The sequence below is a fragment of the Rhinatrema bivittatum genome, chromosome 15, assembly GCF_901001135.1.
Source record: "Rhinatrema bivittatum chromosome 15, aRhiBiv1.1, whole genome shotgun sequence".
NCBI lineage: Eukaryota > Metazoa > Chordata > Amphibia > Gymnophiona > Rhinatrematidae > Rhinatrema > Rhinatrema bivittatum.
Window position 1 is genome coordinate 70,154,203 of NC_042629.1, and position 288,358 is coordinate 70,442,560.

At 42.6% G+C, this 288,358-nt stretch overlaps 1 protein-coding gene across 1 annotated transcript; it reads right to left on the bottom strand.

The window, feature by feature from the left end:
* Window positions 1–2,469: 2,469 nt before the first annotated feature.
* AJAP1 (adherens junctions associated protein 1) lies at window positions 2,470–122,482 on the bottom strand. The gene is made up of 5 exons (XM_029578058.1): window positions 122,454–122,482; window positions 55,312–56,117; window positions 13,356–13,443; window positions 4,328–4,570; window positions 2,470–2,542 (listed from the first exon to the last, which is right to left on the bottom strand). Exons 1-5 carry the CDS (start codon window positions 122,480–122,482, stop codon window positions 2,470–2,472), a joined length of 1,239 nt encoding a protein of 412 aa, XP_029433918.1.
* Window positions 122,483–288,358: the final 165,876 nt, after the last annotated feature.

Sequence of the window (288,358 nt, forward strand, 5' to 3'; positions counted from 1 at the left end):
TGGAAACAATGCTGAAGTGATATTTCTGCAACTTTCTCCGGTGCAGCTGGGGCCATTTTGTTGTATGGCCATACAACAAAATATATGGCCATACAACAAAATATATGGCCATACACCAAAATATATGACCATACACCAAAATATATGGCCATACAACAAAATATATGGCCATACACCAAAATATATGACCATACACCAAAATATATGGCCATACAACAAAATATATGGCCATACACCAAAATATATGACCATACACCAAAATATATGGCCATACAACAAAATATATGACCATACAACAAAATATATGGCCATACACCAAAATATATGGCCATACAACAAAATATATGACCATACAACAAAATATATGGCCATACAACAAAATATATGACCATACAACAAAATATATGACCATACAACAAAATATATGGCCATACAACAAAATATATGACCATACAACAAAATATATGGCCATACAACAAAATATATGACCATACAACAAAATATATGGCCATACAACAAAATATATGACCATACAACAAAATATATGGCCATACACCAAAATATATGGCCACACAACAAAATGGTGCCAGACGTTGGCACCGGAGCTAGGCCTAAGCGCTGGGCCTGGCCTGTTGCTAGGCCTCAGCATCTGGCCCCAGCTCAGGGCAGTTTTTTGACCTGGGAAAGCCAGCCAAGGCTGCCAGAGGCTTTTTTTTTTTTCCACATTATTTTATTTTTTTTAAATGTTTTTTCAGTTTGACAAATAAATCAAACCCAAAATTAAATAAATAAACCCTGAAAAGAAAAAATGAATCAAACCAAAAAAATTGGGAGCTGCAGCTTCCTAGTAATTTGTAGATTTCTTGGGACAGGAGTTCAAGAATTCCCATTGCTTCTATGTGACCATCGGCTACCCACTTTATGTCCCTAACAAAATATTGGAGTGGATGGAGGTAACTGGAAGAGAGTGAGCTGTCTGGAAGTCGTTTGCTTAGGCTACAGTGGCGCCTGATCCTGCTCAGTAATGTTATTTCCAGCTAACCATGTTCCATAAAGGACACATTTGCAATCAAGTGTTTTAATAGTGCAAAATCTATTCTGCAAGTCCACATAGGTCAAAATTGATAAAACGAAACATACACCAGCTGCAAGCACTGAGTTTGGTGTCTGCACTACTCGGTAACACAAGTTTATAATAAGTGATAGATTTCTTATTTCAGTCACTGAATGCTGCATACAATCAGTACTGCCACACTGTATGGAATGCGTTCTGCAGAATCGTGGTACTCTCCAGCTTATTACAGGGGCAGATAATATATTCATCTATTGTGGCTCTTAAGAAGGCCGTAGCAGTACAGGACAAGTGTTAGTAACTTTTTTTTTTTCCTGATGTAAAAATCTGTTAACCACAAGGGCAATTGGTAGAAAATATTAAAAAAAAAAAAAAAAAAAAACCCCCCACCATATTTTGGTAGCAAACCAATTAGTTAGATTTCTTCTACAGCAGTAAAATAAGACTTGAGGACCCAGAACTATATAAGTCGAGTCTGTTGATTTTAAACAGTCCATAGAGAGCTGGGTTCTCTGTACCCATGCACTCTAGCATGAATTTTGAAAACGTGTGAGTTGTCCCAGTATGTGCATGGTCACATCCTCGCAAGCGTACACCTAATCCCGAGTGGGGTAGCTTTTATGTATGGAGATTTGCGAGTGTAGCTTCTAAAATCGGAAGAGTATGTGTAAATGTTTTCCCTGCCCCCAACTCTACCCCCTGGAGGCTTACCATGCAGGCAAAGTTGTATTTTGCACATATTTTTACACACACAACTGTCGACTCTCCTGGCGCCTCGCCTGCCCAGCTGATTTCAAAGCACCAGTTAAGCACAGAAAACAGGGATTTAGGCGCAAAGGTTGCTTTGAAAATTAACTCCTGAAAGCGTTCACTTTATCAGGGGATTTCCTATAGCAACAAAGGATATTACCACCCCCCCCCCCCCCCCGGTGTGCCAACAATTCCTACCTAAAAGATGGAATTAGACTTATCTGGCAGGTGTCTACACTAGTAAGTAAACCATGCTTTTAGGTCAATCCTGGCTCGGTTTTTAAGATGCAAAATTGGCTCAATGCACGCATATCATTAGAATAGGGAATACAATCTTACTTATAGTAAAAATAATGCTCCCATTAAAACTGCCTTTTCTGTGTAGATGAGGTTTATTATACTGTGGTGGGAGAGATGCTTGTTCCAGTTGGCCTTGGCAGGGTGGGGAATGCTGAACTCATCAGAAGAGGGTTCCACTGCAATATAATGGCAGAAACCATTTTCTACAAAGCAACCGTTCGGATTACGTGACTGCGGGAGGGGGGGGGGGGGGTGGCTGGAAAAACATTACGGAAGAGTGGTACGTACCAGGAAATAGAAACATGGCGTCTGCCCTGCCCTCAGGAAGTAAAACAGACTTCGGCCAGTCAGCAGGAGATTTCAAACCATTTCTCAGACACAAAGGCCACAGGAATTAGATGCCGATCGGAAGAAGAGGGTCTGCAGCGAGCAGAAACATGGGCTTGCGCGTGCTGGTAGGTAACACACAATAAGCAAGCCTTGTCAGGCCTGCTGTAAAAATCAGCTTCTCAGAGGAAACAAAAATCTCTAAAATAATGCTTTCAGTTGGTGTTTTTGACCTCTTCCTATGTCCGTTATTATACCATAATATCTCCATTACTGATTTCTTCCCTTGGGATGTTGGGATATATCCAGATAGTTTGAAAACAATTGAAAATGGTTCTTCTGCCCCCTACTCTTTGAGGGTGGAAGCTTGTGTGCTAGCTTTTTTGAAACAGCAAGGCGTATTTGTTGGGAGGTCAATGAGGGCCAACAAAGCATTACCTTGAGATGAAATAAAAAGCAATGAACCCCTTTCCAACCAATGCTTACGTTTCAATGAGGAATATCGACAGCGGTGCAGACAAGACGCTGATGATTAGCACAATGCGAGGACAAGACGGGGGAGAAACAGAAGAAACCAGAACAGCCCATTTGTGCCCCAGCATTGGTTGGGCTGAGGTTCACATCAGGACTAACATACACATACACTTAATGAAATGGTTTGAAAATCCTTGCCAGTTTGTGTCTACCAATTATGTATGAAGCCCAAGCTATAATAGCTGCTACCAAAATAATTTCCAAGCAGTGTCTAAAATGTATCAATATTTGTCTTTGTGCTTCTATTGTAATACGTAATAAAGGCATCTAATGCCCCAACCTAAACAGAAATTTCAAGAAATAAAGAGTGGATTCCTTGGTTACTTCAGTAAATTGTTTATGGATTCTTTGGTTAGCAATCTGGCATCAAACACAGATTACTTGCTGGTAAATCTCTGTACCAATCATGAGTGAGTACCCTGTTACCCTTTGCCAAGGAGGTAGCTTTCATACATTATTATTTCTTTGCCGGTTAAAGTCACTTACCAGGCTTCCAAAAGTCTCATTTTTGTACCAGTTCAAATTATATGTCATGTTAACTCTTCTACTGTTTCAGTACTGGTAACATGGGGCAGTCATGCCTACCCATTCCTTGGATAATATACTAGTGCTGGATTTTAACATCTCATCAGAAGCTTATGAAGGTAGTAATTCTTTCCTGACGTCCACTGAGAACTACTTGCAGAAAGATGTGAACTGTCATAATATACTGTTTGTAGACACAACAAAGGGCACATTGAGTCAGTGCCTGAAGGCTAATTGATACCTTAATGAATGTTTAACTTTATGTTGTCAAATAGCTGGCCACCGTGTGTTTAAAATATAATTTTTAGTGCTTGGAATACTGATAACTTCAGATTTTTGGTTTCAGGATAATCAAATTCAAGTTCTAAAGTAATCGATCATGATGCCAGTGATGATTTAGAGTGAAAAGGCATGAGAACAAACTCATACACCTTTGGGGGCCTTAATATCACTGGTCAACTGGTTAGCTGCTTGCTATGTGTCACAAAATATGGTCAAAAACATTACATACATCTATAAACTAAAATAAATAACAAATATCAAGACCAAGGGCCGCCTTCTATGATGAGACGTAGACTGTTCACGTTTGCTTCACAACAGGTTCTGCAACCAGTAGTGCACACATCTGTAATGTTAGTTTGGCACAAGACAAGAGAATGTAAGAATATTATAACAGCCCACAGAGGTCAAACACATGGCATGTCTTCTCCAAGAAGAACTGCAAATTGCCACAACAAAAACAACAGCAATGAAACGTAACTCAAAATTAAATGTGCAACAATTAGTACAGATATTGGGGTTGACGAGACACCATCCTACCTGTTTCCATTGTATGTGGTCTTGTAGACTCCAGTTTGGGACAATGTCTCATCGGTGTAGATTGGCACTGGCGTTCTAACACACTCATGAGAGCACTGCAATGTTTCGTTATAGGCTGTGAATATGTCCATGTTACTTGGTACCCGGGCTGCAGTGAAATCCGTCAGGTTCTGGCAGCTTTCTTCCTGCTGGTTAATTTTCCGCTGATGGCTGTTTCGCCTCGTATTCCCGCTTTGTGCGCAACTGAAAAAGAAAAGAAAATCTGAAATGCTTCACAGAATAATCTTCAAGGGCTAGATTCACTAAGGGTTATGTGTTTAAGGGGAAATGCTTTCATGAATCAAGATCCTGTCTTTTAAATGTTCTAAATTAGTCTTTGCATAATGGCATATTACAAAAAAAGACTACATTTGCAGCCCTCACTTTAAGTTTGTAGCATGGTCGGTTTCAAACCACTTGTAAATATATTCAGAGTTGGCGTAAGATTTATTTAGCAGTCTAAAAGTGGTTTCTAAAATTTACAGGATGGAAAAGTTAAAAACACTACGTACAAAACAGGGTTTCTGGCTGACTGTTGGCATCAAATAATAATCTTTGACTCCAGTAATTTTCAAATCAGTCCTGGGAACTGCTTTAGCCAGTCAAACTTTCAGGACATCCCTAATGAATATGCACGAGATATAGTTGCATGCGTCAGCCTGGCTCATAGGCCTGATGTATGCAGCTGTATCTTGTGCATTTGCATTAGGGTTATCTTGAAATGCAGACTGACTTAGGGGTCTCCCAAAACTGGTTTGTGAACCACAGTTTTAGAGCAATTTAAGGACTTTGGTATTCTCTCAACTACTAATTTTAAAGACTAAGGGGTAGAAAGTCAAAGACATGTGCGTGTGCCCATGTGCGCACAGTTCCCCGGCACGCGCACATGGGCACATCAATTTTCTAACATGTGCGTGTGCCCATGTGCGCACAGTTCCCGGCACGCGCACATGGACACATCAATTTTCTAACATGTGCCTGTGCCCATGTGCGCACAGTTCCCGGCGCGCGCACATGGACACATCAGTTTTATAACATGTGCGTGTGCCCATGTGCGCAGAGTTCCCGGCGCGCGCACATGGACACATCAGTTTTATAACATGTGCTTGTGCCCATGGGCGCACAGTTCCCGGCGCGCGCACATGGACACATCAATTTTATAACATGTGCGTGTGCCCATGTGCGCACAGTTCCCGGCGCGCGCACATAGACACATCAATTTTCTAACATGTGCGTGTGCCCATGTGCGCACAGTTCCCGGCGCGCGCACATGGACACATCAATTTTCTAACATGTGCGTGTGCCCATGTGCGCACAGTTCCCGGCGCACGCACATGGACACATCAATTTTATAACATGTGCGTGTGCCCATGGGCGCACAGTTCCCGGCGCGCGCACATGGACACATCAATTTTATAACATGTGCGTGTGCCCTTGGGCGCACAGTTCCCGGCGCGCGCACATGGACACATCAATTTTATAACATGTGCGTGTGCCCATGTGCGCACAGTTCCCGGCGCGCGCACATGGACACATCAATTTTCTAACATGTGCGTGTGCCCATGTGCGCACAGTTCCCCGGCGCGCGCACATGGACACATCAATTTTCTAACATGTGCGTGTGCCCATGTGCGCACAGTTCCCGGCGCGCGCACATGGACACATCAATTTTATAACATGTGCGTGTGCCCATGGGCGCACAGTTCCCGGCGCGCGCACATGGACACATCAATTTTATAACATGTGCGTGTCCCCATGTGCGCACAGTTCCCGGCGCACGGACATGCACACATCAATTTTATAACATGTGCGTGTGCCCATGGGCGCACAGTTCCCGGCGCGCGCACATGGACACATCAATTTTATAACATGTGCGTGTGCCCATGGGCGCACAGTTCCCGGCGCGCGCACATGGACACATCAATTTCTAACGTGTGCGTTTCGCTGCTTGCGGGGGGGGGGGCGGATTTTGTAAGGAGCGGACTGGGAGGGAACTTCCCTACCTAACCTTCCTCCCTTTTCCCCTCTCCACCCTGACCCCTAAATCTATCCTACCTATCCTTTTTTTTGTTGTTGTTGATTTTTAACTGACTTCCTACCTATCCTACCTATCCTTTTTTTTGTTGTTGTTGATTTTTAACTGACTTTCCCCTCAGAGTAGAAGTAAGTTGCGCGTGCCGCTCGGCTGCCAGCGCGCGAGTCACTGGGACAGCGCAAAACGGCGCTGTCCCGGCCAGCCCCGGGCGGCCTGCGCGTGAGGTGAATACGTTTATATTAAGTGGCGTGGTAGAGCCCTCTCCTCCTTACACTTTTCGTGGGGAGGGGGACTTTTTATGGATATTTGGCGGGGTTTTTGTTTTTTTTTTAAGGTAGAGGATGGGAGAAGGGATCAGCACTGCTCCATCCAACAGTTTTTTGGGGTTTTTTGTTAAGATTTTGGGGACCTTGGTCGGGGGAGGTGGGCGGGGAATGCTGCTTGGCGGTGCTGCAATTTGCTGTTTGGACGCTAGATTATTTTTTTTAATTTTTTTAAAATGTTCAGTTAGCTGGTGAATGGCCAAGTTACTCGGATAACGTTAGCTAAGCAGATTCAATCAGCGCAACGCTTATTCGGATAAGGCCCGCAGAATATTCAGCTAACGTTATCCTGGACGTTTTGTCCGGAAAGCCTTTTTCCCCAGCTGGCTGAATATTGACCTCTGTCTCTTTTGGGGGACACATCCCGGTCGCAGATAACTTTTAATTCGTTTCCAGAAGGCCTTGACAAAAGGCTGAAACCCTCTTCTTTGTGGTTCAGACTGGAACAATAGGGACGTTCTCGTTAAACAAGCTGTTGAACACCAAGCTTTGGTGGGGAAACAATCTCACCACGCCAGGTGCATCAGCGATAAAGCTGTGAATTAATCTTTGTGCTGCAGTTCTGGCTCTGATTAAGCACTGCTTAATTATTTATCTGACACAAGTTTTCATGGCAAAGCATCCTTAACGAAAACTACTAAATTATTTCTATTACAAAAATGTTCCGGTCTACAGCATCAGTTGCTTAATATGCTGAATAGTTTAATGAGATAAAGATCCTTGCTGATGATACCTGGGTGGTAATCACGCCAGTAAACTTGATGTGGAAAGCCAAATCTTCCTGTATCAATCCCTGCATCCTGATGTGCGTTTAATTGTCTGTATATGTGTTTAGAGTATATTTATGGTGGCAGGATTAGATTTATCTTTTCATTACATTTGCTTTCTGCAACAGTGGCTGGCTTGGTCTACATTTTAAAGTATTGATAATTTAAATTTGCCCAAACTTGTGTATTTAACATCTGGATAAAAAGGATATCAAAAGTCAGAATGGTCTTTCTCACTTTATGGATATTTAGATGAAACCATGCTTGCAAAGTTTCTCTAATTAATACGTCTTTATTTTTCTTTAGTTTGGAAATTAAAGCTGGTTCCTGTGAAAAACACCACAGGTGATCTTTCAAAATTTTGTTACAGAAATGCTAATATGTTTCTGCTAACAATAACATTTGCAAATCAAAGCATCTATTAAGGATGCAGGATGTAAAAACAAAAAGCCAGACTAGAATAAAAAGCATAAAATACTCGGAGCACTTGGTATTTCCCCATGAGGAATACTTTCTTCTGTTGTTTAGCAATTACAGGGTAGAAAAGCAATGTTACCAAGAAACACAATGATACTTTCGAATTAGATAAGTGCCAATATTCTTTCTGAAGGTCACAATAGCCTTCCATGTGAAGGTCAAGCAAGAACACTGGTGGAAAATACTGAGCTGGTGGGAGTTTTCATAAAATGTAGCCACAAAGTCTAATTTGCAGATTCGTGTATTTTAAAACTGACTTGTTAACCTGTAAATAATGGGTGGACAGAGGAACTAGCATGGGCTTTTACATATGAGGTCCTCCTAGAAATCTGTCCTCCTTCCATTCTACAACAAAATTCCTCTCATGCAACATGGTGGTGTGGATGTTTAACATGAAGAAGGAGAGGTCTTCTCAAGATAAAATCTGAGAAATATCTATCTGCAGTTCCTTTGTGGTGGGTGGAAATGTCATTGCACAGTATACCAGAGATTCAGTTATAATTTGTTTTTGTGTGTTTGCCTATGTTTACATTTTTTGGTTATTTTTTTGTTCTAATTCATTTTCAGCAAATTGTGCGCACTATTTGCAGAAAACAAAACAGAACAAATTTTTTTTGTTTGTTTTTGGGGGTCAAATTTGTTTTGTTTGATACGAAACAGAAATGGGCTCATTTGGCCCATTTTCCATTTTCGTTTCAAATGAATATTCATCCCTAGTAAGCAAGTGATGCAGACTATCCTTGTTATTAAAGCCTATAGATGTACATATGTCTGGTGGGTTCTCCTGGACACCCGACTTGTTTGTGGCTCATCGCTGAGAAGCCTTGCAGTAGACATCCTCTATCAGAGCTTCAGAAGAACCGGTAGGAAAGGTGTACACTCGGAGAGGGTGCCCAGTAGTGTGTATGGCATTCTTTCCTACAGGAGTGAATGAAATTTTGCCTGCAAGAGAGTACTGTCTGTTTCCTCTAGCTACATCATCTTACTGTTTCTGTCATAGCTCATTCAGTTCTTTGCCTTTGCACACACCTGCCACTCCTCCCCAACCTCACACCTCTTTTACTGTCACATAGCACAAACAGCATGACTCTTACACAAACTGTTTCCATTCCTTTCATGCACGCACGCAAACAGCTCCTCTCCAGCCCCAAATCCCTGTCAACATTGCCTACTGCAACCAGCGTAGTTGTTAGAGAAGCACTATTCCCTTCACATGTGGCAGTGTTGCAAGTTGTGGCAACTCATCGTAGCTCCCCATAATCATTAACCTACGGCCCATGAATGGGGCTTCATGGGGCCTGTGAACTGAGCACAAATTGTTTGGGGCGGGGGAATATCTGTTTGTGTGTGGTTTCTCTGGGCAAGGGTTCAAAGCTTTCATCAGATTCCGAAATGGGTCTGTAACCCAAAAACTGTTGATCACTGCTCTAGTAGAATCATAGTCGACTACTGTTCCTGTGGAATTTAGTTCTAGTGGCCTACCTTGTTCAGATTACTATCTTAATTTTGTCCCTATCATTGTAACAAACCTCAGCTCATAAACTGGGCAGTAAAGATTCTGGAGAAGAGAAATCCAATTAGGAAGCAGATCCAGTTTATTTTATTTATTATTTATTTTGCTGCACTACAAATGCATTAGGTCAGCCTGAGTCTGAAAGAACCATGTTGAAAAGCTTCACTCACTGCTATTTTCTTTTTTTTTTTTTAATAACACTGCTGTTTGAAAGTCATTTAAGAGAAGCCTTTAGATATGCCGCCGGGGTCATTCTTCCTTAGACTAGCTTTGTCTGTTGAGATCTCCACGGGTAGTTCCCTGAAAGATTGTCATCACTGCATATGCCTTGCATGGCAAATTTATACGCGGATTAGCTAATAGAATAGTATGGAGGCAGTTTTCAAAGGGGATTCTTTCTGGGTGAAAAAAGGTTTACCCTCAGGGAAGGCCTTCTTAGAAATTTACCCATGTCCTCACTTGGGAGGGGGGGGGGGGGTGCAACTGTGCTGGGAGAGGGGCTGTGGGGAGCTTCCCAAAAAAAATGCCTACGCCTGCTCTCAATGACTTCAACCTGCGTATTTTGCACTTGCAAAGAAAACAAGTAAACGAGTCCCTGCTGGCACCAGCTGCCATGAATTTTCAAAGGGAAGCTTGGCAGGGAGCTTTCCTTTGAAATTCTACTTTTGTAGGCCTCTGGGTGCCCATGTTTTTCCTTTCTCTCACTGCAGAATTTCCTTAGCAGTAATAATAGCCGGGGGCGGCTCAAGGCAATCTGCCACCTGAGGTAAGGGATGAGATGGCATCCCCCCCCCCCCCTTCCCGTCCCTCCTCTCTTCAGCTGCCACCAGCTGAGGGTACGGTAGAGGTAGCTTACGAGAGTGGTGGGGAGGGGGTTGGGGGGGGGCCCACTCCCGGTGGCTCCTGAGGGCAGCGGCCGTGCCGGCTCCGGGCTTTGCGGTTACTGGGAGGCGGGAGGGGAGCCCAACGCTTCAGCCCATAAGCGAAAAGAGAGAATGAGAGTCCGTCTCTATGGAAACGTCTCTCCACCTCTGCTTTCTAGCGAGTGCGGCACCTGCACCATTCTTCCCTCTTCCCCTGCCCCACTTCCTCCCTGGATGCGCGAACGGGCGCCTTCCATCTTAGCACTCACCCCCCCCACCCCCACTGTGCGTGCGCCACAGGCAGCGAACGAACGAGCGAATGAGAGGGAGCTAGAGCGTCGCTTTCTTCCTCGCCGAGCGTGACTGCCGATCGTCCTCCCGCTCCCCCCTCCCAGTAATTGCGAAGCTCGGAGCCAGCGTGGCTGCTGCCCTCAGGAGCCAGCGGAGTGGGCTCCATCCCCTTTCGCCACTCTCAGAAGCTACCTCTACCATACCCTCAGCCCTCCTCCCTTCAGCCGCCGCCGGCCTGGGTCGGCAGCTGAGGAAGGGGCAGGCAGTGTGAGGTGGATGCCACAGCGGCGTTCTGAGAGGGGCATTTTTTTTTTTTTTTTTTTGCCGCCTCAAATTTTTGCTGCCTGAAGCAGCCGCCTCACCCTGCCTCATTATAGAACCACTCCTGATAATAGCCACCTTAAACAGGGATCAGTGAATAATTGCAGGCCTAAATTTAGTCACCTAAGTTTTCATCTAAAAATGTTCTAAATTTTGACGCCTAAATTTAGTCCTGCAGTTTATTTCTCTAAATTTAGGGAGCTTTCTGGGTGATTTATCATTTTCCATTAGGGCCTTAATGCACGCGATAACACCATAACGCACGCAGTAAATAGTGCAACGGGCATTAGTGCTATGCAAGTGGGAGGAGTTTGGGCAGGGTTAATGGTAATGAGCAGCTCCTAAAGTAAAATGCAATGCAGATAATAAACTACACCTTTTTTGAGAGAGAGGCCAATATGTAAGTTTACTCTTTATACCACTGTAAGAGAGGGTACTATTTCTCAGGGCGAGGTTTGGGGTGTGCGGTAGGTTTGGAGGGGGGGGCAGTTTTACATACACAGTCAGAGGTACGAACAGCAAAGTTGAAATCACTGAAGATTTTCTGTCATTTGGAGCAATGAAAGATTAAAAAAAAGGAGTTGATTTGTGCAACGTACTCTCTACCTAGCTTGATGTACTCTCTACCTAGCTGCAATCATGCTAGGTAGAGATTACATTGCGCAAATCAACTCCTCTCTTACCCTTTTTTATCACAGGCGCTATTTCTGCTATATTTATAGCATTTTGATGAATCTAGGGGTAAGCTAGGTGCCTGGTACAGCAAATCCCCTCTCTAACTCCGTCCCTGTAGACATTTCAGGTTCCTGGATTTAGATGCCTAGAGAAAATGTGGCCCTTAGTCAGTTCTGAGGGGGCTGATTTTGGTGTCCAATTTCTAAAGTTAGAATCCTAAACTCTTTGAAAATGAAGAGGGTAATTTTCAAACAGCCAGCATAGGCTAATGGGTGAATGTATTTTTTCCCCCGCCCCGACTTTAGCCAGGTGTGTGTTTAAGCGGCACCGATGCACACACTCAAGAGTTACACCTACTCCAAAAAATCAAAAGTATGCATGTGAGTGCTGTCTCCACCCCCAGCTCCTCCCCCCCTCCGCCCAGATGATCTCTTTGTAGTGTGCATAAAAGAACCCACAGAATGGCTTTTGCATGTATTTTTAATGCGCAGCCCCACTACCCCCCTCTCGGGACAACTTTGAAAAGCTCATCTACTCAAAGCAAACCAGGGTTCGTGCGCGTAAATCCTTTTGAAATCGACCCCCTAAGTATATAACACAAGAAATGCCAAACGTCCAGCAAGTGGAACATCCTGTCTCTGACAGTGCTCAATCCAGGTCAATATAAATACCCGACAGATCCCAAGAGTGGAATAATTGGCAGTTTATGGCTAAAATCTTCAGCAGTGCAGGTAATTTCGGATTTGGATGTCTACTTTCAAGCACACACAATCCCTCCCCTCCCCTCCCCTCCCCCCCTCCGATTGTATTAATTTAAAACATTTGTATTCTGCTTATAGTGACTCTGTCATGCTAAGCGGATTGCAGATAAAACAAATAACATATAAACAAACACAAATTAATAGATCAGCATACAGAATAAGCGATAAAATAAATGAATCTTCAAGTCATTACAATACCAAAGCATTCATTACCTGCCTACATACCAATCCTAGCTAATTTCCAGGTTAAATAAGCTGCCAGACCATCATGCCCCCCTCTGGGCATCAATTGCATTAACTCCTGAAATGCTTCCCTAAACAAAAACGAAACACCTTATGATCATCCCGCGCCCGAATATCCTTGGACAGAGTATTCCATAACCTGGGGCCATTGATTGAGACTGAACGCCTCCTACTGTCTTTCCGGTGGATATTCCTAATTGAGGGCCCGTCAAGAAAGTGCCCTCCCTCCCCCAAATAGATCTTAATGTTCTCCTCCCAGGTGCATAGGTCTTAAAAAGACTGGACAAAAATGTAGGCACCAGCCCTTGTAAAGACTTAAAAATAATGGTTACAATTTTGTTTTCAAACGTGAGGTAAACACGCTCGTTGACTTTGAAAATGTGGTCGATACATGCCTAACATACGTGTGCATAATTTCGCCCTTTAAATGTCGGCATTATGTTACACCCATGAACTGCATGCTGTTTACATGTAAAACATTTAGAAATTTCCTGTTACATGTGTAGCCATTATTGCACCCTCCAACTGCCCCGAAACATCCCTTCTCTATGCGTGCAAAGTGGCACATAGAAGGGAATTATGCGCATAATTTCTGACACCTGGAATACAATTTATGTACCCTTGCCTGATTTTGCCTATTCAATCATGACTCCTTATTTTGCACATCTAAGTCTGGACTGAGGCTTTCAGACTTTAGCGCTTAGTGACCGAGTTCCTTACCAGTTTTTTAAGACGAGGGTTGTAATCAGAGCTGCAATGACCATGATTAGGGACACTGTGATGGTTATTATCTGATGTACTGCCAGACCTGTGAAGAGAGAGAAAACAGAAAAGAAAGCCATGACAGTGGGCCTCATCGAAACTAAACGATCTCAGCCGATACAGTAGCAAGGACCTATCATGCAATCTCCGTTGGGGAGTAGGACGGTTTAGGTCCCGTTCCTAGAGGTCTGCATCCATAAGAAAAAGATCATCAACACACCTGGGACGCAAGGGTTAAATGGACATTGGAGACTAAATTACCCCGCCAGCTCCCTTAGAAAATAATGATGATATGAGAAGTTTCCCAGGAACAACAAAAAGTGAAAAAGCATTTCCTCTGGTTGCTGTTATTTTTTACTGGGTAATCTGTCAGGTAGGTTCCCGTTGCCCAGCATTCTCCGAGCATCGCCTTTCCTAATGCCTGCCTTTGTCCCGTGCTCCTTCCACCTCCATGCAATCTCACCTCTGCTATCATACCACACTTCCTGCTCGCTCAGAGTGTCAGCCGGATATCTGTTTTTACCTCCGATAATTCGATGAGGCATTTTAAATTAATGGCTTTAAATATCAAACACTCAGATTTCTGAATTTGTCAGTATGTTTTCTGATAGTACATGGGGGGCTGTCGTCATAATGAAATTGCTTTCGCTGGCTACTGTCCAAGCACATTCTCTTATAAACAGATCTTGTACCTCACGAAAGTATCATCCTGATAAGAGAAATATTTATTGAATAGATGAACAGTGCCATTTTGTTGGAAAAAAAATAAATGTTTACCAAATAAATTTGCTTAGGTGAAGACCCTAAAGGTGTTCTGCTTTTAGCCCCTGGGGATTAATCCACCAATTTCAGGATGCGCATCCTGACTGTTTTATTTTCCTAACCGATCTGAGAGCTTGTAATAATAATCTTTTGTAGAGCGGATAACAGGTGAAACAAACATCTGCCCAAGCAGTAAACGATGTTCTGATGGATATTACTGTACAAGGTCATCAGGAAATTGTTTAACCAATCAGTTTGCTCTGACTCTTCAAATTGCTCATCATCTCTATTTTGGAGCGACTGTGTGCTTTGCAGCTGTACGTTGTATCGCAATATTATTGCAATTAAAAAAAATAAAATACTTTGAGCCCGTGCCATCATCAAGTGAAAACGTCACAGATGTTTCTCTTTCATGGCTCAACATAACATTTACAGCTACCCAGGTGTGAGGGTGTGATATGGAGGGCTGGAGGAGGCAGACTCGGCCATCACACAATGGTAAAATGTAGCGGCCAGATGTAGCGGCCAGATGTAGCGGATTTTGCAGGGAACCAAGGCCTGTGACCGAGGACGTTCCAACTTCGCTCCCTCCTCCCCCCTCCTCCCCAGAATGCTTCTCTGCATTTTGCATAAAAATGCCTACATAACCATGCACTGAGCCCTGGTCAATTTTAGAACAGCTTGCAAAATTATTCCCAAAAAGTGCAAGTTTCAAATTTGTCCACAGAAATGCAAAGTCTGCGTGTGTACTGTTATTCATAGGCTTTGCGCCACTTTTCAAAGGAGACGTACAAGCATGGTACTTTCCCTTTGAAAAACACCCGGCAAAAAAAGTGCACCCAGAGATTTGCTCTTGCCTTTTCTTTACGAGTATAGATTTGAAAATGTAATCTACGTGCAATGTTTCCCTCCCTTGAGCTAAGCATGCATCCAGGCCAGCGCCATTTCCTTGTATAGAGCCACCTCATTATGGCACCAGCCTCAGCCTGCCGCCACTAGCGGGTCAGGCATGACCGGTGATCACTTCTGTCCTGCGAAGAGGGTTACTCTTGGGGTAAGAAGATCCAGGGAGGCTGGTGGGGGAGATTGAGGGAGGAGTTTGTGGAGGAGGCAGTCAGCAGTGGGATGTCCTGGGTTTGTTTTTTTTTTTTAATGAAACAAATGAAAACGAACAAAATTGTTTGTTTTTCTTCTGTTTTGAAATCAAAATGAAATGAGAAATTTCATTAAAATTTCCCATTTCATTTTCAACCAACGCACATCTCTTCTCAGAAAGCATCACTAACAAGACGAGAAAAGTTGAGTCATACTAGTGAGACAAGCATAGATGATAGAGGCATTATTTATTTCCCATTTCTTTTCTGTTTAGACCTAGGCATATGGGAACAAATATGTCATGGACGTAAACTGGAGAGAATTTTGCCTGAGCTGTTTTCTTTGCGACGCCAGCAATGGTTTAAAAAAACAAAACTCTTTTTTTTTTTCTAGAAAGTGCAGTTTGTAGTGAAATCTAACAAAGATTAGCAGATTTACTGCATCTGTCTGCAAAAAAAAAAATTATGTTTTTTTTGCCCACAGCAGTGGTAATCTTATAACACCCCTCAGTGGTATAGTCTGCACGTACCCACAGACTTTACTGAGGATTTTCAAAGCAAACTTGTTTCGGGTTCACCTTTAAAATCCTTCTTTAATTGGCGGGGAACGTGAGGAGTGGTCCTTCCATAAAGTTGCACCTGCTCCAAACAGGGCGTAACTTAATCGGGCAACTCATATGCTTGCTTTGGAAATTCTGAATGTATTTGTATAATTTATAGTCACACCCCCAAATTCTGCCCTCATACACCTACTCCCGGTGCAAAACCAGGTTCTAGGCTTGGAAATTGCTTTGAAAATCAGGTCTTTAAAAACTCTGGTAAAAATTAGCATCAACCTGTATTTCTCCTTTAGGGCTAGATATCCAAAACATTTCGCCATGGCCATAAAACGAGAGAGAACCCTTTCTACATCTGAAGTTAGAAGATGGCTTCCTGCACCCTGGGATATCTGTATCTGATTCGATTGGATTGTTTTCTTTTTTGGGGGGGGTGGGATAATTGTTGAATCCATTTACACGCAGAAAACCTGGTTTTATGCGCACAGTGGCTATTCTAATGTTGACCCTGGCTAAGTACGCATAGAAGTTCATGCATAACTGGATTTCATGCATAATTTTACACACATCCAGAGCTGCTGTTGCAACTTTTTGCGCTTTTTAATATTGAAAAGTATGCGCGTAAATTTCCACTTCAGAAGTTGCACCCTGCTTTGGAGCAGTTGTAATTCTGTGCAAAGTAATTTGTCTGAGGTTTCATACAATTACCCAAGGATTTTCAAAGCAAGCTTTATGCGCTCTGCAGGCTGTTCTAAAATTACCCTCTAAATTTATCCCAGACATTATGGTTGGTATATTTATAAACTTGCTTTTTTAATTGAAACAAACAGGTTGCGATTCCAGAATGCTTTGAAACGCACGTACATTAAAAAAAAAAACCAAAAAAAATAGTATAGTTGAATAAAAGTGCACAGTGTTCATGCAGCCATCTGGAAAATTAGTGTAACCTTGATTTTAATTATCCTTTTTCCCTCCCAAATGCCCCCCTCCCAAAAAAAAACTGTTAGTATGTAGTGGAAAAAAATTTTTGCGACACTGTTTTCTGCTGCAGTGTTCTGATATGCCAATGATACATACAGCCTTATCTTGCCCATCTGCTCTGAAAATTGTACACCGTAACAGAGTAGACGATGACAGATAATAGTCAGTTGGCCCATTCAGTCTGCCAATGATAAAAATCCACCCTGGCAGGGATATATCCCAGCAAACAGGCGTAGAGGTTTAACCACGTGTAGGATATTGCTCTTTATTCATCTGTTTTTCCTGTCTTCCTATTGGTTTTCTCTACCTGAGTAGACGAGCATACAAGATCCTATTCTTAATCCCCTTGTTTTACCACCAAGCTTTGTAATAATCTAAACATCTATCAAAACTGGCGAGGCTGATGGGCAAACATACAGCTGCCTAGGCGTGATTGGTAAGGTTCATCCTTTAGGTCATCAATCATGGTGAAAATAATCACCCTCATGCACTGTTAAGCTGAAGGGATACCGAGAAACCAGTCAACATGTCCCCATGGAAAGGAGCAACGATGTAATTATTGGAATGAAGGTTCAGGTTGTAGTGCAGCAAATTATTGGATTCTTTATCAGTGCAGATTTGCCAGTGCTATTGAGCTTTGATATTCCAGTTAAACCCAGAAAGTTACTTTCCATTGTGAAATTGCCCAAAAATAGGTCACTGAAAATGATATCTTCTTAGGAAACTGTACAGACAGCTTGGAAAAAAAATGGTCTATGTGCTGAATAAATCAAATACATCAAGAGCTTGAACCATGACAGTTAAATAGGAGGAAAGGAATGTCATCATTGACAGGCTTGATTCAGTAATATATTTACTGACAAAAGTTTTTCGGTAATAATAGTTTGCACATTAGTGTCCTTTTTTTTTTTTTTTTTTTGAAGGCTTCAACTACAGAATGTAAATATCATGCCTCAAGATGGAGATAAGTTTCAAAGGTCAAGGTAATAGTCATCCGATAATTAGTATTGAAATGTTATTGCTTAGATCAGGGCTTTCCAAACCTATCCTGGTGATCCTACAGCCAATAGCATGCACTAAAACCTGGCCACCAGCTCTGCCCTTAACCAACTAAACAAAAAAGATAAAATATTTTTGAAAAGCCTCCAGCGCTTGACACCCCCCCCCCCCCCCCATATTTCCCCACATCCCCGCACAATCCGCACAATCCCCACATCCGCACAATCCGCACATCCCCCACATCCACGCACAATCTCTTCCAGCCTTTCTCTACCTAACACAAACAACTCGTTCTCATCTGACGTCAGAGACCTTGGAGCATGGCTAGATAATCATCTAAACCTAAAAAAGTTCGTAAACAATACTACAAAGGACTGCTTTTACAAACTGCAAGTCCTTAAAAAACTTAAACCCCTCCTTCACTTCTCCGACTTCAGGCTAGTACTGCAATCCATCATTCTTTCCAAGCTCGACTACTGCAACTCCCTGCTACTAGGTATTCCCGCCAACACTATCAAGCCATTACAGATGGTTCAGAATTCAGCGGCTAGAATTCTAACTAGCACTAACAAAAAAGACCATATCACCCCAATCCTTTGGAGCTTACATTGGCTCCCCATTAAACAAAGGATACTCTATAAGGTACTCACTATCATCCACAAAGCGACAAACAATCTAGCCCCCATCACATTAAGCTCTCAACTCCAACCGCACACTTCCTCCAGACCAATCAGAAGCGCATACAGAGGAACACTGCATGCTCCGCAAATAAATCATCATTGAGCAAACGAGCGCTATCTTCAGCAGGCCCACACCAGTGGAACACGCTTCCCCCAGATCTTAGACTAGAACCCAGTTATCAAGAATTCAAAAAAGACTGAAAACTTTTCTCTTCCAACAAGCTTTCCCAGACGCTTAATCTTACTATGACTGACAGACTTCCATCCCTTAACTATGGACACTGTATAAAGTACTACTTTTAAGAATCTGCAACTGGACAATTATCTTTGAGCTCAAAAATTCACTTTATTTCATATATATATTAGGCATTGCTTATATTTATATTTATTGCTACGTTAAATAGTTATACTTCTTATATAAAATATTATATTTCTTTATTTATTACCAGTTAAAATATTATCACTTTATTTAGCACTATGTTAAATTGTCAACCAGTTATACTGTTCCATATGTTATACGGTTCCATGTAAAGCTCCGCTATCTGTTGAGCAGTTCTTCATTTTATGTAAACCGGAGTGATTTGTAGTCCCTACTAGAACTTCGGTATATAAAAATTAAAAATAAATAAATAAATAAATAAATAATCCCCAGTGGTATTCAATGGGCAGCAGTGATCCCCGGCCCCACTGGTGCTATACTTCAAAATGTCACCAGATGACCTGAAGCTGGCACCATTTTGGTGACTGCTGTAATCTAAAATGACGCATTTACCTGGGTAAACTGTAAATTGACCTGTCCAAAAATGACCCCCCTCTACCAGGCTGAAAGAACATGCAGGATTCCATCGGAAGTGTATTTCTAATGCGAGTTGAGAACTGGGCATTCTTTGCAAGATGTAACCACCATATCTCTAAGCCAGGGCTCCTCAGGCTATTAATTATTTCAGTTGGGGATTGGGGTTGGAGAATCGAGGCCTGAGGTTGCTCCTCTTTCTTCCAGCCCGGTTGAAGAATCCCCTATTGGTTGTTTTGTTTACTATCATTTACCTCTGGAATGACAGAGGTCTCTGCCCATGTTCAGATGGGGAGGCCTGAGTCTATAACATAAAATGTTCTATGGACTGCTGTCACAGGGCTGGATATGCCCCAGCACAGAGGATTGACTTGAAGGTTTTGACAACCCAGACTTGGGCTAACTCCCAAGGGATCAAAGCAAAGACCATGGCTGAACAGATCTCACAGATTAAGGAGAAATGCTCTAGTTTATATGACTGGAATGTCTCTATAATCAAAGATCTTGCTGCTTCATTACATCACCAGATTGAGAACATAGGGAATTATAATAGAAAATTAAACTTGAGGGTTTTAAACTTCCCCAAGAGTTCCATTACTTTGCCATTGGCGCTGTTGATTTTCCTAAAGTGTCTGAAGAACTTCTTCCTAAGGTGAATAAGGTACATCATTTGCCTAACTCCTAGTTCCTTTGACCTGTCTGGTTTTCTAGAGTAATCCAACTTCGGCGGTCCTGAATAGGGCCACTGCGATGGTGGCGTGCTCTCATGAGTTAGACAAGTGGTGGACTTGATGTATTTTTTTTGAGGCACAAAATATCGTTGTTTCCGGATGTAGTAAAACAGACACAACAACGTAGGAAGCAGTTTTTGTCTAAAAGGAAAAGAATCTTAGCACTGGGGGGTACTTTCTGGCTAAGATTTCCTCATCAGTGTATTACATTTCAAGGAGTTAAATATTTGTTCTGTCATCCAGTTCAGTTGGAAACCTTTCTTATTACTAAGATGACTCCAGCTGAATGGCGTAGTCCTTAGTGGGACCTATTATTATGGCTTGTTTTTCCTTTTATTTTGTATTGCCTTGGTTTGTCCTTTGTACACCAGGATACAGAGGTGTTTTCTCTGTTAATGTCTTTTTGATTGCTGGATTTCCTGCTTTCCTGTGTCAAGGTGGTTCATGATTGTATATTTTGAAATGAAATAAAAAAAAGAAAAGGCATTTCTTGGTGGTGGGGAAAGGGGGTGTTTAACTCATGGGAGGAAAGCAGCACGCACAGATTCACTTTTCGTAGGCACGCATGCTAATTTACCCCCTCAGTCACCTTGCCCCATTAAAGATTCTTCCAAAACCATGGCTATGTTTTTTCCCCTTACCCCCCCCCCCCCCCCAAAAAAGGACATGTCACGTTATTTTGCAAAACGGGGAAACCTAAGAGCGACCTTAATTTTACTTCCGTGCCCATGAGATCTAGTGAAGTGTTGCCCTTTTAAGGGGAAAGAATGGCATCTGTTTCTTTTTATGTTTGTGGTCCATCCGAAACGGCACACACACACACACACAAAAAAAAAAAAGTCGTGTCGTTTCATTCCTGCCAGTTTCAGAGCGCATTATAAGGACAGAAATGAAATTAAAACAAAACTCAAACTTAAATCTGAAAGAAACTGAAAATCAAGGTCTTTCTCCTTCCCTCCCCGACTGTGACCGCCTTTCATGAAACAAAGGTCAGCCCTGGCCAGTCATGGAGGGTCGTAGCTTTCCGTGCGTCTGTGTGTAATGGATGCTGTCCTAGCCCTCCTCTGAAGGTGGGAGAGACATTGCGGACGGTCTGCATGAAAACTCCAGTGGGCGCCGATGGCAGTCTCCAGGAAGAAGCAGAGTTGCCTTCCCTTTCTCTGGTTATTAAAAACGTTTGCGCGTTGCTCGATTGGCTGTTTTAACGTGCTCTCCTAAATCCACGGTTACCTAACTTTATAAGCGGCCGGGGCACCTACGTATTTTTTCCTCTCTTGCCTATAAGGAAAGATACAATGGGGACACTTTTAGGAGAACACCCTAGAGACCTGGTAGAAGTGCGCTTGTGAACTGATTGCCGTTATATGACAAATTACCTGCATTGTACTGTAAATTTCCTCCATGAGAGCGAGCAGAGCTTTCCTCCTCCTTTTCACGCACACACATAGGTGGTGAAACACCGTGGCCTCCCGTGGTCAAGCGTGCAGGATGTTCAGCTCTGCATAGCTGCTGTTAGTTAAGTCCTCCTCATCAGATATCAGGTAAGAAATACAAAGATTATTTGGGCCACCCTGGCGGCTTATTTGTATCTGTCTGCTGTACTGCCATAGATCCTACTCAATGCCTACTCTCCTCCCAGCCTCCCACCCTTGTCCTGGCACTAATGACCTTTGGTGTATGTGCTAAGAAAACTTGAAATCTCTCTGTTGGGATGTTTTGTGGGGGGGTGGGTAGCCTAGTGGTTAGACTGGCACTGAGAACTATGGAAGCCAGGGTTCAAATCCAGCTTCTCCTGCTGATGCTCTTTTTCACCTTGAACAAATCACTTCCCCCCCTCTGTTGTCTCTGATACTAACTTAGGGGGGGGGGGGTCATTCACTAAACCGTGGTGTTTTACTGTGAGAGGGTCAAATGCCAACCGGTGCCATCTTGGAAAATGGCGTTGACTGGCCTGGGGCTCAGGGGGCACCCTGGGCTGCCACAGGACTACCAGGGACACTTTTGTTAGATATGGGAGGTGGTGGGCACTAGACTACCAGGGAATGCTTTTGTGGGAGAGGGTCTTGTGGGGAGATACTCTTGGTGGAGCATGTTTGAATGGGGGGGGGGGGGTATATGGTTGAGGGGGCCATTTTGAACAAAGGGGGAGGGGGTTTGATAGATGGTGGGCGCATCACTGCACGATTCGTACATCAATATATTTTTCCACATTGGGAAGGGGGCGTTTTCCAGACCTCGTAGCCTTTAAGGAGCAGGCTGGAGGCATCGAGACATGTGTTAGTAGTATCCCAATGTCTCTGGGGAAAAGCTAGCTACAACTCCTGAGTTTTAGTTAACTTTTCAGGAAATAATGTGGCATTGGGAAGATCCACCTAACTGAAGGTGATTCTGTTTAACTTAAATTCCTGATATCAAATTCATTTTTTGATGAAGTGAAAGCTAAAAAATTGGATCCTATTTTCAAGACATTTTTCCTATATAAAACTCCTCCTCCTTTGCCATCTTCTGGTTGTAGTCCAGAGGAAGGCAAAAGAAGTGCATAGGGAAGCAATTTTCTGACCCAGACAGCATTGCCTCCCGGTGGACACCAGTGGCTCCATGCCTCGCCACGGGACGGCTCTGGACCAGCGCCATTGCAGACAGGTTCTGTTGGCCAGCAGCTGATTTGAAAGACATTCAATATCTTGATGGAAGATTCTTTCTAATTACATTTAAGCTAAGCTTAAGGAAAAAATGTAAAAATTTAACCCCCTCCCTCCCTCCCTCCCCCCCAAAAAAAGCAGTCCCTTGCTGAATCTGTTTTAAAACACCTGCTACAATAAAGTACAGAAAGATACCGATAGAGGGAATCTGAGAAAAATAAATGCGTGTACGTAAAATCGCAACCCATCCAGATTGAGCCAGGTCCGGATCTTCCCAGGCGGATTTTTAAGATTTAGCCAGGTAGCGCAGTTTCGAGGGGGTAGATTGGTGCAGATAGACTAAGCTGCATATTCAGTGCTGGTCAACTTAACCGCTTATCTTTACCCGCTCAGTGGGCTTTACATTATGAGCCCCCTATGCGTTTTCCCCACACTTAGAAGGGCCTTCCAACTAATTGTAGCCTGCAGGCCCGTTTTCCTTGTCTGCCTTGAGAAATATCTAGGAAGCTTGTTGTGCTTTTCGGGTTTCTTTCTTTTAGAAAATCAGTTTGGGAACAGCATTCACTGCTGCGCTTTCACCCCATAAAGGCAAAGCTTACAGAGAGGAATCAAACAGCGAAGAGAAGGCGCTAATTAACCACCCGGCTCCCAAGGAAATGAGAAGCCTTACGCCCAGGGGAGCTTTCATTTCAGGAATTTTTTTTTTTTTTTTTAATAATTAGACCAGTTATGATCCGGAAAGACTTCTGCGATTCACGGGAACATCAGACTGAGTGATATGCCTGCATGGGTTGGAATGCACTCCTCTGTCTTGTTAGATAAAAGATGCTGATGAGTAATAAGTACTCAGTCATCTATATATAGGCATTTCCTCAGCTGCTGGAGGGGAGAAGGATGGCAGAGGCATTGTTCTCCTTTCAACCAGGAGCAAAGGAAGCTGGAGGCTGCAAGTTTTCTGTTTAATGCATATAATCAGAATGTCCCAGAGCAATATCATTTGTGAAATCGAGGTCAGTGTCAAGGTATCCACGGATCTGCTCCATTACTGCTGTGTGAGTGTCGGGTTGTAGCCAGGCAGCGACATCCATTTACCCTTCCACTATAAAAGCAAAAAAAAAAAAAAATTGTAAAGCTGGCTTTTATCTTTGATTCTCCGGGTGTGAAGCATCCGAAAGACACAGACTTTAGAGAATAGAAGGAGGGAAACAAACACAGGAGAACTCATTTTCCCAAAACAAATAAAAAAAAAAAAAAGAGCCATTAGTTAAATAGGGGCAAGGCGATCTTATGCAACGGTAACAGTAAATGGCAGAGCAAAACCCAAATTGGCCTATCCAGTCTGTCTAGTTGCAGTTCATCCAATTTGGGTAGATGAGCGCACGCATTACCGTACTCAACCCAACCCCAGCTCTCCACCTCCATTCCTTTTCCCTGAACTATCAACTCTTTTCCTATTGCTGCCCTTCATATCGGTCCTAAGCACTGTCCTCCAGCACAGCCACCAAAGCTAGCGAAGCCATTGTCCAAAACATCCACTGTCCCCGTGCTCATTGAAATTTGGGTTTTAATGATGATCACGCCATGCAGGTTATCCCAGTGCTTTCTTGGAAACCTGATGCAGCCATACAACTGCTGTCAGAGTCAGAGCTGCCAATCCATGCAGGTTACCCCAATGCATTCTTCAAAATCTGATGCCACCCCTACCTCTGCTGTTAGGGACCTAACCCAATCTGAGCACAGACCATGAAAAAAGAGGGAAGGTCTGGGAATAAACGCAGAAGATTTATAATTTGTGCAGAAGTGACTGGGGTGTGGGGTGTAGTAGGAAGGGAAAATGGGCATATTAGATGAGCCTTGATATTATTGGTCTAATTCTATAGTTCCTAAGGCCTCAGTGTTTCAAAAAACAAAAGGCATTCATGTGCATATTTCTGAATTTTACATGACTATTAATGCTGCAACCCCTTTCAAGATTTGTTATCTCTGAGACTTCAAAAGAACTGGATGGATCTTCTTGTAGCTGTTAACACAACCAACAAAAGTAGCAAGACCTTGAGCAGTTGGTACGTTTAAATATTTTTTTACTTATATGGAAAACCACAGATAAGAAGAAAAGAATTAGAATATAAAGCATGAGAAGAGAGCACCAGGGGCAGGAGTTTTTAGGGTGCAAGAGTTAACACGAAAAGGAGTAAACTGAACTGAAAATGTCAGGTTACAAAAATACATCAAGTTCTTATAAAAGAACCTCCTGTCCCAACCCCAGGGATTTCCAAATTTCATGAAGCTTATGCATGTTGCAAAGTGCCCCGCCTAGAGCCTTGGCAGTAGGTGGCATGTAAATGCTGTAAACAGACAAAGAAAATGAAGCGGGTACGACCATACAATGGGCCTTATTATCTCAGATATATTTGCTCTGGTATCTCTTGATTCTTTGCCTCTCTTCAGTTTCTTTCAAGTTGTAAATCAGTGTTGCTGCAACACAAACGCAGCCATTTAAATAATCTATGCTGACAATAAGAAGGGACACAGATAATCTGCAATAAATTTATCTTCCCACTTCTTTCTACAAAGTGATTTGCAAGAATACCTAATGAACTCGGCTTAGCACACTGAATTATAACTAATATCTCAAGAGTTCTCTGCATAATAGTCCAAGTGAAGCCGCTGTCGTGTCTACTTAATAACCATGTCACCAGTTCTGAATCGGCACGCGACCTGACTGAAAACCAATTATTTCTCAATCAATGTTAACAATTGCACCAGCGGTTCCTGTAGGTAGGGCCAGACTGCTGACTCAGGAGAAGGATCTGGCTTTGACTCCCAAGCCCAGCGTCTGCTCCTCAGTCCGTCTTTGGCTTGGGATGCTTTGTTTGAGGTGGGGTGGGGTTGGGGGTGGAGTGAGGGGGGATGGAAGTGTCTCCTTCATTGCTCAAGAGTGACACCTACTGGCCAGACTCAGGAGACGCATGTGGCAGGTTCTTCAGGGAGCTGGGCCATCTGGTGAATGCCAAAACAATCAGCGTTACATAGGTATATTGATATTGTCTGATCATGAGATGATCATATCTCCTTTCAAAGTTTACTATGCATATTTGGAAAGCATGAGCAATCAGAAGCTTAGGTCTAGACTTCATCTAAAGTTGAATTGCACTGCTGGAAAGAAACTCTTTGATAGCTTTGACCACTAGAAGGCTTTAAATTAACTGGAATTTGATTATATGTTTTATATGCAAAAAAAACCTCCCTATATTTAACTGTCAGCACTAAAGGCAATGAAGTTCATCCATAATTTAAAATACTGTGCTTGATTTATGAATTCCTGGCTTTTGAAAACCATAGCCCAGCACTAATTTTTACAACGTTCTACAAGGTTTTTAACACATGTCATATTCACGATGCCTATTGCATTACCATATTTCTAGTTTAGCCTGGTTCCAAACAGTTTCATGTCTCCAGTGGGGCTGGATGACAGGACATTAACCCTCTCCCTTCCTCACCCCTCCCCCCCTCACCATATTGTAGCAGTTTTCAGTCTCTGCCAAAAAGACCATGTCCAGCTCTTAGCTCAGCCTTACATTTGCTCTTAGGTAAAAAAAAAAAGAGGACAAGACGTGATTGCTTATAATTTTCCGTCAGAAATTTCTGGTTAAAAATATTGTTCTTGCCATATTGGTTCTAGAGAAAACTGGAGTCTTAGAAGGTTGCAATACTTACGAGGTCCAACAAGATTTTTGGTACATGAACTTTCAAGATCTCCTGAGAAGGGCGACCAAAATGATAAAGGGAATGGAACAGCTCCCCTATGAGGAAAGACTAAAGAGGTTAGGACTTTTCAGCTTGGAGAAGAGACGGCTGAGGGGGGATATGATAGAGGTGTTTAAAATCATGAGAGGTCTAGAACGGGTAGATGTGAATTGGTTATTTATTCTTTCGGATAGTAGAAAGACTAGGGGGCACTCCATGAAGTTAGCATGGGGCACATTTAAAACTAATCGGAAAAAGTTCTTTTTCACTCAACGCACAATAAAGCTCTGGAATTTGTTGCCAGAGTATGTAGTTAGTGCAGTTAGTATAGCTGTGTTTAAAAAAGGATTGGATAAGTTCTTGGAGGACATTGCCTGCTATTAATCAAGTTGTCTTAGAAAATAGCCACTGCTATTACTTGCAACAGTAGCATGAAATAGACTTAGGGCCTCATTTTCCACGCCACTCGCATGCGATAAGGGACCTTTCACACGTGAAAGAGGTTAGGAGCTTGATGGACCCTTGGTCTGACTCAGAATGGCATGTTCTTATGTTCCTGTTCTTCTCCATTAGAAATCATGGGCCAAAATTATTTAAGAGCAGCCAGGTAGATTAGGCAAAGTCCGTGCCAGCCCTGGGTGTGAGTAACAAGACATGGGTTTACATTTTGGGATGCACCGGCTACTCGGGACCCGGATTGGCCACAGTCAAAGTCAGAATGCTGGGTTTGATGGACCTCAATTTGACCCAGCATGGCAATTCTTATCTTCTTAGCTAGATACAGTCAAGGGAGAAGGGGGGATTTTGATTTCCTTAGTACGCTATTTGTGTTCAGTTTGTTTCTTTGATGTGACAGCAAAGTCTCAGAATAAAAGTGTAAATTTTCAGCTCCTCTTTGCCTTATCTGACTTTAACTTTTCCTAATATAAAGAAATACCAAAGACTTCCCTTTGCTATAAAACATAAAATAGTACTCTCTTTAAAGATGAAATACTTCAGAAACGTCACTGCCCCTGCTGTGCTAATTCAATAAAAGGTCAGCTCTTTGAGATACGGACTGAATCACCTGTATTTTTGTAAGAGAAGGTTTGTTTGGTTTTTTTTTTATACAGCTGCTGAGAGTGGTTTCCGTACACATCACCATCTGTGTCAAGCGAAAACAAGCGCCTTAACGGTTTTCAATTTGAAAGAAATTCATTACGGCCTCACTGCTCTCAAAAGGAGGCAATCAATTTCGGAAGCCTTTAATAAGTTAGGCCATATCATACAGTGAACGGTTAGCAGTTAACGGGGAATGATAATTCCATTTTGAAAGGAATTGCAAGTTTTTTCCCATCGGGATGTTGCAGCTTCTAATGCACGATTGCTCTCTATAATCTCCTCAGTTCTTCCCCCCACCCCCCTTACTACTTTCTCTCTCCGTGTCTCTGTTGTAAAGTCACAAACTCCACTGCGGCTGCGGCTTCCCCACTCCTGGCAGGACCATTCAGAAAGTTGCTGACCTGCCACAGAGAAGGGCAGAGCACAGGGGTGGGCATGGCAAAAACATTTTCGTATCGTCATGTTCCTTTGTTTCGGTCTGCATTGTTTCTTTTTCCAATTCTTTTCATTTCTTTCATTTTCCTGCACGTTTTATATTTTTGCAACGCACGCATCTTGTTTACAACATGCGTTGGGGGTTTTTTGGGGGGGTTTTTTCCCACAATGCATGTACTTTGGCGAAAATTGCAAATATCGCACTCTGAAATGTTTTAGCACTAAAAAGACTTTAGCGCATGCTAAAATGACATAAAGCTTTGACACTGGGTTATCAAGAAAATCCTGTGAAATATTTAAAAATGGATTTACTCGAAACCTTGAGAATTAGGGGAGATTTTCAGGTTGATGTACCGGTACCTGGGATTTTTCAAGTAAGTATATTATTACTTGACCACCGTACCCGTAAACAACACAATATCATATCAAACAGTGGCACGGTCCCTATCTTAAGGACCAACACCTCTGCATGTGAGATCAGCCACGTGAAGTGATTTGCTTAAGGTCACACAGGGAATGGAAATGCGAGCCTCCGGATATTACAGATCTGTGTTCTGGCAATTGTGTAATTCTGCCAATTCCTACTTTGTGTAGCGAGGGTTTTTGTTTTTTTTTATATATAGTTTTTAAAGATAATTAAATTATAAATGCATATGAAAGAGATGCAAATGCCCCTTAGCCGGGGTTGAAGCCCTGATGACTGGCACTACTGCTCACAAGTTTCGAACTTGTGCTCATTTTGTGTCGGTTACCTTCTGCAGTGCGGTGCAACCTTACTATCCCAAACAAAGTAGCAGAAGAAAAGTTAAGAGATGGAAAGAATTAAACTAGAAATTAGTGCCTTGTGCACGTTAGATTTGAATGTGATTTCTATTCAGATATGCAGCCATGGAAAGATGAGTATTGCCACCGGGCCAGTGTTACTCAGAAGTGTTAATAGCTCCTTCCCCCTTATTAAGATTGGTTTCTGAAAGTACAACTAGCCCTGAATCTGGAGAAGCAAAAAGTGCCATTGCTGCATCCATTAGAAGTGAATATGGGTGCCTTGGGGCCACTGAGATGCCTTTTATGATGGCAGTATAAGGCTATCAAGCACGTCAGGCTGCACAGTAGGCGGTCTTTAGGAGACGAGCAGTTGTGCATGATAAAGATTTAGAAACAGAAGGGTTTTGTTTTAAATGGTGAATAGCTGAGACTAAAATCCCAGCATAGCCTGTTTTTGTCCTGACTCGATAGGAAACAAATTTGTCGGAATGGGGGTTAGTCAGGAGCTTCTAAATCTGACTTCCCACGGACACTCTGCGAATTTAGAAAAGTCGCTCGGACACTCTGTGAATTTAGAAAAGTCGCTCGATTTCTCTGCTCTGGTTTATCCAATTGAAATTGGGAGCATTTTGGTTGCCTCAGTGATAAAATAGTTTCGGGCCCTGTTTATTAATTACGGCTTTTCTACATGGCAAGTGAACATTGGTTTTTTTAGTTAATGCAGTAAACCCCCCCCCCCCCCCATTTTCCGCCCCTTCACTATCTGGAAGGCTCAGGTAACCAGCGTCTCAAGGGAGGGATTGGATTAGGGAGCAGAGTAGCTTCGCTCTGCTCTCCTCTGTGGTTTATCCACCTCAGCGCCTCCCCTCCCCTGCTGGAGCAGGAAGAAGAGGGCTTTCAGGTAACCGGGCACCTGATTCACCAGCACTGTCCATTCCCTACGCGCGCCCAATGAAGATTTTAGGGGATAATTTTGTAACTGCCGGCCTAAACGTCCAGCCAACGTGCACATCGGTTGCACCGATTTTCCAAGTGAACTTCCCCCCATAAGTTCACTTTTGAATATAACCCCAGCAAAACCACCTGCTCACAATTACTCCTGCTAATTTGCGCGCAGAAAGTGTGGCAGAAGAATTGCGTGCATACTTTGAAAAGTGAGCGCATAACTCTAAACTGCACCCAACACTGCCCCACTCAACACAGGTACATTTCCATAGGCGAGTGCCTTTACCTGCATATCAGGCAGGCGGTTTTATAACGAGTATTTCCGCAGGTGAAGCACCGTTTTACTCTGCAAATGCCTTTTGAAAAATATCTCCCCCCACTCAGTTCCATAATATCTTTAGTATTTCATTTGCTGTCACACTTCTTCCTTAGTGGTATAAAAACCAACGGGTAAACCTCACATTGAAGAAATCTGGGGCCATTGTGATTAGACCCAGACTTGACCTAATAAGGGCCATGAGTCTTCCAGTCCAGGAGCTCTCGTCTCTGGTCCTCAACGTCTGCAAGTGCTTCTGGCTTTCAGGGTGCCTGAATAATCCTTGCATCTAGATGTTTCTGCATGCATTCGGTCTGTGAACCAGGTTAATTTGTGTCCTATGACTGTTCTGATAAGCAGAGCCTTGAGTCATCAAAGTTTTGCACCCCTGTTCAGGACTGAATCAAGCTCTTGGATGTGGATTGGGGAGGATTTTCTTTTATAGATTGTATCTCTTTTGGCTAATACAGAGGGAATAGCCTCTGCTATTTCTGGCATCAGTAGCATGGGATCTACTTAGTTTTTGGGTACTTGCCAGGTACTTGTAACCTGGATTGGCCACTGTTGGAAACAGGATGCTGGGCTTGATGGACCCTTGGTGTGACCCAGTATGGCAACTTCTTATGTTCTTATGTTCTCTGAGTGAAGCCTCCTGCATGGGATAGGAGTTGTCATTTCACACAGGGGCTGGATCAGAGCGCCACAAAGAAAAGTTAACCAGGATAAAAAGGCTTACCCTATACCTAGGGCTTCAGGTTTTCGTTTCATTTGATGAAAAACTTTGGGGCATGGGAGATGTCAGTGCTGGGGCTGTGATGGGCTGTGCTGCGGGGAATACAGTGCTGAGGCGATTTGGAGGGGCTGTGCCATGAGGGATATGAATACTGGAGGTGGTGGGAGCGAGCACCAATGTGATGGTGGGATATGGTGAGGGCTGGGGCACAGAAAATTAAAGCTTTCTGGGGGCAGTGCTGTGGGCTTTAGCTCAGGAATTGAGGGTCTGTCCTGAACTGCAGAAATCAAAGTTATTGTCTGCCTGTTTGTTTGGGGGTTTTTTTTTGTTTGTTTTTAATATTTTTGGGACTGTGCAATGGATAAATGTTTAATTTTAGAGTAAATAAAACTAAAGACGGTTCTGCACGTTACAACATTGCAAACTTTGTATGTGAATTGACATTACAAGCCAAGTACTAGTGCTAGCGCCATGAAAGTACCAATAAATGCTGATTTTTATTATCTTCAGCTCCTCCTAATTAGCTGAAAAATAAACATCTAACTGTGCAATTTATAAACATCTAAACAGAAAAAGCCTACTTATACCACAAGAGACGTCCCTCACAGCAGTCATGGTGAAACGCCTAGGAATGAGAAACCTGTTGGGGCTGTGTGACCGTCACTTAGCCAGTCTTTCCAAATTCCTTGGTGCTCCACTGCCACCGGGTAAAGAGGGGACAATAAATCTATGGACCAAGGCCTTTCCTGGAGACCCAAAGTAGAAAATCGCACTGCACACGGATTGGAAGCAGAGAAGCTCCTCGCGTATTAATTACTATGCTGTCCCGGCTGCCAGGCTTTGATAATTCATTGGCCTGCTGTTCTAAAGCTGGCAGAAACTCGTGAGGAACGATCAGGCGATGCCCCCACCCCCCCAACAGCACCAGAATGCACAGCGCACCTTGGTTGAGAAGCAGCACGTAAGCCCGACGACTCCCTTCTAAGCTGGGGGGAATGTGACCTTTCACTTTGAAGTAAACACAGTCAAGATGAGATTTGTTGCCTGGAACTGTGAAATGGCATCGGTCTTAGGAAAAAAAAAATAATTCCGTCCTTGTCTCCCTCGCCACGGAGAACTGCTGCCGGCTCTGGCTGTAATCCTCTGCATTCTGGAAGGCAATACCAATATAACCGAGCAATGTAATCAAACTCTTCTTTTTTTTTTTTTTAATTTTCGGAGGATTTTGTGTGTACAAGTCAATGGCAGAACAACTGAGATGGCGCCTCTCGCATCTGCCATACGCTTGTCTACTGCTACTAGTCCCCCCCCGTTGAGGATGGCTCATCCAGAACCACATAGCTGCCCTCTTTCAGATCAGTGGCTCACGTGACTGATGTGGCCGCTGGCTCACAAACCTCTTGCAGCCACGTGCACCAGTGCATTATGCCGACTGCTGCAGCGAGGCGAACACAGAGAAAACCATTTTGTTTAATCCATGTCAGCACTGCTGAATATGCATTATGAAGTCTATATTCAGCAGCTGACTGGCTGAGGAAATCAGCCAGATAAACTTATCTGACTAACGCAGCCGGGATAATCAACGGCATAGGCGTGTTCCTGAATATATCCAGCTATCTTAGGTAAGTTCAACTGGCTTAACTTCAGGGCTGCTCTTCAGCTCTCCTAACGCTGTCTGGTGACGTAAGCTGGAAAATCAACATTATTGCAGTTAACGTACCCCTAGATTTATTATTTTGCTATAAAATGGTGAAAAATAGCGCATGCGATTAAAAAAAAAAGGGGGGGCATGGCTAGGGTAATTTTCCTGGTGCTGCATTGCATGGCTATTTTTCTTGTACCTGCGATATGAGAGAGAGAGAGAGAGAAAGACTGACTCTTTATAAGGCTGTCATATAAACTGTTTATACCACTGTAAGAGGGGCAACTAGTAACTCGGGGTGAGGTTTTGGTGGTGGGCTAGGTTTTGGGGGGCAGTTTTACATGCCCAGTACACATCAGTGAAGCTTTGATGGGATTTGGAGCAAGGAAAGGTAGACAAAGATGAGATTTGTGCATTGTATTCTCAACCTAGCTTGATAGCACTCTCTACCTAGCTGCTATCAAGCTGGGTTGAGATTTGAAAAAATGGCCCTCTTAGGGCTGGCCAGGATTACTAATGCTGCAAGGCATAGTGAATTTGGTGGTAACGGGGGCGGGGGGCAAAACTGGGCGGGGGGGGCGCAGTCCTGCGATAGCCGGCAGCAATCGCACCTCCACGGTGCGATCGCTGCCAGCGTCGTGCCAAATAAGTACACCATAAAAGGTGTAGTTATTTGGTGCGAAACGGGCAGTGAAAAGCATGCGTACCTTTCGCTGTCGGCGCAGTCTTCACGGCATCAGCCCCGGGGCTGCCCCAACTCCTCCTCTTCCGGGGCTGACGCCGCCCCGAGCTAGTTATCGCACGCGTGCGAAATGCTTTCGAAAATAACCCCCTTAGGTAGATAATTGGACAGGGCCAAAAACTCACCCCTGCCCCACCCCGGACTTATCTAGCTAGAAAGTTATCCAAGTTAGTACAGGATAGTCAGACCAGCAGGATCTGTACAGCTTCAGTGCCAGATTAAAAAAAAAAAAGAGGGCGCATGGAAGAGATTCCATGATACGGCTAAAATGAATCCACTTAGTGCTGATATTATACGGCTAACTTTGGTCATAAAATCTGCTGCCCTCAAGATAACTTAAAAAAAAAAAAAAAAAGCTAAGCAGCAACCAATCCCCCTCCATTTCTCGCCCCCCCCATACAAAATTGTAGCACAGACTGAGCACTCCCTCCTGTCCCTCGACATCTTTAAAACAAAATTTGCAGCTGATCCTGTCTCTCTCTCCACCCCATCCCCCCCTTTTTTTTTTTTTTTTAAATGTGGTAAAAAAAAATCCCCCCACTCCCGAACCCCCAAAAATGTCCCCATGGCAGAACGGGAGGAGCAGGGGCTCTTACCCCCTCCTGCGCTGTGAAATATTAAACGCTTATATCCCTGGTGTTCCGGAGGTGAAACATCTCGCTACTAAACAGGGATTGGCTGCCTCCTTTGATGGCGTGTGGGCTGGAAGGGGATTGGTCCCTGACAGAGACCCAAGCCCCGCCTTTCAACTGATCCCACGCCCCCTCTGGTAATGGTGGGAACTGCTGGACACCCCTTCCCCCCATGCTACAGTTTTAAAAGGTATTTGGAGGAGGGGGTGAATTGGCTGCTAGATTGTTTTTTTATTTTAATATTCAGTGACCCGGTGAGGGGGGCAAAGCTACCTGGTAACTTTTGCAGAGGATATTCAGCGGAACACTTATTAGAATAAGTTCTGCTGAGCATTCGTCTAAAGTTATCCGGATAACCTCTCTGCTCGTCAGCTTCCTGAATACTGCCCTCAAGCTGTATAACACATATGAAGCCAGCTGACTGAAGATAAACTCCACAGCCACGATTTGTGCCACAGTAAAACATGAGGAGGTGATTTTCGAAGGAGTTGAATATAGCCGAGCAATTTTCAAAAGCCCATTTATGCACGTAAATCCTGTTGAGAATTCAGTTCTATGGACTGAATTTTCAAAGGGGTTGCACACGTTAAAAGCAAGCATATTGGACTGAAAAGGCCCCAATTAAGCATGGAAAAGCTGGAGGGCTATTTGAATGAATATATTTAAAAAAAAAACACAGTTGTAAGTTTTATTTATTTTATTTATTTTTTATTTTATTAATTTTAAAATATTTAATCTGGAAATTCTTTGGAGGAGTGAGTGGGTTCAATGATGTGTTTTGATAAATAGAAATGAAATAAAGAAATATTGCTTAAATGTTTTGCTGTAAGGTTTAATTGTTGCATTCTTTGAAATTCAATAAACATTTTTGCAAAATTAAAAAAGAATTGCTGAAGCGGAAAAATGCCCTGAAACAACCAATAAAAAAAAAAGAAAGTACAAGTAAATAAATGCTTTATCCATTTCAGTCCTTGGAGGCATTTCTGTTTATTCAGTAAAAGTTTGTTTTTAATCGGTGCTAATTGCAAGGGCTTTCCACCTACGTTTCCTCCGCAAACCACCTGCAAATAATTGGCAGGTTGGTGGGCGAACTCCCAGCCTGCCATCATCGACATGGCGGTGGGCTGGACCCCCATCTCCCTGTTTGTCCATGGGGGTGGGGGGAAGGGCTCTGGAAGGGGATTGGTCCCTGACAGAGACCCAAGCCCCGCCTTTCAGCTGATCCCTCTCCCCCCTCTGGTGATGGTGGGAACTGCTGGACACCCCCTCCCCCCATGCTACAGTTTTAAAAGGTATTTGGAGGAGGTATTTGGGGAGATTGTGTGATTCTGCAACCCCCTTCAGTCCCTACTAATATGTAAAAGAGAGAAGGGAAAGAAAATTTCACTTCAGTCTTTATGGTGCTCATGGGAATTATGAACCAAGTCGGGGCCCGGTTTGGTAAATTTTCATAAGGGCCTTTCTCATGGGAGGGGGAATTCCCTCTTTATTTAAATGTTTCCTCTCTTCACCTTGCCTAGCTGTCAGTTTCTGATTCCAGCCTATTGTTATCCCCCCCTACCAGCCCTTTGGCTATGCCGTTACGTTTTGGGTTGTTATTTTTTATTGTATTTGTCACAGTTTGCGGTGCCCGAGCCCCGGTTGGCTCTGGATTTTGCTGGTGCAGGGGTTGGGGGATTGGCTGACACCAGGGCAGCGGCACGGTTGGTGCCTGCCAGCCATGCCACAGGTCCTCCCCTGCTGGGCTGTGGCGGGGGAAGGGGGTGACTCGTGGTGGCGGCGGTGGGGGTCCACCAGTGCTGCTTTGGAAGCCGGGTCGGCAATTGCTGCTCCCTCCTGGGAGGTGAGGGGAGCTGCCCCGCAGCTTGAGCGAAAAAAAAAAACCGGGGTGGGCAAAATCTCATGAGCACGATTTCATGTTTGCATCATATCCTGAGCCATTGTTTATAGGGCTTGGCTTGTCTTCGAATGTATTAACAAACTGGGGCCTGGTTTTAAACCCGCTGTTTTATTTGTGGCTGATTTGTATGGGGCAGGAGGGAGCGGAGAGGACGGACAATCCCCACGTGCCCATTGTCATTTATTTATGTAGCAACATTTCAGTGCGTGGATTGATTGATAGGTGTGGTCTTCTAATGATCAACCACAAAGGCCACATGTGAGCGTAATAACCTTTTGTACTGTATACAGAGGTAAGAGATCATCAGTCACCTTAACATTTTTGTCCTGTTGATTATCTTTCATTAAAAAAAAAAAAAGAAGGAATTTCTCGCTGTCCCTCTCCATTGACTAATAGCAGTGTGCAGAAAAACATATTTTTGTTTAGTTATTTCATTTTGGATGTTTGTTTGTTTTATTTATTTGTATGTCACTTTGATTAATATTGTGCTTCATTTACTGAACCAAAATAAACATTAAATTAAAAAAAAAATTAAAAACCCAAAAGAAAAAATAAGAAACTGCCCCCTTACATCATTCACCCCCCCCTCCCCACCCACCTGTCCTGGCACCAGCTAAATTAACCCCCTCCCTGCACCTTTACCCCTCCCAGAGGTCTCTTACTCCTTTCCTGGGGTCTGGAAAGTAGAAAGGGGCAGGAGGGGATCCCCAGTTGTTCCTGCCCCGCTGGATTCTGTCGCGAAAATGCTGCATCCCGGCCTTGTTGCCATTTTCGAAGGAGAATCTGTCAGCGATCGCGCCGTCCTCTTAAGAACATAAGAGCATAAGAAAATGCCATACTGGGTCAGACCAAGGGTCCATCAAGCCCAGCATCCTGTTTCCAACAGTGGCCAATCCAGGCCATAAGAACCTGGCAAGTACCCAAAAACTAAGTCCATTCCATGTAACCATTGCTAATGGCAGTGGCTATTCTCTAAGTGAACTTAATAGCAGGTAATGGACTTCTCCTTCAAGAACTTATCCAATCCTTTTTTAAACACAGCTATACTAACTGCACTAACCACATCCTCTGGCAACAAATTCCAGAGTTTAATTGTGCGTTGAGTAAAAAAGAACTTTCTCCGATTAGTTTTAAATGTGCCCCATGCTAACTTCATGGAGTGTCCCCTAGTCTTTCTTACTTCACAGACCCCGGGACGGTGGGTAAGAGATTTGGAAGGTGGGTGATTATGGGCAACACCCCCAGGGGAAGGGCACATTGTTTCTGTGATACTCCGTTGGGGGGGGGGTGGGTTTGTTAACTTTCCAAAATGAAAGTCAACATAAAATGACACAGTTCTGATGGGGGGGGGGGGAGGGCGATTTTCGTTTTGGTTTTAAATGAAGTGAAATGCGGGGCATATCCTCACATTTTTTTCATTTCATTTGAAAGCAAATGCATCTCCCTTCTCCCCCCTAACATTCACAACAATAAGAGGCAGATACGTTTGGCTTATCCTTGCTGTCTGCTGGGACCTTCATGTTAAGCATAATACCCCCACCCGGTTTATCATCTTGAAAGGCCTGCTGGATTGCCTTCAGGGCTTTTCTTGGCAAAGTAAATTTAAAACACATTTAGCCATAACTAGATACAGTAATGAATTCATTTAAAGCAGAATTGCTATCATCATTTTTCTTGAAATGTAATTTAAACTGATTCTTGGCTTCATGCCTTTCTCGTCTTTTTATTCCTGCTGCTACTTGATCTTTTTTTTTTTTTTTTTTATAATTTTATCTGCAAAGTATTTTGGACACGCCTTTTTCTCATTTGTCTCTCTAGCAACATTTTTGAAAATCCAGGCTTTCATCTATTGCATTTTACATGTTCAGGAATTAAATATGCCTCTTGTTTTAAATGTTATGCCGCGATGTTAATCTTCAGCTGTTTAAGCCTCATTATCCAGAGTAACACTAACCCATTTTTTTTTTCTTTTTGAGTGGCCTATTTTACTTGGAGTTGTCATAGCAGCAGCGGCTGAGTAGAAGCTATCGACAACATCGCACGGAGACGGCAACGTTTTCCTGCGGGGGGAATGCCATGCGGGCTTCTGATTCACCAAAGTCCGTTCCCAAAGACACACACAATGGCAGAAAAGCCTTTAATGAGTCGGGCCCTTCAGGAGAGCTCACAAAACGCAGCCACCCCCAAAAGCCACATTCGTTTCCGGTACCGCATGGAAATTCGTGGGTGGCCACGTCTGTCGGGAACCCTCAAGAAGCCGAATCGTGAACCCCGTGCTTGAACCACTTGAAGATGGCATTGAAAATGAAATCTAACATGGGATGAGCAGGAATAACCAATAAACTGGGGAGGGGTTATTGAAGCAGGACTTGGATTAACCTCTGCCCCAGCCCGCCCCCAATTTATTGCCACCTGTTCTTCGTCTCCCCTGCTGTTCAGCACCATGGTCAGCTCCTGTGCCGGCCAGCCCACCTGGTCACCTCAACACCTTGAACTCACAGTGATGGGGGGGAGCAGGAAAGGTAACTGCCCTGGATATTCAGTGGAACGTACACAAATAAGTCACCGCTGCATATGCCCGGGTAAAGCTGTCCAGATAACTTTAGGGCAGGTATTTTTTCCGAGCAAACGTAGCCTGCCAACTTCATCCACCGGGGATGCTGAAAATCAACCCCTTACTGGCTAAAACTTAACCACACCCCTTTAAAGTCCTCATCACTCCCATTTTTTTTTTTTTTATCTGCGGCTAAGATTTCCTGCAGGCAACGAGTTACCCAGACAAAAAAATAAAATTCCTTTTTTTTTTTCGGCCGAGTAACTCCAAATGAGACCCGAATAAAGCTTTTGAACATTGATTTCATAATTAATAACAATTTTTTTAATGATTAAAATGTGATAAATAAAGGATCTTAATAGTTCAGGCTACTTTAACTGCTTAATGAATTAGCTAAAATAGATTTACTCGGGCTTCCACTTTGGGATGTGGGTTTAGTAGAAAGGAGCTAATCCCCCTAACCACACACACCAGTGCCTTTGCTCACGGTAGAACTGAATGACATTTTTGTTATTAACTTTAGAGATTTTTTTTTTCCTGGGTGCTAAATGTTAAGCAAATAACTTGGAACATGTTTTTGGAATGAAACTATAGCAGCTAGATGAGTACATATGGAAGGATGATGCTCTGTCCTGGCACAAGAGCACTGTAATTAGTGGTTGTGGTTGTGAGAAAAGTCTTTCTACACATTTCAGCTTTTAGCTGCCAGATACCAATTAGTCACTGAGTTTCTGGTTTCCTCTGTGCAGAATATATTGTTTTTTTCTCATCTCTAATAGCAGTCCAAAGTGATGATATAATAGAAAAACAGTAATTCTTAAAACCCCAGAATTCTGTAAAAAAAAAAAAAAAAAAATTGTCAGGAAGGTATAGCAAAGTGCGCCTTCACACGCCATCCTCACCGCAAACATACAAACACACACACACGTTCATACACACACACACACACACACACCGAATATCAGCAAAAGGAAAGCATTTAAGTGGAAATTATTGGGCCGATGTAAAGCAGCGCTGAAGCTGCCAAGGGTTTTTGCGCGGGTTCTGCGTGCATTTTTCCTGTGCTAGTCTCATACGTGGCTTGTAATAAAATATTCAGCACGGGACAAATGCACGCATAAACCTGTTTAGAAATCCCACGGCAGGTTCTTGCGCGAGTGCATGCTAATGGCAATCCAAGGAGGTGATTATCTAATCATGGGCAATGCGGGGAGCCACGCTAGCAGGGAGATCAGGTTTGGGTGGGTTTTTTTAGTGCCTGGGTCAGGGCAGGCGGTAAGTGAAAGTGCCGGTGTGGACACCGGCCTTTTGGCGGGTCAGCTAAGCGGCGGATGGAATGAGTAGAGAGAAGGCAGCTCAATGAGGCAGAATCGCCGATCTGCATTTCAGCGGTCGGAGTCCTATCATGAAGGGGTTAGATATTACTCTACCCACCTCCACATCAACTGCTGTACTACTAATGTATTCATTGTTATGAAAAAGAAAGGCTTTCGCCCTGAGAATCAATCGTAGGTGTTCACACGCCAATGTGTGTCTGCATGGGTTTCTGCACGCATGACTGCATGGTTTACTACATAGGGCCTTGAGTGGCGTAACTGCGCATATTACGGTGCATCTTTGGTGCACATGGATTTTGTGCACGTATCTAATTAGCATGCATGGCCATTACTGTATCCTGCGCCTCCAATGGTTTTTGCCAAATACATCAAAAAAGTCCGCACAGCAAAATCAGCGCAGGTCTTATTACACACCCCTTGCAAACAACCGAATATTGTCCAGATGATGCCATTGGAACCCGTCCAGTATATCCACCCAACATTGGGTTCAACTGTGTGGCATTTCTAAGACTCGAGGATCCTGGTTCATCCCCCCCCCCCACCATTCTGTGCCATTGCGCGTCCTTCACCTGTGAGTGTGCTCAAGTTATTCCTCACATTCCTGTCCAGCTCTCTACGATGTCGTCCACCTATCTCAGATCTCATTCCTCCCCCATCCCTCCCACCACCACCGCCACACATAATGTTTCTTTCTTTCCCATCTCGTAATTCTTTGTTTTATCTTGATTTTTTAGCTTTTTTAAAGACCATCCCAGATCTGTGGTCACCTAGTTCCCTTGATTAACTCTCAGGCATTTGACTTATTTTGATTTAAGCCAGACTCTGGAGTCTTAGAGAGTTTTCATCAAAGTACCTGTGCAGCGCAAACTATTACATAATTGATTGGCAAAGGTTCCTGAACAGATAAAGCAACAATTGTCATGTGAATAGTTTTAATCACCCAGGAACTGCATCACCCAGAACAAGGTGATGTGGGCCTTCTGTGTGTGATGTCCACACATAAAGATAAACTTTCCATGTATAGTACATTGGTTTTGTATCTGTGCCACTTTATTTAAATGAGAACTTAAAGACGAGACACATTTTCCAATGAATAGCTTCCAAGTCTTATTTTCTTAATTGTGTAGATATAGCCAAAGTTACCCAACTATCTCTTTCCACTGAGTAATAATTGGACATGTGCACTTTTTTTTTTTTTTCATTTTTAGCGAATACACAATCAGTAGTCCTCTTGTGGTAGATTTTCAAACGAATCGAGCTGGCAAATTTTGGAATACAGGTGGCAGTATTTAGCTGCGCAAAACGTAGGCAGCCCCAGGGACATGATTGGGTTGGAAAGGAGAACTGAGCTGGTTAGGGAAAATTGTCAAAAAGGTGAGTGAGAGAGAGCACCTCTGTAGAGGCTCACATACAAGTTAGCTAATTTATACCACTGTAAGAGGGGGCACTAGTAACTCAGGGCGAGGTAGGTTTTGGGGGACAGTTTTACATGTACAGTTACAGGTACGAAGAGCAGAGTTGTCATCAGTGAAGAGTTTATGTGATTTGGAGTGATGAAAGGTAAAAGAAGACTAGATTGGTACAATCTACTCTCTACCTAGCTTGATTGCATTTACTGCGGTATTTATTGCGCGCATTACGGCATTATTATGGGTGTTAGGGCCCTAATGCAATTTGATAAATGATCCTGTTAGGTGGCTACTCCTATGTGCATGGATAGCTGGCTTAAGTCTAACCAGCTATGTTATAGGCAGCGAGGTTACAGATAAAAATGTGCTTAATCTTAGTCTGGTTGATTTTCCAGGTTAATGCACTTTGCGAAATAGTGCTAACAGAAAAAGATATCTCCACAGCACTGGCTGGTCTATTCGAGCTTCCAATTTCAGATTCCAAGACCACTAGCTGGAGATGTGATGATCATACCATAGAAAGCAAAGTTGACCATTTTGTGATTATTTATTTAAAATGTCTATTCCACACTGATTCAAAATGAATTTGCTCTGGGCAGTTTGCAATAAAATACAAGCATTCTTTGCTAATCCTCAGGATGCTCCAAGGTTCACGTTTCCGCATTGTGGTTCTGCCGCCAAACCAAGACTGTGGGATTCGGGCAGCTCAGGCGGGAAATTCAGATCAGTCCTCCCCCCTCTCCCCCCCGGCATTCACTTAGGGACCAAGAGGTGCAATGGGGGGGGGGGGTCACGCCATGAGATCGAGGAGCCATCTTTCCAGGACACGCGCCCAGGGATGCGCACGAATTCGCACAAACCTCATGTCCCCATCTGATATGTCTGGAAACTTTGATGCGGGAGCTACCGGGGGGAACGCACCTACACGCATGAGAAAAGCAAGCTGGAAGTGGCAAACCTCTGCTTTCGATTCCAAGGTCATCCAGCTTCACGGGAACGTGGCTGGTCGATACGGCGTTTGCTGTTAGGTGTGCCCAACTATTTCATCAAGACTGAGCTTGAAGCAGGTGAACTCAGGGAGAACCAGAGAGTCCGGTCGGAAAGCCCATGCTCAGGTGCTTAGAGTCAAATGGAGTCCCGAGGGCAGGGGAAAGACTGAAAGGGGCCAGATATAAGCGGCAGACATCCGGGGCTGCGGCTGGTTCGTAATGAAAGTGGAAACTGCAGCCCCCGACCGGTCTGAATGCTCGGCAGCCAAGGGCCAGCGCCAAGGGGACCTGGCGCCAGGAGTTGAAAGCGGCCGGCATGAAGCTACTTTGAGTCAGCGATGCCTCCGACCTGCTTACCTTTGTGGTTTAGCCCTTAGAACAGTAAGAAGGAACTTGCGGGAAAAAATACCTCCCCCCCCCCCCCCCCCCAAAGTGATCTTACTAATTTACATTTTAATTTTTTTATTTTTTTTTTGCTTTAATCGGATGCTAGGAAAACAGCCTTTGATCTCTCACCCATTTCCTGATTACCGGTTAGATGCAGAAATTTATCTTTTGCGGCCCCACCGCTGCATTCGTGTTAAGAGAACAGAATAAGTCAGAGCCGGCCCCCTGCGTGCTGCGGTTCCGCTACGTTCAGCCGCCCCCGGGTAACCCGCCTTCCGCCGCTGGCGATGAAGCTTTCCTGGAACCCGTCTCCGGGCAGCTCGCGGCGCCTCTGACGATTTCACTCTTTGTAAAGGGCTTATTGTAGGCTGATGATTATGGCAGAACTAAAAGTGCATTTCGAACCACAAAGTGGCGTCGTCGGTGAAAGGGGTTGAGTTAAGTATTCCAGCCATGCACATAACAAATGATTAGATGCTCGGAGGGGGGGGGGGTGGGAGCACTTCTCATCCCTCTTTTCTCATTAAGCCTGATTGAAGAAGAAAAAGATATCATGGATTCAGATCCACAGCTGCTGCTGCTGCAGTGGACACCACACATAATTACCTTTTTATGTTTAGCAGTAGAATACCATCCAGCATGCTTAATATCGTTACTAGCGGTTCAAGTATATTGTCAGTTTTTCTTCTTTGTTTGTTTGTTTTTTTGTTTTTGTTTTTTTTTAAATTGCTCAGCAGGAAAAAGTGAAAATCATCAGTGGTATAGATTTTTTTTTTTTTAAGTTGTACCATTCACTTTTTTCATTCTTCATAACTTGCTGTGGGAAAAGCTACAGTTTAATACTGTTTGGGCTGGCTCGGGGGATCTTCAGCTGTATCTTATGGAGATTTATTCCTTACGCAGGTTTATGTACGCCTCTGAATTTCTCAGTAAAGGGACCACTGTGAATACACCCAGAATATGAACAGGTAAAGTATGATTGTTTTTTTGTAGCTCATTTCCTTATATTTCTCCCCTGATAAATAAAAAAAAAAATCCCTGATTTTCAAGCCATGAAAATTTATGGCAAATTTGACTGGCCTATTTTACAAAAGATTTTTATTTAGTTCGTGAGGCAAGCTAAAAATGATGTGAATGTCTAGGGGTAGAGAGGCAGCTGTAGAGGAAAGTGGGTTTTTTTTCACATCAAACCAAATAATCCACATAAGAACATGACATGCAGAGTCAGACCTGCGGTCCATTGACCCCAGTATACTGTCCCCCTTAGTGTCCAGTATGGATCATTTCAAAGTACCCGGCAGATCTTAATGAGGGAGAAACCCTTTCCTGTTGCTCGCTCCCAGAAGTAAGAGATCGTGATCTACACGTCTGTCTACCAGATAATTGTCAATAGACCTATCCTCCAGAAACTTGCCCATGCATATTTTAATTACAAACCAGGAAGAGCGTGATCAGAAATATATAAATAAGTTATTTCCATCCAGACTTAGAATGGAGTGAAAAATGGTGCATTCCTATGCACGAATGTATGTATAGACACACCATTTTTCATTTCATTCAAAGACTGGTTGGATATTATTTACTTGAATATTTTTTGTCAATCTCTTTTGGTAATCAGTATCATCGCTATGAGTTTTGACTCTTTTTGGAATAATTTACCTTTATTTATATACCTTTTGCAAACATATTTTAAACCAATCTATGCTATTTACCTTGAGAACATCATTCAGCAATAAATTCCACAGCTTAATTTTGCATTGACTGAAAACAGTGCTTCTAAAATTTGTCTTACATGTGCTACACTTAGTTGCATGGAGTGCTTATACTATTTGAAAGGGCAATAGTTATCACAGCATCATCAAATTTGACTTAATAACTGGAGGGAGGACACTAAAGAAATCTACTGTGACAGCATTTAACTTTCAAAAAGGTAACTATGATAAAATGAGAGAAATGGTTAGGAAAAAGCTGAAAAATGCAGGTGCAAAGTTTAAGAGTTTAGATCAGGCATGGACACTGTTTAAAAATACCATCTTGGAAGCCCAGATCAGATGTATTCCATACATTAGAAAAGGTGGAAAGAAGGCTAAATGACTACCAGCATGGTTAAAAGGTGAGGTAAGAGAGGATATTCAAGTTAAAGAACATCTTGTAAGAAATGGGAAAAGGGATAAGAAAACAGGAAACAGCACAAGCACTGGCAAATTAGATACAAATCATTGATAAGGAAGGCCAAAAGAGAATTTGAAAAGAAGCTTGCTGTGGAAGCAAGAACTCATAATAAAATCTTTTTCAGGTGTATTTGAAGTGAGGGACTCAATTGAACCACTAGATGATCAAGGGGTAAAAAGGACACTTAGGGATCACAAAGCCATAACAGAAAGATTAAATGCATTTTTTTTTGTTTTGGACTTCAATGAGAAAGATGTAAGACAGATACCAATCAAAAATTCGTGTCTATATGATCGTAATAAACGGGTGGTAGTCACTCAATAATATCACATAAAAATAACAACTATCACACCCCAAATTTTACATGTAGAACAAACTGTATTATCTTATTTTAAATGACCATTATATTGGGCGTCATCATTAATGAAACCACTTGCTCAGTTCTGCTGTTCATTAAAATCATCGTTCATTTTTTATATTATTTTTATCCTTAGTGTTAGTGTACCCAAATTGCAATCTTCCTTGATCGCTTTAAAGTTGATATCTCCCAAACACCAATTTGCCTTAATAGTGAAAATACTTTGTGTATATAAATTTCTTTAACTTTACTGGAACAATCAGCATCAGTCTTTAATAGATTTTGTTCATACTTCTAAACAATTTCACTTAGCTGTATAAAGATGTGCTTATTCCATCACTGAAAGTGGTTGCAATAGTCTTTACTCAATCCACTGAAAATGTCATCAAATCAAGATGCCCAAAATACTAACCAGGACAAAATGAAAAGGATATTGAACAAGCAAGGTTTCATCTCCCTGACCACACCAAACACCCCCAACCCATCTCCAAGCGTCATCAGGTAAACACAACACTTGCAGTTAGCATTGTTACAGCTGATATATTATATTCTAGGGTATATAGTGTATATATATTGTTCGTAGCACATTCTAATGACATTTTATATATTTAAATAGGGGGAGGGGAGTCAGGCATGGATTTTAACCTATGGCACTTAAGCAGAAAACAAAATATCATTAGAAAGCAAACGCAAATGTGTAGGCTCTTATAAAACGATAACATAAGTGTCTCAATATCCCTAATGTTAACTTTCACATTAATTTCTTGTTCCATTTTGAACAATGTGTGCTACTGTGCACCCAAGCAATACCACCCATGCAGTAATAAATCACCACATATACATGTTTATACGGCTTAGGCAGAAAATTTTGCCAAAGAGTGCAAAACAGGCTGACTTGGCCAATCCAGTTGGTCGAATCTGGTCTGTTCAACTCACAAATACTCTCAGTGTGAGGGTTTATCCAGCAAAGGAAAATGTTTTTAATTGGACCTTATGAAATGATATTAAATTTGAGCATTTGCATATCACATTCAGCTTTCCTCAGTATATACCCCAGATGTTTGCTTTTCCTATCCTCTTCCTACCCATTGCTGGGGTCCTAAGGGTTGAGGGATGACAACCCTACCATGGTATCTGTGAGCTTTGCTTGGCAGAATACTGCTCAGGGCTCTTATTGCCTCCTGTATCCTGGCGTGTCGGTCCTGTCCCTTGTTAGCTTCTGAAATCTAATGAGCTCAGGCTCTCCCATGCCAGAACTGCTGAGGAGTATGTCCCAGATACTCCTTTAATAGGCACGTAAATCTGCATGCCTTTCTTTTTCCCCATTTATATTTTTCGGCAGCTAGGAATATTGCCGTATAGACTTTTGTTGAAGATACCTTGGTCTCCTCCAATGGCAGACAGAGGTTTAGAATTATTATGACTCAAAATGATTCCCATCGCTATAGCTTGACTTTGGCCTAAGCAAGGTTTGGTGTGTGTCCCTTAGTTGACCTCTGCTAAGTTTTGCCCTGAACAGTGGTGCCATTTCAAGCCTTTCCATCTTCAACTTTCCTTCTTACCAGACTGATAACTTTAGCCAACACTCAGGCCCCTTTCTCTCTGTTAACCAGATGTGCAATAATCCCATCAGAAAACATAGAGGGTCATTTTCATAGCGTATCGCGATAGCTAGATCGGGGCGGAGTCGGCCCCGGAAAAGGAGGAGTCGGGGCGTTGTCGGGGCGGACACGGCGGAAACCTTGCTGGCGGCAAAAAGGTATGAACCCTTTTCGCTGCCAGTAACGTGCCCAATAGCACCACCTATTACGATGGTGCTACTGAGTGCGAAAGCCGGCAGCGATTTGCACCGCGGAGGTGCGATCGCTGCCGGCTTTCGTAGGCCCGACCCCCGCTTCGCCCCCACCCCTTCACCCCCCGTTACCGCCAGATTCTCTAAGGTCGCAGACCTTAGAAAATCCAGGCCATAGTTATTAATGCTATTGCAAAAATCTAGCCTCCCTATTCTCATTGAAGTTTGAGTTTTAACCATGGTCCCTGCTCCAAGCGGATCACCCCAATCTTATGGAAAGCTCAATGCTGTTGTATTTCTGTTTAGGGCTGGAACTGCCACTCCATGCAGATTACCCCACTTGGAGGCGCTCATACATGGAATTTCTAGTTTCATGCAGAACGTAAAACCCACTTTTCCTTTCTGATAGCTCATGTCAGGTGCGCTAATGCCGCTGAGGACTTGGCCTGCCCTCTACAGACTATGCAGAGATACTGTCAATTAATCTAGAAGGATGGACTCCTAGATCCTCAGTCTGACTTCTGGGATCCTGTGTTTGTTCCTCTCTGAGATTGTATGAGCCATGGTTAGTTTTCTGTTCTTATGTTTCTCTTCGGTTACGAGGTCATTTTCAAAAGGATTTATGCACATAAATGGAGTTTTAGAAATTGCTATGATATATGCTGTTTTCATGTGCATAACTCCTTTGAAAATTATCTCCTTGTTGTTTAGCCATCTGTCATGCTTGTTTTTGTACTGCTGCCTGTCGAATAGAATCTTTTGCTTATAGGAGTTAAGATAGGACCTAACCTTGACACTCTGTCAGCTGTGGGTCACCTGCTGCTATTGAGGGTACAAAAATAATGGGTAAAAAAAAAAGAAAAACTTAAGCCTTCAATTGAGAAGCCATTGTGGAACATCTAAATGCAGTTTTTTCATGGGGACAGAAAGGACGTGCAAATCCCTAGGGAATAAATACTAAATAAGACCTTCAGAGACAATTTAAACCTTTTCAGTCATTGTGTGTCGCTGGGCAGAAGAGCCTTTCTGTGCCTCAGATGCTCAAATGGACCAATTCAATTGTCAATTTGGTCTTTTCTTGCACATAAAACCTCTCTGCATGTGTAATGAGTGCTGAAAAGATTCAAAACCCTTACATAAAAAAAAATCTCTTTTATGCGAATGGTGTTCAGTGACTATGCGAAAATACATGAAGGAACAGATTCACTGGCAGAACAACCTAGCAAAGGAGCCAGAATGTCATTTTTATTGTTCCGGTACAATATATATATACACTTTTATAGCAAGGATGGTGCCTGTGTGAGAGATCGGTAGTAATTACTCATTGGCTGCCATAATTTAGGATATAATTTGAAAAAATGAAGACGCTCATTCATCAGTTTCATTGATGTGAGACTACAATAACAACCTGGAAACAGAATTATCTGTGCTTTCAGTTGTCTCTGTACCACGTCTCTGGCAGTGCTGGCTAGACAAGTAAGCCAGCACTCTTCTCCGGACCCAGGCACCATAATGTGGAAGCGCTAAAAATCTGTACCCTCTCTACCTAAAGCAATAGCACTAATAATAGATGCAAGCTGAATCTCCTGATAACTGCTTAGACGGGGCCATGGATGACCCAGCACCTTCCTGCTGCTCGAGGTAAGCAACGGGTTGTGACAAGAGTCCATGTTCAGGCCGCCCGCCAGGTTTTTCCAGAGGTACGCTCCAGCAGTCAGGACACAGGAGATGCTCTAGCACAGGAGTTTTCAACCCAGTCCATGAGAGCGTTCTACCTAGTCTGCTTTCTAGGATGTTAAGCATGTAATAATGGGTCTCCAATGGACTTAATTCAGAAAGGAACTTTTCTTCCGTTCTATGCCAATGGCCGAATATTAATTCTGCAGGGTTCTGTGCCTGAAAGCCACACCGGGTGCACGTGCTGGAAACGCCAGGCTGTCCTGGGATCTGGAATCCTTGCTGCACAGCGTGTGAATGCAGCATGGCCAGCTGAAAAGTAGTCTGGGAAGGGCTTTTCCTGAAACAAGGGGCGGGTGGCCATTTGCCAGCCCGGTTAATTACAGAAGAAGCCGAAAGATTGCTACATCTCACTATTTCTGAGAGGTTTTGTCCACAGCACAATAGGCGTGTCCTTGGCCCAAAAATGTCATTTATGGGTTTGTTTTTTTTCTTGGGCTGGGGGATTGGTTTTGGAGCTTTTTTGTTCGTTTTTTATTAACTTTCGTCAAAGTATTGCAAATATAGTGTGCGCAATATCTTCCTAAAATCAAATTTAAAAAATGATCATTTTTTGTTTTATGGGGCCAAATTTGGTTTCATTTCAAATGAATGTACATCCCCAGCTCACAGTGTAATGGTTCACTTTGGAGTGAAAAATATATATCCCCTGAAGTAGGCTTTTGATTGCCAAAACTCAACTGAGATCTAAAAGCATTACAGCTGATTTCTGAAGTTTGTCAGTTTGCAGAATTTGAAACATTTGCGGAAAGTTAATTTCTATGGGTTTTTTCAAGTTTTCAGATGAACATATAGTGCGTTGAGTTTGGGATTTTTAACTTTCAGTCCGCACAAACGTTTTTTCTTTAAATTATTTCAAAATGGCAATGATTGTAAAGTACTTGGACTTAAGTCAGATGTGATATTCTATCTGACAATGCAGTCCATGAATGGATACCATCAGAGACAGGATGCTGGGCTCGATAGATCCTTGGTCTGACCCCAGCTCTTTTATTCTTTTGAGTATAGATATGACTGCGCTTTCATGGAACAAGTTTATGGATATTAGGGTCAGAGGGCCTTGTTGCATATCAATTGTGCAATCCACGTTTTCTTGATGGTCATAACATACTCGTGGCTTATCTGGCGTTCAGAGATATACTTGAGACTACGTAATAAAAGATAAACAGTCGTTCTTCAAAAATTCATGAGTATATAAGAATAAAAAGACAGTAGAATAAAAATGGCAACCTAGGCGTTGTAGAGTGGAAGCTACAGCATGAAGGTTGAACAATAATTTAAAGAGTATACCAGTTATTTTTGCTGTAACTGCTGACTGTGAACAACTTAGATAACAATTTACTCTGAATATCTGTGTTCAGTGCAGAAGTAGTATGACGTAATGCAGGAAGGAATACTTTTTTACAGTTCCATAACTCTGTGATTAGCAATTCCCTAAAAGAAGGAGGTGGTGTAGCTCCATTCTCACCATTTTTTAGATTGACACAAGATTAGAAATTTCTAATTTGAGATTGATTGCTCTGGTGAAGCCTTTTCAAGACATGCATTAAAAAAAAATAAATCTTCTGGGTCATTTCATGCAAAAGGCATCCAAGAATTCTTCATTCATACCAGAAAGAGCCTTGATTGGCACTGGAGGACAGGTGCGAGGAATAGTGTCTCGTGAGACTGGAAAGGTCAAAGCAATCTGCAAAGCATTCCCATAGCTCTTGGACCGTATATCAGTGAAAAACAATAAAAATAAAAAGACTCCATCTAAAGCAGTACTGGCTGGGAGCAATCCATAGCTGATTTTAGATTTGTGCACAGGAGGGGGGAAGGCCAGCTTCTGGTGAAGACTGTGCTGTGGTCATACCGGGCTCAGTTTTTTTCAGTCATGTACCGGACTGCAAAGTTAAACAAAGAGGAGTGTCATTTTCATAACTCTGCGCCTTCACTTAAAAGTCACCGTGTACCTGTTAAGCACAGACTCTTACCCCGAATTTCCAAAGCAAACTTGCACGCATATGTTCGCTTTCAAAACTGGCAGGTAATTGGCTCGGTAGAGCCACAGATGAACACGCACAAAGTTACGCCTTCTCCTCCGAGGGTCCTAACTCCCGAGGAGTAAACTTGTGCACGTATTTTAAAAATAAAAAATAAAAGTTCCTGCTCCTGCCTCCCCCGCCCCGGAGCACCAGTCGCCAGTTCATGCAGAAGTCTGGGCATACTTTTAATGCACGCAGAGCCTGGGCTGTTCTGAAGCAACGATTTGCATGCAGAGAACCCATGGTTTCATGCACGCAAATGGCTCTGAAATTGAGCCAGCAATTTCCAACCCATTCAGAACCACCCAGGACAAGTTATCCGGCTGCCTGAATCCAGAAAATCCTAACCGGCTATGTTTGAATGTAACCTGTCACTTTTTTTTTTTTTTAAGTTATCTGGCCCTTTTTGGGGGCTGGTTAACTCGTCACTTAACCGGATATCTTCAAAAGTGGCACTGTTTGAAATATAAGCAAACAAATGCAGACCAGGGGGGTCCTAGTCCCACCCGCCCCTTGTGCTTAATTATTTGCAAGTCCCTCCCCCCTGCCTGCGTAGTTTGCACCTGCAAAGGTTTGCAAGCTTACCCCTGTTTTGTTTTGTTTTGTTTGCAACCTGCAATTTCCGCAGGGTAAGAGATCCCCATGATACCGGCCAGCCAACCAATTTTTCCCAGGGAATTCGGCAGGGAGTTTCCCTTCTAAAATTGGCCTGAAGGCTCCCCTCTGTGTCAAAAATTGTCCTCCCCCCCCCACCTCATTTTTACATACACAAGTCCCAACAGCTTTTGAGTATTTTCCTCATTGTTGTACTGTGACAGCCTGTGCTTGCCCTGTAAGGTGAGATTGAATTTTTTATTTATTTATTTATTTTATTTAAACATTTTTGTATACCGAACATATTGTGTACACTTCAAGTCGGTTTACAATAAAACAGACTGTCTTTAACGACATGTCTTAAAAACAAATAAAATATTATAAAAATAAAACAAACTCAACTAAAAAATGAAACCCTATAAATAGTAGCATTAAATTATACAGTAATCAGTTAAAAATAATAAAATACATACAAATCATTCAATATCAAACTAATAGTAGGGTTAAAAATAAAATAAAAATGACATCTAATAACTATATTTTAATTCACAGGGGAATCTATTCGAGTCATTCTGTCATAATGAAAGCTTGCGTGTACAGCCATGTTTTTAGTTGCTTCTTGAAAGACTGAATATTCTCCTCTAAACGTAGCTCAAGTGGGAGAGAATTCCACATTTTGGGGCCAGCTAATTATTGCCCATTAGATGTTTTTTTCCCAAAACAGTTCATTAAGATACTACAGTGTTTGACTCTCTGTGTTCTCGCAGTATACAAAACCTGCTTTTTCACCATAACAGCAGAAATCCCAACATGCATAGCACTCACAGTATGATATGTTAGAGACTCTGAGCAGTACGAAAAGAATGGTTTTGCCTATATTTAAAGGAGGCCGGAGTGTTTCAGCAGTATTAACAGACAAAGAACAGATGATAAGAGCCTCTGACCATGGAGAAACGCAACCAACTTGAACACAAAATGGGGCAAATTTCCGTCTGTTTCAAATTCAACAAAACTATCAGATATTTGTTACACCAGCTGGGAAACACCATCAAAGTTTTACAAAACGGTTCTAGTGAAATTTGGCCAGAGTAAACCATTCAAAACTCACAAGCTACAAGTGGGGTGATAGAATGAGCAACGACATTCAATGTAGCAAAAGAGGAATAATAAAAAAAAAAACAACCCAAGAATAGATTTGATTTGATTCTTTTCTTGGTTAAATAAAAGTTAAATTAGAAAAAAAAAAAATCCCAAGCAAAGCTGCTACTTCAAACCTTTGTGTGAATCAATTTTACAAACAAACAAAATTTTTTCCAGGTTTCTCAAATGTAACCTATTTTGAGCAATGTCAGCATCGTTAATGAGTCCTTTGGTTATCTACTCCAGTGAGAACGACTGTGAGGTACATAGGGTTGTAAGGCCAAAGCACATAATCTTGATTATATTATCAATTATACAAAATATAGAAAGCCTCCAAGATTGAATAATTTATTTATTTTAAAAATGCATCGGCCACAATTATTCCATGTCGCAAGCAGCTTACAAAAGCATGCATTCATAAATAGAATCACATAAAATATACCAACACAATTAATACTCTAGCCTTTACAAATACTCGGCAGAGCTGGAGCCAAATTAAAAAAAAATTAAAAAAAAAAAAAAGAGTATCTTGTGCATTTCCCATACAAAGGGAAATGTTGATGTTCTGAAAGAATGTATTAACGTCAAGGTCACATGCATGAGCAGGCCAAACATCAGAGCAGAATTAAAGAAAAAGCTTGCATTGGCATATCAAAGAACACCATCAGCTCAGAATTGCTTCTGAAATGTGCTTACAGAGCTGTGATGGAGGGTGTTTGTCTGTTATCTCAGCATGCGGGAAAGAATTAGCTTAAGGCTAATTTGTACAGCAACAATTAACACTGGTTATTTCAGACATCCAACAGGAAGGTGTAATATGTTTTTGCAAATCTGGCATAATTTATTTAAAGGCCTTCCAAGGTAGTTTGGACTTTTGAGCAAAACTGCTATTACAAAGCATGCTAAAGTTGCATTTAAGTGCTGCTGATCTTAGCAGGATTTTCTTTTCTTTTCTTTTTTTTTTAATGGCCAGGGCAGACGCAGTATCTAAGGAACTGGGATTTATAAAGCATCATGCATTGCAGCCATACCGCTTGGATATAGCGTTTAAGGCAAATACAGGTGCTCTTAGTCTGGATGGCATGGTAGTATGTTTATTGCACTAGTGTGACATGAAAAGTTCATGGGGGTGGGGGCAGGAGAAGGTGTGCAACCCGTGTTAATGAGATACAGTTGTGTTCGTTAAAGACACATGGAGACAGCCTTTCCCAAGGTTACACCGATGCTAAGCAACAGAGTGTGGGGGAGGGTCCTGTGCTTACGTATTTGAAGACTATCTGCCTTCCCTTTATGTACAAATAATTAAATAGTTTGGGATGGATATTCTAATCATATCAGAGCCTCACGATGCTTACATACTAATGGCCATGTCTTTCTGGTTGCCTTCTGATCACCCATTAAATCCCCTTCCCCCTATCACTGGAACAAATGCCTCTTACAGTTCACCTGTGGCATTCACACTACTCTTATATTTCCAGGTATTGTCATCTTTTGCTCATTTAAATTCTGACCTGAAAAAGAGAGCAAGTCGAGAAGTGTATTAGTCCATTGAAAAGGTTTCACCTTACAGATATATATGTATATTATATATATATATATATATATATATATATATATAATTTGTTAACTTTTCACTTCTGAGCATTCAAGTGGATTAATGTGGTGGCCAAAAACTATTTTATCCCAGTCAAGTCTCCTGAGCTTCCCGATTACCCTTCTCATTTACAGCTCTGTTCCTGTACATCATCCTTCCAGTACCAAGAACAACCACCAACCAACTTAAGGGAACAATCCTAGATTTTTATTTATGTATTTATTTATTTTGCAGCTCCTGTCCAAAGCACGGTTGCTTCAGTACCCACAGCCTGGCCTGTTATCGGCTTCCTCCAGCCTTCCAAGCTTTTATTTATTTTCCTCTTTTCAGTGTGTTATCCCGAACTGAAGCTCACTGGTGGCACATCCCGAATCTGCCTACCAGATTGAGACTCAAACTCTCTATCTTAGAAAAACCGGCTACAGTTAGAGGCTGCCCTTCCTTATTTATCACCAGGTAGCCTTCTACAGTCCGAATAAGGAATGCTTGCTGCTTGTTTATAATTAAACTTTTAGGTGGAAATGGTGATTGACAGATTCAGATTTCTCCAATTCCCTAAATGTATGGCCCTCGCACTAAACCTTAGACTGAAAAAGCAATGTGCTCCTTTAAGAGTGATAGGCCACACTCTAATGCTGTGCTATTTATTGCTGATCATACTTTACTGAAAGATTATCACAGTGATCCTGTTGCCTATCACAGTGCATATTCTTAGATGTTCAGATCTCTTTCATTTCAAAGATAGTATTAATGGCAGGAATCAACGATTGTAGATTCTACAAGGCAGTGATCTGCTGCTGCACAATGTAATTTCTGTAGAAAACAGTTTCTGAATTTAAGAAAGCTAGAGTGCAAGACATTTGGAAGGCATTTGGAAGGTATTTATTCGATTGATTTATTTAAAATTGTTTATATACTGTTTTTCAATAAAACAAAATTGGTCAAAACGGTATGGAAACATCACATAAAAATGTGCAATGTTTTGGGGGGTTTTTTTTGGGGGGGGGGGGGTTGGAGTTTGTAAGATAGGAAAGTGATGCCCCATTGACACTGCAAAGAAAACAGTTGTATATCTAGCACCAAAAGAAATATACTCCTCAGTTAAAATAATTACAGTTTCTGCTGTCAGTATCCCACAGTGATGCCTCATCAAGATCAAGAACATTGATGGGGGCACGGAAGTTGTTGGTGGATCTTTCACAGGGCATGCAGGAAGCTTTCGCAAACTTGAAACTAACACAGGAAGATACCACAAAATGCCGTGTGGCCACATAATTTTCCACCAGAGAGATGAAATGCCAAGTGTGATCAAATAGTGGGATCGCAGTAGTAACCTGCAGGTTCATGAACTGGAAAGAATTGTTGCTCCCATGGCTTACAAGTAACACAGTCTAGGGCCTAATTTACTAAGGCTTTTCTGCCATTCTGTGTCAATGGGAAGAGGGGAAGGGTAGCTTTCGTAAATCAGACCATACAATGATACAAAAATGTATGATGGTGTTGACTTAGCCCAATAAGGAGGTCTCTCCTACAACTTCTTTGTTCACCCATATTTCTACATATTCAAGTGGACTAACTCAGCAACCACAATTCTTTACATCAGTATAGAAAGAAACAAAAAAAATACCTGAAGTTTCTCCCATGGGTTTGGCGGCTTTTCCGTTATTGTTTTGGCCTGTGTACGGTTCTGTTGTGCTAATCCTGCCACTGTTGGCTTTATTCGGATTAATCCCTGGAATCTGTGGTGAGGTGAAGCCTTTCGCCTGCACAGTTGTGGAAGTGGTGATGGTGGTAGTGGCGGTGGTGGTTGCCACCATTGTCGCTCTGGCTCTCAGGGTGGAGGTTCTGGTGGCTTCGTGATTCCCAGGAGATGTGCTGGATTCGACTAATTCTTCTTCCCCTGTGGGACCCCAGATGATAAAGTCAGATATTGTTGTGGGTTGGCTTGGCCGATCCAAAGTGGATTTCCGGTATTTCACATCATCCCAAGTGCTCCTCTGAAGCTGCCGCTTTTCCCTTTTGAAACGAGTCATCTGACCTCTACTTTTGATCCTGGGTGAGATGGAAGGCTTTGATTTGGCAGTGGTAGAATGCTTTAACATTGTGTTTCTGTAAAGAAAGCCACCTAACTGGTCTCTGGCTTTGTGGTGCCTTTTTAAATGGTGAACCTCTATGCTTCTGTGACGATGCCTCTCGGAATGTGGAACCAGGTTCCAGAAAGGACTTGAAATCCTCAGCTGCTGTCCATTTTTAACACTCCACATGGGACTGTGGGAAGAATTGTGTCGCTGTAAAGGTCTTTGCAAGTGTTTCAACCCTTGGCCTTGAGACACAGATTCACAAGTTGTAAAATCCATGGCTACTTGAAACATGGCTATTAATATCCACGCATGGCTTCCTAATGGATGGCCTGCCCTGCAGACAGACAGCGAACTGGAGAAAAAGAAATACAATTTTTAAGAAATCTAGTTAAGTGGTTACTACATTTTAGCTTGGCATTTTAATTTCATTTAGTGAAAGAAACCCATAACACATTTGCTGTGAATTAAAAACATAAAAAAATAACTGCATTTAGTTATAGCATGATGGCTAAGCATCCAAACATGATTCATAGAGACGAAATGCAAGGCAGATCCGATATTGGGTTTAGCCAAGTAACCACAGCAACCATGGAGCTGGCTGTGTTTGGCCATTCCTGGAGCATATCACCTGAATGCATGACCACATGTCTATCACAGTTGTCTTTAGCTTCTAATCTGCAATAATTGGTGAGGGGGAGGGGGTTACTTAAATCTATACACAGAACTAAACTTCTTCAGGAGAGAGTCGAATGTCCCCAGAGCTATCCTAAATATGTATGTGTGCGTGTGTGTGTGTATATATATGGGTACCTAAAATGGTATATCCATCAGAGAACCCTAAAATAGGGTAAGTAACACCACTAATGTTTTAAATGATTCAAAAGTTGCTTAATGTTGCAAGCTTTATTACACAATGGCAAAGAATATCAAAACTATTCAAAAAAATAATTCAAAACATAAAATTGGCACAATAACACACATATATTTATCAATTGCCCTAGTAATTCATTCCTCATTCATACCACTTCTAAACTCTCTGTAGTGTTATGCATTTATAACGTATAGTTATCAACATAAAATATTGTCAAAATATATACAATTATATATATATATTAGGGATGTGCACACATTTCTTTTTTGTTGGTGTTTCATTTTCGGGTCCGGGGTGGGCCATTTCGGTCCACTTCCCGAACCCGAAAACATTTTTCGTTTCTATTTCGGGAAAAACCTGAAAAAACAAAAAAACCCCACCCCAACCCTTCAAATTATTTAACTATAATCCCCCCCCCCCCCAAGACTTACCAAAAGTCCCTGGTGGTCCAGCAGGGGTCCCGGGAGCGATCTCCCCCCTCTCGGGTCATCGGCTGCCAGTAATCAAAATGGTGCCGGTGGCCCTTTCCCTTACCATGTGACAGGGGCTACCGCCACTTTGATTACTGGTAGCCGACGGTCCGAGAGGGGGAGATCGCGCCCGGGACCCCTGCTGGACCACCAGGGACTTTTGGCAAGTCTTGGGGGGTCGGGAGGGTTGGGGTGGGTTTGAGTTTTTTTTTTAAATGTGCCCTTTCTCCCCACAAAAAACCGATAGAAAAACCACATGAAATTTCGTGGGTTTTCCTTTCGTTTTGTCAGCCCCCCCCGAAATGCAATGAAATAGGAAATATCGTCTTTATTTCCTATTTCGTTGCAAATGAATGCACATCCTTAATATATATATATATAATTTGCTAGCCATAATATAGATTGATTTCTTGCTGACATTGTTCTATTTCCTGCAATATTTCCTCTGTTGTTGCACATTTTGAAATCACTATTTAGTTTAGCTAGTTTTCAGACTCCTGGCTAGGTTGAATTGAAATAACTGTTTGTAATTTATAGAACAAAGGGCTGGTATCTGCAGAAGATTCAGAATCCTAAGAATAAATGATTTACTGTGGGATCTGGCAGAACAAGATGAGACTAGACACCCAATCACCCCAACTGGACAGCATCCTGAAAACCCACCCCCCACTCTCATAGACATCCAAGATTCAGAATCCCAGGAATAACTGGATTACAGTTGGTTCTGTGAGAATAAGGCCTGTGATGAAGACACACCCACTCTCTCAACTGTTATCCTTACATAATGCTTTTTCTGCTTTGGAAAATGAAGAAGCCCTAGCAACAGAACATGAAGTGATATCTGAAAGGGAAGTAGTCACCCAATGCACCCAGAAACCCTTCAACCCTTCAACATGTTTAAAAAAAGATTTGGATAAGTTCTTGGAGGAGAAGTCCATTAATGGCTATTAATCAATTATACTTAGGGAATAGCCACTGCTATTAATTGCATCAGTAGCATGGGTTCTTCTTAGTGTTTGGGTAATTGCCAGGTTCTTGTGGCCTGGTTTTTGGCCTCTGTTGGAAACAGGATGCTGGGCTTGATGGACCCTTGGTCTGTCCCAGCATGGCAATTTCTTATGTTCTTATGTTCTTATGTCATAAAAGAATCCTGCTTCTTCTGGGAGACTGTCAACAGAGAAACCAATTTGGGATCTCAATTTGATGGGGACACAATGGTTAAATGTATTCCAGGATGCTCAATTAAAAGAAATGCAACCAGGTGGTCAAAGCAATTAATAGAAGAAAGTAAGCACGCTGATATCAATGTTATCATCCATCTGGAAACCAATGACCTCACTATAAACGTGTCCACAAGGTACAGGAAGATTTCCAAAATCTAGAGGAGAAGATTAGACACATGTCAAAGACTATTGCCTTTTCAGAAGTATTACCTGTTCATAGAAAGGGAAAGGAAAGGTTAGGTTATGCCATATAGATAATTTCAATGTCTGGTTCAAAACCTGGTGTAAGGAAAATGGCATTGGATGCATTGGAGGCTGGGGCCGTGTATGGAGCAATAAAAGATTATATTGAAGGATGGCCTACATTTGTCTGTGGCAGGAAAGAGGATGCTAAGTGAAAAATTCAGATAAGAAATTATCAGGCATTTCAACTAGGGAGCAGGGGTGGCAGGAGGTGGCCAGTGAATTTGCCATGTCACCCCTCAAGCACTACAGGAAGTGGGAAGAGAAAGTAACAAAATCAGTCAACTAAAAAAAAACCAGAAAAGGCAACTAGGAAGAGCTGCTGGAAAGCTATGACCACAAATGCTCATAGTTTGAGCAATAAAATCCCAGGCCCTAATGGTAGAGGCGGAATTGGACATTGTTGCTGTTATGGAGACATGGCCAACTGAGTCTTATGATTGGGATGCGGCCATCCCAGGCTATAACTTAAGGGAGGACAGAGAGGACAGAAAAGGGAGAGGGAGTAGCTCTTTATGTCAAAAACAATATCCAAGCAACTGAATTGCAAGGGACGTGGGCTAAAATAGAAGCATTATGGACCGTCCTTAAAAGAGAAGATGGTGCTTCCATCTTTACTGGTGTGATCTACAGGCCTCCAACCCAAACGGATGAACTGGACTGAGACCTGATCGAGGACATCCAAAAGTTGGGAAAGAAGGGAGAAGTGTTGTTCATTGGAGATTTTAATCTGCCGGATGTGGATTGGAGCATCCCTTCTGTGGAATCTGCAAAAAATAGAGAAAAAGTAGATGCCTTTCAAGGTGCTCTGCTCAAATAAATGTATTGGTACCCACAAGGGAGGGTGTGATTCCCGATCTAGTGCTCACTAATGGGGATAATGCCTCTGATGTTTGGGTAGGGGCTCACCTGAGCACTAGTGATCATCAGATGGTATGGTTCAATATCGTGAATAGGATACAGACAAGAAACACAAAAAACCTGAGTTTTGAATTTCACAAATACAATTACTACTCCCTATGGGGGTAATTTTCAAAAGGAGTTACATGCGTAAATGTAGCTACTATTGTAGCAATTTTCAAAAGCCATTTACTCGAGTAAAGTGCACTTACGCAAGTAAATTCTATGGACAATTCATAGAAACATAGAAACATAGAAACATAGAAATGACGGCAGAAGAAGACCAAATGGCCCATCCAGTCTGCCCAGCAAGCTTCCCTCATTTCTTCTCCCATACTTATCTGTTTCTCTTAGCTCTTGGTTCTAATTCCCTTCCACCCCCGCCATTAATGTAGAGAGCGGTGATGGAGCTGCATCCAAGTGAAATATCTAGCTTGATTAGTTAGAGGTAGTAGGGGTAGTAACCGCCGCAATAAGCAAGCTACACCCATGCTTATTTGTTTTTACCCAGATTATGTTATACAGCCCTTATTGGTTGTTTATCTTCTCCCCTGCCGTTGAAGCAGGAAGCTATGCTGGATATGCGTGAGGTATCAGTTTTTTTCTTCTCCCCTGCTGTTGAAGCAGAGAGCTATGCTGGATATGCATCGAAAGTGAAGTATCAGGCACATTTGGTTTGGGGTAGTAACCGCCGTAACAAGCCAGCTACTCCCCGCTTTGTGAGTGTGAATCCTTTTTTCTTCTCCCCTGCCGTTGAAGTTATGCTGGATATGCGTGAAGTATCAGTTTTTCTTTTCCCCTGCCGTTGAAGCAGAGAGCTATGCTGGAAATTTGTGATGTATCAGTCTTTCTCCCATGCCGTTGAAGCAGAGAGCCATGCTGGATATGCGTCGAGAGTGAAGTATCAGGTACATTTGGTTTGGGGTAGTAATTCAATGGCATATATTGTAGCAATTTTCAAAAGCCCACTTACTCGAGTAAAGTGCATTTTCTCAAGAAAAACCCAGTTTTACTCGAATAAATGCTTTTTAAAATCTACCTCTATGTGTAGTGAATGCAGAAGTGGATGCAACTGTGATCCATTTCCGCCCCCCCCCCCCCCCCCTTACTGATTTTCCAAGCATCACCTTAATAAACTCAGACATGGAAAAAGTCTGCTTCTCTTGTCATTTTTACTATGTTATGACCCTGTTTTGATGCCGCTGCTGGTAAGAGTCAGAACTGGACCACCTGCCCCCAAAATCTCATGATTCTAAAGACCTGGCAAAATGTTTAAAATGGTTTCAGAAGGGGATGGTTTCAGGTGTGACTTGCAAGATGTTTGATTTAGCAGGATGTAATTGAACCCCAACCAGGACCCAAGTTAATTCGGAGCTCTCTCTGTCATCCTTGCTAAATAAAACCATCAGTGAATGTATATGGTTGGACTGCTGTTGACTGTGAAGTAACACTGACCAGCTGGCATCTCTGATGCCCATCAGCTTGGGAAGTCACCTTTAATTCTAAGACACCAGCCAATACAAAATAATAATAGCCAGCTTTATAAACCTAATGTTCATCAATCCTTTAGTTTATTCTAACTCTTGCATACTAGAATGTAACTCAGCCGTTACGAGTAGTTACCATAGCAACCTCCTCATCTCATAGGCTACACTTTGCAAAGCACGTCCATTAACACACACATTTGCTGATGAAGGCTGCTTAGAAACATGCAGATATATATTTTATCAAGCATACAAGTCATAAAATAAAAGTTGTCTCGCAGGGGGAGGTTGCTAGAAGTATGTAGCAAGCAGGGAGCATCTTCTTCGTAAGAGGATCATGAGCGGGATTGCAAGACGGATAAAACACAGGGAGGGTAATTTTGTCACTGTGCACCTTCAGGGTAAAGTCTGCGCAATACTATTTACATGCAGCTTTTACCCCGAATTTTCAAAGCGAACCTAACTGACTTGATATGCTCCCAGAATGACTTGCTCTTCGGAGGGCGTGACTTGTGCGGATTAATATACCTGCATTCTTTGTAAGATCCAGTGGTAGACACGTAAGTTCCAACTGCACCCTCGCTCTCTGCCCCCAGAATGTCTCTCCCCAGCTTCCCTTGTAAGTATGCGTGAAATCAGGTTACGTGCGGACTTTTACTCTTGCCGAGCTCCCAGCTGTTTTATAACCGCTATTTCTAAATGCACATGTTATATGTGCATAATATAGTGCATGGCTTTGAAACGTAGGCCCTACAAGTATATTCATGTTTCTGCCTTTGCTTCCCTTCATTCACAAGGTTATACTGGTATTCTGCCTTCATTAGAGTCTCTCTGTAATGTGCATTTGTGGAACATATAGTATAATATTTTTCTTACACAGACAAAGTCCAAATTGGCTCAGCTGAAATTCTTCCACTTTTGGTAGTTAAGCCTATAAATCTCCATATGCCATGCACCACCAGCTCTCCCCTGTACCTGCCTCTCTTTTGCTTGAACTTTCAACGGTAGAAGGGTTCAGAAAAATTAGGCAACAATCAGCATAGCAACACCGGTCTGTATTTGATTACATTGTCCATTTTAATAAATTACTTTTAAGTTAAGCCTCAGTTTTTATTGTAATGTCCATTTTGAAGGCCAGGATGGATGACTGCATTTAAAAGGTCTCTGGACAGCCCTTGTAGAAACCTAGAGAGCAATTACAAAGGAGGTACGAGGATTTTAAAATCATCTCTCCCAAATTCTGATGCCTCACCAGTGGATGTTACCAAGGGTCATTTTTTTAGAATATAAGAACATAAGAAGTTGCCCTGCTGGGTCAGACCAAGGGTCCATCAAGCCCAGCATCCTGTGTCCAACAGTGGCCAATCCAGGTTACAGGTACCTGGCGATTACCCAAACACTAAGAAGATCCCATGCTACTGATGCAATTAATAGCAGTGGCTATTCCCTAAGTAAACTTGATTAATAGCAATTAATAGCAGTATACGTAAATAGCTCTGAGCTTTAATGGAAAAGTGACAATGTAAATTATGTAAATAAGGAGCATGAGATGTAAATAAATAAAAGAACTGAACGCTTCAGACAGCTGGACCCTGGAGAATTACAGGTTGGACCACATGTCGCTTCTGCAGTGCAAGCCCTAAGACAAAGCCCAGTTGGGACTTAGAGACCTGAAAGGGAAGAGAGAAAAAAACAAACTGTTGCCAGGATTCACCGCAAAAGTAACTACAGAACCGATTATTTTTCTTTTCGGTGTTTGCTCCCAGTGGGTAACATAGTGTGTGGCACCGAGCAGCAAGAGATTAACCCTAACATACACTTGTCCCTCCTGCAGACTGTCTCTGTCGACGGCAACCGTATAATAAATACTGCTTTAATAAGAAGCGTTATGAACGTGACTGCCTTCACAGCCTCCCTTTCCGAAGCATCACGGTACCAAGCTGTGCGGGATCAGTGCTGCGGGAGACCCGGGTCATTTTGATTCTGCTTATTAGAGTCATGGTGTCAAAGAATTCTCATTTAGTTTCCAAATGAGTTTCTCTTCCTCTGCCACACGAGAGAAACTGCATTATGGTTTTTTACATTGCTCCATTATTTTCTTCTCTTTTTTTTTTTTTTTTTTTGTTTTTATTGGTGTGGGTTTAAATTATTAGATTTGGTTGCATAAATGCTGGGCACCAGCTGCTTGTCTCATAATTGCCAGCAGTGGATTTTTTTTTATTTTTTTTTTTTTTTCTTCTCAAGGTGACACTTTGCTAAAAAAAAAAAAAAAAAAAAGAAATAAAATAAAAAAAAAATCTACAACGTTCTCTTGCTGTTAGATATTCACAAAATAACAGAACACACAATACCATCTTGTCTGATACAATGAAAAATATGTTGGGTACTTTTTGTTTTGTTTTGTTTTTCCTGGTAACAAAGCCTACAACCGATTTTATTTCTGAAGTTTGGATATGAAAGGAGGTTTTATTGCCAGGATCGTGAAAGTGACACTTTTATTCCCACCTCCCCCCCCCCCCCCCCCCTTGTATTGAGCTGTTCCAAGCATGACAGCTGGAGGCGCGTTTCTAAACACATTTCAGCACTTTAATTAGTTTGCAAGAGATTTCACATTTTTAATAAAGTACTGATACCATTCATTAGTGCTTTTCCAGTTGAGTATTTGCACTAGACTTCATCTGAAGCATGCTGGACTTTCAGAATAAGCACGACGTACGTATGCAGTGGAGCATGTTTCTCATCCATTCTGCATGCATTTTCTGCTCAGAGTACTATGTTGTTCTATGCGCCTGCATCAAAATGTAAAAGAACACTGAAAATACAAATGATATTTGCTGTATGGACATGCACAGGACACATTTTCATTTTTGTTAGTTTTTTTTTAATTTTGGAGTGGTTTTTTTTTTTTTTTTTAAATTCAGATTATCAGTTTCTTTAATGTTTATTTTGGTTCAGTTTCCTAGCCAAACTGAAATAAATATTAAATGAAAAATGAAAAGAAACACTGCCCCCCCCCCCTCCCCGCAACACAGTCAACCTGCACCTCCCTTGACCATCACTGAACCCCATCTGAGGGGGTCTGCACTAGCAGAAAGGGACAGGAATGTTAGCAGTTTAAAACAATAAATAAATAAATAAAAATGGATGGCCAGCCAGCTCTGAAACCACTGCCAATATGGTTTCATTTTGGTCCTTTTCAACAGTTTAACACATGATAACACAATTTAGTATGCGCTTGAATGCAGAAATAAAAGTAAACAAAAAGAATGTTGGTTCTCAAAAGCGCATGTTTTGCACCCTTTTTTTGGGAATGTGCGTACAATTATTTTTTTAGTTTTTTGTTTTATTTTGGAGTTTTTTCAGGTAGTGATTTGTTTGTTTGTTTTGTTTTGTTTGTCGAACCAAAAAAAAAAATATTCAGCTTAAAAAAATCACCCTCCCAAACGAACAAAATGAACCCCATGGCCTTCTCGCAGCCTCACTGGATGGCTCCCCCCCCCCCCAGTCCCTTCTTACTTCTTCCACTAGGGTGACCTAGAAAGAAAGGAGCAAGAGTGAGCCCCAGTCTGTCCTGCCCTGCTGAGCCCAGTTGTATAATGGTGCTGGACGGATTGGTGATCAGTGCCATGTTGTTTCATGGCCCTATATGCTGAAGTCATATGCGTTACCACCATAAAACAACGTTTTGCCAGTCACAGGGCTGGCAGCATCATTGTAGGACTGATCCTGTGGGGCAGGAGCAATTGAGGCTTCCTTCTGCTTTCTAGGTAGGAGACCCAAGAGAAGCATTAAGAAGGTATCATGGGTGGGCACAGAGGGCTCAGATGTGCCAATAAATAACACATGCTGTTTTCTAATGTGCACTATTTACTGAACCAATAAATCTGAAGAATTTTCAGATTTTTCGGAATGAGTTTATTTTTCGGTTCAGTTGTAATGAATTGAACTGAAAGATTTATTCACTATGCTACACATTCAGGTAAAAATGAAAGTACATCCCTGCGTCTTTTTCCTTGATGTTTTAAAAGGCATCACAATCTACTGTTGTTCTGAGAAATGAAATAGCAATCAAACTAGAGGCTAGGCTGCTTATGACCAATAGAAGAGCCTTCTGAGGGGAACATTTCCAAATAGGTTTCTTTTATGCATACCTTGACAGGAATGAACTTCATTCATAAGGCATGGTATATTTGGAAAATGTTCTCAATTAAAAGAGAGCCTCCTTCTGGAGTATGTAGAGGCAACATATCAAGTTGTGTTTGGAAATTCTTTTTAATCAGGCCAGTAGCACCCAATACAATGGGTTCTACTTCTGTATCTTTCTGACATATTTTTTTTTGTTTCTGATTGCCTCTTTTGGTACTTAAGGATCCACAGAATAGTTGCTAGATATTGATATGTCTATTAGGAACACCATTCTTATGTTTTTCTCCTTTACCGCAATATCCGGTTTTCTAGCATTGAGCTTCCTGTTGGTTAGAATGGGAATATTGCATATGAACACATTTTCATTTTCTGAAATTTCATTAGGGTCATGATCCCAATGTTTTCAGGTACAGCAATATTAGTGTTTACCCATTTTCTAATGGATGATCTATGCCACTTTGTGTCTTTCTGTATACAGGCCTTTTCACATCAACATGTCACAGTCAACAACAAGATTTGTAAATGTTTCCCATTCTGTTTTATAGAATCTGTTTTATATGTTTTTCCATATTTACCTATGCTGGCTGTAGCCATCTTGTCAATAGTCTACTATCCTATGTTGCAATTATCAATCTCTCATCTTTTGGTCGAAGTTCATCTTTTCTTAGCCATTGCTGTGTCAAGTTTTGATGTATGAGGGGTTTCTGAAGTAACTCCTTGTATTTCCCATTGTATTTTGTATGTCTACCAACTGTTTTCTCTTGGTTGTTGGTCTGATTCTTTAAATAGTTTTTCTCTTGTTTTGCAAATTCCTTTACTTCTTTCCCCTTATATGCTGGTGGATTCCCTTTATTTACTGGAACACTTGTCCAAGTTTAAAAATAGAGACCAATGGTAGTCCTCTTTCAGCCTCACAAAGGAACTGTTTTCTGCTAACTGCGCTCTTATATAACTTGCCTAATCGACTCCACTGTGTAAATTGTATATAATTTTTACCATGTAAGCAATTGCTCTCTGCTTACATGCACTGCTCTCCAGTTAGAAATTGTTAATCTATCCCTTTTTCTTCTAACAGCCTTGTTCTACATTCCCTGTTGTAATGTAACTTTCGCTTTCAGTGTTAACTGGTTTACCCCCTAGTTTATTGTAAACCGGTACGATAAGACCTGGTCTTGAGCATCGGTATATTAAAAGAACTTAAATAAATAAATAAATAGTTATTCACTTTCATACTTAAGCACTTTTTGGGCATTTGAGTCGGTTGATGCGATTAAGAATACCTGAAGGCCAGCAGCTCTGTATGTTTAATCTGTTTCAATACCACCTTCAGCTCTAAGAATGTACTATCTCAGCATAAACAGATTCTTGTAGATTTATCTGGTGGGTATGGAAGAGATTTCTTGTTTGTTTAATTAAACTATTCACCATACACTTATGGCTCAGAACGAGTTACAGAAATATGTGTCCCCCTATGTGAAATATATGTTTACAAACAAAGTTACAATTAAAAACATGTAATATACAAAATAAATAACTCTCCTCCCCAAACAGCTTTTTGGTTGATCTGTAATATACCAATGCTTTGGAATTCATTTCCAAGTGAATTGGGTGAGGTCAACCGAGGAAGCCAGTTATGAGTTTTCTCCTCATTTCAGCTTCTACTTAAGCATTTTCATCTCACACGACCACTTTCCGCATCATGTAGTATTATGTTTGTAGTTGAGAGGTTTTATATTTCCAAGTTGTTCTCTTAAGTGACCCATGTAGACTAGTCAAGCTTTTGATGTTTTTCATAGATGCTGTTGAAGAGTGTGTGTGCTTTGTGAGCCAGATGAGCCTCTGATGTAGATGTCGTCTGATGAAATATTAATTTATAGTCTTTGTGTGCCCTTTTGTGGTGGTTTATGATGATGGCCATGGCCAACCCCTCCTATAGTTTCTTGGTTGGTAATCTGTAAACTTTGTCTCTTCTATTGCTTGCTTGTTGTGTAGTTTGCTATTGATTGGTTATTTGTAAATAAACAGGGGGGTTATTGTATTTTATTGGGGGTTATGTATTTTGTTTAGCAATATATTATGTAGATATCTGTAAATCTAGCATTGTGAGCCACCTTGGGCAGTTTGGTAAAATGCCATAGAAATACAAATAAAATACATAAAATAAATGATTCAAGGTAAATCCATGTGCTGATATGCAAGCCTTCATTTTGATGGGGTCCTTGTAGTGTGAGATGGCCTGAAGATAGTAAGTTTCCCTGCAATGTCTAAAAAAGAAAAGGGACCTTTCGAACAATAAGGCAGGCCATACACAATGAATTGCAGCAGACACCAACATGGCTGACCTTTTATAAAGTCTTGATCACACTGACAGCATATTATGTAAACTTGTTGTTAAAGCATCCAGACCCTGTAGTTCTTGTGCTCTGATAGAATATGAAACAGTGCATTATACTTTTCCTTAGTGATCTGTGTAGGAATGATCAAAGAGGCCTAATATGACTGTTATGCAACCAAGGAAAGTCGCCTATGCCAAAGCTGTTTGGAGCTTTCTTTTTTTCTTCATAAGTTTGCTACAAATGGATTGCATGTTCCTTGTCAACAGAGAATTGCTGACCTAGATTACAGCTGGAATAACAGCATGCATATGCTTTAAATATTCACCAAACTGTAAAATAGTTTATGCAGTGAAACATAAATGAAAATGTCAGCACGGATAAAGTCACCAGGCTGGAATAGCATACTGTTTAGTAATTGCACAATGGCGTAAACAGCAAATGTTGAGGTAGGAGATAATGCTAGGGGTAGTATTTCATAAACAGCAGCAGCTTTGAAGGACTCTATATTTATCTTATGCAATTACCTGCCAAAAAATGATTTTTGTTGTGATCACTTTTTATTTGCCGAGGAATTTTGCATAAGACACAAATACTGTTGACACCTTTTACTGAATAAGATCCTTGAAATAGCAATGTTGGCGAAGAGAAGTTAATTCAGACAAGGGGAGAGTAATGTTTTTGAAAATGCCACTCCCACCATGATGAATTGATATACTGAACTGATTTCTATTGGAATCTCATAAAGGTATCATAAAGCTAGATATTGCGAGATGTGACCATAATGAAACATTGACACATTTCACTCCTGGCATGAAAATAATTATAGAACAAGAGAGAACAAACAGGGGGAGGGTGGAGAGAGAGATTCAAAGAGAGGAAATCTGATAGTGGGATCAGTATTTCTTTATTGAGAGGGTGGTAGATGTTTGGATCAACCTACCAATAGTGGTGGTGGAATCCAATACTGTGACAGAATTTAAATATGCTTGGGGCAGAGGTAAGAGCAGGGTTGAGAGGATATGTGAAAGACATGCAGGTAGAGAAGGGTTGGACTGAGTGTTAGTTTATGTATGGGAACTTGTATACTCATCTACCCTGACTGGTAGAGGACAAAGACAACAAAACTGACTTGAAAAAGGAATGATGTCCTGCAGGTGTTCAAGCTTGTATGTCTGAAAACTTGGAGATAGCTTTAGCTAGAGCAGTGTAGACAAGAATAACAGGAAGACTGGGTGGGCCAACGGTGCATCTCTGCTCTTATCTATTTTACTATGTTAACAAATAGGAAAAGCCATAGAGTAAAAACAAAGCAGACAAATTTATATCTTGTATGTAGTTAATATAATAGTAAATAAGATATTAATAAAACAATAAATAAATACTTAAAATCCCTGAATGTGAAACTAATTTTCTTAATGTGTGGTCTTGTTTTTTTCTCTCTTATATAGAATTCTGGGGTTTGTAGTCCTCTTGTTCCTGTTTAGGAAATAGGTCTAGGACCAGCCAGCACTGCCTACCGCCATGAAGATAGCTTGTGTTCATTTTCCAAGACCAGGCTTCTGTTTTCAGAGGATCTGGGTGTGATTCCCAGGTCAGGTCTTTCAATCCTTGGGTCTGCAAGCAATCACATCCTGGGGTTAGGGAGGAAATTGGAGTTATTGCACAATGGTGACATCTAGTGGCCAGATTTAAGGTACATGATTGCAGGGTTGTGGAAGAAGCAACTGGTGCGTGGCCCCTGGCTAAGGACAGTCACCACAATGACTGTACTAAGTGAGTTGGGAGGGGAAATATAATAAGGGAAACATCCTGGGTAGTTACTAATGGAGGCTCATGGCAATGCAGCCCAAAAATGTCCAATTCTGATAGAGCTGGAAACCGAAAGAAGCAGATGGAAATTGCAGAAACAATACCCCACCCCCCCAAGATACATGGATAGTCCAACAATCTGTTCTGCCATTAATTTCCTCACTGGTTGGGCAGCAAATTTGTACAGTTTGATTTCATACCAAACAAAATGGTGAATACATTTGCTGCTTATAGTTTATGTGCATGCGACACCAGCAAATATATGTTGGTCAGTCTTGTCACATAACTGGGTTTCCTTCTCAGCAGGTGTGCTGCCGTACTTAAGCACACCTGTAAAGTGGGAAAGTTTCATTTTCACTTTCTCCCGCTCCTGCCTCTTCTCCAGGGGCTTTGCTGCTGCTACAGGAGGAGCATGGTCTGCGATTCCACTGCCAGCCGCTGGCCCTGACTCCCACATCAACATCAACAAAGGCTCGTGATGTGTACGTCATCGGGCCATTGATGGTGATGATGATGATGATGTCATTTCATGGCACCAGTGGGCCGGGGTTAATGGGACAGAAGTAGTAGGTAGGAGGGCCATAGTTTGCTCACCCCTGGTATAATTCCTACAGTATATCCTTTATGAAGTAAAAAAAAAAATTGGAAAGAGATCCAGCAAGGAGCATAAACGACAAAACACAAAGATGCACTGAATTCTAATGGCCACCAACATTTACATCAGCAGCACAGGGATTTTCAGGGACATAGGAAAAATATTTCTTACAATCTCTGTTTTCCCTGTACAGTTCTTTCCATGCCATACCAAGATTGGGGGACGATGTGTCACCATGCGGCAGCGATGCACCTCATCACCAGCAATCGGCCAATACTGGGAGGGATGGATTTCTTAAGTGGTAAAATCATGGTGCTACTTTTCCAAATTTTTACTGCAGCCCTCTGAAATCTTCTGATTTCTTCGTGTATGTGAGGGAGATTGGTCATTTTCTAAAATGGCCTGTGTCAAAAAAAAAAAATGCATTTCCATCTACCTTCGGTCAAGAGAAGCTGAACTGTCTGCTTATTATGGCAATTGAAAGTGACATTCACTGCAGTTTAGATGTCAGTGCTTTCGTTGTACGGAAATGTTGGGAGAAAATGTCTAACTCTGCAGAAATAAATGTATAGTTATATTTTATGTTCTGTAATTTTTATGTATCACAGAGAAAATTCTGGACTTGCAAATTTCAGGGCTGAGAGCAAAAAAATCTTTAACACAGCCCAGAATAGATTTAATAAAACTTTTTTTAAATTTCAATTTAGGCTTTCTAATTGGATCTTTTTTTCATTGCAAGCAAGAAAGACAAGACCACAATTTTTTTTTCTTGCACTGGAAGAAAATCTGTATAACAAATGAATTTACCGCTCATGTATATTAATTATCCTGTTTGGATAATTTTTACAGGGATATTCTGTGATACATATAATCTGTCCAACTTTCTTTTTCCTTCACCAGACCTACAACTTGGTTGCACTGTAATGACCTAAAGAATGTCATCATGACCTTTTTTTCAAAGAAATAATGAAAAATGCTTCATGGAAGACATCAGAGTGAGTCCATATAATCTCAAGAAACCTTGAAAAAAAGATATTGATTTTTAGAAAAGTTTATAAGGAGATAAGGTTAAATAATTGAAACAGTTTTGCTGCTGTGATCCTCTCACGGTGCCGAGGGCTATTTTTGCCACTGTACCCTGACCCCCATCCCCCACCATGGGGTATTCTTGTGCTCCTTTGATATGATAGTCTCATTGTGTCTTGGGGTATTCTTGTCATTGTGCACCCACACCATCTCTCAAGGATCTCCAAGATTGGCAGCCCCCTCCCCGAATTCAAGTGTAGATGAGTACCAGTGTGACCCCCGTTTAAAAAAAAAAAAAAAAAAGGTTGCCATCCCTTTTACTGTACCAAATCCCTGTTGATCTTTTATTGTATTTTGAATTGCTGAGGTGGTTATGGCCCATCGTCGTGGACCTGTTGGTGTGCCACTCTTGCCATTGAAGGTGGCACAAGAGGGAAATGATATATGGGCAGGCTAATATGGAGACTAATGCTAAGACTATTGCTTACTCAGCTCCCAGAATACTTCATAGTCTGTGGCCTGCTTGCAACTAAAACCTTTAACTGACCTCAGATTCAAGACTTTGGAAGACATCTGGAATACATTTAGGCTCTGCAAAGCCTATGCTCAAAGGTCATGAGATTACAGATAGCAAATGGCTGAGGCCACATTCCAGGCCACATTCTTGGATTATCTGAGAGGCTCAACTGATATCAGAGTTTCTCCCTGCTCCCTGGAGATGAAATGATTGAAGACAAAGGACACTCAGAAAAAGGGACTTTGTTTTCTATTTTACCTGAGAACAAATCATATTTAAACTGTTAAAGTCCAACTGGATTGTGTGTACCCCCAGAATTATCGTCCTCAAGAAAGAAAGAAAGAGTTCAATCCCATGCCAGCAGTTGTCTCATGATATCTGGGTAGCAAGATAGTTCTGACAACTACTCCAGTTTGCTTTACATCGTCTTAAGATTTAGATGCCTATGAGGTATGAAACATCATGAGTATTGAGGCCATTTGGCATGCACTGAGAACAGTGTGCTAATATGATAAGGGCTTTCCCGTTGATTTTGAAACCCCTATGCACGCCAAAGCCAGGAGATTCGCGCATGACTTGGCCTGACGCGCACCGTACCAATTTTAAAACCCACGCGGGCATGCACATATCTCCTGCTACGTGCACAAATCACGAATATCAAAAATAGGGCGGGTCATGGGCAGGCCAAGCCTGTAAAATGAAGTCAAGAACGTAAGTATTTACGCACTCAGACATGCGCCTTGGTCCCCTGCCGCACAACTTTACTTCTGCTACGGCGCGTCTGAACTTACATGTATATTTAAGCGGCTAACTCTGAATATTGAAAGTTAGCCGTATAAGATATATGCTAACTTGCTCCGCCCCTGATCCGCCCAGTACATGCCTACTTTGTGCATGTAACATTTAGCCATTTAAGGGACATATGGCTAAGCGGCAGCCACTGAATATAGGTGTATATTCAGCGGCCGCTACTTATCCGCAAAAGTCCCGCTTATTTCGGCTCAATAGCGCTGAACGTGGTCTGAATATCGGGCCCTTTGAAAATCAAACTCAGTATTGTTTCCTCTGAAAGCTTTCATGTGACTTGGACACCCAAATGGGCTATCAGCTCTTTCGCTCCTGCGGAGGCTGCGTGGCTGTTTCTGAAGCAGCGGGTCTCCCATTAATGTTGGGCTCGTGCATTGAAAGACGTGTGCGGTGTGAATCCAAATAATCAGTGGTCTGGGCCATCATGAAAGCCCTTGCTGCCTTGGAGCTTGTTTTCCGAAGAATCTCCAGACTAACTCCCAGTGTAACGGTGTCCTTGAGTAAAAAAGGTTGCGACGGTCCCATCATTGTGTTGTCCATTTACAACAGAGGTCAGCCTGGCATGGAAAATCTCTGCATTTGGGGTAGTGCTTTTCTGGGGGGAGGGGGCCATTGTCTTCTAATATATAAAGAGTCTGGAAAAATTAACAGAACAACATTATAACTCCACTGTGCCAGCAAATTAAAGTATCTAGCAGACAGATAAATAATTTTCAAGTAGTTCTTATTTGCTTTACATCTGTTACAGTCATTGTCTCCTATTTAAAATAATCCTCTCACTGTTGAGAGGATTATTTTAAATACTGCAATCGCTTATTTTCAGTGAATTTGCACTCTGTATCCCAAATCTGTGCTAAATAAGCTAAAATTTCCTTTTAACAGGTAACGTTAGCATAACTGAGGACACAGAAGATGCCAGAAGGGCCATGATGAATGATTTTTTTTCTCTAAAGCAGAATTAATAAATGGTAGAGAGAGCATTTTCGCTGGCACTGTGACCTGTTTTGTCCTTGCTGGAATATAGGGTATGATCTTTGATGGCTTTTATGGTGGCCTTAAAAAAAAAAAAAAAGCAATTACCACAATGTAACAACAAAGGGCGCTGATGTAGGAATAGAAAAATGCAGACTTTTCATTGCGCTGTGTTGGCATTGTTCAGACTCGACTTTAAAGCCTTAATGGAGGGGGAGACACAGGGGTTGGAAGGGAAGACCGTCATCATTCTCTCCACCATCAAGATATGGCAGTTGTGACTAGTAGAATCATTATTTCGTAGTTTTCACTTGTTTCCCCACACATGAATCGTAAGATATCATATTTTGCAGTCTGTGTGCAACATCATGTTGTGGCTTGGTCGATTCACAGTAAGGAGCCACAGTATTTTAGTATGTCCCATCAATGTAGATTAGATACCTTTCAGCACACATTCTCGGGCCGCTGGCTGTATTTTATGTAATCTATGAGTCATTTACTATCTATATGTTGTTTTACACCAGTACTGAAGACTTTCCTGCACGCCTCATTAAAATGTAGTCTATTGTTTGTCAGAAAAAGTTGTTTTTTTTCCATGTCTCTCTCCTATTCCATTAGACTAAGTTTAGGGACAGAGCTCAAGAAAATGTTTGAGCACCCTCGGTTCTGTTTGGCTCACATTACAGCTGTGATGCTATCCCCTCAAAAGCATATTTAAGTCCCTTGGGTAATTTGATTCAACAACTTGATTAGTATGGAAATAATGACCTAATACAGCACCATCTTTTATCTCCCACAGTGAGAAAGATGAGTCTGAAAAATATATTTACTGTATTCTAGGCCCTGCAGCTACAGAGACTCAGGTGGCATCTGCTGTCAATTTCCAATGTAATTGAGCAATTTTACCCTTCCGTAGGGGTCTTTCAACTTGAGCTTGGAGTCAATGTAACCTTTATATAACAACATTCAAATTCCAGGTTGCTTAGTTCCAGTTGACACTAAACCATTTCATGCAACCTGTTCCTGACATGAAATGATCTCCAGTAAAGCAGAAGGGCAAGATAATGTAAACATGGCTGTACAGGTATCTGTGACACATGCTATTATGAATGTTATGCCAGAACACAATTTCACTCAGGTGAGATACAATAATAGTTTTCTGGAAGGAATTTGTTTTAATTGGGAGGAAATGTTTTCATTGTGGTAGAACTGGACACAGATTAACTGTATATTTTTTGCCTTCCTCTGGATTACCAGGTAGAGGGAGTTGCTAGGAAAACAGAAGAAGGTTAAACTTCTAGGACCTCTGGTCATCTTAGAAATTTGAAACTCCATGTATTATTTCTCTGACCAGAAACTAGAAAAACAAGAATAAACTAATCAAAGGAGTTTAACATCAACTCCTAATAAAATAATTAATAAGTCAAACAATACAATGTATCAATTAATCCAACAATATCTGATTACATAAATGCTATGAACAAATTAATAAAAAATAAAACCCAATTAATACAAAAATGAATGAGGGTATTATATCAATTTAACCAAGATTTAAGCTAAGGTAACAAATGGACCAGCAAGTTTTCACAATAAATAATCACTTAAGCCCAGGGAAGGACAAACTATACAAAAATATTTGATAAACCAAAAAATATACAAAAATATTTTAAAATCTTACAAAAAAAGAAATTAAAATAAAATAGAGAAGAAAATTAATACTTATAAAAATTTATAAACTCAACACTCTACACTAAAAAGAAGTAATAAATAAATAAACAACATATCCAACATGGCCGAGTTTCGACATATTCATGCCTTTTTCAAGACACCTATTTAAAATTGACAAAATAAATCAATAAATTGATAAAATAAATCTAAAGGGTTATTTATGTGGAAATATTTATGTATACCTAGTTATATATGTTAGAAAAATAAACAAAAGCAAGAGAAATAAGAAACCTATCTGGTTCTCAAAGGAGGTGGTTGATAAAATAAAAGTAAAAAGAACAGCGTTCAAGAAATATAAAGGATCCCAAAATGAGGACCACAGGGAAGAATATCTGGGGAAATTAAGGGAGACAAAGAAAGTAATCAAGAAAGCGAAAAGTCAGGTGGAAGAAAGAATTGCCAAAGAAGTAAAGCGAGGTGACAAAACATTTTTCAGATACATCGGAGAAAGGAGAAAGGCCTAAAGGGGTATAGTGAAACTGAAAGGTGAAAAAGTTCAGTGTCTGTAGAGAGTCGAAGAAATGGCAGAAATATTAACAAATACTTCAGTTCATTGTTCACTAAAGAAGACCCTGGAGAAGGACTGTTGCTAGTTAACAAGACAGTGGATAGGGGTAGAGTAGCCGAAACTCCATTTACAGAAGAGAATGTATGGGAAGAGCTAGGAAAACTGAAAGTGGACAAAGCCATAGGGCCTCATGAGGTTCATCCCAGGATACTGAGGGAGATAAGAGATGTGCTGGTGGGTCTGCTGCATGATGTGTTCAATACATCCCTGGAAACAGGTGTGGTGCCGAGTGATTGGAGAAGAGCGATGGTGATCCCGCTTCACAAGAGTGCGAGCCGAGAGGGGCCTGGAAACTACAGGCTGGTTAGCCTGACCTCGGTGGTGGGAAAAGTAATAGAGACTCTGCAGAAGGAAAGAATAGTGATCTACACTCAGGAGGATTGCTGGTCCCAAGGCAGCATGGATTCACCAGGGGAAGATCCTGTCAAACAAATCTGATTGATTTTTTTGATTGGGTGATTAAAGAATTGGATTGAGGAAAAGTGCTCGATGTCATCTACTTGGATTTCAGCAATGCTTTTGATACGGTCCCACATAGTAAGCTTGTGAATAAAGTGAGAAGCTTGGGAGTGAGTGCCAAGATGGTGACATGGATTACAAACTGGTTGACGGATAGATGACAGTGTGTGATGGTAAATGGAACCTACTCTGAAGAGAGAACAGTGTTAAGTGGAGTGCCACAAGGATCAGTGTTGGGACCAGTCCTATTCAGTATCTTTGTGAGTGACATTGCAGAAGGGATAGAAGGTAAAGTTTGTTTTTTTGCAGATAATACTAAGATCTGCAACAGAGTGGACACGCCGGAAGGAGTAGAGAGAATGAGATGTGATTTAAGGAAACTTGAACAGTGGTCAAAGATATGGCAGCTGAGATTCAATGCCAAGAAGTGCAGAGTCATGCATCTTGGGTATGGTAATCCAAAAGAGCTGTATGTGATTTGGGGGGGGGGGGGTGTGAAGGGCTGTTGTGCACGGAGCAAGAGAGGGACCTTGAGTTGATAGTGTCTTGCGATCTAAAAATGGCAAAACAATATGACAAGGTGATAGCTAAAGCCAGAAGAATGTTGGGCTGCTTAGAGGAATAACCAGTAAGAAAAAGGAGGTGATAATCCCCTTGTACAGGTCCTTGGTGAAGCCTCACCTGGAGTATTGTGTTCAGCTCTGGAGACCGCATCTCAAAAGGGACAGAGACAGGATGGAGATGGTCCAGAGAAGGGTGACAAAAATGGTGGGAGGTCACCATCAAATGACTTATGAAGGACTTAAATATTTATACCCTGGAGGAGAGGAGGTGCAGGAGAGATATGATACAGACCTTCAGAATCCTGAAAGGTTTTAATGATGCACAATCGACAAACCTCTTCCGTTGGAAAGAAAGCAGTAGAACTAGGGGTCATGAAATGAAATTCCTGGGAGGACGACTCAGAACCAATGTCAAGAAATATTTCTTCACGGAGAGGGTTGTGGATGCCTGAAATGCCCTTCTGGAGGAGGTGGTGAAGACAAAAACAGTGAAAGATGTCAAACGAGCATGTGATAAAAACTGTGGATCCCTAATGGCTAGAGGATGGAAATGAGGAAAAGAGCACATGGGGGTAACTTGCTGGTGTGGCAGTTACTACCCTTAACCAATAAGCCTTTATACTATTGATGCAACTCCATTATTGCTCTCTGCTTTAATGGCAGGGGGAAAAGAGGAAAAGGGGAATTAGATTGAGACAGCAACCAACAAGGACATTGGATTTTACGGTCTGGAAAACAAATAAGCGTGGGGGTGACTTGCTGATGCAGCTGTTACTACCCTTAACCAATAAGCCTTATTCTTGTGATGTCATTCCAACATTGCTCTCTGCTTCAACAGCAAGAAGTGATGGGGAATTGGACTCCGACAGCAACCAACAAGGGCCCTGACTTTGACGTTTTGGGAACCTAAGTATGGGGGTAACTTGTATGGCATGGCAGATGCCACCCCTTGTATAGGTGAGACTTGTATGGTTCGGCTGATGCTACCATAAACTTGCTGGGCAGACTGGATGGACCGATTGGTCTTTTTCTGCTGTCATTTCCATGTTTCTATGTTAAAAGGACTATTTGAAAATTGTTTACCCTCCATGTGGGTAAAAATGAAGAATGCACTTACTTTTGTCCATATGAAGTGGAGAGATTCCCAGGACAAGGACAGGGCAAAGAACGCAGCAGCATGCTTACTTTTGCATTTTGAAAACTACCCACATGTGAAGGAAAAAAATTACCTGCTAATTTCGGCAGGTAATATTTTCCCCTGGCAGTTTACAAAGGGAAATTGAGTATACTTTCTCTTTGAGAACTGGTGGTAAGTTGATGGAGAAAAGTACTAACTGACTTTGCAACTGCCTGCATACATTTTAAAATTGCTCCACCAATGTATAAATGAACACCTAATAAATAGCTTTTTATTAACACTAAATGAGAAAAAGCGAAAAGGGAACACGTATGTGTAGAAGGCAGTATGGGTATAAGCCTACTTGTGGTTTTCAAAATGATTAACTCAAATATAAAAAATCATCAATCTTTATATTTATTTAATATAATTTGTATACCACCTCCACCAACCACAAGGAGATTTCAAAGCAGTCTACAACATAATGAGCCCAACTTTCAAATCTGTCTTCTATATACCATTTGCGTGTGCAAGTGGGCCCATGGAGATTTATGCAGGCATTGATACCTTGGAGGTATTTAAATGTCTTCTGTCTTCTAGGGTATATATTTTTAGATCTTTTAGTCTGCTCTGAAAAAAGTATTTTAAAACAAAATGTTAACATATGACATGCAGTTTTCAAACATTGCCAAGCACTTCACAGTGTATAAGGCATAATTGTTTTATTATCTCTAATAAAGGCCCATCTATCATCTTTTATAGAATGCTATGATTATGATCATCATTGCTGTGCTTGGTAAGTCTAAAGATCCTTGTTGCTCAGTCTCCAGGATGGTGCCTTCACCTCCTTACTCCAATTTCCTCCTCTCCTGTACCTTCTACGCCTTCTACTTCCTGTTTTTTCTTCTCCTGGAAGTTACTTCACTTCTTTCACCTCCTCTTCTAGGGTCCAGATATTCTGACAACTAGTCCAATTTGGCAGGTTTATTTTTATACAGATTTTGTGCTATGAGGAATAGTATCCACCACTGTTCCCTCTAAGCTGTGCGTGTGCGCATGCACACACAGATCATGAACCCTGAACACACAGCAAAATATAGTGCGTGCAAGAAATCCTGATATTATTTGCATTATACTGGACCATAGCGCACAAATTTTAACTCGGCTTATAAAAAGTTGCACAAAAGAAAGTTTTTGAGTACGTAGCTATTTAGTGCACGGATGCTATTAGGGTTCCTGGGTTTTCTATGTTAGTATGCATGCTTATAAACTATCTTTAGTACATACAAGAAAAAAGTTAGTGCATTATACATTATTAAGTGATGTTTCAGCGCACACATTAAACATTTTAAGAACGTATGCTAAAAAAAATAATTGTAGCATGGATCCACCATTTCTGTATTTTTAGTGTAAGGTAGCCACTGTGTCTTTTCCTCAAGCCTACAGCACGTTGGAACAAAGAATCCAGGAGTACAGTGCTTTGGGTTATAGCCATTAGCAATGCATTGCGTCAAACAAACAAAATTACCAAGTACAGGGAATTGCAGTCCTCTCAAATGACACAGCTGGAGTTAAACATTCAACCAGATGACTATACTTTGTAGTACAATTGTAGCAGCCTGTATGGTAAAATCCATTCTGAAATGAAAGTGGTAATAAGGAAAGCTATCATTAAAGTGATATTCACAGAAGATGTTTCCAGTCAGGCATACAGTACACCAATGAAAAATCCACTAAGAACTAGGAGGAGATATATCCAGAAATCTGATTTGGTAATCAGACCACCTGCGTAATCATTTCTTTTGGAAAATAATGTATTTAACAACTCCTAATTTTTATCCTTGGTCTCACAATTCCAAATCATTAAATATTTGAGCATGCTACACCAATACCTCTTAATCCAGATGTAACCTCAGTTTTTGAAGTCTTCACTCCTATAGAAATAACCGCCAGTTCTTATTTACTTAACCCTATTCTGCAGACGTAAACTTTTCATGAAGACTGTAATCTGTAAACACCTGTATTTATTATAAGAATTTGTATTTACTATTTATATTTATTATTTAGCCATTAACATTGTTCTGTTACCACTTGGTACTATTTCTCTCCTTTACCTCAAACTCTAAGTTCCTACTAAGTTAGCCATGTTATTTACACCCAATTGTTGGATGTAATTGTATATTTGTTTAATTGTTCAATCTGTTTGATGTAATTTTCTGTTCCTTGTTCTGTGTAAACCGAAGTGGTATGCACAAGTGCATGAACTCCGGTATATAAAAGCCTTTAAATAAATAAATAAATAAATAAATTTAAATAATTAATTTAGCTTTCAAATGAGATCCTTTTTTTTTATTGCGAAATTGTATATAGCCTATCTTGCTGAGTTTCTGTAGCAAGAACAATGCTCATTACTCAAAAAAAAAGGTATCTTATTGACTTTAAAAACACATCTTCCTCCCAGGAGTGGTGCCTTATCTCCAACTACTATTGGGGCCGATGCTATATTAAACGCGAAAAGCGTGCACTGACTTTTCAGCGCCTGCTTTCTTAATGTGCGCATGGCGCCTGCAAGGGGGGAGCCATGCTATAAACTAAGTAGGGCTTTGCGCTAGCAAGGAGGCGCTAGGATCGATGCGTGATCTTAGCGCCTCCTTGCTAACGTGACCCCCGCCGTGGCTGCCGGTTACGAAAACAGACGTCGGTAAACGAGTTATCGGCGTCCATTTTCATTGCTGGCAGAACGCCAGTTATGAAAACCAATGCCGAGTTTACCGGCGTCGGTCTTCATAACTCGGCGGTCTGCCGAGGGGTTTTTTTTTTTTTTGTTCTTAAGTAAAAAAAAAAAAAAAGAAGTACAGAAAAGCAGTTGACGGCGACGCACACATTTTTTTTTTAATGTGGAGTGAATGAGTAATAGCGCTCATCACATGCATTTGCATGTGATGAGCGCTATCGCATTCACTCCGCGTCGGACGCACGTTAAATAGGCGCTAGTCCCCCTATTGCATTAGGGGGTGGATTAGCGCCTATTTAACCGGCATCCAAGTGCGGGTTAGACAGTGCACTCGGCTGAGCGCGCTGTATTGCATCGGCCCCAGTGTTAGCCAGAAGTGGGAGAAAACTAGGCAACAAACTTATGAGCATCTTAATAGCTCAGGGCCTTTGGTCCTCCTCACTTCTCCTCTTGTGACTCAGTAGACCTTCCCACTCTGAACTACAGAAAGGGCGAGGTCTAAATATTTTAAATAAAAGTTTCTGTTAGGCCATATTTCTGCATGCTAATTTTGTAAGAGAAATCCATGCTGCTACTTTTGTTTGCAGTAAGGATCTTGGTGTGTTTTTTTCCTCTATTGTCGTATTTGTGTTATTGCAAAAGAGAATGTAATAATGTTCCACTGTCTAAAACATAGCAACCTGTCCCTCATCAATAGTCTATAAAACAATATATTTATGAGCAATAGTTTAGGCAAAGGATCTATTTTAGCCATTAAACTAGAAGCTGAAATTCATCTAAAAACAATTTCCAGCTATATTTTACTCTAGGTATTGGCAGTGAAATAGTAGTTGCTAAAAAGACACCGTATACCACGAGTGTGGTCAGTCACAAGTGGAGCACACAGAATGGATGACTCGCCTGCTCATTCTTTTCCAACCCTCTAAATGCAAGAGACATTGTACAGTACAAGTCTACTAAATTTCTGCAGGGGTATTGGCATATGATTACAGACATTTTTGCCTCTCGTTTTAGCAGTTCAAATCAGGTTTAGGTTGGTAGTGACCCAAGAGTTATCATCTGAAAGCTCATTGGAGACCTGTGTAAAATGAGTTGTCGGTGTCGAAAAAAAAACCCAACAAATCATTGCATTTTGGGACTACTTGGCACCCTTGTTGATAGTCTGAGCCAAAGAATAGAAAAGGTTCGGGGGATTAAGTCACATGGTCAGGGCAGTGGGTGAGGAAATCTGCACTGCCTGCTATGCATGCCGTTCTTGCTCTATGGATAAAAGGAGAGCGTCACATAGTAAATTAATAAATGACATTCCATCCAGACTGTCCAATTGCCTTCCTCTCTCTGGTTTTGTACCCCTTTGAAAAGAAGAGCCTATAAATTCCCATAATTCAACCAGCACAAGTTCCTCCATCCAGCCCCTTCCTTCTCATTGACATGTATCCAACCTCTCGGTGTTCTTTCTTCACTGTCCTCTACATTTGTCCCAGACATGTTTAAATTCCGCTGTCATGCTGGCCGCTACCACCTGGGCTGAAGGGCTTCTCCAGTCATTATCCTATTCCTCTTTGGTTCTTACAAGCCCCACACTTTATCCAATATCCAGATCCCATCCAGTGCTGTCAATCTAGCACCTTTCATTCCCCAACCCCCATGCATGGCGCCTGGATTCCCCTTGAATCCTGCAGCTGCACATGTGAGCCCTGGAAGTTTTGGATCAGGCCCAGAAAATGATGGTGTATCTTTCAAATAGAATGACACCTGTACTTTAAATTTAAAAAAAAAAAATAGAAATAACCACATGACTGCCGAAAGAAGATACACTAACAACAGGACACATCAAAGACATCACCTCTTTATCATTTTGCTTAGAACCAGAAAGCAACTGACTGGCAAACAGCTCATTAGATCACCTGTACCCCAGAGAACAGAATTATTCTAATTAAAATTCTTACAAAAAGCCTCCAATTCAACCTTCCTCAACCCTGGGAAAACAAAATGTTAGCTTTTAGTACAAATTAAAACAGGTAGACTTGTGTTTTCTGGAATGCCTGGGAATTCTTCCCCAGGCTCAGGGCATTTGAGCTAATAATAAAATTTTCATAACTTCTCCTGCCTCGTGCCCCCCTCCCTCCATTTTTTTTTTAAACCTATGTTTTTCACCTGAGGGCCGCAGTTGCACATCTGGCTGTACAGTAATTGCATGAGCGAGATGATGCATTTGAATATGCTGACTCCTGCTACAGCTAACACTCCTGCTCACAATGGCTTTATTTAGAAACGACTGAATTCGTCTTTCACTGTTAATTTAGAAAATGACGTGCTTTATTTGTAACAGTCTAGAAACTAAGCTGTTAATCCAGGAATTCGGGAGCAAAAGAGTAGCAGCAATAAACTGCTAAATTCAGAGAGTACTTTTTTATTATTTTCAATTACCTATGAAGTTTCCTGTTGAAAGAGTGCTCTCTAATTCTTTGACCACATCTGCCAAATTTCATTATTACTCCTTTGTAGCCTTTTAGCCCTTCATTTTCACTTGAGCCATGCCATGTTAATGAAGAGAGGATTATTGATTTAGAGTGAAACTGTTTGTGTTTATTTATGTAGTCTTTTGTTGCAGCTATCAGGATCTCGGCATGGGTTTCCCACCTCAGTTCTGTTGCTCTGTCGTTCTCCTGTCACAGTCCTATTAGTTGAAAGTTTCCCTTACCTGCATTGACTTCCCTCTCACTTTACAATCTCTGGCACTCTGGCACTTTTTCTCCATTCCTTTCCCTCTGGCTTTCTGCTTCACTTTCTCTTCACATCCTGTATTTGCAACCCTGACTGCCTTCTGTTCTCATACATTTATTTATTTAGCATTTTTCTATACCGACCTTCATGGTTAAATACCATATCAGATTGGTTTACATCGAACAAGGGTAGATAACAGAATGAACAACTTTTTATAATCAAGAAATCAAGAAAACAGAACAAAAGTTACATTTAACGAGGACTGTAAAACTTGGAAGTTTAGGCAGCTGGAAGAAAAAGGCCCGAAGAGGGTATTAAATTAGATTAAATAATAGAGAGACATAACATAATCCGGTCTAGTGTTAGTCCACTTATTTGAAGAAGAACTTATGCGAATGTGGTATTTAGAGGGGTAGAGAGGTTTCATTGCTCTTGAGCGGGATCATCTAATGTGTGTCCGAGGGATCCGGAAAGGCTTGGCGGAACAGCCAAGTTTTGAGTTTTTTCTTAAATGTTAGTAGGCATGGGGTAAAGGGTAATGCAACAGCCTATCAGAACTAAAATTAGCTAAAAGTCATATCGAGATGTCTCTCTCATCCATATTTTCTTGATGTGTCTCTTTCCTGCACAGTCTCTAAACGTTCTGTGCTCTTTTCTCTATTTTACCTCATGCATACATGCCGGCTCTCCATTTGTCCATCAGCCTCTCAGTTCGAATGTTTCACATCACATCTGAGGAAGAACCCATTGAGGTGTGGAAAGTAGATAGACAGCAGTAATGTTTGATATTTTGCATATCGATCAAATAGGCTATGGCTGTCTACCAAGAATTCCATTTTCTCTATAGCAAATCCCGTTTCAGGCAGGGAGAGGGGAGGGAGGGAGAGCGAGAGCATATTAGTCAACTTTTTATACCATTTGAGTAGGGGCCATTCTCTTGGGGTGAGTTTTTGGTGGTAGCCTAGGTTTTAGGGGGCAGTTTTGCATGCACAGTCAGAGGTACGAACAGCACAGTAGAACACAGTGAAGATTTGGAGTGATGACAGGTACACAAAGATGAGATTTGTACATTGATAGCTAGGTGGAGAGTGCATCAAGCTAGGTTGAGAGTACATTTTGTACAAATCTCATCTTTGTGTACCTGTCATCACTCCAAATCACATAAAAATCTTACCTCTGACTGGGCATTTAAATCTGCCCCCCAAAAACTAGGCCACCACCAAAACCTCATCCCGAGTTATTAGTTGCCCCTCTTATAGTGTACAAATAGTTTACTTATATGAGAGCCTTATAAAGAGTGTCTCTCTCTCTCTCACCTGCAGCAGCTCTTATTCAGGTGAAATTTTTAGCAAAATGATGAATCTAAGTCTTAATTTGGGCCATTTTGCATGCCTTTTTGACACAGTTTTTAAATACAGACAGGCGCCCACCGAAATAAATGTGCACATTGATCAGAAAAACATGTGTGAAGATGGTAGAGAAAAGTGCAAAATTCAGTCAACAATTTGGGTGTTTGGTTTCCAGTTGAAAATAGTTTTAAAGTTTTTACTATAAAACTAAAAATATATATGTTTAGTCATATGGTTTAATAATTAAACTGTATAGAACAAGTAAGTCCAAATCTGTCCTAAAACAGAAATACCATAGTTTCATTTCTGAATTTCCATCTTCAAAACACAACATTCCCTCCTAGAGAGAGGCCAAAAATCCCGAGTGTTCACCAAGAATCTCAGTGCTCACTCACAGATGGACTTTATTTGCATACAACAAGAAAAGAAAAACAGAAATTCAGAAAATAATAAAGTTCCTCATGATATGAACCATCTTTGAAAGCACATCGACAGAAGCCATTTCCTGACATTGCAGGCTACCTTTGCATTTCAAACTTCATTTGTCTGAAGTCAGAAACTAGCTAAGAGTGGATCAGTATGGCTGCCGGGTATGGAATCTGATTTGCAAAGACAATACAATTATAATTCAACCCCAATCTGGTCAGCTTGTTAAAGATATAAAAAATATGAATTGTTCACTTAGATATGTTGAGAATTTTAGCAGTGGCATCTGGGTCATTGTGCTTGAGGCTACTGTAAAGCGTGTCTAGCATGCTAAAAGTGTTGTGCAAATGAGATTATTTGGTTTTATGGATTTGGTTTCTCTGAGACGTTCAGTTCTGGTCTTACCTATTTCCTTGCATATAACAGTTCAGTGATGTATCTCATGATGTCATCAGATGATTTCTATCGCACCCCACTGCCTGATGATGTACCTCAAAGGTGACAAAGATCAATGTGTAGAGAGAGATGAAGAAGTGGCCGAAATATTAAACAAATACTTCAGTTCGGTAATCACTAAAGAAGACCCTGGAGAAGAACTGTCGCTAGTTAACAAGACTGTGGATGGAGGATGGAGTAGACAAAACTCCGTTTACAGAAGAGAATGTATGGGAAGAGCTAGGAAAACTGAAAGTGGACAAGGCCATGGGGCTGGATGAAGTACATCCCAGGATACTGAGGGAGTTCAGAGATGTGCTGACGGGTACACTGAAGGACCTGTTCAATAGATTCCTGGAAATGGGAGTGGTGCCGCTAGATTGGAGAAGAGCAGTGGGGATCCCGTTTCACAAGAGTGGGAGCAGAAAGGAGGCTGGAAACTACAGGCCAGTTAGCCACATCTCAGTGGTGGGAAAATTAATGGAGACTGTACCAAAGGAAAGGATAGTGAACTATCTACAATCCAATGGGTTGCTTGACCCGCAGCAGCATGGATTCACCAGGGGAAGTTCCTGTCAGACATATCTGATTGATTTTTTTGATTGGGTGACTAGAGAATTGGATCAGGGAAGAGTGCTCAGTGTGATTTACTTGGATTTTAGTAAAGCATTTAATACGGTCCCACATAGAAGACTCGTGAACAAAATGAGAAGCTTGGGAGTGGGTGCTGAGGTAGTAGCGTGGATTGCAAACTAGTTGACTGTCAGGAAACAGTGTGTAATGGTAAATGGAACCTACTCTGAAGAAAGAACGGTGTTAAGTGGAGCGCCACAAGGATTGGTTTTAGGACCGGTTCTGTTCAATATCTTTGTGAGCGACCTGGCGGAAGGGATAGAAGGTAAAGTTTGTCTATTTGCGGATGATACTAAGATCTGCAACAGAGTGGGCATGCCTGAAAGAGTAGAGAGAATGAAAAGTGATTTAAGAAAACTTGAAGAGTGGTCAAAGATTTGACAGCTGGGATTCAATCCCAGGAAGTGCAGAGTCATGCATCTGGGGTGCGGTAATCCAAAAGAGCTGTATGTGATGGGCGGTGAAAGACTAATGCACACGGACTGGAAGAAGGACCGTGGTGTGATAGTGTCTGATGATCTGAAAAGGTGATAGCTAAAGCCAAACTAATGGTGGTCTGCATAAAGAGAGGAATAACTAGTAAGAAAAAAGAAGGGATAATGCCCTTGCACATGTCCTTAGTGAGGCCTCACTGTGTTCAATACTGGTGCCTGTATCTCAAAAAGGATAAAGTCAGGATAGAGGCGGTCCAAAGAAGAGCAATTGGAAGACTTATGAGGAGAGGCTGAAGGATCTGAATATGTACACCCTGAAAGAAAGGAGGTGCAGGGGAGATAGGATACAGACCTTCAGATATCTGAAAGGTTTTAATTATGCACATTCATCAAACTTTTTCCGTTGCAAATAAATCGATAGAACCTAAGGGTCATGAAATGAAACTCCAGGGAAGATGTCTCAGAATCAATGTCAGGAAATATTTCTTCACAGAGAGGCTCGTGAATGCCTTTCCGGAAGAGGTGATGAAGATGAAAGCAGTCAAGGAATTCAAAGGGGCATGGGATAAACACTACGGATCCCTAAAGGCCTAGAGGTTTGAAATAAAGAAAAGAGTGCATGGGGATAACTGGGGGTAACTTGCTGGTATGGCAGTTGCTACCCTTAACAAATAAGCCTTGTTACTGTTAATGCAACTCCAACATTGCTCTCTGCTTCAACGGCAGTGAGAAAAGGGGAACTGGATTCAGACAGCAACCAGTGAGGGTCCTGACATTTACGGTTTGGGGAACAAATAAACATGCGGGTAACTTGCTCATGCGGTGCTTAATACCCTGAGGAAAATGTTCAAAGTCATATGTGACTCATATGTGGAGAAGAGACGGCTGAGGGAAGATATGATAGAGGTCTTTAAGATCATGAGAGGTCTTGAACGAGTAGATGTGAATTAGTTATTTACACTTTCGGATAATAGGAGGACTAAGGGGCATTCCATGAAGTTAGCAAGTAGCACATTTAAGACTAATCAGAGAAAATTATTTTTCACTCAATGCACAATTAAGCTCTAGAATTTGTTGCCAGAGGATGTGGTTAGTGCAGTTAGTGTAGCTGTGTTTAAAAAAAAGGATTGGATAAGTTCTTGGAGAAGTCCATTAACTGCTATTAATCAAGTTTATAAGGGACTAGCCACTGCTATTAATGGCATCAGTAGCATGGGATCTTCTTGGTGTTTGGGTAATTGCCAGGTTCTTGTGGCCTGGTTTGGCCTCTGTTGGAAACAGGATGCTGGGCTTGATGGATCCTTGGTCTGACCCAGCATGGCAATTTCTTATGTTCTTATCTGAAAATTGCTTTTCCTCAATAAAGGCTGAAAGTATGAGCGGTATTCCCCAACATGTGAACTTACAGCTGCATTCAGGAGCTAGAATGACATAGATGCTAGGGATGTGAATCGTTTTTTGACGATTTAAAATATCGTCCGATATATTTTAAATCGTCAAAAATCATTAGAGCCGCGATACAATAACAATTCCCCCGATTTATCGTTAAAAAATCGTAAATCGGGGGAAGGGGGAAGGGGGAGGGCGGGAAAACCGGCACACTAAAACAACCCTAAAACCCACCCCGACCCTTTAAAATAAATCCCCCACCCTCCCGAACCCCCCCAAAATACCTTAAATTACCTGGGGTCCAGAGGAAGGGTCCCGGTGTGATCTTTTACTCTCGGTCCTCCGTGCGTTGTAGAAATGGCGCCGGCGCTACCTTTGACCTGTCATATGACAGGTCAAAGGTAGCGCCGGCGCCATTTTGTTTTTTTGTCCCCCGACTTCAGGAGCGTAGGAGATCGCTCCCGGACCCCCGCTGGACCCCCAGGGACCTTTGGCCAGCTTGGGGGGGCCTCCTGACCCCCACAAGACTTGCCAAAAGTCCAGCGGGGGTCCGGAACAATCTCCTACCGCGAATCATTTTTCCGTACGGAAAAACGATTTGACTGCAGGAGGTCGTTCCGGACCCCCGCTGGACCCCCAGGGACTTTTGGCCAGCTTGGGGGGGCCTCCTGACCCCCACAAGACTTGCCAAAAGTCCAGCGGGGGTCCGGAACGACCTCCTGCAGTCGAATCATGTTGCCGTACGGCTGGCGCCATTTTGCGCAAAATGGCGCCGGCAAGTCACAACTCCTCTCCCTGGAATGCCCCTCTCTCCAGTTTGCATACAAATATGTGTGAGACTGAGTTACGTGTGTACTCTTTTACATGCACTGAACCCATGTTTTTGTGCATAAAACCATATTAACCTTAACTGGTTTTGAAAATCAGGCCCAATATATATAGGCATTTATGAGTTTATTAGTTTTTGGATAGAATCTGAGAGAATGGAGCATGCATTCCTGGATTCACTATGGCAAAGATACAGTACCATCCTTATTTAACTTTCTCCACAATGCACTTAGAACCAGTATAGAATCTAAAAAAATATTTCCAAGACAGCTGAAGGCCGTTTGTTTTGCATTCTTAGATTGCTATTGACTTGATACCCATCTGAGAACTCTAAGCCGTAAAACAATGAAATGAACTGCCTTAAACGTACCATATTTTTCTTTGCTCTGAAATAGTTTCCCTGTTACATGGTAAGGAAGATGAGTGACAACTGTACAAAGGGCTAGCATCAATTTCCTCAGTTAATGATGAAATGCCTTCTATTGTTTGCATCTGTGCTGGAGTGCTAAGGTTTCAGCATATATAACTTTACTGTTTGCCTTCCATTTACATTGCCCTTACTGTCAACATTTCGGTACTGAAAGCCATATAAATGGCAGTTTTTACTGCATACCGTGGAGCGCAGTTCCTCACAGAGCACTAAAGTAAGCCAGTAGTGTCACCTACTGTGTTTCTTCTCCCAGAATCTGGGTTTGTTTTGCACATCCCATGATAGGAATGAACCTCATTCATAAGGCAGAGCACGGTGAATACCATCTCAGTCTCTCAAATGTACTGCTAGATTTCTTCTTAATACTTGAATTGTATCAAAGAGCGCCACCTCCTGGAGATCACAGCATGTAAAATGCCCAGGCGACGTATCAAGGGGTGCCTGCAAGCTTTTTATAATCAAGCTGGTGGCACCCAACACAACTGGGACTATTTCTGTTTCTTTCTGCCACATGTTCTTGGTCTTTGATTGCATCTCTTGGTCTCTCCCTACAATCCATCAGCAACGTCATCATGATTGATCTGTTTCACACTTTTCCAGCTACGGAATTCAAAGGGTGTAATAACATTTATAGTCCAACATGTGCAAATGGAGGCCCACAGTAATATCACAAAATATTCGCTTGGTACCGACTGTTAGCGGTGTCATGGTTGTGTTTTATGTTCCCTTTACCAGTTGGAATGGGAATGTCCCAGGCAATCACAACTTCTTCATTCTCTACAATTCTGTCAGGATCTTGATCCCAGTGTTTTTTTTTTTCTTCTGCTGTTTACACAGTTTCCAGTGGATGAGCTGTGCCTCCTTATTGGGCCTTTCAGCATACAGCCCTTCTGACATCATTGCATGCAGTGAAGATGCTGAAACATTTCCAGGGCTGCTTTTACGGAATCTGCCTTTGTTAAACCTTTTGTTTCCTAAGCTTGCTGTGAGTCCTCTTTATTTATGTACTTCCATTTGCTTACAGCTTTTTGCTATAAGACCCTAAAGCGGATTACAACAAATCTTAATTGTTCCTCCTTTCTGAACAACAATAAAACCAGCACTCATCCATTCTTCTTCCCCACTATAAAAAAAAAAAAAAAAATAACCCCAACTCCACCCCCTCCATCTCTAACACTCAACCCCAAACAAGTAACAAACGATTTGGCCTAAAATAAAATGTCAGTCCTTGATAACACCAAAAAGACTCCCAAACATGAGGAACAATCTTAATACTATAAGATTCTTTTTATATACAAAGAATTTTTGGTTATTATAGGGAATTAGTATCAGAATTAGAAGTGCTCTTTTCAATACGTAATCTAGTGCTTCTGCATGATACTGGTTGAAGCCCATTGCGGGCAAGAGCCTGGAGATTGTATTGAAAAGAGCACTTCTAATTCTGATACTAATTCCCTATATAACAAAAAATTATTTGTATAAAAAAAGAATCTTATAGTATTAAGATTGTTCCTCATGTTTGGGAGTCTTTTTGGTGTTTAAATACGTGAGGGAATTTAAGCCACATTTTGTTTGTTTCATTCATTTTGAAAGAGTCCTTGATAATATCCATTTCCAATCCATTCTCTTTGCTTCCTAATCCATAATCCTACACCCCACAATAAACCAACAGATCCACAAAAAAACATAAAAAAATCATCCCTCCCCAGCCAGCCAAAACAACAAATGTCAAATAAGAGCCACCTTTCTCTCTCTACGATCCGTCCGTGTCCTCAGCATGAAGTAGGGCCTCATAACTGGCTTCTCAAAGGTTGCTCAGATAGCCATGATTTAATTCTCTTGTGAGATGTATTAAGCTGTTGCCTGGAGTCCACTTAGTATCTCGCCTTTAGATATGAATTTGCCTCTCCTTAGCCATTCCTGTGTCAGGTTTCAAGCCATGTGTATTTGCTGAAATACCGTAACTCTTTGAATTTTCCATTGTGTTTGTCCGTTTGCCAATTGTTTTTCCTTGTTTGTTGGTCTGATTCTCTAGAGTCTTTTTCTATTGTCTTTCAAATTCTGTTGCTCCTGTCTTCAGGTGTGCTGATGGATTCTCGTGCATTTCCTCTATTCGTCAAAATTGCTTGTCTAAGTTCCAGGATGGAGACCAGTTGGGGCCATTCATTCTCTTGTGTATTTTTAAGTGCCCCCTTTAAAATTACATTTTCAAAAGCATGCACCTCAAAGTTCCTGAAGTATTTCTGTGTACAGTCTGTGCATGGATAGTTTTGGCAGGATAATGAGCATACTTTCCTTTTGAAAATCGGTGTTAGTTATGCATGTATTTGCCATCTAATTTATACGAGCTGTTGCAAAATTATCCCTTTTCAGTATTTGGGCCAGTTGATGTTGTTAAGTATGCCTGGAGGCCTATGATGGTAACTCTATTTATTTATTTTTTAAATTGTATTCTGTGAATCCAACTAACTTGTTCTTGGCAGAGTACAGTTAAAGCATAGAATATAAATCTACACAAAGCAAAACACGATAACATAGAGCACTCGCTAAATGCGTAATCTATTTCTATAAGACTTACGCTGCCTTCAGCTTTTGAGATGTACAATCTTGGCATATACTGGTTCTTATAGATTACCTGGTGGACATGGAGGAGTTTTCTTATCCTTACATCCAATTTTTCAAGATCTTTATTGGGCTGGTCTAAAATTCCAAAGCAGTATGACTGTGTGGTGCTTGCAAGCTGTTTGATGACTCGTATCTTGTGCCATACTGTAAAAGCACTTTTCAATATTTGTTTCAATCTCCTGAAGTACTCTACTGCTCTTTCTTCTTAGTGATTTGTGATAGATTAATGCACCTTCCTCTACTCCTAGATATGTATATATACCTTCCTGCTCAAGCTCCATTATATTGCGGTCTTCAGTCAGAGAGATGTTTTCATAGGTAATCCTGTTCTTGCTTGAAAAGAGCTCCTTCAGTGCTCCAACCTGAGTGGCCCTAAATCATTAATCTAACATGAACACAGAATCACAGATCCCACTGTGAAATATGCAGCCATTAAGTTGGGCACCAGTCTTCTGGTGCTTTGAAGAGATCTGATGTTAAGGATATACACAATGAATATGCATTACATATGTGCTTGCTTACAGTGGAGACAGTGCAAGTAACTATATCTCATTCATATTTATTGCAGATCTCTGGAAGGCCAGACCTGTTAGTATCACTTGGGGACCAGAGTTTCCTACCCTGCAAATTACACTCTGTGTGAAATAATATTTGAATATTTTTTACCATGAACTACAGGCATATGTTCTTCAGCAGAGCTATAGTAATTGCCTTTGAGGAGTAACCCATGGAATCTTCATTGCGTAATGCTTAACATTTGGCTCTCGGTTCTGCCATTATAAAATGAAGGTGATACATAGTGTAAAAAGGGATGCATTATCTGTTGCAGCTGTGATTAGAGTTTTAGTAATAGCTATAATTTGTCTTTCAGTTTGATAGCTGCCTTGAAGAAATATGAGTTTAAAATAAAGCTGTAAAATTCTTTTTCCTTTTTTTTTTTTTTTTTGTTCAGGATCATTAGAATCAACAGCTGCAAAGTCTGCTTTTTGCTCTCTATCCACATGAATGTCTAGGTGGTGGAGCAGTTGGCTGGTAGTAAACTCGTCCTAAATTGTAATAAGACAGAGATTTTGCAGATTGGGTCATTGAGTGTGACATATCTACACACATTATTCCAGTATTGGAAGTGAAATCTTAAGTGTTAAACTGGATTCTTCACTGAATTTGGAATTGCAAATTACTCTTGTAGTATAAAATGCTTACTTAAAGTTGAGGTTGATAAGGCAGCTACATCCATTTCTTGAAGTAGGAGCATTGAAAAGAGTGGTTTATGCCTTAGACATCTCACAGATTGATTACTGCAATGCTCTGGGTTTGGGTCTATTAGAGAAGATCAGATGGAGAATCCAAATAATAGGCAACACAGCGCAAGAATTGTGATGGGTAAGTTCTAGACATTCTTATCCTTACCCCTACTGCTGAGATTCCTTTGGCTGCCTATTGTGGTTAGAGGCAAATTTTAAAATGTTTGTATTAGCATTTTGTACCCTAAGAGGAAAATGCCCACCTTATTTGAAGAACAGATTGGAACGGAATAATCCAAAAAGAAATTTGTGATCTAGTCCATCAGTTGTGTATGCCTTCAGTAAAGGCATTTCACTAGGTGCGTTTACAGGAAAGAATATTTCCTACCACAGTGCCACAATTATAGAATAATTTACCATTAGAAATCAGGTCAGAAATTAATTTATTGCCATTTAGAAAAAAAATAAACTTAAGACCTGATTGTTCCATGAATTTGCTGAAGAGATTTTGGAAGTAGGGCTCATCAAGTGATGAAGTGTTATCTGATCTCGTTTTATTGAAATAAAGGGTCTAGTGATCTGCACTGTTTCTTTGGAGGAGATTATAGCCTGTGTATTATGAGTATTGTGTTTTGTTTAATTTTAATTATTTTGCACAGATTGTTTGATTATTATTTTATTGGTTGTACACTAGTTTGGGTGAACTTTGATCATGAAGGTGGTTTATAAAAAAGAGTAAATAAATAACCCTAAACGTCTGAGCTGGATAATCCATCAAAGTAGTTAACTAGGATCCATGGCCACAGGGTGCTGCAGACAGTTTGCATAAAATCCCAGAAACATTCAACTGCTTGCAGACCATTTGCAAATACCCTGTTTGATATACTATATCTCGTAGAAACATGCTACACAGATGAAGAAATGACTGAACTAAAGTCATCTGTAAAAACTTCACCATCAAAGCAGTTCATCCCCATGGGGCCTTCTGGTAGACTGCATTTTCAAATCTGGAGCTCTGCTGATTTTTAATATAATAATGATGCATTTGCAATTGTTGCTCCAGTTTATGATTGCATTAGGTAATATATTGATATGGCACAACAACAAAAAATCTAGGTTAAATCCTTGTTTACTCATGTTTTATAAACTTTTGGTATCTTGTTGCTTCAAAACCAGTGATGATAAATGAATATTGAGTAGCTTAATGCCTACAGTAAGTAGGCTGGAAAATAATTATCCATGTTATTTGAGGAGAGTTATCAATGTACTTAGGCCCGATATTCAGAACAAGGCAGAGAGACTAAAATAGCGGACTGTCTTCAGCTAATTTTCAGCTACAACCTAGATTCCTAGGATAAGGCTTAAATCTATCTGGCTAAATAATATAAACCAGCTGTGGTTGTGCCAAGGGTTAGCTGGGTGGCACTGAGAATCAGCATTAGACAGCTAGTTCTCTTCCCTGTTCTATTCCCACCCCAGGGAATGCCCATTTTTTGAGTGGCTAACTCTAGCCATGTGATGAAACTAGGGATTTAGCCAGCTAGCCCTTTACTTAGGCAGCTGTATCTCTTTGTATATCAACCCCAAACAGAAGTAGATAAGACATGGGGGCTACTGTCAAACCAGCCTCTTTGAATTAAGTCTGCGAATACTGTTTACCCACAGACTGTGCATCAAGTTTCAATGTAGAAGAGAAAATATGTGTTATTTATTTTATTTTATTTAAAAATTGTTTATATCCTGTACCTTCCAAAAAGTTCGGGGTGGGTTACAGGCTCACATACACAGTGATAACATTAAAACAATGAAAATTATAAAAACAAGGCAAAATCAAATTAATAGAAAATGAGTCAAAAACAAAGGATACTTGGATGTAGAAAACCTGGCATTATAACATACTGATAGTAAAAGATGGAACTAATCTACAATGGAGGCTAATCTACAATCTCAAATGCTTCTTTGAATAAGAATGTTTCAATGGCCACTTGAACACTTTTGGTTCAGAGATGTTCCTGATTGTGAGAGGGTCTGGCAGTAGACAAGGCATGCTCACAAGTTTGTCAAGCAAATGAACTTGAGGGAAGGGACATCAAGCAAATTTTGAGTGGCCAACCAGAGATTACAAGAACAAGGGTGTCTTTTTAACACAAGGAAGATCAAAGGTGACTTCACATTATTTAGAAGTTGTGGATAGTGACGGCCAGTTTATAGTGTATCTTCCATGGATGGGAAACCACAACAGAGAGTTAACACTGGAGTGATGTGCTCTCGAATTTTAGTGCCTATGAGGAGATGAGCAGCAGCATTCTGGATAATCTGCAGTGACTTCAGAACATAAGCAGGAAGACCAATGTAGTGGGTATTGCAGTAATCCATGCCAGAGAAGATCAATTACTGGAGCACTATGCAAAAGTCTTCAGGATTGAGAAAAAGCTGGAGACACCGTAGCATAGGAAGCTTCAAGAAAGATTTTTTTTATAACTGTCCTAATGTGTGGTCTCATGGAAAGAGTGGCATCGAGAGTGACGTCTAGATTCCATACCTGGTCAGAAATTTTAATTTTAACCCCATCAAAAAAGAGATATGAGGGCATATTGTCAAGTTGATGATGCAAAAGTATTAAGATTTGATTGAGCCTACTTTTGCTTTGAATCTTGTCATGGTAAAGCTGCAAGTACAATAAAAACTAGATGTCCTAGAAGAAGCAGGAACTCAAATAGCTGGATCTGTCTGGCAGGCTACACCAAGGATCTAGAAGGTAGGATGTTCGGACAACAGCTGCACTAGTATTGTTAGCTATTTAGATTATTACAAAGCCTTGTGGTTAGTCATGGGAAGAGAGGGGTGCTGAGTTTGAACTAAGAAGGGCAGCTCGCAAACTAATCTGCCCAAGATATTAATGTACAAAGGAGCAAGACAATAAAAATTATCTTAGAAGCAGCCACTCTTTATGGCTCATAATCGGGATATGTCCTAGGCAGTGTGGACAGGAGTAACGAATCAGACTGGATGGGCCAGCTGGTCTATTTCTGCCGTTATTTACGATGGAAGGTGGGGTGAGCTAGAGGGGCAGAGAAGAGATTAGAGTTACAGAGACAGGGCAGAGAGGGGAGGCCTTTTTACACTGTGTGCGTTCGTTAGAGAAATATGATCGTTTGATTTATACTCCAGTGACTGACCCCCCCCCCCCCCCAGAGCCATGAAACAGGTAAACCTCCATGCAGTCCAAACCCAGAATAACTTTGTGGTACCAAGTGACAGTAAATTTGCACATTGAAAATCTGATTTGGTGTCATCCAGACATGGAGGAAACCTTTATTTTCCCCAGTGGTACTTGATTATTTAAACAACAGTGAGCTGAGTAAATAAGAAAAGCCCTAGCTGAACTGAAAAATGGTAAACAGTGAAAATAGCCATTCCCCATTGGTTAATTTAATCAAATCTTTTTAATTGAATTTAGTCCAGTGGTTCAGCACACTAAGCGTCTCTTCAGTTATCAGTAGGGCTGCCTGAATTTGCATTTAGATAAGCAAACAGTAAAAATCCTGGGCCTTTCTTGAAAGGACCCCATCAGGTCCATCAGAGCAAGAAAATAAAGAGAGATTTTGACCGCACGGTTAGTAGCTTCTAGAAGCATTATAGGTTGGTACAGCTGCTTGAGCTATTTGCAGCAAAAGCTACTAAGATCGACTTACTAGAGGCTTTTGTTGAGGAACACAGCCAGATTGTTTTCAAGTCTGCCCTCGGGGGGGGCAATAGATGGAACCCAAATTCTCTCACTCAGTCTCAATTACAAAGAACTTGAAGGGAAAGCCTGAAGATCATGTGGAGTCTGCAGCACTGCAACAGGAAGAGAGAGCTTTGGTCATACTAGATGGACCTACAATCCTCCTCTGTTGTCATGGTCAGTGTTTCTAGGCTCACAGTGCACTATTTTCTGCATTTGTTTTTGTGCATTCAAATGGCGATCTCATCAGTAGGATGTCATCACCTTAAGATTTATTTTGGATCAGGATAAATTAGAATCAGTGATTTGATTATATTTTCAATCTTTGTATGTCAGAATTATCCCCATCCATGGTTTTTTTTTTGTTTTTTTGTTTTACTATAGAAGTATGAATAAATACCTAATTTCTTTTTAAAAATCAATCAGTCAACTTACTATATTTGGAAAGAGTTTAAGAAATACAAATCAGAGGTGAATAGAAGTAATGCCCGCAGCTGCAACATTCCCTTTAAACGTTTTCCCCCATGAAGCTCTTTCTGGCTGTGTCGGTGTTTAAACACTGGGAGGGAGGGCTTTCAGTGTATGTATACATATATACATATCAAAAGAGGCTCTAAGACACTCCCCACCTTCCACCCCTCCAAGGAGCAATGAATGGGACTGGAGAGAGTGCAGCTATTAACCAGAAGCAGGATAGAAAGCCAGAGGGAGCAGAGGAGTCCTGCACTGGCACAATTGCAATAAATGGTTCTTGACCTCTGGCTTTCCTTGCCTGGTTCTTGACCTCCAAATCCCCTCTGCCTGCTTCCTGCTTCTGGACTTCTTGCCTGGCTCCTGACATCTGCTGCTGACTCAGAAGATTATGTGAGCAGAAAAGCTATTCCTGAGACTGCCGGCCACTTGGTCCGACTCTGACAGCCTGCCTTAATCATACTACTAAATTTTCAATGTTGTCCTCCGAGTGCCCAGGTTGTTGCTCAGACAGCCACTAAAGCAACTCAAACAAGGTGGCGACGTCAAAAGTTGCGTGTATTAGGACAGTAAAAATTCTCCGTTACCCTTTGAACTTCACATTTCCCTAACAAGTAACAAAAAAGGAAACTGCATGATGCTGGCAAGGTTCATAGCTTCTTACAAGAAAGCATTCCCTTGTCCCTTCTCACCACACATACATACATACTCACATGCCATTTTTGTTATTTTACCAGATGGTGCCGTGTCGTAAGGGGCAGGCTGCCTCATTGCATTTAGGGACCTGCAGAACTCTGGGTCTGTAGATACCACAGGGATAAACCAGGACTGATGGCCTACAGTCATCCAGTAAGGCTAACATTTCGAGAGGCCAGCTGTGGGGTGAAGGACAATTTTCAAAAGCTATTTACATGGGCACATGAGCAGTCTGAAAGCAACCGTCCCTCAAGATTTATTTATTTATTTATGTAATGCTTTTTTTTATACCGGTATTAGTGGACACATCATACCGGTTTACATTAGAACTGCAGGTTGAAGATACATCAAACAGGTACTGGGTATGGGATAACAGAATATAGAAAGATGAGAGGCCATATACTGGCATAAGTAAGCAACATAGAATGTAAATAACAGGAGAACAATGTAAGAAAACTTTATACATAATTTCTGGTCAAGTACTGATGCAGCATAGGGTCAACGGTGCAGGTGGGTCTAGTCTAGATGGCTAAAAGTGTATGCATTGTTCCATAATGCACATAGCTGCATCTGGGGGAGGCATTCCTAGGGAGCGAGATTAGAAAATAAGGCAAGTAGATTGTATTTTCAAGTCTATGTGCGTTGTTCTCCATAGAAAATCTATCTACACAAAAGGCAGATATAAAAGTCCAGAGGTTCTTTGCACCTGCAGCAAACTTCAAAGGGAGCGTACATATTCTCTGCTAGAAACGAGGCGTTCGGTCCACAGGTAAAAAGTGCCCTTAGACTTTGTCCCAAAATGGAGAGTTGGAAAATCATTCCCATTGAGTGTCTGAAAGAGCTGAGTGGACTAATTTAGGTGAAAATCCTTCTTAACCATCTCATATTCAGGGTCAGAGATGGTCGACTTGATGTGCAAGAACTGGAAAAAAAAGATTTTCAGATAAAACCTAATCTCCTGTGATATGGCCCTTTCATATTCTTTCTATTAAGTAGTCTTGGAAATTGTCAATAGAGCAGGATAAAAATGTCAAGTTGTGACTACCAAAACTTCATGAAGAACTCTTGGGTGCAAGAGCTGTTTGTTGCAAATCAGTTCTGAATTGGGTTCACTTAAAAATCCAGTCAGGATCGATGTGAGATTTGCTAATTTTCCATTTCTTATAGTCTCTTAAGTACTTATATGTTGATAGTTTCCCTCTACTGAAGCAACAAGCAGAGGTACAGACGTCTTTTGCAGAAATCGTACTTCTTTAGCATCAGGTTTAATGTGTGCTTAATTTTTTAAGCACACAGTAGCAAAGAAGGTGAGATATGTCAGTTTGGCATAAAGCATTGCTGTGTTCTCCATAGGCCATTTAGTATTTATTTATTTTATATCTTCACCGTAAGCTGGTAAAGCTTCCACGAGGCCTGGGTTTCAGATTGAAAGCCCTACCAAGCATCCCGCTTTATATGAATTCGTCACCGCTGCTTCGTGACTTTCCAGATTGCGCCCTCTCCTGCAGAACGCGCCCTCTCCTGTGATTCAGTAAAATGTACAGCATGCAACTTCTGTCTTTTTTTTTCCTCCCCTTTTCATATTGGTAAGTTTGAAGCATAGACCTGTAAAGACTTTTCCAGCACATAGCATTTTTACATGGCGGAGGGCGATTGGTGGCTGAATACTAGGACGTTTTATCAAACTGTCTTCAGTGACACTGGATCTTTGTTCAGTCTGGACAGAGGGATTTTTGTCCAAGTTTGGCTGTTTAAACCAAAGCCTGCATCTGTCTCCTTGATTGATTTAACTCTTCTCCCAAGACTCTGAATCAATAATGCCACCACAAAGTGCAGCTAAGCAAACTGCAGGTTGAAAGGAACTTGCTCCAATGATTTTGGCGATCTTTCTAAAAACCCAACTGAACTCTTACAAGAAAAGTCAGATTAATCCCCTCATTAGTTGTTTAGGATAAGTTGACTATTTTCAAGAGAATTAGTTCTCATAAGTCATGATAACTTCAAAATAATAGTAGTAGCAGCAGCAGCAGTAGTAGTAGTAGTAGTAGTAACTGATACCCATGCAGTTTCACTCCTCACCAGCAAGTCACCAGAACTCTCTGATCCCCTTCCCAAGCCAAACCCCAGAAATCTCTTTCCCAAGACACTTCTACCCCTCTCCCCAGCCCGAGTCCAGAATTCTCTTCCTCCCTCCCAAGCCCATTACCAGCACACGCACTCTCCTCCCATCACATCATGCCAGATATTTGCAACTCCCACTCCCTCTCCCAGTCTGAACCCATCACTTTCTCCCCCCCCCCCCCCCCCACACTTCCATCCGAATCCGATTGACCCAGTCTTGCTATTTTCCCCCTCTGAGCCATCTGTCGTCTCCTCTTTGATTCCGTGGAAATCTTACAAAATATTTATTTATAGAGAGGGTTGTAAATGCATGGAACGGTCTCCCGGTGGAGACAAAAAAACAGTATCTGAATTCAAGAAAGTATGGGGGTAAACACAGGAACTTAGGAGTCACTATTGACCTCTCCCTCTCTATTTGTAACCATATAAGAAATATCACCAACTCCTTGTTCTACAAAGTGCGCTTATTATGCCATCTTAAACCTCTCCTCGAATACTTGGATTTCAGGTCTGTCCTCCAATCCCTACTATTCTCGGGGTTAGATTACTGCAACTCTCTCCTGACAAGCCTACCCCTATAAGCAACCCGTCCACTACAGATCATCCAAAACATGGCAGCAAGACTCTTTATCAGCACTCACATGCAAGAGCACATCTCTCCTATTCTACAATCTCTACACTGGCTCCCTTTCTCCTTCCGAATACAATATAAACTGGAAATGATCATCCACTCCTCGATTCACAACTTAAAACTCCTCATGGCTCTCCTCAACAATAAAAATCCACACCCCCACCAGAAAGCTAAGATCAACTAACCAGATGGTATTAGATGCTCCACCTGCAAAACTCACACACTTAGTGGAAACCAGAAAATGTGCTTTCTTCTCTGCTGGACCACTCCTGTGGAATAAGATGTCTTCAAGAAAGAACAAAAAAGCCCTAAAAACCTTCTTCTTCAAGAGAGCATTCCCGAACCAAGATGACAACAGACTATCTTTAATCTGTCCCCCAACAGGGGATGCTACCTAGCCTTCTACTCCCCTTTCTGATGACCCCTTGTCACATCTGATCTCAATCCCTTGTTGCCTGTCTTCTCCCCCCCCCCCCCCCCCCCCGCGCTTAAGATTTTGCAATACCTTCCCTCCTCTCTGTTGTCTATATACGTTCCACATTGTACCCCGCTCTGAACGTAGGAAGGGCGGGTAATAAATGCCTTTAAATGCTAAATTAATTGGATGGGTGGGCAGGCTGGATGGGCCATATGGTCTTTTTCTGCTGTCATGTTTGTATATAAATAAATATGAATAAGTTTATTTGGTATTTATTTGAAAAAAGGGTAACCTGTTCCAATTTGTATTTTTTTTCCTTTCCAATTTTCTGTACTCTTTTCACCTCTCCCCTATATCAAGCTGTCCCTTCTCTGTCCTGGTGTCTTTGTGACTTGGACTTTTCCTCTTCTTGCTCTCTAACAGCCGTACGTTTTCAGTTTTTAGGGAAAAAAATGTTTACTGCCTGCTACTACAGCAGTTTGAGCTGTAGTAGCAGGCAGTAAACATATACAGTCAGAAACTGCACAGCTCCAAGTGCACTGGGAAATTAGAGGTCATCTATATTTAATAACTAATTATAATGCAGATCCAAATGCTGTTGCTCATCTCGCTAACCAGTAACTAATCAATCAAAAGAGGAGAAACTATAACTTGAAAAGCCAACTCTAATGGTAGGGTTTTACTTTTAGGCTTATTTTTATGCATTTTCTTTTGTTCACTTCTAAATGCTGTGAATGTGGAGGATTATCCTAGTTGAGTAAGGAGAAAGAAGGGTGGGTCTAAAGGTTCTTAGGCCTGTTTACTGGGGTGGAGTAGGGGGACAGGGAGAGAGGCGGGGTTTACATCAAATACTATACTAGTCCAACCATTATTGCTTCAAAGTTGAGCACTACGGTATTCATAGCGTCATCTAGATGTCAACTAAGACTGCCAATTTGAGCCTATTGGCATGCTTGACACATACACTGATAACTGCAAGCTGGTTCAGGATTTTAAAGTGAAAATGAGTTATTTTGCTGACATTTTTTTTTCTGCATTATGCATTATCAGCATTATCTGGCTAATCAATTCATGAACTGGACATTATTATGAAATATGAAGAAATACTGTTTCATTAAAAACTGGACACAAGCTCAAAAAATCGTTAATCTAGTTGTTTGGGAAAAGGAGTCTAAACGCCCTTGATTTTAGGGATGTGTAAATTTGCAGGGTGTCCTTTTCAGATCCAGCTTCGCGCTCTGCTTCTTTGACTTAGAGCTAGGAGAAAAGATTGTTTTTCCCTACATAACTTTGACCCATTATATCCTGAGGTAGAAAGTCGAATTTGGAATTTACACCAATAACCAGCTTCAGAAACTGCAAAACCTGAAATACCTCAGGTTATCGGCATTCAGATTGGATTCTAGACTAGTATTAGACCCACTGGATGCAACTGATTGTTTTTTTGGGGGGGAGGGGGAGGGTGGCTGTGATATTTTCAGCTTATGTATTCTGTTATTTTATTGGGGTGGATTTGAGCAATTTAAAATTTTTTATCGTGTTGCTATTCCCTCGGGCAAGTCCCTAGTGAGGCGATATGTAAATAAGTAAAATTAAATTGTCCCCAGTAGGAGAGACGGAAGGAGGAAACCCTGCAGATCTTTGTCCAACCATTTCAGGCATTGCTCTTGCTAGTGAGTCATGTGGTTTCCTCATTCCAGAAATTTATTTGTCAAGCATCTACATTGTGAGGTGCTGCTAATTTCTTATTCAGGGGGAGCTTCCACCAGCTAAGCTCTACTGGTTAAGGCACTCCGTTTTCCTAAAAGAAGAATTTCCTGGCACTCCTTCCAGTGCACCGCTGAATCCAGTCCAGGCATGCTGCATCAAACCAGGAATCAGGGATGGAGCCTCTGCATAGCATCCCTGCCATAACTTAAACTAACTTGCAGTAATTCATAAGAACATAAGAAATTGCCATGCTGGGTCAGACCAAGGGTCCATCAAGCCCAGCATCCTGTTTCCAACAGTGGCCAATCCAGGCCACAAGAATCTGGCAATTACCCAAAAACTAAGAAGATATCATGCCACTGATGCAATTAATAGCAGTGGCTATTCCCTAAGTAAATCTGATTAATAGCCGTTAATGGACTTCTCCAAGAACTTATCCAAACCTTTTTTGAACCCAGCTACACTAACTGCACTAACCACATCCTCTGGCAGCAAATTCCAGAGCTTTATTGTGCGTTGAGAGAAAAATGCGTCCCCGTGACCTCCAGCAGTGATGCTCAGCCCAGTTCTTGGGGACTACCCAGCCAGTCTGGTTTTCAGGGTATCCATAATAAAAACATGTAAGACTGATTGGCATGCACTGCCTCAGTTGCATGCAAACATATTTGCATGCATATTCATTACGGACATCCTGAAAGCCAGGCTGCCTGGGCAGGCCTGGAGGCCAGATTGAGAACCACTGGTCTTACAGAATTATGAATAATGCATGCATCTGCTGTACTTGTGATGATAGCACATGAAAATTAATAATGTGAACAGAATGCATAATGTTGAAGAGTTATTATCCCTGGTGGAAGCCAGTTCTTTTCTGGGTGGTATAACTTAAAAGCTGTGGGCCATCCAGTCATGACTGAGGGCAAGTTACTGGCAGCTTCGTGTAAAACAGGGGCATTTCAAGCAAGTGGCCACAGATTTCCCAGGAGAAGCTGCAGCATTTCTGCACACTACAGAGTACAAAGTACAGTTAGCTGGAAACCTGCAGTGCGGTTGTTCTGTGATGTTAATCTCCCCAGATCCGTTGCTAATGTGCATCGCTTTGATTGTTGCTTTCTTGCTGATGCTCATTACATGTTAAATGATTCTCTTCATTCCCCCTATGATCTGTAATAACTTAACTCTCTGCAGAGCTTTCCTGTGTCTTTTCTGCTTAGAAGGCAGGAACAATAACAAAACAAAAAAAAAAAAAAAGTTACTGTTTAATGACCCTTTAACCAAATGCCACATCTACTTACTCTCATTAGAAAAGCGGTCCCAGGCAATTTACCAACATTGCAAATATAATACAGGGTTTGGTTACACATTCCGCTGTTTTTCTTTGGCTCGGCCATTACTATTACACTTCTCCACTTGAAGGTTGTCAGTGAGAAGCTGGGAATCCTCCTAGTGACCTGGAACTGGATGCCAAAAACCAGCCTCAGTCAAACCTGGGGGAAGGAGGAGTTTCCAGCTCCCATAAGGTTTGCTGTTAGGAGTGAAGGTCCATGTCCCCCAAGCTGTGAGCATCTCCCTAGGTCAATCAACACGCTACTGAGCCAGAAGGCTTCTTGTTCTCTTATCACTTCCTTTCTGGTTCCTCAGACATAAAATTAACAAAACAAAAAAAAAAAAAAAGTAATTCTTTCAGGATACTTGTAGTTTTCTTTTGGGTACAGTTTCAAAGCTCAGTTTAATTTAGGAGGCAGAAAATCAGAGGAGAAGGGAGGGGAACAGCAAAGAGAGCCAAGGTTGGCCCTGAGGCAATATCTATGGGAAAGAACAGTAAACACACGATTAGTGATCAACGTTGGGATTTCACAGAGCAAGCATAAGCATCTTCGTATGCTACAAGTGAAAGATGTTTATGGATGTCACAGCCGCCTGTCAACACGCATTGGTGGCTGTGGAGGCTGGAATTACTGCTGAAGCACTGTATGGAGTTAAACCCTCTCCAAAGAAGGATTTTTCAAGGTCTTATCTTCGGGATCTTTGTCAGCATTGGACATGCAGTTTCTGAATTCTAATAGCTTTGATGCAGATGACAATTTGGGTCCTGCTGCAGGAAGTAAAAATAAACGATTCCATGCCATAAGCTATGGCCTAATCTGCTTTTTCTAGGGTATTTTTCCCTCCTTTTATCAAAGAATTTCAGAAGGCTCATACGCATATAAATTACATACATCTTATCTACAGATCAAGTGATCCAACTTTAGGAATTCAAAAACTGAGACTTGAGATTTGGGAGTCTAGTGGTTTGGGATTCATAAGATTTTGTCTTTCTTTTTTTTTTTTTTTTTTAAATCTGGCTGTAAACAAGATAACATTCATGGGCTGCCTCAGACTTCTGCTGAATTGCTTAGATCTGGTTAAGCTTTTGCAAAAGTCTCTTGTTCCTTCATAATTATAGCTCAATTCTATGTCCTTAGTGCACTACGGTATTCCAGATAAATACAGCAAGCATTAAACACAGGCTGTCATAAACCCTATGCTGCAACCAGATGCCCTACAAGGTTGTCTCCTGTCTCTCTGCTAGCCCTAAGCTGTAGGCTCTCTGTAATTCTTACAAGGCTCTTCCCTCATCTGGTGTTCAAGCTCTCAGCTTATCCCATGCTCTTGCTCTGATCCACCGTAATGAAGTTTATTATTATCTATAGGTTTAGGAATCAGGATGGTCATGATCAGATGAACCAACAGGAGAGCGAGTACTGCAGGGGAAGACTGCTTTGGATGAAACACTAATACAGGGCCCTTGGGAGGGATTTCTCAGGAGCAGATGAGCCACGCTCAGATGGCGAAAGAGGAGGCCTGCAGTATAGAATGAAGAAAAGGAGGAGAGGAGCTGGAATTAACTTCCCTCATCTGGTTCTAAGGCAGGGAGACAAAGCTAAGGAGTGTACAGTGGAGAAATGCTGGTTTGAAGTACTAAGAAGTGCAATCTTAACTGAAGGTAAGCACTTGGAAAGTGCTTGAATTGTTTGTGGCAGTACAGAGAGTCTATGAGAAATGGTGCTCGCATCTGTGAGGATTATCAGACATTTGGTCTGTCTTTGCTAGCACAAACAAACTGTGGAAAACTATGCTTAAGAGCATAAGAAATTGCCATAATGGGTCAGACCAAGGGTCCATCAAGCTCCAGCATCCTGTTTCCAACAGTGGCCAATCCAGGCTACAAGAATCTGGAAAGTACCCGAACATTAAACAGATCTCAAGATACTATTCCTTATTGATTAATAGCAGTTTATGGACTTCTCCAAGAACTTATCCAAACCTTTTTTTAAACCCGCTACACTAACTGCATTAATTGCATCATCTGGCAACAAATTCCAGAGCTTAATTGTGCATTGAGTGAAAAGAAATTATCTCCGATTAGTTTTAAATGTGCTGCTTGGTAACTTCATGGAGTGGCCCCTAGTCCTTCTATTATCCGAAAGAGTAAATAACCAGTTCACATTTACCCGTTCTAGACTTCTCATGCTTTTGTAGACCTCTATCATATCCCCCCTCAGCCGTCTCTTCTCCAAGCTGAACAGCCCTAACCTCTTTAGTCTTTCCTCATAGGGGAGCTGTTCCATCCCCTTTATCATTTTGGTCGCCCTTCTCTGTACCTTCTCCAGTGCAACTATATCTTTTTTAAGATGCGGTGACCAGAATTGTACACAGTACTCAAAGTGTGTTCTCACCATGGAGTGATATAGAGCGTTATGACATTTTCCATTTTATTCGCCATTCCCTTCCTAATAATTCCTAACATTCTGTTTGCATTTTTGACTGCCGCAGCACACCGAGCCGACGATTTCAATGTGTTATCCACTATGACGCCCAGATCTTTTTTCTGGGTGGTAGCTCCTAATATGGAACATAACATCGTTTAACTACAGCAAGGGATATTTTTTCCTATATGCAACACCTTGCACTTATCCACATTAAATTTCATCTGCCATTTGGATGCCCAATTTTCCAGTCTCACAAGGTCCTCCTGCAATTTATCACAATCTGCTTGTAATTTAACTACTCTGAATAATTTTGTATCATCTGCAAATCTGATCACCTCACTTGTCGTATTCCTTTCCAGATCATTTATATATATATTGAAAAGCACCGTTCCAAGTATAGAACCCTGAGGCACTCCTCCAGGATTTTTAAACCATTTGGAAAATCATACACTAGTCCCTCATCAGTACTTCCTCTCCTGTGATGGACTCATTTGACCCTCTGTGTCATCATCCTTTGACTTAAGATATATTTATTTATTTTATTTATTTCTTTTTATACCGACATTCATGATACAGATCATATCATATCAGTTTTTTAGTAAAATTGTTGTAAGCCAGGAAGGTGGCAAGAGGAATTATAAAGAAAAATACAATGGAGAAAAAGTGGAAATGGACGATTTTTTTTATTTCTTAGGAAATCAGATTTCTGTAGAACTTTTCATCCAGTGTGCTTTACAATTAGAAAATGGAAACCTGTATCCATTGCTATTGCTCTTGATGGCATCTTCCAAACAGGATGGGAATGAAGGAATGATGTGGTTATTATTTGCTGCTATTGAATTTCAGTAGATTACCTAAGGCTCAAGGGAACAGCTTACTTGGCATAGGTTACACACAAAAGGCAGTAGCAGAGCAAGATTTCAGTTCACGAGTCTTAATTATCCCATCTCTAAGTTCATTGGAGCAGCCACTATAACACACAGAAGATTGCTAATGTTCATTGCAAATATAGCCCCCTTCCTCCAGTAGCAACCGTGTGCTATATTTTGATATTATTTGTATGTCACAGCGTTGCCATAATTTAATCCGATAGCATAAATCAGTAAATGCAACGGCTGCTTTTAACTCAAGCTCTAGATACCAGCCTGATGCTTGGTGGGAGGAAAAAGCAAGTCAGGGATTGAAGACCCTTCCCTAACTAGATTAGATGGGGAACATATATTACTTTGCCTTGAAATGCACTTCTTGGACTTTCCTAACACATTTAGCCAAATGCAGCTGGAACTCAAAAGCAAACCCCCCTTCCAATCATTTCCAGGAGTGTTAAAAGAGGGGTTTTCTCATTATAATTAGTTACAAAATTATGAATAGTTGTGCAAAGAAACCGGTCTTCTCCCCCAGCAGAGTACAACGCTGCAAATAATTTGCTGGGCTGACTTCCCTTTTTTCAGTGATGATTGGTGGTATCAAAGCTAAAAAGGAAAAATGCACAGGGACCCACCCATAAGAACTGCTGCAGACTGAGAGGGAAGAAAGCCAAGCAGAAGGGTTAACACATGGCTGATTAATATTGCAGACACACCATCTAATGCCTTGTATGTCTTTACCCTTTTACTCCCTGTTCCACAATGCCCCCCAGTGCCCTCAGAACTGAAAAACCGGCATGGTCTCCGTTCAGAATAGGCAGGGTTCTGTAGCTCTCTGCTGATCTGTTGATAGCAGAGGCTGCCATGGGTTCCATCAGCTGCCTGAGGCTGGGCCATAGACTGGCTGCAGGAGCCCAGACTCTCGGCTGCATGCAGTATCTCTGACTTAAGGCTGGAAACGTATGAAAAAGCCAAGGGGCAAAGAGTTTTTGCGTTCTTTGAGTATGCATTACTTAACAACCCTATGGTGCCTCCAAAGGGGTACAGCAGAACACAGTGAACACAGAAAAAAAGAGAATGCTTTAACCAACTCTCCTATTCCTGGTAGATCCAGATGAGGACGGAAGTTTTCAGAATGTTTACACAGGTAAACTGCAACTTTCACGTGTAAGTGGGCTTGTTTAAAAATTGTCCTCTCTAGAGCAGCTAAAAGTATATGCGGTCTTCAGTGTATTTACCTACAGCCACGAAAAGGGAGGTTTTTCTTAGCAAGTGTTTAAGGAAGGGAGGGGAAACAGCATATGTACGTGAAATTTTCAAAATATGCGTGCTATTTTACCCCTCTCGGCTGCCTGCACAAAAGAGCAAACACCAAGTGTGAGGGCAGCTTTAATGTGCATATTTTAGAAAGGGAAATTAAGTGCATGGTTTCCCTTTGAAAATTTGTGTAAAGCATGCACATTAAAACTACCCGTATGCATTACAGTTACATGGACTGTTTCAGAATTACCCCATTATATGTGGTAGACATTGTGGAGTTGGGTTTTTTTTACTGAGCTTGATAGATACAGAATTGGGGGGGGGGGGGGGAGGGGTTTGATTGCAGGTGGAATAGGGGTGTTTTTTGATTCCTTAATATTTTTGTTTTGTTTGTGTCTGTTAAGTATTGGTTTTGTGTTGACCTCCATGTTTTACATACTTATGTTTTTAACTTGTACACCACTGAGCCAAAGAAGCTATATAGAAATGTTTTAAATAAATAAGATGGGATGAAATCCCATTAACCTTTTCGCCTTGAGACAACAGCTCTATAGTGATACAGAGGTTCCTCTAATAGTCAACCAGTCAGGGTCCTATGAGGGCCATAAACAAGGCTGGCCTCCAAGATATGCAAGTTAGCCTAGTTCTTAATATCTCATGAATATTCATTATGAGTAGCCAAGAAAATTAACTGTGGCCATCAAGGATCAGCATTGCCTACCTCTGGTGAGTAGAAACTTTGTTGTGTTTCCTTGGTTGCAGTAATTCTTTTATCATGAAAAGCTTTTCATTAGATTACGTGCCTCCTTTGATAGAAGACCGTCACTGTAAACTATGGTCCAGCTATGGTCAAACTTGTACTTTATACAGTTACTAGACCCATACACCATACATCATATCAAGGATTAGCTTGACTGTTCTGAATAGAGAAGCATATCTATTTAATTTCTTTTCATGGGAAATGGCTGGAATTATGTACTCAGGCCTGGATTTAGGCATAGGCAGTTGCCAAGGGTGCCAGATTTTGAATGCATCAAATACCTAGATCAACGAGGAGTGCAACTGTGCCAAGGAGGAGCCTGCTCCGGCCGTCCGCTTCCAAAGGGCACTGGTATGGCACTGTGGAGGAGAATGGAGGTAGAGGGACTTCAGCTAGTATCTGATCTCCAGGGTCCCTCCCACACACAGACACTTTCTGATCCTGCCTATGGGCAAAAATCCTAAATCCGGCCCTGTATGCACCACTGCATACTCATTCAGTACTTCTTTTTGTATCCTTGCAATAATGGGCTTATTTACAGGCGGGCCCACCATAAGATTAAGGGCCTGAGCATGGAATGAATTCCTGGTCTTCCAGTTAGCTCTTCAGGATGCTTTTTCTTTATTGTCATGAAACAGAAATATGTCATTCCAAGACTACCTCAACTGAACTAGCATTAACTTTACAGTAGCTGAAATATTTCTGGAAAATGGACAGATTATTCTGAGGGCTTGTGGTAGCAAAGGTCTTTTCCACCAGTCAAAGATCAAGTCCCACTGAAATCAATTAGTCTGCGCATGCATATGGTTAAGAGAATATGTGGACTACGGGAATTTTGAACCTCTCGATGGTAGTATTTTAAATCTTTTTAATGATTAGAATTTTCTTGCATGGCAGAGCTCGGCATTGCCATTTCCCATTTAATTAATAGGGTCCAACTGTAATCCTGAATGCTCACTATGCTAATTAAAAGCTAAGATAAGGCAAGGGGTGTGTATAACTTGTCGTTCATACTCCTCTCTCACAAGAAACACCATAAGATGAGGCTGGATGACATTCACTGGAAAGGAATGCTAGCAACTGTGTCGTTTGCATTCCCTGCATTAGTGTAAGATTGACCACTTGGCTCGAGAGTGGAGTGGAGTGGAATGGGTAATTGCACCTGACAGAACAGTGGCAGGAAAGAAGGAGGCAGAGACAGCAGATCTGGATATAAGTGCAGCCTAGGGGTTTTCAGCGCTAACATCCGTTACACCACGATGTTCATGCAGCCCCTGGCGGTCAGTCCAGGTCCTGTTAACATTGGGACCATGACACAATATGAGCCTATCTTTCAAATGTATTCATGGCGCTGCATTTGCATGGGTAAGTGGATGTGCAGAGATTTATACTAGCATTTTATAAACTGTGTGGCAGCAGCCGAACAGTTTATACGGAGTGGTTCTGCCCTGAAAGCAGGCACATATGCTTCAGTGCGAGTGAATATTTCCAGAGAAAGAAAGTGCTTATTTTTCTCTACCTGTCGTATAAGCACATCAGCATATAATTCTGGCCTGAAAAAAGTATAAAATGTATGCTTAACACCGATTTATACATGAAGGCAGGTATTTTATAAAGGTTGCGCATGTACCGTTTTGAACTCGCACACGTACTTGAAATCAGCAGTTCACCGATACCTGTGCCAGTTCATTCAGGCCATCTTCAGTTCACCTATACCCTCTAGCATGTCACCTTGAGTCCTCACTAGTGCACCCAGGCCTCCCACTCAAAAACTGCAGACCAATTTCACTTGTACGAGTCAATCAGGTGTAAACATTGTATGAATAAATTTGATAATTACTTATTTAAAAACCTGTATAAATAGCTTTCCAGTTAAAATGTGTAAACTCCCAAAGGGATGCACAATTAAAAGAAAGATGCAACACATAAAACACAAAACTAAAACTAAAATCACAAACAATCCACCTACTGCTCTTTCGAACACTGCCCGCCATTTGCTGAATGTCATTCCTGCCCCTCCAGATCATCAATAATCTTATTCTCCTGATGACATCAGTCAAGCTTTCAACTTCTTCCGAAATCTAACCAGATCACACATCTCCCGCATGTCTAATGGTGGAGCCTTCCACCATTTCAGAATCACAGCTGAAAAAAAACCCTAGTTTCACAACCTGACATTTTTAAAAGCTCAAGCTGGGGTAAGGTTGAACTAGATAACGGGAGTTAGATCTTAAGTGCCGGCCTGAACATTGCCAGTTTTTAAATAGACATTGAATTGCGGAGGTCCTATCCCACTCCCAAAATTTTAAATGCCAACGCTAATCATTTTCACTTGCAATATAATTTACTCAGCAGCCCATGTAGTTTTGATAATAGTGGAGTCTTCATCTAGATTTCGCCAACACTGCTGTGGCCACTATGTTCTGAATCACTTGTCGTTTGCTAAGCATTCTACGTTTTCACACAGTTATGAGGTTTTAAGTCATTGTGCCTTGGTTACATTAATTTGATTTACCAGAATGAATAAGTTAGGTACAGGTGAGAGCATACGATATCTGTTGCGGTAATATACTTACCTGGATCCGTATGGACTTTGTGTAGTTTTCATTCATCTCTTTTTAATTATACAGTAAAAAAAAAAAAAGTTGGTTAGCTTTGAAATCCAAGCACTTCTAAAAATTCTTTGGACTTTTAGATTTATTGATGGTTTGGTTTTTTTTCTGTTGGGCAACACAGACATTAAAAAGCTTTCCTTACTGCACTTGGTCCATATCAACAAAACTTTCTGGTTCCATATCAAATCTTAGACAGGCCCAGGTTACCATTGGTCCTATTAATTATGATCAGTACTCATAATGCAAATAAAATTGTATTAATGGATTATAAAATATCCAACTTAAACATACTGTTTTTGGATAGACCATCCCGCTTGCAACAAGAGAAAATGTAGACTGAAGTGCATTCAGAATAGCAGAGCTACTTGGGTTTTGCTGGTGAGAGTGCGATTTGGGAAATAATTTCAATAAATAAATCTTAGATGATTATAAGTTTGTATGCATGGCTATTACTTCTTGATTGGCATGGCAACACAGGTCACAGTTTTCTGTCCTTTTCAGGAAATGCACAGGCTTGGGTTCCATTTCTGAATGAGGAATCAAGAAAGTCATCCACCGTAAGAGTTTCGGTTTCATCCATATCCAGCCGCAGTGGTATATTAGGCATAACTAGGACTAACAGCCAGGCCCTCACTTTCAAAATCTCACTTCACAGTCACAGGAGTTCTAGCACAGGCATGTTAAATCTGTTTTGTGAAAGAAGAAAGCGCTCCTGGGTCGCATATGGTTTTCAAAAAGACAAACGTAAGCTCTCTTCTTAGGGTAATTATATTTCAGATACCGTACAAACAGTGCTGAGGCAGCAGTAGATTCTATATAGATAGTAATACCTTTTATGAATGAATATGAGGATAATCCAAAGAGATTATCATATATGATCTTTCCAGTCCATAAATAAACAGTCCCAACTGAAGAAGAAACCTTCTTTAATTATTCCAATGTGGATCTATAAAAGAGATGTTTTGCTTGTTTTAACGTGTTATTGTATGATGCTTTTATTGATTGTTTAAGGTTTTATTTAATGTTTATAATTTTGGAAAGTTTAGATCTTGTTTGTTGTAGGCTGTTTTGTTTTTATGGGTTTGTTTTATCATTACTATGATTTTATATTATGCCTGTCATGTTGCCCTTGAGTTTTTTGAGGGAAGGCAGGTAAAAACTGGTTAAATAAATATCAGTCTGTGAAGAATCTAGCGTGCTCCAGGACTAGTTCCTAGAATTCTGCTTTGAGATAATAATAGAAATAATTCTCTAGCATTCGAAATATACAAATTATGTAACTAAGAGAAAAAAATTGAAAAAAGGGAGAAGGATGTGCTCCAATCCAGGATCTCATTTGAGGCAGAATTCTATTGAAATTGAAATTAAAGTTGAATGCTAAAGGTGCATAAGGCTCTCATAGTTAAGTTCAGAGAAAGAAAATTGAGTTAAACCTCCCAGTAGTCCAAATTTAATCATCATTCCTCAATGTGCAGCTCAGCACAGTGCAGTTGCATCAGTGGCAATGATGTAGGTTATGTCAGGCTTGCTAGCCTGCTTCGAAAGAAAGTGCTGTCTTACGAGACAAATTCTACAACCCCCAGCACCTCTAAACAGCTCTCAGGAAGCACCCTCTGCCACAGCTTGCCTACTTTTCTGTCTTCCGTGGTGTTCTTGTCCATCCAGCTGAGCACATTTGTTCTTGTTAATGTGCCCAGTCTAATTCAGTCCTGACATTTGCCTTTTCTCTGCTTTAGATTTGTTTTTCTTTGTAACGGACAATCCCTCTTAAAACAGTAGGTAGGAAGTCCAGGCACAGGCTGGAACATGATGAATATATTCAATACACTCCCTTTACCACCAAGCTATAGTTTACTCAAGGCCCTGTGGCTTTGGGATTGAAAAGCATGGACAAGGAATTTAAACATGTGGAACAGTGGCTCCCAAACCTGTCCTATTGACCCCACAGCCAGTTGGGTTTGTAGGATATCAACAATGAGTGTGCGTGTGATTATATTTGCATGCATTAGCAGCTCAGTATGTACAGATTTATCTTCTGTCTATTCATTATGGATATCATGAAAACCCGACAGATTATGGGGACTGTAGAGCAGGTTTGGAAGCCAGTGATATAAAAGGACAGTTATAAAAACGAGTGTAACCCCTGGGCTGAGGGTCTTAAGATATCTGAACCTCCCGTACAGTTCTTAAGTCCGTCTCTGAGTTCCAAGATTTCCTGTTGGCAGGGAGCAGGGGAAGGGCTTCTCTCCGAAGCCCTGAGCGTGAGTAAGACAGTCTTTGCAAACAGCAGTAATAATCACGCTAGAAGCTGATTGTGGTTTCCAGCTGAGCTTTACTGGCCATTGATGGTGGAATAGTGCAAATGACTATTTACAAATCCTCATGCAATCCAATCCATTTTCATGCTTAGCCTTTCAATAAAACTGTGACTTTGTAATGCTTAATGCATCTTTTCTTTCATTCCTGATTCCTGCCAGTTGTAATGGCAGTTTAGAAGCTCCCTCCCAAATTTTAGGATGCAGGCAGATATAACTCTGTTAATGCCATAAAGTTCCATGTTGCATTCCTTTCTCCAGATGAATAGATTGTAGTTCAGTCTCCTCTCTGTGCTGTCAGATGATAACATAGTGGTTCACACCCAAAAGGTGCCACTGTTCTTCCTGTAGAGTTCACATCTCCCGCCCAGAGTGAATGAGAATTCAGTCCAGTCCTAACTTCTGAAGGGTTATTGAGTCTTTTTGGTTAAGAAAACTCCTTCGCTCTCTCAAGGTGATATTCGCCGAGTCCCTGGATCCAAGGGGGGGAACTCAGATGGGAAAAATTAAAACCAGTTTCAAAATGCAACCCAAAAAAGATGAAAAGAAGGGTGGGTAAGCTTCTTCCCCAACAACGAAAGGGTGAAAAGTTGGAATCCTCAGAACAGGAGAAAGGCACCTTGTCTTCTACTGCATACCCCAAGCCTCTTTATAAGAAATCCAAAGGCCTTTTTTCCAAAACAAAAATCCAGGAGCGAGCAAGCATTGCTAGCCTGCTGCCTCTGGAAAGGGAAACTCAAAATCCACACCTAGAAAACAGTATCGCTAGTTTTTATAGACTCAGGACTCCACCATTAAGTTCTCCCTCATGGGGGGAGCTGTAACCCAACTGAATCTAACTCTTTTCTCTACCCACTTGATTAATTGTAATGCTCCTTTAGTAGGGACCCCGTAGGGCTCTCTGCACAAGGTTGGGTAAAAAAAAAAAAAGAATAAGTGGCTGTTGGCTTAAGTATGAAAACTTGTATTCTTATCTGCCCAGAATAAAAGACTATCAAAAATGGAAGATAAAACTGATTTTGATAAGGAGTGATATTTAGACAGTCAAGCTTATACAACTAACTTAGTAACATAGTAGAGGATGGCAGAAAAAGACCAATCAGACCATCCAACAGTTGGGATATAACCTTACAAGAGCGGTCCAGATGGTAACAACTGGGGAGATTTTCTGGGCCACTTGGTCGTTGTCTGCTATCATCTACAACGATGATGTGTAATTAAACATTTCCTTTCACCTTGCAATGACATGACTTGGACAACTGACCCTGCTCTTTCAGATAAGATCTCCTGCACTCCCTGCAGCAATGTGTTTGTAATCTTAATGCAGCAATCCCGTCAAGGAAATTCTTCTGTATCTTATAGTTCAGGGGTGACCAACTCTGGTCCTCGGGCGCCACAAACAGTCCTGGTTTTCAGGATATCCGCAATGAATATGCATGAGATAGATTTCTATACAATGGAGGCAAGGCATGCAAATCTATCTCATGCATATTCATTGCGGATATCTTGAAAACCAGGCCTGTTTGTGGCTTTTGAAGACCAGGAGTTGCCCACCCCTGTTATAGTTAGATTGCTGCCGTTTAATATCTGAATACAGAAAAAAAAAAAAAAAAAAAAAGCAAAGTCCTCCAGGCAAATGAATATCAGAACAAACAGTGGGCAATAATATGATCACATTTTAACTGGTACGCGAAACATGGTTCAAGAGTAAACAATGGAACCCAAACCAATAGGGTACCTAATAAGAAGTTATGTATCAATCACTCTTAAAGAGATTTTTTGAAGTGCCAGAAAGAATATAAATAAATCAATCTGTGATAAAGGAATAACTTCACATTAAGTATCCTACTGGTTTGGGTTACATTATGTTGATGTAGCAACTTATCCCTTTTGGTTTAACCTGGATTTGGATTTTACATTTGCAAGTAGATTTTCAAAACCCTACGCGCGGCCAAGCTGGGAAACATGCACGACTCGTAAGCGCGCAGACCATGCGGATTTTAAAAGGCCCCTAGCCACACGCTTATCTCCCAGTACGGCATGGGCGGGCCGGGGCGGCGCCATGACGTCAGTGTCGCGCACCAGCGCACGCCGGGCTCCCGCAACCGCGTAGCTTGATTCGGCTATGGACTTGCATGTAAGTGCTGAAATAAAAAAAAAATGTGGGTGGTCAGTGGGGTTTTAGGGGTCGGGGCTAGTAGGGTAAAAGGGAGGCGAGTTAGGTAGGGGGTTTAGAAAGTCCACTCCTTTACTGGGACGAACTGGGAAGGACTGGGAAATAGGCCTAATGCGTATCGGCTAAAATCCTCCCCCACTTACGCACGTGATACGGCATTCGCATGCACATGCGCGTCGATATAAATCCGTGCACATGGGTAGTCGATTTCATAACTTGCGCGAATAAACGTGCACATATTATAAAATCAGCGCACAGACTTGAGTGCTCGGTCGGGTATTAAAATGCACCTGATAGTTTCTTGCCTTTGCAAACCCGTCAAGGTGAGTCACAACAGGTAGGTCCCTGCCCCATGAAGCAGACCTCTCAGGGTTATGGGACTTGCCTAAGGCCATGAGGAGCATTCGTGTGGAAATTGGGACTTCAGCCCAGGCTTGCCTCGTTCTTGGCCCACTGCTAGGGCCAGTAGTCTCTTCCTCTGCCTTCTGTACTGTTCAGCTCTTCCAGTGCTCATATTACATGCCTGCTGCTTGGGACATTTATCCAAGAGCTGTGATATGCCAGACTTTTCTAATCACTTTACTTTTACTTTTTAAAGTCTGCTTTAAAGTACTGCTGATTTTGTTTTCTCTTGGCTTTTCTGCTGCACATTTTCTATCACATACATGTTAAATATATTTTGTAAACTGCTATTTACTCGGAAGAGGAACCATATGGTCTACAAGCTTGTGTTCATCTCTGGATGATTTTTATGTTTGTCTGATAAAAGTTATCTCAACCTGCAATGAACTGGATTTAACAAGCTACAAGTGGTTGATGTGCTAATTTTCCCTAATGGAGAGACTATTAACGTGTTTGAACTGTTAAAGTGGCACTCGTAATTTGGGAAACCACACAACAGAGGCTTGTGATTTTCGAAACAGCGTCTTTTAAAAAAAAAAAAATCAATCCCCTTTTTTTTTGTTGTAATTTTGAAGAAGATACTTGTAACTGATTCCAGCAGTGTTACAGCAGCTGGAACTTGGCTTACGACGTTATTCCCTGCAGGGGAATAACGTCGTAAGCCAAGCAGATCTCCCACACCTTCATAGTCAATGTCTCCTATTATTTTCCAGACCAGATGAAGTATTAATGCTGAAAGCTGTGCCCTTTCCCATTCAAAGTGTAGTGGAGAGTGGTGGTGGGTGGGATCAGGTGGAAAAACTGGGGGGGGTTGGTGTTGGTGTTGGTTTACGGCAATGGGAATCTGTGTGCGCAGCAACACAAGTGCAGAAAACCAGAGAGAGAGAGAAAGAGAGAGAGAAAGTCTCCATTCAGGTAGACAGGATGGGCCAGTTGGTTGTTATCTTGCTGTCATTTGCTCTGTTGCTAGCAACACCTATACATCTTTAGATTAACTTAAAGGAAGACCTCTGTAGACTTAATTCAACCATCTTCCTCCTCTCACTGTCCCTGCGTGGCCTCCAAACCTGGGGGGGGGGGTGAGGTGTCTTATAAGTGATCGATAAAGATGCAGCATGACCTCCTTTTCCCAGATAATACTTGTACCTATACATCCGAACGTACTGCTAGCTTTCCCCGTGCTGCCCTCGGGTCGTCTGACCTCCACACTCCTGGGGCGCTTTCTTGTTTGATAGTTTCTGACTGACACTGACTGTTCTTTCCGCTTATTTTCAAACCTCCTTTTCATATTTTTTCCCCCAGCTCTCCTGGCACGTCTGAGCTTTTGCAGATTTAAGTCCCCTCTGTGAAGGAGCACATTTTCCCCTCCAGGCCTTCTGCAATGTTGCTACCTGTAGCTCAGCTTCCCTTTTGAATTGCAAGCAGACAGGCCCTAAAAAGCTGGAACAAGTCTGCGGATCAGTCTCGTGATTTTAATGAGGTGGAGAGATTCCTTCGGGGTGGGGGGGAGTGGAAGTATTTTTTTTTTTGCCATTGTTATGTTATTGGGGGGTTTTTCCGCTACATCCATTTTAGACTTTTTGCTTAAACTTCGTTTGCTCCCTGCTGTTTTCAGAATCCAGTTCAAAGTTCTTGTCCTTATGTCCTTCAGGCTTTCTGCCCGCTGCTTTCTCATCTGCCTCTCTGTTTCTCCTCGCTCCTCCTGTGTCCCCATGCTGATTTCCTCTCGTCTGTTCTCTGCTCTGGGCAGAATGCAATTTTCATTCATTCTTGTAGCCCCCTTTCACTTCAGTATGTGGCAGGAAAAAACAAACCTCTTTACATTTAGCGTTTTGAGTTAATGTACACCTGTGTTCTCTAAAAGTTCTCTTTTTTTTTCTCTCATTGACAAATAAGAAAAATGTGTATTTCCAGACCTAAATACTGCCCAACATAAGCATTGTCAAAGAGCAGAGGAAAAGGAAGGAGATAATCAACCAGTTGCTATGTTTGGTCTCGCAAGTGCCCAGACACATGGCGTGCCCCCTTCCAGAAGGCCAAATTGGAATGTGCTGATTAGCATAAAAGTGTACGTCCATAAAATGTCTGTACATGAGGAGGACATCACCTTTCTGCCAGTCAGGTAACTGTTTCCCTGCATGTGACGCACTCTGTTCCCTAAATCTGATATCATAGTCCGAAGAATGGAGGTGGCAATCAGAAATAGTTTGAAGGATTTGGGAATTTAAATGTCAAGAAATGGGAGCTGTTCCTTCCTTCTTCTGATTTCTAATAAGGTCAGGAATTGATGAAAGAGGAGCTTTGTTTAAGGCTAAGGTCTCTCTGGATACCCTTTGGTATATCACATCATCGTTTTCTGTTGCTATAAATAGTGGGAAGAACCCCCCCCCCCCCACGTTAAGACTCTTGCTGATGAGTCATTAGTGGGTATCAAATGTGCCAGCTGTTGAGGGATAATGGCTAATGTGGATTTATAAAAGCACATCCTGATCTCAGTCATAACCACTTCCTGTGTATCTGCCTCTAACGCTGTGCTTCACATCACCTGTTGAGAAATGTTCACAGCTTCCCATCATCTCCATGATTACAAAGGCTCGTTATGTTATGTTTTCCTTCTTCTCCAGTCCAAAAAGGAACCAAGAGCTAGCCAAATACCTGTTCACTCATATAGCGGCATAGCCAACCCAACTTTAAATCAACAGACAGTGCAGTATACCTGCTTTAGCAAATACCTATACAGTATAAAGAAGAAGGAAGAGTCCCCAGTGCCTATATTGCTTACCATAAAGAAAAGGAGAATAGGTTAATTTGCCAGATATGAAACGGCTAGTTTTCAATGGTTGTATAGAGGTACAATAGAATTATTATTATTATGGCCAGTAAGTGTCAGTCGCTGACACCCATGAATTTCAGTTAAATTTAGTCCAACTAGCACCAGCTAGCTGAAAACAGCAGCACTTAAAACTGCCCTCAATAAATAGCTGTGTCTATCAACATAAATATGAAAAGTAGGTTACAGATGTAAATTATTTCAACCCAACTATGTAGCTCATTAAATTCATTCTGTGCAACCAGGGTTGCAGTGAGCCGTTTTCAGAGATCTTAGGAAAGCTGGTGACACATGGAACATTGTGCATTCATCTTTTAACTTGCTACCACCTGAAACTTCCCATAAGTCAAACTTACAAGGTAAAATAAGCAATAGAACTGCAATTGAGCAAGATTTAGGTATCTTGTAAAATACTTTGCATACTACAATATCTTCTTAGTATATTATCCTTCTCAATACAGATTATTGGTGAGACCTGCCTATTTATCAACAAGCAGATTCTGAAATCAAGTTTAAATATGCAGATAGATTGGACAGTGCCATAAGATTTCATGTGATCTGGAGGAGATGCAATGTGTTCCTTACTGCTGACAGTACCTAGATTTTGGGAGTTACAACCTAGGGCATGCGTGTGCATAACAAATGCGGTTGCATGGTTGAAATGTCAGACTCCTAATTAAAAAGAAATCATCCTTGTTTCCTGTAAAAGCCCAAAGTTGCAGATTTTGGAAGAATCTGACATTTTGGATAATTTTGAATCAACCTTCATATAGAATGTGTACAGTGTTTCAAAATGGTGGCATGGATTTTTCAACAATATAAAGGCAGAGAGCAAGGCAGAAATATAATAACAATGACAAAGTACAGTTTGTGAACCAATGAAAATATAATAAAGAAAAATGATGTCCTCAATTAAAAATAAAGTTAGGGTTAGTAAAAGAGAATTTATTTTATTTTATTTATTTATTTATTTATTTATTTATTTAAGGTTTTTATATACCGGCAATCATGAAAAACATATCTTGCTGGTTTACATTGCTCTCTTAGCTCTGTTTCCAGGGCTTACTATCAATAATGCAAGAAAATCACTGCATGTAATACTTGTATTCTAAACCAATTGCAGAGTGGATGTCTGGGTGCATCGGCAGCCCCCTTTTTTGTATGCTGGCTGGTTGCTACCTAGGAAGTCATAGGACCAACAGACAAAAGCCATAACGGAGGTCCTGAATGAAATATTCAGCCTGGGAAAGGCAGGTGGTGGTGGTCAGACGTAGCCTTTCCACTGAGTCTAGCAGGAAAGAAATGGCTGGTTTCTGAATTCTCAGAGAAAAGGAGACCTCCTGCAAACAATAACTCATGCTCAGTTCCCTGTGTATCCTCACCAGACTACCTAACTTTAGTACCCATGGGATTAGCACAGCTGTAGAAAACCAAGAAAAAGTGCATGCATAATGTGTAGTTCTGCTGTGCCATAGAAGGACTGTCAACACTTGGTAAATGATCCTAAAACTGGTTCTTAAATAGTAGATTGATACAGTTTCCCGCCGCTTTGCAGAGGGCAGCATCGCAGACAATACAAGATCGCCTCCGAAATTAGCTCTCTCACATTGTTAAACATGATGGAATGGCTTAACCGAGAGATCTTTCTTCTCGTGTGCATTTTGCTTTCCTGAAATGTCTTTGTGAAATTAGGTGTCCGAAAATATTCACGTTTGCCTAGGAAAAGTCTTAACGTCTGTAGCCACCATTGTTTTCAAGTACTTTAGCTTTAGATACTTCCTATATATATATATATATATATATATATATATATATATATATATATATATATATATATATAAAAATATATATATATTGCACTGCACTTGCTGGGTGTTAACATTTATAAGACATCGCATTAGGAGCAGTGAAGGCTCGCTGGGGACTTGGCTGCTGCCATTGCGTTTTCCCAGAGTAGGGGTCTAGCGCACCCTAGCGGATAAAGGAAAGAAAAACACCTTCGCTTTCCCTCTTTCCTCCTTGCGACCACTCCTAAACAGCGAAATGGTCAGTCGTCAAATAAAACAATAGTTTCCTACAGGCAGACTGAACTTCTTGTGCCCCTCATCAGCCTGGCCACACCACTATTCATACCTCCCACGCACAAACCTGAGGGTACGCAATGCATGTGCACACATCGGTAAGGCAAACCATGGCAATTTCAACTTCACATGCACACCAAAATGCTCATTTATTTCACCGCTGCCTTTTAAAAACGAATGAAAATCGCACATTTAAGTGCATCCTCTAGCACAGATCAACAGATAGGTAGATGACATTTGAGCTGTAGTTCTCCATACCTGAACAGGTGATTAATTTACTGTCTGAGACAGAACGTGTGTGTGAGTTGACAAACACAAGATCCCCCTATAAAATTATTTCTTCTTTGGACTGTATCAGTCATAAACTGAAAACACAATTGACTTTCCATGCATTGCACGGGTACCTCTTTTTCTAAATACACCGCAGGAGGTATAATTATCTTTGCCTAGGGTTTGTTCTTTCTTGATAACCTCATTGTGCTTACCAGCGTTATTATCTATACACTACCTCCCTTTATCGGCTTCTACATAGAGACAAATCACAAGGAGGTTCTTTTAAAAAGCCAAATGCTAAAAGCACGAGCCAGATTGCCACCTGTTTCTGCCTTTGAATGAAACGCCACAGTTTTAATGCATCTGAATAAGGAACTCACAATTCCCTAACTCGGACAGAGCCAGCGTCTTGCCGAAAATGGAATTCCTTGCATAAAGATCCCCACAGACAGCAGTGAGTGCCGAAAAGTCTTTGAAATGTATCGATAGGGGTTCTTACCTGATTCCTAAAAGCTGTTTTATCCACATTGTAACGTTCAACAATTAGGGATCAGATCTTCAAGCACCCATCCATTTGTACTGCACCCCTCCCCGAAACAGAATATTATGTCATAAAAAATAAAAAATACAATTTACAAATAAAAATATTCCATGCCAGACTTTGTTGATTTCAGCTGTTTGGAAGTAAGGAACTCACAGAAGCTCCTAAAAACGAAGACATGCCTGCATAGATTTTTTTTTTTTTGGAAGGGGGGGGGAGGGGGCGGTGGGGAGGGTGTTATTACTTTACCATTTAATGTAATCTTTAATGGCACCAGTCAGGTCAATCAATGCATGAAAAAAAAAGGGGGGGATATTGAAGATTTAGCCTCAGAGAAGTGAGCTTGAGTCTTTAGCTTCAGATGTACGTTCCCTATTCTTGCAAGAAAAAGAGGAAAAAACAAAACAAAAACCAACCCCAGGAGAGGGTGACTTTCCTGCGACCAAGTCTAGGGACTGGAAGCCACACGTAAAAGGAGAGCCAGGAGCAGGGAGAAAGCAGTCAGCAGAGAAGCATCGAAGAGTAAAATTCCCATTCCGGGATTGGGGGTCTCTGTGCAAGTCTGGGAGGGGGAGGGTTCCAGTGGTGTCGATTTTTGTCCTTTTTTTTATTATGCAAAAAAAAAAAAAAAAAGAATAAAATTGAATAGCAATAAGAAATCAGATGCACGTATGAGAAGAGAGAGACAGAGGAAGCGAGCAGACAGGCAGGTTCGCCCGGGAACGCAGCACGAAGCTGAGATCTGGTGCCAGACGGAGCCGAGGATGGAGCGGAAGTTTTCCCGGCGATGCAGAGATGGGAGGGGAGGGGAAGCTTGCAGCAGCGATGCTAACGCAGTAATGCCCTTAAAAGCGGATCCTCCTCTCTCAGCCACAGTCTCGCTCCTCTCGCTCCAGCCCAGACCGACGTCACTGGAAAAGCAAATAATCGCGCTGGCGTTGGAAATGATCAGGATACAGAGAGGTCCAGCAGGCAGGCAGGTTAGACCCAGGGTGAAGTGGTAGGGTCTGCCTTCCCCCCAGACCTGGGCTCTCACTCCCTGCTTAGTCACCCCCTCCAAACACCCTTGCCTGACTGGAAGCCCTTGAATGGATAGCACCAGGCATGTGATGAGTTTCCACAGTAACCGGCAAGAATTTTTAATGAGCCTAAAGTTCAGACCTACCCCAGCCCTCGGGGAAATAACAAACTAATTTCAAAGTGAGCCCAAGAAAGGTGCTGGGAGGGACTCAGAAGAGCAGGATGGAGTGGACTCCCACCGGCAGAGGTCCAGGGACCCCTCCTTTGAACGAGATGTCTCCCAGGTGTTGCCGGTGCCAGCCCACGTCGGCCCAAGGGCTCTTGGAGTTCAGGTTCAGCGGATTATACCCTAGTATAAAGAGTTCTCGGATGTATGCACAATTGCACATACGTCTGAATAGACTTGGTGGCGCTGCGTCCTTCCCTCCCACCGCCCTTTTAATTCCGCATGCTTTAATTCATGAAGGGGGCTGCAGATGAGAAGTTGTGCATCACACATACACTACCTGATTGCACTTATTTGTCAGAAAACCCCCCAAAAAAATGACCCTCACTGGCGGCCCCACAGGAGGGAAGATTTCTATCCTATGGTCCCAGATAATATTCTTAGGTCACTTGGGTAGAGATCCACATGAGATGACTCAGTATTAAGCAAGTCTTCGGGTTTTTATACAAAAAGGGTGATTCCGTGGTGGCAACATGTTATAGCTTTCACAGACTGATTCCAGTTTCAGTGAAGGAATTGCTGTGGCAGTCTGTATTGAGATGAATTGGGAGGGAAGGTGAGGAGACTGCTTTCCAACGAGTGTCATCTTCAAGATGAGCCAGAATTGGAAGGTCTGCCAACATGATGCATTGGGCATTCGATGGATGAATATTACGTTGAAACTATAACATAGCAGAGCTTGTGGTGTTGGGGGGGAGGGGGGTTTTCATTGAGAGCAAAGAATAGTCGTATCTGTTAAAAGAAGAGAAGTTGCTCATTTCTTGAAAGGGCGGGCTGACCGCACCTAGCACGCGTGTGAGCGACGCCGGCGGGGATGGGGGGGAGCTAGAGGGGAAGAAAAGAGGTGTAGGAGGTTTGAATCCCTCCCTTCGCGGCGCCTCTCTATTGGCTGGGGCGCCGCGTTTAACGGAGTAAGAGAGGTATAAATAGGGCAGGGCGTCGGTTGGCTCTCCCTTTGCCCTGCCGATGCCTGCTGTGCTGATTTTGAGCGCGATGACTAAGGGTTGAGCTAGAGGAAGGATCATGGCAGATGCTGCAGGGGAAGGCGCCTGCAGTAAGAACATAAGAACATGCCATGCTGGGTCAGACCAAGGATCCATCAAGCCCAGCATCCTGTTTCCAACAGTGGCCAATCCAGGCCATAAGAACCTGGCAAGTACCCAAAAACTGATAGAGAGCCGGTAGAGGGTGGTCAGCAAGAGGGAGGAGTTCTGGGAGTAGATGGGTCAAGAGCTGGGCTCCAGCATCTGCAGCCTGAGCAGCCTATCCATAGACATGTATCTCGGCCCAGACAGAGAGGGAAACGAGTTGCTTCCCCCTGTGGAGCCTGTGAATCCCAAGCAGCTCCAGCTAAGGCAGGGAAGGGAAGGGTCGAAAGAAAAGCATTGTGGAGCCTTCGCTCCACTTTCACAGACAGCGCGGCAAATGGTAGGAGCAGAAGAGCTGAGGAACGGGATGAGATTTTGGAGGCTGACACAGTCGAAGGGATTAAGAGGGGGGGTTGGGAGTTTGAGTTCTGGAATAGAGGCAGGGGAGACGCAGGTTCTTCACTCCTTATACGGCGGTGGAGGATGCAGGCTTGGAAGCGAACGACGAACCAAGAGCGGGGACTAGTGGTATGGGGTCAGGAAGGGACCCTAAGGAGAGATGGGACGTTTTGGGAATGAGGAAAAGAGGGACGATGAGCCATACAAGGGCATCTTGGGTAGGTGCATCTTCCTTCCCAGCGCACTGAGAAGGTTGGCAAAGGCATGGGGAAGGATATGGGGTAATGGGAGAAGAGGATGAAGAGTATACAGATTATGTGAAGTTGGGATGGGGTTCGGGTGGATGGGAGAGAGGCATGGGATATATCCCTCCGTGCTGTGGTGGAGAGTGTGCTGGGCCAAGCAGGGGTTATTATAGGGAAGAAGTTCCAGCGGGAGATCCATATTACCGGGATTATCCACAAGGACGACCTGCAGGTGTGTTTCCATGTTCTGCGGCGGTAACCTATATTTTACAGAGCGATGGGGGTTATCCACAAAGACAGCCTACTGGTGCAGTTCATGGTCCTGTGGCGACTCCCTCTTATTTAACAACTGAGAAGCGGAGCGGCAGATGGGCAGCGGAGGCGACTGCAACTATGTCGCAAGTGACACAAAATGAGGGAGCTGTGGGTAGAGAAACAGGAGAGACAGATGAGCCGGAACCGGCAACCTTGGGTAAAATGGCGCCCCCTATGCCACGAAGTGAGTATGGTTTAAGGGGGGTCGAGGAGTGTGAGGACAATAAAGAGGGCAGAGCGAACAAACAGGTTGAAGAAGAGGGGCATAGGACAGGGAAGAGGACAGTGAAATTGAAGGGGCACGTAGCGAGAGAAGCTAGAAGGGACAGGGAAAGGAAGAGCGGCAATTCAAAGCATAAGCGCAGGAGGGAGTATTCGAGTTCATCTAGCTCCTCCTCCCTCCTCTTCATTGTTCGAGTCTTCACCGGCTGACTCTGTGGGGACTTTGGTGGCACCTGGTGAAAGGGGTGTACAAGGTGTAGACGGGCGGCGCCAGCTTTGGTGACATTGTCGGAACTGTGGGAAGACATTTCCCGCCCTTTGCGGTGAAAAATTAGGAAAAGGAGATATATAGATATTTTCCAACTGCTAGAGGCTCATCGGGGACGCAGAAAAGGGGGGAGATGGAAGAAGGCTCGGGAGCATCCACAGGGGCCTCAGCATAAGGTGCCAAGAACCATTCTGAATTGGATGCGGTGCTTCCTCAGAATGATGAGTGTGGTAGGGTGACAGGATGCATCACAGTATGATCTGATGATAGCCTGTGCGGTCGCAATCCTAGTGACACAAAAAGATTAGGAGGGTTGGGCATGGCTCAATTATGATGAGCGATTCCAGGACAGGATGGAGGAAAACAAATTTATGTCCTGGGGTACTCAGCATGTGGGGCTATGGCTTACCTAGATGTCCAATAGGGTGACAGGAGGAGGGAATAGTACAGGGCAAATGTTAGGCAGTGGAGGGATTGGCATGCGGCACTTTCGATCAGGACCGCGCCAGGGGGTGCGGGCAAGCCAGGAGGCGGTTTGTCAGATGTATGTTGGAAATACAATAGGTCAGTATGCAACTTCACTGACTGTAAGTTTAAACACGCGTGCGTGAACTGTGGAGCCGCACATCCGGCCCTCAAGTGTTCGAAGAAGGGAGCTCAAAGGAGCGGAGGTTCTGCTGCCCCGGCAGTTGGGAAGTGAGGCATTTCAGAAGGCCCCCTCTCCTGTGCTGGTTCAGGTGATGGAACCTTGGTTACAGTGCTACCCAAAGGAGAGGAGGCTAGAGAACTGAAGGAGGGGTTCCCTTTTACGGGGAGGGTGAGATGCTGTGACAGACAGGAGAAGGCGGTGGTGCGCAAAGGATAGCGGGTGATACTTAGCAAATTAGAAGCCGAGCAGGCGTTGGGTAGGATGGCAGGTCCATTTCAAGAACCACCTTTTGAGAATATGATATTGTCTCCATTGGCGGTTATTCCTAAGAAAGAGGTTCCGGCTTATCCATAACCTGTCCTTCCCATTGGGAGCCTCAGTCAATGATTTTGTATCGCGGGAATTGTGCTCGGTGTCGTACGCATCATTTGACTCGGCGGTGCGAATACTAGTGAGGTGTGGGGAGGGGGCACTCATGGCCAAAGCAGATATTGAATCTGCATTCTGCCTCCTCCCTATTCATCCAGATAGTTTCCCTATTCTGTTCCTTTACAAAAATAGAAAAGGTATGCAACTTTCTATACTTCATCTTAGCCTAAAAAAGAGATGTTGATGCTATAATTGTAACTAATTTATAAATTAACTTTTATCCAGTTCATGTTAATTTTGCAAAAAAGCAAATGGTTCACTGTCATTTCAGATATTCCTAAGGAGAGATGCTCAGGGGTAAGCAACTTTCACTCATGGACAGCAATCTGTTCAGGATTTCAGGATATCCCTTATAAATACACATGAGATGGATTTGATTGAACACTGCTTCATTTGTATGCAAAGCCATCTCATGCATATTCGTTAGAGATATCCTGACAACGCAAGGACTGCAGGCCACCTATCACTGGTAAATGAAACTTTGCCTATCAGGATGACTTTGAGACAGAAGATCCCTACAGATCAAGATACATAAGGACAAAAGAGAGCCTGAATCTGTGGTGCAACCAATAACATATGTCCAGAGATCGAATCCCAAGCAGATAAGTTTGTCTAGATAGTGCTCATGATACTGGTTTTCCTGACAAATGGTCAGGTGAGCAGTCAGCTGCTCAGAGAATCCAAATAAAGAGGTCATTGCAAACTGCCTAATGGACTCTTGTGGATGACTTTAGTCCTGAACCACATCTGGAAAAGCCACAAAAAAAAAAAAAATTGCATCGTTTTAAAGTTCCACCAGGCTGACCTCAGAGTTTTCGGTGACTACAAAGTATTAAAAAGAAAAAGATTTTAATACACCAAAAGGAGGGTCTATAATACCAGTCTCGTAACACAGGACTTTAGTATATCTTAATTTTCACAGGCTTAGCAATCTGTGTAGAAAGGATAATGTATTTTTTTTTTATGTCTACTGTTGCAAGGGAATATAAGTAGCATCTCAGCAGCTTGAAGCTCAGAGTTGCCAAATGAGCAGAACATTAATTCCACTACAATTAATATCCAAACATTTATAATTAACTGAGCAAGATAGCTAATGTTGGCTGCAGTCATAGTGTTATTAGGAGTCCCGAGAGGGCATGCCAACATCTCTGCAATATGACCTTCCTTTTGAGATCTTCAATATTTGCATAATGGTGCAACTTTACAGCACAGTTTGAAAAAGAAGAGGCCACTGCCCTCTTGCACACACAACTCCAGTATTTCCAGAAGGACATGTGGCGAGCAGCCATGACAGCCGTGTGGAAGTTAAAAAAATGGTACTGCTAAATCATTGTTTTTGCAATATGTCAATGATTTAAAAAGCTCCCTCCTAAAACCCTGAGAGCAGCCATATTGACAAGAGAGGTGCAAACCAGGGAAGTATTAAATCTCCCACTGCACAGCAGTTTCACGCATCCCGGATTTTATTGTGTGCGTAGTTAGGCACAACTAAGTTTTTGTTCGCCTATTCTTTTTTTTTTTTTTCTCATCTGAACAGGTCAAGACAGAGACTTTTACCTGGCTAATGATCTAATCGATGATGAAACGGCCGAGACACCGTAGGGATCTCAAAATGTTTCTTGCTCACAAATTACCTCCCACTCTTTGGGGTCGGACTAGTTACAGAGCCGTTTCTTTTCTCAGCCTTGCTAGAAGGTCTCACTGGCTACCCTATTGAATTTTGGTTGCTGTTTTCTAATCTAAAACAAAGGTATGGAGTTGGATGGAAGTTGCACTCAGCTTTTTTTTTTTTTTCTCCCAAATATGTTTTTTTAAATAGGTAAGAAAAGAGTGTGCATTCATTGCAGTGCATGTACACGCGTGCGCAGGTTATAAAACAGCAGCACAAATGTGCTTGCTGCCATGTAGGTGCGTATAGGCCACTGCATCCATTTGAAAGTTATCCTCCCTATAAGAAAAATAAGGAGGGGGGGTTTACTGCATTTATTCCATTGTCCTTGGAAAGGTAGCCATGTCCTCCGCCCCAGAAAAACTAAAGTAACATTCGATTAGGATTATATGAGCGCCAGCTCCTCCGGAAAGTGTGAGTCATGCCCGATCGCTGCGGGGTTGGTCGGGATTATAGAAATGGGTAAGCTGTAAGGTCTCTTCCGCAGTAGCCTTTGTTTTGCTTTATGGCAGGCGCGCAGTTTTACATAGGAGTTTCTTAGTATCCTAGGCCATCCTATTTGGTTCATAAACTTTGCGGGGGGCTCCATGTTTCCTCTCGCCAAGGGTGCCTGCGCGACTTGCTCACGTTGCCAGTGCTCTAAACAAAGCGCTGTGTAAATGTAACAGATCATATTAGAGGGTGCACGATAATTAAACTGGAAATGTCAAGTATCATAACTGAGACTTAGAAATTGCTGCAAGGAAGTATTTAGCACAGGAAAAAAAAATATTGTTTAAATGTACTGATAAAAAGCATTTGCAAATAACTGGCTCTATGTTTGAAACGTATGGGAGGAATGTGGTGGGTTCATTGACAACTGATGTGTAACATGTTGTGCAGTATATTCTGTGACATAATCTGGAAAAAGATTATTATAAGTAGTAGTGACCCTTGTGTTAAAGCGCGCTAGGCTGCTGGAACTTCGATGCACATGGCCGTGGCAAATTTGCCTATCCGAAGCCTTTTTGCAGGCAGCACTGTATGATGTCCCTGCTTTATCAAATGGGCAAAGCTGAATTACAGAATGCTCTAGTAATAATGTTTAATAATTTTTGAATCCCAGTTCCAAAGGCCACTCAAGGCGGCCCACAGCATTATTACAAATCAGCTGCAATAAGTCACTTCCCTAAAGAGCTTATAATTTAAATGGGTGCCTGAGGCAATGGGAGATAAATTGACTTGCCCAGGCTCACAAGCAGTGTCAGTGAAGGAAGCAGGACTCGAATCCCATTTTTCTAACCACTAAGCCACTCCACAGTTCTTTGGCTTTTAATTTTTTCAGTGGAAAAAAAAATCCATAAGGCTTTCCTTGAACGTAATTTATTTATTTTATTTATTTATATAATTTATATACCGGAGGTTCCTGTATAATTTACATATCACCCCGGTTTACAAGGAACAGTAACTATCGCTACATTTAGCGGTTTACATAGAACAGAATTAGGAAAAAAGTTTTTACATTGAACAAATGAAGTAAGCAAGTTTTTCCATTGAACAAACGAAGTGAACAAGTTTTAACATATAACAAAAACTAATCAAAGTAAGCAAATAGTGTATAATATTAGACCGTTAATAAACATGCAGTTAAATAAATCAATAAATAACATGGCATGTGGGAGTGAAAATAAATAAATCAATAAATAACATGGCATGTGGGAGTGAAAATACTTTTCTTCCTGTTCATTGGCTCTAGGGGAAAGCTTGTTTGAACAACCAAGTCTTAAGTTTCTTTTTAAATGTAGTGTGGCATGGTTCTAGACGCAGGTCTGGAGGGAGAGAGTTCCAAAGTGAAGGGCCCGCTGTGGATAGTGCACGTTTCCTCAGAGCGGATTTCGCCGGTTGTGTGATTAGTCTGTTCTGATAAGCGCTTCTGGTTGGTTTCACGGATGAGTGTAGTTGAATTTGAAATGTTAAGTTGAGAGGTGTGATGTTGTGTAAGGCCTTATGTATCATCATTAAAGACTTGAACTGGATCCTGTATTTAATCGGAAGCCAGTGGAGGTGGTGGAGGATTGGGGTGATATGATCTCTTTTTTTGGCATTTGAGAGAATTCTTGCGGAGGCGTTCAGGACCATCTGAAGTGGTTTGGTGGTGCATGCTGGTAGGCCTAGGAGGAGAGAGTTACAGTAATCCAGCTTTGGGAGTATGATGGCTTGTAAAACCATGCGGAAGTCTCTGTAAAGGAGGAGTGGTTTGAGTTTCTTTATTGTTTGAAGTTTAAAGAAACATTCTTTTGTTGTGTTGTTGACGAATTTGTTGAGACTGAGTCTGCTGTCTATGATGACTCCCAGGTCTCTAACTTGTTGCGTGGTGGAGAGCCCTGCGGTGTCCGGATGTTGGTTAGTGTTAGAATGTGAGGAGGGGGTATAGTTTTCCGGTGCTATAATGAGGATTTCGGTTTTGGTTTTGTTTAGAACCAAGTTGAGGCTGGTGAGTAGATTGTTCATAGCTGACAGACATTTATTCCAGAATGATATGGCTTTGTGTAGGGAATCTTCTATAGGGATGAGGATTTGAATATCATCCGCGTATAGGTAATGCCTTAGTTTAAGGTTAGTGAGTAGTTGACAGAGCGGGAGCAGATAAATATTGAAAAGAGTCGGAGAGAGGGATGATCCTTGCGGTACCCCCCTCTTGGATTCGATGGTGTGGGACTCTTTGTTATTTATCTTGACCTTGTATGATCTGTTCTCCAAAAATGATTTGAACCAGTTAAGAGCTGCTCCTGTAATGCCGATGTCTATTAGGCGTTGCAGGAGGTACGTGTGGTTTACGGTATCAAATGCTGATGAGAGATCCAGGAGAGCGAGGAGGCAAGGTTGGCCCTTTTCTAGGTTGAAGATGATAGTGTCTGATAATGATGTTAATAGCGATTCGGTATTCATAGACTTACGAAAGCCAAATTGGTTTGAGGTGAGGATATTGTTTTCGTCAAGAAATTCTGTAAGTTGTTTGTTGACAACTTTCTCCATAACTTTGGCAATCATAGGGAGGTTTGCTATGGGTCTAAAGTTAGCTGGGTCTGAGGTGGGCAAGTTGGGTTTTTTGAGAAGCGGTTTGAGCATGGCTAACTTAAGTTGGTTCGGGACATGTCCTTGGGTGAGAGAGCAGTTAATGATATCTGCTAAAGGTTTGGCTATGGTGTTGGTGATCAGACTCAGTTTGTTGGATGGAATATGGTCTGATGGATGGGAGGATGGTTTTATCTTCTTGAGGATATTCTCTATTTCTAATGTGGATGTGGGCTCAAAAGTGTTGAGTATTGTTAGTGAGGTGTTAAGTTGTTGGACGGTTGGTTGCGATGGTTGTTGATCTGTTGGGAGTGGTGGTTGTAAACCTAATACGTGGTTTGGATGTGTAGATGGTCCCTTGAGGGGGGCTAGGAGTGAGGTGATTTTGTTGTCAAAGAAGTCTGCCAGCTCGTTCGCTTTATTTAGTGCTTGATCGTCTGGAATGGTAGTCGCCGGGGGTTTTGTGAGGGATGATACATAGGAGAAAAGAGCTCTTGAATCGAAAATGAGGTGGTGGATTTTTTTGGAGAAGAATATTCTCTTTGTTGTGTTGATGTTGTTTCTGTATGAATTAAGGCATGTAATGGGGGTTAGTCACTTATGGAACTGGAAAAGATCTGCCAAATTCATCAGTACAAAAGCCGGGGGACTTTTCTGTGCAATGGCAAAAAACGAGAAACGTCGCTGAGCTTCATCAGTGTCGTTCAAGTTGCACGGGCCTCGAGGAGTTCAAAATTGTGTGGGCCGAGAAGGAGAAAACCCATGGGCCCACTTTCCCTCGCCATCTTCCCTCCCTGTCTGTAGTTGTTATATGGGGGCAGTTTTCAAAGGATCTTGCAAAGGAAAACTTGGGTTTATCTTCACAAAACGAGCCTCAGAAAATTTGCTTCCACCACCACACCCTTGGTGCGAGCATACCATTTTGCGGCGCCATATTTCTCCCCCCCCCCCCCCCCCCCCCATGGGGTAAAAAGGCAGTGCGTTTAGGTTGAGGGAGGAAACGTTTTCACTGCGATTTTTTTTTTTCTCTTACTTTCCAGTGCATGCTTTGCTCCTGCTGCAGTGCAGGTGCAGCGCGCACGACTGCTTTTTGCTTGCACGGTAGCCATGCCGGTGTGTTTTCATGAGCTTGCACGACCATGGCTATAAAGTACACCAGCGAGGTTGGAAAATTGCCCCCTAGCTATTACCCCATGAAAACATTTCCCTGTTTATTGCCAATTTGTATGTGCTGCCCTGCCCAGGCCGCCTCCCAGTGAACAGAGACGGTAAACGGAAATGTTGGGTGCTAGAGAACTGATGAGCAGTAAACATCAGGTAAGAAGCACCAAATGTCTAGCGACTTGAATCTGGATCGACACGGTTCTTACGCTGTTAATAACTACATTTCTGTTCTGCCTCTTAAGATAGTTCCTGAATCTGTGTTTCCCAGTTCTGTTTCCGTTCATCAGCACGGCACAATGTCACATGACTGTGGACTACTGCAAGTTATACGGGGCTATTGCTGCATATGAATAGCCTACTCTGTTCTTTATTCAATAACAATATTATTTCCAGAAGCACAGAATGAGAAAAATGCCCTGTTTGAATCAGGACCTCTGGGTGGCAGCCCCCTTTTTAAGTTTTACAGTCATTGCTGGTAAGTAAGCACCGCTTGACCTGCACAGTTGCCCCCCGTCAGACTCTACCTGATGACCAGCCATCTCTCTTTGTTAGCCTTGCCACCACCAGCATCTCTCTGTCCCACTCATGCTTGCATTCACTTAGGAACCTAGCAGTTCTGCAGGTTAATATTGTCATCATTCTAACTTTAATCTGACCGGTCACGGCAAGTTCACCATAATTCTTCCATTTCAGCCACACTTTTCAACATTTACTTGTTACCTATCTGTAAATTATCCTCAGGGATGGGACTGCAGTACAGAAACTATGCTGACGGCATTCAGGTCGTCGTCCCCCCCTGCAATTTATGACTTTAAAACTACTCTGGGCCTAATTTTGAGATATCTACATGTCATCAAGAGCTGGCACTTGGCTAACAGACTAGTTCTTAATATAGGAAAAACTGAAATCATCAGATTGAGCGGATCATCTAAATCAGTGCCGTTTGATGGGGTGAATATTCCAATTGTAAATGAGTATACGAAGTGACAAGAGTCATCCTATAACCCAATATTGCAAGAGGAATCACATGGCTTCCCCTTCCCTTCAAAAAGAAATAGTCCTACATGTTGGATCCAAAAACTGAGAAAGTGAGTCTGTACCGATCATATTAAAGGAAATTAAAGTACAATCAGGTGTAATCCAAATCTAAACCTTTTAAGCAAGATGATTTCTAAGGTCTATCCAAGCAAGGATAGACCTTGCTTGGATAGTGTTTTACTGTAACCTCCTCCAACTCCTTGGGAAGGGCTTCACACTTCCCAGACCGCCTGAGCACTGACCCACTTGTTGGGGGATGTGAATTCTCGGGAAGTCAGGGGGAGCAAAAAAAAACTTTTACTAATCAAAATCAAAAGTCTCGGTGGTGACTGTAAAGAAGCAAATTCTCTCCCCAGTGAATTTCAATATTGTTTCTTTCATTTAGGTATTACGGGTGCAACTTATTAACCTCTGGGAGCTCCAAAGTTCATAATGCAATTGCAGCTTTATGATTCAGGCTTAAAATAAACCTGCACCCCTTCTGCAATGTGTAGCATTTCAACAGCTCACACAACATGTGCTGAGAACTACTCATCCTATAGCAACAAAAAAAACCTGTATTCGTTTTTTAGTTTGAAGTCTTCCTTCGATGGTGTCACAGGAGTTTTCAGTAATTCCATTTGACTAAAGTTATTTGTGTCCCCATTGATGTGATATGAGAACAATCATTGAGCTGAAGGTGACACATTTGAAACTTGCAGTTGACGGGATTGTTGATTTGTCCGTTCTTCCCTCATTCTTTTCCTTTTCTCCTTCTGTTTCCCAGGCTTTGAATAGCCGAGTGGTAGCACTGCCTCCATCTGACCCTATTTAAGGTCATGTCTTCTGAGTTGTTGAGATCTACCTTACAAATTTTGAGGTTATGCTTAAGGGTGTCCTTGAATCTAAGGCATGGCTTCCCCATAATCTATGCCCATTTGTTTGCTGGCCTTAGAGCACAACTTTGGGAATTCTAGTCTCCTCCATCATTATGATGTGGCCAAGCCACTGAAGTTGGGCTTTTAGCACTATCCATGATGGAAATTTGGCACCTTTCATGGACATCTCTGTGGAGAACCCTATCTTGTCATCTTAGATTGCAGATGGATCTCAGGGAGCATGGGGGAATTGCTTCAGTTGCTTGGTGTACATGCAGCTGCTGGGACAATCATTCAAACACCATGGATACCAACACAACACAACTGCCTTTTATAGAAAGAGAGAGCGAGATTTGCCCTTAAAAGACCAGATAGTTGGTGGGTTCTGCCGGTGATGTGTGCTACTTTGACTTCTCTCTTCTAGTTATTTTCTTCTTGCTACTGTTTTTTTTTTTATCAATTTGAATCAAAATAGCAAAGAAATACCAGGGCAAAAGCCTATGTTGCTTTTGAAACTCGTTTCCTTTTGACCCGCTGTCTGTTAAGGGTTAGACACTCTTCTCCAGCTGCTCTGATTCTCTTGCTCTCTCTTCCTGTAACAAAAGAAAAGGAGGAAAAGAGCTACGGATAATGAACAGCACTTAAAAAATGCAAATAAGGAAACCCACTGCATGCAACATTAAACATTAAATATTTGATTTCCTGCAATGCGGGGATCAAAGAATGCAATCGTTCATGCTTGTGGAAAGAATAGAGGACCATTTTCTTTGTATATTGAGGATGAAATGGAACTCCTTACAATGCCGAAGTTTAAAATAACAGTATTTATTTTCTTTAAAATATGATTTTGCCTATTTCTTGTCTCTGTGTTGCCCTTTGGTTGGTCTTCCCACTAGGTCTCTTTTTTTCTTTTTTTTCCCCTGTATTGGCTATAACAGAAACATTGCTCCATATCCCTTGATGCCAGTGGTAACTGGAGGAGGAAAAAAACAAAGTTTCTCAAAATTAAATGTAGAAACATTTACAATAACAGAACAATGGGCTCTCATGTCATCCTGGGATACATAAACATCAAATATTTTTTGCAAAGGCCTAGAAAAAAAGGGAGGGGGGAGAAGCAAAAAAGTTGGGGAAAAAACCCATGAAGCCAAAATAAAACAATTAAAAAAAAATCCCAGCATGGCCATTTGACACTGTTTCCTACTTTAACTGTTTCTGTGATGGATTGACTCTCTTCTCCTTGCTATTGGAAACCTTCTTGCAGTATGAGCCTAAGAAATGGGCTGCCATGCCATCCAGTCTGGAAATGGCAGCTGGAAGTTGAGTGATGAACACAGTGCTATATAAACCCAAGACATAATTGCCATAAATGCAATGTTAATGTGACCCATATTCCGAACGAGTCACTAAACCTCACCTTTCAGCCTTCGAGTTGACGCACCTCAACATGTTTCCACCGACTCTGATCTCTGGAGATCTTTGCACAAATGGTGCGTCATGGTTCATCTTAATCCACCTATAAAGGTAGTCATTGCACCCTTTCTTCCTGCTACTACCCTCCCCAATTATCTATTTATTAGAATTACATTGCTGCCTTTCCACTGAATTGTGCATGCAGCATAAAATGGCAATAAAAGTTAACATAGAAAGCAAAGTAATCCAGAGTAGGAAAGCAAAGCATAATAAATACTAGAGATGTGCATTCATTTTTGCCGAATTGGAAAATTGCAACGAGATTGTCCAATTCGGCATGTTTCAGGGAGCCCGAAAAAAATCAGGATTTTCCTGTTTTTTCGCAAAAATTCGTTTTTCCGATCAGTGCGCACTAACAGGAGTCCGTGCGCGCTAACTCCCCGTTAGTGCGCGCTAACTCCCGTTAGCGCGCACTAACAAAAAGTAACAAAATCTAATGGTTTTTGTTAGCGCGCTAACAGGAGTTAGCGCGCGCTAACAGGAATTAGCGCGCTAACTAGCGCGCGCTAACTCCCGTTAGCGCGCACTAACAAAAAGTAACAAAATCTAATGGTTTTTGTTAGTGCGCGCTAACTCCCGTTAGCGCGTACTAACAAAAAGTAACAAAATCTAATGGTTTTTGTTAGTGCGCGCTAACGATAGTTAGCGCGCGCTAACTAAAAATTGATTTTTCGCGAAAAAAAAGACCCGAATAGAAAAACCCCCGACATTTTACATGGCGGCCGAAAAACGAAGAACGACACGAACACAAAAAACGATGCACATCGCTAATAAATACTCAAATACATAATGAACAGCCTACAAGTTAACAAACTAAAACAGGAAGCCAAAGTTTTAAATCTTTTAAAAGCCACAAGAATAAAAGTACTAACACCCCACAAATACTTCACAATTATGGGTGACCAAAGGGCATCTTTAAAAAGCAAGGTGTTGAACTGGTTTTGAAATGCCAAGTAATTAGATTCTGTGCAGGCATCCCTGGAAAGAGCATCCCAAACCTTTGGTGCTATGCAGGAAAGGCCCATCCTCATGACCCAACTAAGCAGAAACCTTCGCTGAGGGAATATTCTAACCAGGGTTCTCCTGCAGACCTTAGGGTACCAGGAGAAATTTCTTTTCTCACGCGAGGTCCTAAAGGCCAATCATTATCACATGTTTGTGCATTTCATTTGCCCTCTTCTCCTTCTCGCAGTCTATAAAGCCCTGGGTGTACAGGTTCTAGTAAGATTTCATTCCACATCATTGCGTGTGCAAGCAATGGCTAGCAGAATACCAGGCAAAAGTATGGCAGCACGGCAGAGAGACTACAATGCAAATTCTTTGTTTACAAAATGTAGAGTCCACTGAGCCACAGATCTCAGCGTATTACAAGCAGCAATCACAGTAAATCCTAGTAAAGTAAACAGTTCTTCAGGACAGGTGAGCTAAAAGAAGCTGGGTGGAAGAGTCCCACTCTGTAACAAAAGAGCAGATAAGATAAAACCAAAGAATACATCCAAAGCAGGCCTCATTCTGAAAAGGCAAGGGTAAAGAAGGAAGGCCTTCAGGGGCCTACGAAAACAAAGTAGATCACTTAAAATGGTATTGCATTATTGAATCACCAGAGAGAGAATGCATCCTTTTCGTGAGGAGGGCTGCTTTACAGCTGCATCTGTCTCCATGCACTTTTCATCTGGATGATTTATTGCACCATTTTTCTTCTCTTCGGCATTGTGGCCGGTGTAGTTTAGGGGTCTCCAGTCTTACTAAATGTGCTTCCATTCACAACATCTGTTCAAACCAATGCTATCTCCATTCGGAATTAAAAAAATAAAAATTAAAAAATACATGTTTGGGCAGCCTAGTGCCTCAGACCTGGATTTGATTTCCTGGTCTTACTCTCCCCAGTTTGGCCTGGCGCTGGGATCATTGCAGAAACTGTGGTTCGCAGCCCCTGGCAAGATGGGAGTTCCTGTCATCGTGCAAGGGTTGATATCTAGTGACCAAGACTGCAGCGCGCAGGAAGGGAACCCCTGCTGATTGCCACCCCTGGGGCAGAATCACTGTACTGGGGTTGAATCAGAACTGGGGTTCAGTCTATCCAAATGAAACGGAGTTGCTCAGAGACCCTCTCTCTAGCCATAAACAACCCTAGAGGCACTTGCCCTAAGCAAGGCATGAAATCAAATCTTCTGCATGCCACTCTACAGTATATTCAATACATACCCCAGGTGATGCTCCCAATTATTTTACTGTTTTCAAAGAGTCCTCTCTATTTGTTTCCGTCTTCAGAAATCCCCCTCGAGCACTTATTATTTGATAATCTTTTTCTGGAAATATTCCAGAAGAAATGAGCTGGGTAATTTTAGCTTCCATTTTAATCTGCAATAATACATATTTTTGTGCCTATATATAGGATACTGCACAGCTTACAATTGCCTCTGAAGCTGCCTTCATTCAGCCATTCTTACTGAATTGTAATTAATTCATAAAGTGCTTTCTGTAGCCTGAATGTGTGAGTAAAGCTGCTGAAATAGTACGGTTTTATTTCCCCCTTCAAGATGCGGGAAAGCTGTCTGTAAATGTGGAAAACGCGCGCCCTGTTGGATTGTAAAAAAATAAATAAATAAAAATAAAGAGCATTGCCAAGTTTTTTGTTTTTTAAAAATGGGCTATAACGGAGGTATTTACAGCAGGCTGTCAGTAGCTTGGCCAACTGGAAAGCAAAGATGGATCAGACTTAACGGGCAGTAGGAAAGGCAGATTCTTCACTGTAGTAGCCTTCACTTTTCTCCAAACCATTGGGGGGACCTTGTTGCTTCTTCAGAAGCCGCAAGCGATCGGTCCCGAATGGACGGTCAAACTTTTAACCTTTGATGATGCATTTTTACAGTAGATGCATGCCCCTCTTTGGAGATGCGTGCCGAGGCGAGAAGGCGGGGTTTGAAAATAGACACATGCGACGCTAAACAAAATTGGGTGGATTTGCTGGACAGTCAGGTTACTTGGAGGCTCAGGTGGGACTGAGCAGGACTGTTTTATGTTACAATAAATATAAATCTGACAGATCATCAGCATGATGCAGTGTGTGGGAGACCTACCCAAAGAGTTGGCTCCATGCTTCTAGGTATTTATTTAATTTATTTATTTATTTAAAAATGCTTGCATTCCTCCACTCAAGGTAATGTTGCAGCAGTTATTGGAAGAGAAGGTGCAGAAAGCACACCTCCAGCCTTTGAAGTCTGTTGAGATCCCCCTTTTAAATGAAACCCGGCTCCAAGCCGAGGCAAGAGAGAAACAGTGTTTTGAGCTACGTGATAGGTTTTATTGTGCAATATAAAAACAAATCGTATTTTCAATATGCAGTACAAGAACCTATGATTAAAAGTTCTGAGCCACTATCTGTCAGAGCCGCTGAGGTTCTTTTTTCTGAGAATAGGGATATATTTTGAAAGCATTTTTTAAATTTATGGGACTGAATATTTGCCTATATATTATATTCTAATATTTCTTCCCTTCTGGCCTGATTTTGGTTGTCTAGACAGGCTGTGCTGCGAATTGTCCCCACAGCTTAAACAGTTTAGAGATGAGTTTACCCCTCCATCCGATGAGGGAGAGAATCTCCTGCTAAGTTACAAGCAGGTGGCAGAGCAATTTGTACCACAATAGCTGGAAAGAATGTAAAGAGCTGCTGTGAAATCTTTTTTCCCTCTGCCAAACCTTTTCATTCCGGTGGCGCTGCTCAAGCCGATCCTCGGGTTCCCCTGGCTGGTCTGGGGTTACAGGGCGCCCCCTAACGAATAAGCATGAGGCAGAAGGCGGTGCATGTCAATGCATCTCCTGTGTGTTCAGTAGGGATATCCTGAAAACCGGACCTGTCTGGGGAGGGGGACTGGGGCTTAGGGATTAGTGTCGGCAGCACTCAGCTAAGTAACCCTTCACATCCGAAGGCAGGGGAGGGAGGGTTAGCAGGGGCTAGAGCTGTTGGAAATATTTTCTGCGGGTGAGCAAGCAACGCACAATTAAACTCTGGAATTTGTTGCCAGAGGATGTGGTTAGTGCAGTTAGTATAGCTGTGTTTAAAAAAGGATTGGATAAGTTCTTGGAGGAGAAGTCCATTACCTGCTATTAAGTTCACTTAGAGAATAGCCACTGCCATTAGCAATGGTTACATGGGATAGACTTAGTGTTTGGGTTCTTGCCAGGTTCTTATGGCCTGGATTGGCCTCTGTTGGAAACAGGATGCTGGGCTTGATGGACCCTTGGTCTGACCCAGTATGGCATTTTCTTATGTTCTTATGATAAAGTGCTGGGCTGTCCGGGTGTCAAATCCCGGGTACCGCACAGTCAGGCGCACACACAACAGCTGCTAAGTTTTCCTTCCCGAGCTGAAACCATGAGCTCTCGATTTAACTAAAAAGCCAGGACTGTGTTAACCTGTCCTGAAAATCTGGAGCCAGTCGGCAACTCTAGTGGCTAGTGGCAGTGACTGGTTGGCTCCTGGCTTCTGAGCCGGCTGGGCCGTGAATTGCCTGTCGCCTCGGGTTAAACGGTTTACAGGGGGGGGAGTTTACCCTCTGTCTTGTGCAGTCCCATGGGGCGGTGCCAGGATGGACCCAGACAAAGGAGTTAATCCATCACTAAAGGCTGCAGTAAAGCCCCTTATGTATGTGGTAATGGAAGGAAAACCTCTAGGGGTCCAGTTTCAAAGGGATTTAGCCAGCAGAGATCAAAGCCTCTGCAAAGCGACTCTGCCAGGCCCAGAGGAAGGCTCAGCTTAGGTGGGGTGGAGAAAGCTGGAAAGCTGGCGCTGCAGCCCCCACCGGCCTGCCTCCTCCCCTCCCAAATGTACATTTGAAAAATAGTCCCCAGGGCCCACTTTCCCTCCCTCCTTCCCACCCAACTGTAATTAACTAAAAACAAAATGTCCTGCCAGGGGATCTCCTCGCTCCCTCCCCCCCACCAAAAAAATGAAGCAACGGAGCAGACAGGGTGGGCCCTTCTGCATTCAGATGGGAAAAGCTGATTAAAGCAGAGATTTAAAGCCATGAAACTCTCTGTACCCGCCATGGGCAAGGAGGAGCTCCACCTTCTGATGCTGCAGCCCAGTGACCCGCCTCGTGGCTCACTCGTGGAAAAACCCAGGCGTGGATTCGTGCTGTGGCCAGCAAGGGCCCAAGAGATCACCAGCACAAAATACAGTGCACATGCACACACACACACACACACACATACTCACACACACATACTCACACACACATATACTCACACACACATATACTCACACACACACACATACATACTCATACACACACGCACTCACACACACGCACTCACACACTCACATACACACTCACATACACACATACTCACACACACACACATACTCACATACACGCACACTCACACACACATACTCACACACACATATACTCACACACACACACATACATACTCATACACACACGCACTCACACACACGCACTCACATACACACTCACATACACACATACTCACACACACACATACTCACATACACGCACACTCACACACACATACTCACACACACATACACACACACATACACACACACACACATATATACTCACATACACACACACATATACACATATACTCACATACACACACACATATACTCACACGCACGCACGCACACACAAAAAGAAGATTTAGTTGGAAGAATTTTAAATTCCAAAAGTTGCGGGAAAGGCAAGAAAAAGACGGCAGTCACATAGTGCAGGAAATAAAATCACAGCTTCTTAGAAGTTCACGATACTTTCAAAAACTGTTGCGTCCTCTCACGTTGCTGAAGATCTCTCACGGGAAAATTCTCCCTCTCAGCTTCCCTGTCAAACCTCTGTTTCTCTTCACTTCTCGATGGAAGGGGAAAAGGCTTCCCCTGGCCAATGGAGCCCCCCGTGGGCAAGGGGTCCGAGCGTTCCCACCTGGCCCTTAGCTTCCATCGCTCCCTCCTGCGGATTGCAAGAGAACCAGGCCTGCGGCTCTTCAGCATCCTCTCAACCTCCAGACACTCCAGAACCCAGACCTAGGACTCCCGCCCCTGCGGTCTGCCTTACACCAACTCCAAGCCCTTTGCAGGAAGGACCCTCCTCTCACTTGTTATCTCCTACATCTCCCCCGCCCCCGTTGCTGAAAGGTCCCCTCTGATGAAACACAGAGCGCGCTTCGGTGAAACCTGACCGGGCTCGCATCTAATCTGGAGAGGGGGGAAAAGAGTGGATTTATTTACTGACGTTTCGCTACCAAAGTGTTCTTTTCCCATAACCCTCCGGCATCGCGCGCTTTAAGAAATCGATATTTGAAATCTTTCTTTTGAATTTAGGTAAGGAAATCAATAAACGCGCACAGAAAATTAGAGATGTGCATCGTTTTTTGTGTTCGTGTCATTCTTCGTTTTTCGGCCGCCATGGAAAATGACGTTTTTTTTCGGTTCGGGTCTTTTTTTTCGTGAAAAATCGATTTTTAGTTAATGCGCGCTAACTCCCCGTTAGTGCGCGCAAACTCCTGTTAGCGCGCACTAACAAAAACCGTTAGTGCGCGCAAACTCCCGTTAGTGCGCACTAACGGGAGATAGCGCGCACTAACGGGGAGTTAGCGCGCACTGACTCCCGTTAGTGCGCACTAATCGGAAAAACGAATTTTTGCGAAAAAACAGGAAAATCCTGATTTTTTTCGGGCTCCCTGAAACATGCCAAATTGGACAATTTCGTTGCAATTTTCCAATTCGGCAAAAATGAATGCACATCTCTACAGAAAATATAACAGCCAAGACCAGAACAAGGCAGGGCAATAAAAACAAGAGCAACTGGAAAAGCAGTTTTTACTTACCGCAGACGTCGGGTACTTTTGTATGCGCATCACTGGTTATTTTCATCAGCACGTGCTTATTTGCTGCTGTTAATTTTTCACTTGCCAGATGTTGCTCTTTCATTTATACTTGGCAAAGTGATCCTGTTATTATCGACTGAGCTTTGTGCTTTGTGCTATTGGTGGGGGCCGATACTAGGAGGCAGCAAAATCTGTCTGCCCCCCACCTCTGCATCTCCACCCCCCTGACACCTCCACTCCTCCTACCCTCCTTTAGGCTTTGCCGCCTGGTTCCAGATGTTTGAGGACAGGTTGATGCGGTTCTCCGCCTACAGGGACCTGTAGATTCCGCCTTCTAGGGAGACTGCAAAGAAGGGATGTCGGAGCTACCAAGTCCCCCGCATGCAGTGGGGGTAAAACCGCATCGGCCTCTGCTGAAACTCTGGAGCCAGTTGGCCACCCTTGAAAGAAGGGAGGTGGAGGTGGAAGAACCGGGAGTAGTCGTACGGGGAACTGCGGTGGTGGGGGTAACCAAACTATGCACGAGCCCCTGTTTGTTCCAGTTTCTAAGTTACTCTGATTATTAGAATTATCAGCCAGCAGGGCCGGCGCATCCCATTACCCGAACTAGGCAGTCGAACCACTAGGGGGCGCTGAAGAGCAGCCATGTGGGGCCGTGGGCGGCGTCTATCCCGCTCGCAGCAAAGAGGAGTAGAGATTCGGTGGGCCGCAAGCAGCACCCAACCTGCTCGTGGCCCAGGGGAGCACTCCGCGGGCGCAAATGAGGTAGGAGTCAGGGCCGAGAACAGGAGGGGAGAGGGCGCAAGGCAGAAGGTTCCTCTAGGGTGTCTAATACCCTTGCACCGGCCCTGTCAGTGAACTTCATTTTCTTCAGAGCAAAGTGATCCAGTCTGGGTTTGATCCCTGAAGCTTTCATGAGCTTGCAGTTCCAAGCAGGACTACAAGTCCCTGCATGCAGTGGGGTAAATCCAGATCTCACTCACCCTCTCCTGAAACACATGGATTCGTGTGGGCAGGGTGACACCAGTAATTATAGAAGTTCGCTCTTTGGAAGAGTCTATTAGAAAAAGTAATGACTGTAACTTTCAAACGGGCGCTCAGATGCGCCTATACATGTGCATTAGCATGCACCCAGAGACGTGGCCTTTTTATAACGTGCGCACATATGCATGCATGGTATAAAATAGCCTGCATGCGTGTATCTGCGCACCTAATTTTAAGTTTGTGCACGCCCTGCAGCATTTTTTTTTTTTTTAAACTTGCATCTCCTCCATAGCAGAACATAAGAAATTGCCATGCAGGGTCAGACCAAGGGTCCATCAAGCCCAGCATCCTGTTTCCAACAGAGGCCAAACCAGGCCACAAGAACCTGTGGCCTGATTCTGGACACGCACCCAGGTGCGTAGGTACTTGTGCGCGCCCCAGAATGCCCACCCCTCTCTTTCTTCCAATGCGAGAAGTGCGTGCATCAGCACTTGTGTGCGCATCTGCCCGCTTTATAAAACAGGGTAGAACCAAGCCGCGTGCCCATCTCCCGATCTCGGCGTGCATCCAGCTTTTTAAAATTCACCTCAAGATGGACAGGATCCAGGGCCGGTGCTTCCATTAAGCAGACTAGGGCCGTCACCCAGAGCGTCAACCCTCAGGGGGGGCAGCAAAATCTCTCACCAACGTGAGCCCCTGGCTGCTGGTGGTGGCTGAAGAAAAGAGGGAAGATGCTCTGTAGGAAGGCAGGGACCATGGGAGTTAAAAAAAATAAATAAATAATAATTTGCAACATACAAAGCCATTACCTTCCATAATGGGTGACTAATTTTGTCTGATGGGGAAAATGTTGCTGATATTGTGTAAGGAACATGCCTTGGAATAAACAGAAATGTTCCTTCTTTGACAGTAAATGCAAGCACTCAGATTTTTTTTTTTTTTTAACCACCTGGGCATCTTAGGTCCATGACAGAATCGAGACAGTGTCGTGTCAGCATGCAAAAGTTTAAGACAAAAGCATCAGTCCGTCTGTCTTGTCTTTTCGTTTAAAGAAAAACGAGGAAGATGTCCTCGAATGGAATAATGAAATATTTATTGGATACTGTAGTAGAGCTCTCGAAAGAACTTTTTGTGTTTTCTTAATCTACGACGCTTGCAGTTAAGCTGACCCAGCAACCCCATCGTTTCATTTGCGGCCAGGTCAGTTCATTAAAGCGTTTGCCCGAAATGTGTCACTGAGGCTTCGCATGTGTTCCACACAAAAAGAAAACCATGAGATTCTCCACAGGGGCGCTGAGCTGGACAGCTTCTGCTGTTGACTGAGGCTGATGTGAAATACGGTGAGACAATGCACAGCCGAGTCACGGGGGCGCGGTGTCGCATTATCACAGCCACCACCAGAAATCTGCACTGCGCCCTCCTCGTGCACAGTAGAAGTCTCTCAGAGCAGAAAAAAAACTTATTATTTGATGGCAGTTTTATCTCAGAGATAGAAGAAGAAAGAAGTTAAAAGCTAGCCATGTAGTCGGAAAGGCTCGCTAGGCCTGATTCACAAAGCTGGTATTGCAGTTGAACGGCTTGGGCACGGCAGCGCTTAATAAAACCCAGGCAGGCCAGCTCGGGGGGGCAAAGCTGCATGCTGCCATGCGGAGAGTCACTGGTTCGCTTCCCGGATTGGCCCCTTCCACGCCTGGGGTGGACTGGGACTGGGAATGTAGGGGGAGGCAGCATGCACAGCCCCTGGGGTGCAGGGAGTTGTGATCATTATTAAGGGCAGTACCTGGGGGTTCTGGAAAATGGCTGCAATGATCAGATTAGGGACTGTGTCAGAGAGGTCTCTATTAAAATAGGGGAAAACAGTCCCATTGAGGCCTCCTTAAGGCTCACCCTCAGGATCCTCCCCAGGCATATTAACCTGGCACGGCTCCTGGAGGAAAGATACGCTTCTTGAAGCAAACTATGATATTCAATTGCATGAGAATGAGCTTTGTGCATGCAGCCCATGGTGAAGGCCACATTGCACCTGAGATTTTTGGGCCTTCAAATATCACATGAAAGTTGGCAATAACTGCAAATTTCATGTGTTTGAAAATACCACACAAGAATGTGCTTTATTGCTTGCGAACACATTAATGCAGCGTGGTACACTGGGCCCCTCAATGTACAATTTTCAAATCTGAAATCCTTCCAGTCCTAAAGGAAGATTCTGTGGTTTCTGAAATGGCCTCTCTCGTTTCTTTTTGCTTCTGTCACCTGCACGCCAATGGAGGAGGAGCCTAGAAGTACAAAACCTTCTCGTCCCACTGATGCTTCTTGCGACCTTGGTCAATTCACTTCGTCTTCCATTACCTTAAGTACCAATTTATGTTGTAAGCCCTTCGGGTCCGGGACCTACCTGCCGCCCCTGAATTGCCCTGAGCATGGGTTCGGAAAGGTAAATAAATAAATAAATCCCCTTTAAGATGCAATTGTAAAGCTTAATTTTAAGGTAAAAATTGCTTTGTTTTGCACCAGTGTTTATTATTTGGAAACAAGGGATGCTTTCAGTGACACATCTGACGAAGCGTTTGCATGGAAAAAAGCTATGATGATCCCTCCCTTATGTCAATTTAATTTAAATGGCCAAATATCATTCCAAGGCAGATTATAACGGTTTTGAAATGAAAAGTACATAACTTTCCAACTATGCATAATAAACAACTCTCCCCTCAAAAAAGAATGTATAAAAACCCAACCATGTACTCTCAAACTCCCAAATAATGCCATCGTTAAATTACAATATAAACTCATAGTACGCATTAAAACTTCCTGATCATAGGGATCCTGCACCTTTTTACATAAAGTTCTACCAGCACGGATCCTTACAAAAAAGGGCCTGATACTTCACTTTCAATGCATAACCAGCATGGCTCTCCGCTTCAACGGCAGGAGAGAAGAAAAACAACCAATAGGGGCAGTATGACATAGTCTGGGTAAAGGGAATAAACATGGGTGTAGCTTGCTTATTGCAGCGGTTACTACCCCTACTACCCCTAACTAATCAAGCTAGGTATTTCACTTGGATGCAGCTCCATCACTGCTCTCTACATTAAAGGTGGGGGTGGAAGGGAAATAGAACCAAGAGCTAAGAGAAACAGATAAGTATGGGAGAAGAAATGTGTGAAGCTTGCTGGGCAGACTGGATGGGCCGTTTGGTCTTCTTCTGCCGTCATTTCTATGTTTCTATAACAGAAACCAAGGGGCAATCATCCCATCTGAGACCCAACCCGGACTCCAGCCAGCATAACATTTCAAATTCAAATGTTAGTTTGTAATTTGTCCAAACCCATGCCAGACGTTCAGCTCGAGAGGCACAGGGAACCCTGGCAGCACCCAAGGTCTGAGAGAGGAGGTCTCTTCTGAGATTATCTCCTCAGTGCGGCCACCTTACAGTAGCTGCTGTCTCTTCCCTCCCTCTCCGGTACGGAGTGTCACCTCCGTGGCGTCCCCCAGTCCTGTGGGACACAAATCCGTCCGCACCACAGTGCGCACAGCTCTGAGGTCTCAGCCAAGAGGCTGGCTTGTCTTACTTAGCTTGACACTAGTTTTTCTATTGAAGATTAAGGAAAAAAATATGTATATAGATATATATGTAAAAGGATTTTCTTGATGTGGGTAGTTAGATTTGCAAATGCAGAGAAGATTCCATGGGAAAATGCTTTTGTTGAGTGCCATCATTCACACAAAACAGAACTAGCAGTGTGATCGCGCTATCCAAGGTCTCTCAGTAAAGAGCCGGCCATTTCTTTCCAGTCAGATCCCCAAGGACGCGATCCTCTTTGCATTTCAATGACCACGCTGCACGCTCTGGGGTCAGCTCAAATGATTCCTCGGAGCTCCACTATATATATATATATATATATATATATTGTTTCTTTTCCATATCATACGCAACAAGCGAGGGCATTCTTTGATCAAGCCTTTTCACAAGAGATTTTTCATATTTGCAACGAGGGAAGAAGCTTTATCAAAACAAAAACCTCTAGACTAGAGCGGACATGAAAATAACAGCTGCCGTGAGGGGTTATCTATTCTTGGTGGAAGTATTAAAAGCAGCCCTGTCAGCCAATCAGGGAGCTCTTTGCCCGTATCCTAAGGCGCTCATAATTAAGCAGGAAGGCATGGCAGGATGCACGCTGCAATGCCACAGCAGCTTGCCCCCAAGCCGATTTTAAGAAATGCAGGTTTGCACGTTCATATCATTTTGTTTTTGTGATCTTCCATTTGTAGCTTGTTTCATTTACTGTAATGTATTTAAAATGAATTAAAAACAATAAACTTAAATTTATAAAATAATACCCCACTCCCCAGCCAATTCCCCCCCCCCCCCCTCTCTTACCAAGTTGATGCTCTTTTCAGGGCAGGTGTGATCCCCAGTCGTTCCTGCCCCACTGGTCCCTGAGATTAACAATGGCGCCAGCATACATAAGGAAGACATTTTAAGTGACGGCCTGGGTTTTCTAGCCTCATTTTTTATCTCGGTACCAGCGGGGGCAAGCCCAAGGTGGCAGAAGGCTCTGGTAGGCTTATTGATGACGAATTCTGAAACTGTTCAAATCCCTACTGCAGCCTGTGTCATCTGGGGCCAAGTGATTGATCTTCCTATACTTCAGTTCTCCTTATTTGAAGAAGAGCCATAAGATTTCCCTTCGCTGTAGCTGCTTTGGAAGTTTCTTTAAAATCGGGCTACACTACTGGAAAATGCATCATAGTTTATTTTTTTTTGTGAAATCTGAAACTCCATTTGAATGATCTTTTACCTCAGTTTAACATAGTGTTATAGAATTAATGCTCTAAATAGCTAATAACCCACATTTTAGCTCTACTTTTCAAACATGGAGCTGTTTCTTTACTAAAACTTGTTTTCAGTTTATCTGAATATTAGGTACATTTTTCAGTGGTTTAATACTTCATTGCATCAATTTCTAAGTCAATATTTGACATTTGCAACTTAATTATTATGCCCCTCTGATATTGAGTAAGAAATAAGGTTAATTACTGTGATAGTATTTTTATTTTTTTATTTTTTCTGCAATACTGGTCAGGAATTTGCTCTCCCTCACTTGCGGGCTGATACAGTAAAATCGCGGGAGAGCGGGCGAGCACACAGTATTGTGCGCTCGATACAGTATTTTAATTTATTTTAATTAGGGCCGGCGGTAAAAAGAGGCTCTAGGGACACTAGCGCGTCCCTAGTGCCTCTTTTTTGACGGAAGCGGCGGCTGACAGCAGGTTTGACAGCCGACGCTCAATTTTGCTGGTGTCTGTTCTTGAGCCAACTGACAGCCACGGGTTCGGAAACCGGACGCCAGCAAAATTGAGTGTTCGGTTTTCGACCCGCCAGCCACGGGCCCATTTTAAATTTTATTTTTTATTATTTTTTACTTTTTTAAACTTTGGGACCTCTGACTTCATATCGCCATGATATTAAGTCGGAGGGTGCACAGAAAAGCAGTTTTTACTGCTTTTCTGTGCACTTTCCCTGTGCCGGCAGAAACTAGCGCCTACCTTTGGGTAGGCGCTAATTTCTGAAAGCAAAATGTGCGGCTTGGCTGCAAATTTAGCTTTCTGAATCGTGCAGGAATACCTAATAGAGCCATCAACATGCATTTGCATGTTGTGGGCGCTATAAGGTTCAGGGGGGTTGGACACGTTATTACCCCTTACTGAATAAGGGGTAAAGCTAGCGCACTGTACTGTATCGGCCTGTTGGTAAGAGAGAGAACATTCCTGATCACGAAGAAAGAGCTAACGAACTGAATAATTGAAAGGCAGACACCTGAAGATCATTGTAATTCTGAAGATTCCGAACTACAAATCCGTTCATGAAATCACGAAACAGAAAATGCTCAACCTGTCCCTTGTGGGATATGGAGCTAAGGCAATCCTGCATCATAGATGGGGTTTTGTTGTTGATTTTGGTTTTAGCATGCACGATTTTTGTTTTATAAGGTGCATGCTTTGCAATTTTTTCAAACAGCTCATCCTGAAATGCTTTCACATGCACTAAAATATCATAAAGATACCAAATGAAATTTTGTTAGTGTCTTGTGTCATTTTCGCATGAGAAACAATACAAAATGAAACAGGAAATGGGGTAACCCCTGTTAACTTTAGATGTAACATGTCTGCATGGAGAGTAACCTGCATGGAGCAGCTGGATTGATCACTTGAGTCTTTCTCTGCTATCATTTACTGGTGTTGTTATACGATGTTACTATGAGATATCGTTGTTGTTTTCATGTCATTTTAAAATAAAAGGAACATCCCTGCTATTTCATAATTGACTAGTTAGTAGTTACTATTTCAGGACAAAGGGCAACATGTACAATTCTATATTTGCTGAGGGAAGTGTTCCCCAGTCCTACTGAGCCACAAACGTCGTTTCCTGCAGGGTTCCTTCAAGTAGGTTTTACTTAGCCCTACGTAAGCTTTCTGAGATCTCTTGGGACCAAGGGCATAAGGGTAGGACTCATAATGTGCTCAGTTGCCACCTGAACTGGGATGATGAAGAAGTTTTCTGCTCCTAAGTGAAGAATGGTGGGTTGCTCTCCCGACACTGAAATTAGTAGAAGATGAGAGCACGCAGGAGATAACTGACCTTTTGTTGAAATAAAGGAAGATTGGGTTTCCTCTTCTAGAGTACATCAGCCACCTGGTCCTGGAGATTTTCATTGCAAGAAAGGTGGTGAATTCAGAAGAGATACAACAGCTAATTGTGTTCAGGCAGCCACTAAGTTAACAGAGTCCAGATCCAGTGCTGAATCAATAATTTACATGGGGAAAATCCCTTCTTACTTCTCATTCCCAGCCAGGGGTCTGGGCGGGGTCTGGCTGGGACAGTGCCAGCTCCTTAATTGGAGCGGACTGGAAGGGAACTTGGAAAAAGGCCAATCGCGTCGCCGTGCATAATTGAAAAAAATCTCTCCCTGCGTGCGCAAGTGGGGCATTGGATTTTATCACATGCACATCCAACTGCACACAGGTTTTAAAACCGACCCCTAATTGCACAACTGTTCATAAGAACATAAGAAATTGCCATGCTGGGTCAGACCAAGGTTCCATCAAGCCCAGCATCCTGTTTCCAACAGAGGCCAAACCAGGCCACAAGAACCTGGCAAGTACCCAAACACTAAGAAGATCCCATTGCTACTGATGCCAGTAATAGCAGAGGCCAATGCATCCCAGCTGCCAAAGTTTGACCACTCCTCGACTTTTCTTAGATCTACTCCTTCAGGCGTGTCCACTCTATTGCACATCTTAGTGTCATCCACAAAAAGGCAAACTTTTCCTTCTAACCCTTTCCCAATATCGCTCACAAAGATATTGAACAAAACCGGCCCAAAACCAGTCCTGGAGGCACTCCACTTATGACTCTTCTCTCCTCAAAGTAGGTTCCATTTACCACCACTCGCGCTATTGTCTGTCTGTCAAGCAATTTGTAATCCATTCCACCACCACTTTGGGACCCACTCCCAGGCTTTTTGTTTTGTTCACGAGCCTCCTATGCGGGACTGTATCAAAAACTTTGCTGAAATCCAGATAAATCTCATCAAGTTTTCAGCCATGATCTTAATTCTGTAGTCACCTAATCAAAAAATCAGTCAGATTCATTTGACAGGGACTTTCTTTGGTAAAATCATGTTGCCTTGGAGCCAGTAACCCACCAGATTGTAGATACGTGATTCTCCTTTCCTTCATCAGAGCCTCCATTAATGTTCCCACCACCGACGTAAGGCTAACTGGCCTGTAGTTTCCGGCCTCCGCCCTGCTACCAACTTTTTATCTCTCATCATATCTTTATCACAGATCAGTGGCTGAGAAGTGCAGCAGGATTCACAAATACATGGGAACCTGACAGGAAATGCGATGTGAACACTTCTGGAACTGAGCTTTGGAACAGGTAGAAATAGCCAGGCCTCCCCCCCAAAAAAACCAACCCCTCCCTGGAATGAATACGGGCTTGCTTTGGCCAGAGTTCTGCCCACCAGGGACTCGAGCAGAAGGAAAGCCCTCTGGGTTTGAGGCTTCTCTGCGGAAGATGCAAGATACGGTCACAGTTGGGCGAGTTTGCATTTGCGGGCATCTCTCTGGGCAGACTGAAGGGCATCAATAGAGTAGCGCTATCTATGATGGCTCCTGTCCCCTTGCATGCTCCAAGTATACATGTTTTGTTTTGTTTTTTTCAGGTCATGATGAATATTTCCTGTTTGCTCCAGCCGGGCTTTATAGAATGTGGGCGAGCCAGCCCCTCCATGAAGGCAGGGCCAGCAAGGTTTTCAGGCTGGGAGATTTCAGTGACATCTGTGTTCCAGACCTCCCCCACCCCAATCTTCGATTCCAGCTTCATCTGCATGGCTTGGGGATTACCGCGCGACCACAGGACTATACAAACACAAGATTAAGATAATCGCTTGCACGCAGGCCGCATCGTGCCGCAGTTCCCAGCTGCTTGCTTTTTTTTTTTTTTTCCAAGCCTTCATGAAGTTTTCACAGATTTAGCTCTTTAATACAGGAGCATTAAATCGTGGGTGAAAATTAGCCTTCTGGCTGTAAATTGGTTAGTGAATGTTGTTTATGACTTCGCTGCCAAGATGCAGGAAACTGCTCCGAGGGGCTTTTGGGGGCTTTACTGTACACTCTGATGCCATGTTAATGTAACTTATTACATTTCGCACTCCCATCGCCAAACACAAAACCTGACACTAATAAGATTGATGTGTATAAACCCAAAACTGATCCCATGGCATCTCGGGAATTAGGTGCAGTAGGGAGCAGCTGGGGCATAATATAGTGCCTGTGCGGGGGGGGGAGGGAAGGAAATAGAAGTAATTCTAAAGGACGACTGAAAATAAATACACAGGGTGATAGCTTTTCACTGCTATTTGTTTTCATTAATGGGACAAAAAAAGATATAAAAGTCTGGACTGTAGGAAGATGAAAAGTTTGGCGTTATAAATCTTAAGGCTTTGCTAATGAGAGTACCGAACGCAAGGCGGGAGCGCAGCAGGCACAGAGGAGAGCGGTGCGGCCTTCAAAAGCATTCACACGGGGGACCTGGCCTGACTGAAACTTCACCCCCCCCCCCCCCCCCGTGTGGGCAAAAGCACATGGGAGGGGGGTTCCATAGCTTGCGCAGTTTTAGCCATGGCGCAAAGAGGCACTCCTGTGCATGTGCATAGGTCGACGGGGGACTAGCGCGGGCGTACATTTCATTTCAAAATAAAAAGGGCACTGTTTTGCCCCCACCCCGCCCCCCTGCACAAATAGCAAGTGCAAAGTGCACAGATGATTTTAGCTGTGATGGATTGGCAGGGTTGTGTTTGTGCGTGTGTCCCTGCTGTGCCTCTTCTGTGATGGGCACTTTGTGTGCGCATGAAGGAAGCTTTGTTAACCAGGAATGAGCCTTCATTAGCAACTACTTGAGGACCTGTCTCCTTTTTTTTTTTTTTTTTTTTCAGATCCCCTTCCAATTGACTTTACCCCGTTCTCGCAACATCAGTCCTTCTAGAATCCTGCAGTCATGGGGCCCTAAACCCGGCCACTGGGTGGCACTGTTGCGCAATGTCTGGGTCTCCTTTCCTCACAGGAGTCATGAATGCCGCTTGCCCGGCAATCCTGACCCTGACTGGCCTAGGAATCAAAGCCAGATCACCAGCATGGCGGTGCACAGCGCCGGGCTGGCCCCACACACAAAGGCTGATTTTTAAAGGGCCAGCGCCACTTTTCCTTGCAGCGATCACGTGCACACCATTTCTCTGATCGTAATCTTTACTCCTTTCTCTCACGCACACTCGTTCACTGGTTTGCAGCAATCCAAATGAGAGGCTTTGTGGACGATCAGTTTTGTTTTTGTTTTTTTGCCTGTTGCTCTGCATTTAGTCTGCACCGAGAATGTGTCTAATAGGAGCGTGTGCCGTTTATAGCTGACGATTCAAACATCAGAAATGTAGATAATTGGGTCGCTAGTGTGTGTGAGAATCATGTGTAAAGTTGCTTGCCTGGTGCGAAGGTAGCGAACCTCAGGCCTCACCTAGATGGAATTTTAACGAGCACTGGGGAGAAGCTTGCTCTCATGGTGCAGATGGGTTCCGGTGAGATAGTAAGCTGCAGCAGGGAGGTTCTGGAAGCCAAATTCAGGCTTTCAGGTAGGAAGCTGAAATCCAAACCCTTCAGGGTTGCAGTCTCAGAAATGTTCCCTGTTCCGCACGCATGATCCCAGAGGCAGAACGAGCTCTGGAGTCTCCATGCATGGAAGAGATGATGGTGCAAGGAAGAGGGCTTTAGATTTGTTAGAAACTGGGGGACATTTTGGGGAAGGGGAAGGCTATTCTGATGGGCCCTTAACCAGGGTGGAACCCGACTGCTGGCAGTAACATTTTAAAAAGGAGAGAGAGCTGACAGTGACTCAGAAGTGCATGGTTCAGAGTGAGACATCTTCAAAGAATACTGGCATAACAGGGAAGTTAGAATATCCCAATAGAGAGGTTGTGATAAAGGCTAAAGTTGCCCAGATGGAATTAAATAAAGGGCAGACAAATATGAAGAATTCCAAATTACCAGCAGCAGCTGCTAATATCAGGTTGTGAATACAAATAAAATCCATACCCTCACTTATCTCTCGGCGAATGCCATAAGTCTAAAAAAAAAAATAACATCGGAGAGTTAGAGTATATAGCACTAAATGAAGATATAGACATAACTAAATGACGATATAGACATTAGAGGATAACCAGTGGACACTGTGATAATAGGGGTACAAATTATATCAACGCGATAGTGCAGATCAGATTGGTGGAGGCGTGGCACTCTATGTAAAGGATGGCGGCATAGGATCCAGCAGGAAACCAAATGCACTCTGGAATATTTCTGGATAGAAAAAATTCCACATATGATGGGGAAGAGTATAGCAACAAGTGCATACTACCGTCCACCTGGCGAGGATGAAAAATCAGACCATGACTTGATAACAGAAATCAGAAAAGCAAATACAACTAGCAGCACAATAATGGGTGATTTCAGTTACCCCAGTATTGACTGAGTAAATGTCTCATCGGAACAGGCTGCGAAGGTAAAGTTTTTAGATGCCATAAATAACTGCTTCATGTAGCGGCTGGTCCTGTAACTGACACGAGAGGGAGCTATTCTAGATTTAGTCCACAGTGGGATGCAGGACCCTGGTACAAGAGGTAATAGTGGTGAGGCCACATAGCAATAGCATAATGCAATCAAATTTGACATAATCACTAGAGAGAACTCCTTAAACCTGCTCAGAAACGTCTAATTTTAAAAAGGGAGACTATGATAAAATGAGAAAATTAGAAAAAAAAAAACAAATAAAAACCTAAAAGGAGATATTTCAAAGGTTAAAAGTTTGCCTGAGGCATGGTATTGTTTAAAATGCCATATTGGAAATCCATATACAGTGTATTCCATGCATTAAAAAGATCAAAGAAAGACCAAATGTCTACCAGCATAGTTAAATAGTGAGGAGAAAGAGACAAAGCCAAAAGGACATCTCTCACAAAATAGAAAGCAGATCCAAATGAAGAAAATAGAAAAGAGCATAAACTCTGGCAAGTTAAATATAAAACATTAAGGTAGGCCAAGAAAGATTTTGAAAAGAAACTTGCAATACAGGCTAAAACTGCGAATACATTTTTTTTCAAGTGCATTCGCACTAGAGAGGCCTGTAAGGAGTTGGACCACGAAGGATAACCAAGGAATGAGAGGGGCAGTCAGGGGTGGCAAGGCCCTACCAGAAGTTAAATGAATTCTTTGCTCTGGGCTTTACTGAGGAGGATGTTGGGGAGATGCCCACACCAGTAATGTTCTTTAATGATGATGATTCAAAGGGACTAAAGCAAATCACTGTGAAAATGGAAGATGTATTAGGCCAAACTGACACACTAAAAATAACCAGGACTGGATGGTATTTATCCAAGAGTTCTCAAAAAACTAAACTTTGAAATTGTCTACCTGGTACTAGTAGTAATCTGTAACCTGTCATTAAAAACAGCCACAGTATTGGAAAATTGGAAGGGGGGGGGGCCAATGTAATGTTAATTTTTAAAAAAGACTCCGGGGTGATCCTGACATCGATGCTGGGCAAAATAATGTAGCTATTCTTTAAAACAAAATTACTTGCCATATGAATAGACATGACAATGGGGAAGACCACTGTGAATTAGGAAAGGAAAATCTCGCTTTACCGGCCTGTTAGCTTTTTTAGAACAAGCGCATTTGGATTTTCAGAAGGCATTTGACAAAGTCTACCAAGAACTCATTGTTGGGTTGGCTTGATGTAAATGTTCTTAAATAAATAAAATAACTAAGTAAATGTCCTTAGACCTCGGGACATTCCATGAAATTAAGAGGTAGCAGATTTAAAACAAATCGGAGAAGGGTATTTTTTTCATTCAATGCACAGCCAAGCTGTAGAATTTGTTGCCGGAAGACTCGGTCAAGACGTTTAGCATGGCCGGGTTTGAAAGGGGTTTGGCCAAGTTCCTGGAAGAAAAGCCCATCAATAATTATTAGCCAGGCAGACTGGGGAAAGCCACTGCTTGTCCCTGAGAGGGAGCCACAAGGAATGGATCTATTCTTTGGGACTGCTGGGTAAGGGGGTCAATCTAAAATGGTGTCCAGCGGGGAAGGGGTTTCATAACTTTTCGTTGGTGTTCGGGCTCCCCAGCCTTCAATTTTTTGGAACATAGGACACAACTATTTTTGTTTGCTTCAGGTCAACAAATAAACTTTGAGCAAGAAATGTTTCCAAAATCCCAAACTGTGGGTGCATGCAATTATCTAATTTAAGTTAATGATTTGCCAGTGAGCTGCTTCCAGAGCGTGCTCCCCAGCACAGACCACGACTGGCAGTGCAGGTTGTTCATTAGCTGGACATTGCAGTATTTCAGGAATGCCCAGCTCCCTCGCATCGCTGGCCTGATCCTTCACAGTGCACCTGAGGTATCGGCCAGTTACCAGCGAAAACATTCTTTGACACTGCAACGATAATCTCCGTTGTACAACGCCTCTAAAACAGACAATGTTGGATAATGAAATAATTTAAAAAATATATAGCTTCTTAGGATTGTAATAACTAATCATTGACCTCTTGCAGGACGCATGTGCTTTACATTTCAAGCTGCTAATGCCACGTATCATATAGAAAAGTGAATTAAGAGAAAAGCTGATCCCGTCCTCTCTCTTATAGCTGCTACTGACATAGATTCATAACTTGGTAAAGAAGGTTTGAGCTGTTTATTAGTCCTTTGCTTTCCTGCATTTCTACTTTTGCAGAGTATAAGCCTCATTAATCTCTATTACTGCCAATAAAGAGGCACCGCTGTAGGAAATGTCACTTATCCCAGCTAATGTCTTTACGGTGAGGATATTCCACATCTGAGCCTGTGCCCTAATCGGAATGTTATCACTCAGCTTCCCAGATAATGAGCATTTTCCCTTCTGATGGTGTCTCATGGCTGCTGGTAGAAGTGAAGAATACGTGTGGTCAGGAGTTAACACGCTGTCTTCAGAGACCATGGGCAAGGAATACAGTGGATCTTGTCTCTGGGGAGGATGGCCATCTAAGCCCAGGTCGAAAGGAACAGGCTGTGAAGCGGGAGCTACAAGTCTGGGATTTATCCAGGTTTAGCAAGGGAAAAGAGAAGAATTGGGGGGGGGGGGGTGTGAAGGTCAAATGAATTGCTCAAAGATTATATGGGGAATACCTTCTATCAGAAAAAATAAATAATGCATTTGTAAATCACTGTTTACAGGGTCCATTTTTAAATCTTAGCAACCGTCTGTTATACCAATAAGAACTGAGAAGTCACAGCACACTTGGAATAAACTGATAAATTATATCCGATATATAAAACAGGAGACTCCTGTTAGTGTATGTGTGTCAGGAAAATGACGTTATAGTGCAATATGCATCTTTTCCTGCACAGATCTACTTGACATCCAAGTCAGAACTAAAAAGACCTACAATCTGATTTGATTAACCTCCAAACTGAGATTAAAATATATTATTTACCACGTTCACCCACTGAAAGACTCATGGCCAGCTCAATGGCAAGTGCTGTGCACTGAGGTGCAGAGAGCCTGGGGTGATTCCCGACTTCAGTCTTCCTTTTCTCAGGTCAACTGGGACGCCATAGAAGCACCATTCAGAGCCCCGGGCAGGGGAAGACGTCCCAGTCGTCATGCAGTACACATGTGTGCAGAGATCTAGAAGAAGCCATGGTGCATGGCCCATGGCCAAGGAGTGTCAAAGCGATGAGTGAACTAAAATAAGTTGGGAGGGGCTCTAATATAGGAGAAAAATCCGTGGATGGTTGTGAATGAAGGCTCATGGTGCTGGAAACCCAAAGGTACATGAGTAATGTGCTGGATCAAAAAAATAAGAGAGAGAATGGACCTACCATGTCAATGACCAAGTTAGAAACGCATGTTGAATTTTAATGAAGAATTTTTGCCGGCATATTTTTTCAGTACAATCTATTTTTTTCCATTGCAGGAAGTTAAATCATTGGCATAATGATGTACTAAATCAAAACTGTGCAAGCAAACTAACTTGTAGGCTCTCGGCATTTTTTTTTTACTCTTCCTTTGATCCAGTCTTAAATCTGGCCTCCACAATGTGTTCAGATGCAGCAAGCATATTGCATATTGCACTATAATGTCAGATCTCAGATCAGTGCAATGCTCCACTACATTTAAAAAATGACTCAAGACTTGGTTATTCAACCAAGCTTTCCCTTAACATCAACTTGCGGAATATCCCTGCCAATGATCCCCTCCGTGGGAACACGCTAGAGAACTATATAGACCTTCTCTAGAAATCACATATTCTTTGGCAGTCTAATTATCTAATAACATTATAATACCACCTGTTTAGCTAGACTACATTAGGCACCGTACCTTTTAATTAGGTTATTAACCCCATATATCTTAATCCAAGTTAATTCGACCTGTTCATTGTAAGACATTTACTTGTCATTGTTATTGTTGAGAATGTAAACCGAATTGATCAATAATTCTGTTATTGGAAAGTCGGTATAGAAAAATGCTAAATAAATAAATAAATAAATAAATAAATAAATAAATAAATAATAGACTGCATTGCAACAGAACTGAGATATCGTAAACCACCGAGCACAGAACAGTGACTTCTCTGGACACATGGTGCATTTTTTCAGTAATTTTAACAGGAAAATAAAGAAAGTTGTCTATACTTAGTCGTTCATTTTCTATGTCGTGAATGATTTCCGAGCGTAATGGGCCCATGCACGCATTTGCTATGGCTACTCGCAGACTTCTGCTCTATCTTCAGTATTTTCAACAGAGCTGTTTGCAAGTGAATGGATGCTGCACTTTTTACCTTGTTCCTTCCTACACTCACCCCATCCCTGCCACCAAGGACTGAACATTTGTCCTTGCTTAGGTGCCTGTTAGCCAACCTATTCTGCAGTCATCACCATACTGCATCTTTCATGTAAAATAACTCTCATTTTTATTTTGACCCCCTTCGAAGGGCGGTGTTCCTCTAAATACTAGATTTGTCTCCTGCATGAAGAGTGTGGAAAGGGAAAACTTTGCTCAGTACCAGCTTCGTTTGCCTCTGTGCGTTCTCCACCCCCCCCCCCCCCCACCCAAATTCCAGCCACATGAACATCGGTCTCATCTGGATGAATGAAAGATCCAGCGTCACCACGCTCTTTAGCAAAAGGACAACAGGTGTGGTGTTAAAATATAGAGCGAGCCACCAAAACATCCAGGAAGTCAGTCTGAGCAGCCTCCTTGGCTGACAATTACACAGGCACTTCTAACGCGCCTTCCTTTGTAACGATCAGCTCCTCTTTAAGGTACCTGTGCTAAAAGCGGCTGTGTGCTTTCTGCGGGCAGGGGAGGGGATATAATTGTCGGTGTCGTTTTGAAAATCCTGTCTAGGCGTGTGGTTTTCCTTCTCGTTCAGAAACGCATTTCCTCTTTCCCCTCTCCCCGGGAATGCTTTTGTAAGCTGGCTGAAGGTGCACGTGCTATGGAAGACCACTCTTGCTTTTAGATGGATAGAGGGAGGGCATTTTTCAGCCAGGCTAGATTACCTGGACACATGTTTTTCAAAATTGTCCAAATGCTGTAACTACGGGATAGTATACAAGGATTTTGAATCCTGTAGATATCAGAAAGTAGAATGTATTAAGTGATGAGAGTGTTAAGAACATAAGAACATAAGAAAATGCCATACTGGGTCAGACCAAGGGTCCATCAAGCCCAGCATCCTGCTTCCAACAGTGGCCAATCCAGGCCACAAGAACCTGGCAAGTACCCAAAAACTAAGTCTATTCCATGTTACCATTGCTAATGGCAGTGGCTATTGTACCCCCCTTCTGAATAGGATTAAGAATGCTATAAATATCCGGTACGTTGTAGTTATTTTATTATATATACTGTAAACTGTAGTTATTTTATGATAGCTCTATTTATTTATATTTTCTCAATTGTTGCTGCTATCCAGTCATAACAATAGTTACTGTTACTGTAAATACATATAATATGCCTATTTTAGTTACTTTGTCTTTAACTAATTATTTTCAACTGTTACTTGTAAGGGCCCTGCCCAAAGTTTTTTGTTTGATATAAACCGATACGATGTGTGAACGGCTATCGGTATAGAAGAGACGTTAAATAAATAAATATTCTCTAGGTGAACTTAATAGCAGATATGGACTTCTCATCCAAGAACTTATCCAATCCTTTTTTAAACACAGCTACACTAACTGCACTAACCACATCTTCTGGCAACAAATTCCAGAGTTTAATTGTGCGTTGAGTAAAAAAGAACTTTCTCCGATTAGTTTTAAATGTGCCCCATGCTAACTTCATGGAGTGCCCCCTAGTCTTTCTACTATCCGAAAGAGTAAATAACCGATTCACATCTACCCGTTCTAGACCTCTCATGATTTTAAACACTCTATCATATCCCCCCTCAGTCGTCTCTTCTCCAAGCTGAAAAGTCCTAACCTCTTTAGTCTTTCCTCATAGGGGAGTTGTTCCATTCCCCTTATCATTTTGGTAGCCCTTCTCTGTACCTTCTCCATCGCAATTATATCTTTTTTGAGATGCGGCGACCAGAATTGTACACAGTATTCAAGGTGCGGTCTCACCATGGAGCGATACAGAGGCATTATGACATTTTCCGTTTTATTCACCATTCCCTTTCTAATAATTCCCAACATTCTGTTTGCTTTTTTTACTGTCGCAGCACACTGAACCGATTTCAATGTGTTATCCACTATGACACCTAGATCTCTTTCTTGGGTTGTAGCACCTAATATGGAACCCAACATTGTGTAATTATAGCATGGGTTATTTTTCCCTATATGCATCACTTTGCACTTATCCACATTAAATTTCATCTGCCATTTGGATGTCCAATTTTCCAGTCTCACAAGGTCTTCCTGCAATTTATCACAATCTGCTTGTGATTTAACTACTCTGAACAATTTTGTGTCATCTGCAAATTTGATTATCTCACTCGTCGTATTTCTTTCCAGATCATATATATATATATTTCGAAAAGCGCCGGTCCAAGTACAGATCCCTGAGGCACTCCACTGTTTACCCTTTTGCACTGAGAAAATTGTCCATTTAATCCTACTCTCTGTTTCCTGTCCTTTAGCCAGTTTGCAATCCATGAAAGGACATCGCCACCTATCCCATGACTTTTTACTTTTCCTAGAAGCCTCTCATGAGGAACTTTGTCAAACGCCTTCTGAAAATCCAAGTGTTATATTTCATTAGTATTTTTTGTAATGATCAATTGTTCATTCTCTGTTGTGCTGTTTGTTTTGGGGTTTTTTTTACATTTTTTGACCTGGCAATTCCTCTTGCTCCTTTTAAGATTTTAGTGTATTTGGTGCTAACTCACTCAGATCTTCCTCTCACAACTACAGGGAGTGTTCTCCTATTATTTTTAATCCTTTCTAATAAACCCAGGTGTCGCAGCCACAGTCCTTGGACCGGGCTGACTTAGGAGGATGCAGAGCCCTGGAATTCTGGCTGACAGGAAGTTACAGTGTGGGGACGGGACTGTCATGGTCGTGCAGGGTCCAGGGCTGTCACCCTTGTTTGTACCCCTCACATACATCCCCCCCCCCCCAAATTATAAAAGAGATAGGCAGCTCAAAGCATGAAACTGGTGCAAATGAGCCTTCTAATGGGCCAGCAGGTGTCAATACTGCACAAGAGCTGGGACTCCCCACCCTCACCAAAGGCTACGGTCACTGCCTCTGCAGCATCCCCTACCTTGCTATATCCGAGAAGCAGAAACTGGACCGAGGCAATTGAACTGGAGTCTCCCTCTTGAACCCAAATGTGCCTATGTCTGTCACTGAGCCATTAAACCAGCCTCCTCGGTTTACCGCTAATCATTTGGCAGTACAACTTTCTTTTTACAACTGGAAGCCCTAATGGACACGGGTCACAGACGGCTGAGTATCTAGATAGGAATCGGGTCCTGCTTGCGGGAAGAGAGCCTTTGCTTTGTGCGTATGGAGCTACTTTCTCACAGACTTAGCAACATTCAGATGCAGAGTGAAAAGGAAATACACATTTCCGAATGTGATAAATCAGGTCCTTCATGAAGGATGACCCTTACTCGTGCCCAAGAGGTAGAGGAAAGCATCACCTCTAAAGAAATCATTTTCAGGTGTGCAGAGAAGGAAATGCTATTTCCTGAACACTGGAAGAAACCAAAATGCAATGTTCTGGATACAAGTCATGACAATTATTTCAGAACTAAGCCGTTGCAATTTATATTTGTGTCCTAAAAGAGAGCCAGTGAAGTTTTTGAGTGTAGAAAAAAAAACATACATCATGTATTTCCTGTATCGAGACAAAATGTGGTGGCAGCTTTTTAGAAACAGATAAGCAAACCTAGACTATTGTAACTCCCAATTACGCTGTCTTCCCACTAGTAGCCTAAAACCATTACAGCTACTACAAAACACCTCAGCACGACTCTTGATCGGAACTAGGAAATTTGATCACATCAAACCCATGCTGATCTCACTGCACTGGCTACCAGTACAAGCTCGAATCTATTTTAAGGTATTAACGCTAATATTCAGAATCATTCACGCCATTAACACCTGTGTGACAGGAGTGAATTTACAGCCATACACAGCTCAGCGAACACCAAGATCTCAAGATAAAGAACTACTGACTGTACCCACAACAATTGTGGCAAATAAGAGATCGTGTGTTCTCCATTGCGGGCCCAAAACTCTGGAATTCCCTACCTGAGATGTTACGTTTGATTCCAGACAGAAAGAGATTTAAATGTGAGCTAAAAACTTGGCTATTCATAAATGCATACAACCTAACCTAAAAACAACAGAAAGTAAAGAACCATAGTAATAAGAACGACAAAAGATACAAATGGAAGAATGAAACATCTAATAAATATTTGTTTAGATTTTAATATTCTACTTTTCGGCACTTCAAAGTGTACATCAGAGTGGATTGCATTCAGGTACTGTAGGTATTTCCCTATCCACACAGGGCTTACGATCTGAGGGTAAAGTGACTTGCCTAAGGTCACAAGGAGTGACAGTGGGATCTGAACCCTGGTTTCCCTGGGTCATAGCCTGCTGCTCTAATCAATAGGCTACTCCTCCAACGTACTAATTAATATGTGACATCTGTAATATTAATTGATGTATGTACTTCCCACCTATGTTCTAGATCAGGGGTAGGGAACCTATGGCTCGGGAGCCAGATATGGCTCTTTTGATGGCTGCATCTGGCTCGCAGACAAATCTTTAATAAAAAAGTAAAAATCTTAACAAAACCCTCCTGACGCCCCCCAAGACCTCCAAAATTAATTTACTAGAATCCCCCACCATCCTGACTCCCCCCCCCCCCCCAAGACCTGCCAAAAGTCCCTGGAGGTCCAGCAGGGGTCCAGGAGTGATCTCCTGGACTTGGGCTGTCGGCTGCCAGTAGTCAAAATGGCATCGACGGCCCTTTGCCCTCACTACGTCACAGGGGCTACTGCCACCATTGGTCAACCCTAGTGACATAGTGAGGGCAAAGGGTCGTCGGAGCCATTTTGACTACTGGCAGCCGACAGCCCAAGTCCAGGAGATCGCTCCCGGACCGCTCCTGGACCACCAGGGACTTTTGGCAGGTCTTGGGGGGGGGGGATTGTAGTAAATTAATTTGAGATCTTGGGGGGTGTCAGGAGGGTGGGGGTTTTTGTTAGATTTTCACTTTTCTATTAAAGATTTGTCTGCGAGCCCTGGACCCCCGCTGGACCACCAGGGACTTTTGGCAGGTCTTGGGGGTGGGGGGGGGGGTTGTAGTAAATTAATTTGGCAGGTCTTGGGGGGCATCAGGAGAGTAGGGGGTTGTAGTAAATTAATTTGGTAGGTCTTGTATGGCTCTCACGGAATTACATTTTAAAATATGTGGCGTTCATGGCTCTCTCAGCCATAAAGGTTCCCGACCCCTGTTCTAGATACTAGTGGCCCAATTTTAAAAGAGCCACTCACGTAAAAATGGGGGGATTACATGTGTAGCGAGGCCTTCCGCGCACATTTTCGGAAGTGTCCGGCCACATGCGTAAATCCTGTTACACGCCATTAGCCGCTTTACCGGGGAAGCGCGCGCCAGCAGCCGGCCGACACGCGGAGGTTACTTCAGCTCTGAAGCTGAAGTAACCTCTGAAGCTGAAGTAAGTAGTTATACGTAAACCGATGTGATATGCTTATGAACGTCGGTATAAAAAAAGTTGTTAAATAAATAAATAAATAAAACAAAACCCAACTAATAAGTAGGGGGCTAGGGGGTCGGGGAGGAGAGGGGAAAAGGTAGGAAGGTTAGATAGGAGTACAGGGAAGTTCCCTCCCAGTCCGCTCCTTAATTGGAGCAAACTGGGAGGGAACTGGGGAAGCCCTACTTGCGTCACCACCCCCCCTCCTCGTGAGCATGAGTCGCAGCCACCCGCAGATATGCGCATGGATTTTAAAATCCGGCGCGTGGCCATCAGATTTCACAACATGCGCGCGAACGTTATAAAATCAGCCATGTGCACGTGCATTTCATTGGATGCATGCTTATGAATACGAGCCAGTAACCCATCTTTGACTGCTGACTTTGTAAACCGTTGCGATCTTTGCATGGAATGACGGTATATAAAATGTTTAAATAAATAAAGGATGTAATAACCAAGCCAAGAGAACAGAACTGAGTGCTTTTAACCCATTTGGTGTGCAGCATCAGCACCGCTCTGTTGGATGCCAGCCATACCTGCCTACCCGACCACCCTTTTGTTCTGCCTGGGCACTGGATAATACATCTCTGACTAAACCTGTGGAGCCCCACACACACACAATCCAAGAGCAAAAGCTTCCATAAAGAAGTATTGTCCTATGTAACGTAACCTTTCAAAGCCCGATTACTGAATCGCCAGGAGGCTTTGAGGATAAGCTTTGCTCATTAATCAGGCGCAGATGGTCTTAGGGTATGTAATTCCGGTGCTGGGTAGGTGACCGTATACCTACAGAAGTGAGATGTCTATCTAGACATATTTGGTGTACGGCTACAGTAAAAAAAATTTTTAAAAAAATAGTAATAATAAAGCAAGCGTTTTAGCCTGCTCAGGATATATTTGCCTTCGTCCCTTGGAGTTGTAGTTCATGTGCAAAATGTTTTTCATTACTACTTTTGCGGAATTGCAGCCTCTGGAACTAATTTTCAAAAGGATTTACGCGTGTGCGTGGGCTTTGAAAACTGTGGTAGGATTTGACTCGCCAGCAAATTGAAATACCCTTGAAAGGCCTTACTGGAAGATAAAATGACCAGGCTCCTACAAGCAATGATACCATGTAGGCCGCTGGACTCTGAAAAGCCCTGGGCTAGCCTTGGCCGCAAGCAGTGTTGTTTTTTGACCTCTGGCTTTGCTCCGGGCTTTACCCTTCCCCCGTGGCTGCCCTCCACACCCACAATGTGGCTGACATTTCGGTCACATTCAAAGAGTTTAGAATCTCATGCCACGTTTCTCGAAAGGAGATTGATGAGAGGTAAAATAGAGAAAGATCTCAAATTTGATTGAAAGCTTGTCATGATATCTTGCGTGACAAGGTGGTTGCAGAACAGCTCATGTGTACATGAGAACAATAAATTCACTTAACTCAGTTGAAGGCGGTACTTTGTTTCAGAATCCTGTTCAGCAGGTCACGTTAAGATATCAATTAACTACTGCAGCAGTCACTCCAGCTGTTGAGTTATAATAGGCTGCACTCGGTATTGCATGATCTCCAATCCAGTACAGGAGGATATAAAGTGCCAGAGCAGTTATAGTGTAATAATTAAAACTCATCCTAATTATTATTATTCTTTTTTTTTTTTTTTTTTGACAAGAGATTTTAAATTCTCCCCGGATGGCAATATCTGGAGGTTTCCTAAATCAAATCTTTTGGGGGAGGGGAGGGTGGAAGGTGCAATTTTCAAAACTATGCCCATTGGGACAAATACTGCCCATGCATTTTCCCAGGGGCTGTGTGCCGATTCTCAAAGGGGAGTGTGTGCGTACTTTGGCAGTGAAACATGCTTACAGGTACAGAGCACACCTGCTCGCTTGCACCTCCTTTTGGCTGCAGGTGGAAGGTGCACAGGAAGACTGCAAAACATTGTCCTCCCTGAGGAAGACGCATGGCCCCCCGGGGACGCCTCCTCTCCAGGGGGCTACAGACGGGCGGGTTGTGCAAGAATTTGCAAACGTTGAGCAGCATCGAGGGAGGGGATTTTACAGGGGGGGCTGAATACTGTGGGCAAAACCACTTTTCACCCTGTAAATTTCTCTGAAAACTGGCCGCCCCCATAGCAAACTTGAAGCGCAAAGAAAGCAGTTGGTGAATTTCAGCTCTAGGAACAAAATACATTTAGGAGCGGGTAATTTTATACCATTGTGCTGAACTTAGCTGGCAAACGCGCCAAAGTCCACATTGAAAATTCTGCCGGCAAAACTGCCCCGCGCACCATTGCACCTGCTATTTGGTGCGTGCCGTCCTGCTGGGAGACTGCGTGCATAATGAGCCCAGTTTTCCGTAGTCTGGATGAGTCACGAATACGTGTGTGAGCGGGCGTGCAGAGATTTACGCTAGCATTTCAGAAACTGTGTGGCGGGAGGCATGCGGGCTGCAAAATACCGCGTATTTCCTCCCCCAAAGTACATGGCAAATGTTTCAGTATGCGCATGCATTTGTAATGCAGAAAAGCACATTCGTTCTCTACCCATTTTATAAAATTACACACACGCGCACAATAATTATTCCAAATGCGCATAACAAACCTGAATTATGCACGGCATCAGGTAATTTTATAAAGAATGCATGCACTCATGTACTCATGCGTGTACTTGCTATCAGCGCTTCACCCTCACCCTCACCACCCCCAACCCCCCCCCCGCCACCACTTAACCCAGTTCTGCCACCCAGAAACCCGCAGGCAAAAGACGAGTGCAATTCCACTTCCGTAACTTAATTAGCAGGGGGTAAAAGCGTACAGACAAGTTCCGTAATGTGTGTGCACGTACCACTTACTAAGGGGAGAGGAGAACGAGAAGGAGAGGGATGGGGAGGATGAAAAGAGGAGAGGGAGAGCAAAGAAACAGCGACAGGAGAAGAGAAGGGAGAGAGGAGACTAAGAAGGGAGACTAAGCTGAAGCATCCCAATGTTTCCACCATAGAAGTAATTAATGCTGGGGCTCAGAGGCCACCAGGGCCAGGCCTTCGGCGAGGATTTAGAAGCTGGCATCGATCCTCCGACGGACAGGCCTTGTGCCACGTCTGGGCTTGTCGGGCTCCTGAGTTCTTTTGCCTTTTCTGGCCTCGTCGTCTTTTCCAAGCTTTGTGGCCGTGTTTGGTGGAAGGGGGGCAAAGCTCATTCCCCAGGTGTTTCTGCCCGAGTACCGCAAGCCCTGTGAAGAGGACTTAGGGGTTATATATAACACTGCCTAATCAGAAGCCACAGGATCTTGTCGTCCTGCTCTCGGCTGTACTCGCGTCCTCGGAGGAGGTCAGGACTGGCGCGCTGACCTTCTTCCTTGCCCTCCAGTTACTTTGCTTCTCTCCCTCCCATCTGCTCCTTCCTTATTAATACATTCAAAGCTCCCAGATGTGATATTTTAGCACTAAAGAGTCTCATTTAAACTGGGTGTGCAGTGCAATAGTCTCTGCTTTGATTATTGGGACAGGAGACAGACTACCCAGTGCAGCACTCTGTCAACATAACCAGCCTTTTCCTAATTAAATGTTACTTTATGGGACGTACAAAAAATCAATTCTACTCTATATTCAAAAGCCTTTAAACACAAGTGAGGCAATCTGTTGTCTTTTATGGGAGATGGAGGTTGAAAAGAAAGTTAACATATTAAATAATCTGGTACTGTAAATGTCTAACACTGTAATATCCTAATGTCAGCATGATTTTTTTCTTTTTTTTTTTCCAGTGGAAGCACAAGAAAGCAGTGACTTATTGAACTTTGCGAAGAGAGAGAACTGTGATCGAATAACCAAAGAGCGTCCATGCGCGCTACCAGGTAGGTGTCCTGCTCATTGTCACAGGTGTGCGCGGACGATATCTGCCTCTCTCCCCTCCCGCAAAGGCTGGAGTCATTCCCTGAGTGACGGGTCACCTAACAGGATCACAGCGCTGCGAGGGTTTGCTTCACGGGTTCGCCGCCTTAGACGATGTTAGTCCTAAGGTGTCCTGGCGGGAGATGCTATAACTCATCCAAATGGAGGAAAAGTCCAGAAACCATGATTAGCTAGGTAGACATGGGAAAGCTCCCTCTTTTCCCTCAGCAACAAAAAAAAAATGGGTCTTCTCTTTTTGGAATCTGTCTGGTAACTTGTGAGCCAGATTGGCTACTAGCAGAGAGAGAATGCTGGGCTCGGGGGACCCTCTGCATGGCACCTCTTCGGTTCTTATGTAGAGAGAGATGAAAGATGAGCTATTTTCAGCCCACAGAATGCACACCTTACCACATGGTGTCTTCAGTCTGATCACCGAGTTACTTACATGTGTTTTATGAGTAAATGCAATTGCTATAGGTCCTTCTTGGACAATTTACGAGCAACCCTTCCATCCCTACTCAGTATGAACTCAATAGACTGGTGTCTTCTTTTGCTCCAAACCACTGAACTTATAGAAATGTTTACTCCCATGGAACGGTCTTTGGAGCTTGTCTAAATAACATCATTTTAGTTTTGTATACTTCTATACACCACATAGGCCACCAAAGCTGAAGTAGGGAGACTTGGAAACATGTTCCGCTACTTTGGCAATAATTAAACTTGCAGTAGAGCTGCAGACTGTAGAATGACTCCTGAACTGGAAAAAAGAAATTTGGTGGCAAGATTACGGTTGTTATTGCTAGTGTCATTACCAACTGCAGATGTGAAAAACTGAGACACAAAAGGTAAAGTGACTTTGCCAGTAATAATTATAATTAACAGTACTCTAATTTTCTGGCATCAGCCTTCAGCAGTATTGTTTTCATCTCTGGTGTTTGTTCGTTCAGGCTTGGGTTGTGCTGCTTGAATAATCAAAATTATTTTGAAATTTCCAGCAAGGGAACAGGACTTCACATTTGAGAAATTGCCCAGTGGAATATATTTGCTATCGTGCCCTTGCCAAGTGTGAGGCCCCATATATTTTGGGAGATTTTTCTACACCAGCGCATCATCAACCGACATGAACGAACAACTGCATATAACCCCAATTATCCAAGGATAATGAGCCCCAATACACCTTTTTGGGCTTGGTAAAACTTGTATCTATTCAGTTATTTCAGCATGAGAGGACAATTTATATCCATTATAAAGCAGACTATTAGACGGAAAGTTTTAGTCATAGTCAGCATGACTTAGTCATGTCTTCCTTTTGACGGATGGCTATATCAGACCATAGATGCTCAGAGGTTTATAGATGTCTGGGTGTAAGGCATCTACTTTCGGTGATACTATTACACTTGGATGAGCTGCTTTTAAAGATCAACTTTTTCAGTTTTGTCTAAGTGCTGCAGTGGGCTTCATTGCTTTGAGACACGAAATGCACAGAAACATATTTAGGGAAGCGGCTCAGTTTTCTCCACAGATAAATTTATGAAAGTCACTTTAGCTATATTATGCATATGGATCAATTAAATCCTGATTAGTTTTCTCTAATTATTTTTTCAACTCCAGTTCTCTTCACTTTTTATCTTCTTCTCACCCGTCTTCAGATCTCCAGGAGGGGATTCCCTCTGCTTAGACTGCCCTAGGCTAGTAATCCATACTTGATTGTGGCCCCCAGGCCAAACCTTTGCTCACCTTTTGCCTAGCCACTAAACTATCCAAGACAAACCATTGCTGAGTTGTTTAACCATTCAACTTTGAACTGTCTAACGCAGAAGGAAGGAGGACAAAGCGTTTGAACAGTTTGAATAAGCACATTGACCTTAGCGAACATCTCCCAAGGGCTCAGATGCAGTAGTCATGCCACAGCTTTATCCGAGGAGTCTCATTTTAAGCAAATTTGTGAGGTAATCAATGGACCCTCATTGATTTCTAAGCACTCACATAAGCGCGTACAAGATCTATTGATTGGTGGGCCTGCAATCCTCGACTTGTGCTGCATTCAGGAACTGCTGCATTCTCGTTCTTCAGTGGTAGAAACTGAGGGCCATCACGCTTTCCATGCATTTTCTCCCCAGGCAGATGTTTTTCTCGTGCCACGAGAACTGGACTCCTAGAATGTGACAGCAGGGAGCTCCTTCTCTGCCCCACTTACTTCCCAGAACAACCCTGTAGACTCCTGCTGGTCTCCAACCTTCCCCCTCGCCACTACCTAACTGGGAATGGTGCTTATCTCCATCACTTGTTTGAATTCTATTACACTTTTGGCAGCCTCCATGGCTTCCACTGCAGATTGGGTTGAGTTAACTTGTTGGTTTCTGCAGGGAGACCATAGACCGGTGCCCTCCTGTAATTAAATTTTGATACTTGTAGGGTGGACTCCAAATGGAAGAAGGGAGGAACTGCAGATCACAGAGAGCTTTGGGAGGTAAAGTCATAAACCGGGACATGGCCGAAAGTGTCACTCCAGAAACTGGATCACTCGGCAGCTGCGTTTGTGCAGTTGGGGGGAGGTGTGGTAATTCCGTAAGTGCCCGCATCAAAGTCTGTGGGTACATTTTACCCATGGACTTACTAATTTCCAAAGGGAAGAATCACGAGTATTTTTACCATTAAAAAAAAAATTCCCGCGCGCTTTTATCTCTGCTACAAGAAAAATCATTTGCATGAAATTCCAAAGCATGCACATAAGTGCAACCCCCCCTCCCCCCCCCCCCCCCCCGGAATGTCAGTTCTCGCTGCGGGTAAAAGAAGATCCTCAGAGCCGCGGAGCTCATACTTTTGCTCCCCTAGCAGCAGGCAGTTCTCTAAACGGTCATATTCGCAGGAAAGCGGAGAATGGCTTTAAAAATTACCCTATATACGGGGTTTTGCAATCTGGACATGAATCACACCGATTTATCGTTAACATAATCCCCTTTTGTAAGAAGCAGTTGGTTAGAGCCCGTCTAGGACAGGATTTCATAGGATCCAGTGACGTGATTGGAGGTGCCATGGCCTGCACCCTGCAGGAAATCTGCGGGAATTCCCCAGAAGGGCAGGAGGAGTCCAGTTCTGCTGAAAGCTTGGCGGGAAGAGCGGGGTCCCTTTCACCTTAAAAATCGCTTCGCGGGCAAAGTACTAGCGCAGCTTCGCACCTGCTTCTTCTGCGAATGCTCTTCCCATGGATTTCAAAGTGGCCATTCGCCCACGTTATTTCCCTCTCCCGACCTAAAAGCACATTCTCCAACACCCCCCCCCCCCTTGGGCACCATGCTGCCGCCTAATGTGGCTGCAACCGTCTGCGTTGCGGATCCCCATCCGTTCTCTGTGCTAAATTGCCCTCGTGCGGCATTTTACCTCAAACCTGTTCGCTATAAAGGTCTGCGGCATGTTTTAAGAACATAAGAACCTGCCATACTGGGTCAGACCAAGGGTCCATCAAGCCCAGCATCCTGTTTCCAACAGAGGCCAATCCAGGCCATAAGAACCTGGCAAGTACCCAAAAACTAAGTCTATTCCATGTTACTTTTGCTAATGGCAGTGGCTATTCTCTAAGTGAACTTAATAGCAGGTAATGGACTTCTCCTCCAAGAACTTATCCAGTCCTTTTTTAAACACAGCTACACTAACTGCACTAACCACATCCTCTGGCAACAAATTCCAGAGTTTAATTGTGCGTTGAGTAAAAAAGAACTTTCTCTGATTAGTTTTAAATGTGCCCCATGCTAACTTCATGGAGTGCCCCCTAGTCTTTCTATTATCCGAAAGAGTAAATAACCGATTCACATCTACCCGTTCTAGACCTCTCATGATTTTAAACACCTCTATCATATCCCCCCTCAGCCGTCTCTTCTCCAGGCTGAAAAGTCCTAACCTCTTTAGTCTTTCCTCATAGGGGAGTTGTTCCATTCCCCTTATCATTTTGGTAGCCCTTCTCTGTACCTTCTCCATCGCAATTATATCTTTTTTGAGATGCGGCGACCAAAATTGTACACAGTATTCAAGGTGCGGTCTCACCATGGAGCGATACAGAGGCATTATGACATTTTCCGTTTTATTCACCATTCCCTTTCTAATAATTCCCAACATTCTGTTTGCTTTTTTGACTGCCGCAGCACACTGCACTGATGATTTCAGTGTGTTACCACTATGACACCTAGATCTCTTTCTTGGGTTGTAGCACCTAATATGGAACCTAACATTGTGTAATTATAGCATGGGTTATTTTTCCCTATATGCAACACCTTGCACTTATCCACATTAAATTTCATCTGCCATTTGGATGCCCAATTTTCCAGTCTCACAAGGTCTTCCTGCAATTTATCACAATCTGCTTGTGATTTAACTACTCTGAACAATTTTGTGTCATCTGCAAATTTGATTATCTCACTCGACGTATTTCTTTCCAGATCATTTATAAATATATTGAACAGTAATGGTCCCAATACAGATCCCTGAGGCACTCCACTGTCCACTCCCTTCCACTGAGAAAATTGCCCATTTAATCCTACTCTCTGTTTCCTGTTTCCTGTCTTTTAGCCAGTTTGCAATCCATACCTTTGGTAAAGCACAAAACCCATCACCATGACAGTTACAGCAAATTCTGGGTCCACAGAATTACCGATCGGTTCTGGTAAAACCAGTGCCCCACGAGCCGAGCTTAAGCGGCAGCGGCAGTGGTACTGCCAGCTCAGCCTCACCCTGTACGAGTAGGATCTGAAGTTGGGAAGATGTGCGGGAGATTTGAAACCCAGGTGCCTGCTTCCAGCTTGCTAGAAATGTTCAGATTTTCTAGCCCCTGCACCCGCTTCTGAGCCCGGAGGAAAATTGTAAAGAGAGCGAAATTGAAGGATTTCACCCAGCTGTGAGTGTGTGACCCGGGCTCCTCGCTGCACGGTGTCTAATGTATACATATCCCTCTTTAAATTACAACCGTAATAGACTCTTTGTCATAAGAGCTTGTATTGTGGTAAACCATTTGCGGGGCTCACACTGATGTCTGTTCTACTAAACAATTAGCTATTGATTTATGCATCTCTGTATTGAACGGGGATAAAATACCACTGTGTTTTGTGCCTTTGCACTCAAGGAAGAGATGCTGTAGCTGGCCTGCTCATCCTGAATTATGTGACTTTGTTCTAAGCAGTAATATAGTATATTAATATATCTGAGAAAAAGCCAAAGCAATTTTCTCTTCTTTTTTTTTTTTAAGCCTCTTTATATTTGCTTATATAAATTAGCAAAAACACAAAGCAAATAAATGTATTTTAACACAAGAGTGTTTTATCTTGAGTATGCTGTAGCAGAATTTGGCAGGCTGTGTGGAATGTCTCTGCTGAATTTTGCAGCACAGTAGATGACCCAGGTTTAGTCTTTAGATATCCTGGGGGCAAAACCAATAGGGAATGGAGGGGGGGATGAGTAAAATATGGTAAAGAAGAAATGTGGGATAGACGTAGAGGACCCTTAGAGGCGGGAAAGGGAGAATATAGTAGGACAGAGTCTTTGGTTTTCAAATCTGTAAACAAAAATTGGTGTTTCTGGAGCCAGCACCCAAGAGAGGGATAATAGTGTCTGGAGATCTGAAGATAGCGCAGTAATGTGACAAGGCGATAGCTAGAGAGTGCAGGAGTAGGTGGGCCCGATATTTAATCGGAGCCCACGGGTTACCTGGGGGAGTGCCGGACAGCTGGGCGCGTCGCGTGATGTCATCGGGACGCACCGCAAAGTGCGTCGCGTCCCGATGACGTCGGGGCATGGTCCAGCCCCGGTGGGGGCGTTCCGGGGCTAGCGTCAGCAAGGAGGGGCGGCGCCGATGGGAAACTCCGTCCCTCCAGGGGGCGTTCCTGTTGCCGGCGTCATCGGTCCTGATGACGCCGGAGCCCGGATCTCCGCCCCTTTGGGGGCGTTCCTGCGGCCGGCGTCATCCGAAGGGGCCGGCTCGGCCTGATGACGTCGGCCGGGGTTTAAAGGGCCGGTGCCTCGAGGCAGCCGGCCCTTTTTTCCTGGAGAGCCGTCTCCCCACCCTCCCACCCTGTAATAAGTTGTAAGGTGTAATGGAGATAGGAGGCGGAGATAGAAGGGAGCAACGCAATGTCGCAGCTGGGGACGGGTACCTGGGCCAATAGGACTTAGGGTAAAGGGATCAGCCGCGGGCTGACAAGCAGATTGCCGGAAGGAAAGGGGGACCACGCCCGGAGGCAGGGCCCCCCTGCTTACTATGCGGCGGGGGGCCAATGAACGGAAGTCGCCTTGCTTGGAGCGGGGTGGGCGTGGTCCCGGCAGACCGTGTGGCAATAAATATTTATATATAGGTATTGGCCCAGGGTGGTGGGTTGTTATGATTACATTGTGTGCTGTTATATAAACATATGGTTAAATAAAAGCTGCGGCCAGTTTTACCCAAGATACGTTTTGAGTGGTCATTAAGCACTGCAGGTGGGCGAGCGCCCGGGAACAAAGGAAGTCACGAGTCCCAGAGTCAATAGCTTAGTGGTCAAAACAAGAAACCATGTTCAGATCCCACTCTCGCTCCTTGTGACCTTGGGCAAGTCACTTTACCCTCCATTGCCTCAGGTACAAAATCAGATTGTGAGCCCCCTGGGGATAGGGGAAATACCTTGCCCTATCCCTGCAGTGTTTTGTCCATGTTTTCGGTAACTGTTTTAGTTGCAAGAGGGGGGGGGGGGGGGGGGGCGCCAGGGCTGAGCTGTTGCTGGTTTGAAGAGCAGCGCCTTTCCCTTAGAAGGGACTGGAGGCGAAGAAGAGAGAAGAATGGACTCGTGTCCAGCTGAGGGATGAGGAAATAATTCTGTATGAGCTCAGAGAGAAACATCCCGGAAGGGCGGCGCGTTAAAAGTGCCCATCAGGCGCCACGAAGTGGAGAGTGAAGATTAGTGAGGACTATGAGAACTGGGACTGCGGCGATTTCGGGACACAACCTGGGATACATTTCCTTTCCATTCCCATGGGAAGATCTGGAGGTTAAGATATAAAATGAGAAGTAGAGAGTCAAATCGCTCATGGAATTGGCTGAAGTCATTGGTTACTGGAGACGTTTTGGTTTCCGATTCGTTTCATTTCTGAAGATTAATTGGACAGTTTCAGATTTGAGTAGCTAAAAGCCATCAATTCACTTCTCCAACCTATCAATAAAAATCGAGTTGGAGCCCACCCAGACTACAACACTTATTGCTGCCGTCTGTGCTGAGAGATCGTCAGCGCTGTTTATCAGACTTGGCGAGCGAGACAGAGGGGTTTGTGAGGAAATAATGAGCTTTCCCCTGGGCTCTGCGGAAAGTCCTTTACGATATGGGCCTTCCCACCCAGGAGTTTCATAGCTAACCAACTCTGCTTTGATGGTGGGGGGAAAGGGGAACTTGGATGCAGAAGACAGCCGCTGGGCCCCAACTTTTAAGGTTTGTAAATTGTCTTTTTTCTTTTTTTTTTAGATACAGCCAGGCTGTGAAGCTTACTTTAGCAATGTTTTCCCTCACAGAAATACAGAATACGATGGCAGATAGGAATGTGCATTTATTCGGAACGAATGGGTAATGGAACCCGAAAAATAACTTTTTTTTGCTTTATTTTGTTCCATATGAAATGAACGGATGATGGGCTCCAGAAACTGCACAAATCTTTGGTTTGCAGATTTGAAAATCAAAGACACTGTCTGATATGCAGACATTAGGGTTAAAAATGCAGGGCTGCTTCTACGGCCAAGTCCAAAAGCAAAGCACGTTCAAGCAGCACTGTCTGAATTATCAAGAAGGCTGCTCACCCTGTAAAAATGTTGCTAGCAGTAATTTTGTTATGGGTTTGACAGTTGCTTGTTTTTGATTGTAAATATTGCCACCCTTAACATAAGGCTTGGGGGTAACCCGCACGATGTGGCAGTTACTACCCTTACCAGAAACATGGGAGTAATCTGCAAGGAGCAACAGTTACTATAATAAGAAACTTGCTAGGCAGACTAGATGGACTATTTAGGGTTTGTTTTTTTTGTGTCGTTATTACTATGTTACCATATAATTAGAAAAGGAAGCACAGCGAACTAAAATGACTTGCCCAGTAAATCAGTGGCATAGCCAGCTTTGGATGGTGGCCCTCTAGATTTATAGTCTTAAAAATAAGAACATGCCTTTCTGGTAAGGTATGTGTAAATATGAGGAAAAATACATTACAAGACTACTTGTGTCTCTGACTCTCAGTCTAGGAGTTCTGACCATTGATGTGCTAGAGGGAGCTCTGGAGAAGCCCTTTGTAACTTGTTTTGTGAAAACAGTGATTCTGTCATGCCAAGCACTGCAGAGCTGCCAACAGCCCCTTGGTAATAAATTGGCAGCGCATCATTAGTTGTGACCCTAACATGGGTCACAGCTACTGCAGAAGAGGAAGGTGCTGTCGAGAAGACAGTCGCTCAGCTTGCACAGTCTTTGCATGGCTTCCAAACTTGCATACCGCATCTCAGCCTCTTTTCAGATAGGACACAAAGAGTTGGAAGTGTAAGGATGCCTGTCTGCAGATGAAATGAACGTTTTGCAAGGCAATAGAAATGTCATAGGGGGTTATTAAATAAGATGAAGGATGACTTTAAAAAAAAGGGAAAAATGATCAAATAGATGACAATTACACTTTAATCTCCCCCCCCCCCCCCCAAAATGCAAAACTGCATTTCTGATACAGAAATCTAAGGACCAAATGTCTCTTTTGTAAGGAAGAGCTAGCAGTCACCAAGGATCATCACCTATGATGGCCTGTATATAGCTAATCAGCATAACAAAGCAGTTGGGGAAAGCAACTAGTGTGGGCTCCAAATATATGTTACTGGGGGATAATTTTCAAAGCCATTTCTATGCATAAAACTAGCTCGGGTGTTGAAGTACGCATGTAATCTGATCACCTGCATACGTTTACCCAGCAGGGGTATTCCAGGTAGCGGAGCTGGGGTGGAGAATGGCCCTAGATATTTGTGGGAGAAGTTGGCTTGGTACATTCCTGGTCGTGTGCACGGGTCTTTTCAGGATTGTCCACACTTTTTGAGCAGATGCACCTCAGACATTGTTATAATCAGGCCTTTTTGACTGTGGCTCCTCAATTATTCAAGAGCCTACCTTGTGTAATGTGATCAGAATGAAATTATTTGACGTTCTTTAAGCAAAGTTATGTCTTGGCTGTTCCCTGAGGGGAGCTGATTGATGTTGTCCATTGTAGTCTGAATAAAGTGGGTTTCAGTTTTATGTTTTGTTTGCTTTTTTTTCCTCTAGTTTTATTGCAGTATTGGTTATATTGATTTTTGATTTGATATATGTTTAGTTTGTAAACTGCCCTTGTAGCTTTGCTAATTACACAGCATATACATTTATAAAGTAACTAAATAAAAATAAATACTCTTTGATTTTTCTAAAGTATGTGTGTGAGATAAGCCCTCAGAACAGGAGGTGTAAATATATATGCACGAGTGTGTGTGCGTACTCAGCCAATGACCCGAGGATTTTCCACGTGAGCTTAGGGTGCTCAAATTCACTTTGAAAATGCTTACTATAGTACACATGGACAAAGCACACCCAGACTTAACTGCTCTGAGGGCCGCTTGAATATTACCCTCTAAAATCTAGGGAAAGAGGGTTTGTAGGGAGATATCCCATGTTTTGCCACTGAAAGCACCTAATAGGAATCATAATAGCCAAGACGTATGCAGACAAATATACTGATAGGCCAAAATGCTGTCACAGCTCAAGAAAAGAAACTTTGCCCAGATGAGAACTGTAAGCCTGAACTGAAGGATACTATCAAGATCTGCCTCTTTGTAAGCTCCTTCTGCCTGTTTGTAACCTCCTATGTAAATAAAACCAAGGCAAAGGGGCAATGCAGCAACTTAAGCTCATAAGCAAAAGTCATGGACTGGCCAAGGGAAGTCCAGAGGTCAGAGGATCCCCACCCTTGGATGAAGGGGGAGCATTCTGAAATGGAGAAAATGCTGACCCTGGCACTACAGCTTGGCATACGTGGCAGGACCCTCCCCCCCCCCCCCAAAGAAAAGGGGAGGGGGAAAGACCTGCAATGCAACAAAGACCCTTCACCTACTACATGATTGCATATTTATCAGCTGGAAAGTATAAGACGGGGCAAATAAGGAGAAATAAGAGCGGACCCGAAGCAGCCCAGCACCCCCTGCTATCAAGAAGGGAGAAGACTAGGTGTGCCCTGCTTAGGGTCGGACAGTGGTGTGCAGTCTGAGGCAGTAAGGAGCGGAGAGTAACCTGACAGCTTTGCTAGTACCAAACCCGGAAGCAAGCCCCAGACAGCCCGGTAGCTCTGCCAGAAAAAAGCCACCTTCCTGGAACACTCTACCAGAAACAAGCCACCTTCTTGGACCACTCTACCAGAAACAAGCCACCTTCCCGGACCACTCTACCAGAAACAAGCCACTTTCCTGGACCACTCTACCAGAAACAAGCCACTTTCCCGGACCACTCTACCAGAAACAAGCCACCTTCCTGGACCACCCTACCAGAAACAAGCCACCTTCCCGGACCGCCCTACCAGAAACAAGCCACCTTCTGGACCGCCCTACCAGAAACAAGCCACCTTCCCGGACCACTCTACCAGAAACAAGCCACTTTCCCGGACCGCCCTACCAGAAACAAGCCACTTTCAAGGACCGCCCTGCAGCTCTGCCAGTACCAAACCAGGAAGCAAGCCTCTTCCCCTGCCCGCATTCTCCATTCCTCCAGCCAGAGCCTGCTTCAAAGGTAAACAGGGAAATTGCCTGAAATTGGGACCAGGGGTAAGTAAGTTAGCCATAAGTATTAATATATTAGGCAGGCTAAGGTTTATGGCATGTTTGAAAGCACCCATGGTACAGAAGTTTCTTTAGGGTAAATTGGTGCTTAGTGGCCAGGATGTTAGAGACAGGAATTGTTGTTACTTTCTAAATGCTAAATCCTGCCAAATCTGAAAAATAAAAGTCTAATTCTGAGGAGAACACATTGTCTTTTTCCTGAACTTAGGATTCTGAAGTGGGAGGGGGAACTGGAAGTGTCCAGTAGCAAACAGGTCCCTGCACCCCTAAACTTAGTTACAGGCTAATGACCCCTCCATCCAGGCACCCATTGCTTTCTGTCATTGTTTAAAGTCGTGTTGGTGTGCGCGTACACTTTTAGTTGCAACAGACTGACATTTAAACAATGTCTATAGGTACCTTGTGTCTGAAAATCATCACGTGTGGGCTGAAAAGGGTGTGAATGCGGTGCCAGTTAAGCGTGCTATTGAAAATTTATCCCAGAGAGTCTAAAGGTGCTACAGATATACTCTCTAGAAGAAAGAAGGGAGAAGTAAAAATAGAATGCAAACATAAACCGTTGCGGTCCCGGGCTGTGCCCCAGACCCTCCACCTACCTCGGGGATGCTCTGGGCTGCTGCGGCGTCTTTTTCGGCCTCTAGGGGCCTACCTGGCTCCTGCCTGTGGCGCTCCCTCCTCGAGAGAGAAGCTGCCAATGCTCCATGGCTGTCCCTGCCCCTTAGGCGCACGCGCGCGCAGGGGCTCTACATTTAAAGGGGCCAGCGCGGGAAAGTGAAGCACTGCCCTGAAGTGATGTCAGATGCTCCCAGGGTATTTAAATCCTGCAACTGGCTCCACTTCTTGCCTTGCAATGAGGTTCACTCTTCTTAGAGTTGATAGTTGCTGTTCCTGACTTCGGCTTTCGTCCACTGGCTTCTGACTTCAGCTTTCGTCCAGGAGGTCTCGCCTAAGTCCAAGCAGCTCAGGTCCTCACGAGCTCCTCTCAGGGGGACCGCGGGCTTCCAGTGGTGAAGACCTGATTGGCCTCCTGGCTCCAGCTATCCTCTCCTCTTCCAACACCTGCCCACAGGAGACCGCTTGTAAGTCCAAGCGGCCCGGGTCCTCACAGGCTCCTCCTGGGGGGGACCTCGGGTCTCCGGTGGTGAAGATCCTCCTGATCTCCTGCCTGTGCCACCTCCCAGCTTCGACCTCCACTGGGGGCCATCCCACAGTGTGTCATCATCTGTCTTAGTCGGCTCAAGGGTCCACGAATCCAACATAAACATCTAGTAGGCTCCAGTAACCTTGTATGCTCCAAAGAAAGGAAAACTCAAAGCGATGGAAGCTGAAGGGAAGGAAGGCTCGAGGGATGTGAGAAAATGCTTTTTTCACTGTCAGGGTGGTGAACACCTGGAACAGGCTTGCAGCAGAAGGATATCGGAGCCAAAACAGTGGCAGAATTCAAGCGTATGCAGGATAGATACAAAGGGATCGATTTTCAAAGAGTTGCTGAGTGCCAAAGATCACCAAATAATATTAAGCAGTTATCTTTAGGAAAATTTTCAGCTGCACCAAACCAGCTAGATTTTCAGCTAATAATGACCTTAAATCCAGCTGCTTAAAATGCGACCAGCTAGATTTAGGGCTGTGATTTGAGTGGCAGCTGTTGCCCGGCTAAAATCACCCAGTGAGTGTTGAAAATCCAGCCAAGTCACAGGTCTGCCCCGGAAATACCCCGGAGCTGCTCTTTCGTTGGCTGGCTAAATTTGACTGCCTTGTAAAATGTAAACTTTTGCCAGGCAGTGTGGGGGAGGAAGGGGATTTTATAAAGGAGAGATCTAATTGGCTAACCTCTGGTTCAACTTTTTAAAAAATGTTCCCCAAGGAGATCTAAGAGGCAATCAAGGGAAGCAGCCCCAAATGCGCAAACTAGGTGGACCAAGTGGTCCTTGGCTGCTGACATTTCTGTGTTTCCAGATCCGAGTGCGAGGTGTGAGCCATGAGGCAACGGCAGTCCTTTCTTGGCCTGTTGGCAGAGACTGAGAACCTGTGCAATACAGAGGAGGAGGCATTGGTACATTGACGCCTTCCTCTCCAGTCCCACTGTGGGACCACTCTGCTCAATGTTTTAAAAGTCAGCTTTTGTTGTGGTTTCAGCTGAAAAACTGAACATAACCTACAGCTTTCATAGTGTATACGTGAAAAGAAAGAGGAAAGCATGTGACCTGCACAATTTTTTATTTTGTGCTGTGTCCACAAAGCCATGATTTTGCCCACAGCTCTTAAGTGGGCTCTATATAGAAAAGAAGGCTCAGGATGAATAACTTATACAGTATGCGGGGATGAGTGGCTTATGCAGTGCGCAGGGATGAATAGCTTATACAGTATGCAGTGTGCAGGGATGAGTGGCGTATGCAGTGCAGGGATGAATAGCTTATACAGTATGCAGTGTGCAGGGATGAGTGGCATATGCAGTGTGCAGGGATGAATAGCTTATACAGTATGCAGTGTGCAGGGATGAGTGGTGTATGCAGTGTGCAGGGATGAATAGCTTATACAGTATGCAGTGTGCAGGGATGAATAGCTTATACAATATGCAGTGTGCAGGGATGAGTGGCTTGTGCAGGGATGAGTGGCTTATGCGGTGAGCAGGGATGAGTGGCATATGCAGTGTGCAGGGATGAATAGCTTATGCAGTGTGCAGGGATGAGTGGCTTATGCAGTGTGCAGGGGTGAATAGCTTATACAGTATGCAGTGTGCAAGGATGAGTGGCTTGTGCAGTGTGCAGGGATGAATAGCTTATACAGTATGCAGTGTGCAGGGACGAGTGGCATTTGCAGTGTGCAGGGATGAATAGCTTATGCAGTGTGCAGGGATGATTGGCATATGCAGTGTGCAGGGATGAGTAGCTTATACAGTATGCAGTGTGCAGGGACGAGTGGCATATGCAGTGTGCAGGGATGAATAGCTTATACAGTATGCAGTGTGCAGGGACGAGTGGCATATGCAGTGTGCAGGGATGAATAGCTTATAGTATGCAATGTGCAGGGATGAGTGGCTCATGCTGTACTCGGTGCGCAGGGATGAGTGGCTTATGTTGTATGTGGTGTGCAGGGATGAGTGGCTTATGTTGTATGTGGTGTGCAGGGATGAGTGGCTTATGTTGTATGTGGTGTGCAGGTATGAGTGACTCATGCTGTACACTGTGTGCAGGGATGAGTGACTCATGCTGTATGTGGTGTGCAGGTATGAGTGACTCATGCTGTATGTGGTGTGCAGGGATGAGTGGCTTATGTTGTATGTGGTGTGCAGGGATGAGTGACTCATGTTGTATGTGGTGTGCTCGGATGAGTGGCTCATGCTGTATGTGGTGTGCAGGTATGAGTGACTCATGCTGTACGCTGTGTGCAGGGATGAGTGGCTTATATTGTATGTGGTGTGCTCGGATGAGTGGCTTTACTTATGCTGTATGCAGTATGTAGGGATGAGTGGCTTATATGATACACAGTGTGTACGGATGAATGGCTTATGCTGTACAAGGTATGCAGAATAGAGTGGCTTATGCTGTATGCGGTGAGCAGTATCACAAGTAAAACAATAAAATAGACCCAATAAAATCTGTACAATTGGTAACTCAATAAGAATTTCCATGCAAAACTGATAGAGCCTAGGCTCTGGGATGCCCACACAGACGCATCTACACATGTATATGGATGCCTCAAAAAAAAAAAGAAATACCCCAGTCAGGATCCTTTTGGACCTGCCGACATGTCCTGAAAATGTTGTGCCAATAGGTCAACAAACACAAAAGTTATTAGGGGTTGGATATATGGCAACAGACCCACGGCCAGTCTGCTAAGTGTACATTTCTTCCTTTGCAAAGTAAGCTAATAAAGTATACCCACAGTAAAACTGCATAAATGACATAGTACTCAATTTATGCAGCCAATAATTTACACCAAGATCAATAGTTTTACCATGGGAGCCCTGTATATATTTAATTAATAGCAAAATTATGGTGTCTGCATCAATTTGCCTCAGAAGTGATACTTTTTAATGGACTTGCTGAAGACCATGTTTGGCAGAGTTGAGAGGTATTTCATATATTTGGATAGTTTTATATCTTGAAGCTTTAAGTATGTAGTCTACTGGAAAATGCCCAAGTCTACCTGAGCTATAAGCTTTCAATTGGCTTTGTAAAAATACCGGGTAATTGTTTTGCTTCAATTCCCTGTTTCCCCAGCACATGGTGTTATTTTATTTTTAATTCCTTGTAATCAGAATGGTAGTTTGTTTATAACCTGCTGGTGGGAATATATATCTGGTGCGGTGGGAGGCAATTATCAAATTTATTGAGTGGAAAACCATCAATTAGCAACTGAATCCAATAGAAAATCACCAACTATCAACCGTATGGTATGGAAAACTCTTAGTTCATCAGAACACATTCTGCCTCAGGTGACACTATAAAAAAAAAATAAAAAATACTAGCTGGACCAGACCTGTAAATAAAAATAATAAAAAAAAAATAGCAAAAATATAAAAACTTATCAAAAGCACTCCTGAGGACCCCCTTGACCTTGTTTTTCCCAGGAAATTTCCCCGTGTACATGCAAGATCCATCCTCTAAGCTGCTTAAAGTTTTATTGTTGGCCACAACATCACACAAGAAAAACACGTCTAATGCCATGCATTCCTCTTGTAATGGTAATACCTTGCAATTTCTGTGCCCATGTTGCACCTCTCGGAGGTGTTCAGCCATTCATCACTGTGCCTTCCAGTGCGGTTCATAATGCCTTTTTACTCTACTCTACCCCATAAATCTAACGCCTACATGCTTTTATGACTCTCCAATGCCCGATGGCCATCCAGTGTCTGTCTGTTTTTCTGTTGTCTTTCAATTTGCTTGTTTGTCTTAAGGATCACCAGCTGGGTTCTTTCACAAATATAATGCAGCTCCAGGGACTGGCCAAGTTTCCAAGTACTGAACAGAACTGACTCAGCCGTAATTGTCCTCTGAAAAGGCTATGCACTATAATTCATCTCTCACGACTTAGACTATGATAAGTAGAAAGGGAAGCGAACTATGTATAAAGAAACCATATAGCTCCATGCCAAGAGGGAAAAGCTGAGTAGTCCTGGCCATACGCCATGGCATGCAGGGAGAGGTAGCTACTGTTTCTCTTAAGGAAATCAAAATTGCAAGTCTATGCTTGCAAAGCCGAGTTTGGGCATGGCAACAGAGGCACGTACCAGATTCTGAAGGCGCCCAAAACCTGGGACTCGTGCTGCTGCTTTCTGGGGGCAAACCCCACCAACCCTCTGGTCCTTTGCCTATGAGCTCCATGATCTTAAATCCGGCCCTGCAGGCGTGCAGTGGCTCAGGCCATGACCTTATTTATCCATGTATAAAATGCCTTGCAGGTTTACTGATGGGGTTATGTGCTGAAGCAGGCACTTGGACCCTATACTGAATTGACTTTCAAAGATAAAAAAAAAAAACCAACAACCTGAAATTTCAAGATAGTAATGATCTTCCACTAGAAAACCTATCTAAGCCTGACATTCTCTAATTCATCGAAGAATGTCCTTCATACCAAAGACAAGAGCCTCACGCCACGCTTACCTATAAAACACTTTGATAATGTTCTGTTTGGTGGTGATATATCGGCAAACTGATCGGATTTTTTTCTTTATATATCTAACTACAGACCACTAAATAAGTCAAGAAACACATTTTCTATATAATTTTACAGGTGATCTATTATTCCTTCTTCAAGCAGTTTGTCAAAATTGCTCAACAAACTAATTAGTTTATAATTAGAAGGAAGTACGATACATTCCCGGGAGGTTTGTGCTAATTGTCCCATCGCACTTCGCTACCAGGAAAGGAATTATGCAAAGCTTATACAGATGCTGCATACTTTAGTGCAGTATTAAATTATTCAGGATTTACTACTTTATTTGCTGGCTGTTTATAATTCCATTGATAAAGCAATACGCCAAAATCAGCTTACAGTGGACCGAGAAATGAGAAGCACTAGCCAGAAAAGAAGTTCCACAGAGAGCTAATGCAGCCTGCTATTCCGGACGTATTCAGGTGAATCTCCGAAGAATTACCTCCCTCAGGATCCTCACACACACACACACGTGGTTGGTGCTCATATGTCTGCTATTCTTCCTTTGGAAAGTAGGCTAAAAAGGAAAAAGACATTTTAAATTTGGGTCAAATCGTTGACCAAAAAAAATTCAGAATCTCTTTTGATGATTGTAAAATTAGCGATACTGCACCAGGTGCGCAGGCGCCAGGAGTAGACTGGCCCCCCACACCACATGGCTGTGAGCTGGGGGGGGGAGTGGGTTGAAAAGGGAGTTGCTCCTACCTGTGTGGGGGGGAGGCCCAGTAGAGTCACCCCCTGCTTTTCTCTCGGGGTATGCCTGAGGTGGTGGTAGAGGGGCTCTCATGCGTGGCACCATTGGCACTCTACCCATGGCACCTCCAAACTGCATGAGCAATGTGCCATCATTTTTGGGTTGGCTGGCATCTACAGAAGCCAGGCAGGGTGCTGGACGCTTCCTCATAGCGCTCACACCACAGCACAATGGACTGGGACATGGCCATCCAATTGGTTAATGTATAGACAGAGTCATGACTCTTTATAGTAGGAGGGCTCGGGTACGTACATATGTCTGGTTGTTTTTATTTTTTTATTTATTTTAAATTTTATTTGGATTTATATTTCGCCTTTCAACCAATTTAAAGCAGATTGCATTCAGATGCTGTAGGGATTTCCCTGTCCCCGGACTGCTCCCATACAGGCTCATTTTTTCAAAACGCGATGGGCCTTATCGCACGCGGTTACGCCCTAACGCACGTGATAACGACCGCATCGTGACGATAAAATTTAAAGGAGGGAAAGGGGAGGGATTTGGGCAGGGTTAGGAAAAAACTTTTTTTCCGGTACCGCCGCGGGCGATAATGTTTAACCCATTATCGTCGGCGGTAGTGCCGGAAATAACTGCACCTTTTACGGTGGCGCTATGGGGGGCGATAGTGTGCGCCGTAACGCACCGCCGCGACGTGGCCGGGCGCACGCCATCACCTCTGCCCCTTTTCTAGCCACGGCTCATCATGCTGCTGTATTTATTGTGGAATGATAAATCCTACGGTAAGTTTCTACCGGAGGCAATGGAGGGTAAATTGACTTGCCCGAGGTCACAAGGAGCAGCAGTGGGATTTGAATCCTGGCGTCCCTGCTTCGTTGCCCGCTGCTCTAACCACTGGGCTACTAGTAAGACCGTGGCCATGCTTTATATTCCACTTGACTTCTGCATTGGGTGTCTTTATTAAGGGATGGGAGTAGCCCTCCTCCCCTTCCACCTCCCGGACGCCGAGTTGGTCAGGGCTGCCCTGGTTAGAGAGAGAGTTTCACATCGTTACCCAAGGTTAGGCCATTTTTCCATGTGAATCACCCTGGAACAGGAGAAGCTTGCATTCTCTCCTCCCACCAAAACACACACGATTTATTTGCCATGAAAATAAGTTGCATGTAAAACGCAGGTGCAAATGTTGCGCATGCTTTGTACCTGCGGCAAGTTTCAAAGCAAAATAATGCGCATATTTTCACTTTGAGAACTGGTGTAAAATCCACAGGTTAAGGGTACCCAAAGATTTTGTCCTAACGCGGGCAATTTGAACATTGTCGTCCCCTCCCCACCCCCACCCACCTCTTGAATGTCCCAGACCTACATGGGACAAGGAGCATACACAAGCCCAAGTGAATCTGCAGACTGCAATCTATGACTGGGATTTGTCTGAGTGACCGTAATTGCTCGAGCGAGCCACGAAGCGCTGGCCGGGACGCTACTCAGATCACAAACTTCAGCTCAGTCCACCTTTAGCTCGTACGCACAGCGGGAAGCCTGACAGTTTCTACCACCACATAATACGACTACCTTACTTCAAACATTGTTCATCACACAATTAATCAGTTTCCTCTCACAGCTCATATTTTTGGCTTGAGGAAAGCGAGAAATAACAATTGGACAGTTTCATTTCACACTTTCGGCCTTTTAGCTCCACATCAAGTGGTGTACATCACTGGCTCACCATGTGTTAAAATGTTGTCAGGTGACATTCTAATAGTCCTGGAGAATATTGGAATTTCCTCCAAAGAAGGAAAAACGAACGAGGAACTCTGAAAAATACTAAACCATGGCACAGGGTCTGTGAGGCTGGAATTCAAACTGGGACACCATTTCTGAGGTTAGATGACTTTGTGTAGAGGTGCAAAATATTAACAGCAGAAATCAGAGCTGCTCCTGGTCTGGGTTGCATATGGATGCTATGTCGGTCGCTATGCCACTGTGCATCTGATGCTCAGGAAGAGGTTCTTCATGTCTGCAACACTGGGTTACAGCAGAAGACTCAGAATTGCCTTGCAGTTCTTTTTTTTTTTTGCATACGTTTACTATAAAAGGCTTAGCGTCCCTTTGATGTGTTAATATCTTCCTAAAAGAATTATTTTCTACTAAACAAATGCCTCCACGCCCAAGACTCTTCCCTCACGATACAGGATATGGATCCTCCATCATCCCACGCTTGTTCCCTGGACTAACATAGCAAAGCCTCTTTATTTACTCTTAATATTTTCAGTACCAGATTCTTGGCAGCAATTTGTTTTCAGGGTTGCATGACACTTTGCTGTTTCTTCAAACTTTTGGCTTTAAGATTGTGCAGGTTATTGGCAGGGTTCGTTCGAGTTAAGCTGATGTGAGATGGAATATGGCACGGGATAAGGATATTGCTGTAAATTGCTCATTAACGCATCGGCACTGTGCTACGGAGACCAGGGCCGGTCACTGCCTTGACATTTTCTGGCAAGATATAACCGAAAAAGTTAGCACCCACCCTAGTAAATCATCGTGAAAAATTCGAAAGTATTGAACTTTGTACTAGTTCGAAGGCTGCCAACTACATTAATAGAAATGCCCCGTACGCTATAAAAATTGACCCCTTGGTTAACGATAAAAGGATGTTGCACTGTATTACTGACAGACAGTGGCAAGTTGAAAAATGAGCTTGGATTCTGCTCTACAGATCTTAGTGGACGTGGACAAAGTTAAACCTTAACACTCCATGGACGGCTTCTTTCCCCTGTCCTTTGTTTTCTTCAGTATCTGGGAGTCTGATCTCGCTGGTGAAAAATGTTCTGCCCTTGCATTTATTTTTCATTTGTACTTATCTTCACTTATATTCCTCATTTCCATTTTATCAATGCGGATTACAACTCTACAAACACATTAAAACACACAGTAAAACATAACATCAGTTAAAAGCTTCCGTAAACAGTAATGTGGTTTGTTTTTTCTTTCTAAATCTCAGATAATCGCTGTCACTTCGTATATTTCACATGATAAAGAGTTCCAAAGCTCTAGGCCCAAGACCTAGTAGTGGTCGAATGAGCAACAGTTAAATGAAGGCACAGACAACAAATGCGATGCAGAACGCAATGTGCAAGTTGGTGCATAGCACATTACTATACTTCTCAGAGAAAATGCGCCTGCAGAAATGGCTTTGTGCACTAGTGTCAACACCTTAAATTGAATCCTGTGTGCAACCCGAAGCCGGTGCAAATCCTCCAAATAAGGAGAAACACTGACATTTTCTTGTAAACCAAATGTTGCCCTAACTGATGCGTTTTGAATTAATTGCAGCACCCGTATTAAATACTTAGGCGACCCGCCATATTAACGCGATATGTGACAATACCAGGGCTTGAAAAATAAGGTGCAGATCGAGAGGTGCTAAAATAAAGCACAAAGGCCATATCCGTCTAAGTTTAATGAATGCAGTTTTAGCAACCTTTTTGATTTGAGACTTCATTTATACTACAAACTACACAGTTTTGAATCTAACACAAACCCCAAATTACTTGTTTCTGACACCACATAATCCTGATTAATATGGAAGGTAATGGCATTGAACCTAACCACAGTTTATTGGTTTTCTCACAGCTGGGCACCAATTCGTGTTCCTCAAACCATATTTCAATTTCACAAAACCTTGGGTAAATGAAGCTACTGGAAACTCACCAATGATGTCACTTGGCAGATAAAATTGAACATCATCTGCATGGATAGGGCAGCCTTTTTTTTGCCTTGACGATAATAGTGCCCTTAAAGATTGCAAAAATACGATAATGATACAGCCACTAGTAATGATCCTTGTGGGACTCCCCTTACAAGAGTTTGTCAAGTAGAGTGACTAGCCCCCATCTGTACTCTCTGCACTCTTCCATCGAGAAAAGGCACAAACCATTTCAAGGCGATACCACCGATACCCATCTCAGCCAACTTGTTAATTAACTTAGAATGTGAGATGCTGTCAAAAACAGCTTTACTATCTAACTGTACCAGAATGCCAGTCTTTTTGCTATCCAAATCATGGCAAATATCATCCAGCATAGAAACTAACAGCATTTCTGTGCTTCCATTTTTTTACGGAACCCAAACTGTTTACCATCTAAAATACAATGATTGTCTAAAAACGCCTCTAACTGCTGTAAAACACACCTTTCTAAAAGCTTGGTGAGAGATGAGTTTTGCACCAGCATCTGATTTGATGATTGTAATATTTCCACTGGAATTCAACCAAATGTAGTAAAACCTCAGCTTTTAACATAAAGGTGCCAACCCTGTGCTAGACGCCTTGATGGGAAATAAAACTTTTTTTTTTTTCATTTGCAAAACTTCAGTCCAAACTGAAGCTTCCTCAAATGCTATTCTTGTGATAATTTCTCATTTTACATTCAAGCTCTTTCTTGGCAAAGGGCTGTTTCAATTTTAGCTGCAGCCAAGTAGCACCAAAACAAGTGAAAGTTGTCTCGGATGGGCCTGGGTTGTTTTTTCTCTAACTGTCCTCCCCTGCTTGCCCTTTCATAAGAACATAAGAACCTGCCATACTGGGTCAGACCGAGGGTCCATCAAGCCCAGCATCCTGTTTCCAACAGTGGCCAATCCAGGCCACAAGTACCTGGCAAGTACCCAAACATTAGATAAATCACATAGAGGTATATGGATTTATCTTCTAGGAACTTATCCAAACCTTTTTTAAACACAGTTACACTAACTGCTGCAACCACATCCTTTCATGTAACTTTCATCAAGGTCTCCAGTAATATCATATTTTTTTTCCTGCATGCCCTCCCGCAGAGTAGAAAGCTATTTAACTATGTCTGAGGGATTAGATTGAAACTTCCTTCAGTTTTGGGGGGTTTTGACCACTAAGAGTTGCAGCAAATGTAGGGCTTGGCTCCACCCACTCCCAAGACAACAAATGCAATTTCAGAAGCCTTCCTACCCATGGAGGAGTCTATACAACGGGCCTTTGAGCAACAGAACAATTCAGTTAGCCTAGTCATATGGGTCTATATTGTCATATGACATGGCATCAATATATTAACTTTCACTGCGTAAAGTCTAGATACTAGAAATGTGCTACCAAGCCATCTACCATAGAGATGGCTGCATGTATGTTTTGCAATATTTATTTATTTATTTGAAGCTTTTATATACCGAGGTTTAGCGCATGCCTTCACCCCGGTTTACATTGAAACGAAACAATGGTACATAGAACAAGTAGTGAAACAAAAGTATATGCATATAACAGGTCATGGAGCAGGTTGTAACAGGAAATAACTAAAATAACTTAAGCCAAATAACGAAAATGAAAATAGAAACGAAAAACGAGGAAGGTATATACAAACTCATGCTCTAAATATAAGAAAGTATGAGTGGGAAATGAAGGAAAGAAGGGGGGGGATTGGGTAGGAGGTAGGGGTCGGGGGGATAGAGGGGGAGGCAGTGGGAGGAGGAAGGGGTAAATATATGCGGAAAAGAGAAGAGGGGAGAAGGAGGGGAGGCTTAAGGCATCACAATTGTAATTTGCTTAAATCATCATTGAAAGTCTGGCTGAAGATCCAGGTTTTCAGTTCTTTTTTGAATGATTTATTTTCGATGATAGTGGTGAGGTAGCATGGTAGGGTATTAAGTTGAGAAGCACATTGTTTGGATGAAAATTGCTATATAAATTAAAATGACTCTTCTAATTATTAATGGGTTCTATGAGGAAGTATGGTAAAATATGTTTGCTGTTATCGGTCTAGAATGAGGCTTCCCAAACCTGTCCTAGGGACCCCATCAGCAGTCAGCTTTTCAGGATATGCACAATGAATATGTACGACAAGAATTAGCATACACTGGATTCTCAACGGGGATCTCCTGAAAAGCCCGAGGACAGGTTCAGGAAGGCCTGGTCTAGAAGGCTGTCTTCGTAGGCTTATGACACCGCTTATCAAGTGGCAGGCATGCATTTGTATGAGATTGATGTAGGAGTGCCTTGGCTGGTTTAGACCTAATTCTATAGAAATACTGGTGTGATTAAATAATATAATACCCAATATTCAGAATGCAATAATTACTTTACAGCAAGAAGTTTGCCTCACCTGTGATTTGTCTTTTGTGTGTGTGTGTGTGTTTGGTGGGGGATGAGATTTGCATCACAAATAAAGGTTATGGTTTTTGACGGTTTTAATATACAGATTTCACCAGTTCCCACATTCGATGGCATTGGCTGCAATTAACAACTGAGAAGCATTTTCATCATTGTAGTTTCTCGCCTGGCAGGGAGCTGAACTGAGCTAACAAAACATGCATTCAAAGTCAGATGCATCTTTTAAAATCTGACATTCGAAGTAACAAACTGAAACAAATGTGTGTTAAAACCAATTAAGGGTTTATAGTTTCCATTACTATTGTTCTGCTGTTATTCCTCATGTAACTAACGTACCACAGCACTGTTTTATAGTTACTGCTCTTACTTATTATGGAGCAGATGTACTAAAGGGGTTTTCCCTTTATGTGTCTATGAGGAAATTTCTTTGTACATAGCACCCCATATGATCTAGTTTATCACTCCATATGTCTCTGTTTAACTTCATTGCCAAGTTCTTTTGTTTTTATTTTATTTTTAAGTATTTTTTAGAATACATAAATGTGGATCTTCAAAATTATATACAACATGGAGATAACCATTTGTTTGTCATCAATTAAGAACTGGTTATTTCATAGTATAACAGACTCCCATCTATGGATATTCCATCAGTGTTTAGTTTCGAGGCCCACTAGATACCAATTAAATCCCAGGTTCGAGACCCGGGCATCATATTGGATTTGGATTCATCTATGAGTAGCCAAATTAGACATCTTGTAAAAATCCGCCATTTTTAATTGCATAGTTTAAAACCTCAACTAGAACCTAGTCCCTTGCATACTAAACCTTAAGAAAATGGTCAACACAACCTCCAAAGACTGTTTCTTCAGATTACAGATTCTAAAACGACTTAAACCACTCTTATTCTTCCACGACTTCAGGACAATCCTCCAAGCGCTACTGTTCGCCAAAATAGACTACTGCAGTGCCCTTTTCCTAGGCCTTCCCAAATCCACTACCAAACCACTGCAGATGTTACAAAATGCGGCTGCGAGATTGCTGACCAGTACCAGCCGCAGCAAACACATCTCTCCCATCCTCAGGAACCTACACTGGTTACCAGTTAATTTCAGAATTCTATACAAATCAATCACCGTAATTCATAAAACTATCCATCATCATCTTCAACTCGACCTGGAAATCCCATTCAAACTCCACTCCTCTAACAGACCAACTAGAGATACTCTCAAAGGCACCCTGAAATTTCCTCCTACTAAAGCTTCACGCCTCTCGATGACCAAAGACAGAGCTTTTTCGATAGCTGGCCCATCTCTCTGGAATAGCATCCCTTCAAGTCTCAGAGTGGAGCCTTGCCTGTTAACTTTTAGAAAAAGACTTAAAACCTGGCTCTTTCACCAAGCCTTCACCGACCCACCAGACAATCACTAGTTGTCCTTCACGCTTACCCGTTATGATGATTATACTCACGAATGGACTCTGACTCTCCCAGGTTAAAGCACCATTAAGCTTTAACCCGTACGCCCTATGGCATCACTTCATATTTATTTTCTGCCTTATCTTCTTTCCAGCTTGTTGCAAGCTTCCAAGTTCTCTTCCCTGTTGATTGTAACTTTGACTCATTCCTACTTACTGTTTATCTTTCGTTTACTTGAATAGTTACCCCAGTTTTTTATTCTTGTTAATTGTAAACCGATCCGATATGGTTATTTACTATGAAGGTCGGTATATAAAACTGTTAAATAAATAAATAAATAAATACTGCATGGCAAGTTTTGGGTTTTCCTGCATTTGATTATTGCACCTCTCACTGTTTGCTGGTCTTCCTGCCTCCAACCTCTGGGCCTTACATATTGTGCAAAATTCAGCATTTTAACAGGAATCAGCACTGTGAGTTTATTATTTATCTTTATTTAATTATGTGATTTACATTCTGCCTTTTGGCACTCCAAAGCAGATTAAATTCAGGGGTTGCAGGCATTTCCCTATCCCTGATGGGCTTACAATCTTAAATTTGTACCTGAAGCACTGGAGGTAAAGTGAATTGCCCAGTCTCACTAGGATAGACTCAGTAATTTATTCCTTACGTTGGCTTCCAACCCATTGGCGTGTGAAATGTAAATTGCTATGCTTGCTCAAAAATTGCTCTCCAGTACTACCTCTCCTTGGATAAACGCAACTTTACGGATATATAGGCCCTCCGGCTCTCTGAGATCAGCAAATTGAGGCCTATTAGAAATCCGCTCACATAAATCTGTGATCAGTCCTCCTCAGCTTCACCTTCCCTATGAGGAAAGACTAAAGAGGTTAGGACTTTTCAGCTTGGAGAAGAGATGGCTGAGGGGGGATATGATAGAGGTGTTTAAAATCATGAGAGGTCTAGAATGGGTAGATGTGAATCGGTTATTTACTCTTTCGGTAATAGAAAGACTAGGGGGCACTCCATGAAGTTAGCATGTAGCACATTTAAAACTAATCGGAGAAAGTTCTTTTTCACTCAACGCACAATTAAACTCTGGAATTTGTTGCCAGAGGATGTGGTTAGTGCAGTTAGTATAGCTGTGTTTAAAAAGGATTGGATAAGTTCTTGGAGAAGTCCATTACCTGCCATTAATTAAGTTGACTTAGATAATAACCACCGCTATTACTAGCAACGGTAACATGGAATAGACTTAGTGTTTGGGTACTTGCCAGGTTCTTATGGCCTGGATTGGCCACTGTTGGAAACAGGATGCTGGGCTTGATGGACCCTTGGTCTGACCCAGTATGGCATGTTCTTATGTTCTTATGACCTTTGTCCCCAAATAGCTGCATCTTACAGTTGACCTGCAGGCTTTTCTTTTGAAAGAGGTCTTTGATTTGTCAAGCTGATCTTTAGAACCTGCCTCCTAGAATGTTATTCCTTACAATCGGTCTGGCTCTTTTATAGTTTTTTGTCTTCTGCTGCCCATCTCTTTTTCCATGTTATTTTATTAATTTTTTTACGCATGATATGCTGCACCCCGCTTTGAAATTTGAGGAGGGCAGGTCACAAATCTTTTAAATAAATAAATAAGTTTTCAAAGAAGTTACGCGCTTAAAAATAGCATATATCATAGCAATTTTCAAAAAACCATTCATGCATGTAAAACCTTTTGACATTAATTCAGCCCTGTGGAGTGAAATTTCAAAGGCGTTTTCGCCCATAAAAGTAGCAATTTTCGAAAGCCCATTTACACGCCTGCAACCCAGTTTTACGCACGTAAATCCTTTTGAGTATTGCCTATTTTTTCTAAAAGGCAATATGCAAATTTCTGAGCAACAGGCCTCTATAAAAAGAGCTCAAAGCACTGCTACCTAGGTCAGCTCAGTTACAGTGCTGCGCATTGCTGTGCGGAAGGTAACTGGTTCCACCCCCCTGTTAGGTCTTCTGCTCCCCAGGGCCCTACATTTAAATGACCAATTATTTTTGTAACTATTTCTAGGGTTTTCTTTTTGTACATCTTTATTTTATCCTTCCTCTCCCCCCGAAATGCTTTTCTTCAGCCCTTCACCTTAAAGGGTGTAGATTAATGGTCTTCGGGACATTTAAAACTCAATTCAGTGCCAGTAAACGTCTCCTGCCCTTCCCTGCCACTTTGCCGACAAACCCTGGCAAGTCTGCATTATTCAACCCGTGATTTCTCCATTGTCCATTCCACCCTTGGCCTGTCTCCTCCATGCCTTTTCAGCTGCTGCTCCCCCCTTGTTTGATTTTTAAACAGCATTGCCAACTTTTATTATTATTATTTTTTTTTATCAGTTGGATGGATTTTGTAATGAGGACATCTTAGGAACCGGACAGGGTAAGGAACTGGGCCACCAAATGACCTTCGGACAGTCAACGGGACAAGGAGGAGAAGGAAGCGTCCGGTTTATATTGCATTAATATTCTGCATGCCAGAATATTTCCTGGATGGCAATTTCCTCTCAGTGGGGAGGGAAGCAGGTTTATGAAAATGTTTTCGTTGCCAGAATGCCCTTGTAAGGGCAGTTCTTTTATTTGCAGTGCACCCGTGTTTCTCTTGAAATATTCTACCGCAGAATTTAATGGTACTGCTTCCAATTCTCTTTTGGTCGATTAAGAACAAAAAATCCACTCCCTTGGTCCCAGCATCTCAGACTACGGAGTGCTGGCTACAATATTTTTGTCTATTATTCAATTTTGCCGGGATGGTTCAGTGAACTCAAAATAATCTTCTTAACAGCTAACCTGTTAGAACCAAACCTGAAGCGATAAGTTTTGCCAATATTAGGAGCTGAGCTTAATTCATGTCATGCAGATTATAGCCTATGAATATTAATGAGTTCTTCTAAGGGATGGAGTGGAGCTGAAATAGCATTTTATTCAGAAGAGCTGTTTACCAGTTAATATTCTAGATCTGTATTCCATTGGCGTAGGAGCCCAGAAGTACACCTGTGAGTCTATTCAGGCCATTCAGCCAACCAGGGATTGTCTGCCGCACAGAAGAGCTTTACATGCTTAAGAGAACCAAACTGACCAATTTTAAAAGCTGATTCAGGGTTCTGTCATTCATAAAGCTCCCCTTCTGTGCACCCAGACACAAAGTATGAATTGAGCTTGTGATGTCAGTGGGAAGCGTCTTACTGAGTAAGTTTGCAAAAGTCTTATTTCTGTTTTCTTTCTTCATTTCTATGCTTTCCTCTTCTTTTCTTTTCCAACCAGATAATGCTCCTACCCTAACGAGTAGACTCATTCCATTTTTCTTTTTATTTTATCCAGGAAGTTAGACCAAAATGGGAGAAATCAGTGGGGGGGGGGGGGGGGGGGGAACATAACTTGTCATTCTTATCCTCATCTTCCTTCGTTTCATTTTTAAAAATGAAGGCCAAGCCCATTTTTAAAGTGAAACAAAGGAAAACGAACAAAATTGTGTTTGTTTTTCTTTTGTTTCACTTTTAAAAACAAAATGAAGCAAAACAAGAAATTTCATTCAGCCAAAAAAGCGGAATATAAATCTAAATAAATAAATAGGGTTTTACGTCGTAGATTTGTGCCTTTCACATGCCAGAGAGAATCATGGCAAGATCCGTTTTACCACACATCCATGTGTGTGGCTTGTTGCATTTATTAAAGGCCTATCTTGCACCTATTAAAGTTTTTTAACCAGCCATTTTCTAAGCAAGCAGACGCTCAGACCATGTCAGTTTTACGTCATAGTCACCTATCTTTTTTACACCGGTAGAGCACTCCTTCCTTATGTGCATTGTACAAAGTGAGCTTTATTACTACTGGAGGACCATTTTGAGGTGTTGCAGTGAGAAATTAAAGTAGCCTCATTGCATTACACAAGATCCGACATCAGATCAGATAACCATAAAGGTTAAGTGCAGTGCCTCTCTGACCTCTTATTGACTCCGGATTCTAAAATCAATTTTCTTTATTAACTGATGAATCTTTTCAATGACTTTTTTTTTTTTTGTGTGCGGAATCTAGATGCATTATTTTAAAGCTGTAAATTGTTTCCATTGTAGCAGTTTTACACTGAGATGATTTAATAGGGTTGCAGCGCTATACAGCGGTATAGGAAGGTGGTTGCCCTGAATAGAATAATTGAGCATTAATGAGTCTTCTAACAAATGACTGGAAGGTCAAGAACTGGTGTATAACAAGAGAATTAATAGGTAGCAGGCTTACGGCATAATAGTGGGCTTCTGAGCTGAGAGGAAAGTCAAATTAGGATCTAGCCATTTTAATTTATGAAGGCAGAAAGGAAATAGGGCTTAAATGAGCGCCTGACTTTCCGAAGCAGACTGGGAGAGACTGAGGAGCAATGCAGGTTCTGTCGGTTACTCCTTGCACAGAGCTTAGGATGAGCAGTTGGTCTTGTTCTTTGCACTGTTGATGTCCAGATAATGAGGAGTTTGAATTTTAACTGGTGAAGGGAAGGTTTTAACAAAATGCTCAACATTGCAAGCTTTTTCTGCTCTGGCCTCAGTTCAGCAAAATTTCCAAATATTCTAATCATGCACATGTAATAGTGCTTGCAACCTTGCGATATAGCTGGTGCAGTGCTGTCAGCAGCCTGTAAATAATACTTATATTATCATTATTATTACCGTATTTATTCTTTTGCCAAAAATAATTCATCAGTAGTACTTGAGTGAATTTAAAATATTTCAGTAACCAATTTTATAGCAATGATTACTTGATTGAAAAATTCATAAAATGAGTTATTTCAAATAGGCCGAGGCAAAAGAGCTGCAATATGGTACGGCGCATTGCTTTAAGGAAAACATTCAATTGTGACAAATCTCAAAAATGTTCCTATTGTTTTCCATTATTTTGTTCACTGTTGGAGGGAAGGGATGAGGCTTTGTCTAGTGGAAACTTTCAAGTATTTGACAGGCTTCATTGAGGGGGGTGGGATTGTGAAGTCTTCCATGGAATGAGATAGTCAGGGATGGGGGAATCATGTTGTGAAACTTGAGTAAATACTCCTTTGCCTGGAAGGTGGTTGATGCCCGGAGTGGCGTACGGCCAAAACACTGGCAGAATTTGAAAGTGCTTGGGACAGACACAGAGCATAGTGGTGAAGGGTAGTTGTTGGTGGGGTGTTAACAGAAGAGATGACAGGGGGGGACGTGCCTGGGGCAGTTGTTGAGGGCTGTGGTAGAGGCAGAGTTGAAGGGGTCTAGTAGGAGACACGAGGGAGAGAGTTGGTGTTGGTTTGGGCAATGGGGATTTACAAAAGAACATAAGATATGCCATACTGGGTCATACCAAGGGTCCATCAAGCCCAGCATCCTGTTTCCAACAGTGGCCAGTCCAAGTCACAAGAACTTGGCAAGTACCCAAACATTAAGAACATAAGAACATAAGAAATTGCCATGCTGGGTCAGACCAAGGGTCCATCAAGCCCAGCATCCTGTTTCCAACAGAGGCCAAACCAGGCCACAAGAACCTGGCAATTACCCAAACACTAAGAAGATCCCATGCTACTGATGCAATTAATAGCAGTGGCTATTCCCTAAGTAAACTTGATTAATAGCCGTTAATGGACTTCTCCTCCAAGAACTTATCCAAACCTTTTTTGAACCCAGCTACACTAATAAATAAAGCAATTAAAAATGGATGTGCAACAGAGGCATCAAGGGAATTTCTAGCACATTACGACAGTCAACTCTACAATTATAAAACACAGTTTATGGATTTATCCTCTTGGAACTTAACCAAAACTTTTTTAAACCCAGTTACACTAACTGCGGTAACCACATCCACTGGCAATGAATTCCAGAGCTTAACTATGCACTGAGTGAAAGAATTTTCTTTGATTTGTTTTAAATGAGCTACTTGCTAATTTCATGGAGTACCCCCTAGTCCTGAGAGAGTAAATAACCAATTTACATTAACTTGTACTTATCTACCTAAATTAGTAGATAACCAGAGATAAAAAGCCTCAAATATCTGGGCAGACTTGGTGGGCCACTTGGTCTTTTTCTGCTGTCATTTATTACGTTACTAAAGTGTTTTATAATTGTAGAGTTGACTGTCGTAATGTGCTAGAAATTCCCTTGATGCCTCTGTTGCACATCCATTTTGAATTGCTTTATTTATTTACTTATTTTATTTTAACTTTTTTCTATACCGTCGTTCAGATGGGTACTGTCACAACGGTTTACAGTAAGGCACATAAAAATTATGCTAAAATATATCAAATTACACAGGTGCCATTAAGGTTCGGTAACATAGTTTGTAAACAATATTAATTGGTAAGTATGATAAATCATGTCCATTTCTCATTGTACCAGTTTTGGATACAAGATTAGCTTTATCATTGTACTTTTATCCTTTATTGATGAACAAAAAAAAATGAAGATTAAACTAAAACAACAAATAAAAACTATACACATATTGGTTTTGGTTATGTGTGTGGGTGTTCAATTGTTCGTAGCTTGCACTTCCCCGGGTTCTATTCCCCCTTCTCTTTTTGATAAGCTTGTTTAAAGAGCCAGGTTTTTAAATTTTTTCTAAAGGTTTTGTTGTCACTTTGTAATCTTAACTCCAAGGGCATGGTGTTCCATAGTATGGGTCCTGCCAAGGATAGTGCTCTTTCTCTTACTTGTGCTAGTTTTGCTGTTTTGATTGATGGAATAGTTAGGAGTGCTTTGTTGTCTGATCTCAGGTTTCTGTTTGGGACATGTACGCGAAGGGCTGTGTTCAGCCATTCTGCTTTTTCATTATGTATTAATTTATGTATGGTGCATAGAGTTTTGTACTGAATTCTTTGCTCAATGGGTAGCCAGTGTAACTTCTGTGATGTGGTTTCTTTTGCTTTTACCAGTCAAGATTCTAGCAGCTGTGTTTTGTTAACTTTGTAGTGTTCGTAGTGAAGTGTATGGAAGACCTAGTAGAAGGTCTTCCATACACTTCAGTTATTGTATTTTAACATTGTTCTTCATTTAAGGGTTGCATCTCTTTGAACTATGATATAGTCTTATTTCAGATGCCATTGGGATGAAATGCATTCAATGCTGGTTGCATTAATTAACCATGAATAGGAAAACTGCTCAATTATCACATCAGAACCAATCGACCAAATTAAAGCGAGAAGTGTTCCGTTCTTTCTCCAGTGCTTTAAGAGAGGAGGGTTGACGCTTTGATGAGGAACGTGTTGTCATTTATTCTCAGAAGAGAGGTAGCCAATGAAGGGTTTCCTTTATATCAGGCCTACTAACAGCATTTTGCTTCCCTTGCTCCTTTTTCCCAAGGGGCTGCTTCAAAAGGTTAAAAAGAAGCTGGAAATCCCCCAAGGATGAGAATTAGCTAGCACAACAGTATTTGTTCTCTCGTCAGGTCTCTTAAGTACTGGTGGTTTCTTCTCATGCCACCCCTCCCCCGGCTCTGAATCCTAATTCACTTTCTTTAAGGAACACCTTCCTCCCCACCGAAAGAAAAATCTGTTCTGATTCTTACGAACTCGTACGTTTTTAAGTACAATTGGATGTCGGTACATTTTTTTTTTTTGTTTTGTTTGCTATGACTTTTTTTCAGTAGGCCCTACCAAATCCGCCATTCCATGGCAACCTCGATGACACGTAAGCTTGTCAGTGGATTTTTTTTTTAAGCGTAAAGGCATTCTGCTTGAGCCGAGAAAGCTATGGCAACAAAACCGGGGACTGGATTATTACCACCTTCTGCAGGCGTTCAGGCCGCATTCTGTGTTAGCCTGCTCATCTCTCTGCCTCCTCTTTCTTTTCTCGCTTTCTTTGCATCTTTCGGCATCTTAGTATTGTGGCCAGCATTATTATGCAAGCAGGTATAGTACGTACGTAGTTCAGGCAGCGGTGCCAGAAACGTACTGCCCAGCCCTCCTCCTCCTTCCATCTTCATGCAAGATCTTCAGCTGCTTTCTTTTTCCCCAGTGTGGGAATGCTTCCTGTAGAAGATTATTATTATGCTAAGGATGCATTTTTGAGTAATGTTCTTTTCATTACAGCGTGTCAAGCTTCTGTGTAAACTACTTTAAGCCCAAAACTCAAATCGATGACAGAGTGGGGTCACCATGAGAAAGTCCTTCCTCTGACTTAGGATGTAGGGACAATGCAATCAGCCAATCAGCTTTGAAGTTCTAGAGGCTTAAAATCTCATTAACAGCACCCTGGAAGTCTCACAGCTCCTATATGTGTGTGTGTGTGTGTGTGTGTGTCAGGAACAGGCCCCGGGGTCTTCCAGGGCATCACTGTTCCAGAAGGATCGGTTTTGCCTCATGGGGATTGCCTTCCGGCCAGTTCATTGCCGTGCGCCTCGTGTGCTATGCATTTGCTTATTGCTCCATCCTGCTTGGCTCAGTGGGAACCAGTACAGACTGGCTGGGACATTTCTCCCTTGCCTCTGTGTGTGTGTGTGCGCGCCCCTGGCTCATTCATCATCCCAGTTCCTGATTTCTGGTTCTTGTTCCTGCCTCCGTCCTTGCTCCTGTTTCTTGTTCCTGTTTCCTGGTCACCATCTGTGTCCCTGGATTACTATTGCCTTGCTCTAGCATCTGGTATTCCTCCTGGTTTCACCTTGTGTGCTCTTATTTCCTGGTTCCTGTCCTCGGCCTGATTCTTGCCCTCGCTTTTGCCTAAGCAAATTTGTCACTATGGTAACCGTTTTGTGATAAACGAGCACTGCACTGTCATCCTAACAGTTTTCCTGTGCTTGGCAGCTAGGTCTGACCCTAAGGGGGTCAGGGTCCCATCTCTACTGGCTGCCCACTAGTTAAGCCTTTAATTTGTAGACTATGCCCTTGATGAACTGCTCTTATCCTAATGAGAGAACTGATGCCTCAACTTGAGGTTTCATTGATCTCTGGTCCCTCCTCCTGCTCCACTGCTGCTTCCACAGTTGGAAGGCTGGCGCCATTTGGAACAGCAAAAATGAACGATGGTGCCGGCCTTGATCGGACGGTGCCATTTTCAACAGCAGCAGGACAGGAGGGACCATCCCTCATGAAGACATTTTCAACGATGTGGTAAGAGAGTGGGCGGGCGGCAGTGATGGTGGCATTCATTTTCTTTAAAACGAAGCTAAAAAAATCTTGTTTTTCTTTAATTTTGTTTTTAGAACAGTTTGAAATGAAATGAGAAATTTTGTTTCAAACAAATGTATATCTTTACTGTCTTTATGTTGAATTTTTTACATTCTCAACTTATAAAACTATCATTTATTGAGATTTTCCTAAAAAAAAACAAAAACCCACTGATGTGATATCCTGCTCAATCGTAAAACTGATGGTTGGTAACATGGGTCATGGTTGGGTCCATATTGAAAAGATCCGTCCAGCTAACTCTGAGAGTCAGTGTTTCTTACCCTCTCATTGACTGGGTAGATTGTATGTTGGCAAGTCGTCGCCTGCACAAAATTTGCAAGAATGAAAAGTGGCTCGGCCGGACATATTCCCGGCATGTGGTGAAGCTTCAGCCAGTCAGCTGAGGTGTTCAGCATTGCCCTCCAAAAGCCGTGCACGTATGTCCGGTAGGGAAAAATACTTCTCCCAAACATATCCGGATATATTAAGCAGCAGACTTACCTGGACAAGTTCCACTGAATATCCAGGTAAAGTTATCCAGGTATGTTTACCTGGATAACTTTCCTGCTTGCCAGCTTACTGGATTTGAACTTCAGTGTTTTGTTTTGTTTTTTAACTAAAGACAAAGGATTCTTGATAAAACAAAAATAGAAAAGGCACAAGGAAATGCAGTGTAAGGAAGTAATGCCAGTGGTGAGAGATGCAGAGAGGGTAGCAATACGGGAATGCAGAGTATGGATAGGGTAAAGAAATAAGGGGACGACGACTAGGTTTTTGGTATTGAAATGCCACTGCCTGCCTACCTTGAGTGAGAGTGTGCCAGAAGGGGAGTGAGCAAAGCCTACTTGCAGAGAAGAGCAGTACGGCTTCATCAAGTTCCCAGGAAGAGATGGCAAGGTCATGGCACGCGTTCAGATGCAAGCGAGGGAGGTGACGGACGGCCTAGCATGGGGTTTGGCTACAATCCCCAGCTAATAGCAAAAGCGGTTAGGCGCAGCATCCTGTAGGCAGTTAAGCCTGCATGACTGACAGCTGGGAGATCTCCTTAGTGCAGAGGGTGACAGTAAAAGTAAAAGGAATCAGTGACAAGGTTTCCTTGCCATGTTTTTATCATTGTTTGTCAGTGCTAGAATATATGGAGTGCATGCTTGAATTTAATTGTTTATTAGATTCATTTTATCAGAATAAAGCATACCTGTTCAAGTCTTTAAATGTATATTTATGAGAATTGTTTTCTATTTTTTGAATAAAATTATAAGTAATTTTTGTTACTCACTTCATTTGGTATTTTTTTTTTTAAACCTAATTTGTTGTATCTCTTGTATACCTTTTTTAGGGTTGGTTTTTGTGCTTCTTTTTTTTGTGTTATGCCTTTTTTTCAGACAAACAAAAGGGATATTATAGCGCTTGCGTTTTTGTGACCACATCAGACCCTTTACTCCCTTCTACAGATGCGTCAGAGATCTGTGCAATCTCAAAGGATCATGCAAAAAAGCCTCGGGTTTTTTTTTTTTGGTCCAATGAAAGCTGCCACGTTCTGCAAAGATCCCAGTGTCTGCAAGAGCAGTTAGGGTGGTAGAACTCCTGCACGCTGAAATCTGGATGAAACTTTCCGGATCCATGGAACTGGCTAATGTTAAATTTGTGATAGAAACCTGATTATTTGCAATGAGCTATTTGGTACAAACTAGGAGCAAAGCTGAACAATATATTTTCAGGACTAAGCCGTTGGCCTTCAGCTTCCAGAATTAATCTCTGTTTTCACAAGACAGTGGCCATAAAAGGTAAAGCAGGTTGCAAAGACTTTAATACTTTGCTGAGCTGTCCTTGAAATTTATATCTGTTGCTAACTTATTGTTCTGAGATCTTGGGCAGAGAAGCAGATAAAAAACATTGCAGTTAGTAGAGGAAGCATTCTGAGCATCAGAAAAGAAATGGCATGGCTTGATCCTTCTCATTGAGCATATGGATTAAATTTGGTGGTGATGCTTCGGTTGTGGAAAATGTAACCGCTTAGCAGTTAATGTGACTCTAAAATGCTAAGGAACAATCCATTTTGGAGTGCGTGTGCATAGAGTGGGCAATAAAATCTGATGAGATAGAAGTTACTCTTTAATAAACCAATTTTCCTTGGGGAAGCCCAGAGTAAAAGCAGAGGCCTACGATTATCTGGGGAGAGTAGCATTTATAGCCCATGCCAAGAAATCCTGTATCATCTTGATACGTTAAAAATATATGTTGCAGAAAATTCCAAGTTTACTGCACACATGCCGAGCATACACATTTCATGATATGCATCAAATGCATAGGCCTGTAAGAATTGGTTTGAAACTCAAAATATCAAACCAACCAAGGTCCTCATATATCATGCTTTTGCAACACTGTAAAACTTTAGTTTTCAAACTAAAAGGATTACAGGAGTGTTGGTTGTGAGCAACTCAAAGCAGAGTTTGTGTCCATTTAAATAGCACAATTTTACAGTCCTGCTGTGCATGCCTATTATATTTCGTATGAGGATGAACGAGAGGTTTTCTTTTCAATTAAAGCCTTGGGATATGCATGGGAAAAACTTTTCATTTAGGTTTTTTTTTTACATTTTCTTTAAAATATAGAAACAAAACAAAACGATATTTTGTTGGTTTTTTTGTTCATGGGAAATGACACCAAACGAAACAGCAAATGTGATTTCCCTGGCATTTAAAAATGGCAGCATATCCCTAATAAGGCCTATGACAGTATCGTAGGCACCCACAAATGGGCAGACTGCCTGAACCAGGTGATTCTTATTTCCCCAACATCTTCTAGATCAGGGGTGGGCAACTCCAGTCCTCGAGGGCCACAAACAGGTCAGGTTTTCAGGATATCCCTAATGAATATGCATGAAATAGATCTGCATACAATTGAGGCAGTACGCATGCAAATCTCTCATATGCATATTCATTTGGGATATCCTGAAAACTAACTGGTTTTTCAGCCTTCGAGGATTGGACTTGCCCACCCCTGTTCTAGATTTCTCGGTCCATTCGATAGGAAGAAGTCCTTAAAGATCAAGCCCAACGTCTTCATCTTAGAATTTCCCAGAAGTAATTGGAAAAATATACTTTTTTTTTTTTTTTTTTACATATAATCCTTTTTGTTTGTTCAAATGTTTCCGTTTGAGTGTGGTATGGTCATCAGGCTTAACCTTGTGCGGTGCTGATACAAATAGCATAGGTCTTTAAACATCATGCGTTTAGAATCCTTTTGGCCATTTGAGATGCAGCAAATTCCTTTCCCATTGCTAGAAAAATAACTGAATAAGTATCTTCTAGTCCACCCTGCCAGCTTCTAGGAGATTTTTTTCCCTTTACTAGGGTTTTTAGGAAAAGAAATAACTAGCAAGAGCATTCATAAAATAATCCACTATGAGTTAATAAGCAGCACCAGCTGCTGTGGCTTTGGCAGTGGATAGGAATGGACTTGAATTGAAAGGTAGATTTGGAAAAAAAAATCTTGTTGTGTGCATCAAAACCAATCTACCTGGAAATAACAGAAGAGACATATTGGTAACTGGTCCGAGTGTGTGTTCATCAGCCAGAGACGTTTCCAGCCACTTGGAAGGTAAAATTCTATTTACTACCATGTCATTGTCACTTTTCAGCTCAATAGGAAACCAGAGTGCCCGAGATTAAATGATCAAGAATGAATGATTGCTAAAGTTCACAATGAGGTTTTTTTCCCTCCACGAGACAGTTTTCTGTGTTTGTAAAGACAGGATTTTAACGTATCTATTCAGTATAGATCTCATGAAATGATAAATGCTACACTGCTCTCATGGGTTTGTAACAAATACTATGTAGACTTCCACAAATATTTTTTTTTTGGGAGGAGGAGGGGAGAGGCCCAAATTTAATAATATTTCTAAGAAATCTTTAGTAAATTATGCCTGGCATTCTTCAGAGTCACCTTGTCTCCTGCTGTTCTACTCGGTGACCGGGAAGCTTTCTGATTATACGCAGTTGGGGGTCTTCAAAAGCTCAGAGAAACACAGATGCAGAGATGATCTTTTGAAGGGCAGCTGTATTTGAATTTAAATTGTTTTTCCTTTCCAAAGTATATTCTGGATAGTGCCACACAATACCTTAGCAGTTATAGTTTATTTGGGGTGGGTGGGGGGTTATGACGTGACAGAGCAAGGGAAACCATGTGTAATGCTGGAAATCATCTAGTTACGAGTGAACATGGTTCTCCAACACTTCTGGAGGCAGCCATGTTCAGAAAAATGCAATTGTTTGTATAATATGCACTGCAATTCTACCGGCCCATGTATATCTATGTGTGTGTGTGTGTGTGTGCGTGAGAGATGTCATTTTTGGCAATCTTTCAGATAGAATTAGATACCAGCATGGGCGTTACATTACTGGTATCATGTTTGCCATCATGGCTACAGCTTGTAATGCAGAATTGAGAGGAACTTCTTTAACAATTCTAAAAATAATTAAATCAGCCTGCAATAAAAATTATTTATTTTCTACATAGTGTGGCATTACTTCTTGTCATGTATAATTTGAAATACTGCAGAGAACAGAGTGTGCAGATTGTTCTTTGAATAACAAACCACAGACTGCTGCTACTTGTAAAGAACTTGTCTCCAGTGATTCTTAGGAACAGAATCCTGCCACTCTATTGTCCTTTGGCACCTGATTGTTTGTGTATCCTGACTTTTACAAGCATTATCCCCGGATTCCCCGTCTTGACTTTTATTGTCCAAGGGAAAATTAAGCGGAAAGGCCAAAACATCAAGGGGTAGATTTTAAGAGGCGCGCGAACAGCCTACTTTTGCTTGCGCATCAGACTCAAGCAAAAGTACGCTGGATTTTAGTAGATACGCGCGGAGCCGCGCGTATCCACTAAAATCCGGGATCGGCGCGCGCAAGGCTATCGATTTTGTATAGCCTGCGCGCGCCGAGCCGCGCTGCCTCCCCCCGTTCCCTCCAAGGCCGCTCCGAAATCGGAGCGGCCTCGGAGGGAACTTTCCTTTGCCCTCCCCTCACCTTACCCTCCCTTCCCCTACCTAACCCACCCACCCGGCCCTGTCTACACCCCCCCCCTTACCGTTGTCGGGGGATTTACGCCTCCCGGAGGGAGACGTAAATCCCCGCGCGCCAGCGGGCCTGCTGCGCGCCGGGCCGCGACCTGGGGGCGGGTACGGAGGGCGCGGCCACGCCCCCGGGCCGTAGCCACGCCCCGTACCCGCCCCCAAAACGCGGCCGACACGCCCCCGAAACGCCGCGTCGACCGGGCCCGCCCCCCGACACGCCCCCGACACGCCCCCCTCCGAAAACCCCGGGACGTACGCGAGTCCCGGGGCTCTGCGCGCGCCGGGAGGCCTATGTAAAATAGGCTTCCCGGCGCGCAGGGCCCTGCTCGCCTAAATCCGCCCGGTTTTGGGCGGATTTAGGCGAGCAGGGCTCTGAAAATCTACCCCCAAAGAAATATGATCCATTAAAAGATAAGGTTATTGGCCATCCCGATGGCTCAGTGGCTAGGGCTCTACATGTCCATATGGAAAGGCCCCAGTTCGATTCTTGGATTGGGTCTTCTACATCCCGGGTTGGCCGGGACTGGGGATGCTTTGGAGGGATAGGATGGGGATGGGACCGGAGGGAGGTGATCATCAATAAGAGTGACATCTGGTGGCCAGATTTAGAACCCATCATACAGGGTTCCAGAAGGAGCCCTGTGGCAAGGGACCCACCACCCCCTTCCCTGGCCTCAGGACCATTACTGCATTGACTAGACAAAGAACAGTGGGAAGGAAAGCCTATTAAAATAGGGGGGGGGGGGGGGAATTCCTGGGTAGTTGAGAATAAAGGCTCAGGAAAGAGGAGCCACTGAGTCCAAATGAAAAAAAATAATTTGTTGCATAGCAATTAGTTTACATGGACTAATTTAAAAAATAGTAATGTGAACATCAAGACTAAATTTGTCCTTCAATTACAATATGAAGCTCATTATTCTGTTTGTTTTAGCTTTAAGGGGGATGATTTTCAAAACAATGCGTCCATGTTCAAATGGATTAATGCACCTGGATTGAATGGCAATGTAAAATAGCCAACAAGAGATGGACAGAAATGGGAACTCCTGGAGAATGGATAGGCAGTAGGTTAAAGGATGGTTGATTGGCAAAGGGCAGAAGGCATTCAGTGAAAGAAGGGAATATCTAAAACCAGAAGAGCCCTTGGGTGGTGAATAAGCTCAATGTCATACGGGTGGGGAGAGTTGATCCTGTTTTTATACATTTGTATCTGCTGTTTGCCTTGGAGAAGTTGGAACTATAAATTCACAGACACCATGGAGGGAAGCCAAGACTGGAAAGATGGGTAATAAATCCAAATAAATAAACAGGTGAGCTTGTTGGCAACCATAGCTGAAAGCCATTATGTTGCAGTAAAATTAGGATTTTGCTCTGACAAAAGTAAATATACAAAAATTGGAGGGTTAGATCCCTCTGCAAATAATGGGCTACTAGCAAAAATAGACATTACTGTGATAAAATGGCTAGTGACACTGTTTTTGTGTTGTGTGCTATGATTAAAATTTTAATTTCAGTTGTGTATTTAAAAGAAAACCCTGAAGGCCATGGCAAGGCAATGATGCATTATTTTTATATAAATAAGTACTTTGTAATGGACGACTACCGTTTTGTCTCCATCTGTTTACTCTCTCTCATCAATCCTCCTAGGCATCATGATTCGGCTTCAGCACATCCTTTCTGAAGGAAAAAAAAATAAAAAAGTATATTCCAGCAGCTCAGAAATCCAATTTCATCCCTTGTTTAATTCATGGAGCATCATAACGAATTCCTAATGCACTGAAGTCACATTTGATTGAGAGAACGATGAAGATGTCTTAGTAATGATTTTGAATAGTTCAGCTGAAATCACTCGTCATTTAGGGGATGCCTGTATTTGATGGTCTATATTTAAAATATCACTGTCAGTCCCTGTAATATAACATGATGAGAAGAAATGGTACAATGCGCTGGTTTCCTTTTGATGTGAAACTAAGAAAACTTCAGGATCTTTGGCCTTTTGCATGTCAGCTTAATTTCACTTCGCTCAAGTTGGCCCTCCTTATCGCAGGCTTTTTTCATCTTTTCGTTGGCCATTTTTATGACCTTTTGATGTGCATAGAACCTGGTTTCATGGGTGCAAATTGACTTTTGAAAAATTGCCCCAGAGTTGTGCACAGAGAAGTGCACACAGTAGTGATTTTGTGAGTAACTTTTATGTGCACTAGAAAAGGGCCTTCCTGGGGGCAGAGTTGGGGCGAGAAACCATTTCCATGCTTGTACTTTTGATTTACGAAAGTCTGCGAGTAAACATATGCATGCATGTTTTCACTTGCCCCCAAGCAGGCGTAAATATATGTCCGTATGTCATGCTGGGTTCCGGGCATATGTGCTAACTTTTACGTAAGTTCACTTCAGCCTTATGTGGGCTGTTATAAAATTAGCCTCAAAGTAGAGCTCTCAGCTCAAGTGAGGTCATACAGTAGTTGGATACTGATTTCAAACCAGATTCAAAGCTGCTGGGTCTGGATTTGTTTCTTGTGCAAATTATATTTGCAAATTATATTTTCCTGCAAAGGCAGGCAGCATTCAGGGCATAGTCGAGGTCTGAGATAGAGGTCTTTACCAGGTGGAATGCAGGAGAGTGGTCTGGGTCTGAAGCAGAGGTCAATACCAGGTGATCAAGCAGGCAAGGGACTGGGATGATGCTGGGTAAGCTGGACAAAATTGATAAGGCAAGGCAGACTGGACAGGAACTGAAGCACAGCAGGATCCAGGGAGCAACACACATTGTAAGGTTGCAAGGGATCTGTTGCTGAGGAGAGGGTTTGGAGTGTGGCTGGGGCTTAAATACCCAGCCATGCTGACGTCATCACTAGGTGCTTCCAGGGCCTTTCCCGCCATGGGGCCAATAAGAGACGGCATGCATGAGAGCCAAGGGAGGGATGAGATGGTGGCATCCAAGCCACAAACAGTCGATGGCGTTGGGCAGTGTCTTGACCACCGGGATCCTGGCAGCATCTTCAGGACCCAGCGGTATTAGGGGTGAGTGTGACTGGTCGCACGTCTCCCCGCGACCAGCCAAAACATTACAACAAGCATAGATTTGCATCTCCTTGAAGGATGATGAAAATGTACTGTATGTAGATAAACTATGCACATACATTTTGAAAATTCAATGTATGCCATATTTGTCTCCCCTCCAACCTAACCTCACCTTGTGGATCACCCATTTTTGAGCCGCTAAATATAGCTGCCTAGTGAAACTAGATAGCTAATTTTAGATATTCAGCAGAGGACATTTTTAGTCCTGAGGATCTAGCCTGTTAACTCCTTAGTTACCCAGATTAATCCCTTTGACAACTATCCTCTCCGTGTTTTGATTTCTCATATACGTCCACAAGTAATCCATAATGGATACAGTTGGGTTTCCCATGGTTGTTGCTGGATCTTGGCAATGACTTTGACAGTTCACATCATTTTAGTAGATGACTCTGGTCATAGCAGAGCAACTGTTATAGTGTCGTATTTGATTTATTAAGGAAATGTTTTGCAGAATGACATCACAAATCTGCCTAAGAAGCCAATTGCTGGACATTATTCATCCATCAGCATCCAAGGCCATTTATAATGTGTTAAAATATTGACTACCACTTCATGGTCTGAGATACCTTCTGCAGAATGTTGTGTTCTACTGTTTCTGGTATCATTGACTCTGACTTGCTGATGTAATTGCAATGGTTGAATGGTATCCAAAATCCATGAGCTCGAAATGATATGTAATTGGGTGGATAAATTAGGACAATTAAACCGGAATCAAATTCAATTTATCATTAAAAATGAATATCCACATATTATAGAACACTTGCAGTAAATTAAAAAACCATTTAAGATAACAGTTAAATAACTTTTCAAAATAGGGCCAGTAAAGCAGAAACCAAGATTTATCCCATGTAAAGGTTTCAGGGCACTGAGGAAATGTCGAGCACAGACAAATTGTGGGAAGCCTTGTTGGAATTCAAGGATTATTATAAGGCAGTCGCTCTACTAAAAAGAGTGTATCATTAATCATTGGGCAGTTAAGTTAAGCACAATTATTAAAGTGTTTCTTTTTTTTCCTTTCTGATTTGCGCTGTAGTCCTGAACAGAAAAGTGGTTTCTAAATCTCCTCCTCACCCATTCTGGCCATTTTGGATCTGAATCAAAGGGCATCAGCTGTGCTGATGATTGCTGGAATCGCTGCTAGTTTCACTCCAGCTCTTCCCAAGTGTGAATGAAGCATTAACTAACTAGTCCGGGTGACACACACACACACACACACACATACACACACACCCCTTCCTCCCCTGGTCCATGGCTTTAATACAGAGAAACAAAGAATATACTTTTTCATTACACGGGTGAAAATACTTTTGGATAAATGGAAGGATGTTCGGGAACACAGCAGAGAGGAGGGGGGAGCAGTGCCAAGCAAATCTTTCAAGCTGATATATTTTGGTGGGGTGATTACTCAATAATAATACTTTAATGCAGAAAGAAAGCCGTATAAGCTCTTTGATGCAAAACAAAGATTTATTTATTTATTTATTTATTTAAAGTTTTTCTATACCTGCATTCGCGATGGGTATCGCATCATGTCGGTTTACAATTAACAAGTGAAGAGGTAACAAGAGGTCATAAATAACAATAAATAACATAAATTATAAAGGTAGTAGTAATAGTAAACAATATACAAGTGAAAGTTAAGAGTTGCAGTTACAATAAAACAAGGGAGTAATATAACTTGGAACAGAGAAAAGAAGCAGGGGTTTTAACTAGATACATACGATACATATATGCCTATCTATGCATTTGAGGTAATAACGAATTGCCCTAATGCTGTGGAGTTAATTGTTATATTAAGGTAAAGTCAGAGTGACTAGTCAAAGACTGATTAAGGTTCAGTTTAGGTCAGGAAATGCTTTCATAAAAAGCCATGTTTTGAGTCTTTTCCTGAAAGTGGGGAGGCAGGGTTCCTGTCGCAAATCTGGTGGGATGGAGTTCCACAGTGTTGGTCCTGCGGTGGAAAAAGCCCTGTCTCTGGTTGTTATGTGTCGCATGGTTTTGGAATGTGGTACTTGTAAGGATTCTTTGTAGGACTCTCTGATTGGTCTATTGGAAGTAAATTTTTTGAGAGGAATTTGAAGGTTGAGCTGAGAGTGTTGATGTATGGTTTTGTAAATAATGGTTATGGACTTATATATAATTCTGTAGTGAATTGGCAGCCAATGTAAGTCTTTGAGAATTGGTGATATGTGGTCTCTTCTCCGAGTGTTTGTTAATATTCTTGCAGCCGTGTTTTGAACCATCTGAAGGGGTTTAGTGTGAAAAGAGGGAAGACCTAATAGTAAAGAGTTGCAGTAAAAACTATTGAACATTTAAGTGCTCACTGAGGATTAACAAAAAGTCATGGACAGGTAAATGGGGAACAGTTAATTATCCTTTAAAATAGCACTAGGACAAATGGACAATGTATGAAACTAGCAAACTCAGATTTTAAAAAGTTTTTTTTTTTCAGTCAATGCACAATTAAGCTGTGGAATTTATTGCTGGAGGATGTGGTGAAGGCTGGTGGTATAACCAGACTTTTAAAAAGGTTGGACAAGTTTCTGGAAGATAGGTTCATTAATACTTATTAGCTAGACAGACATGAGCATCGCCATTTCCTACAGCTGAGAACGAGCCACAGGGAGGTGATCTTTCAGGTGCTTCCAAGTGACCTGGTTTTGTCACTGTCAGAGACAGGATGCTGGCTTTGAAGGACCATTGGTCTGACCCAGCATGGTGGTACTTAAGTTCTTATGGACCATCTTGGAGGAAGCCATAGACTATCCGGGGAGATACAAAAGATAGGTTGATGTAGGTAGTTACTGACTGAAGAGCTAAATCAGTTCAGTGTTACATAAAATGAGCTTGTGAAAAGTTTCTGGATTTTTATTTTGCAAGGCAAACTCTTAGTCAACACACAATGGTGACATCTAGTGGCTGGATTCAGGGCCCATGATTGCAAGGTTCCAGAAGGCTCCATGATGGATGGCCCTCTAGGAAATGCCTATCATTGAAATGACTGAACTAAAGTAAGTTTGGAGGGGATTTAAACTAAGTGAAAAGACCATGGGGAGTTACAAATGTAGCCTCCTTGTGCAGTTCCAACTAAGCTGGAATTGCAAGGGAGCAGGAGGAAGCTTTTGGGCCTATCTATAAACCCGGCCTTTGCATAGATTAATCCAAACATGGAAAATCACATTGAGTGAAAGTCAGGAAATTGCAGTTCTCTGCTTTCCTACTTAAAAAGAAGCCTGTAGTTTAGTGCTGAACAGGCACAGCTGTAGCTGCCGGTTTTCTCTCCCTCTTCAACCATTACATACTTCAGCAAAATGAAAATGTGCAACTCATGTCTCATTAAAAGTTTCCGAAATATCCTTCACCGCTCTTACCTTTTCCCATGAAAGCCGAGCCAGTGGTCCCTGGGAGGATGCCAGAAATGTGTTGCCATAGCAACCCCTTCCCACCCCTCTGCTCCAGTTTTCCAACGTTTAAATGCTAAAAGTTTTGCTTTGCTCATGCTTTTCCTCTACCTCCGGTGGCTGCCGGTGCCACTGCTCCCCTCGTCGCCAGACGTGCTTCAGCATTTCAAGTTCATTCCGTCTCGTTCAACGTGGCACAGGATCGACTCGCACCGGCACCATCCACAGCTGCAATTATGTTACTTTCCCCCCACCCACCCCCTGTTTTCAAAAGTTGGCAATTAGGCTTCTTCAAACATCCAGACACATATTGATAATTTGTGCATCACCTTAGCTTTAATTCCCTGTCGAGCCCTCGTTTAGCTCAATTGAATGTGGACACATGCAGAGACACCAACCGAATAATGATTTTACGTAATATACCTGCCTGAATGCACATGTGCTAGGAAGTATTGCACTGGAAGGAAATGTTTATTCCACTCACTGCCTCGGTCCTGTTGGAATGTTATCAGACAATAGTTTTAACAAAGTAAGAATTTAGTAGGCTTTCACTGTGTTGATGATACTCATGAAAAGAATGGATGAGGTTTAGAGGAGTAGAAATTAGCCAGTCTGGCTTTACCTCTAGGTTATGTATTAATAGGAAGATTTGGTCCTCATGGGAAAGATTGCTTCATTCTCTTCCAGTTTTCCGGGTCCCCCCAATAATTTGTGCTGCTCTTATTCGTTCTTGACTGGATGTAATTTTTCTTTTATGTTCCTGTTAGTTTCTGTTGCAAGTTAATTTCTGTAAATTGTTTTGCAAATGATAGTTTAAAAAAAAGAACATGGATCAACGGTTCTTGACGCACGTCCACGAGAGCCACAAAAAGTCCTGGTTTTTGAGAACGTCCACGATAAACATGTGTCAGCGAGATACTTGTGTACAGTCGGTCCAAGAAGCTGGTGAACTGTCTTGTTTTGGCTGTTTTGACTTTTAGCAGATCTGTTTGGCAGCTCTCCTAACACAAACGTTGAGAACCCCCAAACCCTAGGCGACAGGGTGTTTTTCTCCATCTCTTCCTTTTCCATGATTTTGCTGCAGGCACCTCCTTCAGATTATGGATGCTGAGATGCAGCAGGAGACGCTTGGAATATACTAGCAGAGCCAAAGAACCATACACCTTGCTGGCCTTGGCAAAAGACCATCACTGAGCGTGCTGTGCTAATCTAGGAATGGGATCTCGTGAGCGAGGAAAGCACAAAGTAAACCTCTATGGTATCTCCATCATCACTCATCTCAAAGTGATATATTTTCTCACTAATAATTTAATTTTGCTACATGCTACTCCAGACTTCAGTATAGCCCCAAACAAACCTTTTGCCCACCCAAGTTTGAAAGATGAACGAGTGAATTTTCATTGGGAAACTTGCTGTGAGTACAAAGTGCCCGTGGATTTTTGCACCTGATTTTTGGGTGGGTAGATATTTCATGGAAAATAACATGCGTAGAATTGGAAGCGCGGTCCGTGCACATTATTTTCCAACTCTCACCCTAGGCACGCCCCTGGGAATAATGGGCCTATATTTAGCCATACAGAGGAAAACCGAGTTGTTGCACACACAAATCACTGTTCACACGAGCTACATTGTGTCTGGGCTATGAAGGCCCAGCTCATCCAAGGGCTTCAACCGTAAACAGAGAATTCTGGGGTGGGGAGACGGCAGCACCTGGATAGATTGAGCTCCGAGTGTTTCAGGTGCCGCAGGTCTGTAATGCAAGTGGGGAAAGGGGAAATCAAAAACGTCTTTGAGGTTTTAATAATTAATTGGATGCTGAAAATATTAGCGGAGAATGATGACACGCAGATTGGCGTATGTCTGCACTACAGACGTACGGTTTTCAAGTCTGTACATGTTGAGGTTTGATTAGCTGAAATCCTGTATCGTAAAATCAGGCCTGAGAGGGGAGGATTGACATGTTTCCGCTTCAGCAATTTTCAGCTCTGGAAGAAAGCAATATGCATTTTAGAGAGGACTGTAATTTATGTCTTGCAAGCAGTAGTAAGAAGAGCAGACATTTTGCCTGTAATAAAAAGGTGTCATTGTTATCAGTATTTTTTTTTTTTTTTATTAGAGTAGTGTCCTGTCACAATATGCTCTTTTCATAATAGCCAGCACTTTGGTGGAACAGCCCAAGCTGCGGGCCTTACTGGCGGTGGCATGCAGTGTAAATCTCAGGAGGAGGGAAGGCAGTCAGACTGTCCCACTGTACTAGGAAGAGGTATTCCTTTTCACCTCTTATTTATTTTATCTTTTCTCTGTATTTAAAAAAAAGATTAAAAAGCACTGACTGCATGAATGTGAGATCTGGTGTCTCCTTGTGTTGGCCAAGGTAGAAAGATCACCTTTGCTTTGCTTCTTTGCCCTTTCACGGGCACACAATTTGAGCCGTCCATTGGTGCAACCCAGCGCGCAGGCAAACTATCTTCCTCACCCATTGGGTCTGGGGAGTGGTTTTCAAGCAGATTTTTCATTGCAGAACCACCCATCTGCCACCACCTTGGAATGCAAAACAAAAAGCTCCTTTGAAACCCGTTTTGAATGCATAGTGGAAAGAGTCATTGTGGTTATATATAATTATATATATCCATGTTTGTCTTTTCTTGGGGGGGGGGGGGGGGAGTAGCAGGAGGATGTTGCATGTCAGTGCCTTGGACGTTCTGTGAAAATCCGCTCAGTGTTTGTATTGACCGGTCATGGCATCAGGCCTGTTGAGAGAAATGAATAATGCTAGACAGCCAATCAAAATCAAATTATGAAACACTGAAAAACTCAATGCTACATTTTACTGCTGCAGCATCTTGATGTCTCATTTGCATTGTAAAAACGTGAAATGGGAGGTTATAAAATGATACAGCATAATCCATTTTCCCATTTAATGTCTGTCACGAGAATAGGAAATAGCCGTTTTCTTTATTGTCCTGAGATTGAAATCTTGCCGGTTTCATTTTCTCCTATTTTTGTTTTAAGTTCTGTTCTCATTTACATTTTTTTTTTTTTTTTTACTTGGGCTGCCTCACTTTCCAACGAATTGGAACTTCCATCCCTGTCAGAATTTGGCCCGAGCAGCCCCCATGGACATGGTGAGGGTTGGCAGGGGAGGAGCTCTGCGGGCCATCATTCCTGGTCACCTTATTAGCCCTCCACCCTCTTCATTGGGGAAGCTACGAACCCTGGCCCCTTTTCAAAAACCCATTAGGCATGCAGCCTGACTGCCCCCCCCCCCCCCCGAAAGCAAATCTGTATCCCCGGGCCCCTGCCAGCCCAACGAGCTATCGTGCCCTCATTCAAGTAGTACAGATGCCCTTGTGAATGTCGGTTCTTTAGTAATTTGGTCACATTCTGTGCTTTTCTAAAGCGGTAGCCTTTAAAAAATGAAACCTGAAACAAAGATATGATTGTGTAATTTCTTTAGTGGAAGCCAGAGTTTCGTCTCCGTGCCCACGCTGCCATGTTTTGATGCGGTTCTGTACCGCGATGTTTTAGTCAGAGCGCATGTCACCGGTCTGCCCGGCGGGCGTGGTCGGCCGGGCTCCTCTTCTGCCGGCAGGGCCGGGCCTTGCCGCTCGCGCTGCCGCCGTGCGTCATCCCTCGCTTCTGCTCGTGGGGTCACGGGAAACCCCCGCCTGCCTTTCTGCTGCTGCCACCGCCGGTGTGACCGCATGAATAAAATTTACTTCCTCTGCGGGCCGGATCTCGCAAGGGGAAGGCAAAGGCTGGCGGGGCTGGAGGAAAAATGAGATCCGTGCGCCGGATTTGGCCCGTGGGCCGTAAGTTGGAGGAACCCTGACCTAGATGAAAAGTCCATAAAGAAGTACGAAAGAGACGCCTTATCCCTGTGAGTGAGCAACAAGGAATCGACTTAAGTCTTTGAGATCCAACACAGTAAATGATGGCGGATAAAACAAACAAACAAAAAAAAAAGGGCCATTTAGTCTGCCCAGCAGTGATTTTATGTGCGTTTACTCCAAATACATGAAATTCCCATGTGCAGCAGGGTTGCAACTCCTGCTCTGTGCAAAACTCCTCAGGCCTTCTGAGAAGCACAGTGCAGCCATCATCACTGCTGGCCTGGGCTGCTGCTCTCACTCACTCACTGGGGCCTTCATTTCCGCTCTCCTGACAGTAGAGATCCTCTGTATTTACCCCATGCTTTTTTTAAGTCTGTCACTGCCTCCTCTGGAATCTGCTGGGTACTTCCAAGTGTGCCAGACTAGCCACTTGTCAAAGAGAGAGGGATGCTGGGCTCCATGGTCCCGGGTCGATCCAGCATGGCGCGTCTTATGTCCTTATGTGTGTGTGGGGGGGGGGGGGCAGGAGATAACGGGAGAGGAGGTTGTTCGTTGTGGTTGCCTGCTTAGAACAGGCTGGACAAGAATAGGGCCCTGTGGTGATGCAGATAAAACCCACACAACCAGAAAGGACACTGAAAAACCAGTTACCACCCAGCGAAAGGATAAGCTTGCTAATAAGGAAGGAAGCAATATAGGAGGGAGTGCCTGAGCTCTACTGCCCCACCCTGATTAAATGGTGAGGGGTGAGGGTGTCTCACAGCAGGGCAAGGCAAACTTAGGGAAGTCTCAGAGCAGTGTGAAAAATCCCCGAGCGGGCGAGTAAGCATTCTGACATCTGCACACACAATACTAATTAAGTCAATGTTCATTTTCCTTCAGACCCTTCCATCCCCGTTGACATCAGTGTTTGCATGGTAAGGTAGTGTCTGTGACCAGCAAATCTGGAAAGCTGGTTAAGGGAAGAGATTGTCTTTCTGCTGGGGCAGTGTCAGTTATAGGCAGAGCATGTCCTCCCAGCTTTATGCATAAAATATCCCAGAAGGCATGCAGGCTGACTGTTTTAAGTGTATTTTCAATAAGGCGTGCAGTGAGCGACTGGGATACTGTTTCTCGGCATCGGTTTTAATCTGCAACGAATGACAGTTTTATGAGCTTGCAGCTGTTCTTCTTGAAAACCACTGCAGACGTTGGCACTTGAACAACCAAGAAAAAATTCCTTCAGAGCTTTTGTTTATCAGAAGTCATAGGATGATGCTTTATCACTGGCTCAGCAGATTAAAAGGCAGTGGTTTGCCAAGGTGTGATATCTTAACAGGCTCGGCAATGTCAAACATTGGCTTAGCCCAAGGGATAACTTAGAATCTGCCTCTGCACCCTCGGCCTTGCTACAAGCTTCTGTGTAGCAGAGTCAGGAAAGAGAATTTCAAAATCAACTCTGCCTGCACGCTAAAAATATGAGATGAAAATAAAAAATATGCAGAAAAAAACAGCTTTTCAAAGTAACTTCTCTTCCAGAATTTGCATCTGTTTACATTTTATTTCTATTTACTTTGAAATATATATATGTTTTTTTCTGTGCATTTCCCATGAAGATGGGTCAAAAGCACAAGATGCAAGGAACTCTCGATGGCCCGATTTTCAATCTAAACACTCGGCTGCGAGTTGGTCTGTGAGGAGTATTCTCGGTCAGAAGTCACAAACTGGTTGAGTCAGGGTATCCAGCTGCAAGTGTTATCAAATCTTTATGCACTGGACGAGTCCCTAGAGAACCGAATGGTATAGGAATATGGAGCCTCACAGGTTTGTCTCTGGATATTAAAAGAGCCAGCATTCCGGCACTAAATTGTAGAGAGGTCAAAGATGGAATTGACAGGCTAACTGAACAGCCATCTCCCCTGAAATGCTCATCTCTTCAGAGTAGGGTGGTCATGCATTGGTGCATCGTGAAAAGAACCATACTGGGCCCTGAGGGGAACTGAGGGACTCCACTCTCATCCACCCCTCCCCCATGGCTCCTGTTGACTAGGTTACAAAGGGAGAGGGAATAAAATTGTTGGGGGCTGTGGGGGGATGGAAGGGCGTTGAATACCCTTGGTAGTTCTTCTTGAAGCAGTTTTTGATTGAGCTGGAAACCTAAAAGGAGCAGGAGGAATCCCCTGGGCCAAAAGAAAGGAAAGTTTATAACTACATACAATAGTGACTGTTCGCGAGGCTTAAAAACATTGCAAAGTATCTCGCAAAAGGCTACAATACTGCAAGTTTGAAAACTCTACTGGTTCTTTATAAACCAACCTTTATAAATCAATGCCCACCCAGAGTGCCTAGAACTTCTGTTAGCAGGACTGATCCGCTGATCGCATTGATTAGATTTACTGCTATGGTTCAGTGTTTTTCTATTTTTTTTTATTTATTTAAAAATCTTTTCTATACCGCCTATACAAGCTGTTGCAGATCTAAGCGGTTTACAGATAAAAACATTCATAATCAATATTGATAAATAAAAATAGACTTTGCAATAGGCATAGAATGAAAATTAAAAATTAAAATCAAATTAAAAGAAGAAACAGACTGTTACACTACGTTATAGAAACAGACTTTACGTTGCATTAGAGAAGTAGAGAGAAAGACCTTGAGCTTGTGGATCGGTAAAACGTAGTGGGTATAGATAGGCTTTTACAGCTTATTTGAAGTCTTTTTTGCTTGTGAGTAGTCGAATGGGATTTGGCGAGGAATTCCAGAGAGTAGGGCCCGCTAAGGAGAAGGCACATTTCCGAGTTAAGTCTAACTTGGCTGTTTTCATATTTGGGACCTGTAGGTAAAGATGTCAAGAAGAGCACAACCATATAGATGAAGCGATATATATTAAGTTATGAATAATGGTTACAATTTTATATTGAATACACTGACAGATAGGTAAGCCAGTGAAGTTGTTCTCTGCAATGTGTGTTGGTAAGTAATGGAGCAGCACAGTTTTGGATCAATTGAAGTGGGTGTAGAGTATAGTCAGGGAGCCCTAGATGGAGTGAATTTCAGTAATCTAAGCTGGTGCTGAGGCTATGTTGTGTTGAAGTATTTTGAAATGGTTGCTGGTGATGAACCGTCTCAGAGGTTTTTGATAGAAACATAGAAACATTAGAATATTATGTCAGCCATGTAGTCTTCTCAATGTAATGCCTAGTGCAATGCAAGAGAGCCCGGTTCATCTCTGGCATGGTCTCTGGGATTTGGCTACTTGTCTATAGTCAAAACGGAGAGAAAACCAAAGAAGTGCTCTGCTTCCCGAAAACCTGTTGACCAGGACACCGACAGTAGCCTAGGAGTTGAGTCATGATACTGGGCATGTGCTTTTATACGGGACAGAGATGCCTCCAGTACCTCCAAAACCCTGGCAATTATTTAGTGAAGCAAACAGCCCAAATCCTAGAGTAAAAGTGATGTGCCAGGGCTGCAAGAATTTGATTAAGGAGTTAGGCCAGCTTTTATTATTCACTAAAATGTCATGTTTCAAGGGACTACCGGCAAGAGACATTCTGAGTCGTAATATCACAAATCTGCTTCTTTTGTCCTTTTGTGGTAAGATGAAAATAAAGAGTAAAAAGCCTGTGTAAGTTGTTTTTGCTTGGAATCGATTCATTTTAATGGTTATCCTGGCCAACCCAACATTATATATTATAGATGCAAATTTGTTCTAGCATGGCGATGGAAAATGTTCTCATGAGCCTTCCGGGAGGTCTCAGAAGGATCTCATTCATGGCATGCAGAAGGCAGAAATATTATTATTGTCATTATTATATATTTGATTTATATTCCGCCTTTCAGGCACTTCAAAGGAGATTACATTCAGGTAGTGTAGGTAGCATGGTTTTCTCTCCTCCACTCGCTATTTCCCACTCACTCCAACCATGGTGCTGTGTAATCGTATGCCAACTTTCTACTTGTCATATTTTTATTAAATTTGAGTGCAATAATTGTATAATATATCGAGGGACTGATTCACTAAGCTTGCTGCTGCTCTTCTGCTGGGGGCAAGGGCGCGATCAGGACACAGAGGCCCCTTGATTTTAGTGGCAGAGGTTGAAGGAAAGGCTCCAAGGAGAGAGTCTCACACCCCCTACCCCCCCTGTGTCACAAGTTAGCATTCCAGTAGCTTAGCACCTGGTCAAAGGAGGCGTTAAAATGTAGATTTTAGCGAGCACGCAAGAAATAGCGGGTGGAGGAGGCGGTTATGCCTGCTAAAACATAAGCACCATATGACATTCCTGCATTTAAACACAGGTAGGCCCTAAGTTTTTTGTGTGTACCCAGCAACGTTTTCGGGGACCTGTTTAGTGTGCACACCGCTTTTTGTGCATGTTATCCTTCAGAGGGCAATTTTCAGAGGTGCTATTTTTGGGTTAGAGAGCATTCTGCGTGCAGAAATGAGCCCTTTGTAAACTGCCTATCCTCAGTGCACAGAACTGTTACACATGGAGAGAGGAGGCGTTCCTGCAAAAGGGGGGGGGAGGGGTGGAGTCGAGGAGGGGCAAGCACTAACATGCATACACGCCCGTGTGCATGTGCGATTTCACTGGAAAAAGCAGCTGTGCGAATAACGCACGCTGGGTCCATCAATGGATGTTTTCCCATTCGGTTTTAAAAGGGGAAAGTTTTCCCTTTGAAAACTGACACAAAGTCTGCAGGTAGAAAGTACCCACGGTCTTTACACGTCCGACACGGTTTAGCACACGAAAAAATGCAGTAACGAAGCAAAACAAAAAATAACTTGAAAAGAAAGTACATGCAATAGGAAAGGAAAGTTTGTCTCACAGATGTCTCAGACTAGCGTAAAAATAATCAAATCTATATTTTTGGCTAATTCCTATGTTGGTCCAAAAAAAGATATTGCAGTTTACAGAGGATTGTGTTTTTACAGAACCACTGTGGCTGCTAGACCTGTGCACTGCTGTATACCCATATCTAAACATAAGAACATGCCATACTGGGTCAGACCAAGGGTCCATCAAGCCCAGCATCCTGTTTCCAACAGAGGCCAATCCAGGCCATAAAAACCTGGCAAGTACCCAAAAACTAAGTCTATTCCATGTAACCATTGCTAATGGCAGTGGCTATTCTCTAAGTGAACTTAATAACAGGTAACAGTTGCTCGTGTTCTTGTGCTACAATTTAGCAATCCGGGACAACAGTGGTTCTGATCTGGATGCTTGCTTCATGACTAAGATCGCTCCCCAGAGTCATACAGTAGGTAGGAGAATTATTTAAATCTTCCTAGGCAGGCCCTGGTTGAGAACGACAGGCCAGTCAGAACTGCCTTGCATTCAAATCCAAGATGGCCGACTTAAAGCCTGGGGTGAAAAGAATGCCAGTCCCAAATCACAAACCCGAGCCAGGGCCAGACTAATCTGAAACAAAATTTCAAGTCAAGCTAGCCAACAAAGCCAGTCTCCAATACAATAGTATCTTTTTATGCACACGTTCCAACACTAGACTTAACAATAAGATGAGACACAATTGAGGTATAAATATTATTTTAATGAAAAGTGTTCTCTTTAACACTTATCATACTAGGGGATTTGCTCAATGTTCTTTATATTTTTCTTTCATGTTCACTGATTCCTTATCCTAATTGGATGCTATTATGCGCCAAAGTCCATTCCTCAGAGAGTCATTAAAAGAGGGTTTAATTAAATTTTCATATCTAATTTTCTTCTTTCATTTTTTTTTGGTTTAACAAACGTTATTACACCGTAAGCAAAGGCAGCTGTGAAGAATTAAGAAATATAAGTTGGGACTCATCGATTGCTTTCAAAATGTAATCTTTCAATTTCCACTCATCCTTATTTCACATCTATTTTGAGACCATAACATCTGAATGATGAATTGATTACAAAAATCTATAAATTATACATTATGCACATGAATATTCAGTTCCAAAGGCAAAATAGCAGATGTGGAATAAGAAATGCAAAATAAACCAAAATAGATAAAAATAAAACAAAATCTTGCCTACAAATTCACTGCATTCTCCATCCAATTTGCAAAAATTTTCTGCCTTAAAATAGCATTTAATTTTTTGCCGCAGACTTTGATACCAGCAAAATGAAAACCAAAGAATAGCAAACGTTTGAGAAAATGCTTTATGATGATGTGACAGAATACTGTAAAGATTTTTGTATTTAAGGGAAGAATTATTGTTATTATTATTATTTTTGTGAGAAACTTAATTCTTTCTAGTCCTGGAGAAAAAGTAGGATTTGGTAGATTGTGACATTTTTTAGTGGATAAACATTAAGAAATCCAAAAATGGAGATGCCCCTGAGCATTCGCCACCTGAAGAGGAGAGCCTGTATGATTTTATTTATTTATTTATTTATTCCACAAATCTCAGCGAGGAACAAGTATGGCATCTCAATAAACTGGACAAGCCATCCCATCATCCCCACCCTTCATCCATCTTACATATCATACACATCATCTTACTGCTCTCCTACTACTCCTTCAGTGATTCATTTTAATCAATAAGGGGGTGATTTTCAAAATGGCCCGAGCACCTGACTTAGCCAGTGATGACTCTTAAGGGCCAGATTCATTAAGGGGCAGATTTTAAAAAGTTGCGCGAGCGTGTACTTTTGTTCGCGCAGCAGGCGCGAACAAAAGTACGCCTGATTTTATAAGATACGCGCATAGCCGCGCATATCTTATAAAATCTGGGGTCGGCGAGCGCAAGGCTGCGCAAAATCGGCAGCCTGCGCGCGCCGAGCCGCACAGCCTGCCTCCGTTCCCTCCAAGGCCGCTCCGATTTCGGAGCGGCCTCGGAGGGAACTTTCCTTCGCCCTCCCCGCACCTTCCCCTCCCTTCCCCTACCTAACCCCCCCCCCCCTTACCTTTGTTGGCAAAGTTACGCCTGTTTCCAGCAGGCGTAACTTTGCGCGCGTCAGCCGGCAGCCCCGCTCAATCCTCCGGTCCCGGGGGCTGGTCCGAAGGCCTCGACCACGCCCCCGGGCCGGCGCCACGCCCCCGAAACGCCGCGTCAGTAGGCCACGCCCCCTTACAAAAGCCCCGGGACTTACGTGCGTCCCGGGGCTTTACGCGCGCCGGCGGCCTATGCAAAATAGGCGCACCGGCGCGCGCAGGCCTTTGAAAATCCGCCCCTAAGGTTTTTCTCCCATTTTGTGTCTATGGGGAAAAACCCTTAGTGAATCAGGTACTAAGTTAAAGAGCATTTTCATTTCCAACCTAGCAGGCTAGATACAGACGGTGCATTCTCTAGCTTATTGTAGTGTATTAAACAGCGTCAAAGAGGAAAATGCCGAGTCAGACAGTGCCCATCGCATCGGCACTGGTATTGTAACCATCAGCCCCCTTGAGTTGAAAAGCAATTCCGTTTTCTGGTGTCACCTGGGGCCCATCAGATGAACAGGAAGGTCGCCCGTCTCCCAGGCTGGGACACGCAGTACATGATGGAGGCCTTAGGAGAAGGTGCTGGGAAACCAGTCTCTCATCCTCAGAGGCATTTGTCATGGCACAGCTCGTGCCGTCCCCTTGGGCCACAGTCTCACGGATCAAGTGCATTTTCTTTAATACGTGCCAAATTAGCCAATTTGGACTGCGCGCTTTGATCCTTCGCCCTTGATTTTCGCAGCAGTCTACAGGAGGAAATGCCAGTCTTGTAATTTAAATGCACTCGCCCGTGACAAAAAATTGATTTTTTTTTTCCATTGTGAATAGCATTTGGAAGATAATTAGAAAATAAATACTGTTCAACGGGCGATTCCCACACCTCCTCTTTGATAGCCACACACCTCCAGCATTTCCCGTTTCATTAGGTAAAGAAATATTTCTTGTAAGGCTGCGTCTGGTCTGCTGCCACATTTCTAGTTATTTCCCTTGATGCAGGGCCAAAAGAACAGATCTGACATTTACAGCAATGGAAAGCATGAAGCATTGTGAGCAAAAGTGAATCAATTCTCATTCCTGGGCATTTGTTTCTAAGTATGATTTGCTTTCACAAGAAAAGTATTTTGCCAATCTAGAAAAATTATTTGGGGGCGGCGGGGCTGGAACATACTAAGTCAATGGCCTTTGCATTTTGATAGTTCTCTAAACCTGTAAATTTAAATCAGAATTGGTGCCCTCTACCAAAGCAACTTTGTGCCCTTTGTTTTCTAAAGACAAGCAAAAGGGGCTTAGGGGGAAGGTGGGCAAGGGGGAGAGAGGAGCCCAGGGGGTTCAGACCAGCAAAGGTGGAACGTGGTTTTCAAAGGAAAGAATAAATGAAATGATGATCTTATTGTTTATTATGTTGATGTTGTCTTGTTGTAATATTTATGTGTTTGTTTTATTTTTAATAATTATGTTTGATTGTATTTATGTTAATTTTATGAATGGGGACTATTGGAATCTGCGCTGAACTCTATAATGGAAGGAGCAGAATGTAAAACTAAAAGAATCAGTTTTTGTTGGTAATGAGTTATGTTTGGAAACATGCTGCTGCTTCTCGCACTTCAAATAAATATTATTCATGCAAAACAATCAGCCAGTTCATAATCATCACCCACTCCTAGTTGGGAGCCTAATCTGTATTTTAAATGTCCAAAATATACCACACAATCAATCTCAAACAAAGACATCGTAAAATTTAGAAATGTCTCAGATGGTTTTTTGGGGGAGGGCGTCCGGTTTTTTTTAAATCTCTACTTCAGGTGATTAACGGAAGTACCTGCAGAACATTTCTAAATGTTTTGATTGAGAGTGATGGGTGGTGGTTTTGTATTAAGTTTTGGGCATTTAAAATATGACTGGGTGCAGAATTTGTTGCCCCATTTAGTGCACGTGCCTCACAGCTGGCTAAAGAGAATCTAGCCAGGAGCCCTGGAATCATAGACCCTATGCTTGGCCACTAGGGGTCACCACAGAGGAAGACTTGTGGGGGGAGGGGGGGGAGTCTCCCTACCCACCCGTGGGATGGCACTGCTGCCGCCGCAACATCCCTGGTACATTCTGGTATCTGTCAAGCCAATTTCAAGTGGAAGAAGCAAGGTGAGAATTCCCATTATGCACTGGGATGTGTGTTCCTAAATCAGGCCTAGTCGAGACCCTCTCTCTAAGAGCATGGGTCACGTGGCCAGATCTGCTTTATTGGTCATTTCCAATATCCTTTTTTGAATTGGAGGTGCTATGAAATGCCCCGTTTTGGGGGTTTTTTTTTTGCTCAACAGGCAGGCAGAAGTTGATGATTTTGACGTTCTTAGATGATCTTGCTCCTCTCGCCTTGCTCTAGCAAACAAAGAACAGCCAAGTGCTGAAGGATTGCTTCGGTCTCTGCCAAGCAGCCTGCTGCTGCCTCTTCTGCAGAAAGAGATAGAAAGCTCTTTATTACAATTAAGCTTTCTGCTCCGAACCTAAATTATTGCTCCATCTGGCATCTAACTGAGAGAGCAGAATGAGGCAAGGGGTTGGCTTTAAATGCCAGGGTTAATGGGGAAAATGTTCAGAGCAGCCAAAGCGAGAGATCCACGTACAATCCTGTCGCCACTCAGCGGAGAGCCGGGTCTCTTCTGCACCTCCTGTGACCTGCTTCACGATTTTTTTTTCCCTTGATTTATAGATTTTTAGAGGAATTCTGACTGTCTAACCAAATGTAGCTACAACACTTATATAAGACCACAGAGCGGAACCATTTCCAGATTCCAGTTGTTATAAAACCCACTGCAGTCTATGTTCCTTAGGGAACCCACTTAAGACCTGGACCTAGTCATTGGCACAATTACCAGGGATCACTTGGCTTAAGTCCCTCCGCTGACTTCCTTCCGAGCGCGCTAAGGGAGGGCAATGATTGAGTAATGTTTATGTGGTTCAGCTCCACGTATCCTCCTGTTGCTGGACATCCCTCTCCCCAGCCCAGGCCGCAGAGCGCAAACCCTCTCCGATCCTCCTCTGATCTCGCACCTCATTCATCGTTCCCTAGTGTCCTGGCAGGTAAGATGCCCGCTGCACGACAAGGGCGCGTGCCACTGCTTACCCATCAATCGAGGTATCAAAGAATTTGGCTTTGCCCCGCTGCCCAGCCTGCAGATTTGCTGGTGCACGGCTGTGGAGACCAGTTCTTGCATTGTGCTTGGCAGGATGCGGTCGTATCGGCCTGCAGGCTGTATTTCATCATCGTGTGCAGACGGAGTGCCACAGAGAGTAGGGAACAGTGGCATAGTGAGGGGGAGGGGGCGGCTTAAGGGAGGGTGCAGCGGCTCGAGACTTCCAGCTCATTTTTTTTTTTTTTTGCAAAAGCACCCGCACATGCAAAACAAGTCACAGAGCGGAGAGGTCCTTCTCGAGTCCGAGTGCTGCTTCTCTGCCGCATCTGGGCTTCTGTCTGGCCTTGCTGTGCTGCTAACACCGTCTCTCAGCGCGGTAGGGAAGTCGGGACCGGGTGTTTTTCTACTGCTGTGCTCCCTGCTTTGGGTGGGTGCCTGACCTGAGACTTTATCTCCCCTCCCCTAGGTGTGACGACGTTCCTTTCCTGCTTGCTGTCACTGCCTGCAATCCTGTGCATCACTCTCTCACACCCGACAACCGCCAACTTCCTAAAAAATAGTGACCGCAACGGCGTGGCTACGGATGGGCCCATAGGCGTTGGAAAATGACGGGGATGCAGGGGCCATGGCCCCTCCAAAATTTCTGCCAGCTGTGGAAGGAGAAATCTCGTGGCAGGTGGGGCGATGTCCTTTCCGCCTTCCTCCGGGCTTTGCCACAATAATCCCTTCACGCAGCCTTTCTGCTCCAAGTGAATCGGCGGATGGCGGCCTTGCTGTGCTTCGGGCCGCCTCCTCCTCCTCAGCGGCTGGAGCCTGAATGATGTCATCAGACACAGTCGAGTAGGAGGAAGCAGCCTTCAGGGCAAGGTCTCGCTCCTCTGCAAACAGGACTGGCTGAGCTGTCGCGGAGCCTGCCCCAAGCTGCCATGGAGCCCATCCTGTGGCAGCCAAAGAAGCCCATCCCGTAGCAGCTGAAAATGAGGCCTGCCTGCTTGTATGTGTGGGTGAGAGAGAGTGCGTACCTGCCTGCTTGTATGTGTGTGTGAGAGAGAGTGTCTGCCTGCCTGCTTGTATGTGTGTGAACGAGAGATCCTGCCTGCTGTATATGTGTGTGTGCCTGCCTGCTTGCATGTATATGTGAGAGAGAGTGCCTGCCTGCATGTATATATATGAGTACCTGCCTGCTTGTATGTATGTGAACGAGAGTTCCTGCCTGCTGTATGTGTGTGTGAGAGAGAGTGCCTGCCTGCATGTATATATATGAGTACCTGCCTGCTTGTATGTATGTGAACGAGAGTTCCTGCCTGCTGTATGTGTGTGTGTGCCTGCTTGCTTGTATGTATGAGAGTGCCTTCTTGCCTGCCTGCATGTATGTGTGTGTGAGAGAGTGCCTGCCTGTTGGTGTGCGTGAGTGCTTTCCTATCTGCCTGCATGTATGTGTTTGTGAAAAAGTGCCTGTGTGAGTGTACGTGCCTGTGTGTATGTGAGAGAGGGCTATCCTGCCTGCCTACTTGTGTATGTGTGTGTGTGAATTCTTTCCTGACTGAGCACCTGTCTGTGTGTGTATGAGAGTGTGCCTTTCTGCCTGTTTGCATTTCTGAGTGCCATCCTGCCTGCCTGTGTGTGTGAGGGAGTGCCATCCCATCTATCTGCATATATATGTGTGAGTGCCTGACTAAATGTGTTTATGTGAATGTTTGCTTGTGTGTGTGTGTGTGAGAGAGAGAGAGAGAGCATGTGGGAGTGGAAACCTGCATGTGAGAGTGAGAGCCTGTTTGTGTCTGAATGGGAGTCTGCATGTGAGAGCACATGAGAATGAGAGCAAGAGCCTGTGTTTGTGAGAATAGGAGCCTGTAGGTAAGAACATGTGAGAGTGAAAGCCTGTTATGGGAGTGAGAGGCTGTGTGTGTGTGAGTGGGAACCTGTGAAAAAGAGCTTGTGAGAGAGAAAACATGTGTGTAAGATAGATCATGGGAGAGAATATCTGTGCATGTGTATGAGGAAGGAAGGAAAGAAGAGTTGTTTGTCCACTTGGTAGTGTATTAGTGTTTTATGGACTGGTGTAACATTTGCATTGCTGTGTTTTCAAAGGTGGTGTATTAGTATTTTAGGGCCTGGTGAATATTTGCATTGCTGCCGTTTCATAGATAAGGTTGCTGCTGTTTGAGTCCTGAGTTGCTGCTGTTATGGCATGGTATGGCAAGGTTCTAGGTGGTTTATTTTTTTGTAGGGGGTTTGTGTTAGTTCATAAAGTGCTTGGCATTGGAAGGGGTTTGTTTTGCTGTCACTAAGGTGACACCAGAATTTGAATATATTTTTTTGCTTGTCCTACTTCTATTCTATACCCATTGAAAATCTTATGTTCTTCTGTTTATGATTATTGCTGTTTTATTGTAGTTATGATATTCTCTGCTGTTTTGCAAAGAGGATTCATAAAAGAATACTTGATTTGTTTTATTACTTGATTGGATCTGATGTTTCTGTTAAGTATTCTTTGTTACATTTTACCTGATACTGTGTATTTATAAACTATAATAAATTAATACAGATAATAAGATTTTTTTAAATTGATAAGTGCTTGAAATAATTTAATTAAAATATTTTAAAGCATCACTCATGATGCATGATGGCTGTTGCATGCTACTTAGAAATCCATTCTCAGGTGCACTCTAAGGCATTATTTAATGGATAAGAGTACTACCCACCCATATTAACTGACCCTAAATTCGGTTCTGGATCCACACTGGGCAGCAGGCTCCTGCCGGTGGGGTTACTGCTCATGTGCTTGAGTTCAACAGAAGTGAGGAAAGACTCTTTCTGCACCTCAGGTAACTGTCTTGGCCTTCTCTTCCTGTACTGGGGTGGGGAGTGCAGTGTTGCTGGGCTTAGCCTGAGGGGAGAGGAGGGCATAGGCATCGGAATGGTGTGGACCTGCCAGGACCTGGCCCCCACCAAGTTTTCTAGCTTCCAGGCCACTGAAGATCTTCAGCATTTTGACCAAGCCCAAACACTACTATCTTTCGCCCCATAGGCTGTTTACAACATTCTCTCAGTTAATTTCTTTTCTGGGGGGGGGGGGGGGGGTTTGGATTTGTGTGACTTTCTGTGACCTTAAGCATTAATACAAGAAGGATGGCGGCGGGGGGTGCGAGGGAGGTGCACAAATGCATTGACCCCCGGAGACCCTCGCTACGCCACTGGTAAGGAAGGAAATACAAATGAATCTTTGGTACCCTTAGTTCTGATCTTTCAAGAGTTCTGCTCTTATAAATATTAAATGGCTAGCATAACAACTTAGTACAATTAGAAATTCATGAGTTTGGCTCCCTTTTCTAGGTTTTACAGCTGTTCATGCAAAACTTATTTCCTTAAATAATGAGCGTGGCTAAATCTCTGATTTTAGCTTTTGGTGGAACTTCATTCAGTATGTTCCTCTCTTCCATCTGGTCCACTCGTTAATAATAGATACCCCAATTAGTTGCTCATTCAAGGACTGCAGTACTTATTAATTTAAAAGGAACTGGCAGGACAACTTCGTGATCAGAACCATGGTGGCAGTGGCGTCCAGAGATGCAGGTACTAATACTAACCTTATCCCACCATCAAATCCTTCATGCTCCTTGTACCCAAACATAGATTTTGAGCTCTTTCTTGTAGGGACCTTAAAATCGATGTGGTATATCTGCTCTAGAGCCCTGACATATAAACTGCAATTCACATCTTTCTTTGTAATCCGCCTTGTGCCTTTCCTAAGAAATAAACAGTAGAATTATAAATACATTGTGCACTAAAGTAACACCGCAATCCCCAGCAACACTGGTCTGGGAGTCAGGGTCTAACCTGGTCTAGTACCTGGATGGGAGACCCCCATGGAAGACGGGGGTGCTGCGGGCTGCAGAAGGTGATGGCAAATATCTGCAGTATACTGCCAAGAAAAGATCACAGGTACAATGGTGGAGCCATGATCATCCAACCTCCAACATTCAGAAATGGAGAGAAAGAGGATAGGAAAAACACTGGCAATAATATTCATAGCAATTAAAATAAAGGATTCAATTATCTAGCTAAGCTACTTGCATACTTAATGGTGAATGAAGAAAACTAAGTTCATGATAATGTTCTGTGCATTCCAGTTAAAGGAAATGAATTACAGTCTGCTGCTTTGTTACAAGTAGAACGGAGGGTTTACATGAGGTCGATTAACATGTAGTATGGTAGTTTCTGGAGTATTATAGCCTGCCACTACCAATCCAGCTATCCCATCATCTGCAACGTCTATGACATGAAAAGTCCTCCTACTGGAGCTAGTTCTGGATTAGTTTTTCAGCAGATCTGGATAGACTCTGCTTCCCTTTGAAGCACAAAGGAGGTTCCAGGCAAAGAGGAAAATGTTATTGATGCAACAGAGGAAACTCCAAGCAACTTGGCTAGCTCCTCACCTGTGTATCTTTGGAAACAATCCATACTGTAGGGTAGCAAATGATGGGTCACATATTCCTTCAAAATGCAGTCTTTGAATTCTGTGTCCATTGCCTTCAATAAATCCTGTGCAAAATCACACTCCCAGAAGAGGTGAAGGGTTGTCTTTTCTGCAGCCCGTCCCTTAGACGTTGCCTGTACTTACAGAGGGCCTTCATTTGCATGAAGCCACCCTGAATGGCCATCCATACAATGTCTTTTTGCTGGTTAATCAGTCTTCTAGATACAATGTTCTGCCAATCCATGGTTCATCTGGCTTTAGGTAGGTTAGTCACAGGTTCCATGACGTCCTTTGCATATGGAACAATCCCCCGTTTGTGCTGTTAGCATCAACCAGAGGGTCCGGGTCCAATTCCAGTTGGGGGGAAGCTATTTTCCTGGTCCCCTGGTGCAATCAGTTACTTCTGAATACAAGGGCTCACACTCCAGCTGGAGGATTCCCACTACATGCAAGACCATCCTATATAAGAGCAAAAAAGCCACACTTAGTAAAATGGGTAAAAAGCAAAAATCAAACCAGTGGCCATCCACTCACCCAATGCACTAGGCAAAAGAAAAAAAACACAAATTAAATCTAGGGTGGTATTCAAAATAAACAGTTTACTGTAACTTAAATAGGAGTATCCAGGCCAAAATGGCAAAGATGAAAAATAACATAAAAAATATTAGCGCAATGAAAATGGTTTCCTTGTCCATTTTAGGTCTTATCACCACTCTCCCTTCTCATGCACCTTCATCCATAGCAAACATATCCTCCCCTTGTAGGGTAGGATAGAGTGCAGTTCCAGTATAAGCTGTTCAAAATGGAAACATATCCCCAAGCATAAAAATGACTTAAACAGGTTCCAACAAGTCAAAAAAACTCTAGATGTAATCCAAATTCTCAAGTGTCCTCAAGTCTCTTGATTCTCTTCTTAAACCACAAATTCTTCTTACCCTAGCTGATAACAGGTAGCCTGGGTAAAAGGATCCTTTGATGCAGCCTTTTGAGATACCGGGGAATTGCGCTTCCCCCTGGACCGATTAATCTTTATCCAAAATCTTCTCAAGTCACTAGACCCCTGGGAATGACGTCAAGATGCTCCAGGGCTCCTCTCCTTCCTTAATCTCCTTCCACCCACTGAAAACTGAGCATACTCGTGGGAATTTTTATATCTCAGACAAGTCTTCTCCCAAAAAGCTGGGGTTATGGCAAAGGGAGAAATCCTAGATAGAAAAAAAAAACCTCCTACTGCCCATTGCTGAAAAATTACATGGATGCACAAATTAGTGATCTACAGTCACGCTGAGATTGGTCCTGGGAGTTCATTAGGCTAGTGTGACGTATTGTAGTCTGAACTCCTTCACAAACTTCTCCACTTCCTTGTAGAGTAAAGGGAAATCCAATTGTAGGGTAGTGAGCTCTTCCTTCTATCCCATCCCAGCCTTTTCAGGACCTGCTATATCCCGTATGCTCATTGGAAGCGATTGTCATGGTAATTCTGATACAATTGTGGATGAAGAAGCTCTGATGTACATGGCAAAGTTGAAGACACTTTTACCCCGTTCAGTTGTGTAAAGAACACATTTCACATGGTCCATTCCAGATGAAGGTGATGGCCCTACTGCTGAAGGAAACCACACCTGTGCTGTGTACTGCTGCATCAGGAAAGCCTCGTTCCTCAGCATCAGTGTCTCTTCTTCAATGGACACTTTCCTCAGTCTCCATAGTCCCAGCTTCTGGTTCACCTTCTATACTCTCTCCTCTGGCTGCTTTATCTCCCACGAACCAGCACCTCCAGGATCTTCATCAGGCATGTCAGATGCTGAATCCCAATCTCTGAAAAAGGTCTCTCACTTCCTGTAGTTCGCTCCTGATTCTGAAACTCTTCCAAAGTTGTGCTATACATCCGCTAACATCCTCACTGAACCTTGTTCTGTGGAGAAGACAGTGATATCCCTCCACGCTGAGCAATTAAATCACTTGTTGTCTTCCTTGTGTGCCTGGTATCAGAATACCTCTGATTCTCATTTCTTATCTGCTGTATTTTGCAAAAAGCTCTCTATCAAAATCAGAAGAAGTGAGAGACAGCAGCCTTTTCTGAACCCTGACTTGATGGCAAAGGGGTTTGTTTTCCAAGCATTAACATTTGTGGCACTAAAACTGTCAGCATGCATCACCTTGACATAACTACAGAATGATTTGCTCAACCAGGAACATGTATTGCACCCTCTCAAGGAAGTCATGGGAAACGTAGTCATATGCCTTTCCAAGGACCATACCCTTTTCTCTTGATTCATTGCTTCCACTCGGGTGAATTCTTTGTGGGTTTTGCGATTCACATGAAGGATAATGCTATGTGCTTATAAGGAGACTGAATCAGTGCAATAAGCATCTGTATTCTAGATATATTGAGCATATTCAGGAGAAACTTTAGCAAAACATGTGAGACAATTGTGGATAAGTTACTGCACCTTCACAGAGGCAGTAACTTATGCAGTGACAATATATGCAAGCTTTAAATGCTAATACTGTCATATTCTCAGGATAAAGTATAGTTACCTCAGCAACTGCCTCATCATCTGGCATATAGTCTACATAAATTTCTAAGGTGCAGAAATGGTTCTTACTGAGACACATAGCACTTTAACAAATATCCATTCCAAGCAGTGATGACATCTCTTTAATAAACACATAATCACTTGTCAAAGTATCCAGACCAGACCACAACATGTGTTTTTTACTGCTATGTTTTGGTCACCTTTGTGATTAGGCAACGAAACAGACATACCAACCCTCCACTTGAAGTGAATTTTGAGTTGGGGACTGCACACAGTGGAAGCTGTCTTGCATTAACAAGAGATGATGAATGTCAGCAAGGCAACAGACAGTGTTGAGACTGTGTACCAAGGTTGACTTTTATGAATTCTTGTTCCATTTAGTTCACTAAGACATGTTTTAGCCATTGAAGAACATGGAAAGTATCAAAATGTCCCATGAATGAGCTTGGATCAGGAACCACTGAGGGGTTCTAAATCCCATCTTACCATGGGCCCATGTGTCACCTTCTCCATCCACTAAGATTCTGCTGAACTCTATAGAAAACGCTGCTGCAATTCCGCAAATCTTATAAGTAATTAGAGAAACGCTGTAGCACCTGGTTTACTTAACCAAACCCTTGAGGAGTTGTGTGTACTGCATTAAATCTATAAAATGCCGTGATTTCCTTCTTCGTTCCTCCCGACGCAGCACCCATGTGAAACATGGCCGGGTCGAGGAACCTTAGACGCTGTTATTCAGTTGAGGATTGTTTCCATTATTAATTGAAATAAATGGATAAGTAAGAAAAACTGAACAGCTTAAAGAATTGCCACTTTTTTTTTTTTTAATTTTGCACCACGTATGTGCTCTTTACTCCACATTCCCTTTGTACACAGCTCAGAGCTGTACCAGAATTTATACCAGCCACCTAGCAGGAGGACATGAAAGGCTCTCCTTCACCCCACTGGTGATCCCGGGCACTTTTAGAGGTTGGGAGGTGGTGGTGGGGCCTGCAGTTTGGTGTAGGACGGCTCCACTACTACTTTTTGGTCTCTTACAGTGGGAGGGTTAGGCATCAAGGTTGCCAGCCCAGCTAATTTTTTTGTTGTTAACTTGGTTGGAAGAGAGGGAAATTAGCTGCTGTTAGATCTCTAGAGGTTTTCCTTTTGTAAGTTAATTGGCTACCTCTGGGCCAGCTATTTTTTATTTATTTATTTATTTATTTGCTTGCCTTTGTTAGTCACCTTTTCCGAGGCCTGCAGCAGTTTCCAGAGAAACATGCACAATAAACTGGTACAGCGTAGCTAGCAATCACTCATCATGCCCAGCAAACTGCAATAAAAAAATAACTAAAAGACCATGGAATAAAAAGTAAGTAATTTCAATTAAAATCAGCTGAAGTCTTTTAAAAGCATTTCAAACTTTTTAGGACATTTGATTGTTTGAAGTTCTTGCAGAAACACCTTCCACAATGAGGGCGTAGCAACCGAAAATGCTTAGCCAATTTCTCAGACTGAATGTCCAAAAGTGGCCCCCTGTGAAGAATGCAACGTTCTGGAAGGATTGCACTGATCCATGGTAACGCGTTAATTGAAAGAAGCTTGTGTGCTAAAACTGTAGCTCTGTATTTAATTCTAGCTTGCACCAGTAACCAACGTAAGTCAACCAGTGCTAGTGAGATGTGATCGCTCTTTTTAAAGGCCAATATAATTAGTCTTGCTACAGATAAAAAAAAAAAAAAGTGTTCCAGATAAAAAAAAATGTCTGTATCACAAGATGGAAGTTACCAGACAGTAAAAACGGCTTAAGATCTCTTAATAGTCATAGCTTATAAAAGCCAGCACGCATGACCGATCGAATGTGGGGAATGCCAGAAAAACAGGAAATCAACGATAACGCTAAGCCTGCAAGCCTATGAGGCTATTGGATAGCTGCAGTATCAACCTCAATCGACCCAGGGGATATCCATCAAGGAGTTGCACTGGATTTCCATAATCTCGGTTTTTGCTTTAAGGCAAGTTTGTTTTGATTTAGCCAATGCATAATCACATTCATACATAGAGCAATCTGCCCCGAGGTATCTGACCATGATTTTACCAGGGTAATGTAAAATTGCACTTTGTCAGCATATATTTTGTAACCAGTGCAAAGTTGCACCAGTGATTGGCATAAAGGTGCTAGATAGATATTAAACAGAAGAGCCAAGAGAGCAGAACTTTCTGAGCACATTGAAAACCAACCTGATGACAGCTTGCTTGTTGCTTCCTGCTTGTTAAATAGGATTTAAACCAATTCCAGACAGAACCAGCTATCCCAGCCTCTTTCAGCCTATACGATAATATCCCATGGTCAACCGTGTCGAATGCTGAAGATATGTCAATCAGCACTAAGACGGATTCTGGACTAGAATCTAAGCTTCTCCATAAAGAATCAAACAATGAGAGGAGCAGAATTTCCGTACTCATTCTACACTGGGAACTGTACTGGTATTGATCAAGAATGTTGTGGTCTTCAATGAATTCAGAAAATTGTTTCAAAACAGACTCAGTTACTTTGGTGATAAATCCAGTAGATGAAATGGGTCTGTAATTTACGGGTCCACCTCTGCCCCACCTCTTTTCAAGCCAGCTGAATTTTACCTGGATAATGTTAGCCAATTAAAATGTACCCATTCAGCAGGCAAGAAATTTAAAACTGCGGGTTTGTCAAGATAATTCCCAAAGTTAGTCAGATATAAAAACATAAGACTTGCCACACTGGGATAGACCAAAGATCCATCAAGCCCAGGAACCTGTTTCTAACAGTGGCCAATCCAGGTCACAAGTACCTGGCAGGATCCCAAGGGGCAGATAGATCCCAAGCTGCTTATCCCTGGGATAGGAAGTAGATTTCTGCAACTCCACCTTAATAACAGTTTATGGAATTTTCCTCCTGGAACTTATCCAAACTTTTTTAAACGCAGCTATATGCTAATAACTTTCACCAAATTCCAGAGCAACAAATTCCAGAGCTTAATTATGTGTTGAGTAAAAAATTATTTTCTTATTAGTTTTAAATGTTTTACCCGGTAACTTCATTGTATATCCCCTGGTCTTTGTACTTTTCTAAAGAGTAAACAACTGATTAACATATACTCATTCCATTCCACTCATTATTTTATAGACCTCTATAGAGATGTGCATTCGTTTTTGCCGAATTGGAAAATTTGCCGAATTGGAAAATTTCAATTTTCCCATTTTTTTTGCAAAAATTCGTTTTTATGATTAGTGCGCACTAATTCCCCATTAGTGCACACTAAGTCCCGTTAGTGCGCTAACAAAATCTAACAAAAAGTAACAAAATCTAACGGTTTTTGTTAGTGTACACTAACTAAAAATCGATTTTTCGCAAAAAAAAAAAAGACCTGAACCAAAAAAACCCGACATTTTCCATGGTGACCGAAAAACGAGGAATGACACAAACACAAAAAATGATGCCCATCTCTAGACCTCTTTCCTATCTCCCCTCAGCCGTCTCTTCTCCAAGCTGAAGAGTCCTAACTTCTTTCGTCTTTCTTCATAGGGGAATTGTTCCATCCCCTTTATCGTTTTAGTTGCTCTTCTCTGTACCTTTTCTAATTCTGCTATATCTTTCTTGAGATGTGGTGACCAGAACTGAACACAGTACTCAAGATGAGGTCGCACCATGGAGTGATAGAGGCATTATGATATTCTCTGTTTTATTCTCTATTCCTTTCCTAATAATCCCTAGCATCCCATATGCTTTCTTGGCTGCTGCTGCACTGAGCAGAAGATTTCAACTTATTTTCAATGATGACACCTAGATCCTTTTCCTGAGTGGTGACTCCTAATGTAGAACCTTTCATTATGTAGCTGTAATTTGAGTTACTCTTCCCTAAGTGCATCACTTTACACTTGTTCACATTAAATCTCATTTGCCATTTGTATGCTAACTCTCCTAGCTTTGCAATATCCTCTTGCAATTTCTCATAATCCTCTTGTGATTTAACAACTTTGAATAATTTTGTGTCATCTGCAAATCGGATCAACTTATCCTTTTGAATATTGACCTCATAGGGACCATAGTGACAAAAGGAGGGAGAAGGCCACAGATCAAGTAAGACCTGTGGCAGCACGGTAGTCACATAGAAATCGGCAGACTGGGCAGGCCGAGTGGTCTTTTGGTGCCAGTACTTTCTATGTCTTTATTTGTATGTGAACATGCATGTGCATTCTCATGCCTACACGTTTTCTCATATACTACATTTTTCCGCTGTAATGAAAAAGCAACAATAATGGCACCTTTTTACTGTGGACATAACCTGACCACCTTGCTATTGACTGCAATAGATTAAAATCATGCTTTACTAAATCACAGCTAAATAAACTAAGGAAAGAAAAGTTGTTTAATCCTGGAGGCTGCACCATCAGAGCAGTGGGGGGGTCTTTCCTTATGTGGCAAGAAATGGGCGATGTCCTGTTCCTTGATTTGTTTTTTTTTTAATTGTATATTTTGTTCAATGTCTCAATGTTAGTGATTATCTGTGATGCTAATTGCTTTCCATTTCCCTCAGCTTCCTGTATCCTGTGCCATCTAACCCTTCGGCCTGGTTCACTGATGTCATTGACTTTTTCCAGATGGATTGCTAGATTCAAGATGTGCTAGAGATCAAAGTCTCTGATTGCTCATCTTCAAAACATGGTCTTTTACTTTCAAACCCTTCATCCTCCGTCTACCCCCACACTCACACACAAACATATCCCCAGTTTAATTTCCTTTTCTTAAGCATGCATTTAAGTGAAGTTTCTAGCATAGAATGTTACTTTACAGCAATCAAGTTTATCATTTAGAATATCCTTGGTTTCATAATGTATGCCCTGCAATAATATAGGGACCACTGCTCCTGTCAATGTGACCTTAAGAGTGTATTCATGCTTAATAAAGTGAAACAGGCTATTATCTTCTGATTTTTGTCAGCCTAAATGCAAGAAAATCCCTCCTTCAAAAATTCTTTCTTCAACAGATTTTGAGTAAAACTAGTTTTGCATAAATTAACAACTACTCGGCTGCCCACATTTGTACTTGTTGGTTCCAGATGTTGTTAGATATCTTTGCAATTCTCTCATTTATTTAATTACAAAATAATTTGGTTAATATAGAAAGAGTAATATAGTATAACATATATATTTACCCATAAACTATTTGCTTTTAATAAGAGCAGAGAGCCAAGAAAGAGACATTTCCATTTACTCAGTCACTAAATATCTGCTCCGTTAGTAACATTCAGTAGAGAGATATTAGTGATGGGTGTGAACATAAACATCTTTTGGAACACCCTTGCAATTGGGGAACGAGGGGGTGTAGGCGGGAGGCGGTGCTTGGAGGGTTGTACGGAAGTAAGAGAGAAGCAAGAGAAGGAAAACAAACAAGAGATTTGGAGGGAGACAAGGTGAGGAGAGGTGGGAATATAGAGGTGGTGAAGAGGGAATGGAAAGAAAAGAGGAAGTGCTCATTTTCTGCCAAGTCACCAACCTAGAGTCTTTTTGAGCTTCCTTTCCCTTCATTGCAGCAGGAGTGAGATTCATGATCCCCATCAATTTGAGTTTCGGAAATCCAGGAACACAGAACTTCTGTTACTCTTCCTAGTTGACTCTTTTAGAGGAGGATTCAACAATGGTTGCGAGTTTCTTCTTGTCTCTCTTGATATCTCCACAGCTTTTGATACAGTGGACCATGACATACTTTTATTTCATCTCCAAGAGTGTGGCATGCAAAGTTTTGTATTGGTTCAGTGATTTTATTAAGAACAGAATGCAACAAGTGATCTATAAGAATGAGCTTTCTCAATTGACTAATCTCAACAAAGGAGTCCCACAAGGATCCGCTTTATCAGCCGTTCTGTTCAATATTTATCTAGCCCCAATTGCAAAGCTATTTGCCGCAACATGTGATGGTTATAAGATCTATACCGATGATTTTCAATTTTTTATTTGCATGCGTTCAAGCTGGAAAGAGATAAGCTGTCCTTGAACATGTCCAAAACTGAATTTTTGGTAATTAAACAATCTTATTCTCTTAAACTTATCCTTCTATCTCTTTAGGAAATTGTTTTTTTGAATCGTTTGACTCAATTAAAAGTTTAGGTGTCTTAATTGATTCTCACCTTTCTTTCAGACCTCAAATTAAAGCTGTAATCTGATCAGGTTTTTATAAGCTTTGAGTTATTACAGGCTTAAAAAAGTAACTAATTCCTGCTGATTTCCGAATGGTTATGCAAACTATCATTTTCCCCATGATTGATTATTGTAATAGCCTATATCTAGGATTACCTGTTTCTACACTGTAACCCCTCCAACTTCTTCTTAATTCTGCAGTTTGTCTCCTCACCAATACTAAACATAATCAGCATATCACTCCTGTCTTAATGGAACTAAATTGGTTGCCCATTAAACAACGCATTGCCTATAAAGTCAGTAGGCTTACTGCCAAATTGTTGAACCCAAATAACTGCTGTTGGGCGAATGCTCTGTTAAAAGTGTATAAACCATCCAAAGTGCTTCGTTCATCTAAACGGTGCTTGTTAGACATCCCTTCAGTCAAACTCGCTTGTCTTTCTTCCACTTAGAGACTCAGCTTTTTCTGTAGCAGCGCCTACAGTATGGAACTCCCTACCAGTTGAATTAAGACTGAACCCTTGCAGTAAGATGTTTAAGACTATGCTCAAGAGTTTTATTTTGCAACAGGCCTTTTTGAAGATTTAGACTATTTTCTTAAAGATATTTAATATAGATGATTTAATCAATTAAGCTATTTTTGTTACAGGCCTTTTAAAATAATTTGATTGTTTTCTCATACAGTTTTATTGCAGATGTTTGAATTAATTATTTTTTATGGGTTGTTTTTATTACTTTGTGTATGTAAAATTATTTCATGTATGTTTTCTTTGTACATCGCCTTGGCCTTTTAGTGTGAGGTGATTAATACATTTATAAAAAAAACAAAAAAAAACCTCCACTGGCTCTCTCCTTTTTCTTTTTTTCTTTTATGGAAAATAACCCCTGAAAGAGGAGGAAAAAATGTGAGTGGAGAGGAATATTAGAAGGTAATCATGGGAGAGGAGAAAGAAGTGTTTATTAGTTATTTTGTAAAGTTTTCCTTACTGAATCAGGGCCCTCAAAATTATTTCTTACAGGGGATTCTCCCGAAATGCCATCCTCTTTCTTCCCCTAGTAGGACCACCATCACCTCTCATCCCACCCTTCCCGTTCCTGGCTGGAAAGATCAGCGGCAGCAACCCAGCATGGGACCTGTGAGTGGTCTGTCCTACACAAGCTTCCTGTACTTTAGAGAAACCATGGGGGAGGAGACAGGCCCTGCACTCCATGACTCCGAGAACCGCCCACCGCTACCGCTGAGGGGGCAGAGCCATAGTCATTTACACAGGGCAACAAAGCAGGTTGCACTAGCCCTGCCAATGAGAACCGGACAGTTGTGTATTCTTAAAGATTCAATGCTCCAAACTCTTCAGAAAACAATTGAAAACTTTCCTTTTCAACCACGCTTTTTTTATAAAAGGAGTTCATCCAAAATTGGTTGGTTTTTTTTTTTGCTGTTCAATTTTGTTTGAATCCACCAATATTTAACGTTAGTTTTAATGCTATGTTATTTTAACCATTTTTAATCCATTTTTGAGGACTGTACATATTGATTTTAATTATTTGTTTTTAATTATGTATGTTTTTTGTTAGCTGTTTAGGGTTACCAACATAAGTGGCATACAAATAAAATATAACATAACATGTAGGTGGGAGGGGTGACGTGACCTTTTGACATGTAACAGCTGCTCTGCACTGTCCCTTGTTACTGCCTTCCACCTCACAGCTGTGCTTCTTGGAATTACGGTGGAAAGGCAGTTTCCGTCAATCACCACGAAAAAATCATAGGCTCTACAGAGGAAGACAGAATGAGAGCGGAACTTAAGAGTCCCGTGTTTCAGATTTACTTAAGCAATCCATGCTTTTGGTTCCCATATATAAGCCCACTTTTCTTCTTCTTGGCGTTAAAGATTCCCTTTATTTCAGTCAATGAATTATGCAACAATTTTTTTTAGTATCTTTTTCAAGTGACCTTTTTCCAGTAGGTAGGAAGCCACAGCAGAACAGGAAGTGGCAAAAAGCCTGAAATCCATGATCTAATGAGCAATTAGTCACATTGAACACGAATCAAGAAACGTTTCTAATACCTAAAGTGCATCCTTCTCTCAGTGTCACAGAAACATCAAACATACAGCAAACTATAAAAGAAAAGAGGCGCTAGATCAAAAGGTCACGGTATGAGGCGCCCAGGGAGTAGACTCAGGAGCAACATCAGAAAATGTTTCTTCATGAAAAGGGTGCTGGATGCATGGAACGTCCTCCTAGGGGAGATGGCGGAGGCACCGATAGTAATTGATTTCAAGAAAGCCTAGGATAAGCAAAGAGGATCCCTAGATGCAAAGAAGTGAAGGGAATGCCAGACATCAACTGTGGTCTATGGCATTGCAAGTTGGAATGAAATTGGGCAGACTAGAAGGGCCTTGTGTTCCTTATAAACCTTAATTGTCTCTGTTTCTATACCATGTGATAAGGATAAAGGGCACGTTGGTACCATTTTGAAAAATGGCCACCACCGGACCTGGAGCCTAGGATGAGCAGTAAATTGTAAGTAATAGGGTGGCTGGAGGGTAGGGAGTCCAGCCTCCAGGGAGGGTGGGAGGGGGGTTGAGTAAATTTAAGGGGATGGACTGGGGGTGGGGCCTGGAACGGACCTTACAATTTTTATTAGATTTTTTTTTTATGCTAAGGCTGCATCTAGGGTCGGCAGGGGGTATGGAGACCCCTGGGGTTTTTCCATGATTTTGCAGGAGCTTACTTGTGGTTGAGCAGATTCTTTAAGATAGGGATGTAGGAGTATCAGGACATGGGTTAGCGGGTTGCTCTTAGGAGAAGTTAGCTACAACTCTCAAGTTGTAGCTAACTTCTGTTCAAATAACATGGCTTGCGATTTCTGAAGCCAGCCACATTATTTGATTTGCATTGTTTATGGAGTAATAAGCAGATTGGCATGCCTTTGCATGGTAATCAGCTCATTTTAATACATGTGTTGCTGTGGGAGAATAATGCAAAGCATTTGAAATACCTTGCGTTATCCTTGCATTAGGCATTTACCATGAGGTAAACAGCCTAACTCAGCTTACTGAATAAGCCTCTTAAATTGTAAACCGTCTGGGGACAGGGAAATACCTACAGTACTTGAATGCAATCTGCTTTTAAGTGCTTGAAAGGTGTAATATTAAATATAAATAAAAATATGCTGACCCCAAATGGCTAAACAACAAGAATGGCACATGATCAAGTCATACCCATGGATACATTTTCACTGGGTTGGATCAGAGGTAGGCAACCTCCAGTCTGTGTACACAACCAACTACACCCCTAATGAATATGAGATAGACTTACATACAATTAAAGGGGTGTGCATGCCAATTAGTTCCATGCATATCCATTAGGGATATCCTGAAACCTGAATGGCATGGTGACCATGGGGACTGGAGGTTGCCTATCCGTGCATTGAATATACAACTGGGTGAAGTACCCATCCAAATTTCTTGACTGTATAGCCTGTTAGGATCTGGGCTGATGCCCATGTCATATTTAAAGTCGAGTGAATGGAAACCTGTATGAAATAAGCACATCAACCAAGACTCAAAAACTGGCAGATACCCAACTGGTGTATAGATCTAAAATCTATTGCTATAACTAGACATGCTTTGAAAGAGAATGTAACAAAATATGTATTGATTAGTGTTCAGGCATTCGATCTTTGTTTTCTTTAGTCTTACATAGAAACATAGAAATGACGGCAGAAAAAGACCAATCGGCCCAGCCAGTCTGCCCAGCAAGCTCCCACACTTATTTTCCCATACTTATCTGTTTCACCGACCACCAAGTTCAGGGCCCTTGGGTCCTTGTTGGTAATTGTTTGAATCAAATTTCCTGCCACCCCCTACCATTGATGCAGAGAGTAATGTTAGAGTTGCATCAAGGTGAGCATAAGGCTTAATGGTAGTAACCGCCACATCAAGCAAGTTACCCCGATGCTTGTTTACTCAGACTGCACAGATCCATGCCTTGTTGGATGTTGTCTGAATATAAATCCTCTTTTCCATGGTATTTAATCCCTTGCTTAAGTAATAAACAGGCCAATACAGTAAAAATCGTGGGAGAGCGGGCGAGCCCCACTCTCCCAGCGCGCACACAGGCTACTCTCCTGTGCACGCGATTTAGAAAAAAAAATTATTCAAATTAGGGCCTGTGGTAAAAAGAGGCGCTAGGAACACTAGCGCGTCCCTAGCACCTCTTTTTGGACAGGAGCGGCGGCTGTCAGCGAGTTTGACAACCGACGCTCAATTTTGCCGGCATTGGTTCTCAAACCCACTGACAGCCACGGGTTCGGAAACCAGACGCCGGCAAAATTGAGCGTCCAGTTTTCAACTTGCGGGCCGATTTTAATTTTTTTTTTTTGATTATTTTTAACTTTTGGGACCACCGACTTAATATCACCATGATATTAAGTCGGAGGGTGCACAGAAAAGCAGTAAAAACTGCTTTTCCCGGTGCCAGCAGAAATTAATGCCTACCTTTGGGTAGGCGCTAATTTCTGAAAGTAAAATGTGCGGCTTGGCTGCACATTTTACTTACTGAATCGCGCGGGTATAACTAATAGGGCCATCAACATGCATTTCCATGTTACGGGCGCTATTAGTTTTGGGGGAGGGGTGTTGGACGCGCATTTTCAATGCGCTATTACCCCTTACTGAATAAGGGGTAAAGCTAGCAAGTCGAAAACACGCGTCCAAACACGGGTTAACAGTGCGCTGCAAATAAATGCGCCTTTACCATTTACTGGCTGTGACGGGAGCTCCTGTGCTGAGGTTATAACTGAAAGGGGCTGTGATTTGTTTTGATCACCTTCTTGGGGTCAGGATGGCCTGGACAAGATGGTATGCATCTTAGGGGTACTGAAGGAACTAAAAAATGAAATTTCTGATCTATTAGTTAAAATGTGTAAACTATCATTAAAAGCATCCACTGTACCTGAAGACTGGAGGGTGGACAATGTAACCCCAATATTTAAAAAAGGCTCCAGGGGCTATCAGGGTAACTATAGACCAGTGAGCCTGACTTCAGTGCCGGGAAAAATAGTGGAAACTATTCTCAAGATCAAAATCGTAGAGCATATAGAAAGACATGGTTTAATGAAACACAATCAACATAGCTTTACCCAAGGAAAGTCTTGCCTAACAAATCTGCTTCATTTTTTTGAAGGGGTTAATAAACATGTGGATAAAGGTGAACCGGTAGATGTAGTGTATTTGGATTTTCAGAAGGCGTTTGACAAAGTCCCTCATGAGAGGCTTCTAAGTCATGGGATAGGAGGCGATGTCCTTTCGTGGATTACAAACTGGTTAAAAGATAGGAAACAGAGAGTAGGATTAAATGGTCAACTTTCTCAGTGCAAAAGAGTAAACAGTGGAGTGCCTCAGGGATCTGTACTTGGACCGGTGCTTTTCAATATCTATATAAATGATCTGCAAAGGAATACGATGAGTAAGGTTATCAAATTTGCGGATGATACAAAATTATTCAGAGTAGTGAAATCACAAGCAGATTATAATACATTACAGGAGGGCCTTGCAAGACTGGAAGATTGGGCATCCAAATGGCAGATGAAATTTAATGTGGACAAGTGCAAGGTGTTGCATATAGGGAAAAATAACCCTTGCTGTAGTTACACGATGTTAGGTTCCATATTAGGAGCTACCACCCAGGAAAAAGATCTAGACATCATAGTGGATGATACTTTAAAATCGTCGGCTCAGTATGCTGCAGCAGTCAAAAAAGCAAACAGAATGTTAGGAATTATTAGGAAGGGAATGGTTAATAAAACGGAAAATGTCATAATGCCTCTATATCGCTCCATGTTGAGACCGCATCTGGAATACTGTGTACAATTCTGATCACCGCATTTCAAAAAAGATATAGTTGCGATGGAGAAGGTACAGAGAAGGGCAACCAAAATGATAAAGGGGATGGAACAGCTCCCCTATGAGGAAAGGCTGAAGAGGTTAGGGCTGTTCAGCTTGGAGAAGAGACGGTTGAGGGGGGATATGGTAAAAGTCTTTAATATCATGAGAGGTCTTGAACGAGTAGATGTGAATCGGTTATTTACACTTTTGAATAATAGAAGGACTAGGGGGGGCATTCCATGAAGTTAGCAAGTAGCACATTTAAGACTAATCGGAGAAAATTCTTTTTCACTCAACGCACAATAAAGCTCTTGAATTTGTTGCCAGAGGATGTGGTTGGTGCAGTTAGTGTACCTGGGTTCAAAAAATATTTGGATAAGTTCTTGGAGTGTTATTGTTTGTAAGGTTTTGGGTGGACCCTTGGACACTGTGGCTGCTGACCACGCCCATGGGGGGGAGTCCCGTGAGGGGCCACAGGTCAGGCTCAGCTTTAGGACACACAACACAGATAGATCTTTTATTAACAGTATTGAGGAGCCACCAGAGGTGGCAGTAATGAGCAGAGATGAAGCCCGACTGGGCTTGTAGTCCCTCAGGGCTCTGGAACAGCGATCCCACAATGGCTGTGCTATAGTGAAGAGAAACTGAGATAGTGAGTACAATGAAGTATATGCAGGGTTCTGGAATAGAGCCTCGTTCGTTGAGTACTCACACAGCGGTTTCTCTTGGTTGGAATCACAGGAGCTGGAGTAGAGGCAGGCCCTCGAGGAGCGAGTACCTGGTTCCAGGGAACAGCTCTGAGAGAAGTAGATGGTAACTCACTGATGGTGTAGGCAACGGTATCTTTCAGACAGAAGTGAAGTCCAGGCAGCGAGTTCGGGAACATGGGCCCTCGAGGAGCGAGTACCGGTTCCAGACAGTGACCTGAAAGAGAAGAGAGAGGCCCCTGAGGTGCGGGTACCCCAAATAGAGTAAGTCCAATAATGGAGAGGCAGAGTAGCTAGGTATGGAGAGCGAATCCCATCCGTAAGGAGATCACTTTGCTAACTCGATTAGCTAGCAGTAGCGTAGGCCTTATGTATCTGGGATGCGTGATGTCATCACAGGGGGACGCCCCTGAGGTTCACACCAAAGAAAGTATTTGAAGCAGGGCCATGCGGCACATGCGCCCTAAGGCAGCTGGACAGCATGGCGGGAGGCAGCGCCCAAGCCGGACCGGGTACGCTGGAGAGGACGGCAGGCAGATGCTGCAGCAGCCAAACGTCCGTCAACTGTGGGAGGAGTCGCCAGAGAGGTAAGGAGGGCGGATTGGAGACGTCAGGCAGCGACAGTCGTAACATGGAGGAGAAGTCCATTAACTGCTATTAATCAAGTTTACTTCGGGAATAGCCACTGCTATTAATTGTATCAGTAGCATGGGATCTTCTTAGTGTTTGGGTAATTGCCAGGTTCTTATGGCCTGGATTGGCCTCTGTTGGAAACAGGATGCTGGGCTTGATGGACCCTTGGTCTGACCCAGCATGGCAATTTCTTATGTTCTTTTCTGAGCACAGCTTGTTGGGACTATTTGCCTCTTGCATGAGCATGGTAAAAAACTGCTGGCATATGAAAATTCTGAATAAGCTTTGGGGTGAATTTTCAAAGTGCTTGCGGGTGTAAAATTAGCATATAAATGCATAAGAAGCCTATACTTGCATAATCGCTATTTTATAAACCTAAAAAATATGTGCGTACTTCATGTTTTGCACATACAAAAAGAAAGGGCAGTCTAGCAGCATTCCGGGGTAAGGCCAACAGTTAGGCACATAAGTTGTTATTTGTTAAGACACTTATTGACTTACGGGAGCAGGTTGACTCATTTGTCAACCTGCTCCCGTAATTTTAACATCTACTAATTATCTTGCGGAATTGATATCAGACTTGTATATTGTGTACTATTGTCTGGGTGAACTGGGGGGAGTTCAGACTGGAGAATTAGGAGGATGTTACTTTATTTTCGTGCATAAAATATACACAGGTATATTTTTAAAATTGGTAGGAAAGGAAGAGCGCGTTCAATGCATTGCATGTATTCACATGTATGCATATGTATGCCTGTATGTTGCAGGGTAGACATACGTGTACTTTACGGTTCACGCGTATCTGATATGTGCAGATTATAAAATAGCATTCTAGATCTCTGTGCAGCCATATGTATGCATATCTGTGGCCGCGTGGAGTTGTCTAAAAGTTAAGTTTATGCAATTCTCTGTGGTGTAGATTCAATCCTAACACAGTCTTCTAATGGTGCAGGTTGGCAGTGGTAAATTAGTTTCTAGTGCTGACTGCTAAACAACTGCATAGAACTTTTTTTTTTTTAATTTTATTTAGTTTTTTGTCAAAATCCATTGCCAGTCTGCAGATGGCTCTGAGGAAAATAATGAAAGTCGCCTGCGTCATGGCCACAAATTGCCTGCAGGAATTTAAAGCTTTAAAATGGTCTGCGCAATACAGCAAATTCAAACGAAATCAATCATGGCTTTTCCTGACGCTTGCTCCCCACGTTGGTCTGAGACATGGAGGCCTTTTATGCGTATGCTAGTGAAGATCAATGATTCCCATCAGGCACCCCGATGGGCTCTTTTTATTAGCCAGCACAGCCACACACTGTATTTAAAATCTATAACGGGAGACATTGCACACATCCAAGACAACTGAATACATTATCAAAAATGCTTCACGGCTCGTTCGATCACGCTGCCAGGGCTACAGCTGCAGTTTGGTAGGTTAAGATAACCTTAACTTAAATTGTTCATGTTTTTAAATGTAAGAGTTTCTGAATCACCTAGGGTACAAGTATAGTGTGTGATTATTATCTGCTTTATAAAATTCATGAAGTGTTGAAATATTTGTATATCTAGTTAAAAAAAAAAAAAAGAGGAAAGCGACAGTAAGTCACTGTCACAATGTAAAGAAATCTAATGAACTGGTGTACAGTCAGTCACATCTGCACCACTGTGGTCCTACTGGTGCGACATGCGCCACCCCATGCCCAGAAGTCCTGTAAGGAACTCAGGCCAACTTCAGAACACTAGGCTACTTCTCTACTCCATAGCCTAGTGGTTAGAGCATTGGGCTATGAACCAGGGCATTGGTTAGAGCATTGGGCTATGAACCAGGAGACCAGGGTTCGAGTCCTGCTGTCACTCCTTGTGACCTTGGGCAAGTTACTTTACTCTCCATTCCCTCAGGTACAAACTTATATTGTAAGCCCTCTGGGGATAGGGAAATACCTGCAGTACCTGAATGTAATCCACTTTGAAGTGCTGTGAAAAGTGGAATATAAATCTAAATAAATAAATAAATGTCAAAGGTGCCTGAGAAAACACAGCACAGACCTATTCTAGAATGGTAATAATAGCCCTGCATGTTTTGGAAACTTTCAGGACACACACAAGTCCACAATAAGATAAGTGATTATAAATAAGAAAAATGTATAAAAAGGAATCTCTATAGATGACCAGTGATTACAATTTACAGACGCGGTCTAGACCATCAACACTCTACTAATGAGTGTAAACAGTGTCTCTGTCTATATGAAGATCATCTTAGTTATGACTCATATTAATACATGATGAATTTATTTGCATAATTAAGCCATAACATATATACAATTGAGGCTTTAGTGGGTATGCATGAAATAGCGTGGTGTGCTGCGTCCTTGTGATGTTGCATGCATTTACACTGTAGAAAGGAGTCTGCAGGAGGGTTATGTGTTGCTGGTGGCGGAAGCCGCTGAACCCTTACTGCCTGTGATGTGGGTTGGGGAGATGAAGTTTACCCATGCTCACCAGCCCTTTCACTTCGAGTCCCTTAGCACCCAGGATTTCAATATGCAGGGTGTACAAGCTATGGTCTACACGAGCAAACTTAACTAATGTTGAATTCCCACGAAAGATGCTTTATGTTAGCAGGTGCAAAAAAAAATCATGTGCATCCCATCTTAAGCGGTATTTTAGCGTACATATTTAATGCTAAGACTTTTAAGTGCAAGTTTTGGTGCCTATGCGCATTAGAGGAGCCATTGTATCTGATGTTGTACCTACAAAAAAACGAATCTGAAACTTTGACCTATGTGTGCATAGTGGAGTAATTCTGTTCCCCTTTGCCACTGGATGCTTACCCCCCCCCCCCTGTCTTTGCTCAGCACTGCAATTCAAGATCTTAAACTTTCTCAATGTAGCCAGGGAGAAATCACCCTGAGCGATCTAATGTTACTGCGAATCTTTACGTTTGATCCCGTTGTCCTCTCCGTTCTCAACCTCCACCACAGTATATCCCTGGAGTGGAACAGCATGGGATACCCTGCAAAGCAAATTAGAAGGATTTTATAAATTGCAAGGAAGCGGGGTATTTGACTGGGGCTAGATGCAGAAGAGAGCAGATTAACACACCCAATGAGCTATAAACATTAAAAATATAGTCGGGTGGCTAGATCTGCATCATTTTAATTTCTCCAACTACCAGCCTACTTATAGGAAGCAGCAGTCATACATTAGTTATGAAGGAATATATGAATGAGAGATTGATTTAATTATAGTTAGGAAGGATAAAAAGAAATTGTGTATATATTTCTCCTTGCTTGGCTTGATAAGCACTTAGTTTCAATATTAACAGCATACCAGGTCGATTGGGACATTTACTGACATCCTTGGCTGTAGTCTTGCTTATAAAAGAGTTTTCAGCACTCCCTCCATCTCCCTCCAAGTTCTCTCTCATCCCCTCCCACCCCAGTTCTCATGCATCCCCTCTCACGCTCGGAGAAAATTCTTTTTCACTCAATGCATAATTACGCTCTGGAATTCATTGACAGAATATTTTCTGTTGTAACTTCTGAATCTTCCCTGTATGAAGCTTTTATGATGACCTCTTGTCCTAGAATTTTCTTTTCACTGAAAATGGTTTGCTTCTTCTGCGTTATTTGTATCTTTGAAATATTCGAATGTCTCTGTTTGACCTCCCTTCCTGCTGCTTCTCTAGGTCCTTAAGTCTCATCTCATAAGACTTTTGATTGAAAACCTGTCTATATTCTTTCAACCATAATGATTTTCTACCCTGGTGGAAGGGAAGGGCAGGGGTGTATGATAAAGACATTGAAATACATCAAAAGTATAAATAATGCGCAAGAAGCATTTCTCATTGGAAAGGAGGTTCTAGAATAAGCGATCATGCTGAGGTTCAGTCGGACTAATATTAGGAGATATTTCTTCACTAAAGGGTGATGGATGCATAGAACGGTCTCCCAGAAGAGGTGGCAGAGATAAACACAGTAACAGACTTCAAGAAAGCCTGGGACAGGCCTTGCGAAGAAATGAAGGGAGAGCCATAAATCAAGTTGCATCTATGTATTTGAACAAGAAGTAAATTAAGCAGAGTAAATGGTCCTTATCTGCCATCATGTTTTACATTTATAGAGCAAGGACCTTGTAAATTTTATGAAAGGCTCACTAACATACAGTATAACTGCATGAGATACAACATATTTGTATGGCAAATTTGGGAGCCCGTGCTTTCCCCATCCCATAATATTCTGTTGACATGAAAGCTTCTTTTCTTCCAGCCTTTGTCTGTCACGAAAGCTTGGGTACTGCAGCATCTTTTTTGGATGCTCTTTTGAAAGCCGTCGGAAGCTACAAAGGCTCCAGCTTTTCAGATGGGACGATAACTCTTTATGTAAAAGGCAGCCAGTAATCATTTTGATCACATTGGCTTCGCTCGCCAGAGGAGGGTCATTGCAATATTTTAGGTCTGATAGCAATTACGTGAAGCTTTGCGGAAAATTAATTTGGAAGAATTTGGTTGGAAAGACATTGCTCTCTTTTTTTACTTCTTGGATCATTGTGCTATGTCTGCCCAAAGGTCCTGGAAGCATGAGATAAATCAGCGGTCCCCAACCTGGGGAACGTGGACCATCCCGGGCAGGGGGGGAGGGGGCCTCCTCCAGAAGGGATGCCAGAAAGTTTAGCTGGGGAGGAAATGAGCAGGTTAGCTCGGCTGCTGCCACAGGCCAGGAGAGGTCAGAGTGGGGGGGCTAGTACGGCCCGGAAAACTTCCCTCTACGTGATGCAGACCAAAAGGAGGAAGGACAAAAAGCAGGGATGTTGGCACCCCATTAGAAGCCCCGAACCACACTGCCACGTTTGGAAGAAAGGGACCGAGCGTAGCCCTTGAAAATCATTAACCCCACTTCGTGAGCATGTGGGGAAGAGAGGGGCCGATTGCAGCCGTCGGAGCCTTCTCAGCCTCTGCTGCACCCCGAGGAAAGCAGGGGGGTGACAAAGGTGAGAAGCATTTCCCCCACAACCGCCACGTGCTGTGGCGCTGGCCCGACAGAGAGAGAGAGGAGGGGAGAGCTGCGGCAGAAAAGTAAGCAGAATGGCACTCAGGAAGAGAGGAGGGAATAGGACTGGGGCTGAAAGTAGGAGAGAGGGGAGAAGGAATGACTTGGTTAAGGGGAGTGAGAGTGGAGGGCAGATTATTAGAGGAGATGAGGAGAGGCCTCCCTCCCCCCAGGAATCATGCTGGACAGGGGTGGGGGACAAAGGGGAGGGAAGGCTGACTGCCAGGAATGGAGGAGGAGAAGGAAGGACGAGATGGGCAGACATGGGGTCTTCTTCCGCTGAAAAGCAAACTAGCGTTTTGCTTTTGCTAAAAATCTAAAATATTTAGTGACTCTCATTTTCTGTAAGTGTTTGTAAAAGCCATAAGAGAAAGTAATAAAATATGAAAAGCAGGCTGAAAGAGGGTCAGTTTTCAGGAAGGGTAAGTTTCAAACTTTGTAGGAGGGTGAACACCCGTTTACCAATGGAGAAAGACCGTTTTGAAAATAACCGTTCCCTGCCGCTGAGGGTAAAAGTCCTTGCGCTGTGCCCAGCACGCAGGCAACTTATCTGCAGGGGCAGAAGGAGCGGGGCTAGGCTGGGGGAAGGGACATTTACGGGCCCAGGTCTCATTTTGAAATCCTGGTGCATTCTTTCCCGCATGGTACAGAGCTGCAAAGGTAGCGGCTTCCCCCCCCCCCCCCCCCTCCCGGCGACCCACATTTTCAAAAGGAAACTCCCCAGGCAGGTTTTCCCTCTGAAAATGAGAGTGCAGGTCTGCAGGTCTTGGTGCTGATTTCCTTCCGGGCCGCACCAAGTTGGCAACCTGGAACTTCCTGGAACTCGCTCCCTTTTCTCCGTTTGCGGCTGGAGTGCAAGGCCCCGTGTGTCCCCCCCGTCTCGTCCTTCCTTCTCCTCCATTCCTGGCCTTCCCTCCCCTTTCTCCCCACCCCTGTCCAGCATGATTCCTGGGAGGGGGGTCTCTCCTCATCTCCTCTAATAATCTGTCATCCCCCGTTGGCCTCCGCCTTCCGTTATGAGGGCGGTTTTTGAGTAGCTTTGGAACCTGGCCTCCCTACCTATTCAGCTCAGGTGAAAGTTTTGGACATTGTGACTGATTCTGGAGCGCATCTCCTGGTTCCTTTTGCTACGGCACGCAGAAATCAGAGAGGTGTGTGGGGGGGGGGGGGGGGGGTCCGTGAAACTTACTGGAACTGAAAAGGGGTCCGTGCTCCCTGAACTCTTGAGCTAGATCGTTTGAGTCCCCTAGTGGTCCAGAGTGATAACGTTAAAGGATCTCTCTCAGCCTAATTTGGCAGGAGCCCATACCTATGGAATGACTAAGTTATGACGCCAAGAGTGCTGTCCTTGTCATTGTAAGAAGGGTCTTAATGCAAGAAAAAAAGTGTAGGCAATGCCTTCAACACGGGTGTGCAAAACCCCTTACCCAGTACAAGGGTCAGGAGAGAGAGAGCATCTTTTGATCTCTGACACAAGTAGTGGAAAGCGAGGGAGGGGAGCACATATGCTGTATTTTTTGACTAGAATCTCACTTTCACTGTGCATGGGAAAGGAAAATCCCAATCATATTAGTGCTTAAAGAAACCTGGGGGGGGGGGAGGGGGCACCTGCGTGCGGAGAACATGCCGCAGCCTACTTTACGATGTTTACCAGCTGCAGAAAGACCGCGCTGATTTATTACAGCTGCTAAAAGCGTATTGGCATTATGAAAGCTCCTGTTAACAACAGCATTATGAGCTTAGCCTTTCTCAACGTTTTCATGTTTCCGTGGGGTCGGTGATATTCCAGTGACAGATGACTCAACAAGTAACGGCAGGGACATGTATTTTCCAGCCTGTTAACAGCCTGGGCGCCGGTAAGTACAAAATAACATGGTGGAGCTGCTGATTCCATATATTTGCATACACTTAGATTGCCTAGGAGCTCGAGGTATAATAGCCCCACGTGAGCACCATCTTATTCAGCCAGGGAGGACTGCCTAAGATCAGTGTGAGACGAATTCCTCCCTCCCGTTAACCTGGAAGCTTCCATCTGAGAAGGGTTTGGTGCTGTGAGGGCGCCTGTACATTCAACAGTGCCTGCATTACTTTCCGGGCACTAGGGCGAGTCAAGGGCCGTTAAGTACGCGTGTGGAATAATCGTCTCGCCATCCCCGCCCAGAAGGCAGCCTCCCTGGCGAAGATACTCGCAAGGGCGAGTGCCGGAGCTCAGCCTTAACCTTTTTCCCCTTCCCCGGCGGGCTCTGTACCTGTGCGGGGTGCACCTGTAGTGCCCGTTGAAATGCTTGGGCCGCCGCATAAGCCGGTGCAGCTGTTGGCTACCACCGGCGCCAGATGTTCAATGCGCTCCCCTTTCCTGCTCTGGCGGACGCGATTAGACGCTACAGAGGAGGGCCTCCCTTAAACTCTGAAAGCATGAAAGAGGTACTTAGCTCCTGTCAAAGCATTCACCAATAATCTGGGAAGATATTTATAGTTTAATTAAATAACAGTGGTTCTGCGTTCCATCTAAACCAATTCTGCCCTAGTGAATTCTTTGCGTACACAGCTGTGATTTATGTGACAGACGAGCAGAGATCTGTTATTGGGAGCACAGGTCAGTGTAGATGGGGAGCTTTTTTTTAATAACAATATTGAAGCAAACCCTGTATTATTCCCCATGGTAAAAGTGCTATTTTATTGTTTTCAGAAATTAAATTTTGTTTTTGATATTTTTGATCACAGATTGAGTGGCTATGCTTTCTACTTTTTAATCTAAAGCCACTGGTGATAATTGTACCCTGTTTAAAGGCCAAAGGATACATTAACCTGTATCGTTGATGCAGAACAGCTCTTGTCTGTTGTAAATAAGGCTGTGCAGAGGTCTTGATAATTGTGTGTGTGTGTGCTGGAATCAAAAGCCTTGCTAGCCATGAATAACTCGCCAACTCTATTCAAATGCTCACACTCGTCTACATCCAAAGTAAACTGCAGAAGTTACTCAGAATGTTGCAATCCCATCCTCTGCCACCTCTGCTGTCTTCCAGGAGCTTCCAGTAGGCACATCCGTGTAACATTAAAACCTAAAGTATACAAACTCTTCTGCCTGCCTACAGACAGCTCAATTTGGTTGCGATGTTCGCTTGCATATGCACACATATTAGGCAGGCACCTTGTTTTCACGACGTTTGTTTCACGTCTCTTGGGGACTCCTGTTTGCCCATTCATTGGTTTTCTTCCCTCTCCCCACTTGTTAACATCCCTCCGGAGATTGCTGCCTCATAATCGCACGTGATGAATGCAAACATTGTGAAAATGTGTTCCTCTGAGTATGAAACCTGTACCGTTGCAGACAGAGACCCCTTGAGGACCATGAACTTCATGGAGAATACCATCTATCACTATTTATTTTTGTTGTTGGCCCAATAAAAGATATCAAAACCTGTGAGGCATCCAGATCTGGCTTAAAATTGTTTTCGAGTGTGTAATATTAAAATTTGGAGAAAGTGACATCCTGTTTAAAAATACCTGCTCCTCACTGAGATTCATAAAATGGCTACCAAGCCACCCTTTGAAGTTAGTAGTGTTGCCTTGCTCCTTAGTGCTGGTGGTGGTGGTGGTGATGGTGGTGGGGACATTCTCTACCATCTCCAAGCGTCTTAAGCCATGCCATCATGTTCAAATGTAATCTGTGCTAGCAGACATTTACTTTAAAATGCACTAGACCTGACCATGTCTTCTGGATCAGACAATCTTTAAATTTCTGGTTTAATTTGCCAGGTTACTTGGAAGAATTGTTGAAGCATGTCTGTATTCGATTTTCAGCCTCAGCTGGCACTTTCTTTGCTTGTGTGACTAATAGGAAAGCCATTTAAGTTGGTACTATTACAAAGCACTAACGCTTAGAACCTAACTCAATTGCATTTGTTCTTGGGCAAGGTAAAATCTAATTTTAAATGTGCTTGAAATCACAGTGAGCTAAAATACCCAATTACTTCATTGTCTGCTTTTCCCTCAAGGTATCCACCACATCATGCTTTCCGGGCCTAATTAGAATCTCTTTCAGTCATGTTACCTTTTCCAGAAATCAAGGGAAGGCCCAAGATTGACACACAGCCTAGTGCTCTTGCATCTGTCCGGTGAATGCGTGTGAGATGAGTTTCCATTTCAGGGACTTCCATTTCTGCTCCATTCCACAGTTGACTTCACATGCCCTTGAAACTCAAAGTAAAACGTATGTGAAACTCATTGACAATAAGGTTAAATTCAAATAAAATATATTTCAAGCTCATCTTAGGTCAAGTTAAATGTGGACCATGCCTTAGGTTAATTATGCATGAGCCCTCAATTTTTATTCATTCACCTTCTCTAAAATCTGACCATAGGCTTGAGACAAGCTTGGAACTGGAATTTGATCCCATCCTCCAAGCCTAGGGCTCCTTCCCAAACCACCCTAGGCTGATCAGGAGATGACTGTACAAAGCGATACCCATACAAGCAGCTAAACCCCAGGACCTGAGCATGATACTTTTGATGCAACTCCAATATTGCTCTCTGCTTCAACGGCATGGGATTACTGCCCTTAACCAATAAGCCTTGATGCTTTCTATGCAATTGCAACATCGCTCTCTGCTTCGAAGGAGGGGGTGGAGGTAGAAGGAAAGAGAAATTTGGATTCAGAGACAACCAACACAGGCCACAACTTTTTTACAGTCTGGGGTACTGACGGGCAGAAATTAAGGAAAAAGCATAGGACTGCTTCTACGGCCAAGTCCATAAGCAAAGCACATCAAGCAGCACTGACTGATAAACATGGGGGTAACCTGCACGGTGCAGCAGATACTGCCATGGGAAGCTTTCTGGGCAGACTGGATGGACCATTGGCCCTTTTCTCCCGTCATTTCTATGTGATTACCACACATAGTAATAGTTCAGCAGTTTACCATTCTCTGAGACACGATTTGTGTGTCATCTTATTTTTATTGTCTTGCATTAGCTGTTGTATTGTTAAAAAAGGGAATGAGGTATATTCCTCATATACAGCTGCAAATCTGCTAGGATGGTTGTAAATAGTTATGCACAACACAAATGTAGGAGCAAGGGACTACACTTCAAGTATTTTTAGTAACCTACATAAGCACATTAATGTTAAAATCAAACTGCCTAATTTGTTCCTAACAATCAGGTTTAACTTATACACCTAGTTTATTATTTTAAATTGTTACCGTACTATGATGGCACACGAGTAATTTGTAATCTATACCACCCATATTTCTCTTTATCGTGCCCTTCTGTAAACCGTTGTGATGGTATTTAACTTAACAACGGTACAGAAAACATTTTAAATAAATAAATATTCAAATACAGCAACAAAGGGAAATGCAGTAAAATTCAATGAGTCCCCACAACTTGAACTGGATTTCAAAATACATTTTTTATTGGCGGCAACTCCATTGCTTAGGCGGGCACAATACGATTAGGGTCCCCCCGACACGGACCCGTGTTTCGCCAAACGCGGCTGCATCGGGAGGGACTTTTAAGCGGGGTTCAAATGCTTATAGACTCTGTGCTTACACTTAGATTCTCACAGAGTCTATAAGCATTTGAACCCCGCTTAAAAGTCCCTCCCGATGCAGCCACGTTTGGCGAAACACGGGTCCGTGTCGGGGGGACCCTAATCGTATTGTGCCCGTCTAAGCAATGGAGTTGTCGCCAATAAAAAGTGTATTTTGAAATCCAGTTCAAGTTGTGGGGACTCATTGAATTTTACTGCATTTCCCTTTGTTGCTGTATATGTAAATAGTTATGGCCAGTCAATGAAGGAAGGAGGCAAGGTGAAAAATAGTCCACAGAATTGGGACACAGAGAACGAGAGGTGAGGAAGAAATCAAAACATAGCACTTAATAGCAAACTTGAACGACAGCATTAACATTAATTATCTTAAACCCATTGACCATGAAGGAAATGGATTAGGCCATGAAAATACAAGCAGCCTATGAGCGGGGTCAAAGACAGCACTGTCAATGCACCTACTATAAAGTTCATCAGTGCATTTCTCCAGTAAGTATAAAGAGAGCTGGCCTGAGTCTTGGGTAAAAGGTGGAAGACCAAGATCAAAGTCTTTACTGGCTAAGTACAGTTTTGTCTTGAGTTACTTAAAATAATGATCAGGGAAAATGTGGTCGTAGTTGGGTACATTGTTGAAGAAGAGGTTAGTACATGTCGTGAGGATGAAGAGGCTAATTTTATAACAGCCCATGTACAAATCCACTTTGAAAATTTGAAGGTTGTCCGGGTATGCGATTAAATGCTTTTCCCACCCCGATTCCGCCCCCAGAGACGTCTCTTGCTAGTGCAGGCATTGAACATGGAAGCATGTTTGCTTGCTTGCTTTATTGCGCTATATAGTTGTGAATGTTAACAGTCTGTTACCACTTCAGGTTAAGGTTCTCCTTGCATGCAATCTACTGTTGATTATTGCCATGCCATTGGAGATCAGGTCAAAAGAATATGAAATGGTGCTCACATAAAAAGTCCCAGAGCCTACTGAATGGTAAAAAACCCCGCACAAACCAAAACCCAATTTTTATATAACACAATCTAACGTTTATAGCAACTTTGCCTGCGTACTAAGGGTATGCACAGTTTGTCAGCTTTTTCCTTATTTTATATTTTTTTGGGAGAGGTCATTTTTGCTTTGCTCCAGTTCATTGCTCGTTTTAGTGCGCAAAAAAACTGAAAACCGAAACGAAAAAGTTTGGTTTTGTTTGAAAACGACATGTAACAAAGCACTATGTCAAGGTGTTTTCATGTCATTTTCAAACAGTAGCACACGCCACTAAATAGTTAATCTCTTATTTGCACTGGTGACACTGTAGGTCTCTCACTGTAGCAGGGTTTTTGTTATATAACATTTTTGATGTTTGACATCTGCTAGAGAAGCATGATTACATTATGTACTATGTGTACTTCTTTGAAGTTCTCTTAACATAACTGTTTTGCCGTTTTAGAAGGACTATTCAGTAACAAAGCATAATATGTGCAGCATGAGATTGTGGGGAGGAGGGGAGTGGCGCTAGATGCCGCAGGATTGATACAGGAACTTTCATCATCATGTCCATCAATTAAAAAATGTGTAGTGTTTAGCAAGTAAAATACAGTATCTGGCCCTTCTCAGCAATGTCAACATCAAATTATGTACATAAAATACATCTCGACAATTTTTAATTGAATGCGTATTGTATTATGCACAATTTGTATTTGCATGGGATGCAAGCCAGTTTGACAATGTGTGCTATTGATAATGATAATGATCATTTGACTGCCAAGTCTATTTGATTGATAATGGCCTAACTCTATTGCATTACTCAATTTGTCAGATACTGGAGGATTAGCTGACAAATGATGGTCCTTTGATAGCAAGGACAAATGCTCTGTTCAGTTTAACTGGGTTATTGGTCAGCTGCCTGATAGCCATCAATAATCGGTGTATTCTACAAGGTTAAGTACTGGGAAGAAGGAAGGAAATAATTTATTTTTCTGCACTATCCTTTCTTAACAAGTGGATTTTTGTATTAAGTAATCTGGAAAGGAAACTTATCTCTTGGGAAGCATTCCTACTCGCCATGGGGAAATATTATGGTGAATTGGCCATGATCAATCTCGAAAAGCTATCGCCGCAAGGCAGCATTAATACTGCATGCAGCAGTTATAATTGGTGATATGCAGACCGGTTCTGTGAAGATTTCTGGGGTCTGGACACGTCGGCGGCCAAGAGGGTCTGCATTTTTCTGAAGAAATGCCGCACTTGTGAATGCATATGCCATGGCGCGTGCTGATGTGTGGAGCATTTTGTTGCCGAGCCAATGCAGGTATTCCTTCAGTTGCAGCGGCAGTTTTAAAAATATTAAGCTTGCAGATCGTTTTATGATTTTCAAATGTCAGGGAAATTCACCAGTTTAACCCCATGGCAGTGCTTGCAGACCCTGCACAGGTGAGGGTAAATAGAGAGCCCCCAGGGATGATGTCAAGGAAAGAAAAGTCCAAAGTCTGAATGAGTCCCTGTGGTCAGGACACCAGAAAGTATTTCCCTGTCACAAGAGGGCTCACAATCCCAAGTGTGTACCCGAGGCAATGGAGAGTGAAGCGACCTGCCCAGGGTCTGTAAGGAGTGACCTCGGAGTGTCAGCAGCTTTTGAACCCTGGCTTCCCTGGTTTGCAGCCTGAAGCTCTAACCACTGGACAACTCCCCGACTCTCTCCCTCTCTCTTTAACATTCTCGCATATCGTTAATTATAATCAGAACAACAGAGCACTAAAGCTTGCAGGAGCCCCCGGGGAAAATAACCGGCGTGGAACTGGATGACAAGGACTATTCCTGGCAAAGATGGTGAGCCACGTTGGACCTTGGTGGTGGAATGGGCAGCATGGTGGCATATGTCGATGTGCATCCATGGCAGAAAAGGTCAAGGTAGCCTAGAAACTGCTGCAGTGGAGAAAGCAATCTCTCCGCCGTAGCCTGACCATAAACGTCCATGGCAGGCAAAGTCTGCGGCAGTGTAGACTAATGATTGCCATAAGGAGCTCAGACCCACAGGAACGAGGATTGTCGTCATCACTCTGATTGTGTGTGCACACTACGAACATCTCTCTCGCTAGTCCTTTTTGTAGTAATCAAGCCACCCACATTTCGGCAAACCCCGCAGGTATTTTTTTTACCAATGCTGAAATAATCAATATAAAACTGTGCAGGTAGCATGGAGGTGTTGCCTAGGGGTTAGAACAGCAGGTCCATCCTTTCCCCACCATAGGCCACCATCTCATGTTACCCTGGCCGAGAAGCTGTAACGCGCCAAAAATGACTGCTACGTTTAAGTAAGCTGCGATACTCGGGTACCCCATCTTAGTAAATGGTGCGCTAGTTTTCCTGCATTTTATCGCAGCTTAGTAAATCAGCCCCAGGGACAGGAATCACCTGTTGTAGCTGAACGTAGCGCGCTTTGAGCCAACACTGTAAAGGCCTGAGTTATGATTATTGTGCCCGGCCCTGCCCCCACCCCTCGGGATCGCCTCTGAAGATAACGTGGGTACGAGTCGCTGCGGCGCGGACATACGCGCGGGTACGCCCACCCATGCAGAGGGCGACCAACAATCCTACAAGGGGCTTTCATGATTGCCCTCTTTACCTCTTGGTTAGGAGACGCTCCCCAAACCCCCACCCCACCCCACCAAAAAAAAAAAAAAGAGGTTCCGGGCCGGCTGTAATCTCTTCGCAGCTCTCTTAGAGGCTGAAAGCAGCCGCACAGCACCTTGGATGACCCCCGAGAACCAAACAAAGAAGACGCGTCCTTCCTTGCTTTGTGTTATATTAAAGCAGCTATGCAAAAAAAAAACCAAAACCCAAACAACCTGAAATCTATTCATTGCGATTTAAAATCATAGCCCACACACAGAGGCTCCTATAGATATCTGGTACTTCTTTCAACGGTTGCCAATAACAACCATCAGGAATGTTTCCATTTTTTTCTAGAATTCCTTTCTTTTCAGCCGCATTTGTGTCTTTCTCGCTGTCTTGCAGAATCTTCTCCCAAGGAAAAGGAAAGCGCTGGGTTTTTTTGGTTTCTTTTTTAAAGAAGGCAGCACAGTCCCTGTGTTGGTGCTCTCAGCTGCTCGACAGGCGCGTTGAAGGCGAGGCCCCTTTACTGTTGGACCCGGCTTGATCCGTTTCTGACCGATGGTTCGAGAGCTGCGCGCTCCCTTCATCGGGATGGGAGCGAAATCTTTGACCCGATAAAGGTGGGGGGGGGATGGGGGAGAGCGTAGCCACCGAATGGTAGGCGGGTACGTATTTACGGGGTCAGCGGGCAGCTGGGCGCCGGCCTTTCAGCCCACGCAAATCCAGCCCGACGTTCAAATGCCCCCCGCGTGCTTTGCGTCTGAGTGTCCGCGTGCTTTTGTGGCTGTGATTGGCGTAAGCATCCTGGTGTCCGCCGTGCCCTTACATTTTATTCTTTTGCTTTCATGTACCGACCGAGTTTTCTTACCCCCCCCCCCCCCCCCCCGGCCTTTTATTTCTACATATTCCTGTTTCTGAAACAACATTCTGGCCCTGAGAGTTCCCTAAATTAAAAACGCACCGTTGCTTATACAACTACGCCACCACTTCCTGGAAAAGGGAATCGTCGTGCTTGGTTGGTGTCCACTGTCCAGCGTGGTTTGTTTGCTAAGCGTTAGCCACTGATCTTCGCCTTGTGTGGGATGCAGGAACATGGGAGGTGGTTTTTAAAGAGACTTTTGGGAAGATGACTTGGAACGCCTCTCACTGTCCTCACCAAAGGGTAGGGGTGTGGCCTATTGGTTTAAGGGAATTCCAGGATTATGAGTTAAAGACTTCCTTCTGCCACTGATTCTTAATACTAGTGGACGTGGAGTCTGCTTTCCAGAATATCCACAATGAAAATGCAAGACAGATATTGGCATGCTCTGCCTCCATTGTATGCAAATATATCTTATTTATTTATCGATATTTTTTTCTGACCACATTTTCCTTAAGGTAGTCTGAGCTAGGAACAGCAGAGAAATCATACAGTGATGGGTAATACAATCAGCAAAGAACCAAAACAATCATTTACATAGATGAACAAATAATTAAAATAAATAACAAAGTAAGAAAAGAAAAAAAAGGATAAAATAATGACCCCAAAATGAATACAAATGAATAATCAGAATAAAAATGATAGAAAAGTAAACCTTAATTTATCCACCCATCATGTTTGATTTTTTTAACAAAATAAAATCATAGTGGATATCCTGGAAGCCAGACTGGCCAAGTGCTCCCAAGGACCAGGTGCAGAACTGCTGTTGTATACGACTGTGGCAAATCACTCTCAGGGCAGTTTACAAATTGCTCAGAAACGTGCAAAGCCTGTGAGCACTTTTTGCTCATGGACTATGTACATTGTCAAAGGGAAAACTTTCCCTTAGGAGAAATTGCCTGAGGAAAAGCGCTTGCATAAATCTGCACCCCCTTTTTGCTGCGGGTACATTCTCTGCCCTGAAAGGCACGTGTTTGCAAACCCCTTCCCCTCCCGGCTCCTGGGAAGCCTCCTTTCACCGTGAGTACAATGACAGCATATTGTGGCACTCCCTGGGTAATTCTACCTGCACATATAAGAAGGTCAGACCAAGGGTCCATCAAGCCCAGCATCCTGATTCCAACAGAGGCCAAACCAGGCCACAAGAACCTGGCAATTATCCAAACACCAAGAAGATCCCATGCTACTGATGCAATTAATAGCAGTGGCTATTCCCTAAGTAAACTTGATTAATAGCAGGTAATGGACTTCTCCAAGAACTTATCCAAATCTTTTTTAAACCCAGCTACACTAACTGCACTAACCACATCCTCTGGCAACAAATTCCAGAGTTTAATTGTGCGTTGAATGAAAAAGAATTTTCTCCAGTTGGCAAATTTAAAATACCCTATTTCTGTCCTGTTTGTTATCCTGTGTGACAAGGTCCCTAGTGAAAACAAGGCATTTGGCTCAGGATAACTGTTCCCCATCAACAAATTCAATTGCTAGGGTATATGATGAATAAATTATGCTCTTCAACTCTCAGAATCGCACTGCAAATGCCTGTATAGCAACCAAACCTATCCAGTGCTGTTATAAACCGCTGTGTATTTATTTATTTATTTATCGAGTTTTATATACCGTCATTCTGATTCGCCATCACAACGGTTTACAAAGTTTCGATGTTTAGCAGAGTGTTCAAAATTCATACACTTGTTAACATAGTTATCTTAGTCGTTCTAAACATAGTTTGGTTGTTAAACTGTACAGGTTAAATTACGTGCTTTATATTGGTTCTGCATGTTTATATGGGGCCGGTAGGGATGGAAGTTGTACCACAGAGTCATCAGGTATTTTGGTAGGCTTTGGTGAACATCCAAGTTTTTAGTTCTTTTTTGAAGGTTTTTAGATTTTCTTGTGTTCTCAGTTCGGTTGGGAGGCAGTTCCATAGTTCGGGGCTTCCTAGGGAAATGGCTCTCTTCCGAGTTGAGGTAAGTTGTTTGTGGTGAGCAGGTGGAAATTTTAATAGACCTTTGTTAGCTGGACGGAGATTTCGGTTTGGTGAGTGGAGTTTTATGGATGCACTTAGCCAGTTTGTTTGTTTTTCATACATTATTTTGTGTATTATGGATGGTATTTTGTATTCAATCCTGAATTTTATTGGGAGCCAGTGTAGTGAAATGAGGGTTGGAGTGATGTGTATCAGCAAATAGCGCACACTATTCACTAATTTAAAAAAAATCCGCCCCTCTCTCCGTGTGGCACCTGCTTACCCCTTCCATGGAGTTCTCTGAGGTAGAAAGGGGCAGGTGCCATCCACTGTTACTCCTGCCCTGCAGGCTCCTGGTTCCTAAGTGGTGCCTGCCAGGTCTGAGGCAAGCGCCATTTTGTTTTATGGCCGTTTCACAGCTGTATGCATCTGGGAATCACTCCTTCCCCATTCTCCTTCTATAAAAAAAGTAAGCATAGGCCATGCGGGTGGCAGGAGAAGGTTTTTCTTTTTTTTTTTTTTTTCTTTAATTTTTTCTTTAATTTAATGTTTATTACAGTTCAGGAAAAAAAACCAAACCGAAATAAACTTTAAACGAACTAAAACCTGAAACAAAACAAAAAAAACCCAGAAATGAAAAAAAAGCAAACCAGACCAAAATTTTTACCCATGCTCATCCCTAGCACCTGTAGATTTGATTGTCAAAATTACACACTTTCTTTTTTCTTGCCCTGTTCCGCCATCCACAGAATAAGCAGATGCAAAATACATGGACAGTTTATACGCACACACACCTTGTACCCTCTCCTGCTTCCAGTCCAGCCCACTCTAGTGCCACAACCCCACAGCTTGACTCAGGCCAAAACTGACTCTACGTGTGCTTGCCCGTTGAGCACCGATAAAACTTCCTGTTATAATAGGGAATGCCGACACCTTGTGGCCACTGCTGATACTGCAGCCTTGTGCTTCCTGGACTGTGGGGTGTTAGAATAGATGGGTTACTATCTGTTCTTCTCAGCTTTCAGATAGCCAGAAACAGAACCAGGGAGACCAGGCTGATTTAGGGAACAGCCACTGCTTATTCCTGGCATTCGTAGCTTGCTATTTGTTCACGGTTTGGGTATCTGCCAGATAACCTGGATTGGAACCAGGATGCTGGGCTTGATGGACCCTCGGTCTGACCCAGTGCGGCAACTTGCTATGTTCTTATGTAAGGTTTCATAAAGTAGAGAATTAGCCACAACAAACCCGACATTAGCAGTGCTGTAAGTGGACCCTTGAAGAAACTGAAAAGAAGCACATGTGGAATTATTATTGCGGGAAGGAATGATTTTGAAACTGCCTGTTCTTTACTGCACTAGGCTGTAAAATGTTCCCCATCCTGCTTGAATCCAGATTTATTTTTTGTAAGCCATCTGTAAAATAAAGCCTAAAAGGACATGCCGGGCATAGCTCAAATTTATGGGGCAAATAATTTGAAATATACCTACACATATATGTATATCGCTTCACTCAGAAGATGCTTTTAACGTTTTGCTCATTCTCCTAGGTGCATTGCCCATTGCACAAAAGGAAGCAGAAACACATAAATGCTAATAGAATGCTTTATATTCAGTGTGAGGTCGGGATAACTTTACAAATGGCCCCGTGCTGTTGCAGCATCAGCCAGCTAAAACGATGCAGTCCATGCCAAGTCATAGGTTTGATGAGGGGGTGTGCTGCCATTTTGGGAAGCTAAATTTTCAGCGCTATACTATACGCGGACGTTGGCCCCGAATATTTAACCTGGATTTGTGATAAGGAATATGCAGACTTGTTCACCATAATAGTTATTTATTTAGCTCAACCCTTTTTCATTGGTAGCTCAAGGCGAGTTACATTCAGGTACAGTAAATAATTCCCTGTCCCTAGAGGGTTTACAGTCTAAGGCAACTAAGGCAAAGGAAAGTGGTCTTCTTCAACGTCACAAGGACAGTAGGCGAGGTTTGATCCCTGGCTTCCCTAGTTCTCTCACTACTAGGCTTTGCCTCCACTCTATAACAGGGGACTTATGTGCATAATAGAGTCATGCAGAGTTTTGTAAAATCTTGAATATATTTGTAATGTCCCAATGCACCCTGGGGGAGTTCTTATGGGTTTACCATCTTCAGCACCAGGAGAGGTTGAACTAATTACTGCAGCTTTACTTCCATTGCTGCAAAAAAAAAAAAAAAGTATATTTCTTGCTACAGTATTTTTTTTTGTAAAGTGTCATTCATATCAGATATTTCATGTAATTTACACTTTAAAATTGGATGAATATTGATGTTCATTCATGTGAAAGACTTCTTACACTGAGGCAGATATACGTGTTCACAAGCGTGGTAGCATTTGCAATATTAGCAAATAGCGCACACAGTTGCATTTGTGACTTGAACTGCACACACTATTTTTTACTTTCAAACCTGTTTGCAAAACTTATACAAAATTGCTAACAAGCTGAGAAATCATGCAAATCAGCTCATTAGCGATGTAGCATGAGTTACATGTCACGTGGAAAATAGCGCAAATGGGAGATTTTCAGTGAAACTTAGCTACACCTATGAGAGGTATCAGCGGGGGATTTTTTTTTTTAAATAACAATTTCTTGCTAATTTTTTCATATGGAAATTGCTGTGGGAGCCATTTCTATATTATGTAAATAGTCCAGCACTGTGAAAAAAAAAAATCTTGCAATAATAGGCCATTCCTGTGGAGACTTTTGTGGGTTAGTACATTGGCCCCTTTGAGTAGACCTGACTACAGTAGAAACACATTGACCTTTACTATAGAATTGGACAGGGACATATTGGGACAGGGCGTGTGTGTGTGTATGTTCCTGTTATCTATGCTCTATCAACTTCCTGGACTTCAGTATCCAGTGTTGTTGATCTATCCAGTATCCAGTGTTGTTGATACTTCATAAGCTCTAAACCCACTATATACAAAACAACAGGTGTGATGCCATGAGAGAAAGTGGTGAGTATGAATGGGTATGCAAACCTTTCAGCTGGGACTAGAATTAACAACCTTCTGCTCTGGTGACAGCAACCCTCTTGATCAGCTGAAAGGAGAAGGCACCTCCTGTGGATTAAGCTGTAGAAGCTCTGTTATCTTTCACCTGCAAAATCCCACAAAGTCCCGGCAGCAACGCTTGAGGGGGATCGCGCCTACTGCTGCACCCCTCCCCCGAACCAGCAACGGAGCTGCAGGCACCAACGGGAGCTAGAAGAGGGGCGCTCCCCCCCTCCCCACATGTGAGGGAGGAGGACACCAGCGCCAGACGGCCTAGTCCTGCCCAGCAATCAACATCTGCCCGCCCACCAACACCACCAAGGACGCAAAATCCCAGCGGCAACGCTGAAAGGCACTTGCGCCGGGTGGCACACGCCCTAAGGAGCTTGCCCCTTTGTGTACCCCTTTGTGTGTGCACCTGAAATGCATGCCTGCACCTTCATATACATCATTGAGCTTACAGTACTAGCCTGTACCTCCCTACAGAAGTGCTAGCCTGCACCCTCACCTACCTCAAGGAGCCTGAATTAACACCTCATCTAACTCAAGGAGCCTGATGTATAATGCCTGAAGTAAATCCTTAAATCCCACCCATCATAAGCAGTTACAACAATGGAGCCAGCCTACCTCATAGAAACCATCACAGGACAAGGAATATATGGAAATCTTCATAGAACCTCCCTGCACAAGTAAAAAAAGAGCGCAAAGTTGATCTACCCCAAGATAAATAACAACTCTTTTGTAATCTCTTCTAGCCTAATGTTCACTCTCTTATTTCTAAATGCTCAATCTCTGACAAAGAAAATTCCATTGATAAATAACCTACTGGAAGAACAAAAACCTACCATCTTCTGCATCACTGAAACATGGCTGAAAGACAGTGATAATGTTCTCTTAAATCAAATTGATAACCCCAACTATGATATCTTTCATTTCCCCCAGACACAAACGTAAAGGTGGGGATCTATTAATAATCAGTAAAAAAGAGCTAAAGCTTAAACCCTACAAAATAGAGATTAACCCTCCCTATGAGGTGACAATACTAAAATCAACACAATTAAATATAGGTACCATCTACTCCCCACCCGGAACACTCCAAAAAGACTGTTCACCCCTAATCGAAATTTTCACAAAAGTGTTTCCATCACCTGAATCCACAATAATTGTTGGGGACTTTAACCTACATGTAGACAGCATACAAAAAACTACAGCATGTGAAATCTTCCTAGATAGACAAGAGCCATGCTCTTTAACATTTAGGAAAAGACTAAAAACTTGGCTTTTCAAAAAAGCATTTCCAAGCCTTGAATAAAACCTCCTCTCACTAGCACTAACTCGTATGCAATAATGGAATGTAAACACGAATCAACCAACCTCAAACCCTCTCTCACTAATTCCTGCTGAATATTTATCATACTATTACCATTCACAACTGTCATATTTATTCATTTGATTACCTATGTACCGTTTCATAGTCTTATTTTTTCACTTGCTATTCTAATGTATCAATAGGCTGAAATGTAAATATTGTGCTGTTCAATTTCTCCCCTTCCATCCCAAGTTTATTTTCCTTGTTTTTTGTAACTTTCCCTCTCCCTTTTTCTGATTCACTGTATTTAAAGTTCAAGGTTCTTATTGAAAATATTGTTTTTTATGTTACGTTATGCTTTACACTCCTTGTTATTTGTAAACCGGGTTGATGTGATGCCTATCATGAAACTCGGTATAACAAAAACAATAAATAAATAAATAAATAAATAAATAAATAGATACTACGGAAGCAATGGGATGGTCACAAATTATAACCAACCCCATTCATAAAGCAGGACACATCATTGACCTAATATTCACCATTCTCAATACCTGCATAATCAAGTCATCCCACTACATACTACCCTGGTCTGACCAACAACTAATAAAAGCAGAAATATCCCTCCTTAACACACAGAAAACAATATCATATATTAATCAATCATACACATACAGAAAAAAGATAGAACCGAAAGTATTTGACTATTAAAAATAAGATAACTGATCTGAAATATGATAATGCCTCCGGTTTTGACTCCTGGGAAAATATCATCAATGAAATAGCCGATACTTAATACCCAATCCAGAAAAAAACCTTCCAAAAAGAACGCAACATCTCTAATCATAAGAATCCTTGGTATAGTGAAGAGCTGAGACACACTAAATAAACCTTGAGAAAATCTGAAAAGCAATGGCAGAAATGTCAATCTACGGAATCCCTAGAAAAATAGAAATCCTTATTAACAAAACACTATGAACATATCAATAAAGCAAAGAAAGATTATTATGCTAAACAGATTCATGGCATAATATTTAATTCCAAATTACTCTTTGAAACAGTTAGAAACCTAATCAAGGAACCATCTACATCCATCCCGAATAACCACTGCTTTACAAAGAACTCCTGCAATTAATATGCCACATCATTAGACAAAATCAGTAGGTTGAAAACACAATTCTCCACCTGCTTACCAACAAAAGAACAGGAAAAAAAACATGGACAAACAAAATGGAATACATTCGACACAGTGTCAAAACTTGAAACTAACTAAAATTAAACTTGCTATCTACCCATTGGACCCAATCCCCATGAGTTCCCTGAAAACAGTACATAACGTAATAACTCCAACAATCACAACCATGATCAACTACTCGCTGTCAGAAGGATTGGTCCCAGATAGAGCAAAACAAACCAATCCTAAAGATTAAAACTGGCAAAATTGATGATTGGGACAATTATTGACCAATACCCAACCTGCCTTTCATCGCTAAAGTCCTAGAGAAAGCAGTTTTACCACAACTAGAAAGCTACACAGAAGACAATAATATTCTATACCCAAACCATGGGTTTCAGAAAAGATCACTCAACAGAAACCCTACTCATTTTCTTAACTGACCCAGTACTACAGGGATTTGACAATGTTGAATCTATTATCCTAGTACTAATTGATCTTACAGCAGCCTTTGACACCGTAGACCACACCTGTGCCATCAGTTGAGAAAAATTGGAATAGTCAGAATGGTCATCAATTGGTTCTCTTCCTTCCTAGCAGATAGATCTTTCCAAGTCAAATTAGACAATCACTTATCTGACAACTTCCCAATCGATACAGGTGTCCCCCGGGGTCAGCAATCTTGGCTATACCATTCAACATTTATATGCTACCTCTATGTACCTTACTAGTGGAACTAGGAAGCAACTTCTTCCTATATGCAGATGACATACAATTCTACATACCATTCGACAAATCTTTTGAAAAAACTGCTTCGACCCTGTCCAACTACATGAAGGCAATACAACAAAAACTATATCAACTGAAGCTAACTCTAAACACAAAAAAACCTGAAATTATGTGGTTAAGGAGAAATTCCACAATAATCAAACAGCCAACCCTAGGAAATTTTAAGATTACACCCTCAGATCAAGTACGAGATCTAGGAATACAGATCGATGAGAACTTTTCAATGAAAAAGCATATAAGCAAATTAATAAAAACAGGATACACCAAACTGATAATACTACACTGGCTGAAACCATTGCTAACAATACAAGATTTCTGCATTGTTTTCCAAACATTAATGTTTTCAAACATAGATTACTGCAGCTCCCTATTACTTGGCTTACCCTCAGGACTACTAAAACCCCTACATTACTACAAAATGCCTCAGCCAGATTCTTACTAGGGACAAGGAAATTTGACAACATCACTCCCTTGCTGATAGCACTGCATTGGCTTCCTGTACAATCCAGAATCCATTATAAAGTATTAACTCTAATTTTTAATATCATCAACAACACTAACCCATGTTTAATACGAGTGGCACTTCAACCTTTCCCCCCACAGAGAGCCTTAAGATCTCAAAGCAAAGCACTTCTAAAGGTGCCTACAACACGGAACACACACATAACTCAAATAAGAGAAGGAATGTTTTCCATAGCGGGCCCTAAACTATGGAGCTCTCTCCCACAGTCTCTACACCAGATAAGAGAAAGAAAGAGTTTCAAATGAGAGCTGAAAACATGGCTCTTTAGAAACGCATACGAACTAACATAAAAATCCAATATGCTGATAACATCACTGTTTGAACATTAAATTATGCTAAGAGACTAAGCAATAAGTTTTGAGCGATGTTAAGTGTATACTGAGTATAATGAAATAGAAATCATAGGTTATAATCCAACTTCAAAGCACCGTACTTACCATGTACTTGTTGTTGATGTATTGACCCAGAACATGCATTCGCTGTTGAGATGAACTAGATTATGTATAAATTTAAACTAGAAAATGTATTTGCTATTACTCTGACCTAGAATAAGAATATTGAAACTGACTAGGAATGTTGACCCAGTAACTGAAAGATGATTTTGTAAACCATCATCATCTTATTTTGGAGAGATGGTATATAAAGCATCTAAATAAATAAATAAATCTGCTGTAGTTGTTACTTCCCACCACTAGGGGGGGGGTTTCATCATAAGTGATCCACTATCTCAACTCTTCTGTGCTAACTGGAATTATGAAATTTTACATAATTCTAAGGAGAACCGTAAACTTGTTATAGTCACCTCAGTAGCAATAACATTTAAAAAAAAATTTTTTAATATATAATATCAAGTTCCTCACTGAGTTTGCACAAATGGTGTTCTCAAGCTTCTGTTTTGATTTTCAAAAAATGGGTTTGACGCCTTAAGATAAAGACCAGAAGAGGGTTAATACCTTGAGTTTATTGAATACCCTTTTGCAAAAACAGAAACCTGAAAGAGCAAACTGGTCTACAAAACTCAGAGGAAAGCCTGTAAGGGCTAATTGCCTTGCTATTTTTCAAGAAGGAGATTGGTGAGACACATTCTTGAATTATTGTGTGGCGTTTTTGATCGTTACCCCTTAATCTTTTTAAATTGACAGTTAAAAAAAAACTCATTAAAGGTTTTAGACCCCTTGGGGATCTTTTGACATGTATAAAGATTGATAATATTCCGAAAATGCCTGATTAATCTTTTTATCTGGTCCTCAATCAATGTTGAATGAAGAATCTTGGAAATATGCAAGTTTATGTTCATTGACATTCCTCTCTTCAAAGTCACTCTGCAGCTTGGTGTCATTCTTCTTCCATTGGGATTTTTTTCATTCCTGCCATGCCATGGCTTTTGCTCTTTTTTAGTATTTATCGTACCACGATCAAGGCTCCTGTTGCTTGTGGCAGCTCCTGGATAGATTCTGTGGCAAGAATGCAACAATTTTGCAGGTCAGCTTTTGAGATTCAGTGGCGTATCCGGGGCTGATTTGCATATAATTGTAAATTGGTTTTTTTGGAGGGAGAAATTTCTTCCTAATTTTATTTTGCTCCAATCTCACTTAGCCCAGTTGCAGAGACATCCCTCAGTTGAGGGCCAAGTCCAGCTACTAAGTGTCACCATTGTGCAATGACTGGGACTCCCTATCCCCCCAGGGACTGTGAACTCTGCCTCCATTGAATCCCCAGCTCCAACTGGCCCAGGGAACACAGTTCTGGAGGAGGAATAGCCTAGTAGTTAGAGCAGTGGACTATGGACCAGGCGACCAGGGTTCGAGTGCTGCTGTTGCTCCTTGTGACCTTGGGCAAGTCACTTTACCCTCCATTGCCTTAGATTATAAGCCCTCTGGGGATAGAGAAATACATACAGTACCTGAATGTAAACCAGTGTGATATCTCAATTGAGATTGAATGTTGGTATATAAAAATAATAAAGTTCTGAAATGTAAATCAAACCCAAATCCTCTGCATAACAGTAAACAGCACTGCCTCGGGGCCTAATTGTACATTAGTCAAATATCACCAAAAAACTAGTTTTTCTTTAAAAATCTTTCAAGCTTTAACAAGATACTAGACTTGATGGACCCTTGGTCTGACCCAGTATGGCTATTCTTATGTTATGAATCTGTCAAAGCAGACATCCTGTAGCAATGGACAGAGACTCTGGAAAATCAAATCAAAATGCAAAGAGTTTTGCACAAACTCTGAGCAATTCAGCCTACTACAAGTAGACCATCCAGAGTTACAGTAAATGCTACTGCTTCATAATTCCTTAAACGCAGTAACATAGTAGTAAATAAAAACCATCATATGGACATAAAAATAAACTCCAGATATCGTTTTCTCAGTGCCCTGAGGAGTCTGAGTTGTCAGCTGCCTATACTGTAGAAGTTAATCAAGCCCTGGCAATGACAGAAAGTTATAAGGCTATAGGGGCAGATGGAATCCCCTGGGAATTTCTCAATAGTGAGAGGAAAATCATGGTTTGCAGTACTTTTCACAGAAGTGCATAATACTGTGATGATTAGGAATGTGCATTTTGTGCTTCATTAGTTTCATTCTTTTCGGCAGTATACTTGTATCTAACAAATGGATAGCGTGTGCGCAGAATGATGTGCACGTATGTACTCAGAGCATACATAAGCGCACACCATTCGTTTCTGTGCGCACACTATCAGATATGTTCAAACCGCCGAAATGAATCAAATGAATAGTGCAATAAATGTACATGCCTAGTGATGATGCTGATTGAATGAATGATGCAAATAATGGTTATACCAATCTTTAATCCCATTAAATCTAATGGCGATATTGCCAATTGACTGATCTCCTTACTCTCCTCTTCACTCAAATTAAGGGATAGAATTTTGCTCTTCACATTTGTCAGCACTATGAACAAGCTTTACCTACTCCTACTGGGAGTTGCTGTGACCAGGAAGCAGTCTTGCATGGATACATAGAGGGAAGGGTTCCAGGAATGACTAAAGAGGGGAGTAGCATTTGTGATTCTCTCTTCTGCATATGACACAGTCTAGAGAAGGGATCTCCTACTGAAGTCTGGCAAGCTATCCCAGGCCAATGTGCTAGTCACTTGCTGGCTGCATTGACAGGCAACTTTTGTTTTTGGGCTTACTTTGCTAGTCAAGTTAGTAGACCCAGAATACTCAACTGTCCTGGCCCCTGTGCTCTTCACTTTTTATACTGGAGACATGCCAGACACAATATGTAGGAAATGTATATATATGCGGATGACATTACTGTGGCAATATACGATACAAGTTTCTAGACCATGAGTTATACTTTAACCAATAATCTTGCAACAATGACAAACTACTTTCAAAAGTGGAAACTTTGATTCAAATTGATAAAATAAAAAAGATCTCTGTTTTCCATCTAGAGTAGACAACAACCAACAAAACTGAGCTCAAAGTGTCATTCTGTGGTGAGCAAATAGAAAGATAATCCAAAATACTGTATCTAGGAGTAAGCCTGGATCTCAGTTTCACCTTCCAATGGTGTCTTGAGAATACCCAAGATAAAATCAAGACCAGAGTGAGCCTCATAAGAGGGTTGGCAGGAACATCTTGGGATTCTAGTCCTAGGACATTTTGTACTATATGTTGTGAGCGTGGAGCCTTAGACTGAGGGGGAATTGGCGCAACCTGCAGGGAGGAGCCCTGCAGTCCCCCACCATTGGTAGGCGGAGAGGACTGGAGCAGAGGCCCAGCTGTGGCTTCACCAATACGAGCCCTCATTCCCCTTAGGTTGAGCCCTCAGGTACTGGGGCCAGCTGGACATAGACACGGGCCTCTGGGAAGGTGGATATCCAACAAGATGTGGATGTGACAGGCCAGTACAGGAAGAGCAAGTGGAGTCAGATTCGAGTGGAGGTCTAGGCAGGCAGTAATCAGACAGAGTTGTGGTTCAGGCGGTGGTCAGGGCAGGTGGAAGTCAAGAGGCGTCAAGGTCTGGGCCTAGGTCAAGCCAGAAGATAAATCCAAGAAGAAGCCAGGAGCTGGTCTGAGGTCAAGAGTCAGCAGTCCAGTCCAAGAGGTGAGAAACAAAGAGTGGTGGAGAAGACAAGACGCCGAAGACAGACAAATGAAGGAAGGACTGACTAGGAAGACAGGAACCCGACTGCAGGGAACCAGAAGCCAATATAGGAACACAATCAGGAGCAGGCACAAAGGGTAATGCACTTCTCTAGATGAGACGACCTAATGCCAAGGCACTGGAGGAATGTGTGGTGTGGCCTTATATAGGCCCCAGCCTGTGACATCATCGGAGGGCGCCGCCTGGCTGTTCCCACCACTGGCCCTTTAAAAGTGGGGGAGATGGCCGTGTGTGCACCTAGGGAGGCAGCAGAGATGGCTGGCTGGAAGGCGGCCCTGGCCCTGATGCCCCAATGGCATCCTGCCATGTCGGGGAGAGAGAGGCTGGAGCGGCGCAGCACAGCTTCCTGCTGGATGCCACGCTGAGCCTGCTGGAAGCAGGGGAGGCTACACGGCCAGGCTCGACTGGCAGGTAGGGGTGGCAGGCCGCAGGATGAGCCTGCGGTCCACCAAACGTAATCCTAGTTTACTCCTAGCAGAATATTGTGCCAGCTTCTGGCTCCACAACTAAACAGTGCAATGTGGACAATCTCAGGTACATTAATGTCAGCTTCAATACATTGACTTCCAGTTCTGTCTTACATTCATCCACCAAACATGCGGAGGGACAGGCAAACATTCAATCTCCTCTCTAAGGTTTGGAGTTTTTTCTTTATCACTTTCACATCACTACCATGCATACGCAACACTGTTGAAAGCTGAATCAGAATATCAGAATTCCCTTGCATAATGATTTGAAGAACAAGATTAAAATCTAAGAAGTCCCTTCCTAACTTGCAGTAGTATTATTTTGAAGGATTTTAATGGTGATAATCAATGGCACACAACCAGGAAGAATGCAGCAGTTCCAGCCTCATCACTGATCCTGTAGAAGAACAGCTGGGCTTTCGTTTGCATCCGTAAACCTGGTGCACATTCAATCCTTTAAGTAACGTTGCGTGGAATGTGTGCCAGTGGAAAATGAGATGCAGACCGGTGCCACACACCATGGTTCAGATGTACTCTTCTTGCTCTGGGGATAGTCTTGCTGACATTCATCAACTCACTTCTGATGCAACGAACTGGATTGCAGCCTTTTGACACTGATCTATGAACTAGTCATTGGAAATTAAGCCACTGTCATAAGCAGAAGGCTGAGACGCATCAGAGAGAGTGTTAAAATGGTCACCCTAGCACCTCACAGCATGGGGATTAGAGTCCCATCTGGCTTCTAAACCCCTCTTCCATGGTCTTTTAAAGTCCTCAAATTTCAAAGGAAAGGAGGCTACAAGGGGATGGCATTCCTTAGGAAGCCAGAAGGGAATATAATTGCTTTCAGAAATTGAATTAGGTTGTCAAGTATACTCCAGGGGAAGCATGAAGGAAGAGGCTGAAGGCAAAATGGCGGAAGCTTTCAAGTAGTTCTGCATTAGCACAACTTTGAGCAGAGTTACCAACTCATGAAAATGTTTGGGGGGTTTTTTTTTGGTTTCTTTTTACTGACAGTCTGCTGGATTTTTACTGACGCGTCCTTTTGCACGTAACTAGACTTACCGTACTGTGGTTTGCCCCTTTATCACAGAGACATAGTCCCCAGCTCCCAAGTACCACAGCCCCGCAGAGCTTGACGCCCCAGCACAGGTAAACACCAGCTCCCTTACTCTTGATGTTCTCAAGGATATCAAATTATTTTTACAGATGTGTCATTGTGGTTTTTGTTTTTTTTTATTGACTGTCAGCAGATTTATGGACAGCTGTCAGCCCTGTTCTGGAGTGCCTTATAAATAAAGGTGGCACTGTTTATAAAAGGTACCATTTAACTGACTTTCTTCCTGTCAAAGATCTGTGTCGCATCACTTCTTTAATCTTGCCACTGCCAACTGGTTAAGGCATCTAGAAGGATCCCCTGCCAGTCCATCACACTTCGTTTTTTTCTTTCAAGGCCACAGGACATCCAGTTTACCTTTCATCTGACAGACTGCGTTGTGTGTGTGTGAAGGCAGCCAGACGACTCAGGCTTGTATGAATACGTCTGCTTTCACAGCTTGGGAAGGCAGTGTCATTCCACACACACACACACACACACACACATACACGTGTCTGTGAGAATCTGGCAGGCTCTAATCAGTGTGAATTGCGCCAGGCTGGAGAAACCTCGGCTAATTTTCTTTTTAAAGTTGTTTTCTTCATTATAATGTCATTCCTGCCCTTTTCTCCCCCGTAAAGGGGGGATGGCACTTCTGATCTGTTTCGCGGCAGAACAATAGTCTCCGTCTCAAACGGTCACAAAGAGAAAGACAAGACACCAGGGATTCTTTAAAAAAAAAATCAGGCAGATAAAAAGAAATGCGTTACCACAAAGGTGGAAATGGGGGGTGAGCATGAAGAAAAATGTTTCGCGTGTCTTTATTTCATTTCATTATCCTTGGATGTTGCTGTTATTTCCACTAATTCCAACAGGGAGGGACTAGCCCGATGGCTCACTGTCCTCAGCACTGCCCAATTGGATCTCCAAGGTGGGTCTTCCACAAACCAGGTTACCTGCAGCTGGGGATGCTGCGGGGCCAGCCATAGTTTCTGGGGGGGGGGGGGGGGGGTTGCAGGGAGAGTTATAGTCATCATTGAGGGCAACACCTTGTGGCCAGACTTGGAGCCCAAGTTACAGGGTTCTGGAAGGAGGCCTTGACCCCCCCACGACTGCAATGACCAAACTAGGAATAGTGGGGAGGGTGGGTCTATTAAACTAGAATCCACAGGTCATTTTGAATGAAGGCTCATGGTACCAGAATCACAGCATTGCTTCCAACTGAGCTGCAAGCAAAAGGAAAAAGAACTGGATCAAAAAGAAACATGCAATAAGCCTGATATTTTTATGTCGCATTGCCTTCTAATTGATATGAAACTTGCAGGTACTGAATGTCCCTCCCTATTGATCACTGCAGGCATGGAGTGAGGAGGAGTCCTGACAGCAGAGACAGTATAGGGGGAGGCTGGGGTCCCGAGGCACCAAGAGAAGGTGCTGAGAGGACAAAGGGAAAATGGCATGGACTGAGGAAGGAGAATTCAAAGGCACACACAGGGAAATACCAACGAAAAGGTTTGAGCTAAATCTAAATAAATCAATCTAAATAAATAAAGATATGTGAGAGAGGTTTGCCTACAATGCAGGAAGTCCATGCAAACATATCTCATGCATATTCATTGTGGACATCATGAGAACCAAAGCTGTTTGTGGCGCTTGAGGACAAGCGTCGCCAATCTCCATCTTACAGGTTTACAACTTTCTTTTCAGTCAGTTTGGAGAAGCTTCGTTAATTAATTTTGTAGCTTATCTAGGACACGAGCTACTGCACTGGGAAAAGTACAGTGCTTCTAGGTAAAAAAAAAAAACACCTAAAATAAAATCAAGCTCAAAGGTGCGAATGATTTTCTAAACCTGACATTCCCCCGTTTCCAAACGTGGATGCATGGCGCATTATTCACATCTTCTTGGAAGGCATAAGGTTTTGTTCCTAAACATGGCACTGTGCATTCGAGTGCCAGTGGGCTTGGTTCACCCCTTCGGTTCATTCGTTTTCCTGCGTCCTCAGGTGAGGCGACGCATGACCTTCCCAGACCTGCAGACCCACGGCGTGCGACGCAACGCTCTGCGCTTCCGCTGGCACGGAGCAAAGTTTCAGCTGCTGACCATCAGAGCATTTGCTTCACCGAGGTGGCAGGAGAGCTGTGGCTCTGAAAACTGGCAGCACAAATATCAACGAATCCATTCACCGATCAGATACTTTTCTAAATTCATGGGTGGCTTATTTTGACTGCAAAGCTAAAAATGTGAATTTGTTACTGAATAAACACAAAAGCGACATCAAGTGACAGCTACGTTTTGGCACCAGAGATTAGCATCCATCCTAATTCTGTCTGTGGTCCCATCTGTGAATATCACATGCGTTTTTCTGTGTCAGCAGTTTGAAAAGGCATCAGGAATGAGAAACACGCTCGAGGTCTTATTTCCAATCTACTTAACTTTCCCCTGTGTTTAAACCGAGTCTGAATATTACATAGGATCAAAATGTCTTTGCAAAATGAGGTTCTTGGCTTTCTGGATATATAAGTAATAACTCGCTACGGATTCTCACACTATCCCTAGAAGCACTGGTATCTCTGGCTGCTTTCACTGCAGTGTTGTTGCATTTATATTTGATAAATTGTAGGCCAATTTATATTTCGTATTTAAAAACTAACTTGTGTGTGGCCCTTGCCCCAACGTCTCTTCAGGAACAAGGGTTCACATGAGAGTTTGTGGTCCATTTCAACTCCCATGCTTCCCACACAGTGAGTGAAGAAATAGTCTTTCAAGACCCTTAGGGTTTCCTCTGGAGGTCTTCTGCACCAGTCCAGCAAAATAAACAGACACACACACACACACACACACCCACTGTAAGTGGTGGTCAAAAATAAATCCGTTCGTTGGTAAAAGGTTGAGTGCAGGTGAAAAGTCACAGTGGGTGCACTTTTGTTAGGTTCACAGTCGATACAGGGGGAAAAAGGTTCCAAGAACTCACAGTTTCAGACAACAGTACAGCTGCACACCCTGGCGGTAGGTGCTCTGAATGAGGAAAGCCCTCCCTGGGCACGCCTCCTGGCAGTACCTGCAACTCCGGGGGCGCCTCTCTGAAAATCTAGCAAATTGGACCTGGAGGATCCTTTTTAGGAAAAGAGAACTGCACCTCTGACTGATGCTCTGTGCAGGCAGCAGCTCCAGGCTGGGCAGTCCTCCGGACGATTCCAGCTCAGAAACGCTGTCTCTTTACTCAGCTTAAAGCAATCTCCCTGGGCAGAGAAGAAGTAAGGCCATAGCCTTCTCTTCCTTTTGAGCACCACTGGTCCATGGTCCCCTTGGCCCACACGACAGCAAAAAATCTCCGAAGTCCTTGAAGGCCTGGGCATTCCAGCCTTGGGCTTCAGCCACCTTCCTCTCCCTTGGAAAGACCATGCCGGAAGAACTCTGCAGCAAGGGGGCTCGTCATCATGAGTTTGTTAAATTCAAGATACTACCCACTGGGGAATGTCGGACCCCTTCAGCTCTCCTACTCTCTCTGACCTCCTCCTCCTCCTCCTCCTCCTCCGCTGAGGCTTACTAGTAAGGGACAGTATCGTGACACCCTCCTCCCCCATTACGCTTGCAGTCTCGTCTTTGCTTACTGGAAGTTCAACAGCCTCAAACATTTTCAATGCAGCTTAGAAGACTTTGTCATTGAGTAGTAAAGCTGCCTTCTCTCTTGAATGGACACTGGACAATGCATTCCAGCATTTCAGCCTTAACATGAAACCACCTGACAAATCGCAACACTTTATTTTGCTCGCCCATTCAATAAATAGGAAGTAACACGTTTCAGGTTATGTATATGAGAGGGTAGTTTTCAAGCCACCAGCTTAAGGAGGTCAACAAAAAAAAAAAAACCCCACGCATTAGTGTCACGAATTTTCAAAGCCAACTTACACGCGTAAGAATGCTCTGAAAATGATCTCATCAAAACTACGCCGCACACATTTCTCCTGAAATGCTGTCAAATTTCCTGCTGCACTTCGACTATTCCTTTTTGAAAAGGACATTTCTACAATCATGATACTCAAAAAAAAACAAAAACCATTCTGAGTAGGGAGTGTCCACTAGCTCCTGACAAGAATTATATTTTAACATCCTTAGGAGCAGTGGGAGTTCAAGGTGATCACTTACCCCAAAGGAAAGCAAATGCAAGTCAAATATATTTGCTAGTGCCTGGTGTAGCTTTTTAATTTGCAGTGGTGCTCCCACAACGCCTGCCTTCCACCAGTATTTGCTTTCTGTTGAGCCAGTGAGAGCAGGACTATTTAAAGCTCACCTAGAATTATTTTTCAGGCCACCTCTCCTATATATTTATTTCCGGTTCTGTGTTTGTTGGCGCTAATAAAGTTAGCGCATAGTTGTGCACGGGGCGAGCAATTGACACTTTTTTTTTTTAGTGCCCAAGCCCTTTAGTGTCACGAAGATAGACGCATCGTGACGATTCAAAGGTCAGACTCAAACCAGGAGACTTTTAACCTGCTTTGAGTTCAGCTTGAGATCTTGGCTTCCCTCCCATCCCATACGCACTGGGGAAATTGGTCGATCTCCCCCAGTGAATCCGGTATAAGGCACGAGCAGGGCTCACCCAAGATCCGATGAGGGCTCTCACCAATCTAGGGAATGCCACGTCAGATTTTTCCCCTAACCCCAAAAGAAAAAAAAAAAAAGACTAACTCGGCAAAAATGAAAAATTGTTGCTTGTTCACCGAATTTGCTCTGCAACCTTTATTTGAAACATTTATACTTCCCTACTGATCACTTTTCTTCCAGTTGGCGATTCATAGGCTGCTAATTATCGCCACCTCCTTCTCTGGGCCTGCACTTCATGCCTCTACGCTTGCTGTGCATCTAAAAATGAAATTTTTTCAAACTTGTGTACTACTTGTCTCTTTGGTAGTTCATAAATTATCTCTGAAATTGGAGAATCTTTTTATGTGTCTGCCTGCCACGGCCTACACCATTTTTTTTTTAAGTCTACAGTTGAGGATTTAAATAGAATGATTGTGTATGGCTCATGTTCCTTGTTTGGTGCATTAGTGTAGTACTGTAACTCTCTGTATAAAGAAAAATGACTTTAATATCAATAATACATCAGCCAGTGGAAATCTTGGAGCAAATTGAGTTTGCTGCGGGTTTATCCTTTTTTTATTAGCTGTTAGAAGAGAGTTATAACTAGTACAGTACATCACCTTATTCATGCACATATATATCCATCTAACCCTAGCTTTGCTGATGGGCTCTCACACAGTAAAGTGCTTACAATACTTCTCTGAGCTTTCTGGTGCGAGCTGTGGTAGACTTCCAAAGCGGAAGACGACCCACATCGCTCTCAAACAAGGGCTGTCTTTATTTGAGCTGATGCCTTTTAAAATAAACTGATGCGGGTCTCCTGCTGTGACCTGGAATTTGGAAAGAGTGAGAGGGCAGTGAGGTGTCCGGTGACTGCAGGACTGCTTTGCAAACCACACAGGGGGTTTTAACAGGCATGCTTTGCACAAATTTTCAAAGAGTAACTGCCCATCTCATTTCTCTTTGACGATTAGCAAGTGCCTAAAGCGGTCATGTACTTTCTACCTATTAGTTTCGAAAGGGGAGGAAAAGAGCAAGAACGTGCAGTTTAGGAAATCAAATGCACCCCTGCTATTTTCTTTTCTCTCCCACCTTTCCCCCCTAACCAAACATGCCCGCAGGAATGCTCGTGTTTCCCATGGCTAAAAGCACAGGCACTGCCGAACCCAAGAGTACTTTTGGCCATGTTTGAGTAGAGTGATTTCCATCAGGCCATTGTACCTAAATAAACACCTTTGAAAATTGCCTTCCCCATTGTTACAAGATTAATATAGGTACTGAGCAGAGTGAAAAAGGCACATTTATGAAAGCAGAAGTGAAAGCCGGGAAAACAGGAATTCCCATGCCAGTATAATGTTAGTCCAGAAGTAACACTTGTTTAACAAGCCAAGGACATTAAGTGCTATGGTAAGTAATCAGAATCCTTTAATAGCAGTAGAGAGAATTATCACTTAGCACATTAAGAAAGGCTCAGTCAGTCACTGGTTCATGTATCCCCAGGATGGTAACCTTGTTAGTCTATAGCAGCAAAAAATGTATCATAGAATTTGGTGGCACCTTCAAGACGAACAGATTTAATGAGGGATAAACTTTTCAGTCCAAGTATCCTCTTCAACTGATGCATCTTGTCCTTGAAAGCTTATGCCTCAATAAACCTACTACTCTGGTAGGTGCCCAGGATGGGGATCTTCAAATCTGTTAGTGAATGATGCGGTAAGTTCTGTAGCTGTTCATAGCTGCATTGAAATGTGTAACTTTCAAAGGCAAATCTTAACTTCTGAGTTTGCAGGTCTAGGGTTGACTGTTCATCAAGTTGCTTCACTGAAATGCCCCAAAAGAGTTCTAGGTTTTCTTCTCATTTAGATTTGAACTACTACAATCATTTTTTTACCCCTTCCTTCTTAGGCCAATGTTTTGTCACCAGAGAATTGGAAACCCCAAGGACTGATAAGGTCATGGCATTTGAAATGATAACAGTTATAGCACTTAACTATACGTACTTCAACAGATGGGAGAGTAAGAGAGAGAGAAACGATGAACCTGGAGGTTAGTAGATATTTTATATACCGTCGTTCCATGGAAAGACCACAACAGTTTACAAAGTGACATTCATAACTAGGATCAACACCGGCATCCAATGTAAACTTGTTTAAACAATTGGTTGGCTACACCAGTCAAACGTGTCTCTTATTCAGCTGTGATTAGTTAATGTAAATACCGCTCTCTTTAAAAGTCTGACATGCAAGGGCCATTGTAATCACTGATAGCACAATAGCATTTTAATGATAATTGCAAGTTATGTCTGGGTAGGCAATCATTCAAATTATATATAGATAGGTACCGTTTAGACGCTTGAAAAGCAAGGCACTTTAACAGATGCCTCTAGCAAAGGTTACTATAAATTATGCCAACAGCACCAGTAAAATGAGCTGTAATTTTCATTTGCATGATTTGATTTCTATGGTTAATTCAATTTGAAGGAAATATCTAATGTACACTGATCTCCCTAAAGATCATTTTAAGTATTTTGTTGTGGCAAGTGGCTCTATCGTTGCAAAAAAAAATCTAACTTCTATGTAATTTATCGATTTTGTTTTCACTAAGCAATTTTTTTTTTAATGAAAAGAATAAGGGTTCTCTGATGGCACTGCACAACAGAGTCTTAGGGAGCTTAACGTTTTTCAGAGATATTTGTTGGCTCGTTACTCTGTTCCCTGCCTTCCATCAGCATCCACAGGGCAGAGTTCTGTGAACTGCAGAGGAGAAGACAAGGGTCTTCATAGCTCTTGTCCTATGTCAGGTGCACCCCTCAGGATGTCAGGATATCCACAGTGAATATGCAAGAGATTAAACACGTGCATGCACTGCCTCCATCGTATGCAGATATAATCTTATGCATATTTATTCTGGGTATCCTGAAAAGCAGGCTGGCCCGGCAGTCTTGGAGGACCGAGCCACTGCTTTGGGGGGACAGTGTTTAAAGCCATTTATGATGGTAAATAATGACTTATCTGGGTAACCTGGCCTGTCTAAAAATTGCCATCGCTGATAAAGTTTCCTTGTGTATCCCCTAGGCCAACCTTGGAGATGTGTAAGAAATATATTCCTACAGTGTAGTAAGTGCTGCCCGAGTCTGTCATGCTGTCTTTCCAGGGCCTTTTACCGGCCTCCTTATAAACACTGTGAGGCCAGAGGGCAAGTTTTGTCTTCTCGAGCTTCAACGGACATTTTACATCTAACAGCAGAAGTCAGAGACGCAGAGCAAGCTGTATTAGCGAACTACGGTTATTGCTTGCGTAATTGAACCAGATAGGGATTGGTTATTAAAAACGTTTTTCAAGGCTAAAGGATCAACTGGATCACGAATTGCCGTCATAATGTTTGTAAGGAAGGATAGAAAAGGAGGAGAAGCCACTGCTTCTTTTGAACCCTAAGGTTTTGCAACTTGAGGGAGGGGGGATTTTCTAATTATGTTATCCTAGTGTTTACTTAAATATTAAGCTAACAGATGTGTTCACTCCTCAGCAATAAGATGCAATTAACCGCTGCTTGGTTTGGGCCTTGGTATTTCTGGCTTCTTTCCTTGCTTCGGATTTCCTGTTTGTTGTGATTACATCCCTGCCTAGTGGACAGGTGGAATTCTCAGCATTTCTTTTCTTTTTTTTTTTCTAAACTGTATTATTGTTTAACTGTGTTTCTCAGCTTTCTTCTTCATTTTTCAAGTATTTGCTTGTGAATTAAATGTTATATCTATAAATAAAAAGTTAAAAAAACAAATATTGCCATCCTCGAATCTCGCTAAATATATGCGTGGGGTTCCATTGTGTGCATATAATTGTTTTAGCTGGACTGAGGTGAAACATTTGTGGGAGAGTGCCTAGGACCGGGGAATGGACAACAATGTGCGTAAATTATACAAATCTATGCATGCAGGGACCCTCGTCCCACTGGAGGGAAGAGATTATTATGTGGAAGAGAGCAATTTATTCTCTGTAACCTGATCCTGGAACGACTCGAGGTGAGAGGAAATTAACCTTCATGTTGTCTGTACAAATAGCCTGTTGATGGGAGTGTAGGTAGGGTGACCATTAGGCTTAAGGTGAAAAATACAGATTTATTATATATTTATTCACATTTGATATACCGACTATTGAAAGAAACCTTTAGGCAATTTGCAAACAAAACATCACATACAATATATATAAAAAACACAACAGCAACTTCCGATAATCCAACACTCCCAGTTACCCATTCCTACTCATAATCACCTTTCTCACCGAATACCTCCATATTCCCAAAACTAAAATATTCAGTTCAGTCTGGGAATATCCCATATTAGATTATGCTCCTTCGCCCAACCATTGCAACAACCTACAAATATCCTGGATCAATAAGTCCCAAGCATGTTTTTTTCAGCTTCCTGTCTTGGTTTTTTCCAACTCCTCTTTTGAAATGTTTCCTGGAGAGAACTTCCCACTGACCTGATGAAGGGGCAGTTTTAAAATTTGCCCACACTGGTATCTAGTCTGCAGGTAATTTTACCTATGGGAGGGCATGTGATAGTAGACAGGAGACCCCCCCCCCCCCCCTCAGAACACCTTAAGGGAACAGTCCAGTCTTCCTTGAGGATTAGTATAGCAGGGAATTCTGGCTACAGGGTGATTCCCTGAGCAGGGGAATAAAAGAACAACCCCCAAGAGAGAACAGGGAGGCCCTGGGGTAGAGGAAGACAGGTGTATTGCTGAGATGCAGAGATGTTGAAACTATGGAAATTATCTTGTACAGTGGTGCATATATTGATGATACCACATCATTAATAGTTTCAACATCTCTGCTGTAAAGGGCTTAAACAGGCGAGCCAAATGACTTGCTCAAGGTTTCTACCAGGAGTAGATAAGGGTATGATGATGCTGTCAGAGTTATAATATTAGGCAAATAATCACTGTGAAGTTTTCTGCTCTTATCCATTGGTCACTTTTAGAAAAAGTTCAACAGTTTACAGAAAGTTGTTTTGGAATTTGAGAAGCTCAACAAATAACCACTAATCTTAATAGGCTTCAAATTTAGTAGGCCATAAATATTATGTTAACACTTGTTTCATTTGCCCTGTGGGAGTTCCCACCTTTTTTGCTTATCTGCCAAGGCCTGGATAGTAAAACCTGAATAGATCTTCGCTTAAAGCCAAGCTGGACAGACAACTGATATTGATCGTTGTTATGCCGGCAAAGGTAGATCCTTCACTATATTACATCCGTTTGATTACTAGCTGCCAAGAAAAAAGAAAAATCTTTCAGAGAGAGAGAGAAAGAGGCAAGGAGCA

What these genes read in the sequence shown, in the direction of transcription:
- AJAP1 (XM_029578058.1), bottom strand. Translation starts at nt 122,482, where the DNA reads ATGTGGATAAAACAGCTTTTAGGAATCAG. An exon ending in ACCCTCGTCTTAAAAAACTG is followed by an intron (nt 4,571 to 13,355) that starts GTAAGGAACTCG and finishes TTTCTTTTTCAG; the next exon opens with TTGCGCACAAAGCGGGAATA. An exon ending in ACCACATACAATGGAAACAG is followed by an intron (nt 2,543 to 4,327) that starts GTAGGATGGTGT and finishes TGCTCGCTGCAG; the next exon opens with ACCCTCTTCTTCCGATCGGC.